The sequence below is a fragment of the Dasypus novemcinctus genome, chromosome 12 (assembly GCF_030445035.2).
Source record: "Dasypus novemcinctus isolate mDasNov1 chromosome 12, mDasNov1.1.hap2, whole genome shotgun sequence".
Classification (NCBI taxonomy): Eukaryota; Metazoa; Chordata; class Mammalia; order Cingulata; family Dasypodidae; genus Dasypus; species Dasypus novemcinctus.
The window spans coordinates 16,080,635-16,347,874 of NC_080684.1; the positions used below are offsets into that span (position 1 = coordinate 16,080,635).

The window sequence follows — 267,240 nt, forward strand, 5'->3', positions numbered from 1 at the left end:
TTCAACAAATGGTGCTAGAACAACTGGCAATCTATAACCAAAAGAATGAAAGAAGAATCCTATCTCACTCCCTATACAAGAATCAACTCAAAATGAATAAAAGACCTAAATATAAAAGCCAGGACCATAAAACTACTAGAAGAAAATGTAGGGGAACATCTTCAAGACCTTGTTGTAGGTGGTGGACCTTAAACCCAAAGCACGTGCAACAAAAGAAAAAATAGATAAATGGGATAGCCTCAAAATTAAAAACTTTGGCACCTCATAGGACTTTGTCAAAAGGATGAAAAGGCAGCCAACTCAATGGGACAAAATATTTGTAATCACATGCCCAATAAGGGTTTGATAGCAGTGATATATAAAGAATGTTAAAACTCAACAATAAAAAGACAAGGACCCAATTTAAAAATGAGCAAAAGACTTGAACAGACATTTGTCCAAAGAAGGAACACAAATGGCAAAAAAACACATGAAAAAATGTTCAACATCACTAAAGATTAGGAAAATGCAAATCAAAGCTACAATGAGATATCATTTCATACCTATCAGAATGGCCACTGTTAAAAAGACGGAGAACTACAACTGTTGGAGAGGATGTGGAGTGAATGGAATGCTTATTCACTGTTGGGGGAAATGCAGAATGGCACAGCCACTGTGGAGGACTGTTTGGCAGTTCCTAACGAAGTTGAATACGGATTTGCCCTGTGACCCTGCAATACCACTACTGGGTATATACCCAGAAGAACTGAGAGCGTGACACGAACAGACATCTGCACACTGATGTTCATAGTGGCATTATTCATGATTTTCAGAAGGTGGAAACAACCCAAGTGTCCATCAACAGATGAATGGATAAACACACTGTGGTGTATTCACACGATGGAATATGATACTGTAAGAATATATGAAGTCATGCAGCAGATGACAACATGGATGAACCTGGAGGACATTATGTTGAGCAAAGCAAGCCAGACACAAGAGGAGAAATACTGTATGATTGTGTTACCATGAACCAAATATATTGTGTAACCTATTGCATGATTCAAAAAAATTTTTTATATGTATCCTATATATTTAATTGAGAAATGTATGGTTTTATTCAACTGTGTTTTCATTTTAGTTGTCAATTGTTTATATTTTCAATTATTAAATGTACACAATAATTTTTTTCAAAAGTAAAGGTTCGTAAGTACAGTCATCACTATCAAGGGCCTGTCAATGGGCCATTCTCCTTCACTAGCCATGGTCCCTTTACTTGGGGGATTCTTGCTGTCGTCACTAGCCATGGTCCCTTTACTTGGGGGATTCTTGCTGTCACATTGAAGAATGTGGCTGAGCTCACAGGATGGGAATCCAATATTCTTTTGGTTCTTGTGTGAATCTCCACCCACCGTGACAATACCTCACAAATATTTGAACACATTTATGTATGTGTTCCTTATAAGTATGCCCCAGGTGAGCCCCCTCCCATGCCTCCCCCATCTCTATACCCCACAGCAGTGCTCCTCCCCTGCCACAGCTGCAACCCTGCTGTGATCCAAACTTCTTCAGAAAAGAAGCCAACAAAATAACCAAATACAATTAATGAGAAAATGAAATAATAATGATAGTTTTAAAAATAACAAATAAAATACAATTTTTTTAATTTGAAATTTAAAAATATAAAATTAAAAAAAATTTTTGACGTTATGTCTTTCATCACCCTAAGAGCTGTTGCCTTGTATGTACAGTGACATTTTCTTCCATTTATTCCCCCAGTGTCTTATTTTTTTTTCATTTTGTCTTCAAAGAAGGTTTAGGTTTAAAGCAAAGTGACATACAGAAGATAGGGGATTCCCGTATATGCAACATCCTCCCCCTTCTCTCCTTTCCCCTTTTAATAGTATGTTACATGTGGATGGTACATTTGTTACAATTGATGTACAGCTCTTGAAGAATTGCTACTAACCATGGTCAATGGTTTACATTATGGTTTACATTTTGGGCCATACACTTTCATAGATATTTATGAAACTAAACATGGCCTGTATCCATTGGTGTCCCTGCAGCTACTCCCATGCCCCTTAACTGACCTTCTACACACAAGCCAGAGGCCTCTCTGAGGCCGAGCCCCTCTCCTTTTCTGGATGCAGTTCAGTAACGGAAAGCCCTTTCTTGGCTGGCCTCTGCTTCCTTCTCTAGTTTCATCTTTTCTCACTTCCTCCACGTCCACCCCAAAATTCATCCTTTGTTTCAGTCCTACATGAAGACATGTAGTTCCCCCGCACACAACATGCCATTTGATTTTTAATTTGAGTTGCGTATTTATTTCCTTGTTTTATAATGGTCTGTTTCCTCGTACAGGAATATAGGTAGATGAGAGTGGGAAACGTGTCTGTCTTATGGATGGTGATACCCCCAGCGTTTGAAATGGCTCCAGCACCTGAATCTGTAAAGATATGAATACCCCAGCACACGCTGCTGCCTCCATTCGAAATGCTCTTCCCCACTGCCCTTCATCATGTAAATCCTGTTTCTCTTCTAAAACCCAGTTTTAAGTAAACTTCTGGGAAGTTGTTGCTATAATTCCCCATCCTTCCTCCACTACACCACACACGCACGCACACACACACACACACACACACACACACCTGAGCTCCCGTACCCCTCTTCCATGCAGGAGCGGCAGAGACAGCTGGCTGCTCACTACAGACCAATGCTCCCCTTCAATAGTGTAGAACTGCTGCCAGGAAGCGGTTGCCCAGCCCCAGCATGCGCCCGCGTGGGGACTGAGCCCCGGCGAGAGGCGTGGGGGCTCCACTTGCAAACCTGCCCCCCGCCGCAAAAAAAAAAAGTCTTCCTGTGCAGCACCCCAGTTTCCTCTTTCTGCCATCTGGTGGCTGGTTGCCCAGTAGGCAGAAGAGAACTCTGCGGCCGTGCAGATGGTGGGAGCCAGCAGGTGGAAGTAGCCTGGTCCCTGCATCACTGGGTACGGCCGCCTGCCAAACACCCCACTGAAACAGACACCTCTCAGGGCACGGCATGGGGCAGGGGGGCTGTTTGTTACAGCGGTTGGCTTACCCTCACTTACACACCCTCTTTTCCCACAAGCCCGAGGACCTGCACAGCTCGTGTTTCTGCCCTTCTCTGGATCGTGTGTCCCTTGAGCAGGGACAGTGTGACACATCTCTTCATTCCCGGGACCCAGTCCAGTTCTGGCACATAACTATGTGCAACGGATATGGCATGGCTCCAGGAAAAAATAGACACAGCCCATCACTGGTTTTCTCTCTAACAAATTTCTCTCCCACAAATTTCGGTGCCATTTCCATTATAGGAAATTTCTCAAATAGGAAGCTTTCCCTTACGCATGGCTTGGGTGCCCTCTGCTCTTTCAGGAGGTCTTTACCAACTTCCCACAGGCCTCTGCCCTGGGGGTTTTATTACCAGGCTGTTCAGCTCTCAGCCTCTACCCAAAGAGCCCATTGATGGAAATTACCTTTGAAAATTTTCAGTCTATGCCTGAGATTAATTCTACTCTTCCCTGGAATGGTGTCTCTTTCGTTTGTTATGGCTTTGTTTTAAAACGCTTTCTTTCCCCCTGTTAAACATGAACTAGACAGTGCCTAATTCTCTTCCTTCCAACCTACACTGATCATGACTGTTTCTGACTCGGGTGATTTTACCCTGGTGGTTCCTACATTTAATCGAGACTCTAGAAGCACTGGGTGGGCATTTGTTCCATTTCCAAATCAAAACATAGAACATAAACGGACTCTGAAATGAAAAGCTGGAATGGGCCTTTCGAGTCTAAGTTAGCGAGTGAAGCACTGAGATCAGCTTTGGGCATAATTTCAGGTGCTATTAATACTAATAAAAGGAATCATCCTATCTATGGACCAGCCACTGCGCCGGACACAAAATGCCACCCTCACCGCAACAAGTGAGGGGGGAGATACTGTCTTCATTTTTAGGTTCCCTGCAGTCCGTCCTGGACATGACCTGGTGAAAGTAGATGCTGTGATTAAGAATGTCAGGGCCCAACGCAGACACCAGGACCCGACCCAGGCAGAGCAGGACACATGCTCGCCCAGCTCGCTTTTCAATTAAAGAAAGCCTGGCCTAGAGGGTAAGGGCCTTCCCAGAGCCCCACAGCTTGGGAGGCTGCAGAATCCAAGCCCAGGTCTGACAACAAACCTTCTGCTCTTTCTCCTGCTTTGTCTAAACTACTGGGGGGTGGGAAATGGTGCGGCTCAAGCAATTGGGCTCCCATCTACTATATAGGAGGTCCAGGGTTCGATTCCTAGGGCCTCATGGTGAAAGGCAGGCTGGCCCAGGTGGCGAGCTGGCCCAAGCAGAGTGCTGCCCATTCAGGAGTGCTGGCCTGCACAGGAGAGCTGGTGCAGCAAGATGAGCTGACAAAAAGAGACACAGAAGAGACGATAAGAGACGTAGCAGACCAGGTTGCCGAGGTGGCACAAGACATTGAGCACCTCTCTCCCACTCTGGAAGGTCCCAGGATTATTTCCTGGTGCCACCAAAAGAGAAGACAAGACAACGCAGAAGAACACACAGAGAGCAGACAGCAAGCGCAAAACAGTGGGGCGGGGGAGAGAGAAATAAATACATTTTTAAAAAAATAAATAAATCTTTAAACTACTGGGGGTGGGGGGCAGGAGGGAGGGGACAGAAGTGACGGGGCTGGGGGGTCAGGGGGGAGGAAGGAGGGTGATTGCATTCCCCTCACGTCAACCCACTCCACCACCACACAGGGGCAGCCTCAGTTCTGTGGTTTCCCATTCCCATGCTGTGCTAGCATTCCCTAACTCCAGCCCACGCAGAGCTGAGGGTGTTACCTGGCAGCATGTGGGCCATTGGAGTGATTCGACTCACTGTTAACTAATGATGAATTCTCCAAAATAATTTTTCTGGGGGAAAAAAATAGGAGAAAATGGGAAAAGAACTAATCAAAAGAGACTTGGGAACAGAAAGAGCAATCTAAAGAGGTTCGCCGGACAAACCAAACTCATGAATGCAAGAAATCCCACAGAAGAAGCTGGAATTTGAGCTACGAGGAACCATAAGTAAGAAAGGCAGAAAGTACATTCTTTTAGCTGAAAGCATACTTTCTTTTTCAACAGGTAAGACTATTTCATAACTGAACCAAGGGTATCAAGGAATTGTTTACATTGCATATGCAGATGGGTTTATATAATAAGGCTTCTACGTTAGCAAATGTCAAAGGTTAAGAAAATATATCTGTTTTCTGTGGGTGACATTAATGCAATCGCTTTTTAAAGAACTGTTTGATTTGTGCATTTCAAATTCACTAACACACCCTAATTGAAAGGGAAGGAAATGACAGGCTTTTCAACTTGAAAAAGAAAAAAAAACGAAGTCTGCCACTCCCAAAGGGCATCTTACCTGTCAGTTCAGAATATGCAGCTTGATTGATGTCAATCTGTTTATCACCCTTCAAGTACCATAAACAGATATTCACTTCTCCACTCCACACTCTGTCACATCAGCTCAGGGAAAGGCATAATTATTTCAGCAATTAAACCTACCACATATTAAAATGACTTACAAGGCAGCACCAAGAAAATTGGATTTTGAAAGCCTTAGAAAAGAAACACTTGGTAAAGAAAATGCCAGAGAGAAAGATGGAAAGAGAGAAAAGAGAATGGAGAAACATAAAGAAATTTGCAACGCAAGTTGGGGTGGGCACTGGCGGGCGGGCCTGGGACAGGAAAGAAGGGTTTGGAAGGAAGGTTGTTTCCTGTTTGTCTGATGGTTGGAGGGTCTGATGCTTTAGTCACTTGCGTCTGACTTCACTTTTCCACTAAATCTCTGAGGTACAGGTCAGGCAGTTAAATATTCATATTTTTAAAACAAGATCTGAAGTTGTTAAAAATGATACCCAGTGGTTGACTGAGCGCCTGCTTCCCACACACAAGGTCCTGAGTTCAATCCCCAATACCTCCTTAAAAACAGGAAAAAAAAGTCAAAAACTTATTTAAAAGGAGTGAATGTAGCTCAGTGGTTTGAGCATCTGCTTTCGATGAATGAAGTTCTGGGTTCAATCCCCAGTACCTTCTTAAAAATAAAAAATGAGAAAAAATAAAAATAAGAAAAGGGTAGCTAAAATTGACCTGCTTCCTTTACTACCTAGCTTTTATTTCTCCCTTTCTGTTGGTCACATCTTAATGTTCTTTTGTTGTTTTTTTTTAAGTTTTATCTTTATTTATTTCTCTCCCCTTCCCCCCCCCCCCCCAGTTGTCTGCTCCCTGTGTCCATTCACTGTGTGTTCTTCTGTGTCTGCTTGCATTCTTGTCAGTGGCACCGGGAATCCGTGTCTCTTTTTGTTGCGTCATCTTGCTGCATCAGGCTGCACTTTTCTCGCACTGGGCGGCTCTCCTTGCAGGACGCACTCCTTGTGCGTGGGCTCCCCTACGCAGGGACACCCCTGCGTGGCAGGGCCCTCCTTGGGCGCATCGGCACTGCACATGGGCCAGTTCACCACATGGGTCAGGAGGCCCTGCGTTTGAACCCTGGGGCTCCCATGTGGTAGGCGGACGCTCTATCAGTTGAGTCAAATCCACTTCCCTTAATGTTTTCTTATTTTAAATGTACCAGAGCTGCCCTTGAACTCCCCTGCCAGGCTATGCTTGATTAATTCTTTTTGTCTTCCCCCGTGCTTGGGGATCTAGAGCAGCCCGGCGTGCCAGCTCACCGTCCACTGCTGCTGTGACCCCGTTGGTCTGTGTCACCTCAGCCTCGGGCTGTGGCTATCCCCAGGCTGCCCTGGACTGCAGCTTGTGTAGGAGGGACGTTTCTGCCTGGGGTAGAATGTAGGCATCAGCTGTTGCTTTTCTGAGATTTTTAGAATGAGATTCAGGCAAACGTTTTAAAGACTTTTTTCAAAAAATGCCCATGAAGGGGATATCTCTGTCCCTTCACATACCCAGGAAGATTTTTGTGAATTTCTTCCCTGGATGATCTCAGCGTGTTGTGTCCTCTGCTGATAACTAACTGGAAGGAAAAGATACTGCCCCTCGGTGCTTAGCACAGAGACTGCCCTCAGTCAGTCCTCCTCAGTTCAAAGAGCCATTTCCAAGTCTCCTGGATTCATTTTGAGAATATTACATCGTATTCACACGACTGCAGGAATAACGAAATATTTTCCTGAGCACTTACTATGTACCACTTTACATGCATTAACTCATTAAACCTTTGTAAGTATGCTATGAGGGAGGTACCATTATCCTATTTTATGGAAGCAGAAACAGGATTAGAAAGAGTAAATAATTTGCCCAAGAACATACATCTGTTAAGTAAAAGAATTAAAACTCAAGTTTATCTCCCTTCACACAGGCTTACCTATGACTGAAGTATTGTAGGAGTGCAAAGGACAACGGGTTCTAAGTCATTTTAGCCACTGTTCTCTCATTGAATCCTTAAATCTAAAAGCACTCTAAAAGTGAGTCTCATTAAGTCTCTTTCAGATGAGGAAATCCAGTCTCCAAGAGTTTAAATGACTTACCCAAAGCAGGGTTGCCAGATTTATTTTTTTAAAAAGCTCAGGACACCCAGTTAAATTTGAATTTCAAGTATCAAATAATTTTTCAGTACATGTCCCAAGTATTACATTTGTTATTTACCTGAAATTCAAAGTTAACTGGGTGTCCTGTATTTTAACTGGCATCCTTAGCCCAAGTCACACGATGGTGTGAGGCAAAGTGGGGACTGCAAAAACAGGCCTTCTCCTCTTTCCACCTCTTTGGGGTGATGGGCCGAAACCCCCTCTCAAATCTGCAAATGAATAGTTAAAGAAAATTGTGTCTAATCAGCTACTCAAATAGCCAAGTAAACTAGTTTTTTTCTCTCTAGCTAAATTCACCTTGTGGCAATTATGACTCTCAGACCATACATCCTGACTTCAAAATTTATAACTTTATTTTCCCTAACTCTACTTGGTTTCTATATTAAATCCTCCTGCTTTTGGGACAGTGGGAAAATTTGACCTCTGGGTTTTCAGGAGACTCCTCCTGACTCCCTCTCCGGAAAGCTGCACTATTCTGGAATCCTTTTTATTTTTTTTAAGACTTATATACTTATTTATGCCCTCTCTCTTCCCACCACCTGCATTTTCTGTCTACTCTCTGTGTCCATTCGCTGTGTGTTCTTCTGTGTCTGCTTGTCTTCTCGCCTTCTCTTTAGGAGGCACCGAGAACTGATCCTGGGACCTTCTCACGTGGGAGAGGCACTCAGTCGCCCGAGCCACCTCCCCTCCTCGGCTTGTTGCATCTCTCACTGTCTCTCCTCTGCGTCTCTTTTTGTTGCGTCAGCTCGTTGCGCCAGCTCTCCTTGCCGTGCGGGCCAGCTCGCTTTCACCAGGAGGTCCCAGGAATCAGACCTGGTAGACAGGAGCCCAATCGCATGAACCACAGCCACCTCCCTATTCTGGAGTCTTACCTGGCTCCAGAAGCTGTGGGGCAGCGTCCCCTCCAGTCATCACGTCACGGCCCGGGTGGGCTGCCCACGGCCCCTCGTGGGTCCCAGGCCTCTGGGGGTTGTGAAGATGCCCTCTTCCTGGAGCAGAGCCCGTGGCGAGCTTGCTGCCCCCGTGGCTCTGGGAAGCAGGGTGCAGATTCTCTCCACTCTCATGACCGCTCATCACCCTCCCCAACCTGGGGACAAGTCAGAGATTTGTGGTTTTCTTTAGTCTTTGAGAAATCACACTGACCTTCAGTTTCTACTCAGGATCTTTTATCTATTCTATAGAATCTTGTCCCAGTTTCTTGGGGTTGGGACTTTTGGGGGGGGAAAAAGTCAGGAAGATCCCCAGGCATGTATCTCTCTTACTGTGTCCCTTTCCCAGAGAAGGGGACACAGGACCAACCAATGAACTACTTGAATGGGGGAAGACACGGAATGAAATTCAGTGTGAAAAAAAATCAGTATCTTCAACTATTGCTTTGGCACAACTAAACATAAGAGCAGTGCTTTTGCCATTGAAATATTTTTAAGTAATGGTCAGTCCACTTAAAACACCGCTGTCTACACTCTGCAATTAAAAGTAATACATAATCCTACATATTGCAGCCAGACAAATTTTCTGAAGGCAGTGCTGTCAGATTATGTCCTAGCTCAGATCCCTCTAAAGGTTCCCCCCGTCTCCAGAATGCAGTTCAGCCTCCTCAGCCCGTCCCACCCCAGCTGTCAACTCTGTCTTCCAGGACTCCTCAGAGTGGGCAACACGATTCCAACCCCTGCAAACTCCCCAGCCATGACCATCAAGCTCACGTCCAGCCATCCCTCCACTGCGCCAGTCAACTCCTACCCATTTCTGCTCATGTTCACCGACGCCTCATCCAGCCATCTCAGCCTGGGAACCTTAGATCTCTCTCTCTCTCTTTTTTTTTTTAAGATTTATTTCTTATTTTTTATTTATTTCTCTCCCTTTCACCTCCCCACCCCCCCAGTTGTCTGCTCTCTAGTCCATTCGCTGTGTGTTCTGTGACTGCTTCTATCCTTATCAGTATCACCAGGAATCTGTGTCTCTTTTTGTTGCATCATCTTGCTGTGTCAGCTCTCCGTGTATGCAGTGCCATTCTTGGGCAGGCTGCACTTTTTTCATGCTGGGCAGCTCTCCTTACAGGGCACACTCCTTGCGCGTGGGGCTCCCCTACGTGGGGGACACCCCTGCATGGCACGGCACTCCTTGCGTGCATCAGCACTGCGCGTGGGCCAGCTCCACACGGGTCAAGGAGGCCTGGGGTTTGAACTTTGGACCTCCCATGTGGTAGACGGATGCCCTATCCATTGAGCCAAATCCGCTTCCCGAACCTTCGATCTCTAAAGAGGCTACATTGCTATTTTAAACATGAAAAAGCTCACATGTGCGAGGTCGGCGTAGATGAACAAATATGGCCAACTTCCTTTGCTTTGCACTGAAATTATACCTCATTGTAGTGACACTGGTCATTGCTTGATGGTGAATGGCCGGCCATGTCCTGTATCAAGAAAAAGTAAGAAAATGCCTTATTAAATGCTGTCTGTCTGGTAGAAAAATAAGAGGGCTACTGAAAAAAAGATGTAAAAGGGAACTTTAATAGCAAAAAAGTGGAAACCATCCCGTCCATCCTCTCATTTTATAGCTGAGGAAATTCCACACACCTCCTTCTCCAGAGTGGAAAGTTTCCTCCTGCCTCAATGAGACGTGACACTAGTCACACTCTATACAACCAGGAAAAGCCATTGGCTGAGAAGCTTACAGGCACAAATGGTGACAATCAATAAATGCAGTACATGTGTGAATGTGATGAATGATACCAAAAAAAAGAGACTCTGAAAAAGGCATTGAAGAAGAGGGAAAATTTTCCAAACTGCATCTTTCCCGTGCTTCCCTCTTAAATTTGCCCTAGTAGAGCACCATCTCTCAGTGAATTCCTCTGCAAAATTTTAAGTGGGTGGCCCTTGAAGGCCCTCAAATTTACTGTTTCACCCTTGTATGTGCTAAGAACAAAATCTGCTTTTTCCAAGAAGGGAAAGGGCTCTCACCTGCAATGCAACATCTTTTTGGGTACCTGAGAAGAGACCAGAAATTTGAACTGATTGGAAAGGCCCTAGATGAGAAGTGGAATTGGTATTTTTGCCTTGGTCTTGGCCTTGAAGAGCTGAAAGTGTCAGGGAAACTGGGTCATGATCACTTGAGAAACCAGACTCTGGCATCTAGGAAGAGAGACGGCAGTCTTGGAACGGCGCTGAGGGAAGCCAGAAGAGGGTGGGCCTGGGGATTCCAGAGAGAGCGGCCAGGCTGGGCAAAGAGACCTGGAATGTGCCGACTGCACTGTCTCTGCCTCTAATTACGTCTTCACTTAGAGTCTACCCTTGCTCTTAGAGTTTGGTAAAGCCCTCTTGGAAATGTCAGCTTGTCCAGGCTCTGCTGAGGAGAACCAAAGCACGGGGTGTGCAGGCACTCGTGGGTCTGAGTGTTCCAGGCTTAATCCCCCCACCCTGGGAGCCAGGCTCAGTGGTGGCATGAGAGATCATGGAGCACCAAGCGCAGCCCCTTGGCCCCACCGCACGTGCCCATCTGGAGAGTCCCTGCGGCCCTATGGGAGATGCCCACACACCTGGCCCACTGGAGTGGCACAGCCCCAGGTCCTGCCCCTCACTCCCCCAGCTCTGACAACGGCTTTTCAGCGTTGCTGAAAATAGCAACAGGGACCATGCGTGTTATCAGCTGACCTTTTAGTACCTTCTCAATCGAGTACCTGAACCCGAGCTCCCAGGTTCACTTCGCCCCCCTGGATCTCTGCCTCACCCGCCACCCTCTGCTGGGAGTCCATCTACGCATCCGAGAAAGAACTAAGCAAGCACGACAGGCTGACTCTCCACCCTCCGCCCTTGAGAGTCTGGCTTCAGAGCCTGAGGCGGGAGGGGCACAGAGCGCATCCTGGCATTGCTGGGGAGGAGGGCTTGGCTTCAAAATCCCCTGTGATGCCCTGTTCATGGCTGAGCAATTTCCCACCGACAGCAAAAAGGAGAAGCACTCATCCTCAGAGCCACTGAGGTCCGGCTGAGCATGCAGAGTGGACAGAGCCTGGGGGAGCCCAGACCCAGGAGAAGCCTTGGGCTTTTCTGGACATCCAAGTCTTGACAACGATTCCAAAAATAGGAGCTAAACGCCAGAAGGCTCCTGAGCAGAGCAGAGATTTAATTTAGATGGAGTGTGCAGAAGGAAGCATGAAATCAGAACTGACAGCAGATAAGGGGCTGGTAAGTGTCTTTGCGTATGTGACCTGGACTCTAAATGAGAAAATTGATCTCTACCACATCACAGTGTGCTCCGCGGGAGGAAGAGCCTGGTTCCCAGGAGGTGGGTTAGTGGGCAAGAGTTACGAGGGTGCTAGCGGTTAGGAGCCTCTGTTCCTTGGATGCCCATGAGGACCCTTGCCGCTGATGGCCCTCCTTCAAATGGGCTGGTTGTTGGACATCTGTGACGGTTAGGCTAATGTGTCAACTCAGCCAGGAAATTGTTTCCAGTGGCTTAGTCAAGCCAGCACTGGGCTCATTGTAATACAAGAACATTTATGGGCTTAGTCATCAGTGAGTTTTCTGCGTAGATGGCTGATCACATCTACATCAACCAGGGAGGGTGCCATCAGCAATGAGTGATGTTTTATCCAATCCGCTGAATGCCTTAAAAGGGGAGGTGATCTCAGCATCCGGCAAGAATTTCCCAGCTCGTCTTTGGACAGCCAGTGTCTCCTAGGAACTCCTAAAGGACCTTCATCAGATTTTCGTCGGAGCCCCTGGTTTGCAACCTGCCTGCGGAATCTGGACTTGTGCATCCCCACAGACAGAGAATTTTATAAAATCGCTTACTATTTACAGATAACTCCTGTTGATTCTGTTTCCCTAGAGCAACTAATACAACATCATGGGCATAGCTGGATGGCTATGGGTACTCAAAGAAATCTGTCTGTCTAAATCAGCTTAGATGTCACTTCATTTGGGGCAGCCCGCCCTCCACTTAACCTCTCATTCCACTTATTGCATTTTATTGCAATTACCTATGTTCTTCAGTTCCCTCAATTATAATAGACCACAACTTCCATTGTGATGGATTATGTTGTAAGCCCAATGCCAAGCACCTTAGATGAAGTATCTCATTTAATCTTCACGTCGCCCCCGTGAAATAGGTGCTATCATTATCCGCTTTTTAAAGGTGAAGAGAGTGAAGTTCAAGGACTTAGGTATTAGGCCCAGAACTGGGATTCAAGTCCCTGGCTGGCTGACCCTTGAGCCTACATTCTGGAATCATACCACCCCTCTAGACTGGAAGCACCATGGCAGGAAATGTGCTGATCCTCCACGTAGTCAGCACATCTCTACTGAGCAACTACTACAGGATACTCTAAGCTGTTCTAGGGTCTAGGAGCGCAGGAAACAATCAGGTTCCTGTTTGCAAGGAGCCGACATTCTAGAGGTGGGAAAGCAGAGAAGAAACAAGTAACCCAGAAAATGAAAAAAGTAAAGGAGAGAGCGATGCATGCTAAGGCTTCAGTAAAGCCAGGCGACGCGCCAGCTAGAGATTGGCATGGTGAAGTTTGTGGCTGGGAGGTGGGCTGCAGCTCTAGTCTGAGTGATTGGGCAAGAGGTCACATCTGAGCAGAGACCTGCAGCCCTTGAAGGAGGCAGCTGAGTGAAGGCGTCTGGAAAAGGCTTTATAAGGCATGTTTGAGAAAGAGAAAGGAAACCAGTGTGCTAGAGCTAAATGAAAGAGGAGACTTCTGCCTCGTGCTGGAGGTGGGATTTCACTTTCAGTGCAATAAAGAGCCAATGTCATCTTTTACCACTGACTCGAGAGCACGTGGCGAGGTGTTCAAAGGGCAAGGAGTGGTCACTGAATCCAATCCTTGTTGCACAAAGAGTAAGAGTGAACGTCACCCAGCCTCCCGCTGTCAGGGAGGAGGAAGGGGCAGGGCTCTGTGACCTGGAGTGAATTGAAACCCCGTTGAACCCCTGATATTGTGCCCATGGCACAGAGTGTGCTAGCTGCTCCCTCCGCCGCACAGTGTGAGAGCCTGCAGGGGCAGCAGGACTTCCAGAGGCCACAGAACTGAGACCGGCAGGCCCATGGCCATTGTCATTGGCTGAGCACTTACAGCGTAGAGCTGTGTGTGTGTGTGTTGCCCTATTCGTAGTCTGTGCAATAGCTTCGTGGTTTGGCCGAGTGTACAACCCTCTTCAATCTTAGCGGACAAAACCCAGAGCCCACACAGGACATTGTTGCCCCGTCGTCTGTTGTCTCGTTTCTGGAGTGACATCATGTGGGCTGCTTCGGAGGGTCCCACGAGTGAGCAGTAAGGACCCTTGGCAAAAATCACGCCAGCCTTCCAAGGGAGAAGGACGTGAGCCAGTCTGTGCTAACACTGTTTGCCCGGGGCACGTATCGTCCTCCTTCACACTGACTTTTCTATGATAGACCATCTGACAAAAAAAAAAAGATTTTCTGATTTCCTAAAGTCAACTTTAGGAAACAAGCACACAGGTCACTTTAAAAGTTGTCCGGACCGTTCTTATTTTGCCAAGCCTGTCGACAGAATGCTTTTGCCCATCCAGGGTAACAGGTCAAATTGACGTGTGTACTCAGGGTCAGTCCCAAGTGTGCCTGTGAACTGGGTAAACACTGACCTTTGTTTTTTCTTTGTTTTTTTTTCCTGTTGTGCGCTCACCCCACCCCAAGAGGGGCAAGAGGCAGGTCTACCCCCAGTGGGGCTTTGGAAGCAGACCAAGCTCTGAATTCCAGTTTTACTTCCGAACAAGCAAACCAGGACTCTTCATGAACTTGCCATGCCCGTAGCTGCCTCCACTTGGGGCTACCATGGTTTGTTCAGATAGAATAAGCTCTTCGAGGACAGACTGCAGAAAGTTGGGGAAGTGAAAATCTTAGGCGAAGTAAGCTTTGATCGCCTCTTGCAGCTAAATCAAAAGTGCATGAACTCGGGGAAGAATGAAAGTTTATTCGGCCCAGATTCTTCAGTGCCTGCTCTGACAGGTGCTGTGCACGGCCAGCCTGCTCGCCAACAGCTGGCTGCGCGCGCCGCCTGCTCTCTCGTGCTCTGTGCTTTCACATCCTCCTGTCTCGGGCAGGAAAGCTCTTATCAGCATTCCTGCACCTGGCAAAATCCTGTTCATCTTTGAAGGCCAACTTCAAATGTCATCTCCTCTGTAAAGCTTTTTTAAATTCTTCACCCAACCATCCAGCAAAATTAGTCACAGCTTTCTTTTATCTGTTAGTGTTTTGCTCCTACCTTTGGAATAGGGCTAACCGTGGTTCATTCTCACGTCACATTGTGTCGCCATTAGCTGTCTCTGCTCCGTGTCCCACACTAGCCTGTGGGCAACTGGAAGGCAAGAGCCCTGCTTTACTCACGTTTGTATTCCTGGGATCACACACTGTGCCTGGCACACAGTGTGCCCTCTGGAAGATGTTGGTGGAATTGAACTGATTAACTTTGGGAAAGGTACTGGATCCCCCCAAGCCCCAGTTTCCTCCTCCATGAAAGGTGCTAAAGATTCAATGGTATGGCAAATGTAAAATGCTGTCTTGTACCCACACAGAAGCCTGTACCTTATCAGCTCATAAAGAGTCCATTCAATTCATCCCTTCAGTAAAATTAGACACTGTATCTCCAGCTCATCCCAGTGAGCAAAACAGGCAATAACTAGTCTTGTGGAGTGTATATCTCAGATAGAGAAGACAGCTGATGGCTAGTAAACAAATAAATATACCAGAAAATATTTGCAAGGAAGGTTTGGGGGGAAATTAAATGGAATGTTGATACAGAAAGTGAGTTGGTTAAGCTGGTGGTGGGGAAGGCTTCTCAGAGGAGGTGATGTTTAAGCTGGGATCCCCATGACCAAAAAGAAGAGACATTTGCAGGGCTGGGAGAAGAGTACTCTGGGCTCTGCCACTGTGAGAGCAAAGGCCCTGGGGCAAGTACGAGATTGCAGTAGTCAAGAAAGAAGAATGAGTCGACCGTGATGGGAGGGTTTTAAGTTAAGGGAGGAGTAGAGGAGATGGAGTTGAGAGGTAGACAAGGGGTAGATCATGTGGGGGCTTAAAAGGCTGGGATAAGGAATTCAAATTTATTCAGAGTGCCATGAGATTCTAAAATTTTTTTATTTTTTAAATAGAGTTTGTATTCTTAAAAAAAGATATTTAGATTACATAAAATGTGACATAAAAATAAAGGGGCTTCCCATATGCCCTGCTCCCCCCAAACCTCCCACATTTTCCCACAGTAACAGCATCCTTGATTAGTCAGGTACATTCGTTAAAATGGATGAACACATTTTGGAGCACTGCCACTGAGCGTGGATTCTAGTTTACGTTGTAGTTTACACTCTCTCCCCCACAATTTTGTAAGTTTCGACGAGGTATATAATGGCCGGTATCTGTCATTGCCGTGCCATTCAGGACCATTCCCAAGTTCCGAAAATGCCCCTATATTACACCTGTTTTCCCCTCTCCCTGCCCTCAGAACCCCCAATGGCCACTGCCTCCACATCCAGGACACAAGTTCTCCCATTGCTGGAATCACAGTAAGTCTATAGGAGAATACCAGGAAGTCTGCTTTAGTCCATCGCTCATTCCCCAATCCTGAGGATTCAGGGAAGGTGCTGCCCACTCCACCCCTGTGGAGAAGGGGCTTTGATCCTGTAAGCTTAGTGGCGTGACCTGATGTATGTTGTGAAAATTTTACCCTACAGTTGCGTAAAGAACAAATTATGGGAGCAAGAATGGAGGCAGGGAGACAGAAGGCACCTGCAGTAGCCAAGGCAGGAGCTGTTGGCTTGCCTGGGGTGATGGCAGTGAAGATGGCAGTGAAGATGTATATTACACAGACGGAGTCAAGAGGGCGCACTGATGAAGAGCGAGGAGAGTCAGGGACCGAGGCTGCTGCTGGGTGTTCTACTTAAGCTTCTGGGTCAAAGTGCAGACACTATTTTAAAACAACTAATGGTAGATGAACTTCTCCCTAATTCTCCTGCTAAGCACAGGTAAAAACCCTGGACCTCGCTCAGTCAATCCTCATTATTCTAGACTCTGTATTTGTAAATTCACCTACTTTCCACAATTTACTTATAACCCCCAAACCAACACTCACAGCACTTTCATAGTCATTTGCGGACATGCAGTAGCAAAAAACTTGAGTCGCCCCACTCACATGTTCCACCTTCTTGTTTCAGCTCTTGTATGGTGAACAAGAGGACTTTTTGCCTTTTCTTGGTACTTTTTGTTGGTAATTTCACGGTTCTAAAATGCTTCCCAAGCACACTGCTGAAGTGCTGTCTAAGGTTCCTAAGAGCAAAAAGGCTGTCATGTGTCTTTTGGAGAAAATCTGTGTGTTTAAGCTTCACTCAGGCATGAGTTAGTGAATTCACAAGATCTATTAAATAAGTGTCTGAACAGAAACACCGATGAAACAAGTTTATATATTGATCGGTTGACGAAAACGTCGTGTCCAGAGGCTCACAAAAACCTAACTCTGTGTTTCACCTAGGAGCGATGGTTTAGAGTTCACTGATTTAGTGTCGACAGCAACTTTATAGAACATAACTATGATGAGTAATGACAATTGATTGCATGTATAATAAATAAAAGACTTTGCAAGGTACAGAGAAGGCAGACTAACGAGGAACCTCAGGGCCTAAGGAACATGGCGGTGAATTCCCTGAGTTTTCTTTTCTTCCCGTATACCCCAGGCTTGGAGCTAAAGAAGCCAGCAACATGAAAGTGCCGATGGGCGCATACTCCCAAAATCCCCCCAAAGGCTTGTTCTCTCTAGACTAAAGCTCAGGAAAGGAGCAGCCAAGCAAGACAGAAACCTTTAAATAATAACGATTCTACTCCAAACAGCACAGAAAAATCTACTCCCACGTACCCTGACAAAGGCTGAGGAAGGAGCTGTGGTAGGTGAATTAGGTACCCCAGAAAAAAAGCCATGTTCTTAGTCCCATTCCCGTGGTGTGAGCCCACTGTAATTAGAGCCTTTCGAGGGGGGTTCTTAGGAAAGGTGTGGTCAGCTGCACCAGGATGGATCTTCACCTCTTACTGGAGCATTATAGAGAGACAGCCACGGGACGGAGCTGGAAGCCCAAAGTCAACGGGAACCCAGGGGACAGAGGAGACAACATCGCCATGTGACAGGAAAGTCAGGGAACCCAAGGACTGCCTGCCAGCCAGGATGCTCCTGACAGGAGGGGAAGCAAGCCTGCCAGTCTCGGAAGCTGTGGGACTCTAAATTCCCATCATTTAAGCTAACCCACCATGTGCATTTGTCACAGCAGTCAGAAAACTACGACAGGCGCCTAGGCTTCTGTGCTCAAGAGGCTCAAATGAGGAGCTCCAATAGCTAAGACGGTTGGAGTAGCAGAAGGCTAAGGAAGGAGCCAGGATTTTCATTCCCACCACCTAGTAATAAGCACCAAGCCCTTGTGGTGTCCACCGCAGTGGCAAGATGCCCTTCCCCTTCCCAGCTGCGGCAGTGCCAGAGGAGGGACTCACCCCTGCTCAGCCGTGAGGAGGCCACCCTACTGCAGTGTCAGTGGAGGCCACACCATTCCCTGGTGGTGCCAGGCAGCAATCGTCCCAGCTCTCCACACCAGAGCACTCACAGCCTGGCCTGCTTACTGGTATTAGCCATATATTGCCTCATGGTGTAAGTCTTCTGTTGAGATATGCATCCTACCTCCACAAAAAGAGCATGGGCCCCTTAAGGAAATGGAATACCAAAAATAAATAAGTACTGCCCCAGGGCCTGTCACAGAAATAGCCTTCCACAAATACTGAATGAAAAATGAAATAGAATGAGGGTTACACATGGTCAATTTCCAGGCAGCTCTGGGTTCTCTCACTAAGATCCCTGTGGCAGCCCCCAGCACTGCTCACAGGGAACCTAGCAGGGACGCCATATGGAAGCGCTTGTGAAGGTCCTGGAAGAGGACACTGAGCAGGAAGAGAGCTCCCAGGAGAGCTCCTTCCTCCCAGGAGAGCTGCGAGACTGCCTTGTAGTTCCTCTATTGCTTACCTTTCTAGTTTTAATGTTGTATTTACAACTTTTCACTCTGTCAAGAATGGAAACTTTCTCTTGACTCCTCAGAGGATATTAACAGTCCTATGGTGGGTGGACTTGGCCCAGTGGTTAGGGCATCTGCCTACCACATGGGAGGTCTGCAGTTCAAATCCCGGGCCTCCTTGACCCGTGTGGAGCTGGCCCATGCGCAGTGCTGATGCGCACAAGGAGTGCCCTGCCACGCAGGGGTGTCTCCCACATAGGGAAGCACCACGCACAAGGAGTGCACCCCGTAAGGAGAGCCACCCAGCATGAAAGAAAGTGCAGCCTGCCCAGGAATGGCACTGCACACACGGAGAGCTGACACAACAAGATGACGCAACAAAAAGAAACACAGATTCCTGTGCCACTGAAAACAACAGAAGGGGACAAAGAAGACACAGCAAATAGACACAGAGAACAGACAACCAGGGTGGGTGGAAAAGGGGAGAGAAAGAAAGAAAGAAAGAAATCTAAAAAAAAAAGTCCTAACCCTTCCTTCTGCTGTCCCCATCTCCACTTAGCACATGCCACCTTCTACATTTTATATCTGATAACATTTACATTCTGTTCTGTAACCACAATTAAATTATCCATGCTTCAACAGTAGATTTATTCTAAAAGTTTAAAATCATTAAATAGTATTTACAATAATATAACTATGTAATATTATTCCCTATAGAACCCTGTAGTATGCTATGATTACATCTTTCTTGTTCAGCCTATTGTTTTTCCTGGAGTTTCCAATTGCCTTTTTTTCTTTTATTAATTTCCTCCATCCCAGCCTCAATTTGTTTTCATCCTTTCCATGATAACATGTATCTATTAAATTCATTTTTTTAACTTTACTTTGTACATATAATAATTGAAAATATGAACAATTTAAAAAGAAAAAGAAAACACAGTTGAATAAAAGCATACATTTCTCAATTAAATGTACTAGATACATACACATTTTTTTAATCATACAATATGTTATACAATGTACTTGCTCAACATAATGTCCTCCACGTTCATCCATTTTGTCATATGCTTTACAACTTCATTTCTTCTTACAGCTGCATAATATTCCAATGTGTGTATATACCACAATTTGTTTATCCACTCATCGGTTGATGGAAACCTTGGTTGTTTCCAACTTCTGGCAATAGTGGAAAATGCTGCTATGAACACTGGTGTGCAGATGTCAGTTCATGTCACTGATCTCAGTTCTTCTGGGTATATACCCAGCAGTGGTATTACAGGGTCACATGGCAAATCTGTTTTCAACTTCTTTAGGAACTGCCAAACAGTCCTCCACAGTGGCTGTGCCAGTCTACATTCCCACCAACAGTGAGTAAGTGTTCCTAACTCTCCACATCCTCTCCAACTCTTATAGTTCTCTTTTGTTTCTTTTTTTTTTTAATTTTTAAATTTTCTTCCTGTCTCCCTCCCTTGTCCTGCTGTTTCTGCTGCCTGTGTTCATTCGCTGTGTGATCTTCTGTATCTGTTTCCCTTTTTGTCTTCTCTTCTCATCCTTCTCCTGTAGGATTCACCGGGATTTGATCCTGGGGACCTCTGATGTGGAGAGAGGTTCCCTGTCAGCTGCGCCACCTCAGTTCCTGGTCTCTGCTGCACTTCACCTTTACTCTCCCCTTCGTCTCCTTTGTTGCACCGGAAAGATGACTGTCTCATGGCGTTTTCACCCTCCATGTTGTGGCACTGTCCTACACAGCAGCGACTGCCCATGGGTGAAGAGGCAAGAGACAAAGAGCACGACTTCTCCCAGAGCCTTCCAACCACAGGTCCCTTCTCCGGGTTCCCGGGGCCGAAGCAACAGGGTTTCTTTGGGAGCTTTAGGTGGCAAGGCAGCAGCAGTGCAGCGCCACAGCTGGCTCTGGCTACCGGGCAGGCCTGAGGAGGAGAGAAAAAAGGAGAAAAACAGTTTCTGGCTCACATGAAGTCCCTGGCCAGAAAATGGGAGGAAGTTTCAGCTGTCCATGCACACTGTGCAGAGCTACAACTTGGGCCACCAAGGAGGAAAAACAGAACAAAATTTAAAAATTAAAAAACAAAAACAAGAAACTCACCCAGAGACGACTTCATGTTCTGGCTTCTCTCCCCCCCTCCCTCCTACTGTTTATTTTCAGTCCTCTGGTAGTTGCTTTTGCATTTTGTCCAAGATTGTAAACAGTGGGAGAAATGTGTTTTAACATGCCCATTGCTCCATCGTGGCAGGTACTGGAAATCCCCTGTACCCATTTCTACTTTTCTCCCACTCATTTCTCCGCATTCTCTTTAAGAGCTCTTACTCATCAGATATTAGACCTCCTGGAAGCTCCTCTAAGTCCTTTATCTTTACTCTCACAAGGTCCATTTTTCTCTTTATGTTCTTTTTTCTGGTAGATTGTCTTGATTTAATTTTCCCACTCTTGCTGCAATTTTACTTTTTGTCATTATATCTTTTATTTCCAAATGCATACTTCTTGTCTGTTTCTCAGAGCATCCTCTTCTTAGACCGTGGATATGATTTGTTTGGTTGGTTGGTTTTTGTTTTTTAATTATCGTCCCTGGCTAGCTCTTGTTGCTTCTGAGATCATTTCTCCCAAATGTCTGATGATCCTTGGTTGTCCATATTTTTTTCTGAAGTATCTGTTGATCTTTGATGGTCCATTTATAACACGAGGCAATCAAAAACTCCTGATGCCCCAGTGCCTCCTAAAAACAAACAAGTGAAAACAAACAACAAGCAAACAAATGAGAAAACCACCTTGGGGGGACAGACGTGGTTCAGTGGCTGAGTGCCAGCTTCCCACATACGAGGTCCCGGGTTCACTCCCTGGGCCCCTGGTACCTCAAAAAATAAAAAGAGCTCATGATGGCTTTTTGCCACATCTACTGTGACAAGAAGGCCATTCTCAGCAGCCAGACTGCCAAAGGCGTCATGTAAGGGCCCCAGAGGAACCGTGGAGAGGGACTTCAGCCACATCCATGTAGAACTCAAGTCTCCTCAGGAAGAAAAACAAGAGGCTTCGGGTTGACAGAGGGAGGGGACATAGAGAGGAGCTGGCTGCCCTTGGCACTCTCTGCAGCCACGCAGAGAACGTGATCATCCGTACGAGGGGAGGTCTGTGCTCGCAGCCCCCTCAGCAATGCCGTGCAGGAGAGTGGGTCTCTGGCTGAAATCTGAAAGGACTGGGGAAAAAATACATTCTCAGGGTTTGGATGAGGCCAAGTGTTGCTTGTTCAGCATCTCAAACCCAGAAAGATGGTTTAATTCTTGAAGGAAATGGCCTTGAACTTGCATCAAATTCGGCTGCTTTGTTTCAGCAAGCCACAACCGTGCAAAACAAGGCCATAAGAAAATTTGGTATCTATGTCTCTGAAAAAGAACAGTTTGGCAGGCTGATGAATAAGAGCTGAGAGTTGTGCAGCAGAGGAAACAAGATGCCAGGCCTATTTGTGATGTTTTTAAAATGCAATAAAAGTTATCTGTTAAAAAAAAGAAAAGCTCGTGATGGAGTTTGTTGGCTAATAAGCTTCTCTTAGAAGCAGTGACGGGGGTACCAGCTATTATGCTTTGCCACACCTAAATACCAGAATATAAAAGTCCTGCTTTGGGGTGCCAGAGCTCATATGCGTAGTCCTAGCTCTCTCCCAAATAATTTGTTTAGCTTATCCAGAGAAAAGTTTCCGTGGTTTATTTTTCGGTTCTTTTCCTGGAATACAATGCCAGGCAGGCAGCTGTTCTTCACTTGGGGGAGAGGTTGTAAACTGTACTCTCCATAAGCTTTCCTTTATTGGCCTATTCTCAGCCCCAGACCTCACTCCTGTTTGCACTGTACCTGGTGTTTCCTGGCCTGGAGCCTCTAAAAGCATTCAGGAAGGAAGAGCCTTCCTCAGTCTTCCTTCGTGCAAATCGTTTTTACAGCTCCCTCCCTCTTCATCTTTCCAAAATTTTTTTGCTATCTCTTGTTTCCTAATGCCCTGCTACCTTTCTCTTTGATGTTTATGATTTATTCACTTGCAGTCCTTTACAATTATTTTAGTACGATCCAAGGAGAGAGGGGGAGAAAAATGCATGTGTTTAATCTACCATCTTTATCCAGAAGTCTCCATCCATCCTTTTCGATGCCACCTCTCTCTGAGGAATCTTCTTGCAGATGTCAGGCACAGTAGTCTCTCCTTTCTCAAAACTTCTGATTCGTTCAAAACATCTTTATCTTCCGTTTCATTTCTATTAGCCTTGGGAATTACCGTCTAGTCTAAGTTTTAAACTTCTTAAAGCAATGATAGATTTTTTTAAAAATTTTTATTTTTAAAGATGCTTTAGATTACATAATGTCACATCAAAAATATAGGGGAGGGAAGCGGATGTGGCTCAAGCGATTGAGCCCCCACCTACCACATGTGAGGTCCCTGGTTCAGTTGCTAGTGCCTCCAAAAAGAAGACAGTGAGCTGGCACAATGGAAAGGCATGGCAAGCTGATGCAACAAAGATGATGCAATAAGAGACACAAGAAGAAAAACATAATGAAAGACACAACAAAGCAGGGGACGAGGCAGCTCAAGCAGTTAGGTGCCTCCCTTCTACATTAGAGGTCCAGGGTTTGGTTTCCGGTGCCTCGTAAAGAAACAAAGAAGATGAACAGACACAGCAAGTGCAAAACAACGAGGGAGTGGGGAAAAATAAATAAATAAAAATAAACCTTTAAAAAATATGTAGGGAAATGGATGGGCTCCCATCTACCATATGGGAGGTCCAGGGTTCGATACCCAGGGCCTCCTGGTGAAGGCAAGCTGGCCCACATGGAGTGCTGGCCCATGCGGGAATGCAGCCCTGCACAGTAGAGCCGCTCTGCATGGGAATGCTGCCTCCCACGGAAAAAACGCCCCACGCAGGAGTGCCAGCCAGTGTGGAGAGCTGGTGCAGCAAGATGACGCAACAAGAGACACAGAAGAGAGAAAATAAGAAGATGTAGCAGAACAGGGGAGTTGAGGTGGTGCAAGAGAGTGATCGCCTCTTTTTCCCACTCTGGAAGGTCCCAGGATTGGTTTCTGGAGCCGCCTAATGAGAATACAAGCAGACACAGAAGAACACACAGAGAATGGACACAGAGAGCAGACAATGGGGGGAACGGGGCGGGGGGGGGTAGAAATAAATAAAATAAATCTTAAAATATATATATATATACACACACACACACAGGATTCCCATATACCCCTTGCCTCCCCCTCCCCCACTTTCCCCCATTAACATCTTTCACCAGTGTGGTACATTTGTTACAAATGATGAGCACATATTGAAGCATTGCTACTAACCATGGATTATAGTTTACACAGCACATCTTTATAGGTTTTGACAAAATGTATAATGGCCTGTATCTGTCTTTGTAATGTCATGCAGGGCAATTCCAATGCTCAAAAAATGTCCCATGTTACAACTCTTCTTCCCTCTCCCTTCCCTCAGAATCTCTGGTGGCCACTGCCTTTATATCAATGATACAAGTTCTTCCAATGCTGGAACAATAACATCTACTTTAGTCCAGAGTTGCATTCCACCCTTATGTTTGTTCATTCCCCAATCTTGAGGATTTGGGGATGGTGATGCCCACTCTGTTCTTAACTGAGAGGGACTTAGATCCCATGAGGCAGATGAATGGAACTGTCTTGCCTGCAGTTGTAGATTCTGTGTTTTGGGATGTGCATTGTCCATCAGTATCCTATGTTAGCAGTCCTGGGTGAGTCCGATGAGTTGGAGAGTAAGTATTGCAACTCTGCTGAGATTAAGGGCTCAGCCAGAATATGAACAGACTGAAGATTTAAATGTTTGGGACATATATTTAACAAGTATAGTGCTAATATATAGGTTCAAATAAAAGGGTCAGAAGAGGTATGTTTAGGGAAATTATAAATGAGTCTAACTCTGTTACTTGGGGAGCATATATTCCAAAGTAAGGCCCACTGACAGGGTGCCAAAATTCTGAAATGGTCTGCTCTACCTATAATGTCTAGCTGTCTCTAGAGCCCTCAGGAACCCCACTGTTTGAGGAAGTGTTTACTGTGGCAGTCAATGAGATCCTGTTGAGACCTGCATAAGTATAACCTCTGGAATGACCTCCTGACTCATGTTGAAATCCCTTAGCCATAAAAACTCATTTGTATTTAATATTTCCCTCTTTCAGTCTAGGTCTTTTTCTAAATGCATCACTAGTTGTTGCTTGGTAATAATCCCTTGGTGCCAGGGAGGCTCATCCCCAGGAGTCATGTCCCATGCTAGCGGGGAAGGTAATACATTTATATGCTGAGTTTGGCTTACAGAGAGGCTACATTTGAGCAACAAGGAGGCTTTCAGGGGGTAACTCTTAGCCAATATATAATACTAGCAAGGGCCTGGCATAACGATCTGTCCTCCTTTGCTACACACTGCCCATGTACTCAGGGGATTCTTGCCACTCTATTACAGAATGTAGCAGGACTTCCCAAGACGATAATTCAATATTCTTTTGGTTATTGTGTGGGTCTTCACCCACTGAGACAATGCCCCACGACCACTTGAACACATTCATAATCCACAGAGGCATGCCCCAGGTGCACCCCTCCACACACATCCCCCCTCACTGAACCCCACACCAATGATCATCCCCAGCTACAGTTGTGACCCTTCTGGGACCTAAAACCTCTCCAAAAACAAAGCCAAAAATAAAAAATAAGAATAAGAAAATAAAATATTAATGAACAAAATGCAAATTTTAAAATTAAAACAATTTTAAAAATTAAAAAATTTTCATTGTCTTTCATCACGGTGAGATCTGTTGTCTTTTATGTACAATGGCAATTTCTTCCATATGTTCACCAGTGTCTTTTTTTTTTTTTCTTTATCTTCAAAGAAGCTTTAGGTTACAGAAAAGTCACATCGAAAATACAGGAGATTCCCCTATCTATACCCAAACCCCTCTCACTCTTCCCTATTAATAACATTTTACGTGTGTATGGCACATTTGTTGCAATTGATGTACAAATACTGAAGCATTGCTTCTAACCACGATCAATGGTTTACATTATGGTTTATTTACATTTTGCACTATACACATCTACAGGTTTTTACAAAATTTAAAATGGCCTGTATCCATCATTGCAAGATCATACAGAATAATTCAAATGCCCTAAAAATGCCCTATGTTCCATCTATTCTATTCTTCCCTCCCCCTCCCCTCAGAACCCACTGTAATAACCAAGTTTCAATTTTTGAAGAATAAGGTTCATAGTTAAATGCAGTAATATTGAAGACCTGACATATTGGTCTGTTTTCTTTTACTAGGCATTGCCTTATGTTCTCGAGGGATTCTTGCCCCTCCAATTGAGAACATAGCAGGACTCCCCAGAATGGGAGTTTAATATTGTCTTGTTTATTGTATGGGTCTCCACCCACTGAGATAAGACACCGTAACAAGATGAACACTTTCATATTCCATAGACGCATGCCCCAGGTGCGCCCTATCCCACATATCCCCCAACCCCCAATGTCCTGCACCAGCAACCCTCCCCTGCTATATTTGCTCAAAGAACATTCCCACCATTGTAGTTTTAACCAGACCTACAAATCCTCAGCATTCACCTGTTCCTTCTTCCAGCCTCATCCCAGTTCCATGGATAGTCCAACCCAAGTCCTCCACTCTATCCCCCTTTCATTCCAGCACCATTGAACCCAATCACATCCCTGCACCACTATCACCCCATCCACTGCCCAGCCACCCCCTTCCACCTTATCCCAGATTTTGCCCATAGGGAGCATCAGTTCACCAGCCTCTACCCCCTTTCTGTCTCTTGATATACAATCTTCCAGACTCTAGCTCTGTGAGTCTGCTCAATTTCCTTAAGTCATATCAGTGAGGTCATGCAGTATTTGTCCTTCAGTGACTGGCTTACTTCACTCAACATAAGTCTTTAAGATGCATCCATGTTGTTCTGTTTGTCAATAATGCATTTCTTCTTACAGCCGAGTAATATTCCATTGTATATATGTACCACAATTTGCTTATCCATTCATCTGTTGATGGATACTTGGGTTACTTCCAACTTTCGGCAACTGATATTCGACAAAGCTACCAAGCCCACTCAGCTGGGCAGAAAGACCTCTTCAGCAAATGGTGCTTGGAGAACTAGATACCCACATCCAAATGAATAAGAGAGGACCACCATCTCACACCCTGTAAAAAATTAATTCAGGATGGATCAAAGACCTAAATATAAAACCCAAAATCATAAAGCTCCTAGAAGATAGTATAGGGGGACATATATGAGATCTTATAGTAGGAAATGGTTTCATAAACTTTAAACCCAAAGCACAAACAACAAAAGATAAAAATAGATAATAGGACCTCCTCAAAATTAACAACTTTTGAGCTTCGAAGGAGTTTGTCAAGAAAGTGAAAAGGCAGCCTACTCAATGGTAACCATTTATCCAATATATCCAGCATATATACAGGTCCATTTATCCAATAAGGGCCTAATATCCAGCATATAAAAAAACCAAAAATCACAAAAATAAAAAGATGAACAATTCATTTAAGAAATGGGCAAGAGGTTTGAACAGATGTTTCTCCAAAGAAGAAATGCCAATGGCTAAAAATCACATGAAAAGATGCTCAACATCACTAGTTATCAGAGAAATGCACATCACAACTACACGGAGATATCAGCTTATACCCATTAGACTGGCAGCTAGTTCAAAAAACAGAGGACTGCAAGTGTTGGAGAGGATGTGGAGGAATGGGAACCCTCATCCACTCCTGGCGGGAGTGTGGAATGGGGCAGCCATCGTGGAAGACAGTTTGGCAGCTCCTCAGGAAGCTAACTATAGAACCGCCATATGATCCAGCAATCCCACTGCTGGGTATATGCTCAGAAAAACTGAAAGCAGGGGCACAGACAGACACATGCACACTGATGTTCATAGTGGCATTATTCAATGATGGCTTTTTATATTTCTGTTTTACCCCTTGAATCCAGTACAGGATTAAGTGTTCACTATCTGATGGAAAAACTAGTTGATTAAAAGTAAGTAGATTCATGATATGAGTTTATAATATGGCCCCATTCCTTTAATTCAGATTCAAATGTTCATTAATGTTGCAATGTAGGGGATCAATTATCACATTATATAATGAGTTTCACAATGCACCACCCTATTACATATAGTTTATGTGGTGGGGGTGGGGGGAAGGTTCGAGACGGGGTCTCTTAAATCTCAGGTCGAAGTCCCAAAATGAAAAGCACAATGCCATCTTCTGGATCAAAGCTAGCAATTCAACCTTTAAAAACAGTCAGTAATAGAGCTCCAAGTGAAATAAAAACTAGTATCAGATCTATGGATAGTAATTAGACATGAAAATAAGCCTCTCTGCTTTCTTTCTAACGACTGCTAATGACAGTGTAATATGCCATTAAAGTCAATTCTGAGCCCTATTGTGCTGAAAAATCTTAATCCTGAATTCTAGTCCTGTATAGCCAATTAGGTTGACCTGTTAATAGGATCCTCCAAGTTTATGTAAGGAGGCTCATTTTCTTTTTCTGAATTCCCACCAGGCCTGAATAACTCACACTCTTTATCTCAAAATCCGCTGCCGGGTTAATGTTGTCATGTGGTTTGGTTAGTGAAAACTTCTTTGTTCTGCTTTGTTTTCTCAGATGCCATGGTGAAGCAAGTGTGATGTAGAACTAGATGGCAAACCTGCAGGGCAGCCTGACTTTGCAACATTTCAGAGCTGCAGGTTCTAAAGTTTACTCAACAGACTACACACCCAGTTGGACCGGTCTGACAGACTCTTACTGTCCAAATCGGGCTTTCTGAGATGGAAAAGAAGGTATTAGGTGAGTGAAAGGGACAAAATCAAATCCCAGGTACCCTATGTCATAGAGATCAAACCAAAAAATAATCTATTTTTTTAAGTTTTGGGGGAATCATAAGCATTTTCTACATTCTGAGTGTTTAGTGGATTTTCTTTATTTTTCTTTTGGGAAGAGCCTCCCTCTGTTCTGAGAATTTGTGAGCCCTTTGGGTCAAGTAGATCTAAAGTAGGTGTCTCCTGATTCAGGAAAGTCCCCAAAGCGGGGAGTAACGCTAGCGCAAAAAGCTTGTCTGAGATGCTGAGCGTTCACACGGGCAACCTGTCTCCACCGAGAGCAGCTGGACCTCTGCGGAGTCTGTGATAAAAGTGGTTCGTGCTTCATCTGGCTCAGGCCAGCTGGTAGAGAGCCCCGGGCTGGAGCAGGGGTGCCCGTGCCAAGAAACACAGCCACGGATTCCAGGAGCAGCCACGCTGGTTTCAAAGGCTCTCTTGTAAAACGTCCTGTCACGCCCCGAGGGCGTCTCCAGTGTTCAGTCCAGTGTGAACTCTGCCTCCTAGAACAAGCTGTGTTTGGAAGGTGAGCAGGGGGACCTGTGCGTGCTTGGGGGTAAGCAGGCTTGGGGAGGAGAAGCCTGGAGAAGAGCTACAGGATGGCCGCAGCCGGGAAGCCGGGGCAACTGTCTGGCTACACCCTGGGGTGGCCGGGAGCCAACAGAAAAACGGCGGTGACTCGGTCAAGCGCCATGGAACCTGACCTGAATGAAACACTGTTCCGTGACATACTCTATTTTGCTCAGAGTTTTAACAACCTTGACAGGTGTTTATTGGGAATTTGGGGGAATTACAATTGCATGCATATAATAAATGCCCATTTCAGTCAAGGTTCAAAAGAAAAGAAAAACTGATGTCTTCCATTGACACAAAAAGGAGGCTCAGATGAGGACATCGAGGGACAGGAGGACCTCGTACGGCTGGACCCTTTGGTGGTATCCGGTTACCCTTCCTTAGGTCAATTTGAGTTTGGTGCTGTCCCTGAATTCTCCTGCTGCCTTCCCAATGCCCTGGGAGCTTCCGGTGCTTATTCCGCTCGTAGGAGGGGCTCTAAGTCAGACCTGGGGACTGCCTTGCAACTTCCTATCGTACCTCACCCTCAGCTGACGTCAGTCTAGCATGACTGAGTCAACAATAACTGCAGTCAGCACCACGAGTACCCAGCGCTAAACCAGCCCACCCAGGAGTCCCAGTATGTTTATGTCAAGGACATGAGCCTGAGACCCAGCCTCTCCAGAACCCACTAAGGCAGCACCCAACAAACTTTGAGAGATGGGCAAGCTAAGTCGACCTCTCTCTTCTCCAAATCCATTTTTCCAGTTCGCCTTTTGCGCCTCTAGAATACCCTAAAGTTCACCTTGGCTTCGGCCTCCCAAGTCCTGCCTACTCACAGCCAACCCATTACCTGGCCTTCCTCCAGCCTCTCCCTTCCCATTGAACCTGTTTGTCTGGGTCCCATTCCTTCCCAATTGTCCTGCAAGGAGTGAGAATGGTGTGGGTTTTAATCAGATAAAATCGTCTCTGCCAATGGCCCATTAGCTAGTATGTTAACCCCTTTCACAGGCCCAGTTTGACATGTCTGTCTCTCTTAGAGGGCTAGTACTGGGCTTTCAGGCATTCCGTTCGGCCAGCGGGGAGCTGTCTCTGGCAAGGGGCCCACTGGCACTTCCCGATGGCTGCCAAATCCACGGCCAGAACTAAGGACACGATCAACTCTACAACCAGGCAGAGCTTCCACCACTGCCAGAGTCCACGGATCGTACTGCCCTGGGACTGGAATTTCAGGCAACGAAGGCTACAACCAGCCACCTTGGCAGGCTTCCCCTGGACTAGAGGGACAGACTGGCACGTGAGCCATCTCTGTGGGCTGCTGGCTGAATTGTGAATGAATCCTTTCCTTCTGGTCTTCCCACGACCCCAATAAGCGAGGAGCTGCCCAGTGAGCAGTAGTTAATCAGAAAGAATTTAAGGACATTTGACACTCACAAAAGGCTTGGTGCAAAGAGCAGACGAGAGAGGATTGCCCATAATATAATCTTTGGAACATCAGTACTGGAAAACAAACCAATGATCACAAAGCTTGGTCTCTACATGGCTTTTCGCCAATGCTAATGAACTACTGCTTTGCCATAATTCAGGTTCCGCCTTGACTTAATTATAGGTTTTCCTCTGGTGCCACAGAGCATGTATATTCAATTAGTCTAGTAAGAATAAATACCAAAATCTACCATATGCTTTTTAGACAGTACCAGGGATTGAACCCTGGACCTCACGCACGGGAAGCAGGCACTCAACCACTGAACTACATCTGTTCCCCAAATCTACTAGATTTTATTACTTAAACAGATACCAATAAGTAAAACATCAAAACAACGTATTGATGTTTGAAACTGCGAGCAGGGGAATTAGAGAAACAGGTATCTCTGTAAACTATTGCTTAAAACAGACCTGAGAAAGCAGATGTGGCTCCAGAAGTTGAGCTCCCATCTACCACATGGGTGGTCCCGGGTTCGGTTCCCAGTTGCTCCTAAAGAAGTCAAGCAAGACAGTAAGCTCATGCAACGGGTTGGCGTGGCAAACTGACACAACAAGATGATGCAATGAGGAGACACAACAAGCAGAGAGCAAAAGCGGCTCAAGCAATTGGGTACCTCCCATGTTCAGTTCCTGGGGCCTCCAAAAAAGGATAAGCAGACACACAGACACAGAGAGCACGCAATGAACAGACAAAGAGAGCAAACAACAAGGGGGTGGGGAGAAACATAATTTTTTTTAAAGAGACCTGAGTGTCACGTACATGTAGCCCATTACCCACTACCACATGCAGGTATCCCACACATGTGCACACACGCATGCACACACACCTCTACCCCCTCTCTGTACCTCTGCACTCTCTTCTTTTTTTAAAAAAAAATTATTTATTTATTTATTTAATCCCCCCCCCCCCAGTTGTCTGTTCTTGGTGTCTATTTGCTGCGTCTTGTTTCTTTGTCCGCTTCTGTTGTCGTCAGCTGCACGGGAAGTGCGGGTGGCACCATTCCTGGGCAGGCTGCTCCCTCCTTCGCGCTGGGCGGCTTCTCCTTACGGGTGGGCGCACTCCTTGCGCATGGGGCTCCCCTACGCGGGGGACCCCCTGCGTGGCAGGGCACTCCTTGCGTGCATCAGCGCTGCGCATGGGCCAGCTCCACGCGGGTCAAGGAGGCCCGGGGTTTGAACCGCGGACCTCCCATGTGGTAGACAGACGCCCTAACCACTGGGCCAAGTCTGTTTCCCTGCACTCCTTTCTGACTGCATATTTGTGACATCTCTTCTTCTTCAAAGACTGGTCTGATATATATCTTTTTAAGTCCAGGTTCCATGCACGAACTACTGAGGGATGGCAAAATGCCCAGGTGTGATTGTCCCCCACCCCTGTCCTCCAAGTCCCTGAGACAACCTCGTGACTCTCCCCTTGGCTTTGGAAGATGGAGCTACCGACCTACCCTTGACGAGCTACTGCCCTGGACCCGTTTGCACACAGCACCAGCAGTCTCGCACACCCCACCCCCACGGACCGTGGCCGAGGGGTGCTGGGCTACCATGGCCGCGGTCAGAGCGAGTCCAACTGCCCAAGCCAATGCTGACACCTTCACCTGTGTGCTGACCACCCAAGACAAGCACCTCAGACGGGCCTCCAGGACCTGTCGACGGAAAGAACAGGCTAGAGAACTCGTGAGGAACAGCCTGAACTGTGCCTGCCACAGGCCCGTTCTCCACCACCGCCTCCTGCTGACGGGCCCGCTGGAGGGTCCAGGCTTGAGCCCCAGGCTCAAGTGTGCGTGTGTGGTCAGGAGGACCCGCTACACCCCCATTTCCTCAGGAGCGCCACGGGCACCGTGAGAGGATGCAGCTAGGTGGGAGTAAGACATCCTTGCCCACACGGGCCTTGCCCTTGACCTCGAGTGCAAAGATCAGGGGCAGGAGGCCCACTGGCACAGGAGCGGCAGGAAGCCCCGCACCCCAGCAGGCTGCCGCCCCGGCCCGCTGCTCCCAGGGTCAGCCATGGGCACAGGACACAGTGGCAAAGGAGTAGCTTCTGCATCTACAGCTTTGCCGCCTTGGGCCTTTCTGGGCTGGCACCAGGCCAGCAAGATCCCCTGGGAGGGAAGATCGGGCCCCTCAGGACGCCGGCTGGAGTCCCTGCCCCGCCCTGCATGTCACCAAGGCTGACGACTGCAATGGCTGAGCACCCTCTGCTTGCCGGCGGTGGCTTCTTCACGACCTGAAGAGGCAGAGCTGGGGAAACTGCGAGGTTGAATGGTGCGCCGCAGGCAGGGCCTGTTTCTGACCCAAGGGACCCGGCTTTGGGTTAAGCATCTCCGAGGCAACCCAACTGGTTCACGCAGCGCCGCATCTCCCGACGGGGCCATGGGGAGCCATGCCCGTGAGCAGGCGGAGATAGGAGCCTGCTCAGGTGGGGCTGTGGCCCAGGCTGCAGCTCCCATTTTGGCCACGAGGGGCCGCTCCAGCCTGCAAACAGGGTCGCCCAGCTGTGGGGGAGCAGAAACATTCCTACTTGAGGCTGCCCTTGAGACTCCAGGACGCCAAGTAAATCTTCTGAGCCCTTTTCCCATCTATAAAGTGGGGCGACCATGGGACCAGCCTCACCAGGAGGGGCCAGTGAGGAGATGTGAGCCCAAATATAGACTCCTGTCCGCCCAGTACAAAGGTCAATTTCGGGCAATTATGAATAAAGCTGCTCTATAAACAACAAAAGATTAGTCTTTTTTGTTGTTGCGGCTATATGCACTAGAAGGAGACTTTGCAGATATTGAATATCCAACCCCTTGCTAAGAAATTAAAATTTACTTCAATTTTCTGATTCCTATCGAAATGCCATGTACATGCTGCTATATTCTGAAGGTCCAGCAGGTGGCAGTAACACCAAAGAAATGCCAGCTGCCATCCCGCTCTCTCCAGCAGTTCTCTCCTGCTTTTGTCATGAATGTTCAGCGGCCACGATAGCATAAAAGGAAGAGTATCTTAAGTCAGACTAACCTCTGCTTGGCCCTCAGCTTCACCGATAACCTATCTCCCTGAACCTGTTTCTAATAATACATGCCAAGCCTGGTATGGTGCCCAGCCCTCAGGAGGGTACATGTAAACGTAAACAGTACTACCATTCAGCCCACGTGAACTTCTATTACCAGTATAAAAGGGTTCCACATGGAAAACAGAAAATTAGAGCCCTCTTCTTTTGCACTTAGTATTCAAAAAATATGTAGGGGAGGAGCACTCTGAACTCAATAGCGTAAAACACAAAATAATCCCCACTGGTGACAGAAAGGGTTTTTTAATGTTGGGGCACGTGCTTTGAGCCAAACTTGAGGCTGTTGGTCTGGTTGCCTCATTTGCATTCTATGGTGCTTTGATTCATTTATTTCATTTATTAAGTTCATATTATGTCCCAAGAACTGTGCTTTGGAAAACATCTCTTGAAAAAACACTGTAGAAAAGTGGATTTGGCTCAATGGATAGAGCATCCGCCAACCACAGGGGAGGCCCAGGGTTCAAACCCCGGGCCTCCTAATCCATGAGATGGGCTGGTCCACGCACAGCACTGATGCGCGCAAGGAGTGCCGTGCCACGCCGGGGTGTTCCCTGCATAGGGGAGCCCCATGTGCAAGGAGTGCACCCCATAAGGAGAGCTGCCCCGTGCAAAAAATGTGCAGCCTGCCCAGAAGTGGAGTTGCACACACAGAGAGCTGACACAAGATGATGCAACAGAGACACGGATTCCCAGTGCTGCTGACAATACAAGCCGACACAGAAGAACACACAGCGAATGGACAGAGAGCAGACAATTAGGGGGGCGGGAAAGGGAGAGAATTTTTAAAAAAATAAATCTTTAAAAAAAAAGAAAGACACTGTATGTTTAAAAAAAAAACAAACCCACTAATATGCAGACTAATTCTGGTTTTCATCAAATCTACCTTCAGTGGTTTGTGATACTAAAAGGTAATTCAGAAAACATGTCCATATCATTACTGGAGGTTACTTTCAAGAAACCTTCTGATAGAGGTTTCTGGAACCAACTCAGAATTGAGCTGTCACTACTTGTGCACCTTCCACAGGTAATTTACCCTCCCCAGGTCCTGTAATCCACCCAGAGTAATATCTATGCTTAATAATTCACTAGGTAGTTAGAAGAGTCAAATAAGATAAACTGAAAGGCATTTTGTCTGGAAAATCTAATGGAGAATTGCTTTCGCCTGGTTTTCATGACCATGCACAGCAAAGACAATCTCCAGCTTAACCCCCGGTTCAGTCAAGTGAACATTTACCTAGTGCTTGCTCCATGTCTGCCCTTTGCAAATCGCTATCCCATCCAGAGGTAGGAAGCAACTGCAGCAAGCAGCGCACTATGGAGACTCAGACCCGGGGTCAGAGGAGCCACTAACTTCTTAGAGGCTGCTTCTTTCAGCTTTCCACATGCCTTCTTCACTATGCTTAATCATTTCTAGCTTTTAATTTAAAGTGAGAGAGGTGCAACTCTTCCTTTCACTTGGACACTTAGAAGCCACGGTAGAGTTAATAACTGGCCTGCTTTCGGTATTTTTGTGCCTCAGGAAATAGGGAGGCCCAAGGAGAGAAGTGGAGAACAGCTGGTCCATGGAGCAGTCAGAACACACACACTTACCTGCAAAATTCACCGTCTTACATGGGCGCGGTTCATGAAACCCCAAAACAATTACAAGAGTAACATCAAAGATCAATTATCACAGGTCACCATAACAGATATAATAATGTAAAAGTGTGAAGTACTGCGAGAATTACCAAAACGTGGCAGACACAAAATGAGCATATGCTGTTGGAAAAATGGCACCCAAAGACTTACTAGAGGGTTGCCACAAACCTTCAATTTATATTTTAAAAAATGCATTATCTGTGAAGAGCAATTAAGTGAATTGCAATAACACAAGGTATGCCTGTATATTCTATTAGTACCAATGCTCTCCTCTACTATCAATTCAGTTGTAATTAATGTATTGGGCTTAGTATACATTGCTTCCATTAATCTTTGCTGCTTTGCTTTGTTGTATCCCCAGCAAGCTTTGTATATGGTAAGTGCTCAATAAATACTTATTCAAAATGTCAATGAGTTTGTTTACTGGGCCTTTGTTTCTCAAAATTGAACATCTACTGGTGTTTGCTTTTACTTTCTCTCCAAGGGCTCCAAAATTGACAAATCTAAAAACTACAATTCTCTATGGGGTTCTATACTTATCTGTTTAACAGGAAACAAAGGATATGAATGCAATTATTTAAAGGATGTGGATTAACATGTGTAACTGGCTGGATATACAAACCTAGGCAGAAGCAAAGAAACATTTCCACATAGTCATTAAAGGATCTGAACTTGTTTTCATACATTGTTTATTGACTTTAGGCTTTGAAGTGCTTTTTCATTGCTTTCCATCTACATTCAGCTCTTAGTTTCAGTCTTCTCTCTCCTTTTAAGCTTTATTTCCTTTTTTCACATCCATTAATTTTTCCTATTTTTAGATAATGTGCATCTCAGTTCAGAAATTTGGTATATGAACACTCAGGCCACCGAACTCAAAGGGTAGATTAGAAGATGATTTTTTGCCTTACAAAAGGATTCCCTTGGATAGCTGGCTCCCTTCTGGGCATTTAATAATTTTGCTGACAAAGACTCAGAACTTTTCAGGAAGAGATGAGCTGCACTGTCAAGTACATCTATTGAGTGAAATAGTTTATCATTTTGATTTTTAAATTATCCAGTTTCAAAGAACAACGTAATAGTACAGTACTGATTTTTTCAGAGCACAGAATTGAATGCTGGAAAATAGACACTTAATCTCCATCCATTTTGCTTGAAGTTTGGATTTTGTTTCATCCTAGTTGTTAAGACATAACAGAAACCTTTAAGAGTATGTCAGAACATATCTCAAAAATCCATTTAAGGCGGTGTTAAAACTACCAGTTATGATCTATTAATGGATCATAAAATCGGTTTAGTGGAAGGTAAGCAGTTAATTTTTAAAAAAAACAAAAGAAAATGGAAATTATCAAAGTGCACCTTGCGTATTTTTTCTTTCAGGGGTATGTTTATGTGTGTGGGAGTTTGTTGGGTCATGTTGTAAAAGGAATTTCTTGCTGTGGTTCATAGTCAAAAGTTTGAAAGCCACTGACACAGGATTATGTCCATGCCCTGCCATGGCCCAGGAAGTGCCCTAGAGGGGGCATTCTAATGGTTCACATAGGCTTTAAGTTCACAGTCCATCCCGAAATGAAGAGGGTTAGGTGCAAGGATGGAGTGGACTTGAGGATTTTTCCCTTTGAGAACACTCCCCAAACACACTGTTGGAGATTGGATCAAGTTCTCCACAAGAGACGTTCAAGTCTTAATCCACATACTGATGGGTGTGAGCCCAACTGTGAAAAGGACTTTAGAAGACGGTATTATCTTCTGAATCAGGGTGGAGCTTAATCCACATGACTGGAGGCCTTCCAAAGAGAGGAAATTCAGACACAGCCAGAAGCCAGAAGTCAAAAGAAGCCAGAGGGGAGTGGATGTGACTCAAACAGTTGACTGCCTCTTTCCCACATGGGACATCCCAGGTTCAGTTCTGGAGAGGTCACCATGTGGTGAAGAGGTGCCACCATCACAACACTACCTACTCTGGGAGAAAGCATGGCTTTGCCGACCTCTTGATTTTAGACTTCCAGTCTCTGTACTGTAAATGCCAATATATTCTTGTGGTTTAAGCCAACTCATTGTTATATTTATCAGAGTAGCCCTGGAAGACTATAAGACATACACCTTTCTCAGCAGATACTAAAAAGTAGTCTCCTCTACCCCCATGTGCTGTGTACAACCCCCTCTGGGTATGGTAAGAGCACCCCATTATAGTAGTTGTCTAAAATTTTGAGAGTTGTATTGTCAAACGAATGACAAACTCTATCCTAAGTGTATTATGATCATCTCAATTATAATCTTATCCAAAAGATGTATATTATGAACTAGGGAAATTATCTTTGTAAACAGATTATGATTATTCCTCAAGCAATTTGTAAGTATAGTATGTGTGATTGTAATAAAAATTACCAACATATAAATAAGGTCGTAAACTTGACTGTCTTAATGCTAATGATAACAGCTATGCAGCTTTAATAGTAGAGAATATCAAGTTATTAAAAAATATTAAATGCTTTTACCAATACTTACAGGATACCCACAATTTGCTATATTCTTAACAGTGAACACTTAATGATTCCTGCTGTCAAATTCAATTACATTTTATAAATATCAACTATACGCCTATGTGCAAAGAATTGTGCAATATACCATGCAGAATACAGAGATGAGTGGGATTCTATCTCTGCTTTCAAGAAGCAAGAGGTACCACACATGCAATACATTAACACAAGTTAGATGCTAATTACTACTTATAAACATTTCTATTATTTTATTTGTATACTTTGCTTTAGATTATTAGCCTTTAATTGGCATATAATGTGGACATCATGAGGGAAAAAACCTGTAGCATTCAAATTTAGGGAAGTTATCACTCTTCAATTAACCTATTTTAAAAATTCAGTTAAAGGGCTCTTTTCCACACAAACACTAAAATACATGTCCTGCAGCAACTAAATAATTTTATGTTGGTGGACTGATATAATGATATTTTAAAATGTTATAAAGAAACAATCTGATCATGTCCTACATCCCTTTATAAAATAATTTCCATATGCTAATGAAGTAGCCTTTTGATGAAATTTCAAAAACTCAAATATAAAAATAGTACTACACTTATGGTACAATGAAGAATGTATTTAAATTTTAACATTTAAAGTTACTTATAAAATAAAATACTGATTCTTACAAATAAACCTCATCATTTATATTTATTTTCACAAAAGGATGTATAAACAGTTGATCTGAATACATTTCTCACGTTAATCACAATTCATCTTATAGTTAACTTATGTGCAAAGATAGTCTTTTTCCTGTATGATTTTATTTTTTTAAGCAAAACACTTTTATCTCCAGTAGAAAAAATTACATATGAAAGCCAAAGACAATCATTTCACTAAAAATGGAAATCAACCACCATATCTTTTCTTGAGCTCTTCAAGAGCATTATCCTTCCATCCTGATTTGTCTATGTGATTGAATAATACACGTGCAACTGAAAAAGAAAAAAAAATTCATTTAATCTCCATTTTTTAAACTAAGTGAAAAACATAAATTAAAGGGAGTAATTTAATCTGCCAAATAAAAACTTCTTACATTTTAAAGCCATAATCATTAGAGTTATTTAAAATTCCCTTCAAATTGTTATAAAGCCAACACCAGAATGGAAGATTGCACAGTAATCCAATATATCTTCCCAGAATCTTTTACTTTAGCAGCATAAAATTTCCCCTCCATCCTCAATAGCAGATTAAATTTAACACATTATGTACTTCCTTCAAATTTTTTGCCATATCTGTGTAACAAGTATACATTTATGTACTTATTTACTTATTTCAGTAAACTGTTTTTTAAACTTAAATCATTTTATTTTGAAAATAAATTGTATCACTACTATAGTTCATAGGTTTCTCAACATTAAACTAGCTGAAAGTTTTTAATAACAGTGGAAAAAACGAAAGACAAAAATAGCTAATATTTATTGAATGTTTAGTTACATGCCAGGAAACCATTCAAAGTGCTTCCCATGTGTAACTTCAGACAGTGGTTACCTAGCGAAGATAGTAGTACTATTGGTTAGGCCAACATGAAAAACCAACTCACAATCTTCAAGTACTCCCTGAACTTAAAATACTACAGTGGCAAAAAAATTCCTTCATTTAACACATTTATATTGAGAGCTTATTATGTACTAAGCACTGTTAAAGGCCCTGAGGTTACATTAGTGAACGAGACGGACAAAGTTCCTGCTCTTGTGGAGCTGGCATTCTATTAGGGAAAGAGAAATAATAAAAAAATACATTCACGAAACACTGTCAGCTAGTTAAGTGCTATGAAGAAAAATAAAACAAGGTGAGAAGACAGAGGGTGATAGGGGAGAGGAGGCAGTCGTTTTAACTAGGGCGACAAGGAAAGGTTTGAGGTGATGACAGTTAGCTGGAAACAGAAGAAGTGAGGAAGCAGGCAACATGAAGGACGTAGAAAGCTATTCTAGGTTGAGGGAACAGACAGATGCAAAGCCCCTGAAGCCAAAATAAGGTTGGCATTTGGGACTACCAGAGGAAAATTTAAGACCACTGTGGTGGGGCAGAGTGATCAAGAAAAGTTGAGGTCAGAGCCTAATAAGAAACAGTAATATTTTTCAAGGAATTTCAAGGAATGTTTTTGGTTAACTAAAGATAAAGCAGAAACTTGTTTAGGTTTAAACACCATTAAAAATCTCTCTAAATTACATGTCCATTTTCCTTAGTACAATGTAGAGAATTATTCTTAATGACTCAGAGTCATGAGTGTCATTGCTTAAAACAGAGATGAAGAAATAAGAAAAGGAGCCCAAAGTATGTTTATCCTAGGATGTACATGAAATGGTATATTGAGTTTTGCTCTCTTCAAAACTAAAGAACTGGTTCTCTTACACTTACTTGTTACATGATTTTTCTATGGTATATAGTCCAAGACTCGAGTAACTGAAGTTTCTGCATAGCTTGGTTTTGCTTAAATTAGTGTGCTCCACACTGACTCTTTCTTTATACTAAGGACTGAAATATGGGAATAAACAAAGAGCATAACTCTTCAGGCTTATCACCTGCCACTCATTCCTCCCTAACTCTACAATCCAGCCACAGTGCACTTCTTTTAAATCTATGAACTCAATTTTCTCACAACTGTTGCACACATCATACACAATCTAAAACACTCTCCTCCACCACTTCATCTAAGTAGTTTCTGCTCTTCTTTGAGGTTTCAGCTTAAATCAAGCTAACTTAAGGAAACTAACTTTGATCTCTCAGAATAGGTTAGATTTTCTCCCACACAACCCCAACCTTTTACATGTTCCCGGCAGAGACCCATTTTATGTTTCATTACATGTTCCAACTCAACCATTCTGCTATTACTGCATTTTCAAGTAAAAAATCCCAGGCTATGGAGCCAGGCTGCCTGGGCTCAAATCCCAGGTCTGACTTGCTAGGTGGTGATCTTAGGCAAGTTTTTTAACCTCTCTATGCCTCAAGTGTCCTCATATGAAAAACTGGAATGATAATATTAGTACCTACATCTTACACTGTTGTTGTCAGGATTAAACTAATTTTAATTAGACCATCCTACACACAGTAAACACTCAACAAATGTTTATCATTTATTGAATAAAGGAACATGCAAGAATAAAAGAGATATAGAAAGTCTTTCTTTCTTAGAACTTACTCTTTTTTTCAGGTTCTGACATAAACATCACTGCCATATCAAACCTTTTAAGTTCAGAAAGTCTTTGTAAGATTTCAAAAATGAGCGATGGTTTTTCTTTCCTGAAATAATCCAAATTTTTTTTAAAAAAAGATCAACTGAAGTAGCTCATTTAATTCTGTTTACCAATATAGTATGTCTATGCATAAATAAGGTCCTCATTTATTACATATTTTCCCTTACAATATCTGTATTAGAAGTCCCCAAATGAATAGACCTATCAAATCAACTTAACTAAATTATAATATTCTTAAATGAGATTAGCAAAGAAGCTATTAATCTGCTTTAACACTTGTCATTTCCACACCCCACCTTTCTCTACAAAAAAATTAGTAGTCAAAGAGGAAAAAAAAAATTTTAACAGTCCTCTTTCCTCCCACTTAACCATTTCCCATTTAATTTTTTGCACTTATCTCTTACAACTTCTGCAACAAAATTTACTAGAATTCTAATTTTGTTATATACAAGACAATTAATGACATCAAAGGGAAAGAATTTCCCAAATCACTAGAAATAGCATAGCATTAAAATATGAGAATATAGTTTTTAATATGCAACTTACTCAATGTAAAAGTCATGCAGAATTTTAATAATTTGATTGAATACTTCTGGATCTAGATTTTTCTGAAACAACTTAGGATACAAGGATGGTTCAATTTGCTTGGAAAAAAATATAAAGAGTTAGGAAATTAAATTATAGCAATATTCACAGGAAACAAAATAATTACTAATATGATCATTACTTAGGTTAAAACAGTGAAAAATAATTACTATGCATTAGTAGTTATGAATAAGTATGAGGTCACATTAAGACACAAGTATGACAGGAAAATGAAAGATTATTTTGCTCAAGCCAGATAAAATTTCATGAACAGAAGAGATGAACATACACCACTCTGAGAGGAGACCTGAAAAACTACCAAGTGGCAATAAAAGTAACTAAACAGTTAAAAAACAGAATTACACAAAATAATGTATTTGAAATAATTGTATATTGCATAATTAAGAGTATGTCACTATTGTTGTATTTGAAAGGAACAGCACTGCTAATTAATTATTTGCTAAATTTCATATGATTTGATTCTTTTCTTAGAGCAAATAAAGTACCATTTCCAGGAGAATGATTACTTAAATAGTATAAGCACTACTTGGCACATAGAAAGCACTCAATCTATTTTAGCTTCCTTTCTTCTGTGCTGAGTTTAATGAAGGATTAAACTTAATGGTATGTGAAATTAGATGCTATTTTAGACAACAGAATTTAACACAAAACGTATTTCCAAAGAAGATCACTCAGTTTCCTTGGTTACTGATCTTTAAAAAAGACCTGGTCAGAGTGACGTATGTATCAGACAAGGAATAAAACCATTTTCTACAATCATATGATACAAAAGCAAATACAGCACCATTATTATACGGTGACAAAAGAAGTTCCCTGATCTTTTACTTGGAATAAACCAACTAGTGTCCTCTCTATTACCTTTAAATACTGATACAACATATCTGGAGAACTTTTCAGTTGTCTAAAATCAGATTCAAGCTGAAATGAGTTTGCAGGAACTGGTGGAAGAGCAGCTGTGATAAATTGAGCAGATGTTTCTTCTATTTCTATGGAAATCTTCTCACTGAAAGACTGACAAACATCCTGTTTCAAATTGCCTTGAGGTCTGAAAATGTTCAGAGACATTAGCCAAACAATTAGAAAAGAACCACAAGTAGTTAAAGCTCATACAAGGAAAGACGTCAGTACAGATTTAAAAACTTCTGGCTTTAAAAATATTGTACTATCTATTTATATAAGCTGTAAATTCTTTCAGCCAATAATATATGTATATTTTTGGCAAAACACACTATACACATGCAGATTTTCACATGGCTACGTAATGGCCATTCCATCTTCCCAGCTACTTGGCCACCTTCTGAGGACACTACTTCTATAAACTCCAATGACAAATATACTCCCAATTCAGCCTTTCAGAAATCTGAAATTAAAAAATAGACTTTTCATGATTTTACTTAATAGCTAGGTACAATTAATAGGTTTGCTGAGTAGCAATGCAAGAATATATAAAGTTTCAACAACCAAACTAAACCTAATGAGTTTACATCCTCTATTTACTAATCAAGGAAACACATGTGACTACTTAAAAAAATTCCAAACAAAGTACAAAAGCCCATAAATAATCATAAAAATCAATGGCTGAAATAATAATGCTTAAATTCTACATTTTGATGAAGATTCCTTTTAAAAATTAAAAAAAATTGCTGAATTAAAAAGTGAAACATACATACTGAAGTACTAGAAAAGAAAATGAACAAAATCAGTTTGTTCAAGAGATAGGTTTTTTATCAATCCTAAATACCCTGCTATGGTAAAGGAATAGCGAGGCAGATCTGGTAATTCCTTCAGGAAAATGTTACAGCACTACAAATAAAAAAGCAGATTGAAACCTGAAGTTGGGCAGTTCAAAAAATGATGGTGATGTGTACAAACTAGAAGACTTATTAGTAATATCAATTTCCTAATGGTATTATCGTCATTCTAGATAATTATCAGAGAAGAGTATTTCTACTCACAGCAGGGCTGAGTTATTACTGATTTCTTCTATTTTCAGTACTTTTGCTCTTGGAATATCACTTGTGGGCAACAGGTCACCTTGGCTTGAATTCTTCTTACTTGTAGTGCCTGAAGTTGCTATTACACTTGCCTGATTAACAGGATTACTCCCTGGAACAGCAGCAGTAGGGATATCTGGCACATCAATAGTCTGTATCAAGTTACCAGTTTCTTCAATAATAACCTTCTTCAGTGGTTTCTATAACAATTCAATCAAATTCTTTAAATCAATATATCAAAGGTTTCCTACTTTAGGGTCACAAGTTGAAAGAGTGTAGTGTTTTTATACCAATAACCTGGTTACAAGTAAATTCAATTTTGTGGCTCGACACTTAGGTATCATTCCGTCTGAGAATACAAAGAATAAAAAGCCCCCTCAAGAATCTGGATGGAGGTGAGACATGTATATGCAAATAATTACAAGGCAATAGGATATGTACTAGAAAAGGTAAAAGCACAAAATGCTAAAAGAGAATAGAGGATGGAAGATGAACACTGGTATAAGGGAAACTTTCGCAGAAAAAATATAAAAGACGGCAACATGGAAAGATACAGCATGGGCAGTGGATAGGTGAGCAGTCCAGTGGGGCTAGTACAAGGGGAGGAGTAGTGGGAGACAAAGCCCAAGAGGCTGCTTAAAGATAGCTTCTAGGGAAATGGACTTTGGCCCAGTGGTTAGGGCGTCCGTCTACCACATGGGAGGTCCGTGGTTCAAGCCCCGGGCCTCCTTGACCAGTGTGGAGCTGGCCCATGTGCAGTGCTGATGCGCGCAAGGGGTGCTGTGCCACACAGGGGTGTCCCCCGCGTAGGGGAGCCCCATGCGCAAGGAGTGCACCCGTAAGGAGAGCCGCCCAGCGCGAAGGAGGGGAGCAGCCTGCCGAGGAATGGCGCCGCCCACACTTCCCACGCCGCTGATGACAACAGAAGCGGACAAAGAAACAAGACGCAGCAAAAAGACACAGAAAACAGACAACCGGGGGAGGGGAGGGGAATTAAAGAAAAAAATAAATCTTAAAAAAAAAAAGAAAGATAGCTTCTAAAGCAGGGGTTCTTAACCTTTTTTGTTCCAAGGACCCCTTTGCCAGTCCGGGGAAAACCATGGACTCCTTCTCAGTTTTATGTAGCAGATAGTTATAATGACACTAGACATCGGAGAGCAGAGGAAAAAAAAGATAAGTTGATTTTTTTTTTCAATTCAAGCTCACAGACCCTCTGAAATCTTTCCACAGACCCTAGTTAAGAAAGAACTCCTGTTCTAAAGGAACTTAGGAGCTGTATTAGTCAGCCAAAGGGGTGCTGATGCAAAATACCAGAATTTGGTTTGTTTTTATAAAGGGTATTTATTTGGGGTAGGAGCTTACAGATACCAGGCCATAAAGTGTAAGTTACTTCCTTCACCAAAGTCTATTTCCACGTATCAGAGCAAGATGTCTGCCGATATCTGCCAGGGTTCAGGCTTCCTGGGTTTCTCTGTTCCCAGGTCTTGTTCTCTCCAGGCTCAGGTCCTCCGTTTTCTCCACAAGGTCAGCTGTAGACTATGAGGCTCTCTAGGCTTTGCCTCTCTCCACAAGGCCAGCTGTAGACTATCAGGCGAATGGCTCTGTCTCTCTCCCCAGGCTTTCTGCTGTGTCTTCTAAGGAGCCATCTCTATTCCTCTGTTTTCTTTGCCCCAGGGCTCCAGCTCAAGACTCCAGCATCAAACTCTAAATCAAAACTCCAACATCAAAACCCCCCAACTCTGTCCTTTGCCTCCAACATCAAAAACCCCCAACTCTGTCCTTCGCCATGCCTTTTATCACCCTTGGTGGACAGGGACTCAACACCCTGCTGACATGGCCCAATCAAAGCCCTAATCACAATTTAATCATGCCCAGGTACAGACGAGTTTACAAACATAATCCAATATCAATTTTTGGAATTCATAACTTTATCAAACTGCTACAGGTGCTATGGCTGTTTGAGATTTTTTTATGAACCCCCAAAAAGAAAGATTATGTTTATGAACTAATCTATTCTTCTACGTGTGATACCTTTGGTTATATTGGATTCAGTTGAGGGGCCCTTGGTTAAATTATCTGTTAAGATAAGGACTTTGATTCAACTAATTAGGAATGACTCAGCTTGAGTCTCTGCCTCCTTGGTGGGCTGATATAACAGGACACTCACTCAAGAAGACACTCAGGAATAGAGATCTGTCATTTTTGATCCTGGGGCCCTGGAGAGAGAGAAGTCATTCTCCTGATAGTTTGTGGCTGATATAGAAAGCCCGGAAAGACGCAAGCCCTATGCCAAGAGAGGGGAAGCACTGAGAGACAAACCCCATGCCAGCCTACAGGTAAAACTGGGAAGAAGCCTTAAGCGGAAGAGGAAGCCTAGGAAGGACAGACCAGGCAGAAATCAGCAACCACCTTACTTCAATACATGGCAACTGACTTCGGTGAGAAAGTAACCTTGAGTTGGACTCTTTAGGACCTTGTAACTGTGAGCTTTTACCCCAAATAAATACCCTTTATAAAAACCAACAGGTTTCTGGTACTTTGCATCAGCACCCATTGGCTGATTAATACAGGTGCCATGTCAGGAGTCTGAACTTTATCCTAGAGGCAATAAAGCAGAGAAAAAATACAACCAAACCAACAATAGTATGGTGGGCCAACTGGAGACAAGCTGACCAAGCCCAGACAGTAACTCAAGTACATTCTCTGAATATGTAGCAGATGGATAAAGCCAGTCCAGGATTAAAGATTTGTCAACTAATATCCACAAGGTTGGTAAGAGCTAACCATAATGTTTTTTCAACTTAATAAAATAAATTACATTAACTGTGGTGATGGCTTGGAGCTATGTACCCCAGGAAACATCTTAATCTTCTATTCCTGTGGGTATGAACCCTTAATAAGACCTTCTGACAACCTTATTTCAGTTAAGGTGTGACCCACCTGACTCAGAATGTGTCTTAATCCTATTACTAGAGGTGCTACAAGGAAGACCACAGGTAGAGAGAAAGCCTCAGAGAGCAGCCAGAAGCCAGAAGTCAATGGAACCCAGAGAAGCCAGAAAAGACCACCATCTTCACTGCCATGTGACAGAAGAGCTAAAGACCTAGGATCATCAGCAGCCAGCCCCAGAACACCAGCCTTCTGGGAGAAAGCATTGTCTTGATGATTTTGGGCTTCTAGCCTCAAAACAGTGAGCCAATAAATTCCCATTATTTAAGCCAACCCATTGCATATTTGTCTTAGCAGCCAGGAAACTAAACACAGTTTATTTCAATCATTACAAGTATCAAACATTTTCAAATATTTCATAGTTTACTTACAGTACTTAAACTTTTTTAAAAATAAAAAGTAATTTTTCACTATGCCATGCAAGCAGAAGTATACAGTGGGAACTATTGTCCCATCAGAGGTACTGAAAAAGAAATAGCTAAAAAATACCTCATTTCAAAATTTGCAAAACATTGATAATAGTTGCAGCTATGTGAAAGAAAAAAGGAGTTCATTTTCTCTATTGTGCATGTTTGGAATTTAAATTTAAAGAAGCAAAAAACTTTCCTCAATACTCTTCAACTGTACAGTTGAATTATAAACTAAAAAGCTGTAAATATAGAACCTTTTGATATATACACTTAAGTCACTGTCAAAACCAGACATTCTATTAACGTATAACACAGCTAATACACAATGGCCACAACTGTGTCTTACTGAATGAATGTACCTAAATGAAAAAGCTATTAGTAAATTTGTTAACAAGAGCCCCGTTGGCAGTTCTATTAAGGGATGATCATGTTAAGATATTTGCTTTGAAAAGAATTACCATCAGCAATGGTTTTCTTAAAAAAAAAAAAAGCAACAGTTTTCTATCAAGAAGACACTGTCCAAGAATGGATAAATTTTAGGGTTTTACCTACAACACTATAATTTCTTTTCAATAACTTTACTTCAAATTCAACCAAACACCCCTCCCATGCACACATACACAACAAACAGAAAAAGGCAACTCAACAAGTCACAGAAACATCACTCCCAGCAAGTTCCTTTTCGGGCACTTTCATCTCATCTAATTCCCACTGCTAACTCAGTTGTTCCTCTAGTATTCAGAAAGATACACACAGATGAACAATAGATTAGATAAATGACATAGCCAAGGTTTCCTTATTAACAAAAAAAAAAAAATGAAGAGGAAAAAAAATGCATAATAGTATTCATATCTCACAAAATCAAACCTCATATTCTTTTTTTTATACCTTAAGAATAAATACAGAGAAACTTCTGGGAAGATGGCAGACTAGAAAGACAAGGGATTCTCTTCTCTCAGAAAAACAGCTACAGGACAGACAGAAACGGCCTGGAAAAAAATGCTTCTAGGGTTTAGGACACCTGGGGAAGGCTGGACACCACCCAGAAGACAAAAGGACAAAGGAAAAAAAACTGAGTTAAAAGCTGCAGCTGCTACAGCCAGCGCTCTCCTACACACTAAGGACACATTCAAATATTCAAGTCTCTGGGTTGGCAGCTACAAAGGGGGCCCCAGAGATCCACCTCCCCAGGAAAAGGGAAAGAGAGGGACAAGCTAGAGCCCACAGATTTGGTCTGCTGTGTCCCACAAACCCTTCCAGGCCAGGTGGGTCTGCCCCATTGTTTGCCTTGGGAGAAGGCACTGGACTAAAGAGATATGACCCTTGCATCAATCTCCCTCTTTTTTAAAAAATTTATTTCTCCCACCCCCTCCCCCATTGTCTGCTCTCTGTGTCCATTCGCTGTGTGTTCTTCTGTGTCCACTTGTATTCTTGTCAGCAGCACCGGGAATCTACCTCTTTAATAACCAGGATGAAGGTTGAGAACTCAGAGGGAAGTGGAATTGTTTCCTACCCAGGAAAGCTAGGAGGCTGCCAGCAAAGGCTGGAGAACTCTCCCTGAGAAAGTTTGAATCACAGGCTCTTAGCCTGCAGGCAGGAAACTATATCACATTGATCCAGTTTGTGTCACAGCAAACACACTCTGACCAGGCACTGAACGGAGAGGGCTGCCAAAGAGTGCCATCTGCTGGCAGACAAATTAAGTGCATGTGAGGAAATTAAAAGTAAATAAGCTGGCGAACAGACGGGATTCAAGTATTGAGCACCCATCCCCCACATGGGGGGTCCTGAAAAAAAACAAAGACAAACAACAAGCAAAATGAAAGAAAAAAACACATCAGGGAAGCCGATGTGGCTCAGTGGGTTGAGCACCAGCTTTCCACATACAAAGCCCTGGGTTTATTCCGCAGCCCCCAGACCTAGAAAAAAAAAAGGCAAATAACTAAGAGAAGCTTTTCAGCCTCCCTCCTTCTCCTAGGAAGTGGGTCTGCAAACCATTACTGGGTCCAGAGCTCAGTTTTGAGGAACTAACAGAAACCTAAGGAACCAGGTTGAAAAGAGCATCAAAGAACAGCAGTAACATATGGCACTATGCCACTAAATCCCTATGAAACAGAGAGAGCTTGAACAACTGAGTAAACTCACCTCCTAATCAGATGCTTTGACATCAGGAAAAAACTATGAGCCATACTAAGAAAATGGAAGACATGGCCAAGAAAAGGAATGTAACAAACCCTTAGAAGAGACCCAGGATTTGAGACAACTAATTAACAAGAAGCTCACAAATTTCCAAAATCAAATTAATGAGCTGAAAGACAAGATGGCTAAAGAGATAAACAACATTAAGAAGACACTGAGCCAGCACAAAGAAGAATTTGAAAACCTGCATATAAAAATAACAGAGCTCATGGGAGTGAAAGACATGATTGGCAAGATAAAAAACACATTAGGGGGAAAAAAAGCACATTAAGAGGCACACAAGAAAAGATTCAAAATGAAAGAAAAAGATTAAGTGATACTGAAACCAGAACAGCTGAAATTGAAGCAAGAAAAGAATGGGAAAAATTTAGCGGGACCTTGAGGAGTTGAATGACAACACGAAACACAACAACATATGTGTCATAGGAATTCCAGAAAGAGAAGAGAAGGGAAAAAGGGCAGAAAGAGTATATGAGGAAATAATAGCTGAAAATTTCCCAACTCTCACTAAAGAAACGAACTTACATGTCCAAGAAGTGCAACATATCCCAATCAAAATAAATCCAATTAGACCTACTCCAAGACACATACTACTCAGAATGTCAAATGCCAAAGATAAAGAGAAAATTCTGAGAGGAGCAAGGGACAAACAACCATCACATACAAGGGACACACATTAAGACTTAGTGTGGATTTCTCATCGAAAACAATGGAGGCAAGAAGACAGTGGTATGATACAACTAGGATACTGAGAGAAAATGTGTCACCTGAGAATTCTTTATCCAGCAAAATTCTTTCAAACATGAAGGTGAGTATAAAATAGTCACAAACAAACAAAAACAAAGAGAGTTAGTAAAAAAGTAACCACCTCTGCAGGAAATATTAAAGGAAGCCTTATGGCCTGAAAGAAAAAGACAGGAAAGAGAGGCTTGGAGGAGAGTATAGAAGAATAGAAAAACGGATAACCAAAATTAGTAAAAAGACAGACTTTGAAAAATAAGATATGATATATGAAAATCAAAGAAAAATAGTGGAAGTAAATAATGCCTTTACAGTAATATCACTGAATGTGAATGGATTAAACTCAATCAAAAGATACAGGCTGACAGAATGGATTAAAAAACACATGCCATCCAAATGTTGCCTACAAGAAACTCACCTTAGACCCAGGGATAGAAAACAGCTGAAAGTGAAAGGTTGGGGAGATTCTCCACACGAATAGTAACCAAAAAAGAGCAGGGGTAGCTATGCTACTATCGGACAAAACAGACTTTAAATGCAAAAAAGTTTTAAGAGATACAGAGAGCCATTATATATTAATAAAAGAAACAATCCACCAAGAAGATATAACAGTCATAAATATCTATGCACCTAACCAGGGTGCCCCAAAATATATTAGGCAACCTCTGGCAAAACTGAAGGGAGAAACAGACATCACTACAATAATCGCTGGAGACTTCAACACACCACTCACATCACTAGCTAGAACAACTAGACAGAAGATCACCAAGGAAACAAAGAGCTTGAACAATATAATAAACAAGCTAGACCAAAAAGATATATACAGAATGCTGTACCCAAACTAAGCAGGGTATACATTGTTCTCAAGTACCCATGGATCTTTCTCTACGATAGACCACATGCAAGGTCAAAATGCAGCTCTCAATAAATATAAAAAGACTAAAATTATACAAAGCACCTTCTCAGATCATAATGGAATGAAACTGAAAATCAATAGAAGACAAGAAAAAGGTAAATTTGCAAATGTGTGGAGGCTTAACAACACATTCCTAAACAATCAGTGGGTCAAAGAAGAAATTGCAGGAGGCAGATGTGGCTCAAGTGGTAAGGCCTCTGCCTACCATATGGGAGGACCCAGGTTCAATCCCTGGGGTTTCCTGGTGAGAAAGTGCACCTGCGCAATGAGCCAGTGCCCATATGGCAAGTTGAGTGCCCGCGCAGTGAGCCAAATGCCCACACAGCGTACCAAGTGCCCGTGTGGGTGATCATGCGGTGAGCTGAGTGCCTACTCAAGTGCCCACATGATGAGCTGAGTGCCTGTGTGGTGAGCCAAGTGTCCACGTGAGTGCTTGCATGGTGAACCGAGTGCCCACGTGAGTGCCCACGCGGTAAGCCAGTGCCCATGCGGTAAACCAAGAGCCCATGTAGTGAGCCAAGTGCCCTTGTGGTGAGCTGATTGCCCGTGTGAGCACTTGTGTGGTGAGCCAGGGCCTGCGCGGTGAGCCAAGAGCTCGCATGAGTGCCCATGTGGCAAGCTGAGTGCCCACTTGGTGAGCCAAGTGCCCACATGAGTGCCCATGTGGTAAGCCAGTGCCTGCGTGGCAAGCCAAGTGCCCATGCAGTGAGCCAGTGCCTGTCCAAGTAAATCACGCAGCAAGATGATGACGCAACAAAAGGCAGATGAAGCAAGAGTCAAGGTAAAGCACAGCAGAGACTAGGAACTGAGGTGGTACAATTGACAGAGAACCTCTCTCCACATCGGAGGTCTCCAGGATCAAATCCCAGTGAATCCTAGAGAAGAAAGATGAGAAGAGAAGACAAAAAGATAAATAAATATAGAAGATCACCCAGTGAATGGACACAGACAGCAAAAACAGCAGGGTGGGGGAGGGGAAGGAAAAGAAAAAAGAAATTGCAAGTGAAATCAGTAAACATATTGAGATAAATGAAAATGAGAATACAACTTATCCAAACTTATGGGATACAACAAAGGCAGTCTTCAGAGGGAAATTTACAGCCCTAAACTCCTGCCTATATTAAAAAAGAAGAGCTAAAATCAAAGCTCTAACTGAACAAGTAGACACTAGAAAGAGAACAGCAAACCATTCCCAAACCAAGCAGAAGGAAAGACATAACAAAGATTAGTGCAGAAATAAATTAAATTGAGAAGAAAAAAACAATAGAGAAAATCAACAAAACAAAAGCTGGTTCTTTGAGAAGATCAATAAAATTGACAAACACCTACCTAGAATAACAAAGAGAAAAGGAGAGAAGATGCAAATAAATACAATCAGAAATGAAAGGGGGGAAGTTACGACTGACCCCACAGAAATAAAAAGGATCCTAAGAAGATACTATGTGAAAATGTGTGCCAACAAACGAAATAACCTAGAGGAAATAGATTAATTCCTAGAAATGCAAAAACAACCTACAATGACACTACAAGAAATACAAGAACTTAACAAACCAATCATATTTAAAGAGAATGAATACATCATCAAAAATCTCCCAACAAAGTTAAGTCCAACAGAACCAGACAGTTTCACAGGTGAATTCAACAAAGCATTAAAAAAAAACAAAAAACCAATTCTGTTAAACTCTTCCAAAAAATTGAAAAGGAGGAAAAATTACCAAACATTTTACAAAGCTAACATCACCCTAATACCAAAGCTAGATAAAGACACTACAAGAAAAGAAAATCACAGACCAATCTCTCTAATAAACATAGATGCAAAAATTCTCGATAAAATACTTGTAAATCAAATCCAACAGCATATCAAAAGACTTATACATCACGATCAAGTAGGATTTATTCCCAGTATGCAAGGCTAGTTCAGCATAAGTAAATCAATTTACTTACTGATTTACACAGAAAAGGCATTCAACAAAATCCAGCATCCTTTCTTGATAAAAACACTTCTAAAAATAGGAATAGAAGGAAAATTCCTCATTATGATAAAAAGCATATATGAAAAACCCACAGCGAACAACATACTCAATGGGGAAGGTTGCAAGCATTCCCTCTAGGACTGGGAACAAGACAAGGATGCCCATGATCACCACTGTTATTCAACATTGTGCTAGAAATTCTGGCTAGAGCAATTAGGAAAAAAAAAAATTAAAGGCATCCAAATAGGAAAAGAGGAAGTAAAACTCTCACTTTTTGTGGATGACATGATCCTATATTTAGAAAATTCTGAAATGTCTACAACAAAGTTACTTGAACTAATAAATGAGTTCAGCAAACTGGCAGGATACAAGATGAACACGCAAAAATCAGTAATGTTTCTGTACACTAGTCTTAAACAACCTTAGGAGGAAATCGGGGGAAATTCTGTTTACAATAGCAACAAAAAGACTCAAACACTTAGGAATCCATTTAACCAAAGAAGCACAGGACCTATATGCAGAAAATTATAAATCAATGTTAAAAGAAATCAATAAAGACCTAAATAAATGGAAAGACATTCCATCTTCAGGGATCAGAAGACTAAATATCATGAAGATGTCAATCCTACCCAAACTGATTTCCAGATTCAACACAATACCAATCAATATTCCAAAAGCCTACTTTACAGAAACAGAAAAGGTAATTACCAAATTCATGTGGAAGGGAAAGTGCACCTGAATAGCCAAAAGCATTTTAAAAAGGAAGAGAGACATGGGAAGAATTTCACTGCCTGACCTTGAAATATATTACAAAGCTACAGTGGTCAAAACAGCATGGTGTTGGCATACAGATAGATACATTGATCCATGGAATAGAATCGAGAATCCAGAAATAAACCTTCACCTCTACGGCCAACTGGTTTTTGACAAACTTACCAAGTCCATGTTAACGGGACAAAACAGTCTCTTCAACAAAAGGTGCTGGGAAAACTGGATAGCTATAATAAAAAGAGTGAAAGAGGACTCCTATCCCACTCCCTATACAAGAATCAACTCAAAATGGATCAAAGACCTAAATATAAAACCCAGGACCATAAAACTACTAGACAAATATATAGGGAAGCATCTTTAAGACCTTGTGATAAGTGGTGGTTTCTTGCTCTTTATATTCAAAGCATGTGCAACAAAAGAAAACAATAAGATAAATGGGACCTCCTCAAAATAAACTTTTGCACCTGACAGGACTTTGTCAGAAGGCTGAAAAGGAAGCCAATTCAATGGGAGAAAATATTTGGATGTCCAATAAGGGTATGATATCTGTGATAAATAAAGAGAAGCTAAAACTCTACAATAAAAAGACAAAGACCCAATTTTTAAAAATGGGCAAGACTTGAGCAGACATTTGTTCATTGATGAAATACAAATAGCAAAAAAACACATGAAGAAATGCTTAACTTCACTAGTGATTAGGGAAATGCAAATCAAAAGTACAATGAGATATCATTTCATACCTATCAGAATAGCTACTATTAAAAAGATAGAACCACAAGTGGTGGAGAAACAGGAACACTTATTCGCTGTTGGTGGGAATGCAGAATGTACAACCACAGTGGAGGACTGTTTGGCAGTTCCTAAGGAAGTTGCATATAGATTTTCCACATGACCCTGCAACACCACTACTGGGTATATACACAGAAGAACTGAGAGCAGTGACACAAATAGACATCTGCATACTCACGTTCATAGCAGCATTATTCACAATTGCCAAAATTTGGACACACCCTGGTGTCAATCAACCAATAAATGGATAAACTATGGAAATTCACATGATGGAATATTACGCAGCTGTAAGAATAAATGAACCTGGAGGACATTATATTGAGTGAAGCAAGTCAGGCGCAAAAGAACAAATACTGTATGACTGCACTACTATGAAATAAATATACTGTGTAATGTATTGCATGATTCCATTTAAATAAAATGTAAATATAAATCAACTTAAAAAATGAAATTAGATAAGTGGTTATGTAGAGCTAGTGAAGGCATGCTAAGGGATGTAGAGTTTTTCTTTTGGGATTACTTAAATGGTTCTAAAATTTTTTGTGGTGTTGAATGCACAACATTGTGATTATACTATAAGCCACTGATTATATACTTTGGATAGATCATATGGTTATGTGAATATATCTCAATAAAACTGCTGAATAAATAAATAACTGTGCACGAATAGCAGCTATGCACAGCATGGGAAACATAAAGAGATTGAGAGGTGAAGAATTATCTTGTTTACTTGTTTGTCTGCTTTTTATTATTGAAATAATAAAAATGCTCTAATAATGACTGAAGTGATAAATGCACAACTTTGTGATTACACCAAATACTACTGATTGTATACTTTGGATGAATTGCATGCTTTATTAATATGTACCAATAAAATTAATTTGCTAAAAAAAATAGAATATAATTAATACTGTACCAACTTTGCTTTTGCTACAAAAACATTACAATTTGTTAGCTATAGTCCTTAAATTACATTAGCTCTATTTCTCCAATGTAGTACCACATTCTTAATACCCTGTAGAACATTCCTGTTTTTACATTATTGCCCACAATCCTCATCTAAAAGACTGTAATTTCTTTTCTTTTTTTTTAAAGATTTATTTATTTATTTCTCACCCCTTCCCCCACCCCACCCTGGCTGTCTGTTCCCTGTGTCCATTTGCTGCATCTTCGTTGTTGTCAGCGGCACAGGAATCTGTGTTTCTTTTTGTTGCATCATCTTGCTGTGTCACTTCTCTGTGTGTGTGGCACCATTCCTGGGCAGGCTGCACTTTCTTTTGCACTGGGCAGCTCTCCTTACGGGGCACACTCCTTGCACGTGGGGCTCCCCTACACAGGGGACACCCTTGCATGGCACAGAACTCCTTGCATGCATCAGCACTGCGCGTGGGCCAGCTCCACATGGGTCAAGGAGGCCCGGGGTTTGAACCGTGGACCTCCCATGTAGTAGACGGACACCCTAACCACTGGGCCAATTCCACCGCCAGACTGTAATTTCTGACAGGTAGTAGTTATTGAATGAAATCAAACTGGTCCCACTTAAAGCTAAATCCTGTAAACAGGATCCTAATTAACTTTCTAATAGGTGATCTCTGTTAAATACAAATCAGGGGGTTCAGAGAGCTGCTGAGGGCTAATGATGGAAGTGGGTGGGAGAGTATGCAGGTAACCAAAGTAAACCATAAAAGATACCACCACGCAAAAACATAATTTAAGAAAACATAAAAAATTCAATTCATCTCCTCTTTAAAATTAAGGCTCAGAGCGTAGAATTTTAATTAGTCCTATATCATAGTCATTTCAAGAAAAAGAAGTAAAAAATAAGAATAAACAGAAAAGAAGAGACAGCAGAAGGAACAGGTAGCAAGGTAAAGTTCTGAGAAGGGTTGACAGAAAAATAAAATAAAATCAGAAACAAGGAATCAGGAAAAACTTTCACTTAATACCACCCTATTGAAAAATCAGAGACCTCAATCGACCTACATCTCTACTCTCATATCTCCAACTCAATAACTCTATAGATATTTAACAAAAGTACTCCCAGGATGCCATCCCCTGAAGGACAGTGTAGTCTAGCTTCTCACTTGGATAAAGTAACCCTAGACCTGTCTCTCCACTTCCTGTAGCCTTTCTTTCTTTCCTGGCTATTTTCCCCATTGACCAGGTAGTCTCACAAAAATGTGACTGAACAGGAAACTAACATTTGTTCCATCTGAAACTGCCTTGGCATTTACAGACATTATTTCCTTTGATCCAAACTAATCTGTGAATTATTCTCCATGTAAAGAGAAAAGGTAAGGATCACACAAGGGGTTAGGTAAAAGTTGCCCAAGATTTTAAACCTTATAAAGTGGCAGAGATGGGGCTCAAATCAAGTCTCCAAGGCATTATACCAAACTGACTACCTTCTATTTTGAAAATGTCTACATGTTTTCATAGAGACCTATCATAAGAACAAACAGCAATTTTTATTGTTTCCCCTTCCTACTAGGATACTGATTTTATTTGTGTTGGATCATATTACAGAATGGTTTAAACCTGAATTTCATTCAGGTGTTTTGTTTTGAGGTATTACCACATGTCATATTTTCGTAATTATTAACTGAAATTTTTTTTTAAGGTGAGGGAAAGTAAAACCCAACAAATTTATACAAGTTCCTTAGGCTATACTGACTGTGGGACATTACATATACAGATATTTGATTTACTATGTGGTAATGTCTTTATACTAATAGAGAGTAGAACCTGACAAAAGCTTTTTTATAACTTAATTTTCATGAAAAATTCTTATAAAGACATAAAAGTTTAAATCACATTAACTAAATCACCCTTATTGAAAAGAAAAGAATAGCAAGTGAATGCAATGTATTAAAATGAATATAATGTATGAAACCAACATTGCTCCAGAAAATCCAAGAATAAGGTCATAGTGAGAAAATGTTTCTCTAATTACTAAATCAGACAAAAAAACTGAACTCTATCTGCTATTAACTACCAACATGAACCTGGCAAAACACAAACTTCATTTGCCTCACTTTCTTCCTTTGTGAAAAGATAAAAAACACCTGCTCTGAGCTTATAAAACTGTTATTTCTATCAGAGTATCATTCATGCCTAACAGTTACCTCAATGGGTCAGGGAGAGGATCGTAATGAGGGGCAGACAGAGATTTTTGGGGGTTGATATTCAATTTTCTGAACCGGCTGGTGGCATCACAGGTGTTCACTTTATAATTATTCCTTATTACCTAACTGATGTGTTTGTATTCACGTACACACAGACACACACAAAGTAAATGTTAGAAATCATATTAGAGTCACCAAAATCATATACATGTCTTAAATGATTTCAAATGGTTTAGCAAAAAACAAAATGTTAAAATCATGCCAGCTATTATTTCTTTTCCAATTTTGCAGGGAAAAAAACTGGTTTTATCGAACTTAATAAGAAATAGTATGGTATAGCCAAAATAATATGCACAGCATACTTTTAACAGTAATTTCGCCTATACTAGATTTTTGCCTAAATGCCTATTTTAGATCGAACTTCTCACAAGATGCAAGGCTACTATAATAAAAACCCAACCTCAGAAAAGAATGGTAATACAAAATATTTAGTAGTTACAAAATGTAAAAATGGTTCAAATTTCTTTATTGTCAGAAAAATATGTAGAAATATTTCGATTTATATTGTAAAACTAAAACAATCTCTTAAGATGTTAACCCAGAAACCTTCAAATACAGCCAAATTATACCCTATGTTATTAATTCAGTAATACTACAAATGGCTCCAGGAAGAGTTTTCAATATTTCTTATAAAGCTTCAATTCAAGAGTTTGTTTCCATATCTTACTAATACAACACTGATATTTAAATGGGAGGGGAAAAAATGAAAGAAAAGTGCTATACTTACAGGTGACCCAAGATGAGGTGGTTTATCAATGGGTTTTACCACATTTTGCCTTTGTGAAGAATCAAGAAAGACATCATCCCAGTATCCTTTCTCAATTAACTCCTTGAAAATAAATTGAATTCATGACTATCAAAATAATCTCAAGTTAATTATGTAAGAAATAAATGTGTTTATATTTCAGAAAATAGATAATATTTTGGGGAAAAGAATGGATTACCTTTTTAATTTTGGAAAGTTCAGTTACTGCTTGCTTATTTCCAGGTTCCAGAAGTAAAACAGTTTCAAAGTCTAAAGAGAATTTTGAAAAACATAGTAAAACAGTGAAAATACTTTGAGAAGCTTAAGGTAAGATATATTCAGCTAGTAATACCATCTTTATTTCAAGAAGTTTTACTCAAGATGCTAGGAAACAAGTGAGCAATAATGAAAACTTACGTTTACTGAGTGCTTGCTATTCTAGTTGTATTACATGAATTCACATATAATCCTTACTACAACCCCACTTTACAGATGATTCAACGCTGAGGCCTAGAGGTTATGCAACTTACCAAAGCTCACACTGCTAACAAACGAAACAGTAATTTGCCAAATATAAGGGAGACTCTAAGAGAATAGAAGATTAACTCATCCTGGATATAGACAGTGCACAGAGATGCTCAAACCAGAAATCTAGGTGTCATTCTGGTCATCTCTATCCCCACCCCCACCCCTCTTTATCCAGTAGTGTGATGATGTTTTATTTACCAGCTCTCTGAGGAAATATTATACCAGCTCTCTGGGGAAAAAAGTCCCAGTGTGTAGTGTTTGCTGATTTCCATAGTGTAAAATAGCATAATGGCTGAGCTTAAGCTATTAATGTGTCACTGAATGCAGAGTTGGGAAGAGATGTGCATAATTGGCTTCCCCAAGTTGGTACAAGCCAACTCCAGACACAATTGCTGTATCTCTATTATCTTTAATTCACCCACTTCTCTCCATCTTTATCAGAATCACTCTGGTTCAAACCACATTACCTTTCATCTGATTTCTGCAATCACATTTTAACAGTTCCCTATCCCCATCACTCTCTACACCTAACCCCTCCGAAATTATTCTTAACACTGCAGCCAAGATGATCTCTGAAAAAGGTAAATCAAGTAGTGATACACTCCTAGGTTAAAAAGAAAGAATGAAAGAAATTTCCTTAAAATAAAATCCAAACTCCTTAAATCAGTGCGAACACCTATTGATTTTATGAACAGAACCTCCAATTCCTACAGGAAACTGCCCTACCTCCAAATTCACATGGTTCTACCAATCACAGTACCCCACTATTCCATCCACAAGGGAGGACATGTGATTTAAGCCAGACCAATCAAGAGTTTTCCATTCTCTGGCCACAGATGCCTTGGCTCAGAAAAGGGAAGATGATATTCTCAAGCCAAGCTAACCAGAGACCTTCCCTAAGATTTTATACAAGGAAAAGTGGGAAAGGAAAGAAGCTCTCTCTTCTCCCTTGGATCACCAAGCCTTAAGACTACAAGCCAAAGACCCCAGGGACAACACCCATCCCCCTCCATGGAGGTGACTAAGAGAATAACACCAACAAACTAACAGAAGTGAAGATGAAAGAGAGAGAAGTCTGACCCTAAGTGAGTTCTGGGATCCAGGCTATCTTAAGGACAGCTCTAGTCTTAGCTATTCAAATTTGGTTAAGTGAATTAATAAATATCCCTTTCTTTAATCTGCCCTGAGTGTGTTTCTATCAGTTGTAATCAGAAGTGACTGCTTTGACTAACATACATAACCAATAAGGGTCACATGGTCTGGCCCTGCCCACCTCTTCATCTTCATCTCTTACATTCTCTGCCTCACTCATTATGACCCCACCACAGTGGCTTTTTTAGCTCTTATCCATGCTAAGCTCTTTTTACTTCAGATCTTTCTTAACCTTGAGAATGATTAAATATTAAATATCATCTCTTCAGAGATGCCTTCATCACTCAATCTAAAGTAAAATATTCTCTCCCAACACCAATCCATTTTTTTCATTTTTTCCCCTCCAGCACTCACTGAAATTATTAAGTTGGAAACATATACATATATAAGAAAAAAATATGAAAAATATATAAAGTAAAAGAATATACAAAAAATAGGTTTTTGTCTGTTTTCTACACTGGACTGAAAGCTATACAAGGGTGGGAACCACTTATGTTTTGTTCATTACTGTAGAACCAGTACAAAACACAGAACCTAATACTAAGTAGGCATTCAATAAATACTGTTATAATGAAGGAAGGGTCCATCCAAGTTTTACAGCTGATTAGACAAAGTTGAAAAAAAGAACTAGTAAACTGAAACACAGGTCAGAAGAAATTATCTAAAATACAACATCAGAAAGCAAATGGTAGAAAATACAGAAGAAAAATTAAACACAGAGGATACAATGAAGTGATCTAGTGTACAACGCATGTCCCAAGAGGAGAAGAGAAAGGACCAGAAGCAAATCTGCGAAGAAAATGGCTGAGAAGTTTCAACAACTACTGAAAAACATTAATTTAAGAAGCCCATTAATCCCAATAAATATAAATTTAAAAATTCAAACCTAGACACATGCTAAGGGAAAAAAAAAAAAAACTGAAGAAAATTAAAGACAATAAGAAAATCTTAGAAGGAACCAGAAAAAAAAAAAGATTGCGTTCCAAGGAGTGACAAATTTTTAGTTGACATCTCCACAACGAGAGAGACTCCAGGAGCTTTATCCTACCTGGAATGTGAAAGGACGGATGGAGCGTCAAATGACGTATTAGACAACTGAGAATGGAAACCTCCCACTGGAGATGTTGGAGGAGAAAGAAAGAAGGACCCAGGATCTATGATGACTTCATGGAGCTGACATATGATTTTAAGAATGCCTACTTTTCAACTTTTTTTACAACAGAGAATAAACTTTGGGTGTCTAAGCCATTATTGTTCAGATCTCTCTTTTGGATCACAACTATATACACATCTTAATTGATACAAGTAGTTTGTTTGAGACACTCCCCACCATCAACCTAGCTACAGTCACAAAGGGAAATCTTTACCATTATAGCTTCATTCCTTTATCTTGAAATTCCTATTTCTAAAAGGCAAATGCTTTTTATCAAGGTTTTATATTTCAAGCAAGTTCAACTAATTTTTTTTTTCCTCTCCCCTTCCCTCCTCCCACCCTCCCAACCAGTTGTCTGCTCTCTGTGTCCATTTGCTGTGTGTTCTTCTCTGTCCTCTTGTTTTCTTGTCAGCAGTACCAGGAATCTGTGTCTCTTTTTGTTGTGTCATCTTGCTGCGTCAGCTCTCTGTGTGCATGGCCCCACTCCTGGGCAGGCTGCACTTTTTCCATATGGGGCAGCTCTCCTTACGGGGCACACTCCTTGCATGTGGAGCTCCCCTACGCGGGGGACACCCGTGTATGGCACGGCACTCCTTGCGCACATCAGCACTGCACATGGGCCAGCTTCACCACACAGGTCAGGAGGCCCTGGGTTTAAACCTTGAACCTCCCATGTGGTAGGCAGATGCTCTATCCATTGAGCCAAATCCACTTCCCTCAACTAACATCTTAATTTATTTTCATATGCTATGCAGCTGGGATTAACTAATACACTGAAAGTAATGTTACAACATGAATAGAATCCTAGAAATGAACAGGCATCTGGGAGAGGCTCAAAAGGAAAGGAAGGAACATTGATAAGAAAGATTAAGAATGCCATCTACTTTATAATTTTACCCAGGGCTTATCTTGACCACACTACTTGAAATCATCATATATGTCACATATACTATAGCTCCTCATACTCTCTGATCATTTTGTTTAAAAAGGTATCAGAGATCCCTTAAATTATAGGATTTCTTATACAATATAAACATGCTCTCACTGATGGCCTATTACTAGAATGAAGATCTGTGGTTAGTTATTAGCAGCTATAGTTCTAAGTATACATTATTGAGAATGACCATCAGTATAAACTCACACATAGGGCCAAAGGCAAGGAGCAGGTTATCTTATGTAGTGGTCATAAAAGCATACTTTGTTTATTTGGAGATAATTACAAGAAAGAGACTATTAGTCTCTCCCTCTTTAGTGAAGCATGCCCATCAGCATACACAACTCATTCACAACTCCCATCTTAAAAATAAACCATCCCTTGACCTATTTCAAAAACTTCTTCCCTCCATTTCTTCACAATCCATTTACTTTTTTTTTCATTCACTTTAACCCATTCAAATCTGGCCTCTGACTCCACCATTCCACTAAAATGACTTGTCAAGGTTATCCAAAATCTCCATGTTGCCAAATGAAACAAAACCTTTACTGTGCTCATCTGACATGACACTTCTTAGTGGTATCTTCATAGCTGACCATTCCCTTCTTCTTTAAACTTTCTTCTCCCAGCTGCTAGGACCCTATATATTTGCCATATCTACCTCCTCTTCTCCTAACCAATCTCTAAATGTTGGGAATGCTTAATTGTTTATTCAGTCTTGGATCACAACTTTTTTTCAATCTAAACCCTAGATGATCTCATCTGGTCCCATGGCTTTAAATACATGATTCCAAAATTCATCTCACTTAAACAGACCACTCCTCTGAGTTTCAGTCTCAAATAAAAAAAACCTCCCTCTCATTTATACTTGTTTCTCAAAGACTTCAAACACATCCAAAATTAGTATCTTAATTCTCATCATGGCATAATTGCTACTTGTCGTTGGAATGTAAATAACTAGACAATGGATAAGAGAAAGTACAGACACTAGATCACAGGATGCTCAATGATGCAATCCCTGAGAGAAGGAAAACAAATGAGGTGAGCCCTAGGATCATTGTGACTTTGAGCCTGGAAGCACAGTCTGGTCTTTAGAATGGGGATGGGGAACACCCAAACAGAACTCAGTAGTCTTGCAGAGCTGAGAATTCAGAGACTGAATGGGGAGAGGAAAACTAAGGTGGTGGAAATTTGTAGAACAGAGTAGTGGAAAAACAGAGAGCTACACAGGGAAATAACACAAGAAATGTGCTTAGGGCTCCCCTAAGTCTGGCTGAATTCTAAACTATACATGTATAGAATGAGACGCCACAAGTCCAGGTACAGAAAAAGTACTGAGTAGCTGTAAGTGTACAATTCCCAGAGTTCACACAGATCCAGGAAATGGTTTGACTTTCCATCAGCCAGAGTAGAGAGACACTGCTAAATACAGGGCACTCAGCAGGACAAAAGAAGGCTCAAGCTTTAGTAGAAGGCCTAAACTAGCCCTAGAGAAAAGGTTATTCTGGACCTACTCCAGTAGTTTTGAAAATAGGGAAGCAGATTTGGCTCAAAGGATACAGTATACATCTACCACATGGGAGGTCCACGGTTCAAATCCCGGGCCTCCTGACCCATGTGAGGAGCTGGCCCATGCGCAGTGCTGATGTGCACAAGGAGTGCCCTGCCACGCAGGGGTGTCCGCTGCACAGGGGAACTCCACGCGCAAGGAGTGCGCCCTGTAAGGAGAGCCACCCAGCACGAAAGAAAGTGCAGCCTGCCCAGGAATGGTGCCGCACACACGGAGAGCTGACGCAAGATGACGCAACAAAGAGAAACACAGATTCCCGTGCCACTGACAACAACAAGCGGACGAAGAAGAACATGCAGCAAATGGACACAGAGAACAGACAACTGGGGGAGGGGGGAAGAAGGGGAAATAAATAAAAATCTTTAAAAAAAAACAAAAACCCACTATATCAATAATTACATTAATATAAACGGTCTAAACACCAAAAAAAAGCTAGAGGTGACTAAAATGAGAGAGAAGTAACTCAGAAGACAATAACCAACAGGTTTCAGGAATAGAATTTTCCCTATAGAACATATCCTCTGGACCTAAGAGATCAAACTATCTCTTTGTACATTACTAGCCAATTTCTGGAGAGACAGAAATACTAATATCTGGCAATAATTTCTTATAAGATATGACCTTAGAAAAACAGCCTTAATGACCTTAAATGGTAGCTAAAGGGATCAGGTTCCTCACTAACACCAATATCCCAGTTCTCAAAACACAAAAGCAAATCACAATATAAAAAAATAGCAATTTTTAATATGTCTTCTGTCATCAATCTCCTGCTATTACATTGTGTCTGAGGTTGTGCTAAGTGCATTAGGTAGAAAATCCAATAATCTAAACATCCCATTCTAAAAGATATTGGTAAAGCATTATTTGTCAAACAGCCAGATTTTCCTATGAATGGTCCAATGAGAAATACAGATTTAATGAGTACTAAAAATAATACTGGCCTCTCCATTCTTGGTTTTCTTATTTTACAGTCCAGAGTCCTGAGTTATTTCTATATTCTAATAACCAATCCCTTTCTCCTCACTTTAGTATTTTTACTATGTAGTTTCAAAGACAGGCTGAAAGACAGATCACAGGAAATTAAGAGAACAACCAAATAAACAGTATTCAAGAATGAAAAGGGGTGTCACTACAGATCTTACTTTATCCTCTATCTCCTAAATGTAATTCCCTCCTTCTCTTGTCTTTTTCTGACTTGCTTTTTTTCCCCTTCTTACCTATAACTTAAATTTTTCATTAATTCTGATTGGCAATTAGCTATTAAAGTAAAGGGTAATCAGGTCCACAAGGGAGGCTGCCTTCCTTCAAATGTGCAAATCTACTCAAGATCTGAACTGTAGGAAGAAAATGTAAAGTTCTTATCTTTGAACCATGAGCTATGGAAATTTCTGCTTCTATAACTTGGGAGTCTCATTAGGATGAGTGCCACTTGTTATAAAAATAGTCTTACCTTGTTTGGCTTCATTTAGCTTTCCTAAAAATGTTCTTGCAGTTCCTCTTCTGGCAAAAGCTTTAGAATATGATCCATCTAATAAAATAGCTTGTGTGCAGTCTTTTTCAGCTTCTTCATATCTATTAACATGTCATTACCAAATAGAAAAATGCAGCTTATAGAAAAACTTCATATAAACTCAATTTCTAATTTCAAAAGCATGCATATAATGTCAATTACTAACTCCCATATACTTTTTATTTTTTCATTCTCACCAAAACCTTGGAATCATCTGGTAAAGAAGGAGAAGGTACCAGACTGAGGGAAACTCTGGAAGGAGTTTACTGGAAGAAGGAATTAATGATGATAAAACAATACTGCTAGCAAACTAGCTCCCCTCCATTGAATTGCAGAGATGCTACATTAACAATTAAACTGACATTAATTTTCTAATAAAACTTCATTAACACTTGCCCAGAGTATATATCACCTAAGGAAACCAAATACCACAAAATTTAGGTGAACTCACTATGTATGTGATAACATATCACATTATGAACATAACATCTGGCAGTTTTCATAAATTCTAACCAGGCAGTCTACAATGAGCTTGGATTTAGGGATAGGATAAGAAGGAAAGGATCAGTATGATTAGATAATAGGTTGGGAATCAGCATTGAGGTTTGGTCACAAGAATAACACAGGATCTTAGTTGTTAGAACTGCAATAAATTCAGACTGATCTGGCACTGCTCTATTATTAGAAAAATCTAAGAAATGCTAAAAAACAAAAAACTTGGGACCCCTCAATATACTAACATGACACTAATGAGTAAATGCTAACTTATTAGGAATAAAAATGGTATTGTGATTATGCATAAAAATATTCTTTTCTGTTATGATGTCTGTGATTTGCTTTAAAGTAACTCATAAAGGAAAAAAAGCGGAAACAAATATGACCAAAAAAACATCAGCCTTGTTAAAAACTAGATAATGGGTACATGTGGTTTATTGCATTTTATTTTTAAGATTTATTTTATTATTTATTTCTCTCCCCTTCCCCTGCCTCCATTGTCTTCTCTCTGTGTCCATTCGCTGTTTATTCTTCTGTGTCCGCTTGAATTCTCGGCAGCACAGGGAATGTGTCTCTTTTTGTTGCACCATCTTGCTGCGCCAGCTCTCCATGTGTGTGGTGCCGCTCCTGGGCAGGCTGCACTTTTTTCGCACAAGGCAGTTGAATGCGGGGTGCACTCCTTGCGAATGGGGCTCCCCCATGCAGGGGCACCCCTGCGTGGCACAGAACTCCTTGCACGCATCAGCACTGTGCATGGGCAAGCTCACTACATGGGCCAGAAGGCCCTGGGTTTGAACCCTGGGACCTCCCATGTGGTAGGCGGACACTCTATCAGTTGAGCCACGTCCACTTCCCTTATTGTACTTTTATGGAAGTTTTAAAAGTTTTCATAATAAAGATTTTATAATAAAACAAACTCTATGGTTACATTCTAACCACAAAACAAGACCTCAAATAAAGAAAATAAAAATTTCTAAAGAACTTAAATATCTCTGATTTCTTTAATTACTTTTTCAGCAAAGGAGAAAGAAGAAATCTGTATGTGTGTGCCCATCTGTGTGTGCACATACATGCCCCTACCAATATATTTTCTACTTGGCTGATTATATCATTCCTTCACTGAAAATACTTGCATACTTCGTAAAACACAAAGTCAGGGTCTTGCCTAACTGCAGCTCATCTCTGCCACACTGACCCTTGCATAATGGCTATAACATGAACCAAATGTACTTTCCTGGAGGCTCCATGAACTTTCTCACGCCCAGGTTTTTGAACCTCACCTGGAATGCTCAGCCAGTTTTCTAGTCTCATTAACTGATACCTCCTTCAGATCTCAGTTTGGTATGAACTGCTTCAAGACACCTATGAATTTCCCAACCTGGACTCAGTCTGCATCAGTGTCCTTCCCACCTTGTACTTCCATAGCATATGTCACTCACAGCATTATCACAGCGTGTTTAATAATTACGGGTCTCCTTTCTTGTTTCTCCAAACTTCAAGTTTCTTAGAAACAACAACTGCATACTTAATGTTTTTACATTTAATACCTGCCACATTGACTACTAGAACACTGGACACATTTTAGATCTAATAAATATTTGCTGAATAAATCAGAAAACTTCCAAACATGCTAAATGAAAGAGAATTTAGAAGTTAAATGGTTAGGAAGACATTTTATTTGTATATTCAAAAGTACATTTGAAGAAAATCCAATAATTATACTAAAACACTGAACGTTCCAAATAGATTAAAGATAATTATTCTTTGATAGTGGACTCCACCAGAATTCTTTAAAATCATAAATGTCCCTAAGCATGTCAAGTGTAAACTGGATTTAGAAAAATCCTATCTACAAACATCTTTTAGGTGATGGAAATAAAACAAATCAACAATAGAAATAATAAAGAGAAAAAGAAAAAGAAAAAAGAAATAATAAAGAGGGTTAGTGCAGAAAACAGCATAATCCCTACCTGGCTCCTTGGCTCCTGAATCTTTTCTCCTTATTTTTCATTAGGCCCACTTGCCCTAGTTCTACTCCAGCACTACTATCAATCCCACCCCTATTCAGGATTAAGTAAATCCTCTCCTAACTCAAGTCTCACTCTGGTTCCAGTTCTAGCAACTAAGATCCTATGTTATTCTTGTGACCAACCCTCAATGCTGATTCCCAGACCTATTATCTAATCATAGTGATCCTTTCCTTGTTATCCTATCCCTAAATCCAAGCTTTACTCCAAGAATGAGACCCAGATTTGTTTTTTGTTTGTTTTTTAAAGATTTATTTATTTCTTTATTTCTCTCCCCTTCCCCCCCCCCACCCCAGCTGTCTGTTCTCTGTGTCTATTTGTTGCGTCTTCTTTGTCCGCTTCTGTTGTTGTCAGTGGCACATGAATCTGTTTCTTTTTGCTGCGTCATCTTGTTGTGTCAGCTCTCCATGTGGGCGGCGCCATTCCTGGGCAGGCTGCACTTTCTTTCGCGCTGGGTGGCTCTCCTTATGGGGCACACTCCTTGCGTGTGGAGCTCCCCTACGCGGGGGACACCCCTGTGTGGCACGGCACTCCTTGCACGCATCAGCACTGCACATGGGCCAGCTCCACACGGGTCAAGGAGGCCCGGGGTTTGAACTGCAGACCTCCCATGTGATAGACAGACGCCCTATCTGCTGGACCAAGTCCGCTTCCCCAGATTTGTTTTTGACTAATTCTAATTCTCTTCAAGAACTAGCGTCCTGCCCCTAAACTTGCAGCCCAATTTCTGGTATCATACTACCTGTCCAGACCTTCTGAAGCCATCTATCAACCTACATTTCCACAGTTTGCCAGCTCACAGACATTCTATCACAGTAACTGAAGCATATTTTGCTGATCTCCTTGATGCCAACTACCCTTCCCAGACTATCATTTCTAGAAACTATGTATTCTAAATACCTTGCTTGGCCTAAGTAGGTAAAGTTTTTTTCTTACCTCTTACTGCTACCCCTGCTGGCTCTCACCTTTCTCATCACCATTCAGTCTCTTTAACCCTAACGTGACATACATTTTGTAAGAACTCAAGCTACAGGCTGGTTAGCTAAACAGACCTTAGTCAAGTTTAAAAAGTTGCTCCTTTTTATATTTCTCATATAGTCTGTAATATATGACAACCCTCTCCATGTAGCAGAGAAATTTCTTAAGGGTCAATCTAAAAGACACACTAAAAAGATAAAAATAAGAGTCATGTATTTCTTTCAATTTAAAATATACTCTGCTAACTTGCTATAATATACCCTACAAACTTAATTATCAACTAAAGCAATGAAACTAATTCAATAAATTAGAGCTCTCATAAACGTAGATGTAGTCTCTTACTTATTAGAAAGTACTATTCTTGGCATTAGTCACACCTAAAAATCCAGGTCTTAACAATTTTAAATCAGTGAACAACCCTTGAACAAGTAAAACCTAACTCAAGATTTTCATATGCTAGCAAGAGATGCAATGATCTTTTCTCTGACTTTTCAACAAAATAACATATCTCTAGTTTTATCTATTAGCTTAAATGTGGTTAAATATACAACCAAAATTTACTTCCATAACAGCGGGTCTTTACCCTAGAATTCCTCAGGGTATCTTAAAACTCAATAGGAAAATAATTACATCCTTATTTTTACTAACCTGTAAATGAAATTTAACTTTTCTTTCAATTATAAATGTATGTAACAAACACAGTAGTAAAAGCAGTACTGATGACTGTGTCATCGATAAAAATCAGATATTTTCATATGGCATTACAATTATTGCTGATACCACAAAATACTGTTTATGCTCATACTGTTTTGGAATTACAATAGTAATTCACCCTATCCCTATAAACAGATGCTCCCTATGACATAGTGGCCAACTATTGGAAAACTGTCCCTACTACTCATTCAGACATCAAAGAGTGAAGTCACATGTTATTACACTGGCAACCTAGTCACCTATGTTGCTTTCACATATTCCCTATCCACATTTGTTTTTGATCAATACTGGGAAAGGAGATGTGTCAAAGATAACCCCACAGTCTAATAATGTACTTTTTCAAGCCTTCACATTAACATGTCTTTAAAAAATTTTTAGCTTCAACTTGCCTGTATTTTAAGTGTATTTTTTTGTTTTGCAGTTAATAAAAAATTACACTATTTTTTAAATGTTAATATTTTCCTAACTACATTTCAACATATTTTGTTTTCCTTTATAATCCTAGATAGTATAATAATGCATTTAAAACCATTATTTTAAGATGACACAGGCTTCACTATTTCACAAAACATTATTTTGAGGTTCACTGTTCACAAAACATTACTATTCATAAAATAGTACTTTCACTATTTTACAAAACATCATTTTGACATTCACAGGGAAAAGGGGTCAATGACACCAAAAAGAGTTAAGAGCCCCTATCAATCAGCAAGTTTTATTTTTTAATAATACCATGGAAGGTATTATTAACAAGAGACAAATAAGCTACAGTTTCTACCCTTAGACATTATCTTACTGATTGTGTAACTCAGAGCCCCTGAGTTCATCCAGAAACAGCTAGTTAATACTACACAACCAAGTTTTAGTTGTATATTTAATCAATCAGCAGTTTCAATGACAGCAATTCCCTTTTGTTTTATGTATTTTCTATTTTTGTTTTATATATTATATGTATTTTTATATATGAACATGTGTATGTGCTTGTGTGTGTATGTGTGTAAACATGTATATCTGTGTATATATGTGTGTATATATATATAAAAAACACTTTCAGATAAGACTTTGCCCAAAGACTTTTTTGAGGTTAAAAATAATTTTTAAATCACTGATCCAGATTAAAACACACAAAAGGCAATTAAAGAAGTGTTAAGTTGTATGATGTTAGACTATGAAAAATGGGAAAATATTATTAACAAGAGCTAACATTTACTGAATATGTACTATGAGCCTGGTACTATGCTACATGAACACACAAACACACACAATCTTATTTAACCTTAACTTAATGATCAAGAACAAAAATATGAAATTTTAATTTATCATTTAGGTAATGTGCCAATTAATGATAAATTACACTTCATCCTGAAAAGCATTAAAATATACCCAATGCTTACTTCTCAATCTTCAGATAGGCCATTGCTCTATTCGCTGGAAGAAGGGCATAAGCGCCATCTGCTGCTATACCTCGAGTATAGCATTCAATTGCTCTTTCATATTTCCCCTCTTTGAAAAATCCATTTCCCTATCGTTTTTGAGAGAGTATGGAAGAATAAAAAAATATGAAAAAATTTACTAAATTCTAATTTTAAGAAACATTACAAGTATACTCAAATACTATATCAATAATAAAAGTATATTTTAATTGCTAAAAATCTAGTCCATGAGACCCATTTTAGAATCTGTTTAACTGTTTTTCTTAATGGTATTACTCAATACACAATATTACTTTGCAGCATCAACCACTGTTTTACCAATTGGACATTATAAAAAGCTTAAATTTTAAAACTCACTTTAATACACACAGGCCTATATATATTATACTGTTTTTAGTTAATTTAGAAACTGTACAAAAAATTTCATAAATCAAATAATTTTTGTGAAAAAACAGTACAAGAATTGCACAACCCACTCTGGTAATATTAATGTGTCTATACACAGGCTAAATTAAACTGTATTGGAATGTATATACTAGATTTCATTGTAACATGGCTCATTTATAATCAAGTCAGATATGCTACACTCAATAATCATCCCATAAATCTTTATTAAGAATCTCCGTGAGTCCATGAAAGGCAAAAAGTATCTTAAACTGAATCTCCTCAACTCAGGATTTATAGAGGAATCTCTATGTCAAATTTATAATAGGCTATATGTAAACATGTTAAAACACTCAAAAACACTTTGTTCCCTAAACAAATATGTTTCTATAATTGTTTTTAAAATTTACATATTAAGTCATTTAATACTCAAATTTTGAATGAGTAGGCTTTAGAGTTTTTAGTGTATTTAATTTCCAGTTACTACATATCTGGAAACTCAAGAAGAATTTTAACATAATTACAGAGATGGCAGAAATGTAACAGATACACAGAAATGAAAAGTAAACACTCAACAAAATATATACATTATATTAGAATTTGGATTACCAGATCTTTCTCTGAAATGGCTTGCTGCTTATACTGTTGTTCTTCAATTTGTTTTTTCTCTCCTTCAGTTGACTTAATCATTGTGTCAGCTTCCTTTAGGTACGCATTTTCTTTGGATGCTAAAGCCTGGAAGACATAAGTCAACTAAAATAAAGCAAGTAACACAAGAGGTATGCATACCTGTCTTTAAAATACTATATGACTCAGATTTCCTGCCACATTTCAAATTGATAATTGAAATAACATTTTCTACTCTAATTCGAAGTCTACCTATTAAAGTAAAAAGCAAGAAAATAGGTAACAAATTTAATGAACATCTTATTCCAATTAAAATAAGTAGAGCCCACTAAAGGTAGCTGTTCATTTATTTATTCAATATATATTTACTGAATTCGTACAGGGGCCAAGCACTGGCCTAGGGGTTGTTTACAAACAATTTAGACTACATCATCAAATTCCTCAAACATTCAGTCATTATTGGACCTAAGACAAAATACAAAATTATACAAGATAATACATTTCACAATTATAATTAAGTTGATATTTACCAATAGATTTCATGTGTAATAAGAAATGGCAATATTTAAAAGCAGATTTTTCCCAATCATTGTCACCTTTTTCTCAATGTTTCAATGAATGGCAAAATGATTATAATTCTAATTTAAAGGCAATGCAAAAGAAATTCGTAGGGAAGCGGACTTGGCCCAGTGGTTAGGGTATCCGTCTACCACATGGGAGGTCCAAGGTTCAAACCCTGGGTCTCCTTGACCCGTGTGATGAGCTGGCCCATGTGCAGTGCTGATGCGCGCAAGGAGTGCCCTGCCACGCAGGGGTGAACCCCGCGTAGGGGAGCCCCACGCCCAAGAAGTGTGCCCCGTAGAGAGCCACCCAGTGCGAAAGAAAGTACAGCCTGCCCAGGAATGGCACTGCACACACAGAGAGCTGACACAGCAAGATGACGCAACAAAAAGAAACACAGATTCCTGTGCTGCTGACAACAGAAGTGGACAAAGAAGAACATGGAGCAAATAGACACAGAGAACAAACAACTGGGGCGGGGAGGGGGGAAGGGGGAAGGGGAGAGAAATAAAAAATAAATTTAAAAAAAAGAAAAAATATATGTAATTGCTCAATATTATTCGACAGCCAATTTTACATTTAAGTAAAAATTATGTCCTCACTGTTAAAAAAAAGTGCTAAGATAAAAAATATAAAAGACAGAGCAACTTTTAAATTACAAAATCAAAGAAAAATGTAAAAGTTCAGCACAGAAGTCAAAGCACAACCCATAAGAGAAAAGTCAGTGGGATAAATTCTGTCATCTGGGACCCAAGTAAAGCAGCAGTAGTGCAAAAGATCTCAGATTTTTATGATGTTGATCAATTAAGGATCTTCAGACTACCTCTAGCATGCAAATTCATTTAGTAAAACTCTGTAGTAGAAAGAATTAAAATTAGAAAAGCTCTATATTAAGTAATCTATGGTACAAAGTCTATGTAAAAAGCCTTACTTTGTCAAATAAAGGTCACTTAATTTAAATAACCAGTTTACCTGATTTATTTTCCTGAGTTCATTTGTTGCTTCAAAGTTACTTGGGTCCAGTTCTAATACTTTTTCATAATCTGAGTAAAGGAGAAGATAAAGAATCTTTGAAAGATACATTTTTAAAACTATAGAAGGTAGGAACAGATGTAGCTCAATTGGTTGGGCACTTGCTTCCCATGCATGAGATCCCAGGTTCAATCCCTGGTACCTCCTAAAAACAAACAAACAAACAAGTAAACCAATTCTCATTGGGGGAGCAAATGTAGCTAGTGGTTTAGTGCCTGCTTCCCATGTATGAGGTCCTGGGTTCAATCCCCAGTACCTCCTTTAAAAAAAAGTCTGTACAAGGGGTTTGCTTGGGGGAAAAATTTTTTTTAACTGTGCAAAACAATAAAAACTTGCTACATGTTACAAATAGTCAACCGTTTTACAGCAAAATGAAGGGAGAGCTAAGAAATAGCAACATTAGGCTATTGGACTTTCTCCATTCTCCCTCAAGACCGAATCCTACCACAAACCACCCTTCTTCCACCAGCCCCAAGAACCACACTTGCACTCTTAAATTGTGTACCATAAAACCAACAGCAGAATCCTATAAAGTAAATCAGCTTCTTCATATTTTTACATTTATAATGCATAAACCTATTTTATGGGTTAATAAAATTCTGAGAATTTACAAATAAATCAGAACTCAAATAGCCAACAAGGTGCTTTAATCCCTATTTTACAGAAGAGAAATTGAAAATCAGAAATGATACACAATATTCTCCTGGCCACAGCTAGTACATGGTAGAATGACAGTCTGAGTCAAGGTCTGTTTAGTGCAAGTAATGTATTATTCCCAGAATATCAAGACGCCTTCTAAATTGCAAAAAAAAAGAAAAAAGAAAAAAAGAGTTTTGTTTTGCTTAAATACAGATAGCTCTCTGAACTACCTAGTACTCTTTCTTTAGTGTCTTAAATTAAATTGTTAAAAAAATTTTTAGATAATGATAACCTTGAAAATAGTTAATACCTCTTCTGGCATCCTCTAATTTTTGCAATGCAAATCGAGCAGCCCCTCGTCTGGCATAAGCCTTTGTATAACTCCTATTCAAGGCAACTGCTAAATTACAGTCAGACTCGGCAACAGCAAACCTGCAATTTAAAAAAAAAATTAAATGAAGTTAATAAAAAACATTCACCAAATCAAATTTTCAAAATTTGTTTCTGAAATCCCTGAAAAAGGGATTCCCAACTGAAGGTGTTTCCCACCTTTTATTTAGTTAAGCCTACTAAAAACAATGTGTACTTTTGAAAAATACAAGTGTATTTGACCTAACATTCTGTTGTATTTAACCCAATTCTTATTTCTAGACCAAAATCCTCCATATTTAAATGAAGGCATTTTTAAAAATTGTAGTTACATTATATGCAACATAAAATTTCCCATCTCAACCACTCCCAAGCATAGGTTTCAGTGGAGTTAATTACATTCACCATCACCACCACCCATACCAAAACTTTCTATCGCCCCCAAAGAGAAATCCTGTATCCATTATGCATTAACTTCCTATGCCTACCTCTAATAACCTGTAATCTACTTCCTGGCTCTATTAATTTGCATATTCTAGTTATTTCATATAAGTGGAATCATACAATCAATAGTATTTGAACATATTTATATGCTTATTTGCCATCTATATATATTCTTTGGTGAGGTTTCTGTTCATTTCTTACGTGTTGTCTTATTGTTGAGTTTTAAGAATTCTTTGTATATTGTGGATACAAGTCTTTATCAGACATGAGTTTTGCAAATATTTTCTGTTTGTGACTTATCTTTAAAATCTCTTTAAGTGTCTTTTACAGACATTTTTTATTTTAATGAAGTCCAACTTATCAATTTTTTCTTTCATGAATCATGCTTTTGGTGTTGTAGCTTAAAAGCTATTAACAAATTCAAAGTCATCTAAATTTTCTCCTATATTATATTCTAGAAGGTACATTTTGAGTTAATACTTGTGAAAGGTTTAAGTTCCAAGGTCCATGCCAACATTCTTTTTTAACATGTAGACATCCAGTTGTTCAGCACCATTTGTTGAAAAGACTGTATCCTTTCTCCATTTAATTGCCTTTTCTCCTTTGTCAAACATCAGGTGATAACATCTGTATGGATCTATTTCTGGGCTCTCTATTCCATACTCCTTTTTCTTTTCTTTTTTTTTTTTTTTAATGAAATTTTGACTGAGGTAATTGTAGATTCACAGAACTTTAAGAAATAATAGAGATCCTGTCAACACTTTACCCAATTTTCCCCAAAGGAAATATCTTGGAAAACCCTGTTACAATATCATAGCAGACACTGCCATTGATACAAACTATCAATCTTATTTAGATTTCCCCAGCTTTTCCATGGAAAAGTGTGTGTGTTTTGGGTATATGTGTGTTCATACCACCACAGTCAAGATACTGAACTATTCCATAGAAGAATCCCTGACTTTGCCCATTTATAGCCACCCCTACTACCCTTTCCAGTCCTATCCCTGACTCTTAGGCCTGTTCTCCATTTCTACAATGTAGTGAAATCATACAATATGTAACCTTTTGGAATCGACTTTTTTCCCTCAGCATAATTCCTTTGAGATTCATCCAAGTGGTTTCATGTTATCAATAGATCATTCTTTCTTATTGTTGAATGGTATGTGTATTTACCAAGTGAATGATACCTGTGCTGTTTCCAGTTTCTGGTTGTATAAAGCAAGCTGCTACGAAACGAACATTCATGTATAGGTTTTTGTGTGTTAGTTTTCATTCCTCTGAGCTATGTGCCCAAGAGTACAATTGCTAGGTCATATAAGTACATGTTCAGTTTTATATGAAATCTGCTAACCCATTTTCCAGAATAGTTCTATTATTTTACATTTCCCCAACAACGTGTGAGTATTTCAGTCTCTCTGCATCTTTTCCAGCACTTGGCATGTCACTAGCCATTCTAATATAGTGTTATCTCTAATAGAGTGTTTTTAAGGGGATATCAGGGGATGGAACCCAGGACTCATACATGGGAAGCAGGTGCTCAATCACTGAGCTACATCTGTACCCCTCACATAGATTTAATGTGTATTTCTCTGATGGCTAGTGATGCTGAATATCTTTTCATGTGTTTGTCATGTCTATATCATCTTTAGTGAAATGTCTGATCATGTCCATTTTCTAAATGAAAGGTTTTTTAATTGTTGAATTTTGAGAATTCTTTACATATTCAAGATACTAGCCCTCTGTCAGATATGTGGTTTTCTACCGAATTTTCTACCAGATTCTAGCTTGTCTTTTCATCCTCTCCATAGGTTTTCACAGAGCAAGTTTATATTTTTGTGAGGTTCAAGTTATTAATTTTTCCTCTATGGATAATGCTTTTGATGTCAAGTCTAAGAACTTTTTGCTTAGCCCAAGATCTCTAAGATTTTCTCCTATGTTTTGCTCTACTGGTTTTATAGTTTTACATTTTACATATAAGTCCATGTTCCATTGAGCAAATTTTAATAAAGATGTGAGGTTTAGGAAAGCAGATTTGGTTCAGTAGATAGAGCATCTGCCCACCACATGGGAGGTCCAGGGTTCAAACCCAGGGCCTCCTGACCAATGTGGTGAAGCTGGCCCATACGCAGTGCTGATGTATGCAAGGAGTGCCCTGCCACGCAGGGCTGTCCCCCACATAGGGGAGCCCATGCACAAGGAGTGCGCCCCATAAGGAGAATCGCCCCACGCAAAAAAAGTGCACCCTGCCCGGGATGGCACTACACACACACAGAGCTGACACAGCAAGATGACAAAACAAAAAGAGACAGATTCCTGGTGCTGTTGACAAGAATAAAAGCGGACACAGAAGAACACATAGTGAATGGATACAAAGAACAGACAACTGGGGGGGGAGGGGGAGGAAGGGGAGAGAAATAAACTAAATTAAATTAAATTAAATTAAAAAGTGAGGTTTAGGCCGAGGTTCATTTTTTTGCCCGTGGAGGTCCAACTGCTACAGTACCATAGGTTAGATTATCTTTCCCCCATTGAATTGCTTTTGTACCATTGTCAAAACTCAGTTGGCCTTATTTTTGTGTGTCTCTTTCTGCATTCTGTTCTGCTCCACTCATCTGTGTTTCTATCTCTCCACAAATACCAGTTTTGATTATTGTAGCTATAGAGTAAAGCTTTACTATTGGGCAAAGTCGTCGTCCCCACCCCACCCTCTCCCCTAATTTATTCTTCTTTGTAAAGATTACTTTATTCTAGGGCCTGTGTCTTCCCATATAAATTTTAGAATAATTTGTCTAAGAATACTAAAAACCTTTCTGGGATTTTGATACTAACTGCATTAAACCTACAGGTCAATTTGGAGAGAATTCACATCTTTATTATGCTGGGTCTTTTAATCCATGAATATGGCATGTCTCTCATTTAGGTCTTCTCAGATTTCTTTCAATACTACAACTTTCAGCATAGAGCTGCTATACACGTCTTATTAAGTGTATATCTAATATTTCATTTTCTTTGGAGCAATTGTAAGTGATGGTGTACTTTTTAACTTGTTTCCACAGGTTCATTGTTAGTATATAAAAATGTGATTGACTTTTGTGTGTTATCTCCTACAACCTTGCTAAACTTGCCTTTTAGTTCTGGAACTATTTCTATAGATTCCTTGGGATTTTCTATATAATTATGTCATCTGCAAAAAGACAATTTCTCTTCTTCCTTTCCAATCAGTATGGCATTATTTCTTGTCTTACTGCAATGGGTAGAAGTTCCAATAATATGCTGTATAAGAGAGCAGTGAGGGAAGCGGATCTGGCCCAACGGATACGGCATCCGCCTACCACATGGGAGGTCCAAGGTTCAGACGCAGGGCCTGCTGACCCATGTGATGAGCTGGCCCACGTGCAGTGCTGATGCACGCAAGGAGTTCTGTGCCACGCAGGGGTGTCCCCCACATAGGGGAGCCCCACATGCAAGGAGTGTGCCCCGTAAGGAGAGCCATCCAGCGCGAAGAGAAGTGCAGCCTGCCCAGGAATGGAGCCACACACACATGGAGAGTTGATGCAGCAAGATGGCGCAACAAAACGAAACATAGATTCCGGATGCTGCTGACAAGAATACAGGTGGGCACAGAAGAACACACAGGGAATGGACACAGAAAGCAGACAACGGGGCTGGGGTGGGGGAAGAGGCGAGGCAGGGATAGGGGAAATAAACAAAAAAAAAAAATCTTAAAAAAAAAAAAGAAAACAAGGGAGAGCAGTCACCTTGCCTTGTCTCCACTTTTAAGGGAAAAATCATTGTTTACCTTTAAGTATCATATTTGCTGTAGATCTGCATAGCTGTCCTCTATCAAGTTAACATAATTCCTCTCCATTCCTAACTTTTTGAGAGGTTTTTGTTTTTACCATGAATGGGTACTGGATTTTCTTAAATACTTTTTCTGAATCAGTAAATGATATGATCATTTTATTTATCGCTTGTTGATGTGATGGATTACAGTCCAGGGGTTCTTTGTAAGAAGGGGTATGTGAGCTTGAACTGAAATTCAGAAAAAACATTATTCTTACGGGAGCATGCTGGTATCGGTGTGATATATTTATTAAATAATACACAGTATAGTTTGGACCTGGTAAGGGGTCCATGGTTTTCACCTGACTGGCAAACAAATCCGTGAAACAAAAAAGGTTAAGAACCAAGAACCAGCAAGATGATGGTGGAGTAAGGAGCTCCTAGAGTCAACTCCTGCTACAGGGCAGTTAGTAAACACCCAGAGCTCTCCGGAGCTAGCTGAAGCACCTGTTCGGGGACTCCAGGAGGACAGAAGAGCATCCTGCAACATCCTTGAAAGAATGGAAGGAGACTGCCCATCTGCAGAGAAAATTCCTAAGTAGAGCACGCCACGCCATGGAGGCAGGTGCCCATCCTCCACTGGAGGCACAAGCCACCTCAGGAGCTGTTCTAAGGCTGGAATTGAATGCTCCACTTCACAAAAACATGGGAGGAAGAGATGGCTGGGCACCATATTCAGCTACTGATGAGTAAATTCAGCGGGTTAAAGTATAATTCTGAGAACAGCTGAAGTTTGAGCCTGTCCAAGTCAGAAAGAGGCTGGGAGCCGCCATAGTAACTCTATGCGTGGTACAAGGGGAAATGGGGCAGAATGAAAATCCCAGTGCTGGTGGGGACTGGCTTCTTTCCACCCACATCAATCTGCAGCTCCAGCCTAGGCCCCAGCCCAACCTCCAGCAGAGAGGAAGTTGCAGGGACTGTGCCAGCCTCTCTGGGAAATTACTGGCCAAGCCAGGGAGGCCAGTGATTATCCTACTCTGGTGGCACAAGCTGCCCCAGGAGTTATTCTGTGGCTGTAATTGGAAGCTCCATTTCCCAAAAACAGGGGAGGAAGAGATGTTTGGCTGCTGATTTTAGCTACTAATTGATAGAATCAGCTGGCTAAGCTAGAACCCTGGGACAGCTCAGGTGTGAATGAGCCCAAGTTGGAAAAAGGCTGGTGGCCACCATTTTCATTCTGCCCTAGCTTGAGGGGAAGCCAGGCTGACCAAAAATCTCAGTGATGGTAGGAACCAGTTTCACCCACATCAGCCTGCAGCCCTAGCCTAGGCTTCAGCCCCACCTCTGGCAGGGAAGAGGCTAGTGGGCCCTGCACCAGCCTATCCAGGTAACTGTAGGTAACTTTGGCTAGCACAGATTGAAAATCCGAAATCTACCAGGGCAACGTGGTCATCTTGGACCCACACTGCACAGATTGCTGCCCAACCTGCAGCTCTATCTCAACCCCAGGCAGGGGAGAATACGGTGTGAAGCTTCATCTGTCTCTCTGGGCACCTACAGTCTAGGCCTGCATGACTTGGATTATTCCATACAGCTGGAACAGTAGGACATACAGTAGGACAGATCCCTACCCCTGGCAAAGGAGAAAGTTGGAAGAAGCTTCACTGGTCCCTGGTGCAAGAGAGCAGCTTGAGCCTCCACAGCTTACAGCACCAACTATATGCTTGGCTCCTACTGCACAATCAGCAAGGGAGAAAGGGCAGGAAGCCCTAAACTAAAGAGAAAAACTGCACCCAGAATAAATACTCTATTAAATCAGATGCAAAGACACCAACAAAAAATTACAATCCACACCGAGAAACAGGAAGCTATGGCCCAGTTAAAGGAACAAGATAAGCCTGCAGATGGCATAAAGGAATTGAGAACTAATCATAGCTCCAAACAAATCTCCTTAATAAAGTCAATGGGATGGCTAAAGAGATTAAGGATATTAAGAGGACACTGGATGAGCACAAAGAAGAATTTGAAAGCATACACCGAAAAATGGCAGATCATATGGGAATGAAAGGTGCAATAAATGAAATTAAAAAAACATTGGACTCATATAATATCAGATGAGGAGGCAGAAGAAAGGATTGGTGAGCTTGAAGAAATGGCCTCTCAACATGAACACACAAAAGAATAGATTAAGAATGGAAAAAATTGAACAAGGTCTCAGGGAACTAAATGACAGCAAAAGACAGGCAAACATACGTATCATGGGTGTCCCAGAAGGAGAAAATTTCCCAACCCCATTGAAAGACATAGATATCCATGTCCAAGAAGCACAACATACTCCCATCCGAAAAAATCTGAATAGACCAGCACCAAGAAACATACTAATCAGAATGTCAAATGCCAAAGACAAAGAGAATTTCGAGAACAGCAATGCATAACATATAAGATTAAGTACTGCTTTCTCACCAGAAACCATGCAGGCTAGAAGACAGTAGTATGATATATTTAAGATAGTACAAGAGAAAAACTCCAGCCAAGAATCTTATAACCAGCAAGATTGTTTTTCAAAAATGAGGGCGAAATTAGAATATTCAGAGATAAACAGAAACTGAAAGAATTCCTAAGGAAGAGACCAGATTTTCAGGAAATACAAAAAGGTGTGCTAGAGCCTGAAAAGAAAAGACAGGAGAGAGAAGCCTGGAAGAGAGTCTAGAAATAAAGATTATATCAGTAAAAGTAACTGAAAGTGTCAAAAGAGTGGTGAATATAAAATATGACAGATAAAACTCAAACAGTCAGGAATAAACTTAACCAACGATGTAAAGCACTTGTATTCAGAGAACAGCAACTCAATTTTAAAAGAAATCAAAAGAGGCCTAGGGAAACGGACTTTGGCCCAGTGGTTAGGGGGTCCGTCTACCACATGGGAGGTCCGCGGTTCAAACCCCGGGCCTCCTTGACCCATGTGGAGCTGGCCCATGCGCAGTGCTGATGCGCGCAAGGAGTGCCGTGCCACGCAAGGGTGTCCCCCGCGTGGGGGAGCCCCACGTGCAAGGAGTGCGCCCGTGAGGAAAGCCGCCCAGCGTGAAAGGAGAGTGCAGCCTGCCCAGGAATGGCGCCGCCCACACTTCCCGTGCCGCTGACGACAACAGAAGCGGACAAAGAAACAAGACGCAGCAAATAGATACCGAGAACAGACAACCAGGGGAGGGGGGGAAATTAAATAAATAAAATAAATCTTTAAAAAAAAAAAAAAAAAAAAAGAGGCCTAAATAACTGGAAGAACATTCCATGCTCATGTATTGGAAGACTAAATATCATTAGGATGTCAATTCTACTCAAACTGATGTACAGATTCAATGCAATCCCAATAAAAATTCCACCGGCATTAAAGAAAAAATTGAAAACACAATCATCAAATTTATTTTGAAGGGTAAGGGGTCCTGAATAGGCAGAAACATCATAAAAAGGAAACGTGAACCCTCATCTCCAGACTTTAAATCATATTATCTATAGTGGTAAAAACAGCATGGGTACTGGCCTACAGTCAGTCACAATAGACCAATGGAACCTAATTTATGGTTCAGAACAGACCCTCACATGTATGCATCAAGTGATTTTTGATTAACCTATCAAACTCACACAGACAGGGCAGAACAATTTATTCAACAAATGGTGCTGAAAGAATTGGATATCCATAGCCGAAAAAAGGAAAGAGGACCCCTATCTCACATTTTATCCAAAAATTAACTCAAAATGAACAAAAAACCTAAAAATAAAAGAACCATAAAACTTCTAGAAGAAATTGTAGGAAAATATCTTCAAGCCCTAGTGGTAAGTAGTGGATTCTTAAAGGAGGAGAGGAAGACTGAGTGGACTACTGATGTTCAACATATGTAGAAGTTTTAATTAGCTTTACCCTAAAAGTGTGGAAATGTACAGAGTGAATAGTAACACAATGAGTAACAGCTAGTTTATAAATTGGGATGTGACTGAAAATGGTAGTCTAGCAATGTAAATGCCAATTGATAGAATGCTAGAGAATAATCTAGGAACTGAATAGCACAGTAAACCAAGAGGTGGATGAGAACTGTGGTTGATGGTACAGATGCAAGTGTCCTTTGCAAGCTAGAGCAAATGTATAGGATGTTGGGAATGTGGAGAAGCATGGGAAAAATACAAGTGGAGTGACCTATGGATTGTGTTTAATAACAATATTCTTGCATCTATGCAAAAGATGTACTTTGACAATGAGGCAGTATGGAAAATGTGAGTCGAATGTACACTATGGGCATGGTAACAACCAGATGACATCTTATCGGTAGCAAATGTTCCACCACAGTGTGGTGTGTTGATGAGGGGTGTTGTTTGGGAATTCTGCAATTCTGTACATGTGCAGTACTGTTTTATAAGTTTACAACTTGTCATTAAAAAATATATTTAAAAAATAACAGGGTGGGTTGGGGGGAAAACACACCAAATATAAGATAAGGACTATGATTAGTAGTAAGATTTTGACAATATTCTTTCATAATTTGTAACAAATGTCTCACGACAATGCAAGGTGTTGGTGGAGAGTAGATGTATGGAACCCCTGAATGACATTATGCATGTTTGCTTTGTAAGTTCACAACTTTTACTATACACTTGTTTATGTATGTTCATATATAAACTATATAAAGATAATAATCACAGGGTGGGTTGGGGGAAAAATACTTTGGTTAGTAGTAATATTTTGACAATGCTCTTTGATCATTAGTTAAAAAGGTTTAACAACAATGCAAGTTACTGGTGGTAGGGTGAGTTATGAGAGTCCTGTAGGATGTTATAATGTGTTTGTTTTGTAAGTTCACAACTATTATTATACACTTATCGTTTATGCATGTTTATGTATGAGTGATATACTTCAATAAATTAATTTTTTTTTAAAAAAGGTTAAGAACCCTTGGATTACACTGATTCATTTTCAAATGCTGAACCAACCTTGCAGACCCAGAATAAATAATAAAGCCCCCTTGGTCATTGTGTATAACTTTTTTTATATGGTGATGGATTTAGTTTGCTGATATTTTGTTGAAGACTTTGTCTAAATTCATTAAGGATATTAATCTACAATTTTATTTTTTACTGTCTTTTTCTGGTTTTGGCATTGGATAATATAGACATTACAAAATAAGTTGAAACATGTTCTCTCCCCTTCTGTTTTTTTTGGAAAAGACTGTGCAAAACTGGTATTAATACTAATTCTGTTTTTAAATATTCGTTAGCATTCTCCAGTGGAACTTCCTGGCACTGGAAATTTCTTTTTGGGGAGTTTTATAATTACTAAGTCAAATTCTTTAATGGTTATAGGAATCTTTAAATGATCTATTTCATCTTGGTTGAATTTTGGTAATTTTTGGTTTTCAAAGAATTGGACCATTTCTTCTAAACTGTCAAATTTATGACCATAAAGTTGTTCATAGAGTTATGGTTATCTTTTAATGACAATAGGATTTATAGTGATAGCCCTATTTTATTCCTGATATTGGTAATTTTATCTTTTCTCTTTTTGTTTTTGTCAGTCATGCTAAAGGTTCATCAATTTTACTGATTTTTTTTTAAAGAACCAAATTTCATGGATTTTTAGTTTTGTTTTTTTTTTTTTATTTCACTGATTTCTGCCCTCATCATTATTATTTCCTTCAAAATTACTTGCTTTGGGTTTATTTTGCACTTCTTTTTCTAGTTTCTTGACATAGCAACTTATATTATTAAGACTTTTCCTCTTTTCTAATTTAAGTATTTAGTGCTGTAAATTTCCCTCTCAGCACTGCACTAACCACATCCCACATATTTTAATGTGTTGTATTTTTTCACTCAGTTCATGTGTTTTTTATTTCCTTTGACTTCTTTGACCCATCAATTATTTAGAAGTGTGGCTTTTCCCCACATGTTTACAGAGGTTTTCCTGTTTTCTTTCCACAGCTGACTTCTGGTTTGATTCCATTATGGTCACACTGTATTATTTTAATTCTCTTAAATTTGTTTAGGTTTATTTTATGGCCCAGAATTTAGTCTATCTTGGTGAATGCACCGTTGATGCTTGAAAACAGAAAAATGTGTATTCTGCCATTGTTGGGTATATCGATGAGATCCTGGTAGTTGACTGTTATTCAGATCTTCCATATCCTTACTGATTTTCTGTCACATACTACTATCAGTTGCTGAGAAGTGGGGTGTTATCAAATTATAACTGTGGATCTATGTTACCTTTCAATTTTATCAGTTTTTACTTCACTTATTTTGAAGTTCAGTTGTGTGTCTTCCTGATGGATTGACCCTTTTTTGATTATGTAATATCCTTCTCTGTCACCACTGATTTTCTTTGCTCTGAAGTCTTTATAGACGTTAACACTGTCATTCTTGCTTCTTTTTTAATATTTTCATGTAATATCTTATTCCATCCTTTTAGATACAACCTCCCTATATACACACACACACACACACATATCTTTTTTTAAAATTTATTTTTTATTTATCTCTCCTCTTTGCCCCCATCCCAAGTAGTCTGTTCTGTGTCGATTTGCTGTGTGTTCTTCTGAGTCTGCTTGCATTCTTGTCAGCGGCACCAGGAATCTGTGTCTCTTTTTTGTTGTGTCATCTTGCTGCATCAGCTCTCTGTGTGCGGTACCACTCCTGGGCAGGCTGCACTTTTTCGCGTGGTGCAGCTTTCTTTACGGGGTGTACTCCTTGCGTGTGGGACTCACCTATGTGGGGACACCCGTGTGGCACAGCCCTCTTTGCATGCATCAGCCCTGCACGTGGGTCAGCTCACCACACAGGTCAGAACGCCCTGAGTTTGAACCCTGGACCACCTAGGTGGTAGATGGACACTCTATCAGTTGAGCCAAATCTGCTTCGCACTTCCTGTATTTTTGAATTTAAAATAAGTTTCTTGTAAAACACATATAGCTGGGTCATATTCTTATCCATTCTGCCAATCTCTTTTGATTGGTATATTCAAACCATGTATATTTGAGGTAATTATTTATATCTTAGTGCTTAAAGCATGCCATTTTATTATGTTTGGCTTCGTCTGAGTCTTGTTCCTGATTTTCTTTCTTGCTTTCCTATGGATTACATGAGTATTTTTTAGGATTCCATATTGACTTATTTATAATGTTTGAGTATTTCTATTTGTATAGTTTTCACAGTGGTTGCTCTGGTTATTACAATATACATATGTGCCTTATCACATCATATTTTACCACTTTGAGGGAAGTGTGGAAACCCACTTCATTCAGGTTCCCATATGTTCCCCACCTTTAAATATCATTTTCTTGTGTATTGGATGGTATTAAAACTTTTGTTTCAACTACCAAACATAATTCATAAAACTCATGAGAGAAAGGATGTCTCTTGTATGTACCCATATTTCTGTTCTGTTCTTTCTTTCTTCCTTATTGATGCTCCAAGATTCTTATTTCGAAAAGAAACTTTTTTCTCGGCTGTAGGTCACAAGAGTTGACTTAAAATATTCAATGAATCATGCTGTAAACAGATGTGCTGTCATCCAGGCTTTGTTGTGCTATTTATACAGCACAGGCAGAGCAGATTTAGCATAATTTTTAACGGATTTTCTGAATGGTAAATGAGCAACTTCAACATAAAAGTCACCAGTTGCATTGCCCACTAGCACGAGAGTTACGGCCTGTCCCTTAAAGCTTTGAGGCCAGACCCTGATCTTCCTCTCCAGCTATCAAAGTCCTAGATGGCATCTTCTTCCAAGATAAGGCTGTTTTATGTAACCACCTTCATTAGTTATCTTAGCTAGATCTTCTGGACAACTTGCTGCAGCTTCTACATCAGCACTTGCTGCTTCACCTTGCACTTTTATGTTATGGAGAAGGCTGCTTTCCTGAAACCCATGAACCAACCTCTGCTAGATTCAAACTTCTCTTGTGTGCTTCCTCACCTCTCTCAGCCTTCACAGAATTGAAGAGAGTTAGGGCCTTGCCCTGGTGGTTTGATTTTCCATTCAAACCACTAAAACTTTCTTCATATCAGCAATAAAGCTATTTTGTTTTCTTACCATTTATGTGTTCACTGGAGTTGCACTTTTAACTTCCTTCAACAACTTTTCCTTTGCATTCACAACATAGTTAGCTGGTGCAAGAGGCCTTGCTTTCGGACTATATCAGTTTTCGATATGCCTTCCTCACGAAGCTTAATCATTATAGCTTTTGACTTAAAAGTGAGAGATACACAACTCTTTCTTTTACTCTGACACTTAGAGGCCATTGTAGGGTTATTAACTATCCTAACTTCAATACTGTTGTTGTCTCAGGGAAAAGGTAGGCCCCAGAAGAGAGAAACGGGGAACCACCTGTTGATGGAACAGCCAGAACACTCATGATATCTATCAATTAAGTTTGCATTCTTATATGGGCACAGTTTCTTGGTGCCCCAAAATAATCATAACAACATCAAAGATCACTGATCACAGATCACCATAGCAGATGTAACAAAAATGAAAAAGTCTGCAACACTGCAAGAATTACCAAATTGTGATACAGAGACAAGTGAGCACATGCTGTTGGAAAATGATGCTGACAAACTTGGTCAGTGTGGGATTACCTGTATGCCTGTATAAAATTTTTTCTTCCAAAATCATAGGGGGAGTTGCTTTCTAAAAGTTTTTATCCACCTAACTGTTTTTTCTTTATGAATTAAGCTAAAGAACATCATTACTCAACTTTTAGAAGAGGAATAGTTCAGGTAAAGTGAGTTACTGGAGCATGGTTTGAGAACCCTATTGCTGAAAATAGTTAAATAATATCTTAATATAAGGAATATGCAATAAGTATTTACAGTTTTTAAAAAAATATTATATTTTTAATCTTTCCCACACACTTTATTAACAAAGTTTGTTTTTTTTTTAAATCAGTCTTTGGGGAGCTGATGTGGCCCAAGCCATTGAGCACCTGCTTTCCACACGGGAAGGTCCCGGGTTCAGTTCCCGGTGCTTCCTAAAGACAAACAAAAAAAAATACAACAAGCAAAATGAATGAAAAAAAACAACTCAGGGGCTGATGCAGCTCAGTGATTGAGCACCGGCTTCCTACACATGAGGTCCCGGGTTCAATTCCCGGTCCCAGTACCTCAAAAAAAAAAAAAAATAGAACAAGTCAGTCTTCATGTATACATCATAAAACAGAGATTCTTTTTTTTTTTTTTTAATGAGCATTTATTTATTTTTTACTGTACTTTTTTGAAAAACAGGGGTTCTTAACCAGGGGACCATGAGCTTGAATTGAAAAAAATCAAATTATCTTTATTTTCTCTGACCTCTAATTGAAATCTAGCATATCTTTCACTTATGAATACATGTAAAAAACTACAGGAGTATACCATGGTTTTCACCTGACTGGCAAAGAGATCTGTGGAACAAATATGGTTAAGAATCCCTGACATAAAACATTCACACACCCTGTGGAAATTCCTTACTTTCTTAATCTATAGTATGCTGATGCTCTGTTTGTTGGCAACACAGGATTGTATGGATCAGCATCCATGCCTTTGGTGTAGCATTCAATTGCTTCATCATATTTCCCTTGTTTGAAGTACTTATTGCCCTGAAAAAGCATATAAGTCAGTTATATGCTGGCACAGATTTAAAGAACTATTGTTTTCAATATTATGCACCTCTTTCCAGCTCATCAGCTGTGTGATCAAGGCTAAGAAGAAAGAAAAGACACTAAAGCACAATGGTCTTTCTAAAAGTGCTGAAATTTACTATGTAGTCATTGTTTGGGCACAACCCAGAGCTCTGGCAGAAAAATGACTAAATTAACTAGCACTACACTTTTTATAACCTACAGAAATGTAAAAAAAGGGAAAAATCAAGATGAAATTTAACCTGAAAAGAGTTTCACGTCTATGAAAAGCAATATAGCTAAGCAATATAGCTGGTTTTATAATAATGAGATAACCCTCAAGGAGAGACTGAATGCTCCAGATGTAACCAAAGATGAAGGGGTGGAATATAATATTCATGCCAAGAATTACTTGTGAATTTCGAGTTACTTCAGTCCACTACTAGAAACCTTGGAACAACTCCAAGCACTTTAAAGTCCAAGCACTATGCATATAATCATTTAATATTCATAATAACCCACTGAGGTTTAGTATTCCATATAATAATCTTATTTTACAGCTAAGAAAACTGAAGCACAGGCTGAAAAACTTGTCCAAGGTCATAGGATGTGAACCCAGGTAGCCTGGTTCCAGAGGATGTATTCCTAACCACTATGATATACTGTCTACTGACAGTTATAGAGCCGATAACAACTTAAAAGTTTGACCACTGTCTGAACTATGTTGAAGAAATCTTAGGAACCACATTCTTTTCTACCTATCCTGCTTACCTGAAGGAGACTAAAGCTAAAGAATACCTTTTCTTTTAGAGCAAGAGCCTTTTGTGCATCTATATGAATCCCATCTTCTTCTGACTCTGATTCTTGAGACACAGAATCATGGGTACTGTCTTCTTTGTCAAGCTCATCAAGGATACTGTCCTGAAATCAAAAATTGAAGAACAGTATTCATAATGCAAAAGACATACTTAAAAAAGTACACTCAAATGAGCGTAAGTTGTTACATACAACCCAAGGACCAAATGCCTATAAAAAGCATTCCAGGGAAGAGGACTTGGCGCCCAGTGGATAGGGCGTCCATCTACCACATGGGAGGTCCGCGGTTCAAACCCCGGGCCTCCCTGACCCGTGTGGAGCTGGCCCATGCACAGTGCTGATGCGCACAAGGAGTGCCCTGCCACGCAGGGGTGTCCCCCGCGTAGGGGAGCCCCACGCACAGGGAGTGCACTCCGTAAGGAGAGCCGCCCAGCGCGAAAGAAAGTGCAGCCTACCCAGGAATGGCACCGCACACATGGAGAGTTGATGCAGCAAGATGATGCAACAAAAAAAAAGAAACAGATTCCCGTGCCGATGACAATAACAGAAGTGGACAAAAAGAAGAACACGCAGCAAATGGACACAGAGAACAGACAAATGGGGGGGGGAGAGAAATTTTAAAAATAAAAAAAATAAAAATAAAAACAGCATTCCAAATAACCTTTCATTGTTAGGATTATATCCAGAGAAAAAGGTACTCTTGTTTAGAAAACAAAACCTGAAACCACTGTAAAAAATCTGACTTTGAACTGACACAGTAAGCTAAATGAACAGGTTCTACCCTAAAATCATATCTAAATAACAAACTATTAGCAATGAAGTATTTAGGCTTAATTCATGAGAAGTTTGCAAATAACTCTAAACTTATGTAATTAGCACCCAGTAACAGAGAAAGGGTTTTTTCTAAAACATTCTTTCTCCTTACTTTAAAACAGTAAGAACTGCTTACACAACACTATGAACTCCTGATCCTCCCAACAACCTAATGAAGGAGGTACAATTACCACATGTATTTCATCTAAGAAAACAGAAAAGGAGGTCAGTTAACTCATTCTCAGCCACTTAGCTAGTACGTGGCTGAGTCTGGATCTGAACCCATACATTCTAGCTCCTCCAGAGAGCTCTCACTTATCACTATATTTTCCAAACTACAGCTGACTCCAACGAAGAAAAAACATAACAAGAAGTCCAGCAATTAGCTGATAATCTCTTTTTGCCCACCCTTGCACCCCCACCGTATTTGCTGTCTGTATCCATTTGCTGTGTGATCTTCTGTATCTATTTCTCTATTTATTTGTCTTCTCTTCTCGTTTTTCCTCCTCTAGGATTCACTGGGATTTGATCCTGGGGACCTCTGAAGTGGAAAGAGGTTCCCTGCCACTTGCGCCACCTCAGTTCCTAGTTTCTGCTGCACTTCACCTTGACTCTCCACTTCATCTCTCTTTTGTTGCATCATCATCTTGCTGCGTGACTCAATTGCGTGGGCGGGCACTTGGCTCGCCACGCAGACACTCATATGGGCACTCAGCTCACCGTACGCAGGCACTCGGCACGCCACACAGGCACTCATGTGGGCAACTCAGCTCACCACGTGAGCACTCGGCTTGCCGCATGGGCACTCACAGGGGCACCTGGTTCACCGCGCGGGCATTGGCTCGCTGCACAGGCACATTTTTTTTTTTTTAAACCAGGAGGCCCCAGGGATTGAACCTGGATCTTCCCATATGGTAGGCAGAAGACCTATCACTTGAGCCACAACCGCTTCCTTGCTAATCTCTTCTGATTTACTCTTTTCATAGTAATAAATGAGTTCATGGACCTAAACAGGATTTTTAAAAATCATATGTCATTATTTTATCACATATGATAAAAGAATGATTTTTAGCAAGATATTTTAAATCGGTAAGTTTTGAAGAGTTTATGGAAGGTCACAAAGTATTTCATCATATAAGTAGAATCTGTTTTTGCATTTAACAAGTGTCATATTCTATTTTTAATTATTTATGTAAGAAAAACTGTTGTAAATTTTAAAACAAAATTAAATCATTTAGATTTATTACCCTAAAATTTAGTCTGTCTTTTTACATGAGGATCCTAGGAACATCACAGCCTACCAACTTTGAGGCCAAGACTGCACAACCCTACTCTGCTGTAATGTGCAGAAACAGGACACCAAGGCAGGTGTTTTGATCCAAACTAAAATGAAAAAGCACCTGTATCACATATAGATACACTAAGATAACAATGTCAACAATATAGTAAAATCACACAAAACAGGAACTCAATAAATAGCTGTTGAATGTTGTAATACAGAAACGATCTATATATGAAATCAGCTGAGCAATGACTTTCAGGAAAGAGCATTATAAAAAGATACTGACTTACAAAAAGGAACAGGCTACATAATAAAAAGTAAAGTTACAAAACTAAAGGGAGACTATAAAATATGTAGTAGAGGAGTAAACTGTATGCTCCCAAAGTAGCATTTTCAACAGCAATAAATTCAAGACCCAAAATTATACTTCTCTTGCACTGGGACAATACTGAAGCAGATGGCAAACTATTTAAATAACAGTTCTAGCTCTCTCTTGAGTTAATTAGCCTTTGATTTCATTAAGAAAAATACAACTAATGTGGAAAATTATTTGACAGTATTTTCCAAAGCCAAACATGTATATAAACTATGACCCAGCAACACCCCTCCCAGGTACTGAAGTCTAACAAAACTAGTATACAAAAATGCTTACAGTAGGTTTATTCATAATAACCAAAAACAGAAGCAATCCAAATGTGTGTCAATAGTAGAATAGATACAAAAATTGTGGTATAATCACAAAATGGAATTCTGGTCAGCAATGAAAAAGAACAAACTACCGCTACTCACAATATGGATTCATCTCATAAACATAACGTTAGTGAAAGATGCCAAACACAAAAGATTACCATCCTGTATGATCAATTTACATGAAATTCCCAAACTGGCAAAACTGATCGAAAATATTAGAGATCAAAAAGTGACTACCTTTGACGGGTTGTATTAGTCAGCCAAAGGGGTACTGATGCAAAATACCAGAAATCTGTTGGTTTTTATAAAGGGTATTTATTTGGGGTAGGCGTTTACAGTTACCAGGCCATAAAGCATAAGTTACTTCCCTCGCCAAAGTCTACTTCCACATGTTGAAGTAAGATGGCTGCCGACGTCTGTGAGGGTTCAGGCTTCCTGGGTTCCTTTCTTCCTCGGGCTTACTCCTCTCCAGGCTCAGGGTTCCTCTCTTTTCAGGGCTTGCTTCTCTTCCCTTACAACCAAGCTCTTCTGTGTACTTACTTCCCAGGTCTCCAGCTCAAGATTACAGCATCAAAAGTCCAACAGCAAAAACTCCAGCATCAAAAGCTTCAATTCTGTACTTTGCCATGTCTTTTATCTATGAGTCCCCACCCACAAAGGGGCGGGGACACAGCACCCTATTGATGTGACCCAATCAAAGCCCTAATCATAATTTAATCATGCCCAGGTACAGACCAGTTTATAAACAAAATCCACTATCTATTTTTGGAATTCCTAACTACGTCGAACTGCAACAGGGGCTATCAACTAAGAAGAGGCTCACAGGATGCTGGAAATATTCTGTATCTTGCTCTGGATGATGGTTTCAGAGGTGTATGCATAAGTAAAACTTCATCAAGCTGTTCATTTAAAATTTATGGACTTTAGTGTATGTATGTTATACCTCAATTAAAACGTTAAACAGAAAAATGCTGAAAACGTAATAAACATAAAAATCAGAATAGTGAGGGAGATCCAAGATGGAGGAGTAGAGAGTGGCAGGCTACACTCATCCTCCAGAAGCAATAGGAGAACAAGTCAGAGTTGCCAGAACAGTTGCAGAGTTTTCCCTGCAGGAAAAGCAGCAGGGAACAGCACAGGAGGCCCACAGAATAGGAGCCACGTGGGAGGCCTGTAAGGAGGGCCTTGCCAAACACAGGGGGAAGCAGTGTGGACAGCCTGTGAAGGAGGTCTCGCCAGGCGCAGGTGGGTGTGGGGGACAGCCAGAGGGTGGTGCTTGGTTCCAGAGCCCAGGGACTACAGTACAACATCAAGGAAGGAACAGGACAGGCAGACTGAGCGAGGCCACCCCAGACAAACTGGCTCTTTGGAACCTTCATGGGTCCCTGGTCAAGTTTTGATCAGTTAAAGTGGACAATTCTAAAAAATCAGAATAAGCTAAAACAAGTGCCAGAGAAGAGACCCATGACATATCTAAGATACTGAAAGAGTAAAACCGCCAGCCAAGAATTTTGTATCCAGAAAAAAACTGTCCTTCAAAAATGAGGAATTAAAATATTCATAGATAAAGAGAAATTAAGAGAAACTGTCGACAAGAGACCTGCCATACAAGAAATACTAAAGGGAGTTCTGCAGGATGAAAGGAAAGACAGGTGACAGAGGTTTGGAGGAGAATGTAAAAGTGAAGATTAATACTAAGGGTAACCAAAAGGATACAAAGAAAGACAAAAATAAGATATGACATATAAAAGCCTAAAGATAAAATGGTTGAAGTACTGCCTTTACAGTAGTAACACTCAATGTTAACCTTGAACTACCCAATTAAGAGACACAGACTGGCAGAATAAATTATGCATTTTAAAATATGATCCACCTATTTGCTGTCTACAAAAGACTCATCTTAGACCCAAGGACACAAATAGACTGAAAGGGAAAGGCTGGAAAACAATATTCTGGCTTCCGGGAAAATGGCATATATATAGGTAGGCATTGTTCATCTCTTGCAAAAAAAATGGGGAAAAACCTACCCTGCTTTAGGGATCCACAGAACAGGAGGCTGCAGAGCACTGTCCAGGAGGGAGCAGAACACAGAAATAAAGAGGCCAAGGGAAAACCAGGAGTTGTTTGCCCCTGTGGCTGGAAACGGTGGGAGGGTAAGCCCCACCCTCAAGGCAAATAGCCTCCATGGAACCTCTGGTCCTCACCAACCAGCTGAGTGGGAGGGAGCATTTTCTGGGAAGAAAAGGGATCTGGCAGAGGGTAGAAAGTAGTTTCTTTTCAGTGGGTTTGGCTACCTGAATCTTGAGAAGGACACCAACCAGGACTGAGGTGATGCTGGGTAGAGAGAAACTAGGTCAGGGATGGGGCAGCTATAGGCACCTAAGTAGCCCAGCCCCTGAAAACTGTTAGAAGCCCAACTCGCCTAATGGAGAACAGGGGCAGGAAGAGCCAGATAAGCTTTCAGAAAGCCTATTTAACCTAGAGAGCCACTGTAACTCAGTGGAAGAATTCCTGCCTTGCACACAGAAAGATCCTTGGTTCAAGTCCCGAAACCTCCTAAGAGAAGGGATCCTGGGAGTGATTCACTGAATTATCAGGCACACAGCTAGTATATTATGATAGGGAAAGTATAGACTGAGATTCTGTTGTTTTGCTTTAGGTTTTTTTGCATCTGGTTTTGTTTGTTTGTTTTTTAATCAGTTCTCTTCTTTCTCCCCCTTTTTCTTTGTCACTTTATTTATTACTAAAACTGGGTACATCACCCGTGGAGGGCAGGCTGCAGTGTAATTAACTGATGAGCACCAGCAGCCTGAGAGGAGCCTAAGAGGAAAGTTCTTTTTCCTGGATTGTTTGTTTGTTGCTGTTCTGTTTCTTATTTGTTGTCTTTTCTCTGTTTCCTTTTTATTCTTTTCCTTATTTTTCCAAACTATTTTATTTCCTTTCTTTCCTTTATTTTTCTATCTTCTGACTTCTGCTGCTTTTCTTTCATTCTACCTCTTCTTTGGTTTTCATTTTTTCTTTTTCTCACTCACCCTCTTTTTTTTTCCTTTCCTTTTATTTTCATCTGTCTGGTCTTTTAATGCATTCTACTTTTTCCTCTATTTTGTTTCTTGTTTCATTTTTTTCTATTCCACCTTTTTTTATTCTTATTCCTTTGTATTTTTTATGATTTTTACTCATATTACTTATTTCATTTCCTAGCTCTGGTACAGTTCCTCTTTTGCCTTTCTAAAATTATTATTATTACTATTACTCTTTTTCTCTTCTTATCTCTCTCCTTTTCTCTGGTCCTAATTTTTTTTTTCAAGGAAACACAAACAACTGCAAAGATACAGAATGAGAGGAATCAAGTATCAAAGAGGAAACTTACCACAAAGAAACAACAGGGAAACGGACTTGGCCCAGTGGTTAGGGTGTCCGTCTACCACATGGGAGGTCCGCGGTTCGAACCCCGGGCCTCCCTGACCCGTGTGGAACTGGCCCATGCACAGTGCTGATGCGCACAAAGAGTGCCCTGCCATGCAGGGGTGTCCCCCACGTAGGGAAGCCCCACTCACAAGGAGTGCGCCCCGTAAGGAGAGCCGCCCAGCGCAAAAGAAAGTGCAGCCTGCCCAGGAATGGCGCCGCCCACACTTCCTGTGCCGCTGACGACAACAGAAGCGGACAAAGAAACAAGATGCAGCAAATAGACACTGAGAACAGACAACCGGGGGAGGGGGGGTAATTAAATAAACAAAAAATCTTAAAAAAAAAAACAACAAAATAAAACCCTAGAGTAAAAAGAGAAGCTAACCAACTGAATAAGCCCATCAAGATAAACAAATGCCTAGACACCAACAAAAAATTACAAGCCATACTAAGAAACAGGAAGACATGGCCCAGTCTAACGAACAAACTAAAAAAGCAGGAGGAGAAATAGAAAGTTGAAGAACTAATCAAGAATGCCCAAACAAAAATTATAAATCAACTTAATGAAGTGAAGGAAAAGATTAAAGATATTAAGAAGACACTGGGGAAACATACTTAAGAAACTGTAAACATACATAAAAAGATAACGGATCTGATGGTGATGAATGGCACAACGCAAGATATCAAAAATACAATGGAAGCATAAAACAATAGATTTGAACAGGTAGAGGAAAAAATCAGTGATGCTGAAGACAGTACATCTGAAATCAGAAGATATAGAAGAGATAGATAAAAAGAAAAAATTTAGCAGGGACTTAGGGATTTGAATGACAACATGATATGCACAAACATACGCATTGTAGGCATCCCAGAGGAGCAAGAGATGGGAAAGAGGGCAGAAGGAGTGTTAGAGGAAATAATGACTGAAAATTTCCCAACTCTTTTGAGGGACATGGACATACATGTCCAGGAAGCACAGCACACCCCAACAGTGTAAATCCTAAGAGGACTACTCCAAGACATATATTTGTCAAACTGTCTAATGCTCTAGACAAAGACAGAATACTGAAAGTATCAAGAGAAAAGAGATCCATCACATACAAGGGAAGCTCAATAAGATTAAATGCTGATTTCTCATATGAAACCATGGAGGCAAGAAGGCAGTGGTATGAAATAGTTAAGGTGCTGAAAGAAAACAACTTCCAGCCAAGAATTCTTTCTCCAGCAAAGATGGCATTCAAAAATGAGGAAGAGTTAAAAATAGTCACAGATATACAGAAATTAAGAGTTTGTCAATAAGAAACCTCCCTTCAAGAAATACTAAAGAGAGTTCTGCAGGTTGAAAGGAAAACTCAGCAGAGAGAAGGTTGGAGGAGCATATAGAAGATTACTGGTAAGAATAACTAAAAAGATGAAGAAATTAAAATACATGACATATAGAAACCTAAAGAAAATAATGGTTAATTTAAGTAATGCCTTGACAGTAACAACATTGAATATTAATGGATTAAACTCTACAATCAAGAGACACAGATGGGCAGAATGGATAAGAAAACAGGATCTGTTTATATGCTGTCTAGAAGAAACTCACCCAGAGACACAAGGAGGTTGAAAGTAAATGGTTAGAAAACAATATTACATGCAAACAATAACCAAAAAAGGGCGAGAATAGCTATACTAATCATGGACAAAATAGACTTTAAATGCAAAATTATTGTAAAAGACAAAGGACGACACTACCTTCCCACCAGCATGGGACACGACCAATCACAAGTAATGAGAATGAATTAGACATCAAAAACCTCCCAATTAAGAAAAGCCCAGGACCAGATGGCTTCACGGATAAATTCTACCAAACATTCCAGAAAGAACTAACAATGATCCTGCTTAAACTATTCCAAAAAATAGAAGTGGAGGAATACTGTCTATATTCTATAACGCCAACATCACCAGATAAAGATGCTACAAGAAAATTACTGACCAATCTCTCTAATGAATTTAGATGCAGAAATCCTCAACAAAATATTGGCAAAGAGAATCCAAAAACACATTAAATGAATTATACACCACAATCAAGTGGGCTGTATCTCAGGTAAATGCAATGGTGGCTCAACAAACAAAAATCAATCAGTAATAAACCACACTAACAAACTGAAGGAGAAAATTCCATCATCTCTATTGATACAGAAAAGGCATTTAACAAAATCCAGCATCCTTTCTTGATAAAAATATTTCAAAGGATAGGAATAGAAGGAAACTTCCTCAACATAATAAAGGGCTTATATGAAAAACCCTCAGCTAACATCAAACTCAATAATGAAAGACGGAAAGCTTTCCCTCTAAGATCCAAAACAAAACAAGTATGCCCACTGTCGTCATTGTTATTCAACATAGTACTGGAAGTTCTAGAGAGAACAATTAGGCAAGAAAAAGAAATAAAAGGCATCAAAATTCAAGGGAAATTTGTTTGCAAATTCACTATTTGCAAACAACATTATCCTATATAAAGTCTCATAAAATCTACAACAAAGCAACTAAAGCTAATTAATAAATGAGTTCAACAAAGTGGCAGGATATAAGATCAACATGCAAAACTCAGTACTGTTTCTTATATAGTAATGAAGACATGAAGGTTATCAAAAACACATTATAGAGGCATACAATGGCAGATTTGATATGATAGAAGAAAGAATAAGTGGTACAGAAGTGATACTGAAAGAAGAGCTGAAACTGAAGAGAGAAAAGAACAGAAAAAATAGAGTAGGGGCTCAGGGAGTTAAATAAAACAAACAACATACGCATCATCGGAGCTCCAGAAGAAAGGAAAAGGGACAGAAAGAGTATCTGAGGAATTAATAGCTGAAAATTTCCCAACTCTCACAAAAGAAATGAACTTATGTGTCCAAGGAGCACAGCGCATCCAATCAGAATAAATCCAAATAGACCTACTCCAAGGCATATACTACTCAGAATGTCAAATGTCAAAGATAAAGAGAAAATTCTGAGAGCAGCAAGGGAGAAACAAACTATCCCATACAAGGGATAAAAGTCTAGTAAGACTTAATGTGGATTTCTCATCAGAAACCATGGAGGTGAGAAGACAGTGGCATGACACAATTAGGATAATGAAAGAGAAAAACTGCCAGATGAGAAATTTTTATCCAGCAAAATTGTAATTTTCTTTTCTTGTAGTGTCTTTATCTGGCTTTGGTATTAGGGAGATGTTGGTTTTACCAAAGTCAAATAAAGACACCCCAAGAGGGGAAGCAGACTTGGACCAATGGATAGGGCATCCGCCTACTACATGGGAGGTCCACGGTTCAAACCTTGAGCCTCCTTGACCTGTGTGGAGCTGGCCCATGCGCAGTGCTGATGTGTGCAAGGAGTGCTGTGCAACACAGGGGGTGTCCCCTGCTTGGGAGAGCTCCACGCACAAGGAATGGGCCCTGTAAGGAGAGCCACCCAGTGGGAAAGAAAGTGCAGCCTGCCCAAGAATGGAGCTGCACCCACAGACCTGACACAGCAAGATGATGCAACAAAAAGAAACACAGATTCCTGAAGCCACTGATAAGGATAGAAGCGGTCAAAGAACACACAGCAAATGGATAGAGAGAGCAGACAACTGGGGGGGAATATTAAAAAAAAAAAAACACTACAAGAAAAGAAAATTACAGACCAATCTCTCTAATTAACATAGGTGCAAAAATTCTCAACAAAACACTAGCAAACAGGCTCAAACAGCATATCAAAAGACATATACATCACAAACATTGGTATTTATTCCTGGTACACAATCCTGGTTCAACATAAGAAAATCAGTCAACATAATACACATTAACAAATTGAAGGGAAAAAACCACATGATCTGGGAAGTGGTTGTGGCTCAAGCAATTGGGTTTCCACCTACCACATAAGAGGTCTGTGGTTCAGTTCCCAGTGCCTCCTTAGGAAGGCAGTGAGTGTGACGGGCAGGCACAGAAAGCTGACACAAGATAATGCACAAGAGACACAACAAGAAAAACATAATGAGACCCAAGAAAGCAGGGAGCAGAGGTTCCCAGTGCCTCCTAAAGAGGACAAGCAGAACGGTGAACTGGCATGATGGGCAGGCGTGGCGAGCTGACAGGACAAGATGACACAATGAGAGACACAAGAGGAAAAACATAATGAGAGACACAACAAAAGCAGGGAATGGAGGTGACTTAAACAATTAGGTGCCTCCTTCCCACATTGGGGGTCCTGGGTTCTGTTCCTGGTACCTCCTAAAGAAACAAAGACAACAAACAGACACAGCAAGTACAAACAACAAGGGGGTGGGGAGAGATAAATAAAACAAACCTAAAAAAAAAAGATGGCATGGTCTCATTATATGCAGAAAAGGCACTCGACAAATATCCAGCATCCTTTCTTGACAAAAACACTTCAAAAGACAGGAGTAGAACGAAAATTCCTCAATATGAAAAACCCACAGCCAACAACATACTAAATAGGGAAAGGCTGAAAGCTTTCCATCTAATATCCAATATAGGACTAGGAAGCCCACTATCACCATTGTTATTCAACAATGTACTATAAATCCTAGCTAGAGCAATTAGACAAGGGGAAAAAAAGGCATCCAAATAGGAAAAGAAGAAGTTTTGTTGACATGATCCTAAATTTAAGAAATTCTGAAATGTCTACAACAAAATTCCTTGAACTCATAAATGGGTTTGGCAATGTGACAGAATACAAGATCAACATGCAGAAATCAGTAAAGTTTCTGTACACTAATGAAAAATCTGAGAAAATTAGGGGGAAATTTCATTTACAATAGCAACAAAAAGATTCAAATACCTAGGAATCAATTTAACCAAAGAAGTACAGGACCTGTATGCAGAAAACTACAAACAATGACAAAAGAAATCAATGAAGACCTAAACAAATGGGAAGACATTCGGTGTTCACGGATTTGAAGACTAAGTATTGTGAAGAAGTCAATCCTACCCAAACTGACTGACAGATTCAATGAAATACCAATCAAAATTCTAACAGCCTCCTCTACAGAAATAGAAAGGGCAATTACCAAATTCATTTGGAAGGGAAAATGCACCTGAATAGCCAAAAGCATTCTAAAAAAGAAGAGTAACATGGGAGGAATTTCACTGCCTGACCTTTAAACATATTACAAAGCTACAGTGGTCAAAACAGCATGGTACTGGCATAAAGACAGACACATTGATCAGTGGAATAGAATTGAGAATCTAGAAATAAGCCCTCGCCTCTATGGCCAACCGGTTTTTGACAAACCTACAAAGTCCCTGTTGACAGGGCAGAACAAATGGTGCTGGGAGAACCAGATATCCATAACCAAAAGAATGAAAGAGGACCCCAATCTCAATTCCTATACAAGGATCAACTCAAAAAGGAGCAAAGGCCTAAATATAAAAGCCAGGAGCATTAACTACTACAAGAAAATGTAAGGAAACATGTTAAAGACCTTGTGGTAGGTGGTAGTTTCTTGGACCTTATACCCAAAGCACATGCAACAAAAGAAAAAAGAGATAAATGTTACCTCCTAAAAATTATGCACCCCACAGGACTTTGTCAAAAGGGTGAAAAGGCAGCAGATTCAATGGGAGAAAACATTTGGAAATCACATGTCTGATAAGGGCTTAATATCCGTAATATATTAAAAAATGCTACAACTCAACAATAAAAAAACCTGATTAAAAAATGGGCAAAAAACTTGAATAGACATTTTTCTAAAGAATACAAAGAGCAAAATAACACATGAAAAAAATGTTCAACATCACTAGTGATTATGGAAACACAAATCAAAACCACAATGAGATGTCATTTCACACCTATCAGAATGGCCTCTATTAAAAAGATAGAAAGTAAGGGTTGGAGAGGATGTGAAGAGATAGGAACACTTATTCACTGTTGGGAATGTAGAATGATACAGCCACAGCGGAGGACTGTTTGGCAGTTCCTAAATACGCTGAATATAGATTTACCAGGTGGCCCGGCAATACCACTACTGGGTATATACCCAGAAGAACTGAGAGCAGTGACGAACAGACATCTGCACACTGTTGTTCACAGCAGCGTTATTCATGATTGCCAACAGTTGGAAACAACCCAAATGTCCATCAACCAATGAATGGATAAACAAGTGGTGTATTCACACAATGAAATATTATGCAACTGTAACAAGAAATGAAGTGATAAAGCTTATAACAACATTTATGAACCTGAAGGACATTATGTAGTGTGAAGCAAGCCAGATATGAAAGGAAAAATACGGTATGATTACACTTACTGTGAACTAAATATATTGCCTAATCTCATGGAATTACTAACTTGAATATGGATCACTAGAAAATAGAAAATGAGGGTAGAGAATGGAAAGCTAAGGTTTAACTTGTGCAGAATTGGTAAAATGGATGTGCTGATCTTTGGAAATGAACAGAAAAGGTGAAAGCTCAACATAATGTTTGTAACTAGCAGTACTGTTATGTGGGTACAACAGTGGTTTAGGGAAACGGACTTTGGCCCAGTGGTTAGGGCGTCCGTCTACCATATGGGAGGTCCGCGGTTCAAACCCCGGGCCTCCTTGACCGGTGTGGAGCTGGCCATGCGCAGTGCTGATGCGCGCAAGGAGTGCCGTGCCACGCAAGGGTGTCCCCCGCGTGGGGGAGCCCCACGCGCAAGGAGTGCGCCCGTGAGGAAAAGCCGCCCAGCGTGAAAAGAAAGAGCAGCCTGCCCAGGAATGGCGCCGCCCACACTTCCCGTGCCGCTGACGACAACAGAAGCGGACAAAGAAACAAGACGCAGCAAATAGACACCAAGAACAGACAACCAGGGGAAGGGGGGAAATTAAATAAATAAATAAATCTTTAAAAAAAAGAAAAAAACAGTGGTTTAAAGGGAAAGTCTAAGATCATGTATATTACTAAAAAGAAAGCTAAAAAATATAACATTGAAGTCTAAAGCATAGTAAAACCACATATGAAGTATGAACATGGGTAAAGTTGCACATATAAGATTGTTTTTCTTTGAAGCTGAACAAATACGTTACTAATACAAAATATTAACGTCAGACAAAAAAAAAACACATTATGCTAAGTGAAAGAAACCAGACACAAATTACTGTGTATCGCATGATTCCATTTATATAAAATGAAAATATAAATCAATTTATAAGGATCAAATTAGATTAGTGGTTATGTAAGGCTGGGGAAGGAATGCTAAGGGGTGTGAAGTTTTTCTTTTCAGAGTAATGAAATTGTTCTAAAATGTTTTGTATTGATGAATGTACAACATTGTGGTTATACTAAAAGCCACTGATTACATACTTTGGATAGATCGTATGGTATGTGAATACGTATCAATAAAACTGCTTAACGAATACTTATGCAAAATAGCCAGAAATAGCAGCTATGTACAACAGGGGAAACAGAGAGATTCAGAGGTGAAGAATTTTCTTGTTTTTTATTATTATTGAAATAATGAAAATGCTCTAATAATGACTAAAGTGATAAATGTACACCTATGTGATTACACCAAATGCCACTGATTGTGCACCTTGGATGGATATGTATGTTTTATTAATATGTATCAATGAAATTTTTTTTTTTAAGTTGCTACAATATGAACAATATATATTGATAAAAGGGTCAATCCATCAAGAAGCTAGAACACTTATCAACATATATGTACCTATCAGCAGAGTCACAATATATAAAGGTGAAGGGAAAAATAACAACTGTGGCTGGAGACAATCAATACCCAACTTTCTGTTAGACAGAACTGGACAAAAGATAAACCAAGAAACAGAAGACTTGAAAACATATAAACGAACTAGACCTAATATAGAGAACTCTACCCAACACCAGCAGAATATACATTTTTCTCAGTGCCCATGAAACATTCTCCTGCATAGAGTATGTCAGGCCATAAAATGTGTCATTAGATTTTAAAAGACTGAAATCATACGAAGTATTTTCTCTGGTCACAATAAATGGAATTAAAAATCACTGGAAAATTGACAAATATGTGGAAGTTATAAAACACACACTTAACCAATGCATCAAAGAAGTTAGTAAATGCTCGCAGGTGAATGGAAACAAAAAAGGAACATACCAAAACCAATGCAATGAAACAAAAGCAGTGGTCAGAGGGAAATTCACTAAATGAAAGAATGATCTCAAACAATAAACCAACTTTCCACCTTGATGAACTAGAAAAAGAAAAGAACACCCATAGCCAAAAGAAGGAAGGAAATAAAGTTCAAAGTAGAGGTAAGTGAAATAGGAAAACAACAGACTCAGTGAAACAAAATTGACAAACTTTTAGCTTGACTGACCAAGAACAAAACTCCAAATTACTAAAATAAAAAATGTGCGAACATTGCTACCAACATTTACAAGATCAAAAAAGGATTATAAGAAATTACTATGAACCATATGCCAACAAATAGATAAGATAGACAAAATGGATAAATTCATAGAAACAAACTGCCAAAACTCACTCCAAAAGAATTAGAAAATCTGAATAGGCCTGTAACAGAGATATTAATGGAAATACCAAAAATCTTTCAACAACAAAAATGTCTCAGACCAGATGGCTTTGCTGGTGAATTTGTCAAACACTTAAAAAACAGTCTTAAAAAACTCTCCCAAGAGAGAGGAAGGAATGCTTCCTAACTTCTTCTCTGAAGCCCATATTACCCTAATACCAAAGACAGCACAAGAAAGGAAAACTATAGACCAGTATCTCTAGCAAGTACACATAAAAAATCCCCAACGAAATGCTAGGAAACAGAATTGAGTAGAATATTAAAAGGACTTCTATACACCATGACTAATTCCAATCCCAATAAGTTTATATCCAGGAGAACTGAAATTAAAAAGCCATACACAAATGTATATAGCAGTATTTTTCACAACTACCAAAAGGTAAAAACAACCAAAATGTCCATTAACTAATGAATGGATAAACAAAATATGGCATATCCATACAAAGGGATATTCAGCCATAAATGGAATGATTTGATAAATGGTACAACATGGCACCTTGAAAACACGTTAAATGAAAGAAACAATACAAAAGACCACGTGTAGGATTCCACTTACATGAACTGCTAAGAATAAATAAGCAAATCCACAGACACTGAAAGCAGATGAGTAGTTGCTGAGGGAGAGGGGGTAATGGTGCATGACTGTTAGGGAGGTATGGGGTTCCTTTCTGGGGTGATGAAAATGTTCTGTAATTAGATAGTGGTGATGGCTGTACAATGAGAATGTGCTGTAAGTCACTGAATTATACACGTTAAAATAGTTAAAATGGTGAGTTTTATGTTACATGAATTTTACCTCAATAAAAAATTATTTCTTCTTAAAAAAAAAAAAAAAAGGGCAAAGCACTAGATTCCAAAGAGGAAACACAAATGACTAAAAAGTAAAAAGCACATGAAAAGATGCTCAACATCACTAGTTATTAGGGAAATGCAAATCAAAAGCACAATGAGATATCATTTCATGCCTATCAGACTTGCAATTATTTTTAAAAAAGAAATTTAAAAAAAAAACTACAAATGTTGGAGAGAATGTGGAGAAACCGGAACATTTTTTCGCTACAGGTGGGAATGCAGAATGGTACAGCTGCTATGGAGGTCACTGTGGCAGTGCCTTGGGAAGCCAAACACAGAACAGCCACTTGATCCAGCACTCTGCTACTAGGAATACATTCAGAAGAACTGAAGGCAGGGGCACAGATATGTGCACACCAATGTTCTAGAGTCACTACAGAAAATTGCCAGAAGATGGAAGCAACCCAAATGTCCACCAACAGATGAAGAGAAAAACAAAATGTGGCATATATATACACGATGGCATATTATTTAACTCTAAGGAATGAAGTCCCGATGCATGCAACAACATGGATGAACCCCAAAGACCTTACGCTGAGTGAAAAAAGCCAGACACAAAAGAACAAATACTGTATGATCTCACATATTAACTAATTATAATAAGCAAACTCATAAAGGTAGAATATAGAAGATAGGTTACCAGGAGATAGAATAGGATAGAGAAGGGATGCTGAGGCTTAATCTGTGCAGAATTTATAAATGGGTTGCTTGTAATAGTTTGGGGGTACAGAGGTGATGGTAGCATGATAGTTTGAGTGTAGCTGACAGTGCTGAGGTGTGTGTGTGGTTAAAGGGGGAGGTTTTGGGTCGTATGTGTTACTAGAAGGAAAGAGAGGATAAAACGTGGGATTGTATAGCACAGTGGACCCTGTGGTGGGCCAGAACTGCGATTGATAATACAAATATTAAGAGTGTTCTATCAAGATCTAAATCAAAAGTACCTTACTAGTACAGTGTTAATAATAGGTTGGTATATAAGGAAAAAAATGTGCCTAAAGTAAAATAAGGACTACAGTTAACAGTAACATTTTAGCATTCTTACATCTATTGTAACAAAGGTACCACACCAAGGTTAACTGTCAGCAATATGGGGGTATGGGAATGCTGCATATTTTATTCTTAGAAAAATGTCTTATGTCACACAAACAACCAAATTTCCTTAGAAGTTATATTATTTTACAGTCAGGTGTCCAAAGAGCCAGGGCCTTTTAAACCATATTTAAACAGTATGTAAATATTAATAGCTATATAATTCAATGGGATATAAATGTATCCTTGTTTTCATAGGTATGTTTTCTGGATAGAGGCCTGCACAGCAACTAATAAAATATTAAACTCCCATCCTGGGAAGTCCTACTACTTTCTCAAGTAAGATGGTAAAAAGCTCTGGAATATATAAGCCCTGCCTAATTAAGAAAAATAAGCTAATAAGCCAAGCCTTCAAGCTTAACAATTGTACTTATGAACCTTATTCCTGTAATAATGAAACTAAATCTAACTATAATTAATGCCTAAGAGTTGCCTCCTGAAAACCTCCTTGCTACTCAAATGAGGCCTCTCTCTAAACCAAACTCTGCAAATAAGCTCACTACCTTAGCCCTCACATGTGACATGACTCCCAGGGATGATTCCCTAGCAACGAGGGATTGTCACCAAGCGTTAATCAACAACGCATCTGAAGAAGGACCTTGATCAAAAGGGGAGGTAAAGCTTAAGCAGGTCTCAGCCAGACTTCACAAAATGCCACAGCAAACAAAGCCACAAAGAAAAGTGCTCCTAAGGGCTTTGTGATATCTGGACACCACAGGCAAGCCACACAAAATCAACACCCTCTCAGAGGGCTCCATCTAGAATACAGGAAAAGCTATTAACTCAATATAGCATAGTTACATTCATCTGTAGGTCACCTAATCATGATTGTTCTACTTCTTTTATTTGAACCTATAATTTTCAATATATTTGTTAGGCATGCTTCTCAGGGACTTAAAGCCCTTGGAATAACCTATGCCAGTTGAGACCCGAAATCCAGCAGAGCTGTGGCCAACTCCTACTCTCCAGCTCTTCAACCGCAAGCAAAACAGTTCCATTCTTCTATCCCATAATAACTACATCCCTTCTCAGCATGAAGCAGAGTGGATGGACATCATACCAAATACCACAAGACTGAGGAATGAACAATAATAATGTAACCACTGACAAGACAGTTTTGTAGTTATTAGTTTGTGTTAACTGAATAATTTATAACACTGATACTAAAAAGTAAATTTTTAAAAAATCTTAATAGTGGGGAAAACCAGGAAGATGGCAGTGGAGTGAGGAGCTCCTAGAGTCAACTCCTGCTACAGGGCAGTTAGTAAACACCCAGAGCTAGCTAAAGCACCTGTTTGGGGGCTCCAGGAGACCAGAAGAGCATCCTGTACGAATCCTTAAAGGAATGGAAGGAGGAGACTGCCCCATTTGCAGAGATTTATAAGCAGAGTGCTCCACACCACGGAGGCCCATGCCCATTCTCCACCGGAGGCACAAGCCGCCTCAGGAGCTGTTCCAAGGCTGGAATCAAAAGCTCCACTTCCCAAAAACGGGGAAGAAAGAGAGAGTTGGGCACCAACTTCAGCTACTGATGAGTATATTCAGCGGGCTAAAGTATAATCCTGAGAACAGCTAAAGTTTGAGCCTGCAAAAGTCAGAAAGAAGCCAGCAGCTACCATCTTAACTCTGTGCCTGGCATGAGGGGAAGCGGGCGGACAGAAAATTCCAGTGCTAGTAGGGACTGGCTTCTTTCCATCCAGATCAGATTGCAGGTGTAGCCTAAAGCCCCAGCCCCACATCTGGAAGGGAGGAAGCTGTGGGAACCTGTGCCAGCCTCTCCAGGAAATTACTGGCCAAGTCACAGAGGCTGGTGATTGTCCTACTTTGGCTGCATGAGCCACCCCAGGAGCTCTTCTGTGGTTGGAATTGGAAGCACCATTAACCAAAAATAGGGGAGGAGGAAATGGCTGGCCTCTGATTTGGGCTACTGATTAGCAGACTCAGCTAGCTAAGGTATAGCCCTAGGAACAGCTAGGGTGTAAATCTCTCCAAGTCGGAAAGAGGCCAGTGGCCACCATTTTGACTCCGCCTCCACCCTGAGGGGAAGACAGGAACGAAAATCACAGAGACAGGCGGAACCAGTTTCTTTCACCCAGATCAGCCTGCAGCCCTGGACTAGGCTTCAGCCCCATCTCTGGCAGGGAGGAGGCTGGCGGACCCTGCACCAGCATATCCAGGCAACTGCAGGTACCTTTGGCTGGCACAGACTGAATAATCATAAGTCTACCAGGGCAAATGCAGTCATCTTGGACCCGCACTGTACAGATTGTTGCCCATAATTGCAGGTCCATCCCTGCCCCAGGCATGGGAGAAAGGGGTGTGAACCCTCATTAGTCTTTCTGGGAAACTACAGTCTAGGTCTGCACAACATGGATTATTCAACATAGCTGTGACTCTGTCCTACCCCTGGCAAAGGAGAAAGTTGGGAGAAGCTTCATCAGTCCCTGGGGCAATGAGGGCAGCTTAAGCCTTCACAGAGTACAGCACCAACTACACCCTTGGCTCCTACTGCACAACCAGCAAGGGAGAAACTAAAGAGAAAAACTGCACCCAGAATAAATATTCTAGTAAACCGGATGCCAAGACCAATAAAAAACTACAATCTACATCAAGAAACAGGAAGCTATGGCCCAGTTAAAGGAACACGATAAGCCTCCAGATGACATAAAGGAATTGAGACAACTAATCACAGGTGTTCAAACAAATCTCCTTAATAAGTTCAATGGGATGGCTAAAAAGATTAAGGATATTAAGAAAACACTGGGTGAGCACAAAGAAGAATTTGAAAGCATACACAGAAAAACAGCAAATCTTATGGGAATGAAAGGCACAATAAATGAAATTTAAAAAACACTGGAATCATATAATAGCAGATTTGAGGTGCCAGAAGAAAGAACTGGTGAGCTTAAAGAAATGGTCTCTGAAAGTGAACATCCAAAAGAACAGATGAAGAAGGGAAAAAATTGAACAAGGTCTCAGGAAACTTAAAGACAGCAAAAGACATGTAACCATATGTGTCATGGGTGTCCCCGAAGGAGAAGAGAAGGGAAAAGGGGCAGAAGGAATATTTGAAGAAATAATGGTAGAAAATTTCCCACCCTATTGAAAGACACAGATATCCATGTCCAAGAAGCACAATGCACTCCCATCCGAAGAAATCCGAATAGACCAACGCCAAGATACATACTAATCAGAATGTCAAATGCCAAAGAGAGAATTGTGAGACTAGCAAGAGAAAAGCAATGTATAACATATAAGGGATACCCAATAAGATTAAATGCTGATTTTTCACCAGAAACCACGGAGGCAAAAGATAATGGTATGATATACTTAAGATACTACAAGAGAAAAACTTCCGGCCAAGAATCTTATACCCGGCAAGACCATTTTTCAAAAATGAGGCGGGATTAGAATACTCACAGATAAATAGAAACTGAGAGAATTTCTAACCAGAGACCAGATTTTCAGGAAATGCTAAACAGTGTGCTAGAGCCTGAAAAGAAAAGACAGGAGAGAAAGGCCTGGAAGAGAGTCTAGAAATGAAGATCATATGAATAAAAGTAACCAAAAGTGTCAAAAGAGTAGGGAAAACAAAATATGACAGATAAAACTCAAATAGGAATAAACTTAACCAACAAGGTAAAGCATCTGCATTCAGAAAACTGCAACTCAATGTTAAAAGAAATCAAAAAAGGCCTAAATAATCGGAAGAACATTCCATGGTCATGGAATGGAAAACTAAATATCATAAAGATGTCAATTCTACTCAAACTGATACACAGAATCAATGCAATCTTGATAAAAATGCCACCAGCATTTTTTTTAATTGAAAACACAATTATCAAATTTATTTTAAAGGATAAAGCGTCCTGAGTAGCCAGAAACATCATAAAAAGGAAACACGAACCCTCATCTCCAGACTTTAAATTATATTACCTAGCTATAGTGGTAAAAACTGCATGGTACTGGCATAAAGACAGACACATAGACCAATGGAACCAAATTTATGGTTCAGAAACAGACCCTCACAGATATGGTCAAGTGATTTTTGACTAGCCTGTCAAACCCACTCATCTCAGGCAGAACAGTCCATTCAACAAAGGGTATTGAAAGAACTGGATATTCTTAGACAAAAGAAGGAAAGAGGACCCATATCTCACACATTATCCAAAAATTAACTCAAAATGGATCAAAAACCTAAAAATAAAAGCAAGAACCATAAAGCTTCTAGAAGAAATTGTACGAAAGTATCTTCAAGCCCTGGTAGTAGGTGGTAGATTAAGGAGATAAGAGGAGGACTGAGATGGACTACTGATGTTTGATGTATGTAGAAGTTTTAATTAGCTTTAATGTATAACTGTGGAAATGTATAGAGTGGATGGTAACATATAGTACTAGCTAGTTTATAAATGGGGATGTGGCTGAAAATGGTAGTCTAGGGATGTAAATGCCAATTGCTAGAGAATAATCTAGGAACTGAATACCACAGTAAACCAAGAGGTGGATGAGAACTGTGGTTGATGGTACAAATGCAAGAGTGTCCTTTGTGAGCTAGAGCAAATGTACATCACTACTGCAGGGTGTTGGGAATGTGGAGAAGCATGGGAAAAATACAATGGAGTAACCTATGGAATGAGGTTAGCTGTAATAATGTAATATGCTTGCACCTATGCCAAAGATGTACTGTGTTGATAATGGGGCAGAATGGAGAATGTGGGGGTGGGGAGAAAATGGGGACCTCATATTTTTTTAATGTAACATTTAAAGAAAAATAGAAAAAAAAAAAAAGCATGGAGAATGTGTGCCATATGGACCACTATGGACATGGTAACAATCAGATGATATTATTTTATTTGTAACAAATGTTCCACCATAGTGTGGTGTGTTGATGAGGGTATTTGGGAATTTTGCACATGTGCATGATTGTTTTATAAGTTTACAACTTCTGTCATAAAAAATATACTTACAAAATAGTAATAGGGTGGGTTGGGGGGAAAATACACCAAATGTAAGATAAGGACTATAATTAGTAGTAAAATTTTGACAATATTCTTTCATAACCTGTAACAAATGTCTCATGACAATGCAAGGTGTTGGTGGAGGGTTGATGTATGGGACCCCTGTAAAATGTTATGCATGTTTGCTTTGTAAGTCCACAACTTCTACTATACACTTATGTGTATATATATGTGTTCACATATAAATGATATAAAAATAATAATAGGGTGGGTTGGGGAAAATACTTTGGTTAGTAGTAATATTTTGACAATGCTCTTTAATCTTTAAACATTTAACAACAATGCAAGGTATTGGTGGTAGAGTGAGTTATGAGAGTCCTATATGATGTTATGTATGTTTGTTTTGTAAGCTCACAACTATTACTATACACTTGTTGTTTATATATGTTTATGTGTAAGACATATACGTCAATAAATTTTTTTAAAAATCTTAATAGTGGTTCCCCTGGAGAAAGATGGAAGAAAGAAACGAGATAAGGAAGAAGGAGCACACTGGGAGTTCCAACAATATCGGCAAAATTCTCTTTTAAGTTAGATGGTGAATGCACGTAGTATTTTATTTTTATGTTTTACAATATATATATATCTACATAATCCTGTGTGAATCAAGTATTATATAAAAAACCCTTAAAAAAAATAAAAAGGAATGTTTATTCCAAGTTTGGTTATCACAACCCCTCACACCTAACTAAATCAAACCTTGAAGTGGACCAGAGTTCTAGAATAGTGCTAGCCAATAGGTTCTCTTTTACAGGCTGACAGCTTAACAGGGGCTGCTTAGAGCACTAGGTCGAGGGTACTGAGGCAAAGTACTGGTAGTAATTAATTTGCAAATTTACACTGTGGGTAACATGTGGGAGATGGGAGGCATGTACCATCTGCTATCTCAGTCCAGAAAAGTGAAGCCCACCTTCCTGGGATCAAGACAGATCTACTTTTATGGTCCCAGGACCTGGCCCTAACACTAGACAAAAAGGTGTTCTCTTTTTAGTAGTAGTATGCACGTCCACCGATCTATTAAAAAGGTTATCAGCAGAGTCATTCTTTCCTGGGAATTTTACTATTTTAGAATCTTGGTTGTTTAGGGATGGTAGAGAGGAGAGAGGTGCATGTGACTGTAAAGGAAAAGCACAAAGGCGATCTTCGTGGTAGCGCAATAGTTCTATGTCCTGACTGCAGTGGTAATTATCCAAATCTACAAATGGGACAAAATGTATCAATGTCTATTTCCTGTTTCGATACTAAACTATAGTTAAAGGTAACCTTTGGAGGAAATTGGGTGAAGAATACAACTATACTATCTTTGCAAAGAAAAAAATATAGGAAAAGAGAAAAGAATTCTATATTAGCCACCAATCACTGAAAGACGACTGCAGAAGAAATAAAGTCAAATAATTGAAGAGTTATGTAATTAAATTTTAAACTCACATGAAATAGTTTATAAGAGAAAAACACAGGTTAAAAGAACTCTACATTTTCATTTAATCCATGATAATTGGATAACCACAAGAAAATTTTATTCCAATATTAAAAAGTGCATGACTAGATTAAACTTACCACATCAAGTTTTGCCCACGCCTCATAATCATATGATTTTATCCTGTTTTTTGTATTTTCTTCTTTGGTTTTTTTAGAAGACTCTTTAGTTTTGCCTTTCTTCTTCTTCCTAAAATTTCCATTTCGAATAGGAGGTAAATTCTAGGGGGAAAAAAGCACAAAGTTTTGAGCACTGCCCGTAACTTTTCAAGAACTAAGTAATTTTTCAATTTAAAGTGTTTAAAAATACTGATTTACCATCTTTCTTATAATAATTTATGCCTGAAAAGTTTAATGCAATCTTTGATGAATGATGAACATTGTTCATTCACAAGAAATATTACTACCTAGAATTTATAATTCTAATTATAAATTTAATTTGAAATCTTAAATTCAAACTTTACAAGCTACTCGAACTTCAGCCTTAGTACAATGAATTAGTAAGTAGTACAAAGGCAAAGTGAATTCCTCCACATCATTATATACAGTACTAAAAGCTCTCTCTATATTTAGTCTTAAAAAAAAACAACTGGCTGAGCCTAGGTACTACCTGATTTTTATGTCAATATTGTATGTTAGTATATCATTAAATATACATACTTACATATTTTAGGATTCTATTCATTTACCTTTAAGCACCACCACATGGCCTTCCTTTCAGTAACTATTTGCTAAACCTTATAATGTCTTCTAATATAATACAATTACCACCGAATTTTCAAAAGCAGAATTTTTTAAAATGACCAGAATATCAAAGATGAATTGACAGTGAAGCAAATCACTAAAATTTCAAGGTTTCACAAAATAGTTTAAGAGGTCTGATTTACTTAAATAATTCTGTCAAATGCTAAACTAGGAATGCTTAATTTACCTCTTCAGGAATGCCATTCTGTTTTCTTAGTTCCATATCCTTTTGTTTAATGTCTTTTTCCCAGTTTTCTAAATCCCTCATAAAGTCTTGCAGTTCTTCTGCATTTTGTTTCACTTGTAGTTGTAATTCAACTGCTTTATTTGTTGAAGTCATTATGGTCTGCAGAGTTTTGAACAACCAATATCTGATTATTTTTCTGAAACCTATCTAATTAATGATGTTTTGCCACTTCATAAATGGCTAGGTCACTTGAACAGAAGAGCCTAAAGTGTTGAAGAAAGAAAGCATCACTACAGAATTTTTAGAATGAGTCAATAAACATTTGCTAAATAAATGAATGAAAAACAGACAAGTTTGAGCATCCTAACAATGCAACACGAATGCAAGGTATTAAGACAGAAATCACTGAAATTAGCAAGTAGGCTGTGATAGGAGACTGGCTGAACATCTTCAGAGTTTTTAAGGATATCCCAATTACCTCCTTTACTCCTTTCTTTCAACATTTATTGAGCTTCTACTATGTCACAGGCACTGTATCAAGAGCTAGAGATACAAAAACAAATAAGACAAAGTCCCTGTCCAATGGAGAAAAAAAACAAAATAGCTGAAGTACTAAGTAACAAATATTATGGTAGGCAGGGTTTCTCAACTTTGGTACTGACATTTGGGGCTGGATAATTCTGTGTTATTGGGGGCTGTCCTGTGCATTGTAGGATGGTTAGCAGCATACCTGGCCTCTACTCACTAGATTCCAGTATTACTCCTTTCCCACCCTCCACTGATTGTGACAACCAAAAGTGTCTCTAGACATTACCCAACATTCCAGGGGTGGGGGTGGAGGTAGGAGTAAGAATGAGGGTAGGGTAAAAATACTATGGGACTGACCACAAAGGATGACCCTGTATCACAGCATGATGGGTTCAAGGAAGGATTTCCCAGAAGTGATGGAACTTCAGCTGAGTTTTAAAAGGGGCCAGCCAAGTGACTAACCGGGAAGAGTGGGCAAGCAGAGTAAGGGACTGTGAGGGAGAATGAAAGATACCAGATGGATCTTGAAACTCCAGGCCATAAGGTCTGGCTTATATTTTGAAAGCTACATAAAGGTATTAAGAGAAAAAAAAAAAAATGGGGTGTCTGACTGAATTGAGGCACTATGGAGCAGAAAAAGACTCAAGCAGTATCTTAGATTACTGGTTTGAGAGCCTGGGAAGATTGGTAATGTCATTTTGAGTAAGAAAATATAAAAAGGAAGAGAGATTTCAGATTGGACAGCAAATGGAAGATTATTGTTTGGGACAGGTTGATTTTGAAAGCTTTTGCAACATCAAGGAAAGATACCCGGTAGGGAGTTGTTACATAGGGCTGGAGATACAAATTCCATGTTACAGCATAAAAATGGCAGCTAGAATCCTGGATTTGGATATGCTGAACCAAGGTGAGTGACTATTGGAGGGTGGGAGAGACAAAGAATTCTGGGGGACACTAGTATTTAGGGAACAGACAGCAGAGGAGATGCCAACATAGAAAAATACAAGAAAACCACCTTGAGAGCTGTGAGGAAAATCTGGTGTGTTCTATCACAGAAAATCAGAGAGAAAATGAGTTCAAGAAGTGTCAAATGCCACAAGAGAGAGGGAAGGACATTATTCTTAGTCATAAAAAGATTACTGAGGGTTTTAATAGGAATTTTAAAATGAAATTATATGGGGATTAGAGCAAATTTGTTTTTTTAATGACATACAAGACCTACTCATGAATACGAGAGGAGAAGGGGAAACAAGGAAAAAGAAGGTATAGGAAAGAGGATGAATGAGAGGGTAAGGTCCCCTAGGAGATGGGAAGACATTCAAAGTTTAAGAGGGGATGGGTGAGGAATTGGGAGGTAGGGAGAGCGAGAGAGAAGGGATTAGTTCAGGACAGTTAAAAACACCTCACTGAGCATTTTCCTTCACTAAGGAAGAAGAGGTGGTTGCAGGTGCAAATAGGTCTCCTGACCCCTAGCCTTAATTAACAACTAAACTAAATTTAAACTTCTTTCGAGCATGTCCATGTTTGCTCCTGTCTCACTAAAAAACAAAACTAATACAATGTTTTCTTGGGGACTCAAAAAATAGGGGGGGGGTGGAAAGGAGAGGAAGATACTGGCATGGTGTAGGGGGTCGAAACCTTTCCCATTTCACCCATCACCTTTGCTACTCCCAAGGAACCTGCCACGGGACGGAAGGGTAACCAGAAACGCCGCGTGCTTGGAGGATATCCCCTGCACACCCAATACGCGGCCGAACATCGCGCCCCACGCCGAAGGAGGGCGGGGTCCGCGCCGCCGCTCTCGGGAGGGTGGCTCTGGAGTCCCTCCCTTCGCCAAGCGCCCCACGCCTCCAGCAGCGGGTGGGCGGGACCTTCCGCCAAACGGAACGCTCGGGCCTCCGTCGCGCCCGGCGGCCGCAGCCGGGCCCTCACGCCCCGGGACGCCGCCGCCCCGGCCACGGCCCGCCCGCGCCCTCTCCTCCGGACCCGAGCCCACGGCCGCGCCCCCTCCTCCCTCGAGACGACCCCAAGGCCTCCTGGGCTGCTCCGACTGACGGTAACGTAAAAGCTTGCTCACCGCACCAGGCCGTTACCACCCTCGCCGCCTCCTGAGACCCGCAGCGACTCGCGCCGGCCCCGCCTACCTGGGCTTTCCCACAATTCCCCCCGTGCCTTCGCCCCGCCCCCTGGAGCCCGGGCCCGAGCGTGCGCAGAGGGTCGGATACCGCGCGGTGCGTGACCTGTCAGGAGGACCTGCTGGGCGCCTGGCAGGTGTGCGGAAGCTGAAGTGACCATTCGCGCGGCTTCCAATGTGACTGAACTTCAAGTGAGACAGCGCAAACACTGCAGGGTCATCCTGACTTTTTCTGGTCCCCTAAATAGTAAAGCCTCGACTATTTCCCTGCATCCCCTCAGTAACAGTCTTATCCTTGGTATTTGCCTTGCCAGTGTCTAAAGACACGTTGGGACCTTTGTATGATAACCGTGTGAGAAAGTTGCTGTTTCTTTACCATGAACGGGCGAATGTAAACTGGTAACTGGTAATTTTGCGGGTTTTTTGTTTTTAAGTACTTTTATTTGGCAAGCCAGTCCTTCGGTCTGACTCTTTTTCACCCTTTGTAAGTAAATTCCTTCCTTTCCTAAGTGTCTATCTCTGAATCTTTCTTTGACGTGTGTCAGTATCGATTGTCTGTCTTAAATGTGCCGTGGCTTACAGAGAAGAAAGAATATGAAGCTTTTATTAATCTTTAGTTCTTCCTGTGTGAACCTTCTTCCAGGGTCATGACCAACCTAAAATTGTAAAAAAAAAAATTTGAAAGCCCACAAAAACACAAACAAGCAAAACTTTTTTCATTCGAAACAGCTCTGTGATCTCAAACATTATCCCAAAAACCCAGGTCAGGAGTTCTTAAGCTTGGCTGAAATTTGGAATCAATTAGGGAGCATTTAAAAATATATACTGATTTCGGGGTGGTATCTCCAGAGATGATTTAATTGCTGTGGGGTACCACTTGGGCATCAGGACTTTTCAAAGCACAAGGAACAACTCAGTCAAGGAAGTAACCCAATCCAGATGCTAGTCAGTGAAGAACCACCATGGGATCCTCATTTCCAAGATCAGATTACTAGTACTTCTTTCCCACAGTTTGTTATCTCTATACATTAAATACACGGCAGTCCAATCACTAAGGGCATCTCAAAATATTTACTAATGGAATGATTCTTTTTAATTGTGGTAGGGGTGTATCCTCAACTGGCTCTATTATCTCACTTTTCCATTGATTATCTCCTAATTTGTCATATACTTTACTCACTTATTAACCTTACTGGGCATTTTTTGTTGACCCTTCTAGTTCTTCACGGTTAGAGATCTTTGTTCTGTTCAATGATGGATCCTGATACATAAGAGATATTTAATATATATTGAATGAATAAATAATACATGTAACAAAGTCGGTTATACAAATAAGGCATGTAATTCAGAATTATTGTTAGTATCTGACAACCTTCTTATGTGTTACATATGTTTAAGTTCTAATCGTCAGTGGAACTACACATGAATTTATTATTCCAAGGGTAAAATGCTTCAATTAATGATGATTGTGAACACTGCTAATTTTATATGCAAAAACAAAAGAGATCTCTCAAACAGTTAAGTAAGGAAATATTCTGACAGTTAATATGAATCTTAAGGAATTAAGTCACTTTCAGTAGAACATTTGTGAACCTTTATAAATCAACAAATGTCTACAAGATTTTCAGTAATATTTCAGTGCTGAATAATAGAGTCTGGATTAAATCATAATTCTAATCTTCCTAGAATTGTTTGGCATATTAGCATGCAAGCATTAAACAAAATAACCTTTAAGAACTACATTTAAATGTGAGTTTTATAATTCCATTTGGACCATGAGTCTTTCAACAAAAAGCTCTGAAAATTTTCCATCATGTGAAGATTAATTTTAAAAAGATCATGTTTTACCAACTATTTTTTTGTTCTTTTTGTTTGTTTTTTTCTATTTCCTTTTTCTTTTTCTTGCCAACTTTTTATAGAAGGGAAACTCAAAAAAAAAAGCATCATGTAATTAGCATTAACCATGGAACAAACATTGTAAAATAATTGTTTTGTCATGTACAAGATGCTTAGTAATGATGGGCTAGTAGTAACCACATATTGAAAAAGCCACTGGAATGGAAAAAACAAAACAAAACAAAAAACCATAAGTACTATGACATCAAGGACCACGTCAGTCTTTTTAACCACTGTACCCCCAGTGCCTAGCACAGTATTTGGCCCATTGTGGACACATTCAAAATGAAAAAGCTGTTATTTAAAAATAAGGTTAGGTTAGGAGGGAGTAGATGCAGCCCAGTGGTTGAGCACCTGCTTCCCATGTATGAGGTCCTGAATTCAATCTCCACTACCTCCTTAAAAAAAAAGAAAATTAGGTGACGGCAGGTTTTACATTCTACAATGGCTGTGGGATAATCGCAGGTATAGCATCATTGTTTCGTTTTCGGTTTTGTTTTTTTGACAAAAGGACTTTATGAAAAACATGAAGTAAAATGAGTTATGAACAAAACCCCAGCCACCACCATTCCACGTGTGCACAACTGAGCATCCTCCCTGGCTCCTTGGTCTCCGGGACCGCGATGGGGTGACACGCGTGGAGCCTGTGGTTGAGGGAGAGGGCCCGGGGCGGCCAACTGCCTGTGGTCATCCCAGAGATGACCCGCATCCTGGCCCCCCGCTGGCCCCTTCTGGAATGGCCCAACTTCTCTCAGGTAGACCCTACAGGATCATCCCATTAGACCAGGGTTGTGGGATTTTTGTGGAGTTTGTGTTTTTGCCCTAGAAAACCAGTGAGACAGGGTTTGGGGATCGTGAAAATGGGAGAAGAGATAGATGAGAGAAGGGGCTGGATAGACAAGGTAAAAGGGGCCCCAGGAAAATCAGAAGGATGAGGCCTGAGGAACAATTGGCCAGTGAGAAATTCCCTCTGGTGGAATGGCCAAGAGAGCTGAAGACAGTGCTTTCTACTATTCTATTTTAAGTACCACAGCCCTGCAGTGTTTTCACCAATCCTTTACTCCAAGTCTCTTTGACAGACAGCAACTCTAGGAGGTGAGTAGAACTCAAGTAGAGCTGAGAATTCATACAGCTGAACTTGTAGTGAGAGACGACTAACAGAATAGATGGCTTCTTCCCTATTGCCATTGTGAGATACCTCAGAATTACTGGAATGGGCAGGGGTCTTCCCACTTCATGTAAGATGGGAATATGAGCTCTTTTACTTAGTTTCCAAAAGGAAAAGGAAAACTTCTGAGACAACTGAAAAGCTTGCGGCTTCCTGTTAAGGAGACAGTGTATTAGGATTGGTCACATGTGACAGGAAGCCAAAATAATAATAGCTTAAATCTGAAAGAAGAGTGTGTCTCTTTCATGCAAAAGAAGACTGAATATAAGTAGTCCAGGACTGGTATGACCATTCAAGCATCAGACCCAAGCTCCTTTTGCCTTGCTGCTTCTCCCTTTTCAGTACATGGCTTGCATTCACAGTTCAAGGTGGTTGCTCAAGCTCCAGCTGTCTTGTCTGAAATCTAGCCGACAGGAAGGGGCTATAGAGAGAATAATGTCCTTGCCCTCTGAGAACACTTGCTCTTACATGCCATTGGCCGGCACTTAGACAGATAGCCACTCCTGGCTGAAAGGGAGGCTGCTAGATTTTATTTTTGACAGTCATGCTCATCTAAACAGTGACAGCTCAATGAATATGGAAGAAGAGAAGATATGCAGAGGCAACCAGCAGTCTCTAGATGCTTAAAGGACTTAAATATTCTTTGAAAGAATAATGAATAAGTAAGTGGATAGAAACCCAGGCTCACTATAACATGAGGAAAAGCACTGAATTTTCTAATCCTGATTCTACTTCTTACTAAGAATGTCACCTGATATGAGTCTTAGTTGCCTAGGTAAAATGGTGAAGATAAAAATGCTTACCAGAGGGAAGCAGACGTGGTTCAACTGATAGAGCATCCGCCTACCATATGGAGGGGTATCAAACCCTGGACCTCCTCACCCATGTGGTAAGCTGGCCCATGCACAGTGCTGCCGTGAGCAAGGAGTGCCATGCCATGCAGGGGTGCCCTGTGGAGGGGTGCCCCACACGCAAGGAGTGTGCCCCACAAGGAGAGCCCCCCCACGTGAAAAAAGTGCAACCTGCCCAGGAGTGATGCCACACACACATGGAGAGCTGACACAGCAAGATGATGCAACAAAGAGATGCAGTTTCCTGGTGGCACCTGATAATACAAGCAGACACAGAAGAATACCCAGTGAATGGATACAGAGAGCAGACAACAGGGGGTAAGGGGACAGAAATAAAATAAATCTTAAAAAAAAAAAATGCCTACCAGAGTAAGAACGTGTATGTAGAAGGCCTACTTAGTACAATGCTTACAACATGGTAAGAGCTTAATAAATGTTAATTCCTGCCCCCTCTCCTGCAAAACCAGGGCCCAGGTCCTGGAAAATGGTGTCTTCTGTCTCCCACCTGACTACCTGGAAGACTTCTGGAAAGGTCTATACAGAGGACAAGTATTAGGCACCATTAGACCAAGGTTCAGATGGTAGTAGGAAAGGTGAATGCCTTTCCCAGTACAAAATGCAGTCTGTATAATCAGTGAGACAAACACGAACTATCATCAGAGTGGCTACCACAATACCTTAATGCCTTAACTCACAACCTTGGTAATATTAGCCCCATTTTACCAATGAGGAAACTGAAGATTGGAGTAATTAAGAAATTCGCTCCTGCAGTCAGGAAACAGCAGAGCCTGGCTAGGAATCTAACTTGAGGCCCTGCACCTGTGACCACTGCGCTCCACTGACTTTGCTCTCTTGCTTATTTGGCCGTGAGCTCCCCTGGGGGAGGCAGGACTTGGCCCTGTTTCATCCATCTGCACTCTGTCATTTGCATGAGGAGTCCTTCCATGCCCAACATTCTTAGCATCTGTGGTCTAAACAATCTATTTATAGATGGCAAGTCTTGTGTACCTTTTTACCACCTCTCCTTCCCTGCTTGGTCAATCTCTGCAACCACAGAAGCTGCATCAGAGAAGTCCTTGTCCTCCTTGTGTATGGGTCCAGGGGGGACTGGGGACTGGGGATGAAGCCAGCAGTCTCTAGTCACTCCCCCACAGTCTATGTCTGATGCTTCTTCACGTGAGCCATCAAGAGCCTCATCAAAATACCACATTCCCCAAGCCTCCTGGAAGCCAGAAGCATCACTCCCAGCCCTTACTCAAGACCTCCAGAGAAAAGGCAGGCATCAGAGTGTTGGGGGGGTAGGGATAAAAAGAAGAGACACATTTCAAATTTTCTCAAATGGCTTTAATTGGAGAACTGAACCCTCTAAACCACAGGGTCAAGCCAGGCTCTGTAGGACTGTGTACGGCTCCCAGCGGGGTCAGAGGAGAAAAGCATAATTGAAGTTGAGATAAGGAGCCCTGGTCTCTGGTCTCCCTTTCGGGAGTCTACTTGAAGCAAATTATGGCTGTAGGACAAGCCTGAAAACAGTGACATCAGTGGCCAAGTTATAGGTTCCTTTCTTCTTCTGATGCTAAATCCTCCTCCTATGAGGGGAGCGCTTTCAAAAACTTTTCAGGATGAGCAAGGGGAGGAATAATTGATAGCTTAAAAGTTGACCACACAAGCCAAAGCCTGCTCTCTCTGCTTAGAGGAGCCTGCACCAAATCTTGGCGCATAATTTTGACCTTCTCTCCCACTTCTCAGCAAGCTCTGTTCTTTTCCTCCATTTCCCAATAAATTCTTTTTACTGGCCTAAAAAACAAAACAAAACAAAAACCTGTTTGGGATCAAAATATAGCTCTGTAACTGCACTAATCACCCATAAGGAAGCCGTTTGATGCAGATACTGAAGTGGCCATAAAACAAAAAACAAAAAAAAACAACACAGGGCCTGGAACCGCATCAGCTGGTTACTCTTTTCCAACCAGGGTCAAGATCCTCCCAGAGCCTGTGCGGAGAAGCTCTAACCCCAGAAAAGACCAAAATGCTCATTCCTTGATTTCCATGGCCTGACTTCTGTGAGGCCCCAACACACGGGTGAATGGCAATTTACAGAGCTGTGTACAATAACAGCCATTAGAGTAATCTTGAATTGCTCTCAGCCGTTCTTCCTAAGAACAAGCCAAAACACATTCACAGTAATAATGTCATCATGTTTGCCTTCTCACCAAGAGAAGGCAGATCCCTTCCCTTTACATTAAAGGGAAACGAGGCCTGAGGAGGTCAAAGGACTCGTCAATGGCTCCACCACACGTCAGGGCAAAGAGCTATCAAAGATTTCCAGCTCTTCCATCTAGACTCTGTTTCTTAGTCTACATCAACAAAATGCTGCCAGGCAAAGATTTCACTGTTCCTCTGCATTCTTCTAATTTTCTTCTCGTTTTCCCATATGCACTTTTCTGGGGTTGGGAATCCCTCTCAGTGACCCAGTCTTCTCCCTTCCCTCTCCAGCCCAGGGCAGACCCCACCCCAGTCATCGCCCTCGTGTCCCTTGCTGGCTCCAGGCTCTATTGGGTGGAAGACACCACATAGGCTGTGGCAATGTACTTCTTGCCATTTCCGTAGGTGTTCTTGTCCCAGGTGTAGGTCTGGATGGCCAGAGGATACCCACCCAGGCTTAACCGGCACCTGTGGGGAAAGATCACCAAATTATAGGGCCCTCCACCTCGCCTGGCCTCTGTCCCCAAGCTGGAGGCAGCAACCCACCCCAAAGTAAAAGGGGCCCATCCTGTTTTAAAGGGCCTCCAAGACAAGCTGCCCTGTTTCCTCCAGCCACTGCCCCAGCTCCTCACCTGTAGGGAGCCCTTTCAAAATCTATGGCTGTGGGAAAGAAGGTAAACTGCACTGTAAACTCATCCACGCCGTGCAGCAGTGCTCCAAAGTGTGTTCATCAAATGCAATGAACGTGCCTCACTGATGAAAGAAGTTGTCGAGATGGGAAAAGTGGGCAGTGCGGGGAGTGGGGCATAGGGGAAACCCCTATATTTTTTAATGTAACATTTTGAGTGATCTATGTATCTTTTAAAAATAAATTTTAAAAATATTTTTTTAAAAATCGATGGCAACTTTCTATCCCAGAGACCTAAAATCCCAGATTTCTAGAGCAGGGGTTCTTAACCAGGGGTCCATGAGCTTGAATTATCATTCAAAAAAAAAACCATAACTCTTGTGGGGACAGGTTGGTGCAGGTGTGATCTATTTATTAAATAATGCACCGTATAGAGTGGACTTAGTAAGGAGTCCGTGGTTTTCACCTGACTGGCAAAAGGGTCTGTGGAACAAAAAAGGTTAAGAACTCCTGTTCTAGAACAAACCCCCCAGAAATTAAATGGCTGCCTGGGGTTGCATAGGTAGCAGGACTCAGAGACCCTTAGAGACCATGAGGCCCAGTGGTTTCAAGCTGTACTCTCTGGGGCTCTAGGATACCCCGAGCAGCCACATGAGCCAAATAGGTAGCATCCACAGCCCCAAGGCAACCCCTCTTCTCTTTTATATATTAGGGTCTTGGGGAGGAAAGGGTGAGATGGTTCTACTGCAAAGATGGAGTTTGGTAGCCCCTGATCTAATCCAGCAACTTCATTTTCCAAATGAGAAAACTGAGGCCCAAAGAGGTGATCTGTCCCAGCCCACTCAGCCCCCAGGGGCGGATCCAGGATTCCAAGTCTCCCCGAGCTGAGGACAGCTTGCAGCCGCAGCCTGCTCCCCGGGCCTGGCTGGCCCAGTACTTACGCTTTGCCTGGTCTGGCGATGAAGCACAGGGAGTAGAGGGCAAACTCAAACTCAGGGCTGCTGCCTATGAAAGCAGAGCCCACCTCCTTGTAGTAGCCGTCCCAGTTGAACTGCATGGCTAGCACGTCAGGGTACGAGTCCCACTGCGGAGAGGAGGGCGGCAAAGAGCAACGGTCAGCCAGAAAGTGTTGACGGTCCTAGGGGGGCCTGCGTGGGCCCCCCGGGAATACTGGATTCCTTGAACTGACAGGAAGCAGTCTACACTGCTCAAGTACCTGAGCTCCCCTCCAGACTCTGGAGCTACCTGTGTCCATCGACCAGGGAGGCCAGTGCCAGCCTCCACGCAACCAGTCCCTGGGTAGCCTCACATTTGGAAGGGAAAGACAATTTACTGCCCCCAAATTATTTCTCGGCCCAGGGCCGTAAAGGCTTCTTTTTAAAATAAAATGTGTGGCGTTTAAGTCAGGCTAGCCAGGCTGAAACTTGCGGCGAACTCGATGCTCTTAAGGAAATTCAGGCAAGGAGTCCGTTTTTCCTTCGGTTCTTCTAAGAGTCCTCCTCCACCCCCCGCCCTCCCACTCGGACGCTGCCCCCCCTGCCTCCTGCGGTTCTTTTTTTCTTGCTGTTCTTGAGCCCGCACTGTTGGAAGGGAGCCCCAGGATCCTGACTGGCTAGATCAACTCTCCAGCAGACCGGGAATCAGATTCCATCACCCCTGGGCCACTGCTGAGGGACTCTCTCTAGCTGCTTGGAACAAAGAGTAAGAGAAGCAGCCCTGGCCCCAGCAAGGCTTTCGGAGCCCAGGGGTCGTGCTCAGCACTCACAGGCCCGTCGTAGATGTGGCTGTAATAGTCGACCAGGCCCTCCTTCTCCTGCAGGTAGAAGCGGATCCAGTTATGAAAGCCAGTGACCTTGCCTTTTTTAACCTCACCTGTAAGAGTCAGAAAGTCCCAGGTGGGTGATCCGAGTTTCCTTGCCCCTCCCTCACCCTCCCACCCTCTGCCCCCACCCCACACCAAGGTTGTCTCCCTGCTTCGGGCTCTGATTCTTAAATGTCCCCCTGTTCAGCCCCTTGCGCTGCACAAGTAGGGGTCTTGTGTGACTCCCCAGAGGCCCTCCCATCTATCTCTCCTCGCAGGGAGCCCCCCCATCCCTCTGGCTCAAGCCCTTGGAAGACTGCCTCCCCCAGGCTGATGCTGGGTTCTCCTCCCGGCCATTTCTCTAGGAAGCAAGCCAGGCTTGGTAGGAGCTTTAAGGGGTAGGACAGCGGGGAGAGAACAGGCCCCCTTGGGAAGCAGCTTACCAAGCACTGGCAGCAGAGCACAGTTCAGAGGCGGAACACCTGGCCCCCAAACAAGTCTCCCCTCCTAGACAGACTCCTTGGGGGTCCCGGGTTTTGGTGTTCTTCCACCCTTACGCACCCCAGAAGAGACTGCTCCTCAAATGGCTCCCCAGGGCCCTCCTCTTGGGCTGGGAGCGGAGTGTCCCTCACTGGTAGCTGGCTTGACTGCTGATGCCTTGGAGCCGAATGCTGCCCTGCTCCTGAGCTAACCAGTTTCTCTCTGCTCCTCCAGTGCTGTCTCCCCAAGCAGAGGGAGCCCACCTGAGAAGACGTGCTCAAAGCCGCTCGAGTCCCGCTCTTCTCCACCTCTTGAATAGAGCCCAAACCACATGTTCTTCAAGTCACTGACAAACTCTTGTTCTGAGCTGTAACGGTCTGGGGAGAGGAACACAGAGGACTCAGGAATGCAGGTCAAGGTCGCGGGAAGCAAGGAAGGGTTCTCTTCCTTGGGTTCAATCAACTGGTGTTTGAGTGTTCATTCAACAGTTATCTATGGGGCACCTGTTTTTTGTGCCATGACTAGATCTAAAGGCTGGGAATTCAGGGGTGGGGGGGAAATAAGGCTAATGCCCCTGTGCATTCCCGTGGAGGAGACAGATAATAAACAATAAATAAATAACATGATTTCATGAAAGTGCTATGAACAAATAAAGCAGAGTAGCCCATAAGGACTTGTGGCAGGTGCTCTTCTACAGAGGAGGATCAGAGAGACCCCTCCAAGAAGGGAGCATTAATCAGAAACCTGATGATAAAGAGCCAGCCATACAAAGATCTGGGGGAAGATTCTGCCACGTAGAGGGAATGGCACATGCAAAGGCTCCGTGGTAGGATTGAGCTTGGTGTTCAAAGAATGGAAAGAAGGTCCGTGTGGCTGGAACACTGTGAGCAAAAGGGGAGGATAGTAGGAGAGGAAGTCCAAGAGACAGGGAGAAACAGATCACACAAGCCATGGCAGGAGATGGGACCTCAGTTTAACAGCTATAATAACAAGAGTATGTGCTAGGCACTACCTTTGTTCTTTTGATGTAATAACTCATTGAATCATCATACTGAATCTTCACATAGGTTGGTATTAATTATCCCCGATTTAGAGATGAGGAGACTGAGACAGAAAAAGGTCATATAATTCACCCAAGATCACACAGTTAATAAGAGGTATCGACAGCACTTGAACCTGGCTCCAGAGTCCAATCCTTTAACAACCATAGCTTTCTCACTGATGGAAAGCTACTGCAGGGTTTTAAGCAGGGGAGTCATATGACATGAGCCACTTTTAAAAGATCGCTCTGGAGTGTATGTACAAATATCACTGGGGAAGTATGAGTGGCAAGAAAGACCGGTTTTTAAGGCTAATGCCTAATGGTTTGTCCGGGGAAGAAGTGATGACAGCTTAGGCCGTGGTAGGGGAGTGAGAAGTGGGCAGTTCAAGGATATGTGTTGAAGGTGGGAGTGATAGAAGTTGCCGATGGTGAAGATGGGGGTGGCAGGCAGTGAGATAAAGAGAAAAATCAAATATAACTCCTAGGTGTTTGCCTGAGCAACTAGATACATTGTGGTGCCACTTGTGAGATGGGGAAGACTGAGGGAAGAGCAGGTCTGAAGGAAGTGGTAGAAGCATGAGTTCTCTTTAGACTGAATTCTGAGTAGACATTGGTTATAAACCCAAACTGAGATGGAGAAAAGGCAGCTGGGGCTCCAGAGAAACATCAGAGCTCAGTATTTAAATTAGGGAGAGCCAGATATTAACTGTTTATTGCCCAGAGGATACAAGAGAGTCACCAGACTCTTTTGAGGACATAAAATACAGTTGAAGGAAAGTGGCTGTGGCTCAATCAGTCGGGCTCCCGTCTACCATATGGGAGGCCCTGGGTTCGAGTCCCAGGGCCTCCTTGTGAAGGCAGGCTCGCCCGCACACTGCGGAGAGCCGCTGGCCCGAGCCGACTCAGCAAGGTGACACAACAAAAAGGGAGACAAGTAAAAACACAGAAGAGTGTGCAGTGAACGGACACAGAGAGCAGACAGCTAGCAAGCCGCAAGGGGTGGGGGGGGATAAATAAAAAGAAATATAGACACAGAAGAACGCACAGCCAATGGACACAGAGAGCAGACAGCACACAAGCCACAGGGAGGAGGGGGAATTAAAAAAATACAGTTGGAAAACAAGGCTACATAGACATGAAGTAACAGACCATGATTTCACAAACTGAATAGCAACCACTTACTAAGCACTCACTAGTACCAGGCCTTCTATCGGGTGCTTTACATGCATTAATCCTCAAGAAAACCATTTCAAAGATAAGACTCAGCGAGTCAATTCACTTGCCCAGGGTGACACCACCAGCAAGGGACAGAGCTGGAATTCAAGCCAGTCTCTCTGGCCCAAGGCCACTGCTATTTCACCACACCCCAAAATCGTGTCCTCTGAAGAGATGCTGGAAGCCAGCTGTGAGCTGGAGCAGAGCGGCAGCCCTTATAAATGTGCTGGGATGTGAGCTAGCAGCATTTGAGCAGGGAGAGAAGAGGGCGCAGTAATGGAACCGCCTGGCCTCGGCGTTGGTTCCAAGCCCGGCTCTGCTTCGTCTTCCTTTGTGGCCTCAAAACAAGTCATGGAGCCCATCTGGACCTTCATTGCGCTCACTGGAAAGTGAAGGGCTCAGTGGAGACCTCCGATTCTCTCGTTTTCCTCCCAAAAGAGAACGCCAGAGGGCAGTGCAGGACTGCTCCCTCGGCCGCGGGATTCTTTGTGCGTCACGTAAAAACAGGCCTGTCACCGCCTCTAACCGGAGGCCAGAGGATGGAATGCAGCAGCCCAGAGCAGAGGCGACCACGGCAGGGAGGCAAGACCCGGACAGAGCCGCCCCTAAGAAAACGCCCAGCTGCCCGCAGTGGGGGAAAGGGATCTGCAGGACACGAGCAAACACAACCTCATGCCAAGAAGCCCTGCGGCCAAAACCTTTTTTGGTCTGCTTCGAATGTGTCTGTGTCTGGAACGACTCTAACCAGAACTCTGACGGGTAGCACTTCCCTCCCCGAGCGGTTCCTAATTTTCTGCTGCTGTTTCCCTATCAAAAAACGTGCAGATGGCTAACCATCCACACGGGACTCAGGGCAAGAAGGATCAGGATCAGGACTTGACCCGCCCGGGGTAGGACGGGGTGGGAGTGCCCCAGGATCCTGCAGAGAATCCCGAGACTGAGGCAGAGGGCCGCTAAGATTAAGTCAAGACATGGAGTGATTTCCAAGGCAGGCAGAGGGTTCCTCAGCTCCTGGCCGGGTCCATACCCTCTTCTGGACTCTTCTCTGGCCCCTTCCCTGATTCCTCCCAGATGCGTGTTGACCTCCGCCACCCCCTTCCCACCGTGGAGACCCCAGGGGCGCCGCCAGGTTCTCCCGCGGACAGATGCGTGTCCCCGGGCCTGCCTCGTGAGCCTGTGCCTGCTCACTCACTCTGCCGATGAAGGAAGCCGTAGAGCTCCTTCAGGACTGCCGTCTTCATGATCTCTCTGAGGAAGGCGTCCTGCTCGGCCAGCTGCTGGGCACTGAAGTGCTCCCCGTGGCCTGTCGCCCGCTGGTAGTTGTTGAGGAGGTTGATGAAGGCTGCATAGGTTGGCTTGGAAAACAGCTTCTCGTTGACGTAGGTGAAAAGCCTGGGGGAGGTGGAGGAGACCACTGAAAGGCCTGAATGCGGAGCAGAAACCCCGCCAAGAACTTCCAGGCAGGCCAGGGACAGACCCCTGAGAGTGGCTCCAAGCGCAACATGGGGCTTCGGATACTCTGGAAGGTCACTCTTTCTTCCTTTTGGAAGGTCACTTCTATCCTCAGCCTGGCCAACCACGGACACCCTCTCGCCTGTGTACCCACGCTCCCTCACGATGGCTTTATATGTCCACGGGAACCCTTTTCTTTCCTCTCCCCCTGTGCCTGACTGATGTGCAAAGAGAAAAAGAAGCAAGGACGGGGAGAGACTTTGGAGGACGCGGGAGGAGAAATGAGGGCAACTCACGGCTCTGGGCAGCAGTCCACCTGGTCTCTGGTCTCCGAGGGGGGGATGCGGTTTTGGCTATTGAGTATGATGTCTTCCTTCTGGGCTTTGTTGGTGTCTGCCCTGTAGATCTTCTCGGAGATGCCCTGGAGCTCCTCGTTGGTTATGGCGTCACTGCTGCGGGAGAAGCCCTCTGGGAGGAATGGGGGAACAGCAGTCTCAGAGCTGGAAGGCAGGCTAGGGGGCAGACCGCTGTCTGCATGCACCCGTCCCGGGCACCTTCGAGAAGGCAGTGGGGGCACGACACCCTGCAGGTCAGAGGACTGGGACTTAAGAGTGGAAAGGATCCTTAAAGCCAGCACATGGCATTGGCCACAGGGTATTCTTTCTTTAAGAAGGTTCTCAAACTCTGGCATGCAGCAGGACCACGCAAAGGGCTCCTTAAAAGACAGAGCAGTGAGCCCCCGCCCCCCGAGCTCTGATTTCCACAGGTCTGGGGGAAGCCCGAGGGTCGTCTGCATTCCCCATCAATTCTGCAGGGATGCCGCTGCAGCTGTCCAGGCGCTGCACTTTGAACACTATTGCTCGGAGCGGCTGTGCTAAAGGGAGTGGGAGGCTGACCGTGGTCACAGAGGCTCTCGAAATCCTCGCAGCAGTTCCCGAACTCTTGGCAGCGGGTGTTGCAGTGGCAGGCGTGGTGCTTGTTGAAGGCCTCGCGGCAGCGACCCCGGCAGGAGCTGGGTGCTGAGTAGAGGGCTGAGAAGACAGGGTGGTGTGTCCTGGGCAGCCCTCTAGAGGGCGCTCTGCTCGAGGCGTGTGTGTGTGTGCGCGCGCGCGTGTGTGTGTCCGTGTGTGTCCCGGGCGGCCCTCTAGAGGGCGCTCTGCTCCCGGCGTGTGTGTGTGTGTGTGTGTGTGTGTGTGTGCGTGTGTGCCTGGGCAGCCCCCTAGAGGGCGCTCTGCTTGCGGCGTGCGTGTGTGTGTGTGTGCGTGCGCGTGTGTGTCCCGGACGGCCCTCTAGAGGGTGCTCTGCTCGCGGCGTGTGTGTGTGTGTGTGCGTGCATGCCTGGGCAGCCCTCTAGAGGGCGCTCTGCTTGCGGCGTGCGTGTGTGTGTGTGTGCGTGCGAGTGTGTGTCCCAGGCGGCCCTCTAGAGGGTGCTCTGCTCGCGGCGTGTGTGTGTGTGTGTGTGTGTGTCCCGGGCGGCCCTCTAGAGGGCGCTCTGCTCCCGGCGTGTGTGTGTGTGTGTGTGTGTGTGTGTGCGTGTGTGCCTGGGCAGCCCCCTAGAGGGCGCTCTGCTTGCGGCGTGCGTGTGTGTGTGTGTGCGTGCGCGTGTGTGTCCCGGACGGCCCTCTAGAGGGTGCTCTGCTCGCGGCGTGTGTGTGTGTGTGTGTGTGTGTGCGTGCATGCCTGGGCAGCCCTCTAGAGGGCGCTCTGCTTGCGGCGTGCGTGTGTGTGTGTGTGCGTGCGAGTGTGTGTCCCAGGCGGCCCTCTAGAGGGCGCTCTGCTCTCGGCGTGTGTGTGTGTGTGTGTGTGTGTGTGCGCGCGCGCTGTGTGTGTGTCCCGGGCGGCCCTCTAGAGGGCGCTCTGCTCGCGGCGTGTGTGTGTGTGTGTGTGTGTGTGTGTGTGTGTGTGTGTGTGTGTGTGTGTGTGTGTGTGTGTGTCCCGGGCGGCCCTCTAGAGGGCGCTCTGCTCGCGGCGTGTGTGTGTGTGTGTGTGTGTGTGTGTGTGTGTGTGTGTGTGTGTGTGTGTGTGTGTGTGTCCCGGGCGGCCCTCTAGAGGGCGCTCTGCTCGCGGCGTGTGTGTGTGTGTGTGTGTGTGTGTGTGTGTGTGTGTGTGTGTGCGCGCGCGCACGCGCTGTGTGTGTGTCCCGGGCGGCCCTCTAGAGGGCGCTCTGCTCCGCCTCCCGGCTGCCCCCACCCCTGCTCCGGTTCCTCTCCCTCCTGCGAGCTCCAGGGAAGGAAACAAACAAGCTCAGCGCGCCCGCCCTTCTCAGTCAGGAAGTCGTGCTGAGGCCCAGCTTTGCTTTCGGGCCTGTTGTTTTTATACCGTCTCACTCTAAAAATAAAATCTCTTCCACTTCCCTCTCCCGGCCCAGCCTCTCCCCGCTGCCCTCCCCAGCCCCAGGCCAGGAAGGACCCCCAGGCTGCGCGCGCCGCACCCAGGGCCCCGGCCCGCGGCTCTCACGCAGCCCCCGGCGCTGGCTCGGGGGTCTGGCCGGCTCGGGCCGAGGCCCGCTGCAGCCAGCGTGGCCGCGACCCCCTCCCTTGTCCCGGAGGCCGCCGGGGGAGGCGACTCACTGCCGGCCGCAGCCTCCGCGGGCTCTTCCTCCAGCTCCAGGGACGGCTCCGGCTCCTCGGGTACCCCTTCTGCTGTCGGTCAGAAAAATAAAGTCACCAACCAGCCCCAGGGGTCCCCTCCCCTTTTTCTTTGTTTCTCGCTTCCCCCAACCGCGGGGAGTCTAAGTCTCAAGGAAAGGAGGGTGAAAGCTGAAAGCCAAGGGCAGAAGAAGACAGGTTATTGAACACCTAGACAAAAAAAGAGAATTTCCCCCGGGCGACTCTCTTACCACATGACCACTCGGGTGTTGTTTGCTCATCTGCAAAATGGGAGGGGGAGGAGTTGGGCCCTTCTGGATTGAAAACTCCACTTTTGGAAGAGGTTGACTAAAATTGGCGGATGGGTAGAGGACCTGGACAACCCCCCAATGAGGAGGCCCTGGCTCAGAAACATCCCGTGTCCAACCACACCCAGGCAGAGGGAAGGGTGAATTCCTCCCGGAGCCTCAAGGGATAGGAACTGTTTCCTGAGATACCAACTTCCCTTCCTTCTTTGCCCACTTGGCCAAAGAGTGGATGTGTTTGGTGGGAGGTTGGGGTCAGAGCACATTCCTTTTTTTTTTCCTTTAAGATTTATTTTTTTTTATTTTTCCCTATGCCATCGTTGTTTGCATTTGCTGCGTCTGTTTGTTGTGTGCTGGTCTTCATTTTGGTAGTCACGGGGAAATGAACCTGGGACCTCCCATGTAAGAGGGAGGCACCTAATCACTTGAGCCACCCCCATTCCCTGCCTTATTGCGTCTCCCGTTATGTTTTCCTTTTCGTGTCTCTTGTGGCGTCATCTTGTTGCATCAGCTCGCCACACCAGTCCATCACGTCAGCTCACTGTCTTGCTCATCTTCTTTAGGCAGCGCTGGGAACCAAGCCCGTGTGGTATGCGGGAGCTCCATCACTTGAGTCACATCTGCTTCCCCACATTCCTATTGCTGCCCCATTCCCTGAGAGACTGAATCCTTGACTCTGGGCAGAGGAGGGTTGGGTGGGAGTGGGGAAGAAGTGAGGAAGGAATATCCCCGTTCCTCACTCATGACAATGGAATAATTTCCCCGCAAGGAACGTCACTGTTACAAAGTGGTTCAGGGGTTTCCTGGATAGTGTTGTGTTATCACCCTGGGTCAGGTTGTTTACTTGCTGGGTCATCAAACATCTTCTGATCAGTTACCTTATTCCAGGCTGTGTTCTGAGGGTGGGGAATACACGGGCCTCTTATTCAGTCACGTTTTACACTAAGTAGACTTTTGTGAACCGATCTGGAGTCTCGACCATCATATATATCTATCTGTATAGATAGATAGACAGATAGATAGATAGATAGATAGATGATAGATAGATAGATAGATAGATAGATAGATAGATAGATAGATAGATAGATAGATAGATAGATAGATAGATAGATGATATACATTTTTCCCCCTTTGGGAAAGGGCTCTGATTTGTAAATCAGAGACTTCCAGATGAAATGGCCCCTAAGCTGGGTATTGTCTCTATCTTGAAACGCCAGCGTGATGGCCCAAGGTGAACAGGCCTTCCTCCTGGTTCTGCTGGATGGCCAGAAGAAGGGTAGGCTCTGATTCTGGGCACCGAGCTCTGGGCCTGGGCCTCCCTGCCTGGATCTGGTAGCCTATATGGTGCTTTGTATAAATTAGAGAAAGGTTCCTTCTGGATGGGAGTAGCTCTGTGGGCACGTGGCTGAGTCAGCAGACTGCACCTATGGGCCAATGAGAAAAGATGCTCCTTTCTCTCAGCAGGCACAGCTCTGGCCCAAGACACATGACTTGGCAAAAAAAAGGGCACAGGCTGGATTTTGGTCCCGCTTGCCATCTCGGCCAGGTGCCCTTGTGCACTGTACAACCTGCACAACCACATGCGGTGGTTTTGCTGGTCATTTCCTATCATGGCTTCAGTGACCATGTTTTCCAAACTGGGGATTGTGGAGCATGGTTTGACAGTAAATTTAGCAAAGCTTGTTTATCAGCTATTTATCAGCCAAACAAGGGAGTTATTTTTAAAATGATTCTTTTAAATTATCTATTCCCCCTCCCCCAAGATGGCTCCCTTGTCTGTCTGATCATTGTCTCTGCTTGTTGTCTCTGCTTCTTCATCAGCCTATTGTATCAGCTCATTGCATCAGCTCGTTATGTCTGCTCATCTTCTTCAGGAGGCACTGGGAACTGAACCCAGGACTCCCATGTGGGAGGCAGGCATCCGCCTGCTTGAGCCACCTGCTTGAAGTTCAGTGGTTGAGCACTGGCCTCCTGCATATGAGGTCCTGGGTTCAATCCCCATCCCAGTATCTCTAAATAAATAAATAAATGAATAAATGGGAAGCAGATGTGGCCCAAGCATTTGGGCGCCTGCCTACCACATGGGAGTTGCCGGGTTCGGTTCCCAGTGCCTCCTAAACAGAAGATGAGCAGACACAGAGCACACAACTAACAGATACAGAGAACAGGCAGCGAGCACAACGAGGTCGGCTGGAAAAATAAATAAATAAATAAGTAAATCTTTAAAATAAATAAGCAAACTAACTCCAGGCAGGTCAAAGAAAGGAGGTTGTAGACTGGAGTTGGCCTACCATTCCCCCGTCTGCAGTGGAGTAACGGCTCTCCTCATTACCCACTCGGCCTCTTCTCCTCCCAACCTATCCCTGTTTTTGTTTTCTGCTTCTCCGCTCTCCCCTCCCCTTCCTCCCTGTCTCCTCCGCCCGCTCTTTCTCCCTGCGCCACATCTCTCTGTGGCATGCACTCAGATTAGCGTTTGCTGGGGGTGGGCAACGAGGTGGGTGTGGGCGACCACCAGGCTTCGGAATAGGATTCTGCTTTGTGACCACAGACCACTTCCCTTACTCCACCACATGGGTTGCAGAGCAAGCTCCTGGTCAGAGGGGCACAAAACAAGAAGTTTAGAAAGGCACGGTAGGAACCCACTTCCACTCCTCACACGACAAGCTCCAGACCCTCGTCCCGAGGCCAGACCAGCCCCACCGCGCCCACCCCAGCCAAAAGCAGAGGGAAGCCGGGGCACGAGCCAGGGCACCCCGCGGCGGGGCCGTTTCCTTCCACCCTCGGCTGCCAGGGAGATAGCGGAGCCTTTGTTTCCACTGAGGTTCCTGAGGTCTGGATTTCCCTGAGGTTGGGTTTTGGGGTTGGACTGTGGGTTACAGAGAATGTCATGATCAGAGCCAGAGTCACCATCAGCACCAGCGTTGCTGCCAACGCGGAAACTGAAACCTAATTCAGGCCAGGGTTAGAGTGAGAGTTAGATGAAGAGCTGCTGCTAGGATTCGGTTTGAATTTTAATAAATTGACAAAGTCAGAATTTTGTATTCATGTTTGGGGGAGGAATAGGGTTAGATGAAAGGTCATGCTCAAGGTTGAGGACTGTTTCAGCCTTAGAAGAGGAGAACTCATCCCAGTTTTGCCTTAGAGTAGATTTGGAAGTTGGTTCTGGTTGTGACTCAACGCAGGCACTAAATCTGTCAATTTAAGCTTGCTTTGGGTTGGGGGTGGACGTTGGGGATATGAATTTAGTTACTGGTTCATGTTAGGGTTTATGCTGGGCCCACTGAGGGCTGGCCTAGCAGAGACCCTGGGTTCTGGTATCAGACTCCTTGGGGTTCGATTCTGGTTCTGCTTCTGCCTAGCTTTATGATCTTGGGCAAGTTCCTTGACCTTCTGTGCCTCAATTTCCTTTTCTGTCGAAATGTGGTAATAGTCGAACCCATCTCGTACGATATTTATGAAAAGTAAGCAAGTCAATATTTGGAAAGCATTTATTAATAAAACAGATAAAACCGTGCGCAATACACGGTAGTGCCGTACGGATGTTTGTTCAATAAGCGTAGCCAGCCTCCGTCTTCCAGGTGGCAAGTGCTCAGACTGGACGAGCAGCCACTCCCCGCAGGTGGTCCTGACGACAGACGTAATCGAGCCGGCTCCCCGCCTGCTGTCAGCTGGGCCTTCCCCTGGGCTGGGGCGTCAGCGCCTTTGTCTCGAGAACAGTTTCCTGGCTGACATCATCTCTATGGTCTGTGTTCTTTACATCAAACACGTGTCAGGTCAAGATTAACCCAGATCCTGAGGCCGGAGGGCAGGCCCGTGTTCTAGTGGACAGGCCCTAAAAAAGAGTAGGGCCAAGGCCGCGTGTCCCTTCAGACTCGCAGGAAATCCTCTTGAATCTTAAGATTATGTTCCCCTGGAACCCAAAGGCAAGGATCTTCAGGAGAAATTTCAGCCCGGGAGGGAAGCTCTGTCAGCTGCCCGCTCAGGCAACCTGGCAGAACACCCCGAATCCAAAGGCAGGGAATTCGGACAAATCAGGTCAGCGTTTCCAGTGGGCTGGCTCAGCACGTCCAAGGAAAGAATTCAGTCCGTTCCAGCAGCTGGCACCAGTTGAGAAGGGCTGCGAGTGAATAGCCTGCTCTGTCAGGTTAGGACACCCCCCCACTGGCCCAAAAGTGGACTTTTTCATCTCTGTTCAAGAACTTTCCCCCAGTAAGAGCCAGGGGTTCGTCACATGTCTCTGGCAAACCGTGGTCCGCTTCAAGGTGACCTTGGGATTTGAGGTGGAGGCGAGCTTGTGAGGGACCCTTCTCACCAGCCGTGCTGCTCTGGGGCCACTCTGGGCCAGTCACCCCGACCGCTCACTCCGGCGTCCCCACCCACACCCCCCATCCACATAAACGCTCCGGGCATGCCTCGCTGACCACGCCAGCATCTGACGCACTGCTCAAGCCCCTCATCCCTCCGCCCCCTCTTTCTGACTCTGCCTTTTTGCCTTTCTTCATTTTGACCTTTCCTCTCTTGGTCTCAGATTCTCCCTCCAGGATCCATAAAGAGCTGAGTGTCCCCCAGGAAATGCTGAGTTTACCGCATCCCCTGCGACGTCCATATGCCAGCACATCTATTCCCTGTTTACACCACCCACTGAGAGAGCTTGGTCCCCAGCCGGGTGCACAAAGTCCCTTTAAATCAGCCCACAGCCTCTCTCATGGTTGGGGCATCCTATGTCTGTGCCTCTCCCAGAGCCCCGGATGCTGTTTCCATGGAGACCTGGTCAGCCAAGCAAGTTCATCTCCAGGACCAGCTTCCCGCTTCAGTCCATGGCCCTAGCGTCCAGCCCATAAGGACGGACCTGAGCTGGTCAACGAGCCCCCACTAGGGTTCGTAGAGCTGCACCTGAGCTCTGAGATGCTGGCTAATGCAGGCAAGAGCAGAGCCCCTTGGGAAGCGGACTTGGCCCAGTGGTTAGGGCATCCGTCTACCACATGGGAGGTCCACGGTTCAAACCCCGGGCCTCCTTGACCTGTGTGGAGCTGGCCCATGCGCAGTGCTGATGCGCGCAAGGAGTGCCCTGCCATGCAGGGGTGTCCCCCGCGTAGGGGAGCCCCACGTGCATGGAGTGCACCCCGTAAGGAGAGCCACCCTCGGCCCCCAGCAGCAAGTGCTCCAGCTGCACTCTTGAAGCTGTGCTGCCTCGGCCCCAGAGAATGTCCCACCAAGGAACAAATGTCTTAAGTGGCATTCCTCTCCCAGGACTGCAGTGCTCCCAGCCTGTTGGCCACTTTCCTCCACAGCAGCAGGTCTGAGGCCAGAGTCCCCCACGCCCACCCTCCGTCTCTGCCACTGCCTCTCCACCACCCAGGCAAGGACCCCTTCTACGGTGGGAGCCAGGGCAGAGGCACACGAGCCCATCTGGGGTGGAGAGGCCTGGGAACAGCTTTTCCTTCCAAGGGTTTTCCATTGAGAAATCCCACTGGAGATCTCCTCATCCACAACGTCTTTGGAAATAGTCCCAAGAATAAATTTCTCCCAGGAAAATCTATAATCCCAATCAAAGTTCCAATTCATGGAGATCCTACTCCACGGTAGTGCTGCTCATACATTATCTTATTTAACCCTTACAAATAGTCCCACGAAGGAACATTCTGGGCAGGCGGAATGAGTGCCGAGCTCAGCTCCCTCCCTTGGCACTCATTCCCACACACCCCACTTACCACCAATTAACACACCTGCATCAGCATTTTGCACAGCTACTGAACAGGAAAGTGACTCTTCCCTTCTGGTCCCAGCCCCTGCACCACAGGCTACCGTGGAGCAGTTCCCTTCTCCATTCATCAGCTTTCCTGACACTGGGACAAAGACCAATTCCTCTGACCACCTGGATAAGCGCTCCTGGGCCATGGCTCTCCTCTGGCCCAGGGCTCTTCCATTTTCCTCCTCAGCCTGCCCGTTTCCTAAGGCATTACCCACAGAGAGGTCTCCAGCCCCGGTCCAGACCGCCTCACCCATCACCAGGCAGCAAAGGGGCAGGACAAGGACAAGGCAGCCGCTCAAACCCAGCTTTCTACTGAGCCGTGGCCCAGGAAAAGAAGACCCCGGCATAATCAGAAGTCAGGTGGGGCTGCGGACTTGGCCCAGTGGTTAGGGCGTCCGTCTACCACATGGGAGGTCCGCGGTTCAAACCCCGGGCCTCCTTGACCCTTGTGGAGCTGGCCCGTGCGCAGTGCTGATGCGCGCAAGGAGTGCCCTGCCACGCGGGGGTGTCCCCCAAGTAGGGGAGCCCCACGCTCAAGGAGTGTGCCCCGTAAGGAGAGCCGCCCAGCATGAAAGAAAGTGCAGCCTGCCCAGGAATGGTGCCGCACACACGGAGAGCTGACACAACAAAAAGAGACACAGATTCCCATGCCACTGACAACAACAGAAGTGGACAAAGAAGACGCAGCAAATAGACACAGAGAACAGACAACCGGGGTGAGGGGGGAAGGGGAGAAAAATAAATAAATAAATAAATAAATAAATCTTAAAAAAAAAAAGTCAGGTGGGACTAAAGGATGTCGGGGGTGGTCCTCCAAGGTGTCAGGAAGGGGCTTGCATGAAATTAGTCCATCAGCCCTGGAATTCCCTTCCCGCAGTTCACTCTACTCTAGAAACATCCTGCATCCTCAGACAAGGGCAGACCTACAGTGTCCCAAGGTCAGGACGGAATCAGAACTTTTCCACCGCTTGCCCTGCTGCCCTCGCCCTCTGCCACGTCTTCCCGCCCGCTGCTTCTTACGCAAGGGCCCCTCACATCCCCGCGCCCACGCGCACGGGACAGCCACTTACCAGCCCAGGCCAGGCCGCAGAGCAGGGCCGCTATCAGGGGGACACAGGCCCTCATGGTGCCCACTTGGAGGCCAGAGGGGCTTGGCTGGTGGCCTTTCCCTGGAGTCCAGGTGAAAGCCTCAGCTCTCAGATGAGCCTTCCTTGCCCTGCCGAGCCTTTTAAAGGCAGGGCGTGTGGATCTGGTGCCTCCAGATCCTTGCAGGAAGGAGAAGCGGAGGGAGGGACCCCGGGCGGGCAGACAGGAGGCGGTGAGGAGGTGGGGCCTACAGCTGTTGGAAGCCTGTGGGGAGCAGGAGGGGGTGACTGGGTCGGCAGGTAATTCCAGATGTTGGGAACAGGTAATTCTAGCTGGTCATAGCTAGAAAATAGGTCATCCAAGCAGGCACAGCAAGATGGGCCTGGGTTGGGGGGGTTCTTTCTCTAAATTAGGGGCACCCATGGGCTTCTCTTTGGGTGATTCCCTCCAAACACCCACCTACCTGCAAGCCACAGGCCTGACTTTCCCAATTGGCTACATCCTTGAATTCCCGGTGCTTAACACAGGCACTCAGCACATGGCGAGATGATGCTTACAAGTTTGACGAATGGTAAGTGCCCAGGCAAAGGGTGGGATTATCAGGAAGGAGCCATACCGGCGGTACGGGTCAGAAACAAAGTTGCTCCTGTCACCATCAAGCTGAGGTGTCTAACTCATCCTAGAAATATTATGCAAATAGGCCTCTAACTCTTATTGAGTCAGCATCTCAGGCTTTACACGTTTTGGGTTTTCACAGGTCTCCGGTTTACGAAACAGGGGAAGAGCAAGCAGCCTCTTGAAAGCAGTTAAAGCACCCACCCTTCCTCTCCCAAGGCCCCTCCCCCTTCATCTTCCACTGAGACCCTCTCCCCTGAGGACCCGGAGCCTTACCTTGGACCAAGACTCTTTGTTTCCAAGTCCAAGAGCAGAGGGACAGTTCCCTACGACTGGGGCTTATGCTGTGGCAGAGCAGTGATCGGTTATTTCCCCCTCATATTAGGAGAGAAATCTGTGAAGTACAATGCCCATTCCGGGAAGGGCACTGCGTGGAGATTCTCAGCCCTTGCAAAACTGATGAGAAATTAAGTCCTCGCTATAACTGATGCATTTCTGGGGGTGGGACAGAGAGAGAGCCTGTCTCCTGCGTCAGGTGTTTGTTAACAGATGTTTCTTCCTTGCTACGGTCTTCAGTTTATTCATCTGTGAATGATGGGGCTGGACTTGAAGCTCCCGTCAATGTCTCCAGTCCCGTCCATGGCTCAGTCAAGCAGCTGCTGGTGGGCTCAGGAGCAGTCCCAACCCCTTGCTGGAGAGAAGGGCAAGCCTGCAGCGAGCCACCCGTGCGAGGGAGTCAGACGAGATTAGCATCTGAGGAGAGAGTCCCGCCCTTCTCTCCTGGAAGAAAGCCCCGCCAAAGGAGCAGCGGTGGAAATGGCGCTTCGTTTGGGCATGGCTCGTTGGCCAGAGTGCTCTCCCAGCCGGAATCCTCCTCCTCCTCCCCGATCAGCACTCCAGCCGCACGTCTCTGCGTCCGGGTGGTTTAGGGGACAAAAGAGGGCAGGAATTAAAGGAGAGTTAGCGGTCATCTAGTTCCACCTCTCCTGTGATATTAAGACCCCTAGACAATCCCGCTAAGCGGGTGTTCTGCCTCCACTTGATTGCCTCCAATGATAGGCAGCTCATACCCTCTCAGGGCTCCTCATTCCCTTTTCACAGATTTTAACAATCCAAGACAGGCTGAAATGGACAAAAGTAAAGAGGACAGTAGAATAAACTCTTTAAGCCAATAAAAGAACATATATCAAGGCGTTTATGCAAAGATGCCCCAGAGATACACTTAGACACACACAGACACATTCAAATGCATTACAGGGAAGCAGATGTGGCTCATGTGACTGAGCTCCCACCTACCACATAGGAGATCCAGTTTCAGTTCCTGGTGCCTCCTGGAGAAGACATGCAATACATCGAGCTGACAGGACAGGCTGGCATGGCAAGCTGATGCAGCAAGATGACACAACCAAGAGACAGCAAGGAAACACAATGAGAGAAGCAACAAAGCAGGGAGTGGAGATGGCTCAGGCAATTAGGTGCCTCCCTCCCACAGGAAAGGTCGCAGGTTCCGGGACATGACAAATGCAAACAATGAGGGGGTGGGAAGAAATAAATAAATAAATCTTCAAAAAAGTGCATTGCAGGGGGAAGTGGTTGTGGCTCAAGTGATTGGGCTCCTGCCTACAACATGGGAGGTCTGTGGTTCAGTTCCCAATGATTCCTAAAAAAGACAGTGAGCTGGCATGACAGGCAGGCAAAGCAAGATGATGCAACAAGAGACACGAGAGGAAAAACATAACAGGAGACACAACAAAGTAGGGAATGGAGGTGGCTTAAGTGATTAGGTGCCTCCCTCCCACATCAGAGGTCCTGGGTTCGGTTCCCAGTGCCTCCTAAAGAATCAAAGAAGACAAACAGACACAGCAAGTGCAAACCATGAGGGGGTGGGAAGAGATAAGTAAAATAAATCTTTTATTTAAAAAGGCATTATAGGGGAGCAGGTGTAGCTGAGTGGTTGAGTGCCTGCTTCGCATGTATGAGGTCCTGGGTTCAATCCCGGGTACCTCCTAAAAAAAAAAAGTAAAGTGCATTACAAACAGCTTTCTCAGCTGGCCTGGTCTAGTCAGAGAACTCTGCTGCTCCTCTTTCTAGGCTCTCCCCTAGTTCAGAACTCACATGGCTTTCCACCCTTAAACATTCTTCCCAAGAAACCCTAGTGGGAGTCCCAATAGGTTGGGTCCTGGAGAGAGTAGAAAGAGGCAACATGGTAGGTGGCAAGCAAGCAGCAGAGCAGAAGACGGGAGGGCCAGCAGAGGAGATGAGCTATGGCCTCTGCGGCTATTTGGAGGACGGAGAAGGGGCTGGAAGCTGTTCAGGCGAGGTCCCAGAAGGCAGTCAGCTGTCGGCAGTGCAGGGAAGGGGAATTCCATCAGTGAATAAGTATTAACTGAGCGCTCATTATATGCCAAGGGCTACGCTGTTATTGGAGCGGCAGGGTCCAGGCCGGGCTGGAAAACTCTCCTTTCAGCTGAGTGGTTTCTGGGGCTTAGAGCTCCAGCAATAGGCTGCTGTTTGCTGTAGCCCCTCCTCACCTGGGTAGATCACAGGTGTCAGGCGTCTGTCAGGACCAACAGGTAATGGGAGAGACGGCCCCCGGGGGCCATGGGCAGAGAGAGGCCAGCCTGCTCCACCATCTTCGTCCTCCCGCTAAACCGAGGTCGAGTCCCTGCAGCAGAGGACCCGAGACGGGAAGGGCCCTGCAGGGCCTAGCACTGGGGAGGCCCGACGCCACCGCCCCAGGAAGCCCTGGTCCCTGAAGGCGCTGGGTCCCCAGGATCAAGGCAAGGACTGTTGCCATATCTGCGCTCCCGTGGATCGTCTTAGGAACGGCTGTCCCGCGTGATTTCTTTCCTCATGTTGGTCGGATGCCACACGCCACGCCTGCCTTTCCAGGCACGTTCTTCCGCTCGCGGGCAGCCCCAGCAAGCAGCACCAACTCGCCACCTGCCCGGGAGTAGCTGCCACATGGCGTCCACTCATCAGAGTCCCAGGCGGTGCTTCCGGTTCTGCAGGCCGAGCCCACGCGCGTCCTCCGCCCGGAACGCCCTTCCTGGCCGTCCACCCCCCCCTCGTCGTGAAGTCCCAGGCCACAGCCACCCTTCCATGGAGGCTCGCCTCATCCTCCAGCCCACAGGACCGCGCCGGCCTGAGCACCCACGCCCTGCTTCTCACCCCACACGTGCCGCGCTCGTCACCGCCACCCGGGACGGATCCGCCGTGGCCAGCGCGGTGTCGGGCAGCCCTGGACTGCCATTCATCCCCTCGTGTCGTTTCTTCACCTCGACTCTCATGTCCTGGTAGACGTGCACCCTGCCTCCCGGGCCCCCTGCAGTGCCTGGGACCAGCAGCTAACTGATGCGTGCGTGAATAAGACAACTAGTCGACCTTGTTAGGAAAGAACGAGGGACGCGATCAGCAGGACAGAGGAGAGCGGGCAGGTCCCCTGGGAGCTGTGGAGCCTCCGGGGTATATACCAGGGGCAGGCGTGGGAGGGTTATGGGCTGTGGACGGAAAAGGCTTGAAGTTGCATTTTTCTAGCAAAAATGACTACAAGATTTTTGGTACAAAAATTGTTTGCTACAACACATATTGTATGTCTCTTTGGGGCCAATGGAAATTTGGGGCATCCTAATCTCCCGAGCCAACTCTTGGCATCGCCAGCGCATGGGAAAGCCGCCGCAGGAGTCGGACAGAACCCAGGGATGCCGGCAGCTTCCGAACCTGCAATGTAACCGATTACTCTATTTTATCTTGCTTCTTCTAGGATTCCAAAGTAACCACCGGCCCGCAGCAGGGAATTCACTTTTTGCCAGCTGTGCCACTGTTTGTTTCACACTGCTTAACAGTAATTCTAAGATAGTACCTCAACACCCCCGGCTTTTAGAGAAGGTCTAAAGGCAGAACAGGAGCAAAGAGAAGCTGGTAAGACAAGCAGGCAGAGATAAGGAGGGAGGGGAGGTAGCCAGGGAGTGTGCAAGAGGGAGGTGGAGAGGGGCAGGCTGGATCCCAGGAGATGCACCCACACCTGGCCAGCCTCCCGGCCAGGTGTGCTGGCTCAGCCCAATGGTGCCGTCCTCACAGAGACAAGGGCAGGGCGGACAGGGGCGGTTCCTGTCCAGCCCATGTATGGCCTGACGATCTACAGTGGGGCAAAATTATAGTAATTGTTGTACGAAGGTAGTGGGATTAGGGCAAGTTCTCCCCTTTCCATTCACTGGTGCACTAGCTCAACAAATAGTGATTGAAGGCCTCTTGTGTGCCAAAACCCCGTGCTAAGCAATGTGGACACCAGAGTGATGCGCCATGGTCTGAAGGCGGAGGGAGACAGTGAACAAAGAGCATTTAAGGCTAGGATTGGAGCAGCAGAGCACAGCGCTGAGACCACTGATTCTACTGCCAGACTGCCTGGGTTTGAACCCCAGCTCTGCCACACACCACTGTGCAACTTTAGGCAAGTTAACTAACTTCTCTGTGCCCCACTTTCTCCATCAGTAAAATGGAGTAAGAGTACTTTATAGGGTTGGTGTGTGCCTTGAGTGAGTTAATACTTGCAAAGCTCTTAGAACAGTGTCTGGCATGTAACAAGACCAGGTAAGTATTTGTTAAAACAACAACAACAACAATAATAATAAAGTGCCACAAAGGGCCTAATGTAGACAGGATGGTTAGGGAAGGCCTCCCTGAGAAAATGACATTTAAATGGAGACGTGGAGCATAGACGGTGCCAACTTCTCTAATCCAAATGATCCATTAGGTGATAAATATATATATTTTTAAGATTTATTTCTCCGCCGTCCCTGCCTGGTGGTTTGCTCTCACTGCCTGCTTTCTGTGTCTGTTCATTGTGTCTCCTCCTCTTCTTTTAGGAGGCACAGGGAACCGAACCCAGGACCTCCCACGTGGGAGGGAAGTGCCCAATTGCCTGAGCCACCTCCACTCCCCGCTCATCGTGTTATCTCGTTGCGTCAGTTCGCTGTCTTGCTCATCTTCTTTAGGAGGCACAGGGAACCGAACCCGGGACCCCCCATGTGACAGCAGGCGCCTGACTGATGGAGGAGCATCTGCTTCCTGATAATTCTTTTATAATTCCAAACATAAATTTTTATTTTTAAAATGCGCACTTGGAGTATTTTTGTGTCTCGGGCATGGCCCTTTCACAGGCCACAGACTCTAGCTCATCTGGTGCGCTTGCCGAAAGCAACCTCCTCTTTTCTGGATGGGCGGCCGGCCGCTGGGGGAGCAAGGCTTTGCTGCCCGGGAAGCTGAGAGCTTCGGTGGGGAACAAGTGCGTGGCTCCCGCCTTCTGAGCTGTCCGCTGGTAGATGAGGTTACCAACAGCAGCTGGCACGGAGCTCGAGAGCTGCAGGGGAGGCCGAGGACTCCAGCACCACCAGGGAGGCCGGCCTGGACATGCAGGCTCTCCTCCAGGACCGCAGGGCCCGGCCACAGCAAAGCTCTGCAGGGAAGCAGGCCTCCCACCCCTCCTCTGGTTCCCACAGGGGTGCCGTGCCCCCCAGGCCCCTGCAGTGCTCTCCCCCCCCAAGCACCACTCTGGGCCTTACTCACCTGATGCCATTACCAGCCCCTGCACATCACTGCCTCTGCTTTCCCCTTACAGCCGCTGTTACAAGTGTCAATAGAAATCTTTACCGTGAGACCCTCAGAAGCTTCCCAGGTATCTACCTACATGACAAGGGCCTCCGAAAGACAACCAGAGGGACGTCGATGTGGCTCAGGTGGCTGAGCTCCTGCCTACCACACGGGAGGTCCTGGGTTAGGTTCTGGTGCCTCCTGGAGAAGATGAGTGAGACAGTGAACTGGTGAGATGCACTGGCACGGTGGGCTGGTGCAGCAAGATGACGCCACAAGGAGACACAAAGAAGACAGACAATGAGAGAGACGACAAAGCAGGGAGCTGAGGTGGCTCAAGCAATTGAGCACCTCTCTCCCGCATAGCAGGTCTCAGGTTTGGTTTCCAGTGCCTCCTAAAGGGAAGACGAGCAGACACAGAGAGCAGACAGCAAATAGACACAGAGAGCGGACCTCAATTGCAAACAGCGGGGGTGGGGATTAAATGAATGAAAAATAAATCTTTGGAAAAAAAGACAAAGAACTTGAGAAGGCAAGACTGCTGCAGGCAAGCAGGCTGTAGGGGGTGACATGTAGGGGTAGAGGGTCTCTGAGGACCTTCCGATAACCGTGCCTGCAGCTGACCATCCCTGTGGGTGGTCCTGCCTTCCAGGAGGCACCCCTAGCCTCGTGACTGAGGGAGTGTTGGGTCTCCCTCCCCCTTCTTACACCCCGAGCTGCCTACATAGTAGAAAACATCTCAAAACACACCTAGTCCAAATCCCTCGGGACGTAAGTGGGGAAACTGAGGCCGGCGCAGGGGGAGGGTCTTCCCTGAATTGGCTCCTCCCACCCCGGCTCACTGTCCGCCCGAGGGAGGAGCGCCCTGACGCCACCTGGGCTGCCGCCAGCTCTGGTTACGGGGCTCTTTCCTGGGTGGCCGAGTTTAAAACGCCCCAGCCACTCTCCCCGCTGGCTGGCCGAGGACCCCTAAGCACCAGGCAGGCCTGCTCGGCCCTCCCTTCAGCAACCCAGAACAGCTTGACCTGCCCAACTCGCGGTCCAGTGGGGAAACTGAGGCCCGGGCTTGCGCCGTGGCAGGTGGGCAGGGCACAGCCCTTCGCGGCGGGTTCCCTGGGCAGAAGCCACCCCACAGCGCCCGCCTCCCAGCCCGAGAGGCGCGTCTGAGCCCTGGCCTCAGCTGGGGGGCTCCGAGGCCCCTGCTCATTCTTCCATGTTCCACCTCTACCTACAACCCCCTCTGGCCCTGCCGAGACCACCCGCTCCAGGAAGGCCCTGGCCCTGGGGTAGGGGATGCCCCCGAAGCTCGGCTGAGCCCCACTTGGCTTTTCAGGGTGGTTCCGTTTCATTCTCGCCAGCAGGAGGGGCAGCCAGTCCACGGCCGGGGCCGCAGGCTTCTCCCCATCGGGGCCCAGTAGTCCGGAACCTCAGAGGACGGGGCCTGGCTCGGCCTTCACACCTGAGTGGACGCTTCATTCCGGCCCCTGGTGCCGGCAGAAGTGTGACACGCCCAGGACTTCGCGTACCGGGCAGGGGTAAGGACACACTGTAGAAACGCACGTACTTTCTGGCCTATAAGTCCATGCCAGGGGGGAAGGGATTCAGAGCCGCTGCCGGGTTGGAGACGGGGCTGGACGCTCTCCACCAGCCCCGGGATGCCGGGACACCAGCCCCGGGTGGCTTGGACCAGAGTGAGCCGGCAGCACCCCCAAGCTCTCAGAGGCAGAGGCGTGCAGGCTGGTGTGGGGGGCTGGGGCGCCCGGTGCGTGGGCCCCGCCTCCCAACGTGGGAGCAGCCGAAGTGCTTCTCCCCTCTCCGTCCTCCCCACTGCAGCATCTTCCCCCTTTGGCTGGACTTGCTGTGTCCACCTGCCTGGCTGAAGGGTCTGCTCCAGGAGGGCCAGACTGACTCACGGAGCCCCTTCAAAAACAGACGCAGGGAGGGAGGGGACTGCGTATGTGCGCCCTGGTGGATGCCTACAAGAGAAGGGCAGGCTGGGCTCGAGGGAGCTTGAGGAAAAGGCAGGGACGTCGAGGCTGGCCCACGCCACGTGACCTGGCCAGCGCACCCTGTTAGCAACCAGTGGGTGGCCTCAGGCAAATCCTTTTCTGTGCCTCAGTCTCTCTTTCTGCAAACCAGGGATAAACGATGCCTGCTCTGCCTATCCTAGCATCAGGGTGAAAATAAGATAAGAGGGGGGAAGTGGACTTGGCCCAGGGTGTCCACCTACCACATGGGAGGTCCGCGGTTCAAACCCCAGGCCTCCTTGACCCGTGTGGAGCTGGCCCATGCGCAGTGCTGATGCACGCAAGGAGTGCCGTGCCACGCAGGGGTGTCCCCGCGTAGAGGAGCCCCACATGCAAGGAGTGCGCCCCATAAGGAGAGCCAACCAGCACAAAAGAAAGTGCAGCCTGCCCAGGAATGGTGCCGCACACACGGAGAGCTGACGCAGCAAGATGACGCAACAAAAAGAAACACAGTCCCATGCCACCAACAACAGAAGCAGACAAAGAAGAACACTCAGCAAATAGACACAGAGAACAGACAACCGGGGCGGGGGGCAGGAAGGGAAAAGAAATAAAAATCTTAAAAAAAAAAATAGGAGCCTGGACACAAAGCCTCCTGCTGCAAGCCCCGGGCACAGGGGCACCGAAGTCCCGCAGCATCGGGCCTCTCCCTCCTCCTCAGCCTCCTGTCCTGCCTTGGGGACCCGAAGCCCCAGGCTCAGCTCCTCCCGCCCCAAGAGGCTGCTTCCTCCTGGCCCCCGAAGCTCGGCCCAGCCCAGGCAGGGTTCTCCTGGCGAGGGGCCATTGGCAGAGGTTCAAGAGCTGGCCGGCCCGGAGACGGTGGCCGCCGGAAGGCCGCGGGGCAGGCCACGGCAGGAGGTCCGTGGCCGCTAGGAAGCTCTCCAAGGACACAGGAGAGGTGCAGCACCGGTGGGCATTGCCGTCCCCGTCGCCCTGGCCTCGCCCTCCTCGCTGGCCTCGTCTGCCCCTGGGTCTGAAGGATGATGAAGGAAGATGATGCGTTCAGCAGAGAAGAAACGCCGGGAGGGACTCCTGAGTCACCAGGGTCTGGGCCTCGTGTCATAATTGCTCAGCTCTGGGAGCGCCCCTGCCCCGTGAGCCCCGTCTCCCGCTCTGCCCGCGGACGAGGGAACTGGTTCGGTGACCCCTGCCTTCTGGCCTCCGCCTGCCATCTCCAAGGAGATGGTGATCCCGGCAGGGGCCCAGGACCCAGGACTGCCGGTGGCCGTCACCTCCGCCGTGGAGGCGGGAGCTCTTGTTTGTAAGAGCTGGACTGAGACCATCACAATTATCTTCGAGATGGAGAAATCGAGGCAGAGAAGTTTTGCTCGACCTGCTCAGGTTCCAGTAGACACCTGAGGGATAATCCCAGTCGTCCTGCCCCCTGCTAAGGGCTCTGCCTCAGCCAACCTGTTCCGGAAGCCGTTGGCAGGTGCACCCATGATGGCGGGCTGAGAGGAGAGCTGGCAGGGGAGGGGACAGAGGTGGGTGAGCACTGGCAGGCATACCTGCTGAGCAAGGCCCGGGGCCAGGCGGCCCCCGCTACCTCTGCTCCCTCCAGGCAGGGCGCCACTGCCTCAGCATCTACTTAGGGGTCATCCCCACGGCCGTGAGGTCCCTCTCGGAGGAGACAACGAGCCTGCCACCGCTCGGCTGTGAGGTCGCTCTCGGAGGAGACAACGAGCCTGCCACCGCTCAGCTGTGAGGTCGCTCTCGGAGGAGACAACGAGCCTGCCACCGCTCGGCTCCAGGCGTACGGAGGGCAGAAGAGGAGGGAGGCAGTGCCTGGAGCTTCCGCCAGCGAGCCCTGCCTGCAGGGAGGTCCCCCCGTGGGGAGCTGGTTCCTCGGGGGACGCTCGGAAGAGCAGGGAAGAGAGGACCCGTCCCACTCACAGGGCTTGCGGGGATGACCCGCATCACTGATGAGAACTCCCGATTCCCTCGAGCCTGTCGGGCCTCGGCAAGGGATGGGCTCTCCTCGGAAGCCCCGGTGTCCTCTCCCTCGTGAATTGCCTTTCCCAGGCCTCTTTAGGGTGCACATCACCCCAACAGGCCAAGATGTGCTCAAGGTTACTTACAAAGTCCAAAACCAACGAAAACCAAAGACTGTTTTGTTGGGACCTTGAGCTGGGCAGAGCGGGCTGGGAGGATTAGTTGCACCTGGGCTGGAACGGTCCCGTCAGACCCCAGCTGGGTGGCACCCGCCGTCTTGGAGCCCGGCCTCGGTCCCAGAGACGCTGCGGGGAGGCTTGCCCCACAGGCCTCCCTCCATCGCTCCCCGCTCTGCCAGCCGCCGCCCCCCCCTCGGCCCCTGCCCAGAGCCAGGCAGGTGGCAGCCCTCTCTGTCACACCCGCCACGGGCCGGGCCCAGGACACACACAGAGTTTTGTTAATTTACAGCAACACTGAAGTTGCTCAGGGACCACCCCTCCCGTGCAAACAGCCCCGACCTCACCCCACTGTTTATCTCAGATGCCGTGGAAAGAAAAGCGGGAATCCCCCCCACCACCTCCAGCTGCTCCCCTCCCAGGGGAAGTAGTCCCGGCCGCCCTCTCCGTGCCACCCACAGGCCGACTCTCTCCCTCTCTCCATCCACTGTGAAAACAAGTCGCAGGGGCCCGGGGCTGGCTGGACAACAAAGCCACGAGGCACAGAGTCTGGAAAAAGCTTGGTGTGGAGAGCTCTCTATTGAACACAGAGTCCAGCGCCGGCTCGGCTCCTCCACCCGCGTTCAGGGCCTCTCTGCCCGCCCCGCGCCCCAGGCCTCGGCGTGGGGTCGGGGCTCAGGGCCAGTCCGAGGCCCCCCCTGGCCGCCCTTCATCACGGGGGCAGCCGCCTCCACGCTGCCCGCTCCAGGGCCTCGAGTGCGCTCCGCGGAGAGCCCTGTCCAGCGCGGCCAGCCCGTGGGCCTCCCGGCCCGCGCCCGCCCGGGGCTTTCCTGGCATGGCCCGTCCCGCCGGAAGTGCCCGCTCCGGCCCCAGCCCCCTCAGGGCTCCAGCTCCCGGGAGAGGCGGGAGAGCTCCCGCTGGTTGTCGATGACCTTCAGCTGCTGGACGTAAGCCCAGGTGCTGGCTGGACTCCGGGTGCTCAGGGACTGCTCCGAGCCTGGCGGGGGAGAGAGCGGTCAGGAGGCCCCAAGGCCGCTTTGTGGAGCCCACCCCTTCCCCCCACCAAGGAGCAGCTTCGCTTTCCTCCCTCCCCCACCCATCCTGCCCCTTCTCCTCGCCAATCCCCTCAGGCTCCATTGCTCCCGCCACCCACCACCCCGCAGACAGAGGGGGTCAGAACTGCTCAGTGACCCAGAGAGTAGACACTGAAAAGAGCAGGTTCCCCAAATTACACACAGCATAACACTATTTTTTATAAAGTCCAACAACAACTAAAATTAAAGAATATTTTGTTGGGTATAATATTTATCTGATAAAGCTATCTAAAAAAAAAAGATTAACTCAAAATTCAGGATAGTGGGTACCTTGGGTGGCGAAAGGCAAGGGGACAGGGGAGGGGAGCCCAGCACACGGAGAGGTAATTTATTGTCAGTGTTCTTGTGCTCGGGCTCATTATATTATCAGAATAAATAGAAAATAAATGAGCTCAAATAAAGGGCCAGCGACGGCAGCGTGGTGTGAACCGTGGATCACGTTGAATGCCATTTCATGCAACTGAGGTCCAATTAAAAAATGCAGCTTTGCAGTAAGAGTGCTTAGGGTCCAACTCTACCACAAACTAACTGTGTGGTCCTCAGCAGTTTTCTTAAATTCTCAAGTCTGTTTCCTCACTGCTAAGTTGGGGAGCGCAATACCACCCCCGTCCTAGAGGAGGTGTGAAGACTTATCAAGGTCATGCACGTGGACCACAGTTTAGGATTCCTCGCTCCCACCCTGCCCCTACTTACACGTGGAGACCCTTGCCACCTGGCTGTCCTCGTGCAGGTGGGAAACTCGGCTTCTGAGTGGTGAGAGGGGCGCTGGGAGGGCGAGAGGTGGGAGTCAGGGGGACGGAAGGGGCCCAGCCAGGTCCTCGAAGAGGACGGCCCGTAGGCACTCGGGGATGGGGGAGGGAGAAGGGGTTCGCCCTGGGCCCCACAGCTGGGTCCTAGGCTGGTGGGTCCTTGGACTATGGTGGACCAAATCTTGCCCCCAGCAAGAGGGGCTCAAGCCCTACCCCCCGTCCAGTGGGGGTGAACTCATTTGTAAATAGGATTTTGGAGATGTAAACGCCAAACTGAATCAGAATGGGCCTTAAGGAAATAGGACCGGAGACCTTGTAAGTAGAAGAGATGGGGTACAGTAGGAGTAGAAGCCACAGGAGGAGACCCAGAGAGACAGAGGGCGATGGTAAGGCAGGTTAGTACAGGGAAATGAGAAAAGAGGAGCCACAGCATGGCCGCCAGACAACATGGCCGCCAGGAGACACCCCCCCAAGACCTTGACCCTGACCTTGAAGTTCCAGTTCACTCTTTCCAGGACCTCCCCTGGCCCCAGACAGTCCAAACAGGCCTCACCATTGGCCTCCACACTCGGTGGGGTAACCAGTAACAGCTGGGGCCCCTCCCCTCAGCATGAGCAAGGGGAGGAATAATGAATAGTTTATAAGGAGCCCACCCAAGGCAGAGGTCCCTCTCTCCGCCTAGAGGAGCCCACATCAGATCTCCATGCGTATTTCTGTCCTTCTCTCCCATTTCTCAGCAAGCTCTGTTCTTCTCCCCCATTTCCCAATAAATTCTTTTTACTGGCCTAACTAAACTGGCATGTTTTTAAATTCTTTTATGCAACATAGCCAAGGAGCTAAAGGAATCCAACACTTCCCCCGCTTCACGGGAGGGAGGCAGAGGCCGACTGCCCCAAGCCACCACGGGATCCGTACAGATTTTGGAGAAAGCATGGTTGTCTATGTCTTGAATTTGGACTTCTAGCCTCCAAAAGAGCAAGACAATAAAATCCCTAAGTCTCCCAGGGTGCGGCATCTGTTAGCAGCAGCCCTGGTGGGCCAAGACAGGGTCCCTCCGTCCCCTTCACCGAGCCTCTCACCGTTGCTGTGGTTTCGGCAGTGATGCAGCATCCGCATGGCTCTGGCCATCATTCTCTGTGAGCAACACAAGGGCAGGGATCTGGCCTGAGTGGAAGCACCCCTGTTCTGCCCTGTGGGGCAGTTGGGACCCTGAGCTCCCTCTGAACAGGGGCTACTTCTGGGGCCCGGTGGGGGGCTGCAAAAGATGGGGTAGAGTCTGCTCACCCCAGCGCACCCAGAGACCCGACAGAAACCAGCCCTCCAAGATGCAGTGGAGCCAGGCAGAGGCGATGTAAGAATAAACCTTCATATTTAGACATGAAGTGTAGACCACCCCCAACGCCCCTTCCAAGGGCACAGTCATATCCTCCAGCCCACTTTGGGGACACAGGCCTAGCCTCCCTGGACTCACCATCTTCTCAAAGTTGATGAGATTCTCCACTAGCGTGTGGTTCCCTTCATGGATGAAGGTCATGTCTGCAAAGAGACGGGTCTTGGCATAAGTCCCCAAACCCCTTCCCCCTCCTGTATCCTGGGGATGGTGATGGGCCGATCGCAGGGAGCCTGTCCATCCCGACACCGTCCTCTGACGTCCGAGGGCAGTTTCCCTGTATCGCCATCGCTCTTTGCCTGCCCGTCTTGACTCCTCGCCAGCCTGTGGCATCCTAACCCATCTCTGGGCTCCCCAAGGCGTCAGAACCTTGTAATCAGTCAGAGGGTGTTTGGGACGGACACCCGGGGTGCACGGGCACGGAAGGAAATGGAGGCAGGCAGGCAAGCGCGGCTCCTGTTACCTTTGAGAAGAAGGGGCATGAAGGGGATGACGGGAGGGGAGAGCTTGGCGAGGGCCAGCCGATACACCCGGTGGTTCCAGGAGGGGTCCTGAGAGGGGAGAAGGCCTGGTCAGAGGGGGGAGCCCCGAGCGCCCTGGCCCACCCAGGAGCGTGGCCACACACGCAGGAGAGACGGGGAGCCCGGCCTGTCCTCAGCCCCCAGGGCTCGCCAGAGTCTGCAGCCAGCCGGCGCCAGGAAGCCGCCACTGCCCAGCATCTGCGTCCACGCGGCTTCCTGACCTCTGGCCCCCAAGGAAAACTTCGTGGCCCTTGGTCCCAGCAGCCCTGAGGCTGCCTCTCTCTCTCCCTGGCGGGTAAATTCCTTTGACCCTCCAGAGTCCTCCACTGTTTGGAGAGGGAAACCAGCCATTTACAAGTCCATGAGATGACTTTATTTCCCCAAGGGCTCTCAAAAATGCTGCTCTGGTTCAAACCCTAAAACTTCCTGGGGCTGGAGGTTCAGGCCCCTAGCTCTTCCTAGGCCACGTGTGGGTGCCAGTGCACCTCAGACCCCAGGGCCATCCACCGGGCACGCTGTCCCTGCCCTCCCAGAGGACCCCATCCACACGCTAGGGCCACCATACGCTCTGCCGTCTGTCACAATGCTAAGCCCCAGCCCGGGTCCTCGGACCCATGGGCAGCTGGCCCCTGGGCAAGAACGGGGAGAGGGGGCTGGAAGGCAGCGGCCACGGCTCCGGAGGGCCCAGGCCGGCACTCACCAGCAGCCTTTCCAGGGCAGAGTACAGCTTCCGGACCTTGTGGGGCAGCCGCTGCGGGAGGGGAGGAGGACGGAGCTGCGGCAACTCGGGGACGGAGCCCAGCTCCAGCCAGTTCCCCGGGGGAGGCCAGGCGAGACCCGCGCCCACCTACCTCCCACGTGTGAGCCAGGCGGCTGATGGCCGAGTTGCTGAGGCCAAACATGACGGCAAAGAAGGAATTGAGGTTCTTTTGCTCCTTGAGGCTGTGAGGAGACCCAGAGACCCTCAGGGGATGCCTCCCCCACGGGGCCCCACCCCAGCGGCCCGGGCTCCACGGGGGCAGGCGGCCGAGGCTCCGGGAGAAGGAAGCGGATGGCGGATTTTGCAGCGTACTGAGCAGGGAGGGCGGCGTAAGGGAAGGGCGCCCCAGGGCTCCCGGGCACCCACTGGGCCGCCAGCTTGATGAACTTCCTGAGCAGCTGGGCCCGCGGGCCGGGCACGGGGCAGAGGCACAGCTCCGTGGCCACCCAGTACTGCAGCTCGTTGAAGCGGCGCATGAAGCGCTCCAGGTTGGCGGTGGTGACGTCCCGCAGGTGCTGCGGGCCCAGCACGAAGTGGATCAGCTCCACCTGGCGGGCGGCGGGTGCCGTCAGGGCCTGCCGGGCCGGCTGCCCCCGCCGCCCGCTCCCCTCCTCCTCGCAGCTCTGCCCCCCGGCGTGGGGGCCCTCCCCGCAGGCACCTGCTGGATGCTGTTGAAGAGCGTCCAGTCGTGCTCCGTCAGCTGGCCGGCCAGGTCCTTGGCGCTCACCAGGTCCAGCCCCTCAGCGGAGCCCACGGTGGGCCCCAGCTGCTCGGGGTGCGGGGTCTGCAGGTGGGAGCGCGCTCAGGGGGGAGCCTGAGGACTCCGGGGGGTCAGGCACGAGGTGGGGGGAGAAGGCTTCGGTGACGGGGGAGCAAAGGGCAGGGGCCGCACGGGGCTGGAGCAGCTGGAGGATGGGGTTCCTGTCCCTCGGGGGGCCCCTACTAGGGCAGATCCTCCTTCTCCTTGGGAGCGCCCCAAAAGGGCTGCGCCTCCCCATCATCAGTTGAGGCCCACTCCTTCCTCTCCCCCCTTAAGACGCAGCCATGGCAGTCAGAGCCAGGCCCCTCCTCTTCTCCCCTGGACCCACTCCCAGCGCCCACCCCGCCACCCCTGCCCTTCCCAGAAGAGTTCCTGCCTGGCCCCTACCAGCTCGTGCACTGCCTGCGGGCTGACAACAAAGAGCCGCTCGTTGAGCCCCAGGGAGGTGGCCACGCCCCGGGCATCTGGCTGCAGGCGGATGGCATCTGCAGAGAGAGCGGAGGCTGCTGGGCGGGCCGGGGAGGGCCAGGGAGCGGCCGGGAGCGCCTGCGGCCAGGGTGGGGCCCTGTTGGGGAGAGCGTGGAGGCGCCTTCTCTCGATCCCCCTGTTGGAGCCCTGGGCAGTTGGGGCAGCACCCGGAGCGGGAGGGAAAGGGATTCTTAGTGAGATGGACCTTGGGCAAGGCGAACGCCTCCCCGAGCCTTAGTTTCCTCCTTTGTAAAATGGAGACAGTACGACTTGCCCCACGACTGCTTCACAGGTCCGATGATGTAATGGATGGGAGGGCGGATGCCTATAAAAGCCCTTTGGAAACTGGAAAACTCCTTGCTTAAGTGTCGGTGCTGGTTACCTCCCCGTGGATGGTGACTGGTTTTCATCACGTCTGAGTCCCCAGTGTCTAGATAAGTGGCCTCCAAAGTACAGCCCCCGAGCATCTGCACGTGCCCAGGACAACGTACCTAGGTCTACTTAAACTTAATTTCCTCATCTGATTTGCACGTCTATTTTCTGTGTAGCTTTATAATTAGATGATAATATTAGTGAGGTAGTAGATGTGTATGATTTATACACAAATATTACAGACTTGGGTGCCAGGTATACAGCAGGGTCTCAACAACTGACTTTGGGCAACTGCAACTCCCTACACCGCCACCAGAGGGCAGTGCTTTTCACAGCACCAGGGCCCGATGACCTCACCGCCTTCTCCACTTCCTGACAGAAGGCCTCTTCTTCTCTCCCTCCCACCCCTTGCCACTATTCTCTGAATGTCCCCAGCTCCTGTCTACTCTGGGCTCCAGCTGTCAGGCCTGGGCTGCCCCCCTGCACAGGGGCTTTGAGAGTCCCGGGTTCCCTGAAGGCAGGTCTTCAGCATATCTGAGCTGCCCGGTTCGGAGCTCTGACTGATGCTCTAGCTCACAGCCCATTGCCTGGCTCACAGCTGGCCTGGAAAGTGTTTGTTGACTGACTAAATTCATGAAGACTACCTAAAGTCAAAGGCCAGCCACAGGCTCGCTGTATGAGCTGGGGGGAATTGCTTAAGCCCTGGAGCTTCCTGGTCTGGAACTAGGATAAAGATACCTGTCACATAAGACTGTTATTAAGAGTAAACGAATACATAATAATGATAGGTACATTACATATTGATACAGATAATGCTATATCATATATCATGATAATTGAATGACAAGAATCATAGGTCACACGGCTCATAGGCAAAGGCCTGGTATCAGACTCAGAGTCCGTGTTCCTCCCCGCCACACGGAAAGCATTTAGAATAACGGAATGAACCTCCCCTAGATGCCAGCCATCACTGACATGGACGAGGCTGCTAAAGAAGAAGGTGATGATAATGACCTTAAAGCAGGGGTCTGGGCTCGGGCCCAAGGGACACCCTCCCCTGGGGCCACCCGACCCAGGGACGCAACTCACCACCCGCGGAGTTGACCTTCACCAGCACCTGCCCCTTGGTCCAGCCATCCTGCTGCGCCAGCGCTGCCATCACCTCCCTCACCGAGGCCGTCACAGGCAGCTGGAGGGTCAGCACCGAGTGGTCCGGCCGGCAGATGTCGTAGGGGACTGGAGACCAGGACGGGATGAGCTGGGGTGGGGGCTGCTTGGTCTCCCCCCCCCCACCAGCCAGGAGGGAGAGGGCAGCAATTGCAGCCGTGGGAGAGCCCCAAGGAGATGGGAGGGCGCTGAGCAGCCTGGGTGGAGGAGCTGCACAGCGTGGGGTGGGGGGCCCAGGGGAGGGGGCCCAGGAGGCAATCTCAGCCTGGAGCTGGGAACAGAGACCCTGAGGCACACGGCCCACCCCCTGGGGCCAGGAACCTCCAGGGCAAGGTGACACCCAGAGAGGAGACACAGAAACAGCAGCAGGGGCAGCCACCAACCTTTGTCCCCAACCCGGATGGCACAGCTGCTGGGGAGGGGCTCATCCTGGCTGGGGAGCCAAGTGGGCATGTTCCGGGCCTGAGAGGGAGGGAAAGTAAGGCCTGGAGGACGCCAGAGGAGAACACGCAGGGAGGGGGCGGGGAGGGCAGAGGAGAACACACAGGGAGGGGGCGGGGAGGGCAGAGGAGAACACGCAGGGAGGGGGCGGGGAGGGCCTCTGCCCCCAGGAGCGTGGGGCCCGCGTGGCACTCGCTGCCACACTGAAAGGAGCCCAGCCAGGGGCCGGGGGCTCCTGGAGGAGACACAGGAAGCCCTTGACGTGCGCCTCCACGCCCCTCTGCCAAGGAGGTCCAGAGCCTTCCAGCGTGAAGACTCCTCAGCTGCTGGCCTTGCTTCTCCCTTCCTTTTCCTCCTTCCAGCCACATTTGCTGTGAGCCAGGCATTGTTCTGAGTATCTAACTATTCACAATAGCCCTTTGACATAAGTATTATTTCTGCTTTATGGGCGAGATAAATGGGGCACAGAGAAGTTAAGCAGCAAACCCAAGGCCACACAGCTGCTCAGGAACCCTAACCTGCTCCACCGTGTCAACGACCCTCAGAGACTCACAGACCCTCCTCAGAGGTGAGGCAGCCCCGGCAGGGAAAAGGCCTCCGAAAGGCAGGGACCCCACCCCACTTCCGGACTCTGGTGCTGACTCTTCCTCCCCTCAGCTGCGAAGGTGGCTGATGCTCCTTAGAACCTGGGTGCCTCGTTCTGCCCTGGGTGGCCCTCCGTGCTCTCCTCAGAGCGCCTCGCGGCCCCCGCCTCACAGGCCCCCTCACACCTCTACCACCAGGGCTGACCTCTCCTTGGAGCCCCGGTATCCAGTGCCTTCCGGAACCTTCCACAGCTGCGCACCCTCCCCCCACACTCAGCACATCCACGGGGCCCCTGGTCCTGCCTCCCCTCCCCCTGGCCTGTCACCTTGTTCTGGATTCTTCTTGGAACGGGTCTCCCGTCCTCCCGGGCCGACACCCCAGCTTCCACCACAGGGCCTCCCTCCTGGGGCCTGCGTAGCCCACCTGCTCCCTCACCCCGCACCTCGGGCGCCTCGGGACCCCTCCTCCAGGAGCCAGGCGGAGCTTCCTAACAGCTCAATGGCCCTCATGTCTGGAGAAAGCCCAGACTCTTCAGATGGCACAGCGAGGTGTCATCAACCCTTGGCTCGAGCCGCAGGGCTCTGCTTCACTCTTAGGACGAAGGCCAAACCCCTCGCCTAGCTCGCTCTCCCTCCCCGGGGCTCCCCGGGGGACCCTTACCTCCCGGGCTTGGCGCCCCCTGCCCCGCCCCCTGCATGTCTCAGCTCCCATGGCCGCCTGTCTGGGGACGCCTGCCCTGGCCCACGCCATGTGCTATGCCCTCCCCTCCGCTTTCCAGGACACCGGCCTTGGTCGTCACCCATTGTGAGACCATTGTGGGGGCATGACCCCTGGCGGCCGCTCGCCCCACCACGACAGGGGGCGTTCCCAGCCCATGGCTGCGCCACGGGTACCCAGCACAGCTGTGCCACGGGCACCCGGCACAGTGTCCCGCAGGCAGGGGCGTTCAGATTGGGTTCCTGGGCGTCGGCCGCAGCCAGCAGAGCGGGAGCGCTGGGGAAACAGAGGCCAAGGCCCTTTGCTCAGCCAGCCCCCACCGAGGGGGCACACGGCGCAGACTCACGTGAGCACGCAGACAGACAGACAGAAGAAGGGACATCCACTGGCAGGATGCGTGGGAGGGAGTGGGCGAGGACACTCTGGGGGCAGGGGGCTCTGGTGGAGAGCCCGGGAGGGGAGGCCGCGTGAGAAGCCAACGTGTTGGCCGAGACTGGAAGGATGAGAAGGCGCCAGCCGGGCAGAGAGCCCGAGAAAGCAAGCCGGGGGTGGGGGTGGGAGGGTGAGAGCGCCGAGTTCCTAGGGCAGGAACGGGCTCCGCCTAGAGAAGAGGAGCCCGGGCGCCGGGAGGGGGTGGGGGGGACAGGAGGAGCTGAGAGCGGAGCTGTGCAGGCCGAGGCAGGGCGCCTGAATTTCATTCCCAGTGCGACACCCCCAAACCAGCCCCGGCCTGCCTTTCCAGCCTTTCTCACACCATTCCTGCACCAAACCTCCCTGCGGGCACACCTGCCGCTGCTGGAGGTGCTGTGTCAGCTCCCCGGGGAGGGGCCTTCCGCCAGGCCCCCCAGCACCGGCCCCGGCAGCCCCCCAGGGACACCTCGGGGGCCACCCCTCGTCTCAGGCGGTGACTGCTCAGGGGCTCTAAGCGCCGGTAGGACGACCTCCCGGGCCCAGCTGCAGCCCCTGCAGGCCTCAGCCCGGAGCGCCTGTCCCAGGGCGTCGCGCCACGGGGGCTCCGGGGACGCCCGCCCCACACCCACGGGGGGTCCCGTCAGAGCCCCCCCCGGTGGGAGCTGCAGGAGGGGCCAGGCCGTCGGGGCAGGGGGTCGGGCGGGCACCTTCATCTGAGGAGATGCGTTCCCACAGCCGTTTTCCAACCTGCAGAGCAAGGGGGGCGGGAGTGAGGGGGACGGGCAAGCACGCGCACGGGCCGACGCGGGGAGGTCACGCGCTCTGGATTCCCACCTGCCCCCAGGGGCCGGGGCCAGCCCACCCCGCGGAGCCGTCCGGGGCCGCGGAGCAGGTGCTCAGCCCTGAGGCTGTGACTCTCCAAGGCCCCCCCGGGAGGGCAAAGGAGCACCCCGGAGACGGAGCGAGCGTGTCAGGCGGGGACAGGACCCTCCTGGTGCCCAGGGCCCCGAGGGGAAGTCAGGAAGGCTCCGGAAAACGTGCTGGGTGGGGCTCCGCGGGGTGAGAGGACGGAGGAAGCGAGAAGAGGGTGCAGCCAGGAGAGGAGCCTAGCCAACGACTTCCCGCCTGGTGGAGGAGAACAGGCCATCCCGAGCCGAGGGGGCACGCGGGGACTTGACAAAACAACTCGATGAAATCAGCGGGAGCAGACGAAGGAAACCGGGGCCCTGGCCGCCCCCGCCGGCATAGCCCTGAGGGCGAGGCCCCCCCTGGCCAGCTCGGTGCCCTCCCCGGGGGGCTGCACCGTCCAGGGCCCCGCCGCCCTGCCTGTCACGGACGCGACCCCCTAAGGCAGATCCGGGGCATCACCTGGGGAGCCGCCGCCTCTCGGGCCCCTGCTCCCGCAGCAGGTGGCTGAGCCGCGCGTCCCTGCTCACCAGGTCGGAGAGTTTCTATGAGGAGCCAAGAGTCACCGGGCCGGTCGAGGTGACCGTGTCCACCCCGCCCCCCCCAGGGCTGGCGCTGCCTCGCCCACCGGTACCTGGAGGAAGCCGGCGGCCACCGGGTCGGCGTGGAGCAGGGGCCCGGACAGGGCCACCCACTGGCCCACCAGCCGCAGGATCTGCAGCCTCTTGTTGCAGATGTAGGAGCTGCGCTCCTGCTCGCTGCCCCCCGCCGGCTCCGCGTGGAAGGTGGGCGCCGGTCAAGGAGACTCCCGCATCGACCGAGGCCACCCACCACCCTGCAGGCAGAGGAGGGCCCACCCACAACCGGGGCCTGGCCCGAGGCTCCCGCACGGCCCCGTGCGCCGCGGGCCCCGCGCTCCCGTGGCGCGCGCACACGCGTCCTGGGCCAGAGGGATATTGGTGCAGGAGGGCCGCGCAGAGCTGGGCACTGGGCATGAAGACACTGTGGGTCAGGAGGAAGTCGCTGAGGAAGGTCTCTGCGGGGCAGGGGGGGGCGCAACAGGAGGCGGCCTCAGAGCCCGCCCCAAGCAGGGGGACACGCGCCGCGGCACAGCGCGCCCCACCCGAGCGCAGCGCACGGGCAAGGCGCCTGCCCGCCCGCGGACCGACCCACGCAGGGCCCACGAGCCAGCGCCGGCGGGGCCGCGGGCTCGCGGGGGGCAGGGCGCCACCCGCCCCTACCTGTTGGGTCGTGAGCGCTGGAATCAGGCCGCATGGCCTCCAGCAGCAGTTCTAGAATCTTCTCGGGGGTGCCCGACATCACCGTATACCTGGCGGAAGCGGCCAGTCCTCAGCGCCGGCACTGTCGCGCCCCAGGCCCCCACCCGGGGCGGACGACGGCGGGAGGCACATCGCCCTTGCCCGCGTGCCCGGCCTGTCCCCCCTGCCTCGGGGGGCCCAGCCGAGTCCCTGGGTGCCTCCCCACCCACAGGGCAGGGCTGTGGAAGGAGGGCAGGGGGGCAGGAGGCAGGGGCGGGGCGGGTTACCGGTTCCTGCCCGGGGTGGGGGGCCGGGAAGGGCCGGCGCCCTGCGAGGCCCTCTCCAGCACCAGCACCACTTTGCCGTGCTCTTCCAGCCGCATGGTCTTGGCTTCCACGTCCTGGAGGATGGGCCAACCGGGTGCTCAGCACCCCACCCCCACGCTCCAGACCCCGCGCCCCAGGGGGTCCCCACTAGGACCTGCAGCCCCGCTCCCACCCCCTGCGGTGCCCACCACCTGGGCCCTGCCCCCCGCCCGCCTGCACGCCGCCCTCAGCTCCCACCACGCAGCCTGAGCCCCTTCCCCAGCCGCACCCCAGCCCCCCACCCATGATGCGGCCCCACCCCTTCCTGGGCCTCCGGCACAGTCTGCCCTGAGTCCAGTGGCCTGGTAGCCTCCCCTCGTGCCCAGGGCCGTGGACCCCACCGGCCACAAGCCGCACCTCCGCCTACCTCCTGCCTCCCCCCACCTCCAGCCTCCCCCTACCTCCCGCCTCCCCCCGCCTCCCCCCGCCCCCCCCAGCACCTTGATGATGCGGTTGAAGTCCTGCTTGTCCACCCGCAGGAAATGACAGTTGTCCTCTCGCAGGACGATGGTGGCCGCCCGGGGCGCGTCGTTCACCAGGGCCAGCTGCCCGAAGTCGTCCCCCTCATGCAGGGTGGTCACCAGGCCCTGCGGCCAGGTCTCCGTCACTGCCCGGCCCGCCCGGCAGGGGACCGCCCGCGAGGACGTGGCCAAGGCGGGGAGGGGGGGCTCACCTTGCCGTGGGTCACCACGTTGACTGACCCCTTCCAGATGATGTACCACGAGGTGCCCTTGTCGCCCTGGCTGAACACTGAGGGACGCGCGCGTCAGGCCTGCCCGGCGCCCGCCCGGCCCGCACCCGGGCGCCCCCCGACTTACACACGGTGCCTGCCTTGCTGTGCGGTTCGAAGAGCAGCACGGCCGCTAACTCCCGTTTCACCTGCGGCCAGGAGAGGAGGGTCAGTGGAGGCAAGTTCAAGGGCACAAGTTCAAGGGCACAAGTTCAAGGGCACAAGTTCAAGGGCACGGCGCCAGGCCAGGGGGAGGTTAGAGCCAAAGCCACGTGGGGGGCGGTGACGCGGTTAGGGGTCAGGGGATCCGGCGGGAGATAAAGGGAGCGGGGACGCAGGCCGAGAGCTGCGGGGGGGTCTTCGGGCACGGATGTTGGGGGGGGCCACACCATATTAGATTGAGCTTTTCAAGCCTCGGGCAGGAGGGGAGGCAATTATCCTGCAGCCCAGCCGGTGGGTGCCCAGGGACAGTGCCAGTGAGAGGAGACCGCTGGGGAAGGGGCAGGGGCTGACCGAGTTGGAGAGGTGGGCCACGGCCTTGATGTGCAGCAGCTCCTCAAAGATGAGGTCCAGCTCCTCGTCTGTGCGCTGGCCGGGGCTGCGGGCACAGGGACGGGCGCTCAGGGGGCAGGCGGGAGGCACGTGGTGGTGCCTGGGGGGGGCCGGGCCCAGGCCGACCCACCCATCCCGGCCTGGCGCCTCGGCAGTGACCGCTCCCAGGCTCCAGGGAGCTCCCCCCCCCCCCGCTCCCTGCGCTCGTTCACGACAGCCCTGTGGGTGGGCATCACTCTCCTCGTCCTACAGAGGGGGCTGGCGGCCAGGGGCCAAGGCCGCCCGGCTCGTATCCGGTGGCGCTGGGATTTGAACCCAGACCTGCCTGAGGTTTCCAAAGCCCACCCAGAACATCTCGGAGTGGGCCGGGTCCTTGGGGATTGGCGGCCCAGCACCCTCGGTTATGGAAGAGGAAGAGGTCCCCCGCGGAGGAGGGAACGGCCACGAGTTGACGGGACACGGGGACCAGCCTTGGTCCTGGGGCCGGCCAGTTCCCTCAGCGAGAAGCGAGGGGAAACTGAGGGACGCTGGGCCCGGACGCTCGGTGGGAGCGGGCGCCCCACTCACGGCTTCCGCAGGGCCACGGCGAGCAGGGCGTCGGGCCCCCGTTGGGACAGCAGGGCCACGGCCTCGGCCAGCTCCTCCTCCAGCTCGTGAGGTCCTGCAGGCTCAGGCTCGGGGCCGGGGAAGCGGTAGAACTGGGCATCACGGTCCTGGAAGGTCCAGTCGTGTTTCACTGTGGGGCAGAGGCCCGGGCGCGGAGGGCGAGAGGGGCAGGTGAGCCAGGCCCCGCCGCCGTGCCGCCGCCCTCGTCGCCCCCCGGCCCCCGGGACGCCGCGTCGGGCTCACCGTGGCAGAGGGCGCCGTCGTCCAGCAGCACCTGGCAGAGGCCCACGGCTTGGCTCCGGGAGTGGACCCCCAGCCCCAGGGCCAGGAGGCCGTCGACCAGCTCCCGGCCAGAGCAGCACTGCCTGAGGGGCAGGGACAGGGTCACACGGTGGGGAGCGGAGGGGGAGGGCCCCTTCCTGGAGCCAGCCCCAGTCCTGCGGGACCGGGCTTGTCTCACGTGCACGGAGGAGGGCGGGAAGGAGAGGGGACGGCGGGCGACGGGGCGGGCGGGGGCTCGCGCACCGATAGAGCCGAAGGTGGTACTTGCGGTCCCGGATGAGGTTTGGGCAGGTGGCCAGCAGATGCCGATGCAGCTGCTTCCCAGCCCTGAGCACCCTCTCGGTGGAGGCCTGGAGGGAAAGAGAGCGCAGCCAGATGAGGTGCGGCCCGGGCTGCGCCCTGCCCAGCTCCACCCATCCCTGTGGGTACCTGCTCCAGGCTCACGCTGAAATCCAGGGACTCCTCGCTGTCGGTGAGCGGCGTCTGAGGGCACCGGGGAAGATTGCGCGCTTCAGCACCAGGCCTTCCGGTCCAGCTTCCGAACCCACCTCCCCACCCCGTGTCACTCCCATCCCTTCTCCGCTCCCCGACTCCAGATGTGTCCCTTTGGCCCCCCTGAGCACCAGGCACCTGCCTCTTTCCCACCCGCCCCCACCTTCTTTCCTGCAGCCCCCCAGATGGGAACCCCGACAGCCCCATCCTGCTTACGCGGGCTCCCGGGTAAGCACACCTGTGTGGGGGAGGGCGGGGGGGCAGGGGGAGCTTGAAGAGAACAGGAGGCTCAGGACGCCTGGAACACTTGCTGCTGATTCCAAGTCAACACCTGTCCCCAACCACAGGACCACGGCAAAGCTGCTGCCCTCTGTGGGCTTTGGTTCAGACTGATAGATAAAAATACAAACCCCAGAGCCCCACTCCTCAATTCAAATCCCTGCTCCTCCCTTTACTAGCAGTGTGACCTAGAACAAATACATGACTTACCCTCTCCCTGCCTCCGTTTAGTTTCCTTATCTACAAAATGCCTAGGGGCCCCACCTCAATCCAGATGACAGAGTGAGGGAAATGGATGTGGTTCAAGTGATTGAGCTCCTGCCTACCACATGGGAGGTCCCGGATTCGGTTCCCAGTACCTCCTAAAGAAAACAAGTAAGACAGCGAACTGACAAAGTGGGCTGGCGTGAAGAGCTGATACAACAAGATGACGCAATAAGAGACACAAGGAGAAAAACATAATGAGAGACAACAAAGCAGGGAGCGGAGGTGGCTCAAGAGATTAGGCACCTCCCTCCCACATGGGAGGTGCTGGGTTTGGTTCTGAGCACACAACAAACAGACAGCAAGTGCAAAACAACGAGGGGGTGGAGATAAATAAATAAATAAAATAAATCTTAAAAAAAGAAAAAAAGAGGACAGAGGGAGACGTGCCAGGGCTCCACCCCCCACAGAAGCATCGAACAACCAGCGAGAATGGACAGAAACATCTTTCTCAACACTCCAGGAAACAGCTCAAGGATTGCAGTCACAGGAGGAGCACCCAGCTAAGAAAAAGGCTACTTAAAAGCAGTAGGTCTCATGGCCCCTGGCTGGCCCCTCCTGCACCCCTCACCAGCTCAGCTGACCCATGCTCCCGGGGTGGACCCCTGGCCTGGCTCCAGAGGGAGCAGTAGCCCTCGTGCACACACTGGGAGCACGTGTGCCTGGCCTCGTCTGTCTGGTGGTGGCTTGAGGGAACTATTTCCTCAAAATAAGGGACATTCACAACTGTGTAAATGGGGGGAATCCTAGGCCACCTGTACATGCCCAAGACAAGATGCACGCACAGAAGAGATCAGGGAGGCCGCTATGCTTTGGCCTGGAGCTGTACTCTAAACTCACGGTATGGATAAACTCAGAAGGACAACACTCACACAAATAAATCTGCTAAGACTGAAAAAGGTGTTTTCTTTTCTTCTTCTTCTGTTTTTTTAACTCCTGGCATTCAAGGAATGCTCTCTCATAACACCAGCTGGCTACAAGTTTAAAGAACAGTTACTCAGAGTCTAAATTCCAGGGATCACACATTAAAATATCAAAATGCTCAGGTTCCAACTAAAGATTGCAAAACATGCAAATAGCAAGCGATAGGTCAGGCAAAGGAGAAAATGAAATCATTAGAAACCACCAACGAGGAGGATCAGACCAGACATTCCAGGCAAAGTGTGTTTAAAACTGGTGCTAAATATGTTCAAGAGTTAAAGGAAAATATGGACAAAGAACTAAAGGGAAATCAGGAAAACTAAAGATGAACACAAAGAGAGGAGCAATAGAGAGATGGGAATTACAACATGGAGCCAAACAGAATAAAGACCATAGTAACAGAAATTAAAAACTGTCCAGAGGGATTCAACTGCAGAACGGAGCTGGCAGAAGAAAGAATCGCAGAACTTGCAGATAAGACAATTGAAATCATCCAGCCTGAGGAGCAGAAAGAAGGAAAAATGAAGGAACGTGAACAGAGCCTGAGGAACCTGTGGGTGTGTCCATCAGGCATTCCAATCTGCACATTGTGGGAGTCCCAGAAGGAGAAGAAAGAGAGAAAAGAGCAGAGAGAATAGCCAAGGAAACACTGGTGGAGAACTTCCCAAATTTAATGAAAGACATGAATACATACACCCAAGATGCACAATGAACTCCAAACCTGATAGGCACAAACAGATCCACACCAGGTCACATTATAATCAAACTATTGAAAGCCAAAGGTGAAGAGACAATTATGCAAGACACAAGAGAGGAGCCACGTCTTGTGTGTAGGGCAGCAGCATCAGTAAGGGTAACGACCAATTTCTCACCAAAACCATGAGGCGAGAAGGCCATGAGAAGACATATTTAAAGTGCTGAAAGTAAAAAATTGCCAACCAAGAAATTTTATATCTGGCACAACTATCTTTCTAAAATGAGGGAGGGATTAAGACATTCTTGGATAAACAAAAGCCATTAGACTGGTCCTACCAGAAGTGCTAAAAGCAGTTCTGGGGTTGAAAGGAAAGGACACTAGACAGTTGACTGAAGCCACATGAAAAATAAAGGTCTCTGGTAAAGATGATGGCAAGGGTAAATATAAATACCAGTACTACTGTATTTTAGTTTGTAACTCCACTGTTTCCTTCCTAAAGGATCTAAGAGGCAAATGCATGAAGTGTAATGATAAACCAGTGGTTTGGGACTCACAACATATCAACATGTACTTTGTGACAGGAACAACACAAAGGTGTGGGGACAAGGGAGGAGAGGAGCATAGTTTGTGTATACTACTGAAGTTAAGTGGCTGTCAAAGCAAATGAGATTGCTATAGATTTAGGATATTAAACTTAAGCCGCATGTATATCAGAGACTATACAAACTCATAGAGACAAAAAGCAGAGTACAGGATACAAAGCACGGGGGTGGATGGAACACTGGGAAGTTAACGCTACATGACCCCATTTTCTGTTTGGGGTGAAGGGAAAGTTCTGCAGTGGAGGTGGGGAGGGTACTGCAATATTGTGATTAATCCCACTGAATGGCTTGTGCAGGAGGGTGTGGCAGGGAAGATTTATGCTATATGTAAATTCCCACAATTTAAAAAAGAAGGGGAAAAAAGTAAAAAAGAAATATAAAAAAGGGAGAGGATGTGGCGCAAGCAGGTGAGTGCCTGCTTCCCACATGGAGGTCCCAGGTTTTTTACAACAAGCAAACAAATGAAGAAACCAACTCAGGGGAGACGATGTGGCTCAGTGGTTGAGTGTTGGCTTCCCACATACAAGGTCTCAGGTTCAATCCCTGGACCCCGTACCTAAAAAAAAAAAAAAAAAGATAAACTAAAGAGATAATGACAATTAAGTATAATACGTGATACTGGATGGAACCTAAGAATGGCAGAGAAAAGGCTCCAAAGGACGTTATTGGGGGGGCGGATGTAGCTCAAGTAGTTGAGTACCTGCTTTACACATACGAGGTCCCAAGTTCCATATATGGTACCTCCTAAAAAAAACCCAAACAAATGAAAAAGAAAAAAAAGGACATCACTGGGACATAGGAAAAATTGAAATACAGACATAAGCTTTATATCAATGTTTTAAATGTTTAATTTTCTGAAGTTGGTAACTGCACTTTAGATGATTACATTAGTGAATATCCTTGTTCATAAGAAATATACATGGGAATACTTTGTGTTCAAGGAGTATGACAAGTGCAACCTGATCTCAAAATTTCAGAAAATAAAGAGATAGATAGATAGACAGATGGATAGATAGATGGATAGATGGATGGATAGACAGACTGATAGGGCAAATGTGGCTAAATGCTAAAATTGGTGGATTTGGATATACTGAGGGTGGGATATGTTTGAGGTCTTTGCATGGGGTTTGTATTATTTTTGCAACCATCCTGGTAGTTTGAAATTATTTCAAAATAAAAAGTTTTAAAAATGTTGCTAGAGCTGAAATGTGCTGCTTAAATTTAAATTTGGAAAGGTGATGTGCAATGTTTAATTAAACAAATGATAAATTATAGATTCTTCACTCGAGCATGTTTAAAGGGTACCTTCATCTGCCACTATAAAATTTATTTATTAAAAACAGGGAAAATTCATCTAAAAATGCAATGTAAAGTAAAGCAATAGAGATATACAATAACATCAATAGAAATCATTCTGATGCCCAGAAGTGAACTCTAGCAAAATACTGAAAGTCATAATATGAAAGAAAAATTTGAGTAAATGTTATGAATAGACCCTTTGATTATATTGAAGCAAAATGAAAAACATGAAGGCATTTAAAAACATGATGAAGTAATGTACAAACCCATAATGTACCACTACTATGAGGATAGGTAATATTTATTTAACATTAACTTCTGCACAAGTAACCCTGATACGTCCTGAAATATTATGGTGAATATGGGGGGGGGGGAAACATACTAGAAGTTTCCCCAACTTGACAGTCATCCTAAACATTTATGTGTATTAACAATAACAACTCGTGAGGTTGAACTGTTTCTAAACTAGCAATAACTGAAGATCTAGGTATCTTTCCAGTGGCTCTCTTCCAAAACCAGAATTAAATTAAGAGGCAGTCAAAGTATATGCAGTGAAATGGTACAAGAAGGTGTTTGGAAGTATGGCTGTTAATTCGTAAGAACATATGAGGACTTGGTAACGTCTGTGCTGGTTGTCAGCTTGTGAATCTGTCATTTGTTGTGATTTCCGCTGTCACTCTAAGTAGTTCACTTTCTTAAGCCCCGGCTTGGGCTGGCCTGGGGTTCTGGAGTGCGGTGTCCACGCTGGCCCGGGGTTCTGGAGTGCGGTGTCCACGTGAGCGCGTACTCGCTTGTGAAGCCCAGGGCGGGCTCCGGCTGGGAGGGTCCTTCCCCCCTGAGACGCTGCCCATCCCTAGCCCTAGAAGGGCGAGGAAGCCTCGGTAGCACCCAGCCTGGCTTGGGAAGACGGGGCTTGTTTAGAGACCTCGGTGGACCTGGTTTCCCTGCCCTCGGCCTGGATCTCGCCACCCGGGGCTCCGGGGCTGCATCTGCCCCGGGATGCTGCCCCCACGGACGTCTTTTCCGGCCACCCGAAAACCAGAGCTTGTGGATCTCTGGAATTTGCCAGCCCTCTGAGCCCTCCCAAGGCTGGACACCTTGCAGTTTCCAACGCATGCCCACCTCCGTGGCTGCTTCTGCTCTAGGGAGGCAGGATCAGGTGCGCGGCAGGCAGGGACGGTGGCCGACTGTCCCCTTTGACGTCTGAGGTGACCAAGTCTCAAGGTCAAGTGCCTGCACAACCCAGTGGCACACCCTTGGGACCACCAGACAGCCGTGGACAGACTCACGGTCCCACCCCGATGCGCTCACGCCGCACCCCGCACCTGCCTGTTTGCTCTTCCTTCCCACTTCTCTCTGGCTTTCCCACCTGCCCTCCGGTCCCTGAAAAGGACCTGGCCGGGGAGCCGGGGGACACCCGGGCAGGGCCCCGAGCCCTGGCGTGCGAGGCGCCTGCCCCGAGCTGGTGGAAGCCGCTAGGTGTCCCAAGGGGCCGCTGTCTGGGTCACGGGGCCCAGCCCGGAGCCAGCCACAGAGCCCTGGAGGCTTAATGACAGGAAATGAGGAGGAGGAGCCGGGGAAGGGAGGAAGGGCAGGAATGCTGCCCAGCCAGGCCCCTGCGTTCGGAACAAACAGTGCCCGAACCGATGCCAATGCCAACGACTTGTTGTGCATGTCAAAATGCCCAGGTGGCCGCAGCCCCCGCCCGACTCCCCTGGACTGCCCGCAGGCTCCGGCGCCGATTCCCTGCCTGCGGTTACTCTGACCCCCGCAGCGCACAGCCGGAGGCGAGGGGCCGGGTCCTGCGACCCCAGCGCAGCAGGCCTCACTTGAACCGCTTCCTGTCTTACCCCCAGACGGGAGCACGCGGGTCCTGGCCCCCCAGCTCCGAGGAAGCGACCCTAATCCATCCCTCCCTTCTCACCGAGGAAAGCAGAAGCCCAGGGCGGCGAAGTCGCTAACCCAGAGTTACGCAGCTCCTTAGAGATGGAAGGTTCTGCGGAATAAGTGACACCAGCTCGAACCCTGGAAGGAGGTGTTCGTATCCTATGTCACAGCTGAGAAAAGGAGGCTTAGAGGTTATGTCACTTGCCCGACAGTCGGAGAACGGCGACGCTGGGATTCGCACAGCGCCTGCCCGGGCCCAAAGCCCGTGCTCTTAACCACAGCACCCACCATCTCCCGTGCCCGTCCCCACGTTCAGCAAGTAGATAGGCTTCTTATCAAAGCCCCCAGGACCCCAAAAGGTTTAAGTACATGGGGGATCTCCACGGCAAGGGAGATGGGGGTGCTATTTGGGGGCAGTGATCAAATGGCCAGAAGCCCACACGCAAATCCTCCTTTCATTACCTGTTTGGCTAAAACCTCTCTGTGCTTCGGTTTCCTCATCTGTAAAAGGGGGTGGATGACAATCCCTGTCCCACAGGGCGACTGGGAGGACGGAGTGAGTCAATAACAGCGAAGCGGCTGGCTCACGGGAACTGCTCGGTCAATACTGAAGTAACTGGTTAGTTCATAATAGACACCTATCCTATGGAGCCAGCACAAGAAGTGCTGCCCCAGCACCGGACCCTTGTCCCTGATGGGATGGCCTGACGGTCAGCTCCAGGGTCCCCCTTGGATTCAGGCTGGAATGAGGGTCCTCACCCACTCCCTCCTCTCGTTCCCGGGTAAGAAGGGCTGGGGGTGGAAGCGTCGGAGCTAACTGCTCCAGCGCCCGCACGGGGGCCTGCCCCACCCACTCTCCCGACGCCGAGTGTCAGAGCCGGGCTGGAGGCGCAGGCACGGGGCCAGGCGGCCACGTGGGGACCTGTCAGACCAGTTCCCTCGGGTCAGTGCCAGGGCTGTGCTGGGGGGACGATGCCCTGGGGTGACAGCGTCTCCCGTCCACACCGAGAGCTGTGCGCTGTGGAGCTGGTGAGCCGGGGCTCTGCGGCCGGATCGCCTGGCACCGAAGCCCAGCTCCGTCCCTCGGCCGTGCAGCCCCCCGGGCTGTCCACCTCTCCGTGCCTTTGATGATTCTTCTATAAAGTGGGGGTGATGGCATTCGTACCAAGCTCATAGGGCTGCTGGGAGGCTCATGTGATGTGAGGAAGGGTAAGCTCTGATAAGGGTGCCTGGGGCATAAGTACTCAGGCAGCACGAGCTGCTACAGCTACCTGGACAGGTGGGATGGAAGCACGTTTTCTGAGCTAAAACGGTACTCAAAGAGCGGCACCCCGTGCTCCCCCGAGCTCGTGGAACCCACCAGCACTCACCCTGATCCCGCCCCAGCCTCCACACAGACTGACAGCTCCGATGTTGGCACACAGACATCAGACACGAGCTCATCCTCGCCTCCTGGGATGTTCTTCCCTCTAATCCAGCGTCACCTTTGCCACAGTTGGTAAGTCCTTTCTGTACCTAACCTCAAGCCCTCTGGCTGTAAATCTGCTTTCACTGTCTCTTGTCCTGGTCCACGCAGGAGCAGAAAGGGTCCCCTTCAGACCTCAGAAGGCTGGCGGGTTTTCCGCTTGGCTTGCTAAGAGCAAGGATGGCCCGAATCCCCCCAGCATTGTCCTCTGGGACTCTGACCTCCACCCCCTTATCCGCCTTTGCCCCTGTGTGTGCACAAGCGAGCAGGTGCACCCTCCCTGCCAGGCACGCGTCCCCACGCGGGAGCCCTTCACGGGCCAACGCATCGCAGGAGGCGCAGCTCCAGGTATGCAGAGCTTCTCAGGCGCCGGCGCCAAGGCTGAAACCCTCCCCCCGGCGCCCCCCCCCATTCCCCGGAGGTGGTCCCAGGACACCGCGTGGCCGGTTGCCGTTGCCCCTTACCCTAAACATCTAAGTTTGTTCTCCTTACCAGCCCCCGTGTGCCCGTCCACCCTTCGGGGGCGGGGCCTTGTTTTCTGTGCCTTGGACCCCAGTTGCGCTCCCGGAACCCCCTGCCGCCACCCTTTTGGCCTCCCCGCCCACGGCAGCCCTTCAGTTCTGGGGGCTCAGGGGAGTCCGGAGACAGCCTGGCGGCCTCCTCCACCCCTTCCCAGACTTTGGGTCCCAGGAGATCCTCCAGTGACCTCATTGTCTTGGCACCTGACCTCCCCCCACCCCCCCACCTCGTCTCTACAAGCTGGGAAGGGGACAGGAAATGCACAAGTAATTATAGCTTGAGAGGGAAGGAGGGTTCCAGCCCACTGGCTCCAAGCAGTAGCTACCGCCAGTGACCCAGAGAGCGGGGGTGGGAGGGGCAGTGGCTTAGCCCAGGAGGGACCGGTCGATCGGCTCCCCCCTCCGGAACCCCCTCTTGGGCAGGCCCCAGGCCCCAAGAGGCCCCGTGTCAGGAAGCCCCAAGGAGGGAGGGGCCGGGGAAGGAGCTGGGGGCTGACACCTGGGTTCTCCATTCCCGGCGCCCCTCAGCTTGAGGGCCTCTGTTTTCTCAACTCAGCCTCATATTTTGGTAAATATAAATGGGGATTGGGCAGGGTAGAAGGAAGGAGGGAGAAGGGGGTGGTGGTTCTGTGCCAAGGGCTTTGGGGATAGGGGAAGCGCTCACCCAAGCTTGCCACCCGCTCCTGTTTCCTTCTACCCCTTTACGCCAGCCCCCTCCCAGGATCCCAACAGGGGGCACACACGATAGACGCTGAATCTCAACTGAGCTTCCTCTGCTAAGTCTAGGGTGTTAGGGCGAGCAGAAGCCTTCACCCAGTTTTTCTGATGATTGCGACCCAAGAGCCGTGATCCTGCCCCCACCCAGTGGCATCACCGTCTCCCACCTCGCCACTTTCTCCCTCCCTGCCTTCAGCCTTCCAACCCCGGAGATGTGGGTCCCTGGAAAAGGGAGCTCCAGTCATCTCAGGTTCTCCAGACTTCTCCAGAATTCTCCCGAGGCCCCAAAGCCAGGGTCCCCACGACCACCTCACGGCTGACGGCAAAGCAGAATCGGTGCAGTTCCAGTTCCGGTGCTCGCTGGCGAAGAATGTTGCCAGGGTGACATACCAAGAATAGTAACAGCGACCTCAGCCCCCACCTGACCTGGTCGCAGCACTTCACACATAACCTGCCCCCCACCTTGAGAGAACACGCAGGCACCCGATCTGATGACTGACACCAAAAGGTGATGATCGGCGAGGAAGCTTTCTCCTCGTCCCCCCATGCACCAGCGGAGGCACCTGGTGACCGCAGGCACACGAGACAGCTTCGCGGCCGAGCTTTCCCACCCACCGTCCGCCCCCTGAGCCAGCCGGGCCCGCCAGCAGCTTGCCCGCGTCACCAGGCCAGGACCCCTCCCACCCTGGAGCCCGGCCCGGGGCCGGGCAGGCGGCCGGCCTCACTCACCCAGCGAAGCCCTTGGATGCAGCTGGGGCGCCGGTGCTCCAGCAGCAGCTGGTAGGAGCAGCTTCGGGGCCGGTGCACCCTCCTCAGCACCATGCTGAGCAGCGTGCCCTCGGGCACCACGTCGGGCAGGCCCCCCACGGGCAGGGCTTCCACGCGGGGGCTGTCGTCCACAGCCAGGCCCACTTGCCAGCGGCTCTCACCCGGCCAGCCCACCTGCGACGCCGGGAGGAGGGCGGACAGCCATGGGGAAGGGCCCGGCACGGTGCTCTAGGCAGGACCACTTCTTAGGGTCCTCTGGGCCGGTCAGGCCGGGGCGCTGCAACCCCGCCAGGAGCGCGCGGGGAGGGACAGGAAGACATCCACCCGGGCTCGCCGGCCTGGCGCACGTAGGGTCTCGGGCCGGCTCACCAGAGAATGGCCGGCCCTGCTTCCTAGTCCTTTCTGGAATGCCGCCCCTCCCCACTGCCCGTGCTCCTGCAGGGCTCTCCACCACCTCCCGGTTTGAGGCTATGGGGCTCCCTGGATGCCCCAGGAATGCGGCGTCGCCTCAACCCTTTCTTCCCTCCTCCTGCCTTACCCTGAGCAACCCTGGCTCTCCCACCCAAACTCCCCACCGTGCCGGCTTCCTCTCCCGCCCCCTCCCGCTTCTCCTAGACCTTGACCCCACCTTACGCACCTTCATGTTCCTCCTCCAGCTCGCACAGCCGGGCAGGCTCTAGCAGAAGGCGGGGGCGACACCCCCGCGAGCCCCAGTCAGCTCGGCTAAGGGGGATCCCGGGGCGGTGCGCGCGGCAGGTCCCGGGCGCAGCGAGCAGTGCAATTCCTAGCTGGACGGGCGGCCCCGGGCGGCGAGATGCAGGGCTGGTGAAGGGGTTCCTCTCGGGTGGGTGGTGGGCTGGGGGTGGGGGGAGCCCCCCCCAGCGACAGGCCACCCCGAGCCTCCGCCTCCGTCCCAGACGAAAGAGCCAGCTGGCACCGGGAGCCGCCGCGAGGCTGCAGCTGGCACTGGGCCGGGCGGGAGGTGTCACACCCCCGGCTCTGCCCGCCCCCCTTCCCCTCCCCGGGACGGGATGAGGGGGCGGGGAGCCGGCGCCCGGCTTCTGGGTAGGGAAGGGCGTAGGGGAAGCGGGCCTGCACCCGCCGCGGGTGGAGTCCGGGCCCCGGGGTACGCGGGGCGACCACGAGTCCGAGCTCCGAGAAACCCCCGGGGGGGACAAGAGCGGCCCTGGGGTGTGTGCCCCGGCGGCCGCGGCCGGGGACTCGGGGTCGGGGCAGTGAGTGGCCGCCACGTGGCCGGGAGGAGAAATGCAAACAAGGAAACCGGGAAAAGGGGGAAGGGGGGTGAGTCATGGCGGCCCCACCCGGGAGGGAAATCCGGGCGGGGGCCGCTTCCCGCCCGGGGGCGACCGGCCTCCTGTTTCGGTCCAGGGTCTCCACCAGCCCGGGGGAGGGGACTGGGCGGCTTTCCCGCGGGGGGGAATCCCGCTGCCCTGCCGCCCTCCGTTGCGCTCCCAGACACCCCGCTCCCGGCTCTCCCCGACCCGGCGCGGATGGGGACATCGAGGTCGGCGCGGCTGGAGTGAGCTCCCGGGAGGGTGGGGGCTGGATCGGAGGCCCCGGGGGAAGGCTGGCGTTGCGCAAGGCGTCGGGAAGGAGCCGCGCCCCCGCCGCGAGGCTCGGGCGGCGGGGCAGAGCCCAGGATGCCGGCGTCCCGCGCAGGCTGCGTACCAGACCCCTCACTTCCCCCGGCCGCAGTTTCCACCACCGCGCCAGCGGCCCAGCGCAGCCCTCGTTGGCACAGTCCTGCTCCCGAGGGGACGAAAGACTGGGACCCAGGCCCGGCGACTCCGGGTGCGCCCCGTAATTGCTCAGCGAGATAAAGAGGGCTGAGAAGGCGGCGCGCGCCCCGCCCCCAGCTTTCCAAGACGCGCTCCCTTTTTGCCCTGCTCTGTCCCCTCTGCCTTTCCCTCCGCCGCCTCTGAGCCTGCCTGACGGTGAAGACCCACTTCTGAAACAAACCGACCCCACCCCCGCCCCGGGACGCGAGCCCCCGGCCCCTACTGAGGATTACTTTCTTGGAGTGGAGGGGAGTTTAATGGTGACGAGTTAAACCGTGCGTAAAAATCTTCCAGGGAGCTTATCAAAATGCAGGTTCCTCCCACCCCCCAAATTCAGATGCTGCCCAATTGGCATGAAATGGAAAATGTGTATTTTAAACCAAGGCTGTTGGTTTCCCTGGTCCCCCTGGGAAAGGGGGCGGAGCCTGCCAATGAGTCTGGCCCCAGGCCCAACCCCCCCACCCACCCAAATTAGGGGCTTTTGGGAGAAGGAAGAATAGCTTGGAAGCTGGGGGTGGCGGGCCCGCCTCCCAGACGTTGAGGGGCAGTAGTAGGTGGGGTGCAGGAGTGGTGGGGGTCGTGGGTGGGTGAGGCCAGTGACTTGGCCAAAACTTCCGGGGGGGGGGGAGTTTCCCGTTTTCAGTGGCAATGAGGTCAGAAGAGGGGTCCCCCTTTCCTACCCGTCCTGCGCCTGCTTTGGGCAGGTAGAGAGCCTGCGGTGAGGCTGGCCGTGGGCTCACCCGCAGACCTCTCTGCAGAGCCCCAGCAGCTAGCCAGGTGCTGGGCCCTGGTGCAGGTACTTGACATGTCCCTCATCCCTGCCACAGCACTGCTTAGTGGGAACTGTTGTTGTCCCCGCTTTTCAGACGGGGACACCAAGGCTCAGAGGTATTAAGTAACTTGCTAAGGTCACACAACTAGGAAACATTGGAGCTTGGGTGCTCCAGAGAAAGTGATTCCAATCAGTGAAATGAAAGTGTCCCGAAGGAGTGGATGTAGCTTGAGTGGCTGAGCACCTGCTTCCCATGTACTAGGTCCCAGGTTCAATCCCTGATACCTCCTAAAAAAAAGGGTCCCAAGCCCACTTCCTGCCAGGTCTATGTTCCCCCACAGCACCAGTCTTGCCATGCCTTTCTCTTTTCACCTCTCTTTCTTTTTCCCTCTCTCATTGGAGCCTGAGAAGATGGCTTGGGATGATGACACGTTCACTGGTAGCCAGGGGAGAACGTCTGGATTGGACGTTCCATTCGTCTAGTTCCTGTTGCTGGCAGACAAGGTCCCCAGCCTCCCACCAAGGTAGATGAAAGGGCCGGTTTTTCCCTGCTCAGCATTCCTGAGCAGGGTCTGGCGAGCAAAATTACTGCTCAGTAGTTATCTGAGTGAGGCCAAAGCCTGGGATGGGTGAATATGAGAAAAACATTCCAAACAAGATAGTGATTCATCTTGGGGACAATCATTCCGTGACCTGGTGCAGCCTCCATCCTCCCCTGACTGTCATTAGATGTCTGACAGGTATGTTAAGGCAGAAAAATAACAACAATAATAATAGCAAACAGGGGAAGCAGATGTGGCTCAAGCAATTGGGCGCCCACCTACCACAGGGGAGGTCCTGGGTTCGGTTTCTGTTGCCTCCTAAAGAAGATGAGTAAGGCATTGAGCTGACGCGACGGGCTGGTGGGCAAGATGATGCAACAAAGAGACACAAGGAGGCAGACTTGGCCCAGTGGTTAGGGCGTCCGTCTACCACATGGGAGGTCCGCAGTTCAAACCCCGGGCCTCCTTGACCCGTGTGCAGCTGGCCCATGCGCAGTGCTGATGCGCGCAAGGAGTGCTGTGCCACGCAGGGGTGTGCCCCGCGTAAAGGAGTCCCACGCACAAGGAGTGCACCCTGTGCCCAGCGCAAAAGAAAGTGCAGCCTGCCCAGGAATGGTGCCACACACACGGAGAGCTGATGCAGCAAGATGACGCAACTAAAAGAGACACAGATTCCTGTGCCGCTGACAACAACAGAAGTGGACAAAAAAGAACATGCAGCAAATGGACACAGAGAACAGACAACTGAGGGGGGAGGGGAGAGAAATAAATAAAAATAAATCTTTAAAAAAAAATTAAAAAACAACAACAAAAAGACACGAGGAGGAAAACACAATGAGAGATCAACAAACAGGGAGCAGAGGTGGCTCAAGTGATTAAGTGCCTCCCTCCCACATGGGAGTTCCCGGGTTCAGTTCCCAGTACCTCCTAAAAAGAAGATGAACACAAAAAGAAAAGATACGGAGAGCAGACAGCAAGCATAAATGAGGGCTGGAGGGCAGGGGAGAAATAAGTAAAATAAAAATAAATCTTTTAAAAAAAGCTAACGAGCCAGGCCCTGTTCTCAATTGTCTATATAGAGAGACTGATTTAAGCACCACAAATACCCCTATGAGATGGACGAGGATACGGAGACAGGAAGAGGTGCAGTGACTTGCCCAAAGCCCATGGGTAGGCAGTGGGTGGCGGGGTGGCAGGGGTGGTGGCAGGGGATGAACAGGCAGCGAGCAGCCGCCCAGAGAGGCCCCCCGACACAGTGTCCCCACTCAGGGAACCTCTGCGAAATCTCCGGTTGCCTTCAGGCAGGTGGCAGGGACCGCAGGGGCTCCCGGGGAATAGACGGAGAAGGCAGAGGGGCCGGGAGGGCTTCTCGGGCCCCGACTCTGACTCCAGGCTGCATTTCATTTCTGCCACCCCAGCTTCTTTTCTGACTCCCCACTTGCCCACAGCTTCCTGGATCTCCAGGGGCGCCTTGCACTCGGTATCCAAAACCCCTTCTTACGCCAGCCCTGGCCCCCTCGAGCCTTGTCCCTCTCCGCTCCCTGCTCCCCGAGAAACCTGCTTCCCTCCTTGCCTCCTTCTCCCACGTGCATTCAGGCTCAGGCGTGGCTGGTCTGACCAACGGCCCCTCCTGCGTCCATCGTTAGGCGCTATCCCCACCAGTAACTGCTCTGTCCCAGAGATGGGCTCTTCCAGCACTTACCACGTGCAGGCAACTATTAGGAGCTTTATCTACATCGTCTTTTGGGGGTCACAACAATCCCTCTTTGCAACAGGAAACTGAAGCACAGAGAGGTGAAGTAACTTGCCCTGGGTCACACAGATTTTAAGTAATAGAGCAGGACTCCGGCAGTCTGACTGCAGAGCCATACTCTCAACCACTATTTCGTACCACCTCCCTGATCCCTGCTCTCCACCTTGCCTCCCTCATCCTTCCTATTCAATGTCACAAGAATCTTTTATTCGTTCAACCATTTTTTTTTTGTAGGTGCCAGGAATGCTGCTGTAAACCGGAGATCAGAAACTGAAGAGACTGTCCCAAAGCTGCAGGACCACGGAGCCTGTGGAATTATCTCTTATCTCCCTCTGGTGCTTATCTGATCCAGTCTCCCTCCCCAGCTTGGACTCCTACGTGAAGCAGGTGCTGAAGGGTTACGGGTGGAGATGGAATGAATGGGCACCTGGGGAGTCAGCTGGTGCCTGTGGGCCCGGGGTGGGGGGGGCTGACTTTCCAGCTCATTTCCAGGGTGTTGCCTTCTAGCTCCCTCCCTCCTTGCTGCTCCTTGCTTCTCCTCTTTGCTCCTTCTGTCCTGTGCTGCAGTTTGCTCACAAGGCTCCCTGGTGCCGTGTGAGATTGGTGGTGGGCTGGAGAGTGCGAGCTTGGGGAAGTCCTAACCCCCAGGCCTCGGCTGGGTGAGCGGGAAAAGGCCAGCTTGGAGAACAACTCTAAAGCCGAGGGGCGATCGGGCGGTGCCACGTACCTCGGCCTGCGTCAGCACCGCCCGGCCCCCCAGGCAGCTGACCTGGCCGTGGTGCGAGCGGTGAGCAGAGGCTGCCAGGAGCACCCAGCTCTCCTTCCCTGGACTCCGCCTTCGGGCTGGGCAGGGTTTAAGGCCCTCTGCCTCCTGCCCGGCTCCGTCACCCAGGGGAGGTTCCAGCTCAGGCCCCTCATCTCCTGCCAGCCCGTTCCTGGGGCAGGGGGCAGGGGCAGGAGCCGGAACGCGGGCGGGCACTGAGCCCAGCCCCTTTAGGATCGGTGGGGCCACAGCAGGCACCCACGGGCCGCCTGCGACGGTGGTGGTGCAGGCGGGCACCTGCCTTCCCAGGTGGAGGAGGTGGGCAGGCTGGGGCTTCAAACCGGGAGGGGTCAGGGGTGGGGGCACCCGGCGGGAGCTGGCCGAGGCCGGAGCAGGGACCCTGCGCTTGTCTGCAGGCGCATTCTTCTGGCCGGTGCCCGCCCGAGCTGCCCGCATGTGACGGGGGCGAGGAAGCAATCGCCGAGCAGGCCTGTTGGGGAACTGGCGGTGGCCGGAGGGCAGGGCGCAGGCGGGCGAGGCCAGGGGTGCGGGCGCGCAGACGGGCAGGTCGGGAGCTGCGCTCACAGGAGGGGCACGGGCGGCCTGCCAGCGCCAGCCGCGTTCTAGGAGCGCGAGCAGCGAGTGGCTGCTCTGTGCCCGCGGCGTCTGTGTGTGTGCATGTGTGTCCCAAGGGCCCAGGACACCCTACATCTCCCCTCCCGTGTGCAGGGTCCCCGGGTGGCTTCTCTGTCCCACGTGCCCACTTGCCCCCAGGCTTGCCCCCTCGCTCGTGTACCACCGGGCTTCCCGGCTGTGCCTGCCTCTTCCTGACCCCCACCCTCCCAGCCGCGGCCTGGCGCTGACCGCCCCACTGCCACTCCCCATCTCCCCCCCCCCACCATTCCCAGGCTTCCCCAAACCCCACGTCTGAAATGCTCCCACCTTCAGCCCTGGCCCAAGGCCCAGGACTCAGCTCTGCCCCTCTCTGCCCCCTGCTCTCGGGGACTTGGCGCAGGTGGCGGCAGCCCCCGATGCCGGCAGGGCCCTGGCGCGGGCTCAGGGGGACGCCCCGTCCCATCCGGCAGGCCTGGCCTAGGGGCTGGATCGGCAGCCCTGGCTGAGGAGGGGTGAGGGGGGTAGTCAGGCAAGCAGCCCGGGGAGGGGGCGCCCTCCCAGGCTCCGAGCCTGCTGCAGCCCCCACCTGCTCCCCAGCACAGCGCTGGGACAGGCAGGAAGCCGCACAGCCCCAAGACTTCCTCCAGAGAGGGGAACAGAAAAAGAGCGGCCCGTCTGCCAGGCAGCGAGACAGACACGAGGCTGCCCCTGTCGTCCTTGGGGGGCCTCCTGGCCTCTAGGAAGGAGACGCAGCGCCCTTCGCTCAGCCTTGCCCACCCCGGGGGCCCGTGGGAAGCACTTCCTGCCCGACAGCCCGAGGCCCTTCCTTCCAGCAGAAACGGAGAGCCCCCCGCGGCCAGTGCTCACGCCACGGAGGACCTGAGGTGGCCTGAATGCTGATTTAACGTTCCCTGGTGGCTTCAGTTCTCACCGAGGGCATCTGCTGGGACCTGGAATGGGATGCCTACCCGGTGAACCGGAGGCTTCTCGCCTGGTGCTGCTCCCAGCCCGGCCCTTCTCGCGGGCTAAGTCAGGGTTCCCCCAAAGGACCCCGTTTCTCCACCGATGCCTGCCCTCCCCACAGCTGAATTGAGGTAACAGCCTCTCTCTTCCGTGCTTCCACCCCCAGGAGAACGTCAGCTCTCCGAGGGCGGGAACAGCGCTGCTTTTCCAGGGCCGCCTGCCTTGCACAGCCAGTGCCGTGGGCATAGAAGGGACTCATGGGAGATGTCTTGAATTAAAAGGTAGTTATTTTTTTCCCTCTCTTACCATGGGTCCTTCCCGCTTCCCCAGATCCGTCCTTCTCCCAGGTGCCAATCTCCGTGCCTAGCACGGCCTCAGCCCATCGCTAGTCCACCCCCTTTTCCTCCAGGAAGTGCCATCAGAACGTGGCCACTCAGACCTTTCGCGGGTGCTGGTCCTGGGTCCGTGCTTTGAACCCAGCACGGGGGACGGGCTTATTTCTAGTCCCTTTCTTTCGCCCAGTGCCCTTGCAGCTGCACTGGAGTAGGTGCCACAGGTATGGGGTAAGGGCCTGTGCTGACTTTCTCAGCGGGTGCCTCATTCGAAAAATCCAGCCCCCCCAAGTCAAATCCAAAGGACAACTATTTAGCAATCCCTGTGCCAGACTTGGCCCTTTGGGAAGACTCCATGCCCCCCCTCTCTGCGCTCACGCCTGATTATTCTCTCCCTCCGCGTAGCACCAGCACCGGGCTTTCTCCACCCTCTTAGCAGCTTTCCAGGATTCCCCCAAATGAATCAGTCCTATTTGCCCCCAGCTTCAAGGCCATGCCAGGTTCAGGGCAGACTCTCCCTCCCTCTTCCCGCCCAACCCTCTCGTTCCCCATCCAACAACAGCCCCCCAGGGAAAGGGGGAAAGAGGACTGGAGTAGGTACCTGGGGTTGGGGCTCCGGTCAGGAGACGGGGTAGCCCGAGGGCACGGCCCCAGGAGGGCGGCCTGGCCCAGCGCCCTGGTGCTGCTCGGGTGCGGGCAGCTGTGGGGGTGCCTCGCCCGCCCCCCCCCCCCCCGCCCTGCTGCTGGCGCCCCCGCAGCTCCCCAGCGCACGGACCTGCTGCTTCCGCTGAGCGCCTTCTCGGCATCCTGCCGTCTGCGGGTCCTGCCAGCGGGCAGCAGGGGAGGTGGGGTCTGTCTCAGCCAGACTCGGAGCAGGTTCAAGGCCTCGGGACTGAGCAGAAGGCCCCAGCAGCCCGGGGGAGGAGCACGTGGGGGTCAAGGTGACTTCGTCATCTGAGCCCTCAACTCGGGATTCCTCCTTGCAGGGCGGGAAGCTGGGGTGCGGGTGGCAGGGCCAGCCGCCTGTCCCCCCTCCCCGGGACAGCCCTTTCTGCTCTGCGGTCCGTGAGCCTGACCACACGGTGAAGACGAGGCTGCAGGAGGGGGAGAGGGGAGCCACCTCTGGGTCAGCCACAGCCTGGAGCTGCCGAAACCGGGGTCCTCGGCCTTGAACTCTGCAAGGATGGGGGTGGAGTGGATGGCTGGGGGGACCACCGGAGGTCTGAGGAGAATCTGATGGAACTCACCCTCCAAATTCATGCACACGAGATTTTAGCCCAATGTGCAGTTAGGACTCAAGGCTCAAGGTTGGGGAAGACTGCCCCCTGGAGCCAGGAACGAAGACTTCCACCGACAGCCAGCCTTTCCTTCCTGAGTTCCTACTGTGCACCAGGCAGTATGCTGGGAACTGGGAATGTCGAAGTGATCAAAACAGAAAAGAGGGGTCAACCATTGCTGCTGCCTGACACCCAGGATTTCCCGAGATACAGGACTTCTCTTTTTTTAATGGATATTAATGTCTTATTTTATTATCAATGTATGCATTTGATGTTAAATAAATTAATTTTCCAAACTCAAACCTTTTGCAACTACGTGAAATTTCCGTTTTACTCTTAGGTTTATGTAACACTAGTTCCACTGCATTTTTTAAAAACTACTCTAGCTCTGCTCCGTTGGAATTATTTTACTCATCCCTAACATGACTATCCCAAAGAACCTTTTTTTAAAAAAAGATTTCTTTTTCTCCCCCTCCAACCCCTCCGTTGTCTGCTCTCTGTGTCCCTTTTGCTGAGTGTTCTTCTTTGTCCATTTCTGTTGTTGTGAGTGGCACAGGAATCTGTGTTTCTTTTTGTTATCATCTTGTGTATCAGCTCTCCGTGTGCACAGCACCATTCCTGGGCAGGCTGCACTTTCTTTCGCGCTGGGCGGCTCTCCTAACGGGGTGCACTCCTATGCAGGGACACCCCCTGCGTGGCAGGGCACTCCTTGCGCGCATCAGCACTGCACATGGGCCAGCTCCACACGGGTCAAGGAGGCCCGGGGTTTGAACCGCAGACCTCCCATGTGGTAGACAGACGCCCTATCTACTGGGCCAAGTCCGCTTCCCTATCCCAAAGAACTTGAATCTAAACAAATGAAATTTCAAATGACTTTTAGTTGAGACAAGAAATGTTGAAAAACAAGGGCAAAACAAAAGTACAATAACAGAAGCTTCTGCAGCATAAGCATGCCATAGCCCTAAGCCTCTGCAAGATGCAAGGCAAAGCATTTTTCTGCTCAATGATCTGGGTGAGCTTTCAGAGACGGAGACCCCAAACACATCATTATTATATATATACCATCTTGGCTCTGGTTGCATTAATTATGTCTGAAGAGTTTAATCCCCATCTGTAGCAGTTTGGTATTATTTATGAATTCCAAAAATAGGTATTGGTTTATGTTTGTAAACTGGTCTGTACCTGGACTTGATTAAATATTGATTAGGGCTTTGATTGAGCCACATCAGTAGGATGGGGCAGGGACTCACAGAGAAAACCACACAGCAGAGAAGAGAGTTGGGGTTTTGAGCTGGAGCCCAGGAAGTAAGCACACAGAGGAGCAGAGCAGCTGAGAGAACCAAGCCCTGGGGAGAGAGACAGAGCCTTCTGCTTGATAGTCCATAGCTGACCTTGTGGAGAGAGGCAAAGCCTAGAGAGCCTCATAGTCTACAGATGCCCTTGTGGAGAAAACGGGGGAGCTGAGCCTGGAAAGAAATGAGCCCTGGGAAGAGAAGAACCCAGGAAGCCTGAACTCTGGCAGACGTCAACCACCATCTTGCTCCAACACGTGGCCACAGACTTTGGTGAGGGTAGTAGTTTATGCTTTATGGCCTGGTGACTGTAAGCTTCTACCCCAAATAAATGCCCTTTATAAAAACCCACCAGTTTCTGGTATTTTGCATCAGCACCCCTTTGGCTGCCTAACATACATCGAAGTCCGAAGGTGGAAGAATACCTATACTGGTATGGTAATTGGCAGAGCAGACTGTAAAAGCTCAGGCTGGTTGTGCGAGTGCAGCCCCGTGGGAAGTTTTCTTCAACAGAGGCCAAATAGACAATCCTGCTAAAGAGAGCAGTGGGGTAAGGACAGTCAACCGAGGAAGAGGCAGGAGCATTCTTCCTCCCTGCTAACTGCCCGTCACCCTGCCTTTTTTTTTCCTAACAATATGTTCTTTTTTTTAAGATTTATTTATTTCTCTCCCCTTCCCCCCACCCCTGTTGTCTGCTCTCTGTGTCGATTCACTGTGCATTCTTCTGTGTCCGCTTGGATTCTTGTCAGGCGGCACTAGGAATCTGTGTCTCTTTTTGTTGTGTCTTTTTGCTGCGTCAGCTCTCCATGTGTGTGGTGCCACTCCTGGGCAGGCTCTGGCTTTTCACGCAGAGCGGCTCTCCTTGCGCGTGGGGCACCCCTACGTGGTGGGCAGCTCTGCATGACAAGGCACTTCTTGTGCGTGGCAGCACTGCGCATGGGCCAGCTCCACATGGGTCAGGAGGCCCTGGGTTTGAACCCTGGACCTCCTATATGGTAGGCAGACGCTCTATCAGTTGAGCCACATCTGCTTCCCTGCCCTACCTTTTTAAAAGGTATCAGCATTAACAGAATTTAACTGCGGTGTGTGTTCTTTAAATTATGATCTAGCGTTGCTGCATTTCTTGCTTCTTATTTGGGTGTGTCGTCCTAGCTTCTGTGGTATCATCTTAGGAGTGCCGTCGATGGTTGGATATGCTATCCCCGACTCTTCATTAATCAAGTCACGTGTCCATGCTTCATATCTGAGAGGCTTCTTGGACAGCGGGCACACCAGGGATTCCAGCAGCACTGGGCTGAAATCGTGAGTGACTTGTCCGCCTGCCGGTTCTGATCCGCTGATGGCTGTGACCCCAACGGTGCAGCCACCTGCAGGAAAGCATGGCCCGGCAGCCAGCGACGCCGCGCCCTCAGCCAGCCCTGGCCGTGCTACCTGCCCTCTGTAGGGTCCAGCCGTGCAGGTCAGACCCTGCCCCGGTGGTGCCCTGGTAAGCTCCAGGACTTTTAATGCCAAACCGAGGAAAGACCCGGCAAACCAGCACAAGTCAGTCATCGGAGCCGGTAAAGCCCCTGCCCTCGTGGAGATTACATTCTGATGGCGATGGGGGGTGGGAGAGGTAAACAAATACCTAAAACAATTTTATACAGTGAGGGATCCTACTTTAGACAAGGAGGCAGGATAGTCTCTCTGAAGAGGGAACGTTTGAGCTGAGACTTGAAACATGAGGGGACCAGCTTATGAATGCTCGGAGAAGAGCTTTCCAAACACACAGCACAAAGACCCTGAGGTCGGAACACATTTTTGGCATGTCTGAGAGAGAGAAGACTGGTGTGCCTGAAAAGAAGTGCGCAAGGCTTGAGATTCACTGGAGTTAGAGCTGGCAAGACCCCGATCGAGAGCCATGGGAAGCTTTTGGAAGGTTTGCATCCGAGAAGTACCGTGACCTGGTTGCTACTTGAGAAAGGTGCCTGCAGCTCCGGGGTGGAGAGGCCTGAGGGGAAGGATGGAGGAGGGCGAGTTCATAGGAGGCTGCTGTGGGTGGGCAGGTGGTGATGAGGCGGCTGGCTCGGGTGGCGGCAGCGGGGGCGGAAAGGACAGCCCGGGCAGACGCGGCTGTACTCGCTGGTGAAGCGGATGGAGGGAGTGAAGGACGGGGAGGGATCCGGGGTGACCCCGAGGTCGGGCTGGAGCCACAGGCCGCAGGACCTGCCCGAGCCACATCAGAGGCCCTCCGTGTGGGGGCTCAGGGGCAGAGATAAGGCCCTGACAGCTCCAGGAAGCTCAGTCGAGTGGAACACAGCCTCCAGGGGCGTACCCTTGACAGAGCGTGCTGGGAGGTGAGGTGCGTCTAGAATGTGCCTTTCTTGGGGGAGAGAGGAAAGAATTTCTTAGGAGGCAGGATGTCTGCTGTGGGAGTCAGAAGTCTGCCTGAAGACTGGTGGGGCCCAGTTCAAAGGGACTTCAGAGGGCCGCGTGGCTCAGACGGGTTGTCCACGTCGTCGGCTATGCTCAGATGACCTGGAATGGAATGAGGGCGGCGTAGTAGGATAATAAGGTTCGCTGTACAGCCAAAGCACAGGTCTCAGGGGCTGACACAACCAAGGCGTGTTTCCCATTCAGGTGTCGTCTGATGAGGGCCTCAGGGTGATGTTCTGCTCCTCGCAGGCGTTCCACGGCCCACAGCTCTTTTCATCTCTGCCAGACAGCCTCTAAAATCACAGAATGGGAGGAGGAAATGGAGGATACGTAGGTTTCCCTGGGGCCAGCCTGGAAACGGCGTACACCGCTTCTGCCCTTATTCCATTGCTCAGAACTCAACCCTGGCATCAGCTTCACAGCAGGGGAGCTGGGATGTGTCATTCAAAGTTAGTGGGTCACGTGCACAGAAGAAGAGAACCCAGGTATTGGGGAGCATTCGTGGTCTCTGCCACAGGTCGGGAGAGTGGCTGTCTGTCTTGTAGTGGGAGCCGGGGAATCTGTCCTGGCTTGGGATGGGAGTGTGCTCCCTGAGATTGCAGCTACCTTAGAAAGCAAGCTGATGTGGGAAGATGTGTCTGTGGCGCTTTGCAGGTCTAAGCTCTTTCCATTCTTCCCTTCTTTCCTTTTTTTTTTTTTTTTTTATTTTCCCCCTTCCCCCACATTGGTCCTTGGTGAAAATCAAGGACTTTATTTTTTTTTAAAGATTTATTTATTTAATTCCCCCCGCTCCCCCGGTTGTCTGTTCTCTGTGTCTGTTTGCTGCGTCTTGTTTCTTTGTCCGCTCCTGTTGTCGTCAGCGGCACGGGAAGTGTGGGCGGCGCCATTCCTGGGCAGGCTGTGCTTTCTTTTGCGCTGGGCGGCTCTCCTTACGGGGCGCACGCGGGGGACACCCTTGCGTGGCAGGGCACTCCTTGCCCACATCAGCACTGCGCATGGCCAGCTCCACACGGGTCAAGGAGGCCCGGGGCTGGAACTGTGGACCTCCCATGTGGTAGACGGACGCCCTAACCACTGGGCCAAAGTCCGTTTCCCTCTTCCCTTCTTTGTATCCCATTGTCATGCCCAGTCTCCAGGCCCGATCTTATTAGCTCTCACTTTACCACTGAAATAGCCTCCTGAATGCTTTCTGCCCTACAATTTTCCTTTCCCTTCAAATCCAACCTGGATATAGAAATGTAACTAATCTTCTGAAGATGTGGCTTACATGGTGCTATCCCTATTCAATAATAATAGCTAACAACAGTTTTGATAACAGCAATAACTCGATGAATTCTTGTAAGTGCTTTACCTCAGTTTGTCTCAATTAATCTTTATGACAAGCCTGCGAGGAACCATCATCGTTACCATTTACAAAGAGAGCAGCAGAGGTCTCGAGCAGTGGGCTGTGTGGTCTAATATGGTAGCCACCAGCTGCATGTGGCTATTTCATGAAAAGGAATTAAAATGAAATACAGTGGTGGAGCGGATGCAGCTTGGTGGTTGAGCACCTGCCTCCCAGTACAAGGTCCTGGGTCCAATCCCCAGTGTTCGTAAAAACAAAACGGAGGTGAGTTGTGGGAAGATGGCGACATGCTAACAGGCAGAGCTGCATGCTCTCACAAAAACAAGGGAGAAAGAGCCCAAAGCTGTCCGGGGACCTGCTTTGGGGGCGTCAGCAGACCAGGACAGTGCTACACAGCTTCCAGAAGGGTGAGGGACAGGGAGCTGGAGAAGCCGAAATGACAAACGTGAGTTACCAAGCCCCCATGGCAGCCGGGAAGGACTCCCCTCGCCCACCCCAACGTGTTAAGCTCGGGTAAAACACCTGGCTCTGCAGCTGGCTGAGAGGGGAACAGACATCTTCCTCCTTCTCAGTTGTTTCAAGAGAAAAGGGAGAGGAGGTCGGGTTGCTTTTCTTCAGTGAATTTGGCCAGCAGAATCCACTTTGATTCCTGATCTGGCGATTCAACACAGGAACACAGCAAAGTCCAGACTCAAACAGCAGTGTGGAAAGGTGCGCTGACTAGCGCCATCTGCTGGTCGGTCTGGAGATTGCATGGACAAAAACTGCACTCTGTATCCAACCTCTGGGAGAAAATCTGCACACCACTAGTGAGTCCCTGGCCTGATTTTTGAAAACTTAAGCTGAGAAATTTTAAAGAATAAAGTTCTACCAAATGTCAAAGAAGAGCTGTGGGAAAAAAATACATGCGCTCAAGAGATTAGCCATCAGAGTAAATTCACCAACATATTCAGATGCCTAGACATCAGCAAAAAATTACAAGCCATCCTAGGAAAACAGGAGAGATGGCCCAGCCAAAAGAACAAACCAGAGAGCCTCAAGAGATTCAGGATTTAATACAATTAATCAGTGATAATCATACAACTCTCCTAAATCACTTCAAAGGATTTAAAGAAAATATGACCTAAAAAATAAAGGATATTAAGAAGACACTGGGAAAGCATAAAGAACAATTTGAAAGCCTGCAAAGAAAAGTTACAGACCTAAATGGGATGAAAGACTTGATGGATGAGATGAAAAATACATTAGAGGCAGATAAGAACAGATTTGAATTGCTTGAAGACAGAAATAGTGATTACAAAGACAGAGCATCTGAACTGGAAAAGACAGGAGAACGAAAGAGAAAAGAATGGAAAAAATGGATCAGAGTCTCAGGGAACTGAATGACAACGTGAAATGCACACACATTTGCATTATTGGTATCCCAGAAGGAGAAGAGAATGGAAAAGGGGAAGAAAGAATATTTGAGAAAATAATGACTGAAAACTTCCCAACCCTTACAGAGGACATAAATATCAATATCCAAGAAGGACAATGCACCCCAAACAGAACAAATCTGAATAGACCTGCCCCGAGACACCTGCTATTTAGAATGACAAATATCAGAAATAGAGGACTCTGAAAGCAGGAAGAAAAAAAGCAAAGCATCACATGCAAGGGAAACTCGATAAGATTAAGTGCCAACCTCTCATCAGAAACCATGGAGGAGAGAAGAAAGTGGTACAGTATATTTAAGGTACTGATGGAGAAAAACTGCCAGTTACGAATTCTGTATCCAGCAAAGGTGTCCTTCAAAAATGAGGGTGAGTTCGAAGTCTTCTGAGACAAACAAAAACTGATAAAATACACTACCAAAAGACCAGATTTGCAAAAGATACTTAAGGGGATGCTGCAGCCTGAAAGGAAAAAAACAAGGGCAAGAGATTTGGAGAAGAGTTTAGAAATGAAGATTATTAGGAAGGGTAAACTAAAGGATAAGAAGACAGACAAAAGAATGATATGACAACAGAGAACCAAAGGACAAAATGGATGAAGTAAGTAACGCCTTTACAGTAATAACACTGAATGTTAATGGATTGAACCCCCAAATTAAAAGACATAGACTGATAGAACAGATAAGAAAATATGAGCCGTCTAGACATTTGTTGTCTACAAGAGACCAACCTCAGACATAAAAGGTTGGAAAAAGGTGTTCCATGCAAATAGTAACCAAAAAAGAGCTGGAGTAGACCAGATAAATGTAAAGTAACATTACAGTATATGAACAATAATTACTCAGTGCAACTGGCAAATTGTTCCTATGACCAGTATTCTGTAATTTTTTACATACAAAATAAACACTTGCTTTTAATTGAAACGAACAAACGGGAAAAAGACAGCAACTCTCATTGGGGAGTGGATGTAGCTCGGTGGTTGAGTACCTGCTTCCCATGTACAAGGTCCCAGCTTCTAACCCTGGCACCTCCTAAAAACAAACAAACCAAAAACCAGCTCTGACTGGGGAGCAGATGTAGCTCAGTGGTCGAGCGCCTGCTTCCCATGTATCACGTCCTGGGTTCAATTTCAGGTACCTCCTAAAAAAAAAAGGAAAATTTTAGTTCTTCACTCACACTAGCCACATTATCAAGTCCTCCGTAGCCACATGTGATAGTGGGTACTATTTTCAAGACTGCAGATGTAGGACATTTCCTTCGTGGCAGAAAGTTCTATTGGAAGCGCAGAGTTAGGGAAACCTGCACAGGGCCACGCTGTTAGTAAGTGGTGAAGTCGCATCTAAAGCCTTTTAAAAGCGTCTTATTGTTTCCACAATTAAGAAAAAATTCAGCCTGACCTTTAATCCTTGTACAACCTGGGCCCAAGCTACTGTTACGTAATCAGTTCCCATTATTTCCTTGCGCAATCTCACCCGCCAGCTTCTCAGGTTGGCTCACCACTCTTCCAGTACGCCTAATAGAAGCACTCATAGTATTTTTGTTCTCCTCCTTTCTGTCTGCCCAGCTAATTAATTCCCACCCAACCTTTAAGGTTCAACTAGCCTAACAATTCCTTCAACCGGTTCCCTTTTTTCCATTCTCACTGCCTCAGCCTGAGACCCTCCTCGTCTCTGCTTTGGCAGCCATTCTGCTGCTACTAATTGTAATTGCTGACATTTACTGAGCACCTGCTACATGCCAGTCACTCTTCTAAGCACAGCTCCTCAAGACACCACGCTGCAGGAGGTCTCACAGCTGTCCCGTTTCACAGACAAGGTAACTGAAGCACGGGGAGGGGAAGTACTTGCAGGCTGTGGTCTCTCTTCTAGCCTTTTCACAGGCCGTTCTCGGCAGGCTGTTCCTTGGGCCATATTTCTCAAACAAAGAACTGTCACTTCCCTCGCCTGGGCCCACAAGGAGGGGACATTCTTCTTAGCAGAAGATGAAAGGTCCTTTGTGTTCAGAACATTTCTAACATCGAAACCCAGCACTCGATAGGGGAGTATGTTTGTATTCTTTACATGATTTTTATGTAAACCTACAACCTTTCTAATCTAAAAAAATTTACAATAATTAAAGGAAAAACAGAACAAAAAGAGCTATGCGAATTAGAAAAAAAACATACACAAAGTGCTTCGTCTGGTATGATTCCCTTCATATAAAATGTAGATATAAATAAACCTTTAGAGGAAGACGAGTGGTACGGAGGACTGGGAAAAGAGGGATTGAGAGGTGACGGCTAAGAGTTGGCATTTTTCTTTGTTTGGAGAAATGAAAATGTTCTAACATGGATTGTGGTGATGAATGCACAACTCTGTGATCATACTAAAGCCACTGGTTGAATAGATTGTATGGTATGTGAATATACCTCAATTAAGCTGCTTTAAAAGAGCAACATCAAAACCCAGCGCTCTCCCCAAGCCAGTCACAGACTGCTTATAGTTTCCCAAACCTGCCGTGCTGTTCCTTCCCTCTGGACCATCACACATGCTTGCCCGCTGCTGGAGGCAGCCGTCACTGCCCTCTGAAGGCAGCCGTGGCAGGGCACTTCTCACTCAAATACAATCCCAAGGTCAAATGTAATGGGATGGGGTTTGGAGGTCTTTTTTAAAGATACTCCCCAGATTATTCTGAAGCGAGGCCAATGTGGTTTGATGGAATACCTCACCCTTTGGGCCTTCAGTCATTCTTTGCTTAGGTTTCTTGTGTTTTATCCTTTCATTGTCCTTTAATTCTTACCTTCATTCACTCACATTCGTCTATTCACCAAATATTTTATTACTTTGTTTATTTGACACCAGGTTGCCAGGGATTGAACCTGGGACCTCGCATGTGGGAAGCCAGCTCTCAACCACTGAGCTACACTGGCTTCCCCGAGTTGGTTTTTTTGTTCGTTTGTTTCTTTTTCAGGAGGTGCCAAACCTGGGACCTCGTACGTGGAAAGCAGGCGCTCGACGACTTGAGCTACATCTGCTCCCAACCAACTGTTTATTAAGGGGCTGCTACTTGCCGGGCGCTTTCGTGGGTTTTGGTGTGAACAGAACCGGCAGAGGCCCTGCTCGTGCAGTTTATATTCTGAAGGAGTGTGAATAATGCCCCCCAAAGGTGCCCACACCTCATCCCTAGAACCTGTGACTACGGGATCTTACGTGGCAAAGGGGTTTTGCGGAGGCGATGAAGTTAAGGATCTTGAGATGCGGAGATGATCCTGGATCGCTGGGTCCTTCATCACTGAGCCTTTAGACGGGAACAGAGGGAGGCAGGAGAGTAAGAGGCTAGGGGGATACGAGCATGGAAGAGCTGGGGGTGAAGGAAGGGGTCTGGGAGCCAAGGAAAGCTGGTGTCCTCTGGAGGCTGGAAAAGGCAAGAGGAAATGGATTCCCCCGGAGCCTCTAGAAGGAACTGCTGATACCATTTTCAGTTTCCGACCTGCAAATCTGTAAGGTCATCGATTTGTGTTGTTTTACCCCCCGGTGTTTATGGTCATTTGTTACAGCAGGCTTGGGAAAGAAACACAAGGGGCATTAGTACTGTTTGTGCATGTGTGTGCTTGCATGTGATGGGTCACTTGAGGACAGAGCCCTCGTGTTAAGCTTTGATTTTCCAACCCAGATCCCAGCAAGGAGCTGAGCCTTCAGTGGGAGCCACTGTACTCCTGCTGTAGATTCCTGTCTCTGCAATTGTCTGATTCTGGGAGCAGGAGAGAAGTCTGCATGGGACACTAGGGGGTGAGGCTTAAGAAGATGAATGATAGGGGTGGTTGCTAGCAAGGGTAAGATAAACGCCCTCACTGGTAAGGATAATTATAAGGTGGTGGACACAGGTTCTCAAATGTTAGTGTGTGGAAGACTCTTCTGACATATTTATAACAAAAACCTGGGGAGCAACAGGGGCGTGGATGGAAGGAGTTCTTTTCACTGTGTACTTTCATGCTTCTTAAATTTTATACCTTATTTACCAAGGAGAAATTTAAGTAAACCTTAATTTTTTAAAAAAGATTTTATTTATTTCTCCCCCCCCCTCGTTGTTTGTGTTGGCTGTCTGCTCTGTGTGTCTGTTTGTTTGTGTGCTCATTTTCTTTTTAGGAGGAATGGGGAACTCAACCAGGGACCATCCCATGTGGGTGGAATATAGCTTGAGCCAGATCCACTCTCTGCTTGTTGTGTCTCTCACTGTGTTTCCTCGTTGTGTCTCTTTGTTGCATCATCTCACCGCACCAGCCCGTCATGTCAGCTCGCTGTCTTGCTTGTCTTCTTCAGGAGGCACCAGGAACCAAACCCAGGACATCCCATATGGCAGGCAGGTGCCCAACTCCTTGAGCCACACCACCTTCCCAAACCTTAAATTTTAAACAAGAATGTGCCTCCTATTCAGAAATAAAATGGAAAAGGCAATCACTGCTACCATATGGATGAACCTTGAAGACTTGTTGAGTCAAACAAGCCAGACACAAAAGGACAAATATTGTACGCTCTCACTGAAATGAAATAATTAGACTAAGCAAATTCATAGAGTCAGAAACTAGAATACAGGCTGTCAGGGGCTGGGGGTGGGGCTGGGGAGTGGGAAGTTAATGTTTAACTGGCACAGAGTTTCTGTTTGTAGTGATGGAGAAGTTTTGTTAATGGATGGTGGTGTCGTAGCACAACACGTAATTAACACCACTGAAATATTAAAATGGGATATTTTAGGTTGCATGTGTTTCCAGAATAAAATACAATTTAAAAAAAACCATAGAATTGTAAAACACAAAGTGCGAACCTAATGTAAACTACAGGGTATAGTTAATATAATATTAATAATATTGTTTCATCAGTCACAACAACGGTACCCCACGAAGGCGAAATATCAACAATAGGGAACACTGTGCGGTGTGAGGAGGGCAATTCTGTACTTTGTGCACCATTTTCCTGTAAACGTACAACTGATCTAATATTTTTAAAATTTTAGAAAGGCAGCCGCCGGAGCTGCTAGTATAAACGCATATTCTCGGCCAGCCAAGGCCAAAAGATCCTAACACAGTAACTACGGGGGTGAGCCTAGGAACCTGCCTTTTGAACAAGCACCCCCCGCCCCCAAGAGATGGAGGCCCCAGGCCCTCACCCTGGAGAACTCGGCTGAGCGGCCCCGGGCGCGCGGGGCGCGGGCGGCCTCCGGCCAGGGAGGGCGCTCTGCCGGGGACCCGCCGAGGGCGCGCCGGGGCCGGCGGGAGGCGGGCCGGGGCGGGCCGGGGCGGGCCGGGGCGGAGCGCGGGCGGCGGGCGGCCGGGGCGGGGGCCGGGCGGGGGCCGGGCCCTGCACCTGCGACTCTCGGCTGCGCCGCGGCCCGCTCGCCCTCGGCCCGCCCGGCGCCCGCGGCCCCATGGCCCCGTCCCGGCGGCAGCTCGGCCTCCGCGCCGCCTACTCGGGCCTCAGCTCCGTGGCCGGCTTCTCCATCTTCCTGGTCTGGATGATCGTCTACAGACAGCCGGGCACCGCGGCCATGGGGGGCCTTGCAGGTACCCGCGGGGGCGCGGGGGCGCGGGAGGCGGGCGCGCGGCCGCGGGGAGGGCGCCGCCGGCTGCTCCGGGCGCCTCCCCCGGGAGCCGCTTCCCCGGGGAGCCGGGGAGGGGGGGGGTTGTTTACCCCAACCCATCAGCTGGCAGCGCAGGCCCTGGGCGTTCTCGGGCTGCCTCCGGGACGCGAGGCCCGCCCGAATCCCGGGGCGCGACCCCGGGGCGCCCAGGTCCCGCCCCTGGCGTTGGCACAAGCTTTGGGCGCCGTCCGCCACCGCCGGGGACCCCGGCTCTGCGCGCCGCCGCCGGGTTTATCTGGTCTCCGCGCCTTCTCCGTTGGCGCTCTCCGCCTGTTCCCCCATTTTAGCGGCCCTCCCCACCCCTTCGCACCTCTAAGTGTGAAGACCCCCGCCCCCCACACACACCTATTCTGGGGAATCCCCACCTCGCCAGCGCCCCTTCCCAGCCTAGGGGCTGGGTGCGCGCAGGGAGAGGAAACAAATGGGAAGATGGGAAAGGGAGCAGCTCTGAGAGAGGGCTGGGGGCTCCCTGTGGAAGCCACCCACTCCTTCCAGGGTGGACCTCTCACCCCCCAGAGCCCTCGGTGGAGGCCCGGAGGACTGCGCTGGGGAGCTGATGGACACGGTGGGCATCTCCTTTCTCCCCACGGTGGCGACCCTTTGCCATCCTGTGCGGGCATCGGGCGCTGCTGAACCCTGCGGGGTTCTGTGCCCTAAGGAGGGGAGAGGAGGCACCTGCCAGGGGCAGAGCATCTGAGGACCTTTGCACAACAGTGCTCTGTACTGGCGTGGCCCCTTTGGGCCAGCGATTTTACCTCTCTGTGTGGTAGATTGGTGTGAAGACAGAAAATGTTCACTTTACTTGCTAAGACCTGGTTAAACAATTTACTTCCATTTTCTCCTTAACCCTGACATTAGCCCTAGGAAGTGGGCAGCAGTACTGTGTCCATTTTACGAATGAGGAGACTGAGGCTTCAAGTAAATCAGGGCTACTCAACAACTACTTCATGTGGGAAAAGCTCTTTGGGAAAAAAACAAAATACACGTAAGGCTAATACGTTTACATCTGATGATCTTATGCCATTACGGAATCCTCTGCCAGAAGGCTCTAAATGGACTAAGTAAAAATCACTAGGTTGACTCCCACCCCCAAGTTTACTGAGCGCCATCCCTGGGTGGAGGAGGCACGGGAGGCGGGTTTCTGCCTTATACGAGGGGCATGGGCCACAGCCTCAGCTGTGCCAAGCAGAGCTCTGGAGTCACCAGGAAAGGCAGGCGGCGCCCTGGCTGGGATGTTCCCAGGCCCATCTAGACGCGCAACCCGCCGTCTTCCTGGGGGCAGCCAGCCCGTCCATGCTCCCTCATTTCCAGACCCCTGGCTCCCTTCTGCGCTGCGCCCGCTCCCTGCACCCCTTCAGCGTTCACTTCTCCTTATGGCCTTTTTTTCTGCTTCCTATTGGCCCAGTCGCCTTCCCCTTTGGGGTCTGCCAGCCCTGGGGCCCCTTGTCGCACTGAGAAGGTCTGAGATGGGGGGGGGCTGGGGCTGAGGGGGATCGGGGCCCGGTGGAGGCGAAGGTGAGCGCTACCTAGCCGTGTGCCCCCAGGCATCTCCCTACCTCGCCAGGCCTCAGTTTCCTCCGCTGTGAGGAGTGGCCTCTGAAAGCGATGCTCTCAGACACGCCCTCCGGATCCACAGTGTTGTGATTCTAGGGCCCCCTCCTTGCGTCTCTGTGGCTGCCTGTCAGATGGCTATGGACTGGCTCGTCCTCCAGCGAGCCCTCGGGGTTTTCCTCTGACCCAAACTCGGCACTCTCTCCCTCCCTGCTGGCCTCCCCGGCCTCTGACAGGTCAACTGTGGAGTCACCTACAGAGGCGCCAGGCGGCGCCCAGCTGGGGCTGGGGCCCGCTCCTGCCCGGCCCTTCTGCTTGTTGACAAGCAAGCGGTGGCGGCGGGACAGCCAGAGCTGCTTGTCGGCCAGGGTGGGGGCCAGTGCGGGGCCGGGGCCACGTGCCGTCCCCACCCACAGCGGGTTACCCGAGGGCCTGCCGCCAGTCGGCCTTCCTCTTTTGGGGGTGAGGTGTCAGCGGTTTTGTTGACTTATAAGCACCCCACTTCTGACTCGGCATTTTGCAGCCCAGAAACAGCTGAGTCACCTTCCACCCTGCGTAGGACGGGGCAGGGGCTGTGTGGGAGTGCTGGTTTCTGGGGCCGAGTCAGCTGTGGCGTAGGAATGGGGAGGCGGGGGACACACCCATAAACACTGGCTCGGGGTCTGATAGGCCAGGGAAAGAAAAGAAGAGAGAAGTTGCCCCCGGGGGTCTAAATGGCTCAGCTTTCTTCCCACAGGAGCTGGGAGCAAGAACACCACAGGGGCTCTGGCTGGATGGGGAGGGGTGCAAGAATCGCTCGGGGCCCTGGCCTAGCGTCCCACTTGTCTGTGTTCAGCCTGCTGTTGAACCAGGGCGGGGTGGCCGCTTGTCTGCACTCAGCCTGCTCGCTGAACCAGGTGGGGTGGGGCGAGGAGGGCGAGTGGCCTGTGGAGGCGTGGGGGTGGGAGGGGCTCCAAGCTCAGGCTGTGTTTATCTGGAGGGGTCCTGCGTGCCGCCAGCGTTGCAGCACTGGGGGGAGGCGAGAGGTGGGACGACTGTGCCTGCCAAGAACCGGGACCTGGGACTCCGGGCGGGGCCGGCTTCCTTTCCTCCTGCGCTCAGCCCGTCTGGGTAGGTAAGCACGCGTGTGCCCGTGTGGTGGGTGTCGGGAGGGGACCACCCCTGGAGCGTGTACGAGATGGCATCTTCACGGGTCCCTATTTGAGAAATTCCTAACCCGGAAAATGCTGAGTCACAAAGGGGTTGCACTGACCTCCTTATTTTTCTCCTAAGCTGGCTTCCAGAATCTTCCAGTGGGGAAGGATGTTAGAGCTCATCTGCTGCACCCCAACCCCTCGGGGGTAAATGGAGACAAAAGGCCAGTGGAGCTGTCCCAGACAGCGGCCCGTCTGACTTTTCCTTGAATGCACTTAGTGACGGAAGCCTCTTTCCCGGGACCCTTCAAGAAGTCAAACAGCTCCCCCAAATAAAAACATAGGAGGTGTGTGGGAGGAGCAGGGCTGACATCAAACCCCGATCACATAATAAACCAAAGCCAGGGGATTTCTTTCACCCTCATCTCGGGGATGGAGGGACCCGGATTCCAGGCCCCCAACCCCTGAGGGGCGCTGGGGGTGGGCAGGGGCAGAGCTGTGAGAGTGGGGTCCGCCAGGGTGAGGAGGGGACGCTATGGGATTGGGGGCGTGCTCTGCCCCTACTGGGATGGAATCCTGGGGTCACCAGGCCCCCAGGCTGCAGGGACTTCGGGGCTCACCCATGACAGCTGTGGGACACCTTGACTCCGAGGCGGTGAGAGCTTTTTCCTCCCTCACCGGCCTGCCCCAAGTGTGACAGCTTCTGAGCTGGGACCCAGAGCATGACTCCATGGTGCTGCTCCCTTCCCCTGCCCCCTTTATTTACAAACCACTTTTTAAAAGGACAGAAATTGAGATCTTCCAGGCCTGTGACAGTTTAACAGACAGCCTGGCCCTCACCGCCCGGCCTGAGGATAGAACAGCGTAGATTCAGTTCAAGCACTCCCCCCACCCCCACCCCCCCATCGACTTCCCTTCTCTGTCTTCCTCGCCAGAGGTAACCAGTTTCGCCAGAGATAACCACTTTTGCCCACCAGATGCTTATCCTTCCTGTGCATGCTCAGTAACGTTCCTGTGCGTGCCAGAGTCGCAGGGTGGCTCGCTAGGCTTTGCAAGTTCTCTGATCGCAGGCTGCAGCAGCCTGGGGGCGCCCGCCGAGAGCTTACAGTGGCCCCTGCCCCCTTCCCCGTCCCTCCCCGGCCCTGCTCTGGACCCTTGCCAGTGTAATTGATACTTGTTCTACCCCTTGCGCCATGCCAGCAGGCACCGCCTGGCACCGAGGACACTCATTGTGTTAGCTGAATGGCAGCTGGAACCATGGGGAGGTGCCCACCAGGCCTGGAGGAGCCCAGGGAAGGCGGGGGGCGCCTGGCCTGTCCTTTGCAGCAAACTGGAGGGAGTGGCATGGAGTCTAGCAAAGAGTAAGAGGAGGGTCCCGTGGGTCCTGGTGGCCCTGGGAACCTCAGGTCCTATTGCGTGTCACGGCCAGAGCTACAGGACCGATGCAGGAGTCTGGGAAGAGCCTTGCTGCACGAGCTCGGCCACGGAGCGCCAAGGCGGCCGGGTGGAGGGGGGTGGCCACTGTGGGAGGATGGCTTCCCTAGGTTGGTGGCCCCTCAGGGTGGGCAGAAGGTCCCCAGAAAGTAGGCAGGACTGCAGCGGTTCTCAGATGTTTTGGTTTCAGGACCCTCTTTGTATTCCTGAAAAGTAGTGAAACCCCAAAGAAATTTAGTTGATGTGGGTTATATCCATTGATATGTACCATATAAGAAAATTTAAACTAAGAACATTTTTAAGCATTTTAAAGTAGTTTTAAAAATAACATTACATTGGGAAGCTCATTGGGTCAAGCAATTGAGCTCCCGCCTACCATATGGGAGGTCCATGGTTCGGTTCCTGGTGCCTCCTAAAGAAGACAGTGAGCTGGCTTGACAGGCAGGCGCAGCAAGATGACCCAACAAGAGACACAAGAAAAACAATGAGAGACACAACAAAGCAGGGAGCAGAGATTCCCAGTGCCTCCCAAAGAAGACAAGCAAGAGAGCGAACTGACATGACAGGCAGGCGCAGCAAGATGACGCCACGAGAGACACAAGAAGAAAAACAGGAGACACAACAAGGCAGGGAACAGGTGGCTTAGGCGACGAGGTGCCTCCCTTGCACATCAGGGGTCAGTTCAGTTCCCGGTGCCTCCTGAAGAAACAAGGAGGACAAATAGACACAGCAAGTGCAAACAACGAGGGGGTGGGAAGAAATAAATAAAATTTAAAAAATAAAGTGTATTAAAAAATAACATTACATTAACATAACATTTTTGCAAGAAATATATATCCTAAACCAAAAGAAAAAAAAAAGACTAGGGAGAAGAATGGCGTGGTTTTATATTTGTGCAAATCTTGTTTCTGTCTGGCTTGGTTAGAGCCTCTTATCGACTCCTGCCTTCGAGTCGTGGTGACGTCACAAACAGGCAGCCTCTGCAAAGCTCCTGTGCAGTCACGAGAGAATGAGTGGAAAAGGCCAGTGTTCTCTTAACAGGGCCGACCTAGAGGGCCCCAGTGTCCCGGGTCCCGGGTCGCTGGGCTGGAGGTAGAGGAGCGGGGTGGCCGCCCCTGACGCCGTCCGGAGGAGGGGGCACAGCAGCGCGGGGCCGGGGCCCGCTGACGGCGTCTGTCCCCGCAGGGGTGCTGGCGCTCTGGGTGCTGGTGACGCACGTGATGTACATGCAGGATTACTGGCGGACCTGGCTCAAGGGGCTGCGTGGCTTCTTCCTCGTGGGCGTCCTCTTCTCGGCCGTGTCCGTCGCCGCCTTCTGCACCTTCCTGGCTCTGGCCATCACCCGGCACCAGAGTGAGCGCCCCGGCGTGGTGGGCGGGGCCGAGCCTCAGCGCCCAGGATCCGGGAGCCCCTCCGCGGCGCGCGCGCGCCCTCTGGTGGTGGTAGCCTGGTCCTCTCCCTGCCCCCGGGGTGTCTGAGGACCCCACAGGTGGGACGCGGCTAGGGTGCCTGCTGCCCAAGCAGCCTGGGATACGGAACTGTGAGTGGCCAGCCCCGACCGTCCCCCATCCCCACCCCTTCCCTTATTCTCCTTCCTTAGAGCCTCCGTTGCACTCGAGCCTTTCCACGGGATTGGTTAGCAGAGGGGCTGGCGTCGGGGTGAGGACGGGTGGGGGCGGCCCCCGAGAGCAGACGCTCTCGAGTCATCCGCGGGGCTCCTGTCCCCCGCAGGCCTCACAGACCCCAGCAGCTACTACCTCTCCAGCGTCTGGAGCTTCATCGCCTTCAAGTGGGCCTTCCTGCTCGGCCTCTACGCCCACCGCTACCGCGCCGACTTCGCCGACATCAGCATCCTCAGCGATTTCTGACCCAGGGGTGAGGCGCCTGTACCCTGGGGTGCCTCAGGACCCGGACTCTGCCTCGGAGACAGCCGGCGGGGCTGCCCCCACCGCCTGGGGACCCCAGAGCCGCGGCAGCGAGCACACAGCAGGGGGTGCGGCGTCTCCCGGGAAGCTGTCCTCCCCCACTTTGGGAAGAGACCTGGGGGCCGTAGAAAGGGGGACCCAGCGTGTTGCTCATGGGCCCGGCTGGTGAGCAGCCACAGACCTTTTCGAACACATCTGTTTTCTTAGCACTTGGTGAAGGAATCTTTGCAGGTGGGGTCAGGGCCGTGTCTCGGCACAGGGCCATGGGGCCGTGCCTGGTGGGGGGCAGGGGACAGGGGGCTTGGTCCCTGCTGCCTCTGGCCCTCTCCTTGACGCCAGGGTGGGAACCTCGGGCGGTCAGGGCGAGTGAGCACCTCTGAGAGCCACCTGTCAGCTCCCCCCACACACACCTCCCACCTGTCGTCCCCAAGGGCCAGGCAGCTGAATTGGCCGGTCCCAGGGAGGGTGACGCTGGCTTTTTGTGCAAGGCTTGGGGAGCTGAGAGGAGAGCTCAGTGTCCCTCCCCCCACCCTGTGCCACCCAGGCCAGTGCCAGAGCCAGACAGCTCTCTCCAGCCCTCCCTTTCTTACACCACGCAACCCCGAGCGGGAGCTCCGGTTGAGGCCGGGCGGGAGCTCCCAGTAGGGCAGCAGGGAAGGAGGCAGCACGGCGTGAGCTGGAAGGACCCTTCAGCCTGTCCCCAGGCACCTCCAGCCTTACCCTTCCACACACCTGCCCCTCATGGCACCTAGACCACTCCCCTCTCCCAGCCCTGCTCCCTGCCCTTCACCTAGACCTTTGATCTCTTCTGTCTCCCTTGGGAAGGATGAGATCTGCTCTCCTGCCCATGCGCAGGCCTAAGGGCTCACCTAACAAGGGAAGGGGCCGTTGTCAAATACACTTCTACGGTAGGTTGCCACTTTGCACGGTCTACCCCCTCCCACCTTGTGTGTCTTGTCCCTCAGCTCTTTGCCTTACCTGTGTCACTGTCACTTTAGCAGAAATACAGCGGCCATTTGTATCAGACAGCCTCTGGTAGTTTCTTGTGGGGTGGGACTCTTGGGGGGGGGGCCTGTGGAAGCCAGGGGGTGTGGTGCTGGGGTCTCTAGCCATCCGGCAGGGGAGGGAGTCCACGTCTTGGGGGCTCAGGGCCCCCTCCCTCTGCCCCTTGGCACGGCGGAACCCACTGCCTCGGTTTCCTCATCCGGCTCTCTGGGCCCACGCCCAGCCAGGGCAAGGATGCCCGTGGCCACAGCCTCAGCCACCCCCGGAGGAGCTCGTGAGAACAGGACAAGCACAGTCCACCGCGCCCCGTCGCCTCTCCCCGCCTGCGGAGGGCTCGGGGCCAGGCGTGAGGTAACGAGGCTGCTGCTCTTCCCGGCAGGAAGAGCCTGGCTGCCCCAGAACCGAGAAGGCGGGCACCGGCCGCCCTTCCTCTTGGCTTGCACTGGCTGCGCTTGTGCAAGCCCGTGGCCTCGCCCATTCTCTCTCTGGGCTCAGCACACGCTTAGAGCAGGGAGGAACCATAAGCAATGTCCATCTCGGGGGCCTCAGTGAGCCGGGGCCGAGCATCTGTAGCCCGTGCCCCTCAACGTGGGCTGAGCCCTCCGAGCGGGACCTCTCTGTGGGTTCGGCCCAGAGCTGCCTCCTCTGTTAGGCTGAGACAAGGTGGGGCAGTGGGGGAGCTAAGGTGTGCTGAGCTTGGATTCTTCCCACAGGGCGGCTGCCGAGGACGGGCAAGGAGGAGACCGTGCCCCAGCCCCACCCTGCCCCGTCTCCACCCTGCCCCGTCTCCCCCGCACGAACCACACGCTCCTTCCCAGCCGTGCACCTGGGTGCCGTGCACCCACCCACCCAGTGGCACACCTCTCCCCGGGCCCTTGGCACATGCACTTTTAAAGCAAATAAAACATTTATTGTTTAGATTTTTTCCTTTTTTTTTTTCTTTCTTTTCTTTTTTACAAAAACACAAGCACACATACACAGGATATGGTGGGTTTGGGGCAACACACACACATACACACACACACACATACACACACACGCTTTCCTTCTTGGCCCCAGGCCTGGACCCCAGGAGCTTCGAAGACTTGGCCAGGGCCACCTCCCCTGCCCCCAAGCCTCGCATCCATTCTCCCACCCTCTTCCCCTCTCGGCCATGCTAAGTGACACAGGCAGGAGTCAGAGCTGGGGTGGGGAAGACCCCAGGAACAGAGAAGACTCGTGCTGAGCTGGGCAGTGGCGGGGGGCCCTGGGGGCCGTGCTGTGCTCCTGAGGGGAGATGAAGGGTTTCGCACCATTGGGTTTGGAAGCACAGGGCCCCGGGAGCACCTGGCCGCGGCGGCAGGCGCTGAGATGGTGGCTGGCCCCTGGGCGGGGGGCCGCGAGGGAGGCCTGCCGGGGGGCTCCCCTCAGCGCCCCGCAGTGGAGGGTGGAAGCTTCCAGAGTCACCCGAGGAGGCAGCCGAGGGGAGGGACCCCCTGTGCTCGGGGATGCGGGACCCCTTGGCTGCTCTCCCTCCCCTCTCTAGCCCCTCTGGCCTAGGAAGGGCCGCCCTGGCCGAGTCCAAGTTCACATTTCTGCGCGGGGCCTGGGGTTTGCAGAGCCGAGAATAGTGGTTAAGGGGGTGCCTGACCGAGCCAATCCTCCTCTGCACAGTCCTGAGGGGCGGGGACCGTGGCCAGGCGTGCGGACCCCCAGGGCCAGACCTGTTGCCGGTAGAGCCCTGCTGGGGGCCCGCCGGCTGAGCAGCCTGCCCCCTCTCAGGTCCTCTCAGCCCCACCCGCGGCCCCGGGGCCTGGGTGGGCTCCCTGGGGAGACTGCCAAGGCGGGCTGTTCTCTGGCCCTGCCCCCCCCCCGCCCATGGGAGCTCCGAAGACCCCAGGACGTTGGGAGAGAGCCTGTTCCCGGGGGCGGGAGGAGGTGGGCGCATCCATTCCGAGGCCTCAGAGAGCCATGGGCTCTTCCTCCTCCACCAGCTGCTCCGCGGGCCTGGGGGCAGGGGCGAGGGCGGGCCCCGGGGCCAGGGGCCCCTCTTCAGCCAGGATGCCCACGGAGAGCGAGGCCAGCGCCGTCACTGCCTCCACTTCTTCTGGGTCGGCCCCTGGCGCCCGGGGCACCCAGGAGTCTGGGCAGGAGGCCAGGCGTCGCATGCAGCCCCAGTATTTACCTGCGACGAGAAACGGGGTCAGGGAGGGCCGGGGAACACCTGCCCCTGCTGCCCCACACGGCCGACCTGCCCCCCGGGGAGCAGCCGTGTCCGCGGCCTGGGGTCGGCTCTCCCACCTGCTCCACCCTGCACCCCACCCTGGCTCAGCCCCCGGCAGCCCCTTTGGGGAGAGAACAGTGGGTCCAACACGGCCGCCAGGGGCTGACCCCTTCCCCAGAGGCACGGGGGTCCCAAGAGCACCAGTGGGCCCATTTGTTGGCGAGCCGGGCTCGCCCCTAGACCGGGCCTATGTCGGGGCCGAGGGGGCTCCCGGGAGCCCACTCACACACGGCCCCTGAATGCCCGGCCTGGCACGTGGCGGGAAGAGCGGGCAGCGCAGAGGACACGGCCCTGGCGCGCTGCCCTCCCCACGCTGCTCTGCACGGCCTTCGGCGGCCACCGGCCTCCCCCGTCATGCAGGCCGGGATCCTGCCTGCTGCCAAGCGCAAACGCGCGAGGAAGGCACCCAGAGGGAGCCGACAGGTGAGGCTCCGAGAAAGTACCGGCAGCACCTGTCTGAGCCCCCCACCGCACCCGCAAGGCAGGGACTCGATTTTCACAGTCTCTGGATGCCCAGCGTAGCACCGGGGACCCTCACATGAGGCGCTCCGTGGGTGCTGAGCTGACATTGGAAATGTAAAGTGCTTTCCAAACGCGGGGCTGTTCTAAGACCCACCCCCCAGCAGGATGCGCTCCCGAGATGTCTGCACCCAGGACGGAGGGCAGCGGTGGGCCCTTTGCCCAACAAGGCCTGACGGGGTGTGGCCGTTGGCCTGGGTCCCCCTTGGGGAGGCACCGTGCAGAGCGGTCCCTGCCGCAGGGCTCGGCGGGCAGCCACTATGGGGGCGCCCCGCGCTTCCCGCCGGGGGCTCACGGCGACCTGGCCCTGGACCAGCGGCACAGCTCCCAGCCCTGGGGGCCAGGCCCGGTCGACGGGGCCGTGGGTCTCCACGGCTCCCTGGGTTCGAGGGAGGGGGCTGGCCCCGCCCTCGGTGCAGCCGGCATCCCCCCCCCCCAGACTCACTGTGCACTCGGATCACGGCTTCCAGGGAGCGGCGGGCGTTGGGGTTGGGTTTCTGCTTCCAGCCTTCTCCGGAGAGCGGATCCACCTGCAGGACAAGGAACGAGCCCAGTCGGGAGGCGCCCGTCCCAGCTCTCGCCGCGCCGGCGCGCCCTGCGAGCCCCCAGGAGGCGCCCCCTCCGCCCGCCTGCCCGCGACACCTGCGCGGGAGGAAGGGGCAGCAGTCACCTTGCCGCCCAGAAGTGCGGCCACGCAGGCCTCGGAGGCGTCACAGATGGCCGTGAGGTCGTGGCCGCCCTCCAAGGCCAGCACCAGCGCGCCCTCCGCCAAGGTCATCAGCTGCTGCGTCATGTACCCGAAACCTAGGTGGTCGGTGGGAGAGGCCGGAGAGGGTGGGGTGGAGGCGGACCCCCTCCTACCTCCCTTTGCCCTGCTTGCTGCCTCCCTTAAAAAATAAAGACCCAAACGCCCAAGTCCCCCATTTCCAACGACCTTTCTCGTTGAACCCTACGGAAAACCTATTGGTCCGTCTCACTCAAGGCACCCCTGTGGAAGGACGTGCGCAGCTTGCCAGCGGCAGGGCCGGGGAGTCGCACCGCCTCCTCTGTGCCCCTGCCCCGTGGGCCCCCAAGCAGGCTCCTTCTGTTCTGGAAACGCTGCTTTTCCCGCCCTCCCTCTAGAGAGGCTGCCGGCCCAGCCTGGGAGCAGCTGGGAGGAGAGGGGTCTGTGGCTAAGTCCCCGGGGGCCTGGCCATTTCAAGCCCTCCACGGCGACTTGACCTGGCCGCAGAGGGGCCGTGGGCCACGCAGGCCTAAGGGATCCCGGGGAACTCCAGGTCTGCCGCCGGAGCCGCCTTCCCCCGGGGTCCGGCAGCGATGCCCGTCCCAGTGGCCCCGCACCCCCCCCCCACCCCCAGCGCGGCCCCCTTACACTTGGCAGAAACGTGGTAGCCCCCCAGCGGGGGCGGGTGGCCCTCGGCGGCGTCAAACCCGGCCGACACCAGCACCAGGTCTGGAGAGAACTCCCGGGCGATGGGCATCACGACCATCCTGTGAGGGGGCGGGGAGAAGGGAGGGGTCGCGCACGGCATGGGGCCGCCCGGGGCAGAGGCGGGGTCCCTGCCCGCACATCCTCTCTTGCCTTCTCTGCCGTGGGGCGCCCTGCTCTCAGGACGCCGAGGCTCCCCCCAGCAGGTGAGCGGATCCCTTCCGACTCCTTGCCCTTGGCCCACGTGCCCGGCCCAGCCCGAGGACTCAGCCGCTCAGGGCACAGGTGGGAGCAGAGGACGGGTGAGCTGTGGGTGTCTGGGGAGCAGGGGCCAGGGCTGCAGAGAGGGGCAGCATCGCAGCCGGCCGAGCTGGGCTCCGTCACTAAGTGCTGGCCACTTAGCTGCCACCCTCCAGGGACCGAGCAGACCACAGCCCACCGCTCACCAGCCATGGGCTGCCCGGAGACCCACCAGGGCCTTGGGCTTCCTTGCTCCATTCCCTGCCCCTCCCCAGCCCGCCTGGCCCCCACGGCAGCCGCCACCCCCCGCCCCCCGACCATGGGGTCCTTCAGGGCCCTGGGCTCTGGGACCCAGCCCAGGGTCCCGACAGATCGAGCTCTCTTAGAGAACAGCATCTGGAGATCTACTTCCAGGATCCCCGTTTCCCAATGGGGCGCAAGGACCCCGGAGTGAAATATGTACCAGGCTCCTGGCCCAAAACCCCCCTTCCAGAATGGCTTCTCTTAGGGAACTCCCCCAGGGGGACCCCCTCTGCTCCCCCTTTTCTCCACGGCTTTAAGCCCCTGCTCTCCTGTGCACAGCCCCCTCCCCCGACCCCGGCAGCCCTCCTTGACTGCACGTGGCAGTTCTGCTCACCCACCCTGCCCGGCTCCCGGCGCCCAGTTCTGCATCGACTCCTGGTAACGTGTGACCCTGTCAAACCCCTTCTGACTCTGTCGTGCCTGCGTGCGCATCCTCCCTTCCCTCTGGGACCAGAGGCCCCGAGAAGCCCCAGACTATACCTTTCATTGTCGGGTCTCAGTGCACAGGGCCCACCCCAGGGCTGGCCTGAGGGCAGGAGAGGGCAGCCTTGCCGGGCCAGGCCTTCTCTGGGACCCCAGAGCACTCACCTGAAGGCGGCCAAGTACTCGGGATCCCCCATGGGGGGCTCCAGCCCTCCGGCCCAGGCGATGTTCACGTTGAAGCCCTCACCGCTGCCAGCCCCCACCTGGAAAACAGCAAGCAAAAGAGACCTGAAGAGAGCAGGGTCCCAGGAGGTAAGCGCCGCGAGGCCCGCCCAGCCAGCCTCCTCGCTTCCCAGAAGGGAAGCTGAGGATCAGAGAGGTTGAGCAGTCTTGCCCAGAGTCGCACAGCTGCTGGTGACAGCGGCCAAGTACCAGGCGGGAGAGTCAGTGGGGCTGAAAGATGTGGACCTGATATGGGGTTACCTCATCCACTGCCCCACTGCCCGGGAAGAAGTTGCCATCGTCGTGGCGATGCAGAGAGATGTAGAGCACACTGGGGTCCTGGTAGAAGGTTTGCTGGGTGCCGTTGCCATGGTGAACGTCCTGCAATGGGAGATGGACGGTGGTTGAGGGAAGGTTCAAAAGCAGACAGGTGGAGGCCAAGACAGGTTGGGGGGGGTCTCGAGGCTGGTGACAGTTATGACGAAGGGTCAGGAAACTGGGGTTCATGGAGCCAAACTGCTGGGTGACCCCAAGGCATCCCCTGCCCCTGTCAGAGCCGCAGACTCTCCGTGTAGAGATTGTGTAGGACGGGGCTGCAGGACAGGCTCCCACAGGGTCTGGAGGGGTGTGCCGGCCGGAGCGTGTGGGGGGTGTCGGGCAGGGAGAGGGAGGAGCCCAGGCTTACGGCAGGAGCGCTCGCTCTTGTGTCTTGTACAAGGTCGTGGCCCGGCGTGGGTGCTCAGAAACCAAGCTCAGTTACAGAAGGGCAGGCACACGAGGCCCGGCCCAGCCGCCCCTACCCGTAACTCACGGGCCCCCGAGGGGACTGCAGCGTGGAAAGTTCCTCCGCTTCCCTCCACTGCTGCTAGCATGTGCCATCCGCAGAAGCGCTGCGGCTGAGCAGCTAACTGCATGCGCGCTAGCGCTAACCGGCCTGGGTTCAAGCCCCAGTGTCATCTAAGTGTGGGATGGTGTGACTTAATCTCTGGGCCCCGTTTCTTCAGCTGTGAAACACGTTCCAGTCAGGATAAAACGCCCGACACGTCCGTGTCTGGGTGTGATCAGCGGCATACTGATGCTATCTGCCGGTCTTGTTGTTACTATCGCACGTAGAGGAAATACAGAATTTACTAGGTCAGCTGAAAGGAGCCAGGAGAGGTGGAGAAGCAACACAGACGCCAGCTCCCGTCCGTCGTGGGAGGTTGTGCCGGCCGCAGGCTAGCTCCCACGCCAGCTCCTCGGGGCTGCCCACAGCCCTGGAGGCGGGCGTGCTCTGCTCCCGTTGTCCGCCAGGGGACGCGGAGGCTCGAGGCGGCCGGCGGGGAGCGGGACCTACCCAGTCCACGATGAGGATCTTGCCGGCCTTGCCCTGTTGCTGCAGCTGCCGGCAGGCGATGGCCACGGAGTTGAAAAAGCAGAAGCCCCTGGCAGGAGGATACAGGTCCGGCCAGCCCTCCCTCCCGGGCCCCCCTCTGTGTCAGCCCCTGGGCGGGGAGGAGGAACGTCCCCCCAGGAGGGGCCGCCCGGCCACCCGCCCCGCTCCACCAGGGCTCCTTTCGCCCCCGCCAGCACCCCCCAGGTCTTACATGGCTGTTGAATGGTCTGCGTGGTGTCCCGGGGGCCGCACTACAGCAAAACCGTTCTGGAAGCAAAAAGAACCCTTAACTGTGGATCTGCAGGACCTGAGACGCACGCCTGCACGGGGCGCCCTCAGCCCCAGCCTCCTCTGCCGGGAAGGGGCCACCGCCGCTGGCCGCACCTGGGCTGGATCTGAGGGCCCCGGGGCTCGGCTGCCCGCCTTGACCCCGTGCTCAGTGTCCTCGGTGTTGTACTAGCCACAGCTACAGATTATTGAGCCAAAACGACGTGCCCGGCACTGTGCCAAGAACGTCACACGCGTTGGATTTCACCCTCACATCTCTACGAGGCAAACGTTATTACCTCTGGTTTACAGGCAAGGGGATATCTGAAGCTTCGGCGGGTGAAGGGACTGGGCAGAAGTTGCCCGGTTGTAAATGGCGGAGCCAGGGGTTCAGAGCAGGCCTGGGTTCCTACCTCAGAGCTCCACGGAGGAGCTGGCACATTCAGGCTATCAGCTCCGAAACAAGAGCTTCTGACAAGGGACCCGAGGACAAGGCTGGAAGGTGCTCGGCCCAGAGCCAACGGGCACCAACCAGCAGGCAACGCAGCGCTGCAGAGAACCCATCTACCAGGGCATGGAGGGCCCGAGAAGCTCTGTGGCTCACCGGGGCCACACGGCGGGTCTGTGTTTCATGACCCTAGAGGACCGTGGCCCTGGACCCTTCAGAAGCCGATTTCCGGGGAACCACGGAACCTGGGCTGAAGCCTCCATCTCTCCCTGAGCCCCAGGGCCCTAGATTTCCCTTCCAGAACTCCACGGCAACGGCCGAGAAGGAGCGTTCCAGCCACATGCGGCCGCATCTGGGGTTCCGGTCTGGCCTGCCCCGTGGGGTGCCCAGCTCCAGCCCCGGCCTACCTTGAGCTCCCGGGAAGCCACTTTGGAGGCGAGGTCGGCGACGCTGCCGGCAGCCCAGCGGGCTGCGTTGGAGGAGTGCAGCTCGTTCCAGATGGTGTCGGTGTCCACCTGCGGGGCCAGAGGCAGGGCCCGCATCATCCGGGGCGCCCTGCAGGACCGGGGCCCCGGGGACACTGCCCTCCCCACGGCCAGGCGCCCAGGGGCAGGGAGCTGGGCAGACGGCGCTGCCTCCCAGTGCCCCCCCACCCCAAGGGAAGGCCTCCTGCGTCCCCCGATCCCAACACAACGCCTCCTTCCCAGCTGAAGGCCCAGCACCAGCCCGCGGCCGGCCGGCGCGGCCGGCAGCATCACGCCGGCCTCCCCGCTGCGGGGAGGGGGCATGGCGTTACCTGGGCGGGGTTGGGGTTTGGGCCGGGAGGGGGTTTTAAGCCGCAGCTGCCTCTGCTCAGGCCCCGCGGGACGGTCGAGCCGGAGGGGCCGTCGGCACCTCTGTCTTCCACTCAAGGCCCCTAGCCCAGGCTGGGAGGCCCCCCAAACCCAGTCCCTGGGCCTCAAGGCTAGGGAGGGGCCGGGGGGCATGGTGGGGAGATGGGGAGGGCGAGGCGGACCGAGAGAGGCGAGGAAGGCAGAGAGAGTCGCGAGAGGCTGGAGAAAAGAGAGAGAGAGAGAGAGACAGAGAGGGAGAGGAGGGAGGAGAAAACAGAAGCAACAACAGTTGGAAAAATCAGAAAGTGGCAAGAAATGGGAAGTTGTGAATAGGGCACTGGCTGGCTCCCCAACAGCCCTCCCACCAGCTGCAGCTCCCACTGTGCCTCTGTCCCCTGCCTGCCCGCTCCGGGCTCAGGAGCCACTGTCGGGCATTTTTAGGCAAGGAGAGCACGACCAGAGAGACAGAAGCTCCCTGAACTGTGCGGAGGGTGGAAGCAAAGCCGGGGGTCCGCGGTCCTGGGGCGGGGCCGCCAAGGAAGCACCAGCGAAACCCGGCGCCAGGGAGCCCGACTCTGCCCCAGAGGCCCGCTCCGGGGCCGGCGAAGCAGCCCGGGGGCCGGAGCGGGGCGGCCGGCGGAGGCCTGACCACTGGGGTCCTACCAAGGCCCGAACCTCGGCCCTGCTCTCAGAGGCCTCACTCCCTCGTTCAAGGCTGACCGAACACCTTCCACGCGCAAGGCGCGAGGCTGCCACTCAGCAGACGCTGACAGGCCGGGGGTGGGGGATGACGGCGCACGCGGGCGTAGTGGGGAAGCCCCAGCCCGGCGGAACCGCCAGACCCAGAAGGGAGGAGATCCGGGAGCCCCTGGCAGTGCCCACCCAGACCCCTGCACACTTACCCCAACCCCTCCACAGGGCAGCATCACAAACATCCGCTCGGCCAGGAGCCCTGCAGGGAGAGGCCCGGGCTGCGTGAGCGCGGCTCCCCTCGGCCTTGGGCCTGGCAGGGAGCGAGGGGTGCAGACGAGACCCCGCGTCCCGGGAGGTGGGGGCGGGCTGCAGAGAGACCAGGCGGGCAGGCAGGAGAGGGGACAGGCAGGAGGTCGGCCGAGCACGGATGACGGGGCGAGCCGGGACCGCGGGGAGATTCGGGGCACCAGGGAGCGCAGGGCCTACCTGCCAGCTTGCCATTGTCCAGCTTGAGGCGGCTGAGCGGGTTGGTGCCGTAGAGGAGCACGTGCCGCTCTGAGTGCACAGCCTGCAGCTCCTCCAAGGAGGCCTTGCGACCCCGGAGACACTGCGTGGGGGAGGCAGGGCCCACAGAGCAGCTGAGCCCCCCCGCTCGCCCCTTCCCCGAGTTCACGGCGGCCCTAGGGTTCCCGCCGCCACGGCCGCCCCTTGCCCGGCCCCTGCCAGGCCGCCTCACCTCGCACTGGCTCCGCAGCCCCCGCTCCTGCAGCCGGGACCAGATGCTCTGGATGCGGCCGGCGTGCTCCGGGTGCCGGCTGTTGTCCCCGCAGGAGCACTGGTGCTTCAGCATCACCGAGTCGTACACCAGCCCTGGCGGCGGCAGGGGTCACAGCCAGGACCCGCCTGGAGCCCAGCGGCCCTCGCCCCCGCGCGGCCCCGCCTGGCCCGCCCTCCTCACGTGGCCCCACACCCCGGGCACGCCCTCCTGCACCCAGGGCCCCGCAGACAGTGGCGCCCGCTGGAGGCCCTGCCCCCGCAGAGGCCACCAAGGAGGGGCGAGAGGAGGCAGAATTAGGAAACCCCCACACAGGGAGCTGGGTGGCCTCTCGATGACACTGGGCCACGTGAGAAGACAAACGTCGCTTTCGGGAAGCGGCTGACTCAGCCTGACGTGCGTGGGAAGCCACCCGGAGGCCCCCGCACGCTCCCTGCAGGACAGACAACTGCACGGCCTTTCTGGAAGGCAGCTGCGGTGCATCTCGGGGCACCGAGCGCCTTCAAAACGCTCGTACTATTTGCCCCAGGAGCGCCACTCCTGAAAAGGGATCCCCTGGAGGCAGTGCCCGGGACGAGCAGAGGTTCGTACACCAGGAAATTAAAATGAGGAAACCCAGTACCCACCCGCACGTCCAGCTCACGAGTAACGTTAAGTGAAAACAAAGTGCCGTGATGAACTCGGACAGAACCCGTGTTTCTGAAACGCTGCCGACGGCGAGGGCCCCGACCCCTCTGCTGTCCCCTCTCTGGTGCCGCTCTTACCGGTGGTGAAGGGCACCGTCCTGGCAGGGGTCTCGGAGCTGGGGAGGACACGGGCCTGGCCGACGGGCTCCGGGATGGGCAGGGACACGGGCGCGGCGGGGGACGACTGCGTCCTGGACAGGGGCCGGTGTCCTCCCAGGGTCAGGGGAAGCAGCAGGGGGTCTCCGGGGCCTCCTCGGGGGAGCCGCGCCACCAGCCGCTGCTGCTGCTCCCACAGAAGCATCTGAGCAAAAGAGCGGGGTGCAGCCTCTGGTGTCTCAGGCTCCGGATCCCCCTGCCTCGGCCTGCTGTCTTGAAAACCTTCCAGGCAGCCCCCCGCCTTTTCCAGAGAGATTCCAAGGTGCCTTGGGCTCTGCCTCCCTGCCGGGGCCTGGCCTTTGACGGACCCTGCTCCCCGAAGGCCTGCTCCCCGGACTGAACGCCCAGTTCCACCAGGGCTACCTGGACCCTTGGTGCTCCAAAGCCAGAAGCCGGTGTGGGGTCGGGGGCCCACTCTGACCAGGCTCTCCTTGTCTCCAAGGGCCGCGACGGCCCAGGAGCGGGGCTGCCTGACTCCCAGGCGAGGGCACTGCGGGTTTGGCCTGGCTCCGATTCGCCTCCTGCCCTAGCCACCTTCCTGGTTCGGGACAACCAGTTGCACAGGAGGGGTCCCGGGGCGGGGGCCCATGTGGCTCCACGGAAGGCCAGCCTCACTGCCGCAGAAGAGACACGGCTCCACCTTGAGACGGGCAGCTGCTGGTATGCACGCGTGGGCACATGTTTGGACATGTCTGCATGTGTGTGTGCGTCTGCACGTATTGCACGCACATGTGCGCACGCCCTTGTCCCTTGCGTGGACGCAGCCCCTGAGGATCTAGAAGGGCAGCTGTGGGCTCCAGGGCTGTCCCTGTGCTGATGTCCCACCTCCGTCCCTTCCCCATCTTACCCCAGGAGCCACAGTCTTCCAACTGCTCCTTCTCAGGGGTCACCGCCGTACCTGCTGGTGCTGCTGGAGGGGAACCGGGCCTCTGGCCTCAGGCGGCCCCTGGCTCAGCTCCCTGGGGTCGAGGTCGCCGTCTGCCACCTGCCCCGCTCCCCCGCCATCCGTCTCCAGGTCCTCGGCCGAGGGAATCTGCCGCAGTCGGGGCTTCTCGCCCGGCTTGGCCAGCCTCTGGGGAGGGGAGAAGCCGGGGCTAAGGAGCCACGTGGGAATGAGGGGGCTGGGGCAGGAGGCGGTGGGCTGGGCCAGGCGGCCGCCGCTCTGGCCAGGACTCCCGCGGCCACGCAGACCCCCGTTCCCTCCCTCGGCCCCCAGGGGTCCAGGTGCGTGCCCCTCACTCCTCCCCTGACCCCGTTTCCCTCACCTTGATCAGCTGGACGTGAGGTTTGAGCCGCTCCAGGCGGGGCTGCAGGGGACCCAGCAGTAGGGGGGCCGTGGCGCTGGGGGACAGGGGCTCTGAGCGGGTCCGGCTCAGCGGCCGGTGGAGGCCTGACCCAGAGAGCCGCTCCGTGGTCAGTAAGGACTGGGCAAAGTGGAAGGGCAGGGGCCCGAGCCCGGGCACTGCAAAGAAGGGGCGGGGGAGGGGGACATAAGAAGGGGAGCCCAGGGAGCGGCGGAAGGAAGCGAGGGCAGGTGGGGGGCGGTTCTCAGCAGGGAGGGGCACAGGCAGGCCGCCAGCAGGCGGGACCCGCCCTTTCTCAAGCGTGGCCCCGAGCAGGGAGCGGAGATCCAGCCTGGGGGAGCAGCGGGGCTCACCGGTCAGCAGCGGGGCGTGAGGGACCGAGGGGTCCAGGAGGAGAATGGGCTGCAGGCGAGAGGGCAAGGTGCCCCCAGCCTCGGGCTCCAGGCTAGGAGGCAGGAAGAGGGGTGCGTGGGGGGACCCCAGGACCGGCGCCCGAGGGCCCAGCGTCGGATGGGTCCGGCGGTCACCGTCGGCCTGTGGGAGAGGCGGATAGAAGTCACGGGGGAGAAGCTGCCAGGAGAGAGAAGAGCCGAAGGTGAGCGGGGAGAGGTGGGAGGCGCAGGGCGTGGGTTGGGAGTGACAGAAGCTGGGGGAGCCTGGAGTGGAGGGAGGGGAGCCCCAGCCACTCACCCTGGCCGGGGCGGGCAGCCCCAGCGTGATAGCGGGCAGCAAGGACATGGTCGGCAAGGCGAACGGGGCCAGAGAGGTCTCCTGCAGCCGCAGCCGCTGGCCCAAGCGCGCCTGCCGTGGGGAGCAGGGCGAGGGGTCACCGCGCTCTACCCCGCAGCTCTGGCCTCTCCCAGGGGGGCCCGCCTTCCCCAGAGCACCCGCAGGCGCTAGTGGGGGCTGCCCGCTGAGAAGGGCTGAGCCTTGGAACTGCCCCCCAAGAGCCCGGGCCCGGCAAGGCCTTACCTCAGGGCCCAGGACCGGGTTGGGGCCGTGCTCACTGTCATTCGGGGAGCTGCACCCTGACACCGGGGTGCTACTGCTACTGGGGGAGGAGTCTGGGGGTGGAGGAGGAAAGAGAAGGGCAGTCAGAGGCCGGAGGGGGTCAGAAAGCAGGGCCAGGTCCCCCGGGCCCTGCCGCCCAGAAGCAGACCCCCGCTCCCAGCTCTTCCCCAGGAGGACGGTGGGCCGGCCACCCGCCGACTGGGCGCCCAGGGGCCCTTCTGGGCCGATGCCCGCTCAGCCAACGGAGTCAGCATTTTGGCCATAACTCGGCGCCCCGGTCCCCCGTGTACGAGCGCACAGGAGGCCCCGGCTGGGTGGGCCCCCGCCCTCGCTGACCCTCACCCCCGAGCGTCTCTGCGGGCCGCCGCCGGAGGCTGGGGGGGGCACTCTCCTTGCGCAGCAGCGGGTTCTTCCTCCGCTCCAGGGACTTCTTGGGCTTGTAGCGCAGCTTCAGGTTGGGCTCAGAGACTGTGGGGAGCGCCAGGGTCACTCGGGGGACCCCCATGCCCCCTTCCCGGCCCTGCCCTCAGCCCCTCGCTCCAGTTACCTCTCGTGGGTCCAGGCAGGAGAAGGCGGGGCCCGCGGGAAAGCCCCAGGCCCGGCCGTGCAGCCCCTCCAAGGCCCGCGCCCCTTAACTGCCCTGGAGGCTCCCCATCTGTCCATCTGTCCAGCTCACCTGTCTTTCGCAGGGGGAAGTGTTCCGGGGGGTCGCTGGGCAGGCTGGGGACGGGAGGCAGGAAACTGCTGAGCACGGAGCAGGCGGCTCCGTCCGTCTCCAAAGGCTCTAGGGTTCTGTGGAGCGAGGGCCAAGGCCGCATCAGGGGGCGCAAGCGTACCCAGACCTCACGCTGCGTGGCGTCCTCGGCGCCCGTTAGCCCCCGGGGCCACCCACCTGAGCACGGGCCCCGGGCACCTGCTCCCACCGCCACTGTCTCTGCGAGGGGGAGGCTGGGCAGCGGGGGGTCAGCGGGGGTGGGGCGGCCTGGCTCAGGGTGGGGACTCGGGGAGCGGCCGGTTGCGGGGGGGCCTGCTCCTCTCCTGGAGTAGGGACGCGCTTTAGGAACCAGGGGGAGTTTATGCTTAGTGGAAGGCGGAAAGACCGAAGGAACTCGTGCATGGATGGAGAAAACCAGCCTGCGTGAGGGTGGGCACGTGTGTCGGAGGAAAGGGCCTCGTGGGGAGCGGGGTTTATGGGAGGGGGTGTTATGTCACAGGTGCAGGCTAAGGGGAGATGAAGGGGGCAGGTGCGTGGGTGCTCATGGGAAGGGACACAACAGGGGCACGAAGGGACCGGCGGGCAAGGGGGTTACCGGTAGGGAATGTTGGGGCTACTGGGGTGCACTGTTCTCTCCAGGGCCGCCTGCTGTTTCTTCAGTATCACCTCCGCCAGCTTCTGCTTCACCACACTGCTGGCTACAGCGCCTGCAGGGGCGAAGACTCAGCAGTGGGCAGGGGGCGGCGCCCCGCCCGCTTCGCCAGCCACACCCCCGGCGCACGACGTCCCAGGGACCCCTCAGGCAGCACCCGCGCCCACCCGCACGCACCCACGGGCAGAGCCCGGCAAGCCGAGGGAGCCCCCGTGGACCGCGACCCCCAGGGGCACCTCCGGGCGGGCGCCACGCGCCCCCAGGGTTGGGGGAAGGCCGCTCCTTACTTCGCTTGCTCTTGTCCTTGTTGAGAAGCTGCCGCAGCTCCTGCTCCTGCTGCCCCACCGGCAACTCGGGCATCGGCGAGTCCATGGAGATCTGTGGACAGAGGCGGCGGCCCAGCCAGGGCCGGGGGTTGAGGGGCCGAGCCGGGGCCCGGGGGCCCGGGGGCAGGGCTCTCCTTACCCTCATGTGCTCCGCGGGGCGCTGCTGCTGCAGGCCGGCCAGGAAGAGGTGGTGGTGCAGGCGCTGCGAGTGCTGCAGGGCCAGCAGCGCGGGCTCCGGGGGCGGCTCCACGGGGGGCCGCTGGCCCACCCGCAGGTCCATGGGCTGAGGCTGAGGGCCCGGCGTGGCTGCGCGGGGAGCGAGGCAGCCTGAGGACACAGAGGGCGCAGGCTCAGCGGGAGACGTCCGATCGCCGACGACCAACGCCCGCAGAGGGCCTTCTCCTCTGATCCTCGCTGAGGTCCTGCCGGGCCATGGTGTGACCACTTCCATTGTACTCAGGAGAACAGGGGGTGGAGGACCCGCCCCGGCCCCGGTCGATGGCTGGTGGGTGCTTTCCCACTAAACACGGTCCCTCTTCGGCCCGGGCGGAGGGCAACAGGGTTCAGCGAGGGCTGCCGGCCCTTTTGGCTGTCGGTTCTGGGCCCTGCCCTCTCCCTTCCCGCTTCCCGCTGGAAGGAAGGATTTGGCTGAGCCGCCCTCTAATGAGCTCGGCTCAAAGGCAGCGAGCGAGTGGGCCACTCGGTTCAGCCTCCAACCCCGGAGGGTCTCAGGGCCTCCTCTCGGAGCTGGCACCTCCACGCTCCATTGGAGATCACGGGATATTAAGAAGCGACGCCTTAAACCTACGGCCAGCCCTGGCCGGCGCCCCCAGACGATGGCGCCCCGTCCGCAGGGCAGGTTCCTCAGCTCCCAGGGCTTGTGCGGACACGGCGCCTGCAGCCGGGCGTCCTCCCTGCCGGCTCTGAGCCCAGCGCGGACGGCAGGCTCAGCTGCCCCCTCTCGAGTGTCCGCTGCACCCAGGCCAGGCACACCCTGCCAAGGCCAGGGGCGCAGGTGCTATTGAAAACCAGCTGCCGGCGCAGGTTCTGTGCCAGCACGCCATCGAGCTGCGCCAGGGAGGATCCTGGACAAGGGGAAGCCGGTGGTGCTGGGAGCAGCTTCCAAAGAGGCCGCCTGATGCGGGGCGTCCCCCCACGGGGCAGCCACCTGCTGTCCTCTAAGCCCACGGTTCATGGGGACAGGAAAGGCATCGGGACAAAGCAGGAAAAATAAAAGAGCGGCCGGGGAATAAGGAAACGCAGCTCCCGGGCTCGGCTCGCGCAGGACCCTTCGTGAGCTTACTACCTGCAGTGCGTGTCCACGAGGGTCTCAGAGTCCACCTCCCCCCGTAATGCCCTGGCGGGTGGGCAGGGCTCTGAGCGGAAGGGCCCTGCCCGAGGCTGGGCACTGAGTCTGCCCCCACCAAGGCCGCTCTGTCCCCCACCCACTCTCACGCACCACGGCGCCTTCTGGACCTGCCTCCCTTCGGGGGGCTTCTCACCGGGCAAAGAGGCTTCCCACCCTAACGCTCTTCGGCTGTTAAGATGGCAAAGAGAGTGTCTGCGCAAGGCGCGTACCTGCCCCTCCAGACGGCGGGGGATCGGGGGTGACGGCTGCGTGCCGCAAGGTGGCAGGGTCTTTGCTCACGCCTCCACCTGAGGAATCCGAAGCCAACACGCCCCCCTGGAAGGGCCCCCGCCCCCCTGGCTTCCCGAGGGGCCTCCCTATGACACGCCATCAGGCCGCCCAAACTCGGGGCCGGCGGCTCCGGCCACGCACTGCCTGACTGCGCGGCTGGCGGGCCAGGCCTGCCTCTGCCCCGAGGCCTCCGAGTGGGAGCTGCTGGGGGGCCCTGCCCAGACGCCTCCCCGGGGAGATTTAGCATGGGAGGGGCTCTGCAACCCGGTCCCGACCCAGCTCCCCTCAACTCATCGCCCACTTCTCACCATGAACTCCCGCCTCCCCTCAGTTCCCTCTCTGTACCCAGGCCATGTTCCTTGTGTCCTCAGCTCTTGCTCTGCCTGTCACCCCTCCAGTCCATGCTCCGAAACCCAACCCTCTTCAAAGCCCAGGGCCCGGCGTGCCCCCCTCTTCTGGACTCGAATCACACCCTAAGCACCCACGGGCAGGAGCCACGGCTGAGTCAGCGCCCCGGGGCAGGGGCTTGGTCTCGCTCAGTGCGCAAATCCCAGCACCTGGAACGGTCCCGGGCACGGGACAGGCACTCAGCAGATACGGGTGCATCCACGAGTAAACCCGGTTCCCGCCCCCGAGGTGCCCAGGACGGTATGGCGGCGGCCGCGGGCCCCCTGAGGTCCCCTGGGTGGACGGGTGAACCTGCCCTTCGGCCGCCCTGTCCCCTGGCACGGGGCACGCGCTGCGTCGTGACGATCCCTTTTTTCCCGCCTCCCCGGCCTCCCTGTAAGCTTCTGGAAAGCCAGTCCCGAAGCAGGGCAGGGCACGCACTGGGCAGCGCTCAGAGGCCATGGCCCCTGCTGGCCCCGCAGGCGAGCCCCCCGGGTCCTGCCCCGAGGCGGCCGCCCGCACACAAGGCCGGGGCACGGAGGGGAGCTGGGGGGGGGGTGGGAGCCCACCCACGCGTCTCGGTAGCTGCCGCCGTCTGCCCTGCAGGGCTGCTAGGAGGACCAGGAGAGCCAACACGGGAGAAGGCACCTGCCCCTAGAGGGCCGAGGATAAACGTTAGCCCCTCCTGTCCTCCTCCTCACTCCACCCTGCAGGGCCAAGAAGAGCAGCCCGGCTTTCCTTCTCCCTTCTTCGTCCCGCAGCACTGGGGTCAGCCCGGGTCCGTGGAAGCCCAGCTTCTCCCCCTCCCCGGGAACCCCAGACTCCCCACCCTCTGCACGTCCGGCCACCCAGCTTCTCGGACCTCTCTGCTGCCTGCCCTGCCCGTGTTCTCTGCATCCTTCTCCGGCCGCTGCCCACCGCGGTCGCCCCCAAGCCTCTTACCTGTGCCAGGGGGACTGGGACAGTGGGTGCCCGGGCTCACCTGGGTCCCATCTGTAGGGAGAAGGGAGATGCAGTGAGGGGGCTGCAGGGAGGGGCGGGGAGGGGGAAGGGGCAGGCAGGCTCCCTGCAATTCCAGCTCGAGCACCCCCAAGCCGGGGGCCGCCAACCAAAGTGGAAGACTCCCACCTCGCTCCTTACCGCGAGCCCCCACGCTGGCCGAGACGGACTCCTGGCCCCTCCCCCTCCCCCAACCTACTGCGCGAACCAGATAGCTCGCCCCATTTGCGCTCGGGCCACAGCAAGAAACACGGAGGCCCCAGCTCACCCCCACCGTGCCCTCGGCCCTCCCTGAAATGGTGGGGACACTCTTCCCTGGGCGGCCAAACCAGGCTCCCAGAGCCTGAAAGAAGAGGCCTGGGGGGTCACGCGGAGCCAGGGGTGGCAGATGTGCAGGCGCCAGGGGGGAGAAGCGGGGAGCAGACCTGGAGAGGGGGGGCGCGGGGGCTCAGCCAGGGGCTCCGCGGGTGGGAGGAGAAAGGAGCAGGTGGGAGGATGGGGGCTTCCACGGCTGCGGCACTGGCTTCTGGGCCGCAGGTGCCACAGGTGCCGCAGGTGGGATCTGCCGGGAGGCAGGGTCTGGGATACACAGTGAGGATCCCACAGTGGGAGCCCCTTCCTTCTCCTGCCCCAGCCGACGTCCGGCTGCCTCCCCATTCCCAGACCAGAGACCCGCTCGGCCGCTTTCCTGGAGGACCTGAAAGACGGATCTTTCTGCTCCCGGGCTCCTGAACCCAATCCTGGCCCTCCCATTCATAGGGTACAGCCCCGAGCCAGTCAGCAGCAGAGAGACCCCAGGGAGCCCAGGGGCTGGCTGGGATGGGGGAGACAGAGCTGAAGCCACTTGTTCAAAATAGACACGTCCAGCTCAGGGCCCAGGGGTGAGGAGGCTGGGAGACCTGGAGGCACACGGCGGCAGGCGTTGGACCCACGACATCAGGCCAGACCTGGGGTATTTTCTGAAGGCCAGTTGGCAGGGGCTCCTCTTTTGGGTCTACGTTTCAGGGGCAGCCCATGGTCGCCCTTCCAGAAACAGAGAAAGGAGAACTCCCTGCAGGCAGGCACTGCCGAGAGAGGGGGACTCCAAGCCGCGGCAGGCTCCCTCCGACTGCCCTCGAACGCCCCAGCATCCCCAGCCACAGGCGACGCAGTTTGGCAGTGAAATGCCTCTCTCCCTACTCAGATTCTGCCCAGGCCCATCACCCTGGCCTCTCCTCGCTGTCCGGCGCATTCGCTCGGCGTCCAAAGCCTCGACACTTCGTAAAGCATGGTCTCTCTGGCTGCGCGTAAGCTGTGCCCCTCTGTACCGGGCATCTTGCCGGGCACGTGGCAATCTGTTAGTAACCGGTGGATGGAGTGGGGCGATGGTCACCCTGCCCGGGGTGGGGGGGGCCACGGGACGTTTTTCGAGGTTTCTGAGCCCCGGGGAACACGTATGCTGGAGGCTGACACCCCTCCCCAGGACACGGGAACCCCCGCCCTGGCTTTCTTAGGACCTCCTCTTGTACTTCAGGGCCTAGAGTCCTGATCACTGCCAGGCTTAGGGGCCTCCTGGGAATCCTCTCCGACCTCGCCCCAGGCCCTGCCTGCAAGCACACGTGAGAGCAGAGCCGGGCTCTGCGCCTCGCTCCCTGGCAACCATGGATTCGGGACACGGTGCACCCTCTGGGTTAAGAGACAATGTAATGGCCCTGAACAGAGGAGTATTTGTTACCAAAAGGGATGATCTAGGAAATAAACTTTGCTAAGAAGAGCTGTGTGTGCAGGCGCGCGTGCACGTTTGTTGGCAACAGGGCCCGCTTCCACGAGCGATTCCTGGACACATTTCTGCTTCTCCCTCCACTCCCCGGGCCCGCACAGCAAGCCACGGAGCTCAGCAGAGCCGAGACCAGGTGAACAGCTCTCCCAGGGTCCCGGATGGAGAAGGCAGTCCTGACAAGGACAGGTATGCGGAGGCACCCCAGCATTGCTGACCCCAAACCAGAAGGTGAGCATCTGGTGCCCAGTTCACTGGAGCTTGGGGACCCCTCTTATCGTCGGGCACTCACTGTCCCTCTCATGGGCTGTGACCGCTTATTTGGTGTCGAATCACAATAAAATGAGAAGAGAGGAGGAAATGGACCTGAGCTATGGCCCTCTGCCATGCTGGGGGAATGCTCCTTCTTCCTGGGATCGAGGCGCCCCTGATTTCCACTGTCTTTGGCAGTAACTGCCATCAGGCTTGAGAGGCAATTGGGCTGGTGCTGGGATACCTGGGCCTACCCAGTCACCCTTCCAAACCAGAGCACCTGTTCTCACCAAGAACCGAAGAGCCACCTTGTCGCCTCAGGCGCCAGCCTCAGTGTTCCCTGCCCAGAGAGGCGATTCTGCCCTGGGGCCTGCCCTGGGCTGCCCGAATCCTCAGCCCCGCTGACCACCTGTTTGCTCTCCCAGCCCTTCAGGCTCTTTGCTGGGACAGGGGCTTCCCCCGGATGCCATCAGAAGCCCCCTCCCAAGGCCCTCAGTGTCCCACCCCTCTGCTGTCCTGACTGGCTGGAAAGGGAGTGGCAGGGGAGCCAGGGCCCGGCAGGTGGAGAAGGGAAGGCAGCAGGGGGAGGCCCGAGTCTGAGATTCAGGGCTAGCGCCCTTCACCGACCCGGTCTCAGCCTCCGGTAAGTGGGACAGAGTTCGACTCCATCTGGGGGCCGGCCGAGAAGATGAAAACTGGGGGTGAAATGGCTTCACAAAGCGCAGGAATAAATCAACAGCAGGGAGCACATCTTTTGTTTCGCCAGGCCTCCCTGACACAGGGGGAGAGCTGAGAACAGGAGCAGCTCTTCTTCCAGGCGTTGGGTTCACAGAATTTGAGAACGTCAGCCGATGGGGCTTTACAGACCAGGCAGGCCAACCCTCTCACTTTGCAGGGGAGGAAAGAGCCTCCTGGCACACGGGAGCCGTGAGACGGTTCAGGTGGAAGAGAAGGGCCAGGTAAGGGCAGGAGGAACCCAAGGAGTCACTCCCCACGCAGGTAACGAGGACCTCTGCGTGAGGTCCCCGACCCAGGCGCTGGAGGGGTGGATCTATGGCACGAAACCTGGCCCTCACCTTTAAGGAGTTTCAAATACAGACCATGCATTTTTTAAAAAGTTAGAAAAGTATACTACCCGCAGGCACAAAAATATTCAAAGAGCCTCAGACGGTATGAAACAAAAAGCAGCCTCTCATTCGCCCCAGACTCCTGGCTCACTTCCCTAGAATCAACCCTTCTTAACAGTTGCCGGTGTCCAGAGAATTCCCACAATTCTCTGCATTGCCCTAAACTGCTCATTGCTCGGATTTATCCAGAACCCAGGGAGCTGCAAGCTGGCTGGACGGCCGTGCCACACGAAGCCTGGCAGGCCGCGAATCAGCACGGAAGTGGAGGCGCGGCACAGGGGGCACTGGCTTTGAGACAGAGGGGCCCGTTCACACCCTGGCTCCAGGAGAGAGGGGCAGGCAGAGCCTGGGCATGGTTCACCCTGGTCCCGCCCCGGCTGCCCCATCGGTAATAGGGGGATTCGAGCACCTACTCAGAAGAGCTCATCTGAGACGAGCAGAGCTGTGTGTGAAGCCTGCCAGGCGTGGCAATCATTACCGTGTGCCTCCCGAACCCCGCAGTGTCCCCTCTGGCACAAGCACACATTGTCTGGCCTCAGTTCCTCAGTGCACCCTTCCCTCTCTACCACAGTCCATTTTCTCCGCCTGCATCCACCCTGCCCCATCTCTCATGCCCTACCTCTCCCAGCAATCTCTCCTTTCTCTTCTACCTGAACTGTCTCATGGGTACCGCGTGCCCGGAGCTGCTCTAAGTGCCTTCTGTTTAACTCACTTAACAACCCTTATGAGGTAGTTACTATTTTTATCCCCATTACAGAGATGAGTAGACTGAGGTGTGGTGGTATTAAATAACTCATCTGAGAACAATAACAAGGAGGCGGCTGAGCTGGGACCTGAGCCCAGGCCCTCCGCTGCACCTCCCTTCACCACGGGCCGCGCGGGACCCAGGCGGGCACAGGGAGAGAAGCTACATTACGCAGTCTCTCCGAGACCAGGCCAGCGAAGACCCCAGCCCCCTGCAGGCTCCCGAGAGGGCACAAACCGCCCATTCCCGCCACGGGCCCCTGCGAAAACAATCCCAAAGAACTGCTGATGGCCCTGGTGGCAACCCGGTGACGATTTGGGACTGTGTGCCCATGCTGTTTAGAATCGGGGGGACGGCCGCGGTGTGGGGCCCTCTGTTCCTGTGTGCCCTGCCACAGCCCTTCGCCAGAAGGCCCCCGAGTCCCTCCACAGCTTTCTCCTGCGTGCCTCAAAGCCAGCTGTTCCGTCTCCCCTCTGGGCAGCGGCCCCGCGAGGCCGAGCTCGCTCAGACGAGGGCCCCCATCGGTCCACGGCCAGGGACAGGGAAGACGAGGGCCCCCGTCGGTCCACGGCCAGGGGCAGGGAAGCTCTGCGGACTCCGCAGAGGAGCGCTGGCCGGGAGGCTGGAGGTGAGGCTGCAGGGCCAGCCCTCCCGCCTCGGCGGAGAACGTGCCCCTTACCCCACCACTTCTGGGCGGCTGAGGCCCTGCGGCAGCTATTTTTAGCTCTTGACACCTGGGTATTTTGCAGCCGCAGGATGTCCGGTTTGGAGTCTCTTTCTGGGAATCCCACACGCGGCTGTTGTAAACAGCCCCACGCAGCGGCGGCCGAGCCTGGAGCCGGGCCCCCGCCCCCTTCTGCTGTGTGAGATGAATCAAACAGGAAGCAGACGTAACCATGGCAGCGGCAGCCCGAGCTCCCTGGGGGTGGGCAGGCATCCTCCCCGGTTCCCCGACCCCCGCTCCGGGTCCCCTGCTGGCTCCTGCGGCCCCCTCCTCACCAACGGGTGCGCGGTTTCCCCCGAGGCAGGGGCGGCTGGGGCCACTCCGAGTCGCACGGGGCCGTTGGCTGCCGGGCCTGGCGGGCTCCGGGGAGCCGTGCCATCCTCTGGGAAAGGGAAACGGGAGTTCCTCGGAGCCCAGCCGCCCTCCCGGGGACCCCCCGGACCACTGCTCGGCCTTCCCTGCCTGCCCGCTGTGAGGCAGAGGGTGCAGCGACTTCCTCAGGGCCGTAGGCCTAGAAAGCCTGCGTCCACTTCCTGTCAGCCCAGCCTCCCCCTCCCAGCTCGGCCTGCCCCTGCCCAGGAGGGAATTCCTAGGCTGGCAGGCTGCCTGGGTCTCAGCCCCCCAGTCCAGATCGCCCTAGGATTTCTCAGGTCCCAAAAGTCTTCAGGAGAGACAGGAAGTCCACACTGGCCCTGCTGCAGTGCCTCCAATCCCTGAGCAAGGAAGTCCACCATGATGTCTAACTACCATCTTTCCGATCAAAAGCAGAACACCCTGAGCAGTCTAGATTTGAGGTCCCATCTGAAATAGGGGGGCAAGCGCTTAGGTTCTGCCAGCTTCTGCATCGTCCCTCCCTCTCCCCGCTCCTGAGCCTTTTGGCACCCCGCTCGGGCCAGCCACTCCCTCCTAGCAGCCAGCTCCAGCCAGTCTTTCTCAAGGGCCAGCGCTTGCCCCAACAGGAAGCACGGTCACCGCCCCGGGGCTGCCTCTCACAACAGCCCCTTCTCCCCTCGCAGTCCCTCCGCTCCAGCCCCTGCCTCCCTGTGCATCCCACTCCTGCAGCCCCCGTGAGCCCGGAGACGTGCCTTCCTCGTGCCAACCCCAAGGCCCCTCAGCCCACTCCCGCAGCGCCAGGGAGATTTTTAGTGACGATAGTCCCGACAGTCGTAACAAGGAACCACCCCGTGTTGAGCGCTGTGTGCTGGTTGCTGTGCTGACTCCTTTAGCCCTCCCAACGGCCCCCGGAGGCAAATGCCATCACTATCCGCATTTTACAGACGAGGAAACTGAGGTTCGGAAAGGTGAAGCAACTTGCCGAGGTCACACGGAGGGTGATGGGTTGCTAAGAGTCCAGAACCTGCGGCCAAAACCACTCCCCTGGTGTATGGACAGCTCAGCCCACCCCCCGGTCGGCTGCAGGGGCCAGCGGAGGCCTCGAGACAGGGCTGCGTGCCCGGGGGGCGGCTGCCGGACACAGGTGGTCCTGCCGTCCCCAGGCCGGGGCTTGCCTCCCGGCGGGCAGTATGCTGGTGCTCCATGATCCATCCCAAACAGGTCCACGGGAAAAACCAAAACAGAGACTGCACGCTCTGCCTTGTGCCCCTCAACGCTTTTCTGTCTGCAACAGGCAACCCCCCACCTCGCCCCTGCCACCCCATCTTCACTTCCTTTTTCATTTTATATCTTCCCTGCTTTTTAAATGCACACCTTGCCCTTTTATTGTGCTTCCTGTCGGCGGCCCCAGGCAGGGCACGGCTAAACCAGCAACCTGAGGGGGCTGCTGCGCAGGACCCGGGGCCACGTGGGAAAGCCCTCCGGACCCTGCTGAACCCCTTCTCCAAGGCAGGCCGCCTAATAGAGCAAGCCGCCTGGGGTGGGTGCTCAGGAGGGATCTCGACTGGAAGATGGGCGGCTGGAAGGGGTGGAGGCACCCGCTAGGGCCGAAGGAGCACCCACTTCACAGCAGGCTCCCAGGGACAGAGAACACAGCCAGCCAGCCACGGGCACCCCGGCACTGAGGTAGAGGAAGGAAGGGCCGCCGTGGACACCCTGGCGGGTTCTGGGACCTGGGAGTGGGGCTCGCCGACACCTCCGCCAGCCCAGGCATGGTGGGGACTTGGGCCCATAAACTGCCACGAGCCGTGAACGCCGGCTCTCCCAGAGGTGCCCCGTTGTTATCAGTGATGGCAAACACCCCAGAGGTCCCCACCCCTCTCATGGCCTGGGGTCCCCCTCCTTTTGCCTGTTATTCTTAGAGGATGGCAGAGGTCTGCTGGAAAGATTCTCCGGGTGGCCTCATCCCTTCTGCAGCCGGGGCTGCCCTTGAGACGTGGTTGGCAGGGGTGTTTTCCGGATCACAAATCCAGCCAGGGCGCTTACACAGCCTTCAGGGAACGTAAATAGCCAGATGCATGGTCCTGGATACAGATTTAGACAAACCAGCTGTGAAGGACAGTTTCGGGCCAAGTGGGCATTAAAGATGAAAATTTACTGTAATGGAAGAAGGAGATCACTGAGAAAACAGCACACACGTGATCTCATTTGGCAAAAAGAACACCACGGAAGGGCATCTAAGAAAATGGAAAAAGAAGCACTGAGGTATTACGGTAGTGACCTCTGAGTGATGTTTTTATTTTGTTGTTTTGTCTGATCATCTACAATGCACGTGAGCTGCCTCTGTAATAACAAAACATTACGTATAGGAATACGGGTACCATGCGCACCCATACAAAAAGATGGCACGGCCACCCTCGCAGCAAAGTCAAGACGAGACCTCAGGTTCTCGTGAGAACTGGGTCACGGGTTCGCATCGACTCTCCACCTAGTCTCCAACTCCTTGGCCCCTGGGAGGCCTTACGTTCCTTACGGCCTAGCATCCTCGGCTCCTCCCGAATCACAACGCAGAGGGCTTAGCACAGGGCTGGGCACAGAGTCAGGACTGATTCAGTAAATGCCTGGAGGCTGAATAATGGTCATTTCCTGAACGAAACGCTCCGTGCCTCTTCCAGGGCCGCCGTGCTGGGAATACGCGCTGCTGACATCACTGGCCTGCCCATCCCTCCTCGGCCTCTCAAGAGCTGCCAGGGAGGGGCTAACATAAAGGTCACCCCGGCAGATGCTGGCAAGGTAGTGCAGAGCAGGGCCTTCAGGGGCGGCCGCGGCCCGGACCCTCCCAGGCTGACGTGGCCGTCCGTCCCCAGTGCCAGCTGGCTCCCGGGCCCTGGGCCCTCCGTGTCCAGCCTCCCCGGGCGAGGCTGGGGGAGATGGGGCGAAGGAGAGAAGCCGGGGTCCACCCTGTGACTTCTGGCTACAGACCCCTGCTGCCGTCCCAGGCCCTTACGGGTGGAGGAATCTGGAACAGGGAATTTGGCCTGTTTTTTTTCTACGAACTGGGGCCGGGCCCAGTTTCTGTTCCTTCATGTCTTTTAAAGCATTCTCTATCCCTGACCTTTAAAAAATATGAACAATAACATTAAAATGATAATGAATATTCAGCGTGCATTGATTTCACGCCAGCTCACTGACATCAGCGTCTTTAATCTTTGGGGGTTGCCACTGCTGTGGTTGCCATATTACAGATGAAGAAACTGAGGCACAGAGAGCCATCTGCCTGGGGTCACACACAGCAAGAGAAAGGGATTCTGCCCCCAAATTAGAGCATCTTCCTCCCTGTTCTTACAGGAAGGCCCTTCCGCCTGGCTAGGGCAAGGTAGAGTGTAAGGTGATAATTAACATCTGTAGGGTGCTTTCTTTAGGCTCTCGCAAAGTGCTTACATATGCATATGTGAAAATCCCCACTTTAAAGACTAAGAAACCGAGGCTTAGGGCCCTCGGGGCAGCCTTGCATAAAGCCCCAGCGCAGCGGTCGGCTGGGATCCTACCCCAGGTTTAGGCCTGGAATCCCACACTAAATCCCCAGGGCTCAGCTCTCAGGGCGGCCCTGGAGGCCAGGCAGGGAAACCCCGCGGCCGCACCAGCACCCTTGCCTCCCGGCTCCAGAAGCCTGGAGAGGAAAACCGGCTTCCTGGAGCCTGCGCTCGCGCCCCTCGGCGTCGCTTCGGCAGGGTGGGGGTGGGGGTGCTGTGCCCGGCACCTCATCAGTGTCTCCACCGTGACTCACTCCGGGGACTCGGGGAAATACAACCCGGTGCGGCGGGCAAACACTGCCTGCGCCCGCCCCGCCTCCAGCTCCCCGCCTCCACATTTGCTAACCGAAACCCGGCTGCTGCTATTTTTAACCCTCCAGCTCCCCCTGGCCGGGGGCTCCCCCCTTCACCTCCCCACCCCCTGCCCCAACCCGGTGCCACCGGCCTGTCATTCTGAGAGCAGTTTTAGAACCTGAAGGCCCGGCAGGGCGCAGCGGATGCCCCGGACGTGCCGGCGTGTGGGGCCAGCAAAACAAGACGGTTACTGCCGCGCCGCCGAATTCCCCCACCCCGGGCTCTTTCCGAACCTGCCGCTCCCAGCCTGCCCCCCTTCTCCCTGCCGTCCGGGGAGCCGAGCGAGCCAGAGTCAGGTCCCTGGAAAGGGCGCTCGGAGGCGCGCTCCCGGCCGGCGCGCGCCCCTCCCTCGCATCCCCACGACCCCGGGGCGGGAAGGCCCACGCTTTCCAACGGCGACCGGCGGGTCCCCAATCCCTGCAGGCAGCGTGGAAGTAAAAGGCAGTGGCGAGGCGGGGTGGGGATGATGCCTCGAGCCCAGGGTGCCTCTCCGTCCAGGGGCCCTCCCCGTCCTGCTCGGGGAGTTGTCCGCGGGCAGGGTTGAGCTTGGGCAGCGAGGGCCAGGGAGGCGCAGGAGTCCAGGGGGTGAAGGCGCCGCAGCAGAGGGCAGAGAGGCCCGGGACGCACAGCCTTGGCAGTGGGCAGAGGGAGGGCGACGGAGAGGGGCTCTTCTCTTCCCGGAGGGCGCCTCCAAGGAAAGGGCAGGCTGGCAGCACCTTCCTGGGTCCCCCAGGGATCGCTCCCGGGGAGGAGAGGCTGGAGGTGAGAGAGTGTGGATGCTGCAGACCTCGTGTGGGAACCTCACGTCCAAGCTGCTGATGTGAAAGTTAACCTCCGAGGAGAGGGGTCAAGGGGCAGAGCTGCAGGTGGACCGGAGCGGGGCATTTCCTTCTAGCATTATACAGAGGCAGTGCTTGAACCCCTCTGGGCGGGCGCTAGGAGGGAGGCCGGAGCATCCAGGCAGAGAGCCACGTTTGGGCCCAGACGCTCCTCCCCGCCCTCTCCCCTACCCAGGGCCCCTGCTCGGCCAGCCTCGCCCCTCTGCCCCAGCTCCTCTCTCTCTGGATCTTGCCCTTCTCTCTGGTTCTGTCCTCTCTTCCAGGGCCCCTCTGGCCTCAGCTCTTCTCTCAGTGATTCCTGAGCCAGACAAATAAATACCAGTGGCCACAGAGACAGCCGGGCTAGGCCCAGGGGAGGGACTTGGCACCGCGGCTCCCCAGGTGGGGAGGATGGGGAGGAAGGGAATGAGGCAGGAGGAAGGTGAGGCAGGAAGGTCAGGAATGGGGTGGAGCTTGAGAGCTCCTGTAGAGAGGCTGCCTCCTTCCCACCCCCAGCGGGTTCCCAGGAAGGGAGGCCTGTGGAGGAAAAAGCCTGCTCTCCCGAGCACGGCCTCTTCCACTCCTCCTCCTCCTGTCGTCCTCTGCCGGCGTTTGGGGGCTGCTGAGGGGAGGAGACCCTGCTATCTTCCGTGCCAGGCAGGCGGTCGGCAAGTCAGCCGCCACGGTCTGCCCAGGTTCCCCACCTGGATGGAGGCACGTCCCCAGCACGGCTCAGAAGCACCGAGGGCGGGTTTCTAGCCTGGGGAGGTGAGACGGCATCAAGGTCACCTTCCCAGAGAGGCCTCCCCTGGCCACCCCAGCCCAAGAAGTCCCACTTAGTTATTTTCTGTTGCTGTCCCGGGTTCATTTCCTTCTGAGGGCTTGTCACGATAGGTAACTACGTACCCATCCACTCATCTCTGTACTTGCTCACTTGTCACTTGCCGTTTGTCTCTTCCACTACAGTGGAAGCTCCCTGAGGCTAGTTCTGCCTCTGTGTTCCCGCTGTACCTGGGCCTGGTGCCTGGCACACGGCAAGGCTCCGTGAGGTCAGCTGGATGGCCGGCCTTGTAAACAGGGCCCCTGTTTGCCGGCATCGCCTTTAGGGTGGCTGCTCAACAGTTCCAGGATTTCCCCCAGAGGAGGAAGCAGGAAGTAACAGGAAGAGGAAGGGCCGAAGGTTAGGACCCTGGAGGAAAGACGAGGGCCCCCGTGAGCCCCGGCCGGCCCCACCCGGCCCGCTCCGTCACACTGACGTCGATGTGCGCGCACAACGAGAATGCACGGGTGAGTGGTGAGTCCTGGATGGGTCTTGAAAGGTGGCACTTGTCTTGGCTCTTTATAGCCCTGTGACCTTGGGCAAGCCTGAGACTTTCTATGGATCTCAGTGTCTTAAAAAAAAAAAATGAAGATTTTATGTGATCTATGTATCTTTAAAAAAAAAAAAAAGATAATAAATGAAGTCTATTTCATCTAAAACAAAAAGAAGAGCCTGGACCAGATCGGTGGTCCTCAAATAGTGGCTTTGCACCCCAGAATCACCTGAAGCACATGCTGGAACCCAGTTCATCTGCCCTTTCCCTGCAGATGCTGAGTAGTTCTTTGCTTTGAACGCCCTCCCTGGGTAACTCTGAAGCTCAAGGCATCTGAGGACTAGGGAGGAGATGCAGCCTTATCAACCAACAACTGGACGTCTATTAAAAAGCCATTCCCGCCCAGGTACACAAACCCCCAAACACGTCCATCTACCCCACGCAGAGCCATAAAATTGCAAAAGTGCACGCTGTGCAGCTCTCACACATTTTACCGTACGTGTGCATACTCCCCAAACACCCACCGCAGAGCTGCCTCGTGGGTCGCAAATTGCCAGCGAACCACACACACGTCTGCCTACTCAGCCCGGGGACACAGGCACCCACCACTCACCCAGTGCTCATACGTCTACCCATACTAAACACACACACTATCCTGAATTTATTTTGCCTCTGGGATCAGGTCCAGGACCAAAGGAGTTATGCTCTGCTGATGAAAACATCCCTCCCGCCTCCGCCACCCCCACCCCTACCCCTTGCCCCAGGCAGTGCGCTCTTGCAGTGCGAGGAGGGGGGAGGCCGCTGGAAGAGGGCAGTGGAGAGATGGGATGAGGGGAAGCAGCGGCTGCTGCCAGCGACTCGGGGTGCACGGGCCCACCCCAAAGTCCAGCAGCTCCCCACTCTTCCCCTTCCCTGCGGGAGGTGCAAAATGGTGTCCAGCCAGCTCGCAGCGCACTGCGCACTCTCCCAGGTTCTCAGGCCTGGTCCAAGGGCATCCAAAGGGTCAGGGTGGTGGCTAGGTCTGGGGACTCCTCCTCTAATGCTCAGGCCTCTAAGGAAAGGGCTGGCTGGGGGCGCCTTCCTGCAGCCCGAGAGCCTGGGTCCCCCAGGGAAGGTTTCCACAGAAACAGGGGCGAAAATATTACAGGGAAACACAATACCCGGCAGGGTCACCTGCTGACCGAGCTTCCTGCTGCGTTGCCCACCCCCCCCGGCCCGCTGCCCTCCCGGCCTCCTTCCCCAGCCTCAGTCTGGGCCTCCTGGCCAATGCTCTCTCCTTCCTGCATTCCCTGGGTTGGGGGAGCCGGTCTTAGGCAGAAACTCTGCCCCTCAGGGGCTCTAAAAACATCAGAGATGGCCCAGAACTGAGCCCCCCACCCTTAGTCCCTGCTCCTCTCCCACCATCACTACCATAGGAAATCAAAGCTTCCTGCCCCAGAGGAAGTGCCCCGTGCAGTAAACGAATCCAACACACACACGGGTGCAGGCCTGGGAGCCTCGGGGAGGACACATGCCCTTCCCCCCGCCTGCCATGCCGGCCCCCGGCCCTGCTTCCAGCAACAGCCCGCATCCCCCTGGACGCCCCGGCTCAGGCCTGCCTGACTCCAGACCAGGGTCCGGGCCAAGGTCGGAGAAGGCCGGGAGGCTGGGCACGGGCACAGTCAGGACACAGCGTGGCTGCCCTTGCCTGGCTGGCTGACCCTGGGCCTTGATTGAGCTCAGCTGCTGCCAACTTTGGAAGTGACCAGCAGCTCTTAGAGAAAGGCTGGGAGACAGAAGCCCAAGAGGCGGTGGGAGTTACACGGCCGTCTGTCTGTCTTCCAGGTCCTGGGGCATGAAGGCCCACCCTGACAAGAGGGTCCCCCGCCCCCACTGCACCTGAGTTCTCACTCGAAGACTGGAGGAGGGGCCAGAGAGAGGCAAGAGTCCCTCTCACGCTCAGAAGCCACCAAGGACTAAGGCCGAGGTCTGTTATCTCGGGGAAGTGCGGGTGTGTGTGTGTGTGTGTGTGTGTATAACAACAGTCCTCATAGCCCACAGTTAGCAGAGCTCTGGGAAGTGCACTTGGAATTGTCTCCCCATTTTATTGACGGGGAAATGGAGCTTCAGTGTCAAAGCAGCTTGACAGGTCGGAGTTTAGGCAGGGCAAGACCTAGACTGCAGCCTTCTCAGCCTTAGGATCCTGGCTTAAGACCTGGCGCCCAGACACCCACTCAATGTAGGCTCAGGCTGAGGAGCACAGAGGCCTCAGGAGGACATGGCCCCGTGGCCATTCTAGATGTAACGTGAAGAGACCAAGCTGAGCCTGCCAGAGCAAGGAGCATCCGGGCGTTAAGGCAGGGGGGGAAGAGTCCCGGTGGGTCCAAGCCCTGACTCCAGGGGACATCACAGCAGGGTGCTGGTCAGTGCCTCAGTTTTCTCAGAGGTGACTGTAGAGAAGAGGTAAGTCACTTAATGACCAGGGTGGGCAGAAAGAGAGAGCAGAGAGCAGGAGGAGGAGCAGTGAAGACACTGAGCAATAAGGAGCTAAGGGGTGGTTTGCCGACGCTGGAGAGGGGCCTGGAAAGGTACTGGAGGGCTGGTATAAGAAATGTGTCTGGCCGTCTAAGCCACTGCAGGAACCCAGCCTGCGGGGCCCTGTTGGGAAGGGGCCACCGACGTGCCCATTAGGGGGTGGGGAACTGAGTCACGGTGTCCTAGCTGGGGGGCAGGGGTCTTGAGGAAGGACCTCCCCCCCCTTGTCCAGAAAACAGATCTGGGGAACGAGGCTGATGAGTCCGGATGCGAGTTACGAGCAGGGCCGCTGAGGGCCCATGCCCCACTCGCACCCTAGAAACTGGCAGGCAGAGGCGGGCCTCAGGCAGACCTCGAGTTGGGGTGTGGGGAAGGACAAGCAGCAGCAGGGCAGCCGATGGCCAGATGCGGGGGGGAGGCCTCTGGGGGTGCAGGCTGGCCAGCAGGACAAAGTAATGGCCTGGACTTGTGGGAGGAGCAGTCATGGCTGGCGAGGTCAGACCCCAGTGGGCAGCCAGGGGGAAGGAAATGGGGGTGGGGGCAGCTGAGTTGCTGCAGGCAGGCCCCAGAGGGCTCTCCCTCGGCCCACAGGGCTTGGGGCTCGGGTTGTAGGAGCCCAGCTCACACTCCGCAGCACCAGCAGACCCCAGGCCCGGGTGCTGCACATCCTGTCCCCCACCCCTCTGCGCAGCCTGTGGTCTCCCACCTCGCCGCACCTCTGCCAGCACCCGTGCAGCTCTCTTGGGCACAGGTGTCTCTCCACCCTGATGGGTGAGCCAGGGTGGGAGGCGCTGCTCGGGAAAACCTCCCTGCCGGGGACCCTCCCTCCAGGGCACCCATTTCCCCACTGAAGGGTGGGGTAGGGCCCTGCCAGGTTCCGCGGGATCCCCGTAAGTCCGGCCCCAACTCGGCGGGTCCTGCCCTTTGCCCTCGCGCCTCCAAACCTTCCGCTGCGGAGCACCGCCCCCTCCCCGGGTCGCGGCGACCGTCCCTCCCTCCCCGGTTTCCCAGCTCGTCCGCCCCGGGAGCCGGGGGAGTGGGACTCCGGGCCCGCGCACCGGGCGGCCCGAGGGCCTCCGATTCCCTCCCTCGGGCCTGTCGCTGCCCCGGGGCGGGCGGATGTGGGCGCCCCGCGGGAGGCCCGAGTCCTCCGGCCCCGGAACCAGCCCCGGCCGGGAGGCTGCCGGAGCCCCGCGGAGCCGGGCGGGGGGCGCGCGCCGGGCCGGGCCCGCAAGAGCCGGCCGGAGCCCGAGCCGGAGCCCGAGCCCGGGCGGGCGGGCGCTGGAGCGCGGAGCGCGGCGCGCGGGGCGGGGCGGGGGGCGGCCGCCCGGTACTCACCAGCGCCGGGGCTGTGCATCCAGGGGCCGGGGCCCTCAGAGCGGGGGGCTCATGGCGGGGCGGGGGGCTGGGGCGCCCGCCTCACATCCCCCCAGTCGCCGGAGGCTGCAGAGCGACTGCGAGACGGCGAGAGGAAGGGAGGGGGCCGGGAGGGGGAGGGCCCTGGCAGCCCGGCCGGCCGGGTAGGATGACAATGGAAGGAAATGCTTTATCTGAGGCGGAGAGCGGGCCAAGGGGGAGGGGAGGGAGGGGGCCGGCGCTCGCGGCCCGGGACGCACAGCCCCGGCGGGCGCCGCACGGCGCGGCGCAGAGGCGGGCCGGGGCAGCCCGCGCGGCCGCCGAGGCAGCGCCGAACCCGGAACGCGGGGCCGCCGCGCTCCCGCCCGCCCCGGCCCGCGGCGCGCCGGCCCGCACCCAATTCCCGGAAACCCGGAGACCTGAGCGCACTCGCCCTCGGAGACCCAACGTACACGCGCGTGCACCCATGTTTACACGGGGGGGCCGAAGCCTTTACACGGACGCACACCCCAGGGAAGGGCCCCCGTGCACCCACCTCCGCCCACGTACGGTCCACATGCGCACAGCTACCCCTAGGCGCGGTCGGACGCGCGTGGAGTCTCCCGTCCCACGCGAGGAATCACGGACAGAGACCCCCTGCTCCCCGCGACATCACACGCACAACTTGCCTGAGGAAAGTTCCAGGATCTGATTTGAATCACTGCCCAGCCCTCCCCTCCTGGCACCCCCCCCCCAGCCCCCCAGCCCCTGCTGAGGGGAACAGAAGGGTCCAGCCTGTTCCTATTAAAAGAAAAAGGGGTGGTGCGGTGCGGATTTTGAAAGTTTTCTTTTTTTAAAGAAATTTCTCAAGGGATTTCCTTCCCTCCTCTTCCTCTCTTCCTCCCATTCCTCTCCCCCACGATCCCCCCTCCTTCTTCCCCCCTCCCCGTCCCTATGAGTCAAACTTCAGCAATGTGCCCAGTGTCTCCCCGTGCAGTACAGCGAATCACAGAAATGTTCCAGTCTGTGTGTCGGAATGCGGCCGCCTCCAGCCCTCCCTCCACTAATCAACCCTGCTCAGGGCCGGCTGTGCGCAGCAGCCCTCCCCCCCCACCTTGTAGATGGTCGTGGAGGTCAGATTCAGGGGTCAGGGGCTGAGGACCTCACCACTGGGCTGCACAGCCCAGCTTGTCAGCTGTCAGCCTTGGGGCCGTCTGCTGGGTCAGACACCCAGCCCAGCCTGGGAAGGCCCCAAACCCAGAATCACTGGGCCCTCCTGTCCTGCGAGGCGCCGCTGCTGGAAGGCAGGGGGCAGTTGTCCTCCGTCCCCTACTACCTCCTTCAAACCTAGAAACCCCAGGAGTCCCTGGGTGCTACAGAGGGAGAAACTGAGGCAGTGTCTAGAGGCAGAGCCATGTCAGATCGGACAGAGTCTGCAATGGCCTAGGACAGCTCGGCCTTGTCTAGGGAGGACTTTTGACCATCGGTTGCTCATCCCCCCAGGCAGCACAGCTCAGGCCTCACACACCTGTTGCTACCTGGGCTGTTCAGCCGCTGACTTCCTACTTCAGCCCCTGTCCTTGTCCCAGAGCCCGCTCAGCAGGCAGATCCTACCCCTGCCCTTGCTCACTTCCCTTCACCAACTCCTTTCCTGGCATCCAAGCCCTCCTACAACACGGTAGCATACTACACTCCCTGCCCCCCCCCCCTTGTTTTTTGCCATTCTTCTGATCAGTGCCTCCTGACCCAAGTGTTACGTTATTACTTAGTGCTCAGTAATATGAGTTGCTGTCGTTACTATTATGATGTCAGCCAAACTGGGTTGTCGGGGGCTCTCCATGATGTCCTCGTGCTTTCCCACCCTCTTGCTCTTGTTCTTGATGTTCCTTCCAGAAGAAATGTCGTCTCCAGTCCCTTTCTCCACCTGTTGAAATCTGGCCCGTCCTCCAGAGCCATAGCCTAAACCTTCCCCAGGAGTCTTGCCCTGATTCTATAACGAGGGGGACCCTTTCCTTCCCTCGAATGACCCAGCATATGTCATTCTTTCTCTGGGCATTTATCCTCATCCAGCTAATCTAGTTGTCTCAATTCTCCTCCTTCTTTCCCAAGAGCAGTCAAGAGTGGAAATTCCCTGAGCCCAGCAGCTGCCTTAGTCATGGGCTATCCCGTGCAGGGCCTTGCTGAGGCTCTTGCCCAGAATCCAAACTTGGTGTGGGTACCTGTTGAATTGGGACGAGTGTCCACGGTCCCTGGGGACTGTCCCCCAGCTGGACACTCCCAGTACACCCCTGTTTCATGACTGTCCACACTGGCTCTGCAGGACACATGTGCTTCTAATTCCCGTAGGTTTACCCCAGCCCTCGCTGCCGAACCAGATGTTTGCTGTCCCCCGAATCCCTCCCCAGTGTCCCTCTGAAAGAGTGGCTTGGTTACTGCAGACTCCAGCCTCTCCCCTGCTTTCTCCCTCCGCCAGCCCCACAGTGCGCCCCTCCGCCCCCTAGCCCCCACCCCACCATACACCCCGGGACCCCTGTCGTTATACCTGTGCTGAAGCCGGGCCCTGGATTGATCCTTTTTATGATGTACAGCATTAGTGCATTTGTTTGTGAGCCTTCTTTCTCTTTTTGACCTGATCGCTGAGCCCTCCAGGCAAAGAAGGGGTGTCCCCCTCACATCTCTGTGCCCACAGTTTCCAGCACATGACTTTCTACACACACTGGGACTTGCTGCCTCTAAAGTGTAGACAGAGAGAAAGGCAGCCTGCGGGACCCACATCTGGGAAGCTGGACTGTGTCCCTCTTTCCCTGGCCAGCGTCACTACCCGCCCCCCTACACACACACACACACACACACACGCACGCACGCACACAGCAGGGTCCAAAGCCAGTTTCTAAGTCACATGGTCCCTGCTGGGCTATGTTAGAGAACCCCCAGGAATCAAAGAGACATGAGACAGGAAAAACTCAGGTGTCTCTCTCTCCTCTGCTCTGGTTGCCACAGGAAGCTTTCTTTAAAAGGTTCTTGGGTCCAGGCCTCTCACCACCTGCTCACCTAGCAGAAGAGACCGCCTCAAAGGGCCTGCCTGGGCTTCCTTGAGTCTAGCCTGGGCTCTGTGGTCAGTTCAGAGTCTGAGGGTGTCCCCTCTGCTTCCCTGTGGCCTTCTCTTTCTCCTTCTCTCCTGTTGCCCTTAGTTAGCTACCTTTTACTACTGTTTACCTATAGCAGTCCTCTGCTATCCCTTTTACAAACATTATTTATTCTTAGCAATAACTCTTGTTATGCCCATTTTATAGATGAGAAAACCTAGGCTCATAAAGGTTAAGGAACTGACCAAAGTCACACGGCTAGTAATTGGTGAGGTCATTCATTCAACGGATAATATTGGTTGCCCACCTTGTGCCAGAATTCAAAGCTCCAAAAGTCATCTGGTCTAAACCACAGGGCTCTGAGGCCTCTCCTGTCCCATCTTCTAGAGGTGGCTGCAGGCTCAGCTGCTCTACCCAGCCCAGGCTTCTCACACACTTCCCCATGAAGCTTCCTGGAACCAAACACTGCCCATTCCACGAGGCCTCAGTGAGATCTGCGAATGGACAGCCACTGCATTGGGCTGGGTTTGGATCTGCATTCCGGTTTCTGGGCCCTGGGGAAGTCCACAGGGACTTGGACCTGGGGGTTAGTTAATAAGTGAGGCAGGTTCCCAACTTCCAAATAAAGGGTGTTATGGGGCCAGATATAAGAAGAACAAGGGAGGAAGGAAGGGAGGGAAGAAGGCTAATTAGGATTTCTTGAGTGTCTCCTATGTGTCATGCAGTTCAAAGCCCTTTCACTTTTATCTCATTATTATCCCCATTGTTTCGGTGAGTAAACTAAAACTCGGAAAGAGAATTTGCCCAAGGTCACAGAGCCGGTAAGTATTTATTCCCAAGTGCATCTGATTCAGTTTCTCGTGGCAGGTCAGGACAATAGAGAACCTGCTGCAGGGTCTCTCCTGCCCAGTGCAGTCTGGCTAGTTGAGATCCCTGTTGATCTGTGCACGACCTTTTAGACGCCAAGTTTCCTGCCTCCCTGAGCCCGTCTCCTCTCTTAGTTCCAAGCCTTCCCTGCACAGGCAGGGTCAAAGGAGCCGTGGAGGATTCTGGATAGGGAGTGGGGGGTGTGGCTTTGAGGGGCAGTAGGCAGCCCGAGTCAGGAGGTACCCCATCCTTCTGGGCCAGGATTAGATGGATAAGTCAGAAGAGAGTGGGCCTTGCTCTAAATCCAGCTGGCTCAGGTTGGGAGGGAGATGAAAGTGGGAACTGAGGCAGGTGGGGAGAAACTAAGCTAGCCCCCACCCCCGTCCCCATACCTTCCTCCAATGTCAACAAAGGTGCTGTGGTTTCCCCTGTGGTCTGTTGCCCTAGACACCTGCAGCTCTGAGTGTGTGTGTGCCTATATGCCAACAGCGGTGGGGGACACAGGGAGAAAGCAGTGGGACAGGATGGGGAGGGGCAGGAAGCCAGAGAGAGGCGTCCTCAACCCTAAGATGAAAAGGTACAATGAGCGCAGAAGATGGCAGGGATGTCCCCCTTGGACATGCCAGGTCCAGCCAGGCTCATGAGGGGAGAGCTGGAGGAGAGAGGTGTACCAGGGCCCTGGGCTGGGAGCCGGGCTCTCGGGTTCTAGGCCCTGCTCTGCCATGAACCACCTGGGTCCCATCTCTCAACCCCTCCGTTTCCTGCTCCGTAAAATGGTTGTACCTTGGCTCTACCTCACAGGGCGGGTCTGACATCCTAGGGATAACTGGCACCCCAGTTTGTACCACTGTAAGTTTCAGAATTATTGCCCGCCAGTCCAAGAAATATTAGAATTGCTTATTTGAGCCCCCTGAGTAAAGGACACACATCTCACATCATGGCAATAAGGAACATTAAAGTCAAAAACAAAAACATGGCCTCTGCCCTCAGGTTGATCACAGTGCATTGCAGAAACAAGCACATAAAATATCTGAAAGCCTCTTACAGAGCCAACTGTTCCCGCATCTCACCCACTGTCCGTGTGATCAAGGCTACGGCAGGACCTCTCTGGGTGCCAGTTTTCTCATCTCTCCAGTGAGGGGCCTGGTTTAGGCCATCTCTTCTTATTCCTTTGCGTCGCTAGCAGTCCCCTGGTTGTTACCCCTATGTGTAAATGAGGGCATAGCAAAGAGGAAAGCCCTGCGCAGAGCCGAGCACAGCAGGGCCCGGATGGAGAAGGCAGGGTTTGAACTGGGATCTAAATGTGACCATGGGGGGGGGGGTGGGCGGGAAGGGGGGGTGACATTCCAGGTGGGGAGAATGGCATGTGCAAGGGCGCGGCAAGGAAGCAGGGGGTGGCAAAGAGATTAGCGGCTCAAGAGCCAGCTTGGTGAGGATTGGAAGGAGCGTGGGTAGGGAGCCGGGAAGGGACGCGTAGAGGGGGCAGTGCCGGGGGCTGCAGCAGCTCATGTGGGAAAGTGGGGTGGTGAGGGCGGGGAACACGGGTGGGGAGAGCCTCTCTCGGCGGCCCCAGAGTTCAGCGCCAAAGCCCATCAGCCAAACTCCACCCGGGAGAGAGGGAGAGAAGGTTCCAGTGCCAAGAGGCCCCGCCTACCAGGGAAGGCCCATCCTTCCTTTTCTCTCCCGGCCTCACTCCCAAGCCTTTAAGCAGAGCCTTAGTGAAGATGAAGATGATGAAGATGATGATGACGATGATGATGACGATGATGATGATGATGAAATAACTGCTCACCACCTCTCACTGATCAAGCCCCACAGCACCAAAGCCTCTCGAAGGGGTGGTTGCACTTACTAGAATCTTTGCTCCCAGAGCTCTAAGTGCTTTCTAGTCTAGGGGGGGTCCCCAAACCTGGCACTCTATCAAAATCACTTAGGATAACCTGTGAAAAACGGGATCCTGCGCTCCATCACAGACAGTATCAAACTTTTGTGGGGGGAGGAGGAGGTGACGGTGCAGTACCCAGGAGTCTCCAGCTCCCCAGGTCATTCTAAGGTGTGGTTAGGTTTGGGAAGCTCTGATCTAATCCAACCCCTTGCTTTACAGATGGGGAAACTGAGGCCCAGAGGGGGAAAATAGCTTGCTGGAGATGACGTGGTTAATTGGTGAAGGGCAGGCACGGAGCTCGGGCAATCTGGCTTCCAGGTGAGCGCTCCTTCACACCTGGCACGGCCAGCTCTGGAGATACCTAGGCCGGCAGAGGTCACGGGCAGGGAGGCAACCAGTGAGCCAGACTGCAATCATGACAAAACGCCTTTCCGCAACCAGCTCTCCATTACCCGCTCCCAGGGGCCCCTGCAGGGAGGCCGTGATCCCCCCATTGGTGACCTGTGGGTTCGGCCTTCACCTGCCTCCAGCCGGATCCTGGGTGGCCCCAGTGGCTGTACTGGCCGAAGGGCAGGACCTTGCTTTGCCACAAATCATCCTCATTTCTCTTTGGAGGCCCCCACCACCAGCCTGGAATCTGCAGGGGAGACCACTGAGGAGGCCCTGGCTGAAGGACACTCCCCTTTCCTTCCCTCTGGATGATGCCCCGTGTGCTGGGGCAGGGGAGGCAGGAAATGATGGCGGGCGTGAGGGTGAAGCGGGGCTGAGGGTGGTCCAGGAGCACCGTCCGCCTCCTCTCCGTCTCGTCGTATTTATTGATCAGAGCATCCTCTCTGTGCCGGGCACTGGGCCGGGCTCCTGGGCACAGAGGCAAAATGAGGTCCAGTGCCTGTCGTGGAGGAATTCATCCTTCCTGGGGTGCAGGATGCATCTCAGAAAAGAACCCGAGGGTGGCAAGAACTATCAGAGGAGGGGCTCGAACAAGGGGTGCAGAAAGGGGACGGGGGGAGGCAGGGTCACAGAAGCTCCGAGTTGGAAGGGACCCGACAGATCATGGGATGGTTGTCGGCCAGGGCAGTGGTCCTGCTCTCACCTGTCCCCTCTGTGCCTCTGTCCCCGCAGGTCCCTCACTCTGGCTTGGCCTGCATGACTGGTGGCAGGGACCATCCAGACACCTTGTCCCTTTGGGCAGACCTGAGGCCTGGACTCTTGCATCCCCTGTGCTGAGATTGCCAGGGACCATTTAGAAACACGGAGAGGAATGGATGGAGGGAGTGGTGTAGCGCTGTGGATAAGAGCAAGTATTTGGAGTCCAGCTGCTCGGGCTGGAATCTGCCACTTATCCACTGCGTGATCTCAGTCACATCATTTGGCCTCGCTGAGGCATGGCTTCCTGGCTGCGAGCTGGAGGACCAAGTGTCGACTGCATTAGTGCTGTCGTGAGGATTTATGGTGCTGGGGTGTACAAGTGCTTAGCACGGCGCCTGGTACACGCTGAGCTCTGCTGCTATTGCAGCCCGAACGCTGCCATTAGTTACAGAAGAAAAACAACGTCCCGTCTCTCTCTGAGCCTCAGTTTCCATCGACGAAATCAATCCCGAAATAAGTACCGACCCGATTTACGCAAACGGATCCACGTGAGGCCTACAGCCCAGGCTGACCCTTCTGGGGTGTGCAGTCTATGGGAACCTTCTCCTACCCTCCCTAGCTACCCGGGCCTTGTCTCGGAGCTGAAGGAAGCCTGGGCCAGCCTGCCAGGAATGCCGTCCCGGCCGGAGACAGGGCCTCGCCTCCTCTCCCGAATCCTGGCACCGCACATCTGGAGTGATCCATACATCTGGCTGCATCCCCTGGGGCAATGGCCACAGCTGCTGACATTTGAGAGAGGAAAGATGCAGGGCCTGGGGGGCTATAAATAACTAAGGGGACCAGGGGGACAAGGTTGACCTTTGGGGGGCCGGAGCAGCTGGCGACTTCTCCCTCCCCACTTGGGTCCAGAGCCAGAGTTTTAGCAAAACAGGAAGCAGCAGCAGCAGCAGCTGGGAAAGTAGGAGTGGTTCCCCTTCCCCCACTTGCCTGGGGCCTTCGGATCCCGGCCAGGACCTGGAGAGGTGGCGTCACTGGGGCAGGAGAGGGAGGGGCGGCCCACGGCCACTGTGGGGCCCAGCTCCCGGTGCCCTCGAGTGAGGCGGAGGGGAAGGGTGGCCGAAGGGTGTGCCCGCCCCTCCAGGGTCCCGCTGTTCTTTCTCTTCCCCATCAGTGGGATAACAGGAAGGACAGGCATTAGCCACAGAGCACCCAAAGAGCCTGCACCTTTTGTATCTAGAGGCCCAGGATCAAGTCGTCCCCCCCACCCCCCGACTACAGGTGCACGGAGCCTAAGCCCGTGGAGGTGGGAAAGAGGCCGTGGGCAGGAGGAAGCTCGCTCCCGGCTTCTGCAGGGAGATGGAGAACCTCCCCGCGGACCACCGAGGTGATGGGAGCCGTGCTCCGGGGTGGCTGGGTGGCTGCTTCTCCAGCTTGCCAGGACATCGGTGGGGACCACCTTAGGGGAGCCAAGTCCCAGCTCGGACAGCCTTGAGTCAAGGGCGAAGGAATCACCCAGGAGGTGCTGCTTTGCTGTGCTTTGCCTGGAGGAGACCGGCCACTCAGAACCGGTCCCGGCGACCTCTGGTGGGGACTTCGGCTGACCCTCACCTTCATGCGGTCTGCACCTAGAAATGCCGCGGCCCGTCATGCCGGTGGCGCTCGCCTGGTCAGCCTGGAGCCCCGGGTTTCACCCGTGGGCACGGTCAAGAAACAACAATGCGAGCCACATACGTAACTTGAAATTTTCTCATAGCCATGCTAGAAGGCATAATGATGAACAGATGAAATTAATTTAACAAGGATTTATTTAACCCAGTATAGCGGGAATAGACTCTTTTCAGCTGTAATCAATATAAAAATTAATGAGATATGTTACATGTGTTTTCATATGAAGGCTTTGAAATCCAGCATGCATTTTATACCTAGAGCACGTTTCAATTTGGGCCAGCTGCATTTCAAGTGCTCAGGGGCCACGTGTGGCTAGTGGCTACTGCCCTGGGCAGCACAGGTCTAGATGCTGTGTGGGTTGACCTCTCTCTTTACCCTTTCCAGTCCCTTGCTGGGAAGGTGGCCCAAGCAGGGAAGGAGGCGGCTTAGGCCAATGGTAAGGGTGAATTTGCTCTAGGAAGGGCAGCCACCCACTTGGGCTTTCAAGCACCTCCTGGGAGCCAGTCCTAGTACACAGGCAAGTAGGGAAACAGAGTCACAGGGAAGCTTTCCCCTACAGATGGCCCTCTCCTCTCTTCCTTCTCCTCTTCCTCTGAGCTGAAGGTCAAAGGACTCTCATTTCCTCTTCAGGTGTGCTCACCCCTGCTCTTTCCCCTTCCAGATACAACCCAAACCCCAGAGGCGTTCTGGTAGCAGAGTTAGAGAATGTGAGAGGAGAAGCAAATTTGGAAAAAAACTACAGAACTGAGCTGTGGGCATGTTTGGTTGGAGGAGCTGGTGGGATAATTGCAGGAGGTGAGTGGACAGCTGCTATCTGTAGCTAAGAGGGGGAGAGAAGGAGGAATAAAGATCAGGCGGAGCTGCGGGAGGCTTGGGTGAGATCACCAGAGTGGGTGGGTGGGGAAGAGAGGAGAGGAGAGAAGGACTGGGACCCGGAAGCATGCTAAATATAGAAGCCTGAGAAAACAAGGCTTTCAGGTAGGCAGAGGGGTAGAAACCAGAGGAGGCTGAGGAGCCTTCCGGGGTGTCAGTGAAGCAGGAGAAAGTTCCATCAAAATCCAAAGTGGGAGAGAGTGTCCTCGAGGAGGGATTTGCATGTGATTGGAACTGACAGTGCTTTAAAATCATTCCGACAGAGAGCGCTCCCACCAATTGACCAGAAACACTCAAACGGTAGTCTCAAGTTCAAAGCTCAGAAGCAGACTTTTCCGGGAAAGAGGAAACCCAGTGAGTAAGCAAAGGTAGGAGAATGTTCAAGCCGGTCATAACCAAAGGAATGACAATTCATATAGGATGAAACCGGGTGCCATTTTCAAACAGAAGGGAGAGCCCGGCCATGTGGTAACGGTGTAACCTCTTTTGGAATCGTGATGACTATGTATCATAAGAACTATAAAATGTTTTTATCTCCTGGCTCAATTAGCCCCACTCTGGGAAATGTGCCCTGAACTAGAGTTCAGTGACCAAAATCCAGGGGGGGGGGGGGGGCGGGGGCTGAATATGTGCAGAATAATGTTTACCAGCACACTTCTAATATGGAAAATTAGAAACAATTAGAACACCTACAATTGGAAAGTTGTGAGTTAAATTACGATGTTTCCACCTAATAGAAAATGATGAAACTGTTAAAAAAGATGAAAGAGATGCTTTTGAATGCAACATTGCATCACAGGGCAAGTAAGATTTGTACATGCCCTGCGATGGCAACTGATATATCTAAAAACAAAAAACATAAGCCTGGAAGAAAAGCCTGAAAGGAAAGATCGCGCCACACGCAGTGATCCTGCCGAGTGGTATGAGTAGGTGTGTTCTTCTTATTTGAAGATGGACAAAACTGTGCAGCGTGGTGGGGAGCCCCGATTTGGTGAGGAGGAGGTCGTGAACTCATCATCTAACCAGCCCGTATTGGGATCCGCGCGGGCGCTGCGAAGAGCAGCCCAGCGCTGTCCTGATTAGAGGGACGCCCTGCTGGGGGGCACCGGCCAAGTGCTGACCCCAGAGCCCCTGTCTGGATTGCAGGGGGTCTGTCGCTAGAGGCTCCTCTGCCACAGCTTGGGGGGGGGTGGCCCCCCCAGGGCAGGACCCAGGGAGGAACTGGGCAGGCTGGGGGGGGGAGGGGAACAGGGGCCGGCCGCGGTTGAGGGTTGAAGGAGGGGTGTGGGGCTCACGGGATGTGAGGGCCCCTCCACGCTGGGGAAGGGGTTGGCAGGCTGTGGTCGGCCACCTGCTGTTTCACATCACCCCCAAGGCGACAGAGACGTGAGTGGGCCATCACCTCCACCGCCACCCCCCACCCCCCACCCCCCCAGGAACTCTACCTGGCCCCCCAGCTACAGACACCATCCGGCCTGGGCAGCCTCCCGCCCTCCCCCCTCTGCTCTCTTCCTACGGTGACACACGGGGGCCTTGAAATAACACATCTTTATTTACACCATCATTTCCACACAATTTGCCTATGATTCACTTGTTGTCGGGAGGCATTATGACTTCCAGCTCCTGCGCCCAGGGCACGCATCAGTCCTTGCCCCGCTCTGCTTCCCACGGTGGCTGCCCCAGCTCCCGAAGGCCAGCCTCTATCCCCAGCACCCCCTCCCCACCCCACCATGGGACACACCCCCAGTCTTCCCCGCTTGGCCTGGGAGGGGGGGCTGCTGGGGCTGGGAACGGTTCAGCTCGCGCCCCCTTCCACACACAGACCCTGGCCTGAGGGGGGGTCTGCTAGGAAGGCCTGGAGCCCCAGGGCTGGAGATGACTTCCGGGAGCTTCCCCCTGCACGGGACCCCGGCCCCCAGCCCCTCGCTTCCCCGGCTTGGGTTTTCCTCGCGACTCAAGGCCTGCTCCCTGGGTGCCCCCCCCCCCCATGGTGTGTGGGGGGCGGGTGTAGAGTTTCCACTGAGAGCTGGGGCTTAGGGAGAGCCGTCTTCTCACATCCTCCTTACCCAGGCAGGCCAGGGGCCCCCTGCCCTGCCCTCCCCCGAGGAATCTAGGTGAGTCAGGGAGAGAGGTGGGGGGGGGCGGGGAGGAAGAGGGTGGGGGGCGAGGAGGGGGCTGCCGGGAGCCGGGCTGGGGCTGAGGGGAGCTGCTGTGGTCGGGTTATCTGATGTGAGGAGCCAGGTGTGCGGCTTCGGGTCTCTGGGGGTGGGGGAAGCAGCCTGAGGAGGAGGCAGAAACTGCCGAAGCGGTGGGGAGACACAGAGTCACAGGCACGAGAGACAGACGTTGGGGCGAGGAGCGTGGAGTCCTGGGGAGACGCCCCGATCTCTCCCCTCAGGGACCCGCTTTCCCCTTCAAGCTCTGGGGGTGGCCCCAAGGGGGAGGCACGGCCCGGTGCCGCCCCTGGCCCTGGATCTAGCCAGGACCTGCCCCCCACCCCCAGTCCCTGCTCCCAGAGAAGCAGGCAGCCTCCTCCACGCCACAGCCCGGGAGGTGGCAGCGGCAGGGGGGGGCAGTGAAGGTGGGGTCCAGCCTTATCCCCGAATCAGAGCAGTTGGAGGCAGTTGAGGGTCTGTAATCTCGGTTGGGGGTGGGCGGGTGGAGGAGGCTTTGCAGGACGAGATAATGGGATGGAGCAGAGCCTGGAACGGAGAGCCAGGGCCAGGCGCCCGGCAGCTACCTCTCTACCACCTGCACTCCTGCCTCAGCCAGCACAGCCTCCAGCCAGAAGCAGCCTCTGCCCATACCCAGGAGCTGGGGAGTGAGCAGGGCGGTGGGCACCGCAGGCTCAGAGCCTGGCCATGGTGCCAGCTTGGCTCCTCCCAAGAAGGGTCCACCTGGGAGCCCTAACATCCACTTCCTCCAGCCCTGACTTGGGATGAGTGCATATTGGGGTGGGGGGGGGGTGCTCTGTCTCCTGGGGTAGTAAAGGAGAAGACATCTGGTTAGAAGAGAGGCTCCCCAGACGAAGATGAAAATCATCATAATGACGGCTCGGCTTTACTGAGCACTTACTGTGTGCCCACGACAGCTCTAAACACATTATCTTCACTTTACGGATGAGAGACCCAGAGAGGGCACGCAAATTGCCAGCGGTCCCACGGCTAGCAAGTGGGAGGGCCAGGGAGACAGCATGTCTGTGACCATCGCCGTGGGAGAGACCTGCAGGGCCACGCCGGCCCTAGGTAGGCCCCCACTTGACGAAGCCTCGGGGCCTTTGGTTGGCGAGGAACCCCCCCTCTTCAGAGGGACCTGGCAGCCTGGCCCAACCCAGACTCTTGGCCTGGACCAGGTGAGCTATCGGATGGAGAGAGGCTCTCACATCAGTCACAGATCTGGCCCAGGGGTCCCCTCCCCCACAGCCCCTTCTGCAAGGGACCCCTCCCCTCCCCCTGCCTTCCAGCCAGGGTCCACATCCCGCTGCCCCGCTGTGCTAACTGCTGCCAGTCACCATGCTGCGCGCCTCGCTTCACATTATCTTCACGAAAAATCGGCGTCCCCGCTCACAGGTGAGGAAACGGAGGCTCGGGGAGCTCAGGCCGTTCCCCAAGGTCACAGGGCTAGTAAGAGACAGAATCAGGATTCGAGGATGACCTCCTCTTAAAGTCCACGCCTCATCCCTGCCCTCTGCTTCTCTCAGGGCCGGCGAGAGGGGTGGAGAGGGGGAGAGGGGCTCCGCGATAAGAACGTGCTGAATGATGACTGAGCGGACAGACAACGGTCATCTTCCAAGGCAGAGGATTGCAGACGCCACCACGGCCTCCCCAGCCATACCTCTCCCACCTCGGTCCTTCCTGTCAACCCAGCTGGGGGCAGGGAGCCCCTTGGGGTGGGGTCGCTATCAGGGAGGAAGTGGAGCTGGCTTCTTCCCCGTCCCCTTTATCACTGTGACCCAGGGCTGCTCCACAGCCCACCCCTGCTGCTCCCCAGGGGCTCCTGGCTGGAAGAGGGTAAGACCTTGAAATCAGTGGCCAGGGAGAGGGGTGGGGGGGAGCAGCGGAAGCAGAAGGGCCCCGAGGAAGGCGGCCGGGCCGCTCTGAGCCCGGTGCCCACAGTCCTGCCACGCTGGCTGCCTCTCCCGACAGGCTCCCTGGTCCATCCGGCCGCTGATGTGCACATGGAGACACAAGCGCTGGTGTGCCCGCCTCCGGGGCCCCTGCCCTCACCTTAGACCTGGCCCCACGCTGACCGCCGCCAAGACTCACGGGGGTCTGCAGGACCTTCAATTAGATGGGACTGGGTCGGGGTGGCACGGGCCTGACCGGAGACCCAGTTGAACGGAGACCCAGTAGGATTCTGGACCCAAGTTAGAGGGCGACGGGGAGGCCCCCTGGAGCTAAAGGAGGGGTCGGGCTGGGCTCCTTCACGCAATGGCTCTCTTCCGAGTCCCGCGCAGATGGGATTTGCAGAACCATCCAGGTGGGGACGTGATACTTGATCCACCCCTTCCTGCCGCTCCTAGATCAGATATCCCTGGATCCCTGGCCTTTGTCTCAGATCTGCTCTGAGTCTATAAGACCATTCAGGCTCGGTGTGAGACCATGGGGTCCCGAGGAGGGACGGGCTGTGGAAGTGTTGACCATTTCCCCTAATTCCTGTGGATGCCCGGGTCTTTGCAATTACTCCTTCCCCTGAGCCTCAACCTCTCATCACCTGCCCCCTTAGTCTACCTTACCGGGCAGGTCTTGGGCGGCTGAACCCAAATGTTTCCAGTTAAGGCACCGATGTCAGCCCACAGGGGAGCACCGTCCTCGGTTCTGTGGCAGGCAATGCTGTCATCAGTGATTTGATGAGCCTGTCGAAGGTCTGCAGCTGGGAGGGATGGCCGGGATAGTGGGTGATAAAATGAGGATTCAAAAGAGTTGAGCAGCCCAAGAAGTGGGGATACATCCCATCAGAAAAAGTGGAACCAGGATAAATGCAAAGTTCTGCAATTTGGTCCAAAAAAAAAAAAAAAAACACTGCAAATAGAGAATGGGGTCGATGTGGCAGAGGCTTTAGGGAGGTTGTCAGCGTGCAGGTTCAGAAGCCACAGGGACTTAACTTCTCAGTTTCCAAAGTTCAAGGAGAGGCATTTACATTTGCATACGTCTGTTTGCATTTCATTTTCTAGCAGGGACCCAAACAACATTTTTAGAACTCAACATCTATTGTGAAGACCCGCTCTTACATATGCTAGCAGAAGTGGGTAGCACATTGCCTCGCATTCATTCGTCCATCCGTTCATTCAGCAAACATTTATAGAAACCCTACTTTGTTCCAGTCTGGAAGGGAGCCCCAAAAGGCAAAACAGTCACTGAAAACATGTACAATGGACAATCCATTCTAGAATCGAGTGGGTTACAATGCTACCCAGATGGGGAGAGTGGGGGGCGTAGGATATTGAAGGTCAGGGGAGAATTTGTGAAAGACACGAAGCCTGAGCTGGAAATCTGAAGGAGGAGTAGGAAGGAGTTTGTCTGGTTGAGAAGAATGGTGGATAGGGAATATGGGGGGCATTTTCATCCAAGGAAATGGGCATAGGAAGGTGTAAAGCAGAGGGTCTCAGGGTGTCATCTGGGGACGCTGTGGGTCCCGGAGACACTTCCAGAGGATCTGCAGGTTCCAAACTTTTTTCATAATTTCACCCAGACATTATATGCCTTTGTTATTCTCATTCTCTCCAAGTATACAGAGGAATTTTCTAGAGGCTACATGACATGTGCCATTGCAACATTAAATGCAGAGGCAGATGTAAGAATCTAGCTGCCTTCTATTAAGCAATACCTTAAAAAGACTTGCGAACGTTAAACCGATACCCTTTTCTCACTACATTTGTTTTGTTTTGGAAAAGGGCTATTTTTTAAATAAAAACTATGTTATGTACGTTAACTTGATTTTGTCATTTTTAGAAGAGTTTATTAAAAATTTACTTTGACTATGGTGAATTTTGATGGGTGGAACCCACAGAAACCAAAGCTCTTTGGGAGTCTTTCTTTTTAATTTAAGCGTGTAAAGGGGTCCTAAGACTAAAATGTTTGGGAACTGCTGCTCTAGAGGCAGGCCACTGAGAAGCCCCTTCAGAGAGCTGCAGGCAGTAGCTCGAGTTTCAATGTCTGGAACGGTGACACAGGACTCTGGAGAGGTGGCCGGCCAGATCACCGTGGGCTCTATGCCTTGCCAAAGGAGCACAGTTCCAGTACACACTGGGATAAATGAATGAGAAATGAGGAGGCAAGAAATACATAGAACAGACCTGATCCTTGAAACTCGTGGTGATTTCCCTTTTCCTGATCACGAGCCACTCCTCACTTACCAGAGACATCCACTAGGAGCGGAAAATATGCACAGTGAAGTCTGGGGCGGTGGTGGTAGTAAGTTGGCAAAAAAGACAATAATTGAAAGACATTGGGGATACGTTTCAGATTTATGCTCCTACCCCCCTATCTCTCTTTCGCACACTCTTCTCCCCCGGCCCCTGATGGGGCTGTGGCTTATTTCACTTATTAAATGCACACCTGTCCCCTGGTGGCCGTATGGCACAGTGACACCTTCCTCCTGCTCTCATAGAGGTATTCCTGGGGCAGGAGCCCTTAGCTCTAGATGGAGCAGAGGTGAGCAGGGAGCGGTCTGTGACTAAGCCAGAGGGCCAGCAAGGATTTGTGGTCAGAGGATGGGAGTGATGTCAGCTCTCTGACAAAAACCTCTTTGATCGCCCCTTCACTCTGCAACCTAATGAATGGTGATGGCCACCACTTATAAGTGATTACCACCTGCCATGCACTGTGGTAACGCTGTACACTGATTATATCGCTTGAGACCCACCACAACCCTATGAGGCGGTGTTGTTACTGCTGCCTTTTTATCGATGAAGAAACTGAGGCTCAGAAACCTTCAGTAAATAACCAATGGGTCAAAGAAGAAATCACAAAGGAAATTAGCAAATATCTGGAGATGGCTAAAAACGAAAATACAACATACCAAAACTGATGGGATACAGCAAAGGCAGTGTTAAAGGGAAATTTATAGCTGTAAATGCTTACATTAAAAAAAAAAAAAAGACCTCAAGTCAGTAAACCAACTTCATACTTGAAGGGAAGGGAAAAAGAAGAGCAAACTGAACTGAAAGTGAGCAGAAGGAAGGACATAAAGATTAGAGTGGAAATAAATGAAACAGAGAATAGAAAAAAACAAAAGAGAGAATCGATGAAACCAAAAGTTGGCTCTATGAAAAGATCAATAAAACTGCAGACCTTAACTAGACTCACCAAGGAAAAGAGAGAGAGGATGCAAATAAGAAAAATCAGAAATGAAAGAGGGGACATTACTACTGGCCTTACAGAAATTTTAAAAAAAAAAGGATAAGAGTATATTATAAACACACTGTATGTGAACAAATTAGATAACCTAGATGAAATAGACAAATTCCTAGAAATGTACAAATTACGTAAATTAACTCAAGAAGAAATAGAAGGTGGGAAGCAGACGTGGCTCAGTTGATAGAGCGTCCGCCTACCATATGGGAGGATCCAGGGTTTGATACCGAAGGCCTCCTGACCCATGTGGTGAGCTGGCCCATGCACAGAGCTGCTGTGCACAAGGAGTGCTGTGCCATGCAGGGGCGCCCTGCATGGGAGTGCCCCACGTGCAAGGAGTGCGCCCTGCAAAGAGAGCCACCCTGCGTGAAAAAAGTGCAGCCTGCCCAGGAGTGGTGCCACACACATGAGAGCTGATGCAGCAAGATGACATAACAAAAAAGAGATGCAGTTTCCCAGTGCCACCGAGGGTGCAAGCGGACACAGAAGTACACAAAGCAAGTGGACACAGCAGACAATGGGACAGGGGTGGGGGGGGAGGGGAGAGAAATAAACAAAATAAATCTTTTTTTTAACAAAAGAAGAAGAAATGAAGATCTCAACAGACCAATAACAAGTAAAGAGATAGAATCAGTAGAAAATACCTCCCAACAAAGAAAAATCTAGGACCAGATGGCTTCACTGGTTAATTTTATCAAACATTCAATGAAGAATTAACACCACTCCAGCTCAAACTCCTCCAAAATAATCGAGGGGGGAATACTACCTAACTCACCCTAATACCAAAGCCAGATACTGTATCACAAGAAAATTACAGACCAATATCCCCTGTGAATATAGCTTCAAAAATCCTCCGCAAAATACTAGCAAGCCCAATCCAACAGCACATTACAGCACATACAGGACCAAGAAGGATTTACCCCAAAAATGCAAGAGTGGCTCAACAGAAGAAAAGCAATCAATGTCATATCGCATTAACAGAATGAAGGGAAAAGCGGAAAGGATCATCTCAACTAAGGCAGAAAAGGCATTTGACAAAATCCAACACTTTCTTAATTAAAAATATTCAGAAAATTAGGAATAGAAGGAAAGTTCTTCAACATGATAAAGAGTATTGGTAAGATGAGGTCAGTACCCCAGAAAACCATGTTCTTAATTTTAACCCACCTTCCTGCAGCTGGGAACCCAATGTAAATAGAATCCCTTGAAGATGTTAGTTTAGGTAAGGCGTGGCCAACTTAACCGGGGGGTGGGGTGTGGGGGGTCTCAATCCTATCATTGGAGATCTTACAAGGAGAAAAGCCAGAAACTGGAAGTCAGCAGGAAACTGGAAGAGAAAGGAGCAGTCATCACCATGTGACGGGAAAGCCAAGGAACCCAAGGATTGCCAGCAAGCCAGAATGATCCTGACTCTGGGAGGAACCAAGTCTTTCAGCCTTCAAAACCATGAGCCAATACATTCTATTGTTTAAGCCAACTGACTGTTCGGTATTTGTCATAGCAGCCTGGAAACTAAGACAGGGCATAGACAAAAACCCACAACTATGATCATACTCAACAGTGAAAAACTGAAAGCTTTCCCCTAAGATCAGGAAGAAGACAAGGATGCCCGCTTTCACTACTGCTACTCAAGATTGTGTTGGAAATCTAGCCAGAACGAGGCAAGAAAAAGAAATAAAAGGCATCCAAATTGGAAAAGTAACACTATTCCTATTTGTAGATGACATGATCCTATATATAGGAAATCCCAAAGAATTTATGAGAATGCTACTAGAACTAATAAATGAATTTGGCAAAGTGGCAGGGTATAAGATCAACATGCAAAAAATCAGTGGTGTTTCTACACACCAGCAATGAACAGTCCTAAAATAAAATCAAGAAAACAATTTCATTTACAATGTAACTAAAATAATAAAAATAAAGAAATACTTTTAAAAAATGGAAAAATATCCTACCCTCATGGATTGAAAGACAATATCATTAAGATGTCAATGTTTACCTAAAGTGATTTATAGATTCAAAGCAATGTCAATCAAAATTCCAACAGCGTTCTTTGCAAAAATGAAAAAGCTAATCACCAAATTCATATAGAAGGGCAAAGGGCCCCAAATAGCAAAAAAACATCTCGAAAGAGAACAAAATTAGATCTCAAAACGTATTACAAAGCTACAGTAATTAAAACAGTGTAGTATTGGCACAAGGACATATAGACCAATGGAATAGAATTGAGAGTTCAGAAATAAACCCTCACATCTATGGCCAATTGATTTTTTTTTTAATTTTAAAAACAATTTATTGAAGTATATCACTCATGCATGAACATACATAATAAGTGCATAGTAAAAGTTTGTGAACTTACAAAATAAACATGCATAACATCATCAAGGGCTTCCATTAATTGCCACACCACACCAATTGATTTTTGACCCGGGTGTCAAGTTCACTCACTGGGGAAAGAACAGTCTCTTTAAGAAATGGTGCTGGGAAAACTGGATATCTATAAGTAAAAGAATGAAGGTGGACTCTTACTTCACACCATATTTTTAAAAAAATTAACTCAAAATGTAAGAGCTAAAACTATAAAACTCTTAAAAGAAAAGATAGGGAAAAATCTTAAGGACCTTGTGTTAGGCGGTGGATTATTAGGCTTTACACTAAAAGCTTTGAGCAACAAAAGAAAAAAACAGATAAATCAGACTTCATCAAAATTGAAAACTTTTATGCATCAAAGGACATTATCAAGAAAGTGAAAAGACAACTCACAGAATGGAAGAAAATATTTGGAAACCAAATATCTGATAGGAATTTAACATCCAGAATATATATATATAGAACTTCACACATCTCAACAACAAAAAGACAAAACAATTCAGAAAATGGGCAAAGGACTTGAACAGATATTTCTCCAAAGAAGATAAACAAATGGCCAACAGGCACATGAAAAGATGCTCAACATCATTAATCTCTAAGGAAATGCAAATCAAAACCACAACGAGATAACACCTCACAATCACTGGAATGGCTATTATTTTTAAAATGGATAATAACAAGTGTTGGTGAGAATGCAGAGAAATAAGAACCCTGTACAATGTTGGTGGGAATGTAAAATGGTACAGCCACTGTGGAAAGCAGTTTGGCAGTTCCTCAGAAAGTTAAACCTCGAATTGCCACATGACCCAGCAGCTCCACTCCTGGGGATGTATCCCAAAGAGATGCAAGCAGGGACTCACACAGATGCTTGTACACCCATGTTAGTAGTGGCATTACTCACAATAGCCAAAAGATAGAAGCAACCTAAGTGCCCATCAGAAGTGAAGTGATAGGGAGCAGATATGGCTCAAGCAGTTGAGTGTCCGCCTGCCACATGGGAGGTCCCAGGTTTGGTTCCCGGTGCCTCCTGAAAAAACAAAAACAAACAACAGGCAAAACAAATGACAGAACCACTCAGGGGAGCTGATGTGGCTCAGTGGTTGAGCGCCAGCTTCCCACACACAAGGTCCCGGGTTCAATCCCCGGCCCCCAGTACCTCAAAAAAACAGTGAACTGATAAACTAAATAGTATGTACAGACAATGGGTATTTTTCAGACATAAAAAGGAATGCCATTCTGGTACCTGCTACAACATGGATGAATCTTGAAGCCATCATGTTGAGAGACAAAAGCCAGAGATAAAAGGAAAGATATTGTATGATTCCACTCATTTGAAATGGCTAGAATATGTAAATTCATAGAGACAGAAAGTAGAGTACAGTTTTTAGGGGCAGGTGGGGGAATGGGGAATTAATGCACAATGGGTGTAGGGTTTCTGTTTGAGATGATGGAAAATTTTGGGTAATGGTTGGTGGTGTCAGTAGCATAACATTTGGAATGTGATTAATGTCACTGAATTGGGTGCTTAGGAGTGGGTGAGACGGGAAATTTTACATTCTAAATATGTAACCACAATTTTAAAAAAGAGAGAGAGGGGCTAAGGAGACAATGACACTGGATTGGATCTGATAATGGAGGAGAAAAGACTCTAAGGGCAGCATGGGGATAATTGAGAGAAAAAAAAAGGAATATAGATTGTATACTTTATATCAATGTTTAATTTCTTGAACTCGTAAATGTACCTAATGTGGTTACACAGAAGTATTAAGTGGTAAAGGAGAATGATGTATACAACCTGCTTTCAAATGTTTAGAAAACGGATTAGAGAGAGAGAGGGAGATAAAACGATATTTAAATATGGCAAAATGTTAAAGGTTGGTAAATCTGGATGCTGGCTGGGGGGTATTTTGGGGTTCTCCGTATTGCTTTTATATTATTTTTGCAACTTTCCTGTAGGTTTGAACTTATTTCAAAATGCCAAGTTAAGAAAAACCAACCGTTCATCGTCCAAGTAGGAAAGTCACACAAGTAGCAAGGGGCGGAGGAAGCGGGGCGCAGGCAGTTTGAGCCGCTGCTGGACTTGTTAGCTCCGCGGGGCCCTGCTTGGCAGTCTTCTGTCGTAAGCCTGTCTCCTCCCCTGGACCGTGTTTCTCGGGGCGTATCTTACTCTGTGCTTAGAAACGTGGAAGGGGCATGACCAGGTGGGGCCTCGGAGGGAGCCTCCCTGCCGGCGAGGAAGGTGCTGAGAGACTCCCGGCACAAGCCTGCAGCCTCAGGAAGCCCCTGGGGACGGCAGAGTCTTCCTCGCTGCGCCCCCAGAGGCAGCTGGAGAGCCGGGGCAGGCCCCTCCCAGCCTGTGCTCCGCGGGCCTGAGGACAGATGAACAACCCCAGGGGTCCCCAAGTGCAGGGATTCGGGACCTCAGTCGGCATTTCAGGCTAGAGAAGGGGCACTGGGGGGGCCACACGGACCCCCGCGGGGGCGAGGCCAGCTGACGGCAAGCCTATCCCTGGAGAGCAGTGGCGCCACCTAGTGGTCAGGCTTAAGATGACTTCAAAAAGTAACACCGGATATCCAGAGCTGGGAGGAGGCCGGGAACACCCTCCTCCTGAGGGAGCTCCTGAGTCTGTTGCCGTCCCCGTCCCCACAGCCAAAGGGAAGGGCCCCGGAGCCTGCCAGGCCCTCCCGAAGGCAGAGCAGCCCACTCCAAAAGGGCAGCCCCAGTTGTACAAAGTGTTAAGACAATGGGAGTGGATATGACTCAAGTGGCTGAGCAACCACCTCCCACACGGGAGGTCCCAGGTTTGGATCCCCGTGCCTCCTGAAAAAACAGAAGCACAAAAGCAAAACAAATGAAAAAACCAACTCCTGGAAGCCAATGTGGCTAAGTGGTTGAATGCTGGCTTCCCACATATGAGGTCCCGGGTTCAATTCCCAGCCCTTGGTACCTAAAAAAAAAAATGTTAAGAAAATAGCCCCCAGCCCTGCCTGCCTCCAAAGACCAGTGGAGGCTGGGATATAAAAGCCCAAATCTGGGAAGTGGATTTGGCCCAACGGATAGGGCGTCCGCCTACCACAGGGGAGGTCTACGGTTCTAACCCCGGGCCTCCTGACCCATGTGCAGCGCTGATGCACGCAAGGAGTGCCCTGCCATGCAGGGGTGTCCCCCGCATAGGGGAGCCCCACGCGCAAGGAGTGCGCCCTGTAAGGAGAGCCGCCCAGCGCAAAAGAAAGTGCAGCCTGCCAGGAGTGGCAACGCACACATGGAGAGCTGACACAGCAAGATGATGCAACAAAAAGAGACACAGATTCTCGGTGCCGCTGACAAGGATAGAAGCAGTCACAGAAGAACACAGCAAATGGACACAAAGAGCAGACAACTGGGGAGGGGGGTGGGGAGAAATAAATAAAAAAATAAAACTGTTAAAAGCCCAGATCCCTCGCCCCAACTGGGGCAACCAGAAGAGCCATCCCAGCTTCCGAGCTCCCCATACTGGCTAGTTGAGACCTTCTGTGGATGGCACCGCAGCCCAAGTTCTCCCTCTGCCTGCTGAGAGCCCCCTAATGAACTCCCTGCACTCGGATCTACCTTTCAGAGCAGACTTCCCCAGGACCCAACCTGGAACACTCTTCGCTTTATCCTCTTTCATGGGCCTGGGTGCAGAGGTTCAGAGCAGCAGTTGGGAGCAGAGCTCCCCGGTCACCCGTGCCGGGCCTCCCAGCTCCACACGTGCTGTGCTTCTGGGCCCCTTGGAGCAGACTCCTCCCGTGGCCCGAGAGACCCCTTGTCCACAGGGAGCGCTTAGCCGTCCAAAGGAGCCCCGCATGGTGAGCCACCGCCTTGGCCGGGCCGGCAGTGCCTCATGTCGCTCATCTTGCTTGCCGCCTGCATGGCCCAGGGGCAGGCAGACCCCGTGCACAGCCGCCAAGGAGCTAGAGACGGTGACCTGAGGGCTCTGGCCTCCCCACTCTGGTTGTCCCCAGGGCTGAAGGAACCTGTACGTGCAGGCGCCCGCGCCGATGTGTGCCGCAGGAAGCTCTGCCCTACCAGCCCCACGCCTAGGACGTGGTTTTCCTTATGTCTCTTGAGGAGCAGGCCTGTTCCTAGCAGCGCATAACTCAACGTAAGGCGAAGATGTTCCCGATACATTTTTTTAATAAGATGTCAGACAGTTTCGTGGTTGTTCTGCCCAACAGACCGACGCAAGCACAATGAAGCAGCATCTCTCAGGCAGCCACCTGCAATTAGAACTGGGTAAGGCCTCCTGGCGTACACCGGGGCTGTCCCACAGAACTGCGACGAGCAAATGCTCTGTGGCTGCGCAGCCACAGGGCGACTGAGCTCTTGAAATATGGCTTTTACAGCGAAAGAGCTACGTTTTTGCTTTTATTTAATTTTGATTAACTGAAATTTAAATAACCCCACGTGGCTAGTGGTTACCTTACTGAACAGCACAGCTGCAGAACCAAAACTTGGAACGGGTAAACTTAAGATCACTTTGTCCCAATTATAAGATTTTCCTGAGGTCCATTCCTCTCAGCTTGCTCAGAAAAAGTTTATACACCACCTTGGAGATGTTGTATTCCTCCAGATCCTCTATAAAAATGCTAAATAAGATTCTCTGAAACAGCTTATAAAGACTCCATTCTTTATACTTCTCCAGCCAGAGGCATACTCATTTATCCAGGTGCTAAGGCCCTTTCTCTAAGTGCATTCATTTCTAATGACAAAAATAGCTCTTAAGCCCATCTCCAATTCTTTCATTCCCATCCCACCCCACAGTGACAAGTTCCAGCCTTTGGTTGGAAATCTTCTCAGATACTTTGGAACAATTAAAGTAGATGAGATCCACAGAGTCCCAGGCCAACACACTGATTGGGCATGATTTCCCTTCATAAACATCACTATGTTGTGTCACTGGTTGGTTATGTTTGTGTGCCAGGTTTAGCTATGCTATTCTTATCAGAAACTCCACTTCCTTGGGAAATGTGGGGAATGTGGGGGTAAGAAACGGGAATATCAGCTAAACTCCAGGGGCCTGTTGGAAATCCTGTTTATTCTTTAGAATAACTTGCAATCTCCAATCCTGAGCACGGTAGCCATTTCTAATGCAAGACATGCTGCTGCTTTTTTTTTTTTTAGGTACCAGGGCTGGGACCTCATAAGCAGGAAGCCAGCACTCAACCACTGAGCCACATTGGCTCTGCCGAGTTGGGTTTCTTGTTTGTTTGCTTGTCGTTCGTCTTTTTTCAGGAGGCACTGGGAACCACACCCGGGACCTCCATGTGGGAAGCAGGTGCTCAGTCGCTTGAGCCACCTCTGCTCCCAAGACGGGCATTTTTGACAACAGTGGCTGGTTTTACTCTTTGAGATGCTCGGGCAGGTACCACACAACTGACTGAAGACTTCCTGAGGGGAGAGCACTGCTTGATCCGTCACCTCCACTTTTCCCATCTCAGGGCCCACTGTAGGAACGGGAACCTCCTCAGATCATCTTTAGTAGCAAGCAGGCAGGACTGTCCCTTATTTGCCAAGTCCCTCGACTCAAAAGGAAGCAGTATAATATGGCAGTTAATTAACGGCTTCCAGAGCCAAGGGTTCAAATCCCATCTCTGTCACTTACCACCATTGCGCCTGGGCAAATTACCCCCTCTGCCAAATGCAAGTAATAACTGTCCATGTCCCCTAGGGTCCTTAAAAAGGACAAAGTGAGCTGGTTCACATAAAGCATTTATTTACAGCAATTCTTGCCACAAAGTAAGTGCTGTTTAAGTATGAGCCATTTTTGTCACCATAAGCAACACTTTCTTCATCGATTTATTTGAGAAATGCCTGGCAAACTTCTTTTCTCTTTGGAGGCACTCTTTAAAGCCTTCCTTTGCTGCTTTGTTTCCAGCCTTTCCAGTTGGCCACACTTGGCTTTTGCTCCCATTTAGCCAGGAGGAGGATTTTCCTGGCTCCCAGAATCTTGATTATTTGGCATACCTTTCCCTGGGTTTCCAATAGTATATTTTAAAAGTCTTCTAGTTATAAGTGTCTATCTTTGCACCCCCATTCGAAAACAGAATGGTAACGTTTTCCTCCAGTTCGACTCCCACAAAGCCGGGCTTTCCCCACTTCTCTTTTCTTCCAGCTCCCAGACTTCCCTTGGGGAGTGGTCTGGGTTATCGTGGGCTCCAGGGGTGAGTTACTGATATTCGTGGTGTATCCATGCGAGTTTCCTGGAGAGGGAGAGCTGGGAAGGTGGAGACAGTACAAAGACAGATGCACTTTATTGATAAGGCAACAGTATTTTACAGACTGAGGCAGAGACCCCATCAGGCCAGGGCCACTGGGGGGGGGGGTTCTGATTCACATTGAGACAAAAGCTGAGGAGCCCCCCACCCCGATGGGCCACGGGGGCTATGACGCAGGGAGAGAAGGGGCCCTGCATCTAGACTTGCTCTGTGTAAAATCTGGGTATTCCCCCAAGGAACGGTGTCAGCTACAGGGAGAATGGGGCCTAAGCTCAGGCGTGGTGTAGTGAAAGAGCACTGGACAGCGAGTCCAAGGTCTGGGCCCAGCCCGGGCACTGCTTCTAACCAGTTCTGTGAGCTTGGGTCAGTCACATCCTCCTCTAAGAGCCCGCTGTCAACTTTTCCTGGACCAATGTGTTCTGCTGCTAAAATCAAATAACACGGGTCTTGCCCTAATTTGTAAAATAAAAAAAGGAATAATTAATGTGTAGAATGTCACAATGTGAGTGTCCCCCTTATAAATATCTCGTCAGCCGCGGTGCCTACTACCCTCTATATTAGAACGTAGTACAAAAGGAGTCTGGAAAAACCCCTCCTGTCGGATGCATTTGAGATTAAGCTGTATGTGCGGCAGGAAGGAACGTGGCCGCCAGATGTCTTCTCCTCTGCAGACCTCTGAGGAACACTGGGTCAGGGGGATGCGGGCGGCTCTTCCAGTGTTGAGTCTGATTCCTGCTGGGGTCAGGGGCCAGCGGATGCGGGTACACGGCACATCCCCTGGGGGTCTGGGCTCCACGTTCCTGACAAGAGCTCCCTGTCGATGCATCGAATATGGCCGCATTTTCCCCACTCCAGTCACTCCGGAAGGGCCCTCTGGCTCCGCGTGGAAGACCCCCCCTCCACACTGGCCCCACACACCCACGCCTCACCCTGGCCAAGAGCTCCCTCCTGGGAGTGACCCCACGGGGAGACCCCACAGCGCAGCCTGGCTCAGCTAGAGGAGAACATCACATTTGAACTTAGGGGCGCCCCCCCGCCCTGCCGCGGGACTTTCAGGAAAAGGGTGGCGGGCGACAAAGGGGACCAGCCGGCCATCAGGCGGCCCTCCACGCTGACCGGCGCCGGGGGCCGGCCCTCTCCCCCCTCCGCTCCACGCCCCGAGGAGGCGGGCAGCAGCTCCCGGTTCTCGCAGGTGCACGGCAGCCTCCCCCCAGGCAGGCAGGGAGCGCGCCGCGGGCTGCGGGCGGCTGCAAGTCGTCCTCCCCCTGCCCGGCGAGGTGGAAAGGACGTGGGCCCGGTGGAGGGCACCGCGTCCCGGGCTCCGGGGTGGTGGGGAGAGCTGGCCCGTGCCCGGAGCGCCTGGTAATCCCAAGGCGAGGCGCCGTCAGCTCCTGAGGCCGCAGCAGGCGGGGCTCTGCAGCCGGGGGCAGGCTCCCCCTTTCCCGGGCGGGGGGGACGGGTGACAGTGATGCCAGCAGCTCTTCTGACCGGGGCGCCTCCGTCCTGCCCCGTGGACGGCCGGAGGGCGAGAGGTCCTGCCAAAACCAACCCCTCAGACACGAGGCGGCGGCGGCGGCGCGGGCTAGGCCGCAGGCTCTTCGCTGTCCCCTGCTCTTCTGTGAGGCTGGGTGTATTTACTCCCTGTCGCCCAGACCCTGCTGTCTTCCCTCCTTGGGCCCCCCACAAGTGGGGGCTCAGGTGACGTGGAGAAAGCTGGGCTCAGCACGGCAGAGATGCCGCCGGAACCACGGTGGGGCCTGTCGCAGCGACGGGTAGACATGGTGTGAGGGGCGGCAGGGCCCCTTTGGCCGGCAGAGGTGGGCGAGGGGGCAGTCCTGACCTCGGTCGCCTGCTTCCGGTCATCCTTGGCAGGGAGCGTCCGAGGCTGGCCGGGGGGGTGGGGAGGCCAAGGAAGGGCCCCATCGTGGCACCCGGCTCTGGGCTGGCACGGTGGCTGCAGGATGGGGCGGAGGCAGGTGGGCGTCGCGGGCCAGTGATTCACCCCGAGCGGGGCAGGGGGCGAGGGAGCCCCACCGGGCTGTGCAGTGGGCAGGGGGACAGGTAGCTCTTCCCTGAGGAACAGGTGCAGTTCTCCTCCCTGCCTTGGCGCCCCCGGCCCCGGCCAGCAGCTCCTGCTGGAGAGGTGGAGGCGCCCAGACCTGCGTCCTGCCTCTCGGCCTCTGCCCTCTGCTCCCACTTGAGTTGCTCTGTCACATACGCAGCAATTCCTCATGGCTCCGGGGACTGGGCACAGCCTGTAGCCAGTGGGAAAGGGGGTCCCGGTACTGAGGTCGCGCAGGAGAGGACGGGCTCAGCGGGAGGTGGGGGGGAGGCGGGAGAGGAAGGGCCGGGCTTGAGCGGGTGGGAACGGCTACTGGGCAGCGGCCAGTCCCCGGGCCCACGACCGCCGGGGGCCAGCCCCGGGCCCCCCACGCCACCGCCGGCCGCCCTGGTCAGGAGATCTCGTTGCCGAACACCTCGAGCACAAGCGGCGTGAGCTTCATGCTGCACTCGGGCTGGAAGGAGAGGCAGCGGTACTGCTTGGAGTGCTCCTCGTTGAGGCTGCGCAGGTCGGCCAGCTTCTGGATCATCTTGGCGTAGAGCAGGTGGCTGCCCGGCGGGGGGTGGCGGCAGCGGATGTACGTCTGCAGCGTGGTGGACAGGCGGTCCTGGATGGCCTCCACCAGGGCAGCGTGTTGCACCCCGGGCCGGTCTGTGGGCACAGGAAGGGGGCTCACCGCTCCATCCCCCACCGCCCCTCGCCCGGCCTCGGCGCCCCCTGGCCTCCCCCCGCCCCGCCCGAGCCCCTCCACGACTTTGCATTTAGGAGCAAATCCCGAGCCAACCCTCGGACCCCCCCGGCCCTGTCCTCGCCTCCTCCATTCTCGGGTCCCATCCGTGTGAAGTGCCCTCTGCGCGGAACTCGGCTCCGTCCTTGCCCGACTTAACTCAAGGGTGGACTCGAAAGACCTTCCTCGGGGAGGCCCTTCCTGAATGTTCCCACCCCACGCCCCAGACCACAGCAGCGTCCGGCCTAGCAAACTCTCCTGCAGTGCCCCGTGCTTCCTCGTTTTTAAGAATCGCCTCGCGTTAGGGACCTTGCCTGCTGCTGAATCCCCGTGCCTAGCACTGCGCCTGGTTGTCTGCAGGAGCTCAGGCAACTGGGGTGCAGGAACGAGTGTGTGGGTGCACACTGCAGGCTGGGGGCGGGAGCCTCGGCCATCCCCACGCAGAGGCTGCTTCGGCTGCCCCCTGTGGGTCTTCCCAAATAGAACGCTCCCATAATAACCGCCGCCTCGGGCTTCTCTCCCTCTTCTCAACCCCAACAGGCACGAGAGGTCACGAGTCGCAGAAGACTGCCTCCGAAATAAGGGAGGGAAACTGTCCACAGCCACGCCCCGGGCCCCCCCGCCAGGTCCCGCACCTGGGGAGACGATGCAGATGGCCATGAGCAGCACGTGCTCCTCCTCGTGCAGGTTCAGCTTCTTCAACCCCACCTGGAACTTGATGAGGGGCTCGATCAGCTCCAGGCTGTGTCCAGCTGGGAGAGAGAGAGCGGCCGGGGGGCTGTGGGCAGAACCGAGGGCCCCCCCGCCCCGCCCCGACGGGGCCTGACCCTCCCCCTTCTCCCCACCCCGTTGCGGCCTCGCCCCCTCCCATCGGCCCAAGGGGGTCCCGCGAGCCCGCGCGGGGTGGAGCCAGAGCGCGGCAGCCGACGCACCTTTGGTCACGTCGCTGATTTGGTACTTGTAGTCCTGGCCGCCGCAGGTCCAGGACATGTCCTCCATGGTGAAGGACTGGTTGGAGCGCAGCATGATGACCTCGATGGCGCTGGACTTCAGCAGCACGATCTGGTCGTCGGAGGAGAGGTCTCTGCCGGGGAGAGCGGGGGGGGGGGGGGGGGGGGGGGGCCTGGGTTACCGCTCGGATGGCGCACAGACGTTAACCGGGGGACCAGCACGTGCCCTGGGTCCTCCGTCGAGGAGTCGGCAGCCCGGCTGCGAAGGCTAAGACCCGTCGCTCGAAGGAGAGCAGCTCAAGGCTGCGATCGTGTGCCAAGCAGCGACGTGACCCAGCTACTAAGGAAAGGACCCCAGGGACTGGCCAGGGTCTCCAGACCTCAGGAGCAAGAGCCACTAGGGACAGGATGGATGACAGCGGCTGGCGAAGCTCCCAGCGTCGTGGCATGAATTTGATGCTCCGCAAATGCCATGGCTCCCGCTCTGTCACTTCCTCTCCCGCCTCCTGCTCCCAGCAGTAAAGCTCAGCCAGCTCCGTCTCCAGAGCATCTCTCGAGCCCATGACATCATCCCCTGCCCCACCGGGACCAGCCTGGCTTGGGGCTCCCCCATCTCTCATCAGACTCCTGGGCTCCAACCTCTCAGGTCTCTCATTCATCTTTCTTCCATGCTCAGCCGTCCTCACTGGCTCACCCTCACCTCGGTAGCTTCACATGGTCCTTCTAGCCTCCTTTCCCTCCACCGTCCAGTCCAGCAGCGCTGGCTGCCCACATTAGATGCAGTGCGCTCTCACTTCACCATGCCCGTGAGCATTCCCCATGCCCCGTCTCGTCGCTCTGGTCCTGGGTCCAGTGTGGTCTCCTTTGGTTCCCCTCCCGATTCTCTTTGGCATAACGAGCCCTGCCTTTGTGGCCCACTGCACATGACTTGAGATGTTATTTTGCCCCTTTCCTTTCAGCTCTGTTCTTTAGGGGCTTGCTTCCAGCTCTTAGCCGTAAGTCCCGTGAGGGCCAGCACCGCTTCATAATCGCCCGACCGTTGCCCGCACACTGGTTATTGAGCCCCGTGCACCACAAGAGGATCAATCAATACATGTTGATTGAGTCGGGCCCATGACTCATTCTATAATCCTGGGTTACCAGCTGGGGCTTGTCTGAGCAACAGCAACGCAAAAGCAGGGTTCGGAGACCAACATGCTTCCCGTTGTTGCTCCCTTTCTCGTCCTGGCTGTGTATTTCCTCCTGCGTATCCTGTAGTGGGTTGTCATCTGCTCTGTGGCAGCACTACGATGTGTGAAAAGGGGGAAGTGGTGTTAAGTGATGACAGTTCTGTACCAGCAGGCGGTGGGTGACAGAGGATGAAAAGACTCTCCTGATCAGGCCGGCTGGCCAAGGGACTGCACTGGAAAATAAATCACTAAATGCTGGAGTTGGAAGGGCCCTCGTCCAGACCATGTGTTCCAGTTCCTTCTTCAGCATTCCCGAGACAGGTGCTCCCTTGCAGCCCCTGCAGAATTCTCCCGGCGCCAGGGAGCTCACGGCCGCTGGGAGCAGCACTGAGGTTGTTGGCTGCTGAGTTACAAGCCTCTGGAATTGAGCTACGACCACATAGTAATAGATGCCATCCCCTTTCTTGTAGTTCTGTCCTCTCAAGGAACATGGAACCAGACTTTTCCACTAGCCACAAGCTACTCCTTTCACCATTTAAAGAAAGCCACCGTGTCCCCTTGAGGCTTCTCCAGGATCGACAGTCCTAAAGGCATGGTGTCTAGATGTCCCACCACCCTTGCGACTTTTCTCTAGATGCTCGATCTACATTTTCAAAAAATTAAAACAAGCTCCCCCCATTTTGGTTTCAACTACTTATACAAGTAAAACATGTTCATCATTAAATTTGGGGTAAATTCAGAAAAAAAATGTGAAGGCAAATAAAAATTGCTCATAACTACAGTTAACTTTTTTAAAGATTTATTTATTTATTTAATCCCCCCCCCCCACCCCAGTTGTCTGTTCTTGGTGTCTATTTGCTGCGTCTTGTTTCTTTGTCCGCTTCTGTTGTCGTCAGCGGCACGGGAAGTGTGGGCGGCGCCATTCCTCGGCGGGCTGCTCCCTTCGAGCTGGGCGGCTTTCCTCACGGGCGCACTCCTTGCGCGTGGGGCTCCCCTACGCGGGGGACACCCCTGCGTGGCACGGCACTCCTTGCGCGCATCAGCACTGCACATGGGCCAGCTCCACACGGGTCAAGGAGGCCCGGGGCTTGAACCGTGGACCTCCCATGTGGTAGACGCCGCCCTAACCACAGGGTCAAGTCCGTTTCCCCAGTTAACATTTTTGGTGTACTTCTTTCCTATCTGTTTTCTAGGTAAATATCTTTTGTCTTAATATACTTGAGTTTGTACCAACTTGAGCAGATAAAGAAATTTTGTATCCCACTTCTACGGCACTAAAAATTCTTTAGTCCAGTTTTTCTTGGTTGGCATAATGCTACTTCACATCTGTATGCTACAGAGTTATTTGATCAGTCTGCCATTCGCCTGGCTTTGGACATTTTTGTTGTTTCTAATTCTTGCTACTACACCTAATTCTGTGAAGAATACCTTTACATAGAACCCCTTGTTCGAAGCCCCACTCGAAATGGATGACCAGCACAACTACATGTACTCAACTGACTAATAAACACCGAAGTAAATATATCCATTTACGGAGAGAAAAGAAAAAGCACGGCCATAAGCAAACCCACATCCCACGAATGCTTTGGTCAGAAGGGATGTCGGTGGGCTCACAGCTTATTGTGACATGCTACTTCTGCAAAAGCAAACCTGAAATGACCCTCAATTGCCACCCACAGCCTGGAAACACGGGGGGGGGGACTTCCTCAGTGCAGCTCACAGTTAGAGCTGGGATGGCAGAGGGTGAGGGGAGAAGGAGAGTTGAGGGGTACCGGTTAGAGACTTTGTTCTTGCTATGACAGGTGCCCGCTCAGACGCGGTGCCCCCTCCCTGGCCCTGCGTGGTAGTTATGCCCTCATTAGTCGACATACCTGTGGCCGCCTCTGGGCTCCTGAGATGTGCTTTGAAAATGCCTTGTCATCTGTCTTGCCCACCCCCTCCCCACAATAGGAGAGGCCGGCCCTCCACTCCTGTCTTCCCCAGGTGCCTCCAGCAGGCCTGTGTTAGAGCTCTTATCTCTCTCTCTCTTTTTTTAGATCTGTTTATTTATTTCTTCTCCGCCCCCCACTGTCTGCTCTCTGTGTCCATTCGCTGTGTTTTCTTCTGTGTCTGCTTGTATTCTCATCAGGCGGCACTGGGGATCTGTGTCTCTTTTTTTGTTGCATCATCTTGCTGCATCAGCTCTCTCTGTGTGTGGCACCACTCCTGGCGGGCGGGCTGTGGTTTTGGGCAGGGCGGCTCTCCTTGCGCAGGGGCCACTCCTCGCATGGGAGGCACCCTTACGTGGGGGCATCCCTGCATGGGCGGGCACACCTTGCAAACAGCAGCAGTGCACACGAACCAGCTCACCACATGAGCCAGGAGGCCCTGGGTATCGAACCCTTGGACCTCCTATTTGGCAGGCGGACGCTCTATCTGTTGAGCCACATCCACTTCCCTAAAGCTCTTATCTCTACAGCAATTGGTTACCTCTTTCTTCCATCTGACATGGGATCCCTGGAGGCCAGGCTCTGTGTCCTAGGCAAACTTCATCACTCACAGGGATACAGAAGCTGTTGGATGGGTGGATGAATGAATGAATGTGGAGGAAAGGGCTCATGATGAGGGAAACATGATGACCCCAGGCCTTTGGCCTAGGATCGACCCAAGGAATGGAAATGGGGTGATGCAGGCATTGAGCCCACGGGGCTGGCTGCAGAGGGTCTGGTCTCTTGGGCATCACCCTTGGCTCTGAAGCCTGGAAGTCCGTGGGTTCCTCCCCGGTCCAAGGCTGCTGCTGGCCACTTAGATGCTGCTCCTGGCACCACCTCCGTGATGCACTTCTTGTGCAGCTCGGGAAAGGAAAGGGATCTGTGAGGTGCAGGCGGCGAGGCTGAGGGAGTGAGGCGGGAGGCGGGAGCGGGGCCAAGGCGGTTTGTGCCCAGCACGGCCCCGGGATGGCCCCACCCCGCTTTGGCCCCGCGCCTGCCCTGGAGTCTCCTGCTGCCCCCTTCCCCACTCACCTGCACGAAAGCCTCCCCCTGCGCTCCCCACACCCTCCACCCCTGCCTACAGCAACAAGATCAAAGCCACCAGGGACGCGGCCACTGTTCTTTCACTTCTGGGAAAAACAGAACCCCTAAGCGTGGAAACCGGTAGAGCCAGAGAGCACCTGGCCCTGCCTGCCCGGGCTCGAGCTCCAGCCCAGGCTCGGCATGACCGCTGTCCAGCCACAGGCAGGGGCCACGTCAGGGCCTCTGTTTTCATGAGGAAACATTCCATTCTGGGACTTCTCAAAACCATGCTGAAGAGAGAGAGGTCAATCCAAGGGTGTTTGGGCTCGGTCTAACCGATCTGCATCGAGAGCTGGGCATCTCCAGTACCTGCTCATACAGAACTTTGGCCAGGACTGCAGAGCTCACCAAGGGAACTCTGGGGAAAATTAAGGGAAAGAACAGGGTTGGCTTCAGCTCAGCTTTGGGCAGAGAAGTTGAGGGGCGGTAGTGCTATGTGAGTCAGAGTACGTGGCAGTGGGGGGCTGAGGGATAGAGATCAAGGGCAGAGGAGGGGGCAGCACCACGCAGCTGGTTAAGTAGGTAACTGATATGACGGGTTCCCACATGTTCAGTCCCAACCACTGCTTAGAAACACCCACATTTAGCGTCTGGAGAGGGCCTCGGGGGTCATCTCCTCCTGCTTCCCCTGAGAGCAGGGAACGGTCAACGCTGCACAGACGAGCATTACTCCCTGGAGTTAGGACGGAAGCCAGTTGCGACGGCGTCCGCACGGGCACCTCGAAAGTGTTTTTTCTCTGGCTGTTTACACACAGCAACATTTGGGACTAGATGGA

General features: G+C 50.3%; 6 protein-coding genes and 2 long non-coding RNA genes across 26 annotated transcripts in view; 3 read left to right on the forward strand and 5 right to left on the reverse strand.

The window, feature by feature from the left end:
- Positions 1-28,312: 28,312 nt before the first annotated feature.
- LOC111767048 (uncharacterized) lies at positions 28,313-29,449 on the forward strand. Its single transcript, XR_009188193.2, has 3 exons — positions 28,313-28,463; positions 28,688-29,018; positions 29,319-29,449. It is a non-coding gene; the product is annotated as an uncharacterized lncRNA (long non-coding RNA).
- Positions 29,450-35,891: 6,442 nt separating this feature from the next.
- On the reverse strand, positions 35,892-115,827 carry RPAP3 (RNA polymerase II associated protein 3). Of its 4 annotated transcripts, none has more exons than XM_004470416.4 (17): positions 115,737-115,827; positions 113,132-113,290; positions 112,282-112,422; positions 88,995-89,117; positions 88,048-88,175; positions 74,276-74,397; positions 73,267-73,337; positions 71,716-71,841; positions 70,684-70,811; positions 65,016-65,137; positions 58,428-58,498; positions 58,211-58,312; positions 43,512-43,750; positions 42,415-42,601; positions 41,497-41,594; positions 40,896-40,996; positions 35,892-38,688 (listed from the first exon to the last, which is right to left on the reverse strand). In XM_004470416.4, the coding sequence occupies exons 2-17, from the start codon at positions 113,282-113,284 to the stop codon at positions 38,603-38,605; spliced, it is 1,998 nt and encodes a 665-aa protein (XP_004470473.2). In that variant the 5' UTR covers positions 113,285-113,290; positions 115,737-115,827; the 3' UTR covers positions 35,892-38,602. The 4 variants fall into 4 exon arrangements, with proteins under 4 accessions (XP_004470473.2, XP_058163859.1, XP_004470475.2 ...); XM_058307876.1 differs by having other exon boundaries at positions 113,132-113,394; XM_004470418.4 differs by lacking the exon at positions 40,896-40,996.
- A 5,203-nt stretch (positions 115,828-121,030) lies between these two features.
- ENDOU (endonuclease, poly(U) specific) lies at positions 121,031-138,298 on the reverse strand. Its single transcript, XM_071207277.1, has 11 exons — positions 138,244-138,298; positions 137,227-137,372; positions 131,368-131,464; positions 131,099-131,170; positions 129,425-129,559; positions 128,825-128,996; positions 128,269-128,468; positions 125,083-125,196; positions 124,304-124,410; positions 123,480-123,622; positions 121,031-122,378 (listed from the first exon to the last, which is right to left on the reverse strand). Exons 1-11 carry the CDS (start codon positions 138,296-138,298, stop codon positions 122,258-122,260), a joined length of 1,362 nt encoding a protein of 453 aa, XP_071063378.1. The 3' UTR covers positions 121,031-122,257.
- A 10,848-nt stretch (positions 138,299-149,146) lies between these two features.
- RAPGEF3 (Rap guanine nucleotide exchange factor 3) lies at positions 149,147-173,390 on the reverse strand. Of its 2 annotated transcripts, XM_058307879.2 has the most exons (28): positions 173,280-173,390; positions 172,604-172,816; positions 163,163-163,216; positions 162,977-163,083; positions 162,695-162,816; positions 162,413-162,581; positions 161,807-161,891; positions 161,382-161,442; positions 161,237-161,313; positions 161,004-161,150; positions 160,486-160,598; positions 160,181-160,269; positions 159,897-159,975; positions 159,574-159,724; positions 159,402-159,484; positions 158,741-158,780; positions 156,263-156,341; positions 155,802-155,948; positions 154,260-154,357; positions 153,771-153,896; positions 153,479-153,660; positions 153,204-153,294; positions 153,053-153,103; positions 152,295-152,382; positions 151,913-151,977; positions 151,521-151,575; positions 150,386-150,457; positions 149,147-149,595 (listed from the first exon to the last, which is right to left on the reverse strand). In XM_058307879.2, exons 1-28 carry the CDS (start codon positions 173,283-173,285, stop codon positions 149,477-149,479), a joined length of 2,769 nt encoding a protein of 922 aa, XP_058163862.1. In that variant the 5' UTR covers positions 173,286-173,390; the 3' UTR covers positions 149,147-149,476. The 2 variants fall into 2 exon arrangements, with proteins under 2 accessions (XP_058163862.1, XP_071074903.1); XM_071218802.1 differs by lacking the exons at positions 172,604-172,816; positions 173,280-173,390 and adding an exon at positions 169,637-169,794.
- On the forward strand, positions 170,560-181,760 carry LOC101435548 (uncharacterized). 6 transcript variants are annotated; one of them, XR_001119360.4, is made up of 5 exons: positions 170,560-170,672; positions 172,071-172,654; positions 175,616-175,737; positions 177,743-177,895; positions 178,688-181,760. It is a non-coding gene; the product is annotated as an uncharacterized lncRNA (long non-coding RNA). The 6 variants fall into 6 exon arrangements; XR_011650225.1 differs by lacking the exon at positions 175,616-175,737 and having other exon boundaries at positions 178,688-180,405; positions 181,168-181,760; XR_011650226.1 differs by lacking the exon at positions 175,616-175,737 and having other exon boundaries at positions 178,688-180,130; positions 181,168-181,760.
- Positions 181,761-193,258: 11,498 nt separating this feature from the next.
- Positions 193,259-201,524, forward strand: SLC48A1 (solute carrier family 48 member 1). 3 transcript variants are annotated; one of them, XM_058307886.2, is made up of 4 exons: positions 194,147-196,217; positions 198,860-199,027; positions 199,406-199,549; positions 201,318-201,524. In XM_058307886.2, exons 1-3 carry the CDS (start codon positions 195,821-195,823, stop codon positions 199,540-199,542), a joined length of 702 nt encoding a protein of 233 aa, XP_058163869.1. In that variant the 5' UTR covers positions 194,147-195,820; the 3' UTR covers positions 199,543-199,549; positions 201,318-201,524. The 3 variants fall into 3 exon arrangements, with proteins under 3 accessions (XP_058163870.1, XP_058163869.1, XP_058163868.1); XM_058307887.1 differs by lacking the exons at positions 194,147-196,217; positions 201,318-201,524 and adding an exon at positions 193,259-193,479 and having other exon boundaries at positions 199,406-200,625; XM_058307885.2 differs by lacking the exon at positions 201,318-201,524 and having other exon boundaries at positions 194,148-196,217; positions 199,406-200,625.
- On the reverse strand, positions 201,493-233,433 carry HDAC7 (histone deacetylase 7). 8 transcript variants are annotated; one of them, XR_011650219.1, is made up of 26 exons: positions 233,077-233,433; positions 218,213-218,263; positions 215,384-215,571; positions 215,206-215,296; positions 214,862-214,973; positions 214,228-214,343; positions 213,894-214,019; positions 213,513-213,604; positions 213,231-213,341; positions 212,894-213,074; positions 212,502-212,698; positions 212,135-212,308; positions 211,159-211,381; positions 210,356-210,489; positions 210,106-210,226; positions 209,829-209,878; positions 208,890-209,145; positions 208,501-208,608; positions 207,590-207,645; positions 207,340-207,427; positions 206,265-206,384; positions 205,947-206,044; positions 204,759-204,877; positions 204,057-204,190; positions 203,832-203,916; positions 201,493-202,768 (listed from the first exon to the last, which is right to left on the reverse strand). XR_011650219.1 is itself a non-coding variant. In XM_058307880.1 (25 exons), the coding sequence occupies exons 1-25, from the start codon at positions 233,093-233,095 to the stop codon at positions 202,545-202,547; spliced, it is 3,018 nt and encodes a 1,005-aa protein (XP_058163863.1). In that variant the 5' UTR covers positions 233,096-233,409; the 3' UTR covers positions 201,493-202,544. The 8 variants fall into 8 exon arrangements, 4 of the variants coding, with proteins under 4 accessions (XP_058163863.1, XP_058163864.1, XP_058163865.1 ...); XR_011650220.1 differs by lacking the exon at positions 218,213-218,263 and having other exon boundaries at positions 233,077-233,333; XR_011650221.1 differs by lacking the exon at positions 213,231-213,341 and having other exon boundaries at positions 233,077-233,332.
- A 24,548-nt stretch (positions 233,434-257,981) lies between these two features.
- VDR (vitamin D receptor) overlaps positions 257,982-267,240 on the reverse strand; it is a 51,983-nt gene continuing 42,724 nt past the window's right edge. Inside the window, 4 exon segments of the mRNA XM_058309263.1 lie at positions 257,982-261,216; positions 261,928-262,044; positions 262,225-262,415; positions 266,813-266,822. Coding sequence (XP_058165246.1) covers positions 260,957-261,216; positions 261,928-262,044; positions 262,225-262,415; positions 266,813-266,822 — 578 coding nt within the window. The 3' untranslated portion in view covers positions 257,982-260,956.

Bases quoted from the DNA above. Each gene is read 5' to 3' on its own strand.
- RAPGEF3 (XM_058307879.2), bottom strand. The intron at 162,817-162,976 runs GTGCGCGAGCCC...CCTGCCCCTCAG, and splicing joins TACCACCTTCGGCTCTATCG to GCAGTGCTGCTCTGGCCGGG. The intron at 160,599-161,003 runs GTGCTGGGGGGG...CCCATCCTCCAG, and splicing joins ACTTCAACCGCATCATCAAG to GACGTGGAAGCCAAGACCAT.
- HDAC7 (XM_058307880.1), bottom strand. The intron at 212,699-212,893 runs GTGAGCCCCGCT...CCTTCTTTGCAG, and splicing joins TCACGCCCCGCTGCTGACCG to TGCCCGGGCTCGGGCCCCTG. The intron at 212,309-212,501 runs GTGAGGGAAACG...TCCCCTCCCCAG, and splicing joins CTCACGTCCAGCTGATCAAG to AGGCTGGCCAAGCCGGGCGA.
- SLC48A1 (XM_058307886.2), top strand. From the start codon at position 195,821: ATGGCTCAGCTTTCTTCCCACAGGAGCTGGGAGCAAGAACACCACAGG. The intron at 196,218-198,859 runs GTAGGTAAGCAC...CTGTCCCCGCAG, and splicing joins CCTGCGCTCAGCCCGTCTGG to GGGTGCTGGCGCTCTGGGTG. The intron at 199,028-199,405 runs GTGAGCGCCCCG...TGTCCCCCGCAG, and splicing joins GGCCATCACCCGGCACCAGA to GCCTCACAGACCCCAGCAGC.
- ENDOU (XM_071207277.1), bottom strand. From the start codon at position 138,298: ATGAGGGCCTGTGTCCCCCTGATAGCGGCCCTGCTCTGCGGCCTGGCC. The intron at 131,171-131,367 runs GTAAGAGAGTCG...TCTGACCGACAG, and splicing joins AACACCCGAGTGGTCATGTG to CAGAAGGGGTACCCGAGGAG. The intron at 122,379-123,479 runs GTAAGTACTGGG...CTTTCCCCACAG, and splicing joins ATCGCCAGACCAGGCAAAGC to GTGCCGGTTAAGCCTGGGTG.
- RPAP3 (XM_004470416.4), bottom strand. From the start codon at position 113,284: ATGACTTCAACAAATAAAGCAGTTGAATTACAACTACAAGTGAAACAA. The intron at 88,176-88,994 runs GTATTCTTTAGC...ATGCTTTTTCAG, and splicing joins CTCTTGCTCTAAAAGAAAAG to GGCAATAAGTACTTCAAACA. The intron at 58,499-65,015 runs GTAAGACTATTT...AATTCTCTTTAG, and splicing joins GCTAAATGAAGCCAAACAAG to ACTTTGAAACTGTTTTACTT.